The 283,454-nt window shown below is 35.3% G+C and overlaps 1 protein-coding gene across 1 annotated transcript; it reads left to right on the top strand.

The window, feature by feature from the left end:
• Positions 1–8,235: 8,235 nt before the first annotated feature.
• LOC149532528 (dihydroorotate dehydrogenase (DUF3598)) lies at positions 8,236–155,388 on the top strand. Its single transcript, XM_089804304.1, has 5 exons — positions 8,236–8,913; positions 52,218–52,631; positions 152,892–152,987; positions 153,422–153,561; positions 154,414–155,388. Exons 1-5 carry the CDS (start codon positions 8,455–8,457, stop codon positions 154,856–154,858), a joined length of 1,554 nt encoding a protein of 517 aa, XP_089660430.1. The 5' UTR covers positions 8,236–8,454; the 3' UTR covers positions 154,859–155,388.
• The last annotated feature ends 128,066 nt before the right edge of the window (positions 155,389–283,454 follow it).

Consider the following 283,454-nt stretch of genomic DNA (forward strand, 5'->3'; position numbering starts at 1 on the left):
ATTGCAGATAGCTAAGAGAAAATTTAAAAATCAAATTTTTGAATAGGTAGCACAAAAGATAGCTATTGATCAAGTAGAGTTGTCTACTATTCTTACTTCATTGGAAACATTTGTCAATAATGTTGTTTCATTATTTGTTAAGTGACACATCTATCTTTACAAAGGAAATCAAGGATGAATTATTTAAGATAGATGAGGATAGGAAGACAAGTGCACACCAGCTGTCACTTGATCCTGGTTATAGTTCTACACACTTTACAAGGATCAAATATCTAAAAAATCTGTAGGCAAAATTGTTGAGGGAAGAAGCCCGAATTAGGGCCACACTTGCAAAAATTCAGGGCATGATTCTTTCAAACATGGATGCACTATGAAAACACATTGCACATGCAAAGACACTCATCCATGACAACAACTTCTCCATAGCTAACCACATGATGAAACTGTTAGCAAAGATACAGATAACCTTGCATGCAAGTAAGGTATTGCAAGAGAATTGGGACAAGACCATATTAATCATTTTGAAGGTACCCATTGACTTCTTATCACATTTTGGTATTAACTTGTAGATATTATATACCTTTAGCATTTATGTCAAAAATAGGGAGAAGTAAATATGCTTATTAATAATAAGAAGGAGAATATTATTGATAAAAAGAGAGAGATCGATTATGTGTATAGAGAAGATTATCATACTCCAGATATATGTATAGAGGAGAGATATATGTATGGGGAGTTGTAATATTTAACTAAGCATATGTACAGATAATCAATAAATATGTTTACAAAAGCAATTTTGAAAAATTAGAAAAACAAAGTAATTTATCGAGCTACAACAACAGTAAGTCAAAATAGAGTTGAAGACACATAATATTGATAAAGGAAGTTTTTTACTTGTAATTTTGAGAATTCAATTTTTTGGTACGACAAGTGTTTTTGTCACTAATGCCAAAGGGGGAGATTGTTGACATTAAGGTCAATTTTTCTATTAGTGACTTAACACTTAGTTGGTTACATTGCTACTAAGATCTACAGTTGCTATCGAACTTATCATTCATCCAGTAGTGTTAACCAAGTGTTTTAGTTTCTACCAAGCTATGTAGTCAGAATACAATTCATGCTGAGCTTCATAGTGTTTATCGTGCATCCAAGATAGTTTATAGTATAGCTCGAGCATAGCAGAGTCTACTAAGCTATCCAATAGAAGTGATGAAAATCTTAGTGTTAGCCAAGCTCTGTAGTGTTAACCAATTTCTATAGTGTCTATCGAGCTTGCAATATTAACAAAGTGAATCCAATGTTGATTGAGTCATGCAGTGTCAATCGAGTGACTCAGTATCTACCAAGTTTCTTAGTGTTCATCGAGTCATACAGTGCTGACTGAGTTCATGCTACTCAAAGTGATAAGTATGGACCGAGCTTCAACTTTAGTCGAGTGCCAAAGTATGTTGAGCATTGACAATGTTTGTCGAGTATGGGAACATCACTGAGTTTGTCTTCTAAACTTGAGTTACATCAATGGGTTGACTTTGTGAATTATGATGAATTTGGTATTGTAGCCGACTCCAATAAGTAGTTAATTGGATTGATATATATGTAATGTATTGTTTCATATCCAAGTGTGTAATTCATTGAGTATGTGAAGAAGTATAAGCAAAAGAGTGTGAATTAAAGGCTACAAGTTGTATATGGTGCAACACAGACTTATCTATCAAAGTCAAGTGATCATTGCAATCTAAGGAATCTCATTCAACAAATCATAGTTGCAATCTAAGGTTTCTTGTTCTCACTTTCATGACAAATCTCTCTTGCAATCACACACCTTTGTTCTATTAGATTTCTCCATCTATATCATGACCTCTAATTGTGAATGAGAAACCCTAATGATTATCTTGCTCAAATTGTGTTTTGAAATTCAAAATCCACAATGAGCATAATCACAAGACACCCATGACTCCCTATTTGTATATGCCTATGCTTATAGTCTAGCTTGATCGACTACATACCTACACCTATACTTATGACCGTGTAGGCAATAGTTGCATTCCATCACACAACTTTGATACATGTCATGTTGTGATCAAACCTTCTCCCATATTGTCACATTGATAGCAACTAAGCCACAATCATTCCCTTCTTTCTCACTTCTTCTTCATTTTTCTGTCTTGACCAGTAAGCCAGTCTACTAGTAGTTGCAAATGCAACATTTTGTGACTTCTTGTTAACCAGTTTCCAATCAATGACAACACACTCTCTTAACTTATTTTTTGAGTTCATTACACATCAGATGCCTAGTTGATATAGCTTAATGAAACACTATTTATCTCTAATACAACTTCTCTTCACCAATTTTTAGCATGACCTTTGCAAATCTAACCCTCTCAAGATCTTCTACTTCTTCATACTAAAAGTACTTTTCCATATCATTGATCCCATCGATCAACTCTTCTAGATTAAGATTTATAGAAAATATGGAAACTTCAATTATTGGTCTCTTTACAATATTGAAAAATATCATAAAGTATTTGGCCCCATTTGGATCATTAGTCACTTCTTGTTTCTTCAAAATGTCCTTCTTTAGATTTATCCTCATTTTCACCTCTTTCCTTAATATAAACTCTTATTGCAATGCTTGTACTTTCTCTAAAAGGCTATAAAATCCTCCTTTTTCACACCGAGAATTCCTCTCCCATAATTCCTTCATGGAGGCATTTTTATTACTTGCTTCTCAGACCCACAACCACAGTTGTGGTGCAAACTACCTCATTTTCAACAATCTACTTACACACCCAATAACCTATACTTTGATACCACATGATGACGGGAATTCCCTTTGTTAACTCAAACATACACAACACAACAAGGAAATAAACAAAAAATTGCAAGAACAAAAACACTTTCTTTCTATTATATTCAATAAAATGTCCTCATTTCATTATAGTATTAAAAATAAATAGCATGCTACATCCACATGGGAATTTCTATTAAAATAATCTACAAGATAGGTTTGTCATGTGCATGACCAAAACTACCCCTAATAAACCTCATTTGTCTTTTTTATATTGGGAAGTGTAACCAACCTAGAACATTCTTGAAATTGTAACCCCCACCTTTTAAGTTTGGCCACCTCTAGGTAAAAGTACAAAGCTATGTCACCTTTTAGGCTAACTTATCAGAATGACTAAATTTGAGTATTTCTATCCAAAAGTCAATTTTTCTCAAACATATGATCTAGATAAATTGATTCTAGCTAAGTTATATATGGTCTCACACTTTTATAATTGGAAATGTCTATTAAATGCATGTTTTATACTAGTTTGTATCCAATAACTAAAGAAATAATATTATTTCAGAAAACTAACATTTCAATAACTTTTACTATTTTTTATGATATTTTTCTACTAAAATAAAAACACCATTTTATAGAGCTCAAAGTAAAGAATATTCTCATATAGATTTTGTAGTGTTTTAATTAGATATAGTATATTATAATTAAAAAATTCTACAAGCACATATTTTAACATTAAAAAAATGTCAATTTTGGGAAAAGAAAAATATTAAATGGGAGATGAAAACTATCGATTTCAAGTGAGTTGAAATTTGAATCACTATAAAATAGAAAATATAGGTCTAAAGTAAATTTTTAGTTTTGATTGTTCTAGCTATATGTGTTATCTAGAACATAGTTTGAGATCAAATAGAAATACGCTTATTTCCTTATAGTTTTGTGGTGGGAACTAAACCCCTTATTTTTTGCATTTTTTAGCAACTAAAAAGTTATCTATAAAAATTAGAAAAATATATCATTTCTTATTCCAAATAATTATTAAAAATTATAAGCCTAAACTTCAACCATTTTTGCACATTTCATTAGTTTACTTCATTTTCAAACTCTAAATAATAATACTAGTTTTATGTCATTGAAGGTGAAGAGTTATACTTTTGTTAGCCTTTTTCCTTTACGAAAGGGTGACATAGGTCTATGCCTTTACCCCTCTATGTTATTTCCTTACATTGGATATGTTGAGAATGTGCCCAAAATGGGTTTCAACACTCATTAGAGTATTTCAAGCAATTTTGTTTGTCTCTCCTAAATTAGCACAACTTTTGAAAGCCATATCTTGTTATTGAATCGAGGCTTCTAAGGCTGTCAAAAAGTCATTTGAAGTTTTTATAGAAGAAATTTTCCAAAAAAAAAAAAAAATCTCCTAAACCATACATGGTATTCCCTTGATTCTTTTTCTAGTCCTTATATTTTCACATTAAGCTTCTTGTGACCAATTTTTAGGCTACAACACACACATTTAAAAACTTACTAAACATAGAAGTCTTTCTAGAAATAACAAGCCTACCCAAAATAACACTGAATTAAAAAATTATACAATATTTTTGGGTGATGCAAGATTGCTCTACAACCTAGATACTCCCACATTAGTATTATTCTATAGTGAAATAATGCAAATCACTCATAGAGATGCAATGGGTGAACACAAAACAATAAGTCCTCTTATACATTCTTGTGTGTCCAAGCATGAATCCACACATCTCATGCCATGCTTCACATTTGCTCTTATAAAAAATACTCAACAATGAGATCTCACTCAAACCACCCACCCAAACCACTAACATGCACTTGCTTTTATAAAATCAAGCTCATAGAAAATACAACTAGTAGTAAAGTAAAACCATGTGCCAAAAAGCATTAACCCCACACTTAATATTGGGTACTAAGGTTTCACCTTGTTAAATATTAAATAAATGCAATATTATATCTCGATATGGAACCCATAATTTACAATCCTAAAGACAAAGTACAACACATAAAGTGGTCCCAATAATGCCACACTTGGTGATTCACACTCATACAGGTTCTCTTATGCGTACCACAAACATAATAATAGAGTAATACATTATAAATATCATGCAAGGTATACAACACTTTCCAACAAGCAGGGTTAGAACGATTTTAAGAGTGACTTAATTAGAGAATGATCTCTATAAGATTGACATTGGGATTAAGGTCTCTTAGCTAAGTTGAGAGTCCTAGAATTTATTTAATTTAATGTTATGATGCATATTTTAGTCATTATATCATAAAATTTGTATTTCTAAGTTCATATTTTACTTTGTGGGGTTCATTTAAGCATTGGCTTACTAGATGTGTAGTGTGGAACATGAATTTATTTCACTTGATACTTAGAGGTATTTGGTCCAAACTCAAACTCCAACAATGTGCAAATAGATTCACTCAACTATGGTTCCCAAACCATGGGATTTACTAGCCCTCCTCCTTTACAAGGCTCCACCCAAGTACACAAACTAGATTCCCAACTTCAATCACTTGTCTTACCACTTTATAGGGTCTCAAAATGCCCTATTAAACTTGTTTCAATAGACTATTCTCACCTATATAACCGGTTCATTCACAATCCCTTACCTGAGCACTATATAGGCCTAATCCTAGTAGCCCTATCAATTAGATAATTCCAACTTTTCCCAAAATAATTGCCAAAATTATTACACTTATAGATACCCTTTTGGATGTTATTCAACATATGTCAAAACCAAATACTATTTCTTTGGACAAACACATAATGATAATACCTTGCAACCCTCGAAATGGGACAAATAAGCCCAAAATAGGCCAAATTTATAAATGAACTATATAAAATATGTATGCACATAATGCCAAACCATTGGGAAGCGACCCCAAACCAAACAATTTCTAAATTTTTATGGCTATCATGCTCTCATGTTTTCCCAACCCATGTACCTTCACTTTTAGGCCTCAAAACCCAGGGCTTCCTCAAAAGATGCCTTACCAACACTTCTAGAATCAAACCAAAGTTGTATCACCATTCCTCAACATGTATAAAATTTTTCCATCCGAAAAATGCCCTCCTTAAGGTAAAACTCTTAGACCTTCACGATAACATCATCCATGCACTCTCTTTCATCATTCAATTTGTACCCAAGGGCATCAACCATAAAAAATACATTCTTCCCTACACTAGATCTTGTTAGTAATTATTATAATACAAAAAGTGTGACCCATTCTAGAAGGTACAATAATAACATAAATTAAATAGGTCATTATTTCACAATGACTTTTAAAACCCTTGTGCGTTGTCTCAACGTTAATTTTAGACTAGTTAAGGTATGAAAAACAAAATAAATTTAAAAACTCTTTAGAAGTTTTGAAACATATCTATTACTCTTGTCAAAACATTAGGAAATGATCCTTATTGTATCAAAGTAAGAAGATTCATATCTGTGAATAATAAACTTATAAATTTGAACCAAAAATGTAAAAAATTAGATTATGTTTTATCATCAAAACTAAACCCTTACACCCCTCCTTTAATTTGTGAATTCCTCCACCCTATATAGGCTTCCACATTGCATTACAATTCTCTCTCTCTTAATATTCAACCCAAAACAACCAAACTACTCAAAACCACCATTTGCCTAACTAGTTGTTAGGATTTGAAAATTGATTTTTAAATTTTTTTTAACTCCATAACGTCCAGGACCTTCCTACTAACTCAAAGATCATAGTTTATCCTTGTAACATCGAATAGACCAAGACATACATATTCTAGCCTATTTTGCATCATTTATATCATTATTACATAGTTAGGTCCAATGACCCTTATTAGGTCTATTAGGACTTTTGATTCGATTAACCATCCTATTACATCCTTTTTCCTTACAAGGCTCCATTAAATCACATTTAGGTTCTCTAGACCCTTGATTACATTCTCCACACCACAATGGATTATTAGACCTCCATGGTCCATTTGGTCCTTTAGGTGCTTCTGCACCACTCAGACACCCATTTCTAGAGAGGGGTTTGTAAGTATCTCACAAAGGTGTTGTTGGCTATGGAAACTGTTATATTGGGCCTAGAGAGTTAAGAGGAGCTAATGCTTGATAGTTTATATTTATGGTGAATTTATAATAGGTAGCTTTATGCATATTGGATAACTAAATGTGGATTTGGCAAGTTTTTACATAATTGGCCATGTTGTATATAAAAAGTTATCATTATGAAAGGACACATGCCAATGGTTTACAAAGTTATATTTGTAGCATGTCAAGAACATGAAAAGTCATTATTTTGGACACCACTTGTCTACATAGGCATGGAAGATAGTTTTGGAAACTATGGGCATCACCCATATATTGGGCTCTATAAATATGTTGGTAGCTTAGTTTTTTCATGAGACATTTTGTTTATTTTTTGAGATGTCATGTTGCTTGAATTACTTCAAGAATATTTATTGTTGTAACCACACCAAAAGAGTGTAGAATTTAATATTGTTGTTGATAATACAATTGATTTATGCTTTGGTGCACATGTTTTTTCTTAAAAGGATTTTCCTATGTAAACTTGGTTTTTATAGTTTTATCTGTTCATGTGTTCTGCACTACTCTTTCTTTCGTGCATCTAAATTTGTAACTGATGAGGGTTTGTAAGAATTCTTTTACATTTAGTCTTTTGTTATATAAATTGCATTAGGAAGGTTGTTTCCACACTCTGCTTTCCTTTGGACATGAAAGTAGATGGATTAAATGAGCTACAAATTATGTCCATTTATACTTGATTTAGGCACACAATTTTAAAATTTTGGGTGTAGAACTTTGCACATAACATTTAGTTTAAAAGAGGTTGGCTCATGTCTTGGGTAGACACTGGTGGAGACTCTTCCTAGCTCACTTCTTCCAAGTGGTTCCCTTGACTAGCTCTTGCAATTTCACCCTATAGAAAGGAGGAGGAAGAAGAAGATAAAAGAAATGATGATTGGTCCATCCCAGATTCGACTCTAGTGTCCACTAATGTATGGGGCAAAAAGGACGACCATGACCCTCCCCTCTCAACTGTTACTACTTTGAATGTTTGAAGTAATTTTCTCAAGACTAGGTCCTTGTTTTTTTGATAAATAGTTGATGTTGTTGTTGGTTTTCAGGCTTGGTCCTATGTGAATTCTAATAGAATAATCTATCTTTCATCTTTTTTTTTCCCCTAAATATATACTATATTTTATAAATTTTTAAAACCACCATTCATCAATGAATTGAACCTTAGACCTCAACCATCACACAACTTTACCACTAAAAACAATCCTAAAATCATTCAATTTTTTTTATATAAAACAAATGAAAATTTAAATCACATCAAGAAGCATACATAGAACTCTATACTTTTTAAAGAGCACGAAATAATAAAACTGAATGGAAAAAATATATAACATTGTACCCTCCATTAAAATCGAGAATCGGCCAAAGATTTCTGGATAGGGAGAAGTCGGAGCTCGATTCTCTCTCACAATCCAATGTAGTCTCGGGAGAGCACCTGTATAATCTTATTATGAACGAAGATTACTCCATCTCTTAAAGTGTTGTTTTTGACGCGCAGCTTAAGAATTATACGTTTTCTAGTTTGAATTTCCAATGTCGGGAATACAAGTTCATTCTGTCCTGAACTCGAGGATTTTTCATTTAGGCCCCCTTCAATTGGATTGTGGGCGGTCCTTGCAAGCCTCATCCATTCATGGGTATTGCATTCCCAGCAGGATTTGGCATTCCAAGAAGTACCCATCATTACTTTTGACTAAATCTCACAACTCCCCATCCATTAGGAGTGCCATCAGCAAAGGCAGTAAGGCAAATCAGAAGCAGAACGGCAAGGGGGGCGGTCAAAAGAAACCAAAGGCCCACGAGAATTTGTGGAGTTTAGATAATGAATTACCCCAGAGAGATTCACAAAAAAAGCCGGCGAAAAATCTCAAAAAAAAGAAGGGAGCGGGTGGGTTTTCTGAAATAAAACGAAAGAAGCACAATGTTATGCAGTCGAAAAATATTGTTTCTGCTCCCATGCCAGTGGAAACAGAGGAGGTTCTGCAAACACAGGTAAGGTGGTGAAATTTATCGAGAACAACTTACCAAGCATATTCAAAGTCAGCAATGCCAGAAGGGAAACTATCATTTCACTCTTTTCTTTTATGCTGAGTGCGATAATCCAACTAATTAAGACGGCCTCGATACTAAATGGGGCTTCAATATTATTCTCGATCCCAACTGTGATCTGCGAGCCATCTCGCATGATGTTGAGTGCGATAATACACTTAACTGAGACGACCTTGATATTTAATGGGGCTTTACTATTATTCTTAATCCCAACCCGTGACGTGCGAGCCATCTCGCATGAGTGAGATCATTGTGATTTTTCCATTTGCAGGTCGGGTTAATTATAATACAATTAGGTTAATCCTTGGTCAGCTGGATAATTTCTCTGCAGCTGCACTCTGAACTTAGGCATCTTAATAAACATGGATCAGTGTTTATGCCATAGTCACCTACAAAATGGAGTAGGACGCAGGAGCCGATATGAAGGGCCGAAGAAGCTAAAATTCTCGTTTTAGGAATTTAAACTTTTAACATGTTTAGAGGTAGGACTGTATGAAGCATAGAGCAAGAAATCAACATGCGAAAAGCTAAACTGTGATATGAACAAAAGGTTGAATGAATGAAAGATTTTAACAATTTCTATAAGGCTGAAGCAGCTTATAGCTTACATCCAATAGTAGTGTCAAGATCTTAAGCACTTTGTATCCTCTTCTTTAGATCACTTCTTTATCAATGTATTTTAATCATAAGGTTTGCTGTTCTGTCTAGCTGCGTTTCTTCAAATAGATTACTTAAATTGTCTGCTTCTAAAATATCTCCATAACTAGAATAAATCTCATATGCTGACACTCCATAATAAAATGCTGCTTTGTTTCTACTACACATTGAAATATCTTAGGCTCCGATTTCACAACCGATATAAACTTGTACAGCCCGTAATAAAACTCTTAATTTTAATCAAGAAAGGTGCAGACAGAAAGTGAATATTAATTGCTTCAGTTACATATCCGCCTGGTTACATATAATTTACTACAAACGGAACTTAACAATGATAGCATGTAATGTTCGTACCATAATCGGTTCTATCAGATCATATTGATACCTTAGAGCCAAAAAGTATTCAATCAGATTGCTGGCTGTAGCACGACCTCTATGCCTTGACATTAACAGCTATATGAAATTGTTTCTTCTCTGCTGCTTTCAACCTCAAATATTTCAAACTGACTAATACTGCTGAAGACAAATGTGTAGATTTAGCTGGGGTTGCGTCCAGATGTGGATTTTCTCCTGGGTATGTGTCCTGAGAAAGATTGGAATGATCAAACTTGCAAAGTATAAAAGAAGATAATAATATTCAGAATACCTCATCTCTGCAATCAAATTCCTTATATCCAATTCCCAGCACTCCAAAAGGCAGATTTTCGTGTACTTCTAAAATGGAAGACAACTTCGAATGAAACATTCCGATTTGCATTTCCAATTGCTTGGTCAGGAAAGCATGGCAGAAAATTAAATCGATAGCCACTTAAAACTGGGTCCCTTCCTATGACTGAAAATTAGGACATGTCCCTATATTAAATTCGCTAGCCTATGGGACTTTCAAACAAAATTAGGCACATCAATTTTTATTATTTAAATAACAAAACCACTTATATAAAAGGGAACATTACAGTTCTCCCATCCTGGGATTGCTGGTCCTCTAGCAATCGCAAACTAGGATGTTGTATAATTTTGTCTCCTTCCCAAGTCGCATCGCAAATTAGGATGTTGTATAATTTTGTCTCCTTCCCAAGTCGCATCGCAAATTAGGATGTTGTATAATTTTGTCTCCTTCCCAAGTCGCATCCTTAATAGATAGATCCTTCCATTTGATCAAGTATTTTCAAACAACTTTTCTTCTCAGCCTCCTTTCTCTACAATCAGCATTACCTTCAGGAACCATCTCTAAATTTCCTTCTTCATCTAAAGGCAGCAGCTCTGGAGATGTAATTTTTGGTTGACATCGTTTTGCGTGCCAGATCAGTCTATCACGGACTCTCGTAGACTGGTGGTTGTGATGAGAGAGTCATTCTGGCATTTATTTGTGGATTGGATGGTTTATTATGCTCTTGAAGATATTATTTATATTTTATCATTACCTCTTATATTGGGCCTACATGTTATAATTCTAAGTTGAGTTGCATTTTTTATTTTATAAAGTTATTTTATTATAAAAGTGCATTATAATGGGATTTTATAATGGATGTTTCTAGAAGTTCTTAGTAACTTCTTAAAAAAGGATGCTTCTAGAAGTCCTTAGTAACTTCTTAGAAAAGTAAATAAATAGAGGGCTTGGCCTCTCATTTGGACGGACGGGATTTGGTAACTCAACTACATCTTCTATGAGCATTTGTAGAGCTTGATAGTTTGCAAATATTTAACATAATCCTTAAGAACGATACCTCTCAAGAGATTGCATAACTGAGGAAGTGAAAGACCTTCTGAAGGGTTGCACTTTGGAAGTGGTATTCAACCATTTCAAGTTGAGCTTAATTTGTATACTCAGACTACCTGAGGGTTTGGGTTTTAAAAAGCAGATCCGAAAAAGCAGTCCGAAAAATAAGGTCCAAAAAAGCAGCCCGAAAAAGTAGATCCGAAAAAAAAGCAGTCCGAAAAAGCAGTTCGAGAAAGCAAAGCGAAAAAGCAGATTTAAAAAAAGCAAGTGAAAAAGCAGAACAGAAAAAAAGCAAAGCAGAAAGACAACATTGGAGAAAACTATTACAACCATCTACAACCAGGGTCCTTTGTTAGTATTGTTTTTTAGGTGTTATAAGTTTCAGCTGTAGGTGTGCATTATACCAACATTATCATTTTTGTAATCCATGTAAATGCCAAGAGTCTTGGCCATATTTCATGAGCATTGTATTAGAAATTTTATTGCAATTGAGAAGATAATAGTTGCTGGTGTCATTTGAGCAATTCAATATCATTATTTATCAGCTAGTTAGTTTGCATACCAACTGTTTGTAAAAATGCCAGTTGGTTGTAGGTGTTCATTTCTCATGCTTAGAGCATATATATGCATTGAATATTGCCAAAATTAGTTGCACAATCATGTTAGGTCATTGTTTAGACAATCTGGAGTCTTCTTGCGAGCATTCTTATTGATGCAAATTGAAGAAAAAAGTCATTTTAGCAAACTGAAAAGTTATATCAGTCATATGACCCTTGTATGCAAAGTGTTTGACAACATTTCTTGAGCCTTCAATCAGAAGTTTTCAATCAGATTTGAGTAGGGTCACTACAGTGGTATCAGAGCGGTTTCCTGCCAGCCTGATTGGGTTATTTCAGATTGAATTCAATTATCAGTATGGCTTTAACAGGAGACAAGGATTTGGAAGAAAGAATGCACAATGTAAAGAAGAAATTAGATTGTCCATTTCAGCGAACAGAGGACCTTCTAAGAACTTTGGAGGAGTTGGAAACTTATTTAGGCAAGTTTGATTAGTCAAGACCCGATGCTATGCAAACAGCTTTATCTCCAGCATTTGGTTCGTTGGTTAAGCCCCGATTATTGAGACATCATGATGAGATAATAAGACGTACAACTCTCTCTTGCATTAGTGAAATCATGAGGATAATAGCTGGCCTTGATTCTTATGATGATCAGATTATGAGAGAGGTACTTTATGCCATGGTAAAAAGCTTCGAAAAGTTGGACAACATTCGGGACCCTTATTTCACAAAGAGGGCAAGATTACTTGAAGTATTTGCAAGGTGTAGATTTGAAAATATTATGCTGGCAATTGGTTGTATTGGTGACATTCACAGGATGTTTTTAATACATTTTGGAATATTATGGACGAGTTTCATCCCAACAGGGTATTGGCATCGATGCACTCCATCATGTTCACAATCTTGTTTGAGGGGTAGGATGAAATTTCTAAACTTTTGGTAGAAGACTTATGGTATTTTTGGACAAAAGAGAGGAATTTGTCACCTATGGCATGTACGTGGTTAAAGAGCCTGATTGATAGGCCTAAGGATCGTACCTTCCCTATGACAGGCATAAACTTGTATGAGGAGTTTAACAGACATGCGGATTCGATACAGGGAGACATTAGCACATCTTGAGGTAATGGTTTATCTGCATCATCTTTATAGGCAGAAGGGGTTACAGATGTTGTGCAGGTTGAGCCAGTTGCATCAGAAGGTGATATCATAGGCACACCGGATTGTGTGATTGACACGGATAGTGATTCTAGTACAGTTGGGCTAGATGAAGTTACAATAGTTGAGGATACTATCATGTTTGAGGATAGTACAGTTGATCAGAAAGTGAGCATTCAGGACTTTGCAAAAAATGAGTATCAGGCACAGTTGGATGCTTCTTCACATGAGATAGAGGCTAGTAGCTCTTCACTTGGTTTGGCAAGCCAGCTGAAGACAAGGGACAAGGATATTGTCGCGGCTTTATCTCATCATGACAGGATGCATGGATTGATTGAGAATTACATTTGGATGATTCAACTGCAAGAGAGACAGAAAGGAGTCATAACAGGTTCTTCTTGTGACGACTTATAGCAGATCAAGGAAGGCATGGAGGCAATGAAGGTAAGTTACATACACCTACTTTCAGATCGCGATCATCTCCTTAATTTTGCAGGGATCTATTTAGATGCATTGAAGAAGAAGGAGGATGAGGTTGACCGGCTTTCTCATGAGCTGGAGGATACTCGAAATTCCTTAGTGTGTACCCTTGTTGGCTCTCCAAGATTCTGAGACATGTGGACGAGCTTTGTCTTGAGGTGAGTTCAGTTCGGGAGTTAGCGCGTATAGCAGGGACTCAGTTTTCTTTTACAGTTGGGTCACATGTTGATGATGATATGAGTATGTCTAGCATTCACACTCCGAATTCAGAGATTGTAGATAGGTGCATGAAGTTAGTTAGTATTGTTCACATTACTCAGGTGAGAAGTTTACTTGAATTGCCAGTTGGTTTCCGTTCATGGATTAGATGTTGGGATCCTTATCTTAGTACTTGGGATCATTTTGACCGGAGATATCTATCATTCTTTGGTAATAGTATCTGTTGCACCATCATGGACTTGATTAGTAGTTTGCTAGGTGTAGTTCTCATCCATGCCAGTAGCTTATTTGATGCTGGAATTAGTTTTTACACACCTGTGTTGGGCATTGTTCATGTATCCAGTCGACCATTCTTGTTGGAATGGGTTGATGATCTCTCAGATATGACAGAGTTTACAGAAGAGTCCCAGGATCTGATTATTATAGATGACACCTAGGGGGATGTTGTGGACAGTTTTGAGGACTTAGTCTCCTCAGCAGTTTCTTTTGATAGAGAGGTTTTTGATGTTGATGCTTTAGTCGCTCTATTTGATGATACGAGTTCAACAGTTGGTCTGCAGAATTTGGATGGCAGTATTACAAATGATAGCTATTCTGAGGTTACTTCTTTGGATAGTGTACCAGGGGTAGAGTATAGGAGTTCGACCAGTCAGCACAATCATGTGTCTAGTCAGTTGAGAGTTGGCGAGTGAGACATTTCTATCGCTTGCGAGCATTTCGATGCTGCTCGTCAGTTGTTAGCAGTTTATGGATGGGGTTCTCCTACTAGTGATGAGCAGGGAGGCAATTATCTTTCCTTGACAGAGATTCACTCTTTATGGGAGGCTATCCGGATTCTGAGACAGAATTATATGCAGTTGGTAGCCGACAGAGATTATCTTATGAAGTGGAGCAATATAGCATATGACGCATTATTGGTCAAGGAAGATGAGGTGAGTGAGCTTACTCAGCAGCTCGAGGTGACTTCTGAGTTTCATGAGAGTACACAGTTGGCTTTCGAGGAGTCATAGTTTCATTTAGCTGAGGTGACCATGGAGTTAGAACGACTTCAGTCTTTATCGAATTCTGTACAGTCACAGACCGTAGTGTTTGGTGATCCGAGGATGTCCATGGTTGAGGTTGATAGAGGCAGTGGAGATGAGAATATATCTGTCCACGACACTAGTATTGGCATATTTAGTTCGTTTCCATTGGAGGCAGGTTCAGCTGAGTTGGGCGCTGCAGCTGAGCATTGTGGTATGTTTGACTTGGAGGGCACAGAGACTAGTGATGTTGTTGTTGATTCCGCGCCCTTGGCTATATCATCCTCTGACTTAGCTGATGATCAGTTACAGTTGGTCGTATCATGTCTGCAGGATGAGTCTTTGATTGGGATTGGTTTTTTTTACCAGCATTATACTGTAGGATATGTTCATCGGTTTGCTTTTGATCCATGTGTTGAGGAGTTGATGGCAGACAGGTTTGGTCTGGGCTCTAGTTTTTGCTATCTACCATGTAATGACTATTCACCATCAACAGTGCATGGGTGTTATGGTTATGAGACAGTGGTTGGTGATCTGCAGAGTTGTGTTAACTGCAATAGATGTACAGTGTGTGGATTCTATGTATTTGGTGCAGTTTCATGTGGGAGTGGTCACCATTGTAGCAGAGTTGGAGTGTGCATTCCGCATAACACGGTGGGTTGTGTGGATGGTGTTTATCATGTTGACAGTTTGGGTGATCTACTCTACTTGGGGTCTGATTTTTCGAGAGTTTGTGCCTCGTGGGTTCTTAACTGTGGCAGTAGTGGATTTGGAGTTCAGTTGCACAGTGATTCACGATTCATTCATGGATTCCTCTTGGTTATATTTCAGAGGTTGTTGCAGGAGCCTACATTGACTGACAACAGTATAGTTCATGACTACATTTGGGATCCAGGTGGAGCGACTGGTTTGTTGTTCAGCCATTGCTTGGGGACAAGCAATTTCAGGAAGGGCAGACTGTGATGTCCCTGTTTTGGTTGACATTGTTTTGCATGCCGGATCAGTCTGTCACAGACTCTCGTAGACTGGTGGTTGTGATGAGAGTCATTCTGGCATTTATTTGCGGATTGGATGGTTTATTATGCTCTTGGAGATATTATTAATATTTTATCATTACTTCTTATATTGGGCCTACATGTTATAATTCTAAGTTGATTTGCACTTTTTATTTTATAAATTTATTTTATTATAAAGTGCATTACAATGGGATTTTATAATGGATGTTTCTAGAAGTTCTTAGTAACTTCTTAGAAAAGGATGCTTCTAGAAGTCCTTAGTAATTTCTTAGAAAAGTAAATAAATAGAGGGCTTGGCCTCTCATTTGGACGGACGAGATTTGGTAACTCAACTACATTTTCTATGAGCATTTGTAGAGCTTGATAGTTTGCAAATATTTAGCATAATCCTTGAGAACGATACCTCTCAAGAGATTGCATAACTAAAGAAGTGAAAGACCTTCTGAAGGGTTGCACTTTGGAAGTGGTATTCAGCCATTTCAAGTTGAGCTTAATTTGTATACTTACACTACTTGAGGTTTGGGTTTTAAAAAGTAGATCCAAAAAAACAGTCCAAAAAAATAGATCCGAAAAAAAAGTCCGAAAAAGAAAGTTCAAAAAAGCAGCCCGAAAAGCAAATCCGAAAAAAAACTAGTTCGAAAAAGCAAAGTGAAAAAGCAGATTTGAAAAAAGCAAGTGAAAAAGCAGAACAAAAAAAAAGCAAAGCAGAAAGACAGCATTGGAGAATACTATTACAGCCATCTACAACCAGGTTCCTTTGTTAGCATTGCTTTTTAGGTGTTATAAGTTTCAGCTGTAGGTGTGCATTATACCAACATTATCATTTTTGTAATCCATGTAAATGCCAAGAGTCTTAGCCATATTTCATGAGCATTGTATTAGAAATTTCATTGCAATTGAGGAGATAATAGTTGCTGGTGTCATTTGAGCAATTCAATATCATTATTTATCAGCTAGTTAGTTTGCATACCAACTGTTTGTAAAAATGCCAGTTGGTTGTAGGTGTTCATTTCTCATGATTAGATCATAAATATGCATTGAATATTGCCAAAATTAGTTGCACATTCATGTTAGGTCATTGTTTAGACAATCTGGAGTCTTCTTGCGAGCATTCTTATTGATGCAAATTGAAGAAAAAAGTCATTTTAGCAAACTGAAAAGTTATATCAGTCATATGACCCTTGTATGCAAAGTGGTTGACAAAATTTCTTGAGCCTTCAATCAGATTTGAGCAGGGTCACTACAGGAGATGCAATGGTATGCTGACCCAATGCCTTCTTCAAGTAAGAAACATGGAACACATTGTGAATCTTACTTAGGGCAGCTCCAGCTCATATGCAAGCTCACCAATCTTCTTGAGGATTTTGGAAGGACCATAAAAACGTGGTTTCACTGTTTTTGCACCACTACCTTCAACAACAATTATCTGTATGCTTGTAAGCACTAGGAAGCCAAGTCCCCAACTTGAAATGTTCTTTCAACTCTGTGCCTATTTGCATACATTTTTTGTTGATTTTGTGCATGCTACATGTTATCCTTTAGTGCCTTGAGAATATCCTGATAACTCTGAATTGTTTCTTTTGCTTGAGGAACCTTATTGTCATTAGATACCAGAACTATGAATGTTAAAATGTTTTACGTGTAGAAGGCTTGAAGGGAGACATGCCAATTTACATATGGCAGGTGGTATTGCAACAATACTTACCTAAATGAAGCCATCCATCTTACCTAGGTACATTGCTGCTCTGAGACGTAGTTTCTAAAGTAGCCCTCTACCATTTGTTGATAATTTCCGTTTGTCCATCCATTTGAGGATGGTGGTGTTCGGAGTTAATTCTGTATCTGCCAATCAAAACAACTCCTATTGCAACATACTGATGAATTTGTGCTCCTAATCACTCGCAATGGTCTTATGTAGAGCATGCAACCTGAAAAGTAATTCAGCAACCTGGGATGCTAGAAAATCGGTAGCAATGGAAAAGATATGAGAATATTGTGTTAGTCTGTCCACAACTACAAAGATACAATCTTTCCCTTGCTCTGGGGTTGACTTGTGATAAAATCCATTGATATCCCTTCCCATTTCTCTTTAGGTATCAAAAGTGGTTGTAGATGACCTACAAAGAATTTGTGTTCTGATTTGTTTTGTTGGCAAGTCAGGCAATCTCTAATATGCTGCAATTTTCGATCCATTCTCGGTAAACCTCTCATGAATTTGGCAATAGGTTTTAAACAAGCCTAGGTGTCCTGCTAGAGGGGTATCATGCAGTGCCCTCATAACCTTTTCCTTCATTCTGGATCCTAGTGTAGAGTGAAAATATCATTTAAATTCACAGAGATATGCTAATCATAAAGATATATATGAAGTAAAACACATAATGTACCATTCATACCACAATACTAGTAGGTGAGGAAATGATTTCTTTATTAATACCCAAAATCAACATGAATACATTGACAATATTCCAAGTACTTAAAGAAGGGTCGGTTGGTTGGAAACCAACCGATACATTCCCTCACCTCCTAACTACTCAACCCAACTAGCTATAACAAGTACTAAACACTATAGTTACTTTATTTGGACTACATGTATCCCCCCCCAAAAAAAAAGAAAAGAAGTCGTCTACAGAATATGAAAACAAAAAAAAAAATTGACTTCAAGAAGAGGGATGGGAGGACATCCTTGTGCTTGGCGCTCCCCGTAGTTGTTGTAGGTCTTGTTCAACTGTCTTCTGTTTTGTCTGAACACCTTCTAGCACCCTTAAAGCGTCCATCTTTTTGTTTTTTTCTATAGCAATCTTGCTTTCCAATTCAACTTTCTCTATTTTCCATGCTTCCTGCATGGCAACTTTTTCCGCTTTCCACTTCTGTTGAAGATTTTGCCTTTCTAGTCCCCATGCCTTAGCCAAGCTTTTTTCCTGTTGAAGTTCCAAGAAGGTTCTTCGAAAGGCAACTTCCATAGCTGCAAGGGCTTCCATGAGAGGCGGCGATTGTTCTTGCCCACGGGAAATGATTGAACTGCTTGTCCACGTAGTGGCCATGTCCTCCTCTGAATATCCACCCTGTTCTAAGAGTCCCCAATCTGCATAAATGTGGCCAATGCTTCTGTTGCTGTTATGACAACTTCCAGATTTCGAGACCTAGCTTGTTGCATGAGCTCCTTGGTAGAATGCTCCATGGCATGCAACTCGGATAGAAACAACTTTGCCTTGGCTGCTGTAATATCCTCCCCTATTTTTTCCCAAATAAAGAAACTTGCAAGCTACTTTATGATATCAATTGATTTGCTTAATAACTCAACATAGCATTTTTGTCAAACACTTGGCACACATACTACAATATATAGGAAAATCTGAAACTTCTTACTTGCTAATTAAATATTAATTTTTTGCCATGTAAATGTGCTCATACAATTGTTTAACATGCTGCAACAAATATCAGTCTCGTATTCAACAACTACAATGCCAAAGTATACAAATTTGACAGAAGAAACCTGGAATTAGTTGCTGTAGTATTTTGCAGATGTAGTTGGCAGCCTTCCAAACCCTCAAATCAACAAGAATAAACAATAAACTTGTTGCAAATACTGTTCACGCACTGTAGCAAATTCACTATTCATCCGCACTGTAGCAAAACACTATTCATTCGTACTATAGCAAAACACTAAATGAAACCTAGTGTGTTTGGAAACACCGTTAATCCTCCTGACTGTGTCTTTCAACAGCGAAGAGAATGCTAGCAAAGAGAGATTCCGTCCTCCAAGCCCTATAATCAAATATCCAGCAACATAACATTAATCTTCATCCCAGCATGCTTAAAAGAAGCTCTTCCATTTCTTTTATAGTGTTCTCACAAGAGCTTCATCCTTCGTTTTCTCAATGTGGGATAAAACATAACTCCCTTTATGTAACTTATGTCTCCAATGTGTTATAAAATAAAGGAGACTCTTTTAATTTAAATATTTCCCACAAACTATAGTCTATGCATTAATAAAGTTAAATATTTAAATTTAACTTTATAAAATAGCTTTATCGATGCATAACAAATCTTATCAATGATAAACAAGTCTTTTTGTTGATTTTAAACAATTACCATTGACATACCGTTGTCATTGGATGTCCGCCCATGTCCGAGATGACTTACTATAAATAGTAAGTATGCCCAAAGTTGCCTCAAAACCCCTTGGAAAGACCTGCAACTGAAACTATCTAGGCCAAATGGCCTCTAAGCCCCTTTAATGTCCTGGTTAGCCTACGGGACCGTGGGAAAATAGGCTAATGACAACATCATGCTATGAATGCTAAAAAAGGGGATATTACAGTCCACCCTTCCCTAAATTGCTTGTCCTCAAGCAATTTCAACTCTAGATGCTGTAATATCTGCTCATTTTCCCAAGTAGCATCCTCCACTGGTAGATTCCTCCACTTGACCAAGTACTCCTTGATGATCCGCCTGCGAAGCACCCTCTCCCTGGAGTCAAGTATAGCCTCGGGAACCAAGATAAGCTTTCCCTCATCATCAAGAGGTGACAATACTATTGAAGGCACCACATTGTGGCCCAATGCCTTCTTAAGGCGTGACACATGGAACACATTATGCACTTTACTGTTTGCAGGCAACTCCAACTCATAAGCTACTTCGCCCACTCTCTTGATTACTTTGAACGGTCCATAGTAGCGTGGTTTCAATTTCTCTGCTCCACTCTTCTTGAGAGAGGACTGTCTATACGGCTGTAACATGAGGTACACCATGTCTCCTACCTCGAAAGACCTCTCAACCCTGTGCTGATCAGCATATTGCTTTTGCTGATTTTGTGCCTTTTGCAAATTTTCCTTCAAGGATCGCATAATGTCCTGACACTCCTGCAAAATATCCTTGGCCTTAGGCACCCTATTGTCCCCAAATAACAAATCCAGAAAATTAGGTGCATCATACCCGTACAGTGCCATGAAAGGGGACATTTGAATAGACATATGGAAAGAGGTATTATAGCAGTACTCCCCTAGATGTAGCCACTTCACCCAAGCCCTCTATTGCCCTACAATGTAGTTTCAGAGATATCCCTCAACCCACTTGTTCACTATCTCTGTTTGCCCATCGGTTTGGGGGTGGTAACTGGTACTCGGAGTGAGCTCTGTTCCACATAACTTGAACAACTCCTGCCAAAAGTGGCTCATAAATCTGCTGTCTCTGTCACTGACTATGCTTCGTGGTATCCCATGTAGTCTGAATACCTCTCGAAAAAATAGTTCTTTTGTTTGTGCTGCTGAATACGTAGACGAAATTGCAAATAAATGTGCAAATTTCGTCAATCTGTCTACCACAACAAAAATACAATCCCGATCCTGTGCCTTGGGGAGGCCTGTGATGAAATCCATGGAAATGCTATCCCACTTCTTCTCTGGTATGGGTAGGGATTGTAGTAAACCACTTGGAAAGGAATGTTCTTGTTTGTTCTGCTGACATACTGGGCACTCCCTAACAAACTGAAGCACCTCTGTTTTGAGTCCTTTCCAAGTGAAGCGCTCTCTCACCTGCCGATATGTCTTAAAGAATCCGGGATGTCCTGCCAATGGTGAATCATGAAATGCCCTCAAAATCTTCTGCTTTATAGTAGACCCGAGTACTAAATAAATCCTTTCCTTGTAGATGATCAGATAATTTACAACAGTGTATCGACTATCCTGATTTGTTCCTTCAATAACACTAGATGCCCAACTATCCTTGGCATACTCTGCCAAGATCAACTCTCTCCAATCATCCATGATTATCCCAACAACAAGCAAATGAGGCCTTCTGGATAAAGCATCTGTGACAATATTTTTCTTCTCTTTGACATAGACTATGTCAAAATCATAAGCCTATAACTTACTCACCCATTTCTATTGCCTGTCATTAAGATCCTTCTATCCAAGGAAATGTTTCAAGCTGTTATGATCTGTTTTTACTGTGAATCGACTCCCTACTAAGTATTGCCTGAACTTAGCTAGCGCGTGCATGATTGCTAGCATTTCTTTGTCATAGATGCTGTAAGTTGTCTCAGCACCTCGTAATTTCCTGTTCTCATATGCGATGGGATGTTTGTCCTACATGAGGACAGCTCCTACGCCCTCTCTCGAGGCATCACACTGTAGCTCAAAAGGCCTGGTGAAATCTGGGATGGCTAAAACAGGGCATGTACTCATTAGCTCTTTGAACCTGTCAAAACAATCCTGAGCCTTCTTTGACCACTTAAAACTGTCTCTCCGTATCAAATCTATAAGTGGTGCTGCTATCTGTGAAAATACCTTCACAAATTTGCGATAGAACCCGCAAAGCCCAAGAAATCCCTTGAGTTGTGAAGTGTTCCTCTACGGTGGCCAATCCAGAATGGACCTGATCTTGTCTGGGTCAACCCGAACACTTCCTGCACTAATAATATGCCCTAGATAGAGCAACTCTGTCATCCCGAACTCGCATTTACTCATCTTGGCATATAATGACTCCCTCTCTAGAATGCTGAGCACTGCATCAATATGCTTCAAATGTTCCTCCCAAGTACGGTTGTATATCAGTATATCATCAAAAAAAATCAACACAAACTTCCTCAATTGATCCCTGAATACTCTATTCATACAAGACAGGAAAGTGGCAGGGGCATTAGTCAACCCAAAGGGCATGACTAAGAACTCAAAATGTCCGTAGTGACATCTAAAAGCTGTCTTCTCCACATCCACCTCTCTAACCCGTATCTGGTGGTAGCCGGATCTCAAATCAATCTTAGAGAAGTAGCATGCACCGTGCAATTCATCAATAAGCTCATCGATGCGCGGGATAGGGTATCGGTTCTTGATTGTCTTCTTGTTTAGCTCCCTATAATCAATGCACATCCTCATTGTACCATCCTTCTTCTTCACCAATACTACTGAAGAAGCGAAAGGACTCTTGCTTTGTCGTATGTGCCCCATGTCAAGCAACTCCTTGATTGCCTTTTCTATTTCATCCTTATATCTCTTTGGATGGCAGTAGGGTGTGATGATGACTGGCTTAGCCCCTTCCTCTAACTCAATAACATGCTCGATTCCCCTATCCGGGGGTCTCCCTGGAGGTATCTCACCAAACATCTTAGTATGTTTGGTTATTATTTTTTGTACATCAGGTGGATACTCCTGTTTATGCTGCTCTGTCACCTTAGGCATTACTCTAAACTTTGCTGTCCACTGCACCTGGTCGTATCTAAAGAAACTCTGCATCCGCTTGAGTGACACCACTCGAAGTCTCCCATCTAACAGACCTCTGAGCACTATCTTCTTACCATTTGCCTCAAACCTCATTTCCATTTTCTGGAGGTTAAATGTAAACTCTTCGAGAGATTTCATCCAATTCATCCCAAGCACCATATCCTGATCACCAATATTGACCACAAAGAAATCTCCTGTCATGTCATAATCTCCCAAACGAGGCTGCAAGTTGGAGATCTTCTTGGTACAGTCGATTTTGAAGCCATCGGCAACCATCATCTTAAATCCCCTATGCTCTTTTGTATGTAGCCTTTTGCGTGACACAAACTTTTCATCAATGAAGTTATGTGTTGCCCCCGTATCAATGAGTGCCACAAATCGTTGTCCATCCAAAGTTCCCCTAACTTTGAAAGTGACGGCCTCTTGTATACTGGACAACTAAGCTATCGTGCCATCACTGTGTGCTTCCTCATGCGAAGAATTATCATCTCCATCTGATTCTGATGATTGCTTTGAATCTCCATCCACTGACTTTTCGGCTGAAAAGTACTCCATCTGCTTAGCTTTTGCTTTCAATGGACACTTATGTGACAAATCCCAAGGCTCCCTGCAATGAAAAAAAAGCTTCTTCTTCTTGAGATCATTAAGTGTCTCATTGTCCAATCTCTTGCTTTCCTCCTTAGGTGGCTAAGCCTCTCTATGAAAAGGTTTACTGTCCTTATCTTTCCTCGAAGGGAAACTCTTTGCCTGGAATTTATTTTTAGAAGCTGAAGACGAATCCATGTCACAAGCTTTCTTAATGGCTTCCTGCAAAGTGGGAGGGTTGAGAGTTTTAATCCACCCTCTCAATGGATCAGCTAACCCATCCATAAATAGAACCAGTATCCTTCGTTCAGATACATCTGTTACTAACACTGCAAGTTTCTGAAAACAAACCCCATTGTTTAAGCTGAGCTAACTCCTTGAAATGGAGTTCTGGATCCTTCCTATCAAAACGCTCAATCAGTCTCTCTGTAAACTCCACATATGAGGTAATGTGTGCATGACCCATAGTGACCATACCATAATGCCACCACTCATGTGCTAACCCATCCAGATGAATTGTTGCATACTTAATAGCTTCTTCCTCAGGCATAGGGTTCAACTGAAAGTATGTGTCAAGCTTTTGAACCCAAGCTCTTGCTGTGGACATCCCTGAGCCATCATAATATGGTAACTGAAGTTTCCCTACTTTCTTCCGTAGCTCATAGCTCTAGTTCCTGTCATGTCCACGTGGCATATGTTTCATCCACACATCCATATACTCCCTAAAGGTAATTGCAGCAGTAAAATCTGGACCTCTGGCTTCCCAATCTCTCCTCAACTGATCCTGTATATCAGTGATCTGGGGCTCTGGTACGGGCTGCTCTGGAGCTATAGGAGAAAATGTGGGAATCATGGGCCTCGAACTCACTATCCTAGCTTGTTGGGGTGCATGACCGAAATTGTTCCCAACTTGTTCACCTCCATTATGTGTCCCATCCTGATTATTCCCATTCTGATTGTTACCATTTTGATTATTACCATTCTGATCATTTCCTCCACCTATGTTAGCGTTCAACCCCATTTGACGGGCCATCATCTGCATCATAAGCTCCAATCTCTGATTTTGTTCCTGTGCCCTCTGTTCTGCTAATCGCTGTCCCTATGCCAATGTCTCTAACAACTGTAAGAATCTTTCCTCTCCAGGATCCCGAGCATTCCTATCTCCCATATTGCTGTCTTGATCAAAGAATACCTCCTTTGTGTCTGTATGACTGGATTCTATGTCCACCTGCACAGATGAACTAGACTATTTGCTCTGCAGGTCTGAAATCCTATTTTGTCTTGCTCTGGTATTGCGAAAATTATAAGGCCCCTGTCACATGCTCAAACATAAATGCTCAAACATAAATGCTCTGATTTTAGTGTTTTGACATTTCGTCAAACACTTTCCCCTCTATCCGGCTGTTCCAAATTCCCTATAAGACCCCCACAGGATGGCAGGACTTATAGCTCTGATACCACTGTAATATCCTCCCCTATTTTTTCCCAAATAAAGAAACTTGCAAGCTACTTTATGATATCAATTGATTTGCTTAATAACTCAACATAGCATTTTTGTCAAACACTTGGCACACATGCTACAATATATAGGAAAATCTGAAACTTCTTACTTGCTAATTAAATATTAATTTTTTGCCATGTAAATGTGCTCATACAATTGTTTAACATGCTGCAACACATATCAGTCTCGTATTCAACAACTACAATGCAAATGTATACAAATTTGACAGAAGAAACCTAGAATTAGTTGCTGTAGTATTTTGCAGATGTAGTTGGCAGCCTTCCAAACCCTCAAATCAGCAAGAATAAACAATAAACTTGTTGCAAATATTGTTCCCACATTGTAGCAAATTCACTATTCATCCGCACTGTAGCAAAACACTATTCATTCGTACTGTAGCAAAACACTAAATGAAACCTAGTGTGTTGGAAAACATCGTTAATCCTCCTGACTGTGTCTTTCAACAGTGAAGAGAATGCTAGCAAAGAGGGATTCTGTCCTCCAAGCCCGATAATCAGATATCCAGCAACATAACATTAAGCTTCATCCTAGCATGCTTAAAAGAAGCTCTTCCATTTCTTTTATAGTGTTCTCACAAGAGCTCCATCCTTCGTTTTTTCAATGTGGAATAAAACATAACTCCTTTTATGTAACTTATGTCTCCAATGTGTTATAAAATAAAGGGGACTCTTTTAATTTAAATATTTCCCACAAACTATAGTCTATGCATAAATAAAGTTAAATATCTAAATTTAACTTTATAAAATAGCTTTATCGATGCATAACAAATCTTATCAATGATAAACAAGTCTTTTTGTCGATTTTAAACAATTATCATTGACGTACCGTTGCCATTGGATGTCCGCCCATGTCCGAGATGACTTACTATAAATAGTAAGTATGCCCAAAGTTGCCTCAAAACCCCTCAGAAAGACCTGCAACTGAAACTATCTAGGCCAAATGGCCTCTAAGCCCCTTTAATGTCCTGGTTAGCCTACGGGACCGTGGGGAAATAGGGTAATTGACAACATCATGCTATGAATGCTAAAAAAGGGGACATTACAGCTGCAAAAGAAGCTATGTTTAGAGGTTCCCCATGCCCGCTTTGTATCTCTACTTTCAGCAACTCCCTGGAGAGGGGAAGAGACCATGCCTTCTTCCTCAAGTAACCTGTCAGCCTCCTCTAGGATTGTGTCCACCATAGCTATAGGTTTCATACTTTCCTGAGTGTGGATTTCCCCTTGTTGTTGCTCTACTACTCCTACAGGTTGTACCACGAGAGCAACTGGGTGTACTACTTCTTGGCCTAGAGGTGTTTGCAATCTTACTTTATGTTCACACTTTGTTTGGCACCTCAAATCTATTACTTTAGTATGGGAGTGTTGTTCCAGAAGGATTAGTGGCACCATCCTCGGAAGTGATATTCTGGAAGCCCCCCATGTCGGAATTTTTTGCCTGCCGCTTGCTCCTTCCTCGACTCCTGCTTGATTTGGATTGGAAATATCTGCTGCCGTAGTTCTTTCGAGATCACCAGGCATGTTATGGTAAATCTCTGGAGGTTCTGATATTCCAGTTGGAAGTGGCCCCTTTGTAGGTGGTAAAAAAGTAACCTCCTGTGTAGTCCCCTGCAAATGACTTAGGTGTATTTTTACCTCTTGTGAGTCTGAGGAAGATGAATGCGTATCGTTGCCCTCCTCTTCTGAACTCTCTTCATCCTCTTCATCCTCTTCGATCACCACTATTTGTTTGGGTTTCTTTTTCTTTGGTTCGCCTCCATTGTGACATCCTACACCCATGGTATCCATATGGAGTCAGTATGTCATAGTCGGCTTGTAGGGTTCCACTCTATTAGCCGGTACCAGTGTCCCTCGATGCTCACGCTCACCTAAGTGCGTACTGCTTCTAAGAATAAGGCCACGACATGATGAGGCACGTAAAAGGCTTTGTGTTTCAACTCCATGAATTCCCAAAGTCTGTCAGAAAGAAATTGAGGCTTTGTGTTTCAACTCCATGAATTCCCAAAGTTTGTCAGAAAGAAATTGAGCTCAATTATACGCCTGTACTTTATACAGTCCATCCACTATAGGCAACATCCAAAGGGAAATGTCAGAAGTGCGGCTGCTTGCTGCTCGCTTGCTTTTCACCAAATCTACAATACATCGCCATTCATCATTTACAATGAAAATTTTCTTGAGACCCCTACTATTCTTCAATATTTCTTTCCCATTCTAGACTAGTAAGATTTTTCTGGCACATTAGTTTCAACTTCTTCTTGTCTTCTACTGTCATAGGGTTTTTTTCCAGTTCCTGCCCTCTATTGGGAATTCCAAAAACCCTACTTATTTCTTTTGCTGAATAAGAAACTGTCACTTGTTGCTGGAAATACTATACTATAGATTTATGACATGATTTCTCATAACCTGTGACTAAATTCCATAGTTTAGGTTCAAACTCTTTTAATTAAAAAATTGGCATAAAAATTATTCTGTCTACTTCTATAGTGCGCAACACCTTCTTTAGAGGATGACCCACTTTTTCTTTCTCCCACCAAGTCCTGCACTTACTTCTCATCACACTTTCAAATGTAATATTCTCAGCCGTGATTGTGATTTTCTGTGGCATTTTCCCTTTGCTTTTTATCATCTTCCTTATCTCCTTCTTTGTTTTCAGTGCCGCAGGTTTTTTCTTTTTGGAGTCAATAATGTTTCCTCTGCTGAATTTCACCATTGTGTGTTGATGCGTCAATTCTGTTGGTTCCCAAAATTGCAGATTGGAAATCCAAGAGCCTGCCACTTCTCCGATAGGACTTCTCAATCAGTTCTGGCCAACGAACGGGAATCGCTTAGATTCCCTTGCACTTCGGGCTCCGCTACACCCAAGTGGGTAAACCTTCACCTTGAACACTGACTACTCAATTCAAGGGTTTTCTATAGCGAATTTAAACTTTACGAGTTCCTCGGCTGGCAAGGTCCTCGAACTCGATCAGAATGAAACTGAAACTGGATGTTGAATACTTGATGATTGAATGTTTTGTATAAATTTTGTAAATAATGAATTTGATGCTTGCAGGAGGAATATATTAATTTTTTGACTTCAACAAAAAGACCAATGCCTTTGCTCATCCGGGCGATAGAGTCAACTCCAGAGAATTTTTACATACAACTTCATAATGTTCAATGCACTTGTACTACTAACAATTTTGATAATCTAGATGCGACAGACCAATTATAATGCAATCTTAAATTAGTCCATATTGAATTTTAACTCCACTGAGACAAACTGGACACAGCTGTGGAAACAATTAAATATTTCACAACACCTGCGATGATCAAATTTAAAATGCTAACTGACCATGTCTACTTATCTGATAACAAAATCATATACAAAATTTTAAAATATAATTATGAAGGACGATTCGCCTGCAGTTTAAATCTCCACGCCATTAAAGGTAAACAAAAGACATTTTATTTTATTGAAAATAAAATAATGGCATTTTTATTACAAAATCATAATATAGCCCTTATCCCTCCGTACAATAAAAATATAAAAATGCTTCTCTTCTATTGAATAAAATGTTCGGATCTTACAATATTACCCCCTTTTTTAACAAACAAATATCATCTATATATATCTTTTAAAAGAGCTATGTCTTTTGGAAAAGAGACATCTCTTATAACATCATGAGATCTCTTTATTAAGAAAATATAATTACAATCTTATTTTGTTATTGCCAATTAATAAATATTATTAAGCTTTATCGGGCTCCTAAATTTTTTCTTTCTTTTATTAATCTGTCGCTTTGGCTTATGCATATCTCATGGTATTGAATGGAAATTAGAAAATAGTTTTCTCGGCTAAATACTGGATATCGCTTGTATGAATGGAGTCGTCTCAGATTTTGCCTGCTATATCACGCTAAAGCCAACAAATTTCTTCAGACTTTCAATTGAAGCTCCTCACGCAATTGGAATCCGACTCAACACTTTAGTGCCCTCCGTTCAAAGATTGCTCCTGATGCCTCTCAATGGTTGAGTCATATCAACATACACTATTATCGTTGCCCTCCTTTATTTCTACCACCGATGAGGATTGAAAGGTACACACTCGATTTTGCAATCGCAAATGATCTCCACGGGAATGATTATGTTCCATCTTTGTTTTGGCCTGTATTTGTGCTGAAGGGCTGTGATTATAATCTTCCATCTGGCAGCAGCTTCATTATTCAATCCAGACCCATTATAATGAACCATAAGATATGCCACATATAATTTCTTGATGTATGTAACCTTAAATCTTCAGAATATATTGGGAATGCTCCTTAAGTGAATGCAGACTAACATTGACTACTTATCAGCACTCTCTAATAAGAAAGATGCTTACTGCCTCTTTGGTTTGATATAAACGCCTCTTAATTCAATCATTGATTTTCATTATACAGATCGAATGTATTGCTTTAAAGACGTTTCCTTATCATTTATGAGAAACATGTTGCTGGTTCATTTTGTATCTTCATACGTCTTCCTCTCAAACTGGTGCTATTTTCTGGTTCACTACCGATTGAATTTATAGAAATGATTTTGGGCATTGGAAAAACTAGATTGCAACTTTTGCACTGAAAAGGTCACTAGATTCTTCTAGTCTCTGTATAGGGGTCACCTGTCATTATTTCACTTACTTCATTTCCTTATATGGCTTCAAACATCCTAGCATTCTTCACCATCATTGCTCCATTATACCAGTAAGTCACATCTATAACTTCTTAAGATATTCTGAAGACACTATTTATTTTCCATAATATCTGTGGATGAATTACATGTACATCATATTTTCAAACACTTAGATTGATATAGTCGGCAATTTCGTCATCCCTAGATGCTCTCTATCTCATTGATGGCATGTGCTCTGAATCCTTTCTTGCTCCAAATTCTATATCTGATGTGTCATGTTTGTTTACAGATTACTCCAGTTTCACATGATTGAGATTTTTTTTATATTCATCATATGCAGACCTCAACAGTGAAGCACCTTCAATTGTAAGGAGAGCAGAATGAAATCTTTTCTATGCAATAGGTTTTTGTATACCAAGATATGCTTTGACAATTCCTCATCAATCTCAAACATACTTCCTAAATGGAGACTCTAAAATTAGAGTTCCATCAAATTCCAAGATTTCTTTAACTGTTTGTATATGCCACCTGTACCAACCTTTCTTGTGGTGTGATTGCTTGTAACAAACTTCCATGTGTAGCATTGTAGTATGTGTATATAGATTGCCACCATACTGCCTTAAGTTTCTTCTTGTCTTGGAGATGAGAAGTGCGGTAGTAGGTTTTTTGTTTAGTGTCTCATGTCGTACGGATTGTATAGAATCTTCCTCAAGTACAGATAACCTCACTAGTACGGAATTTCGTACGGATGCTTCTTCCCTTGCCTTTGTAGCCCCTCGTACGGACTCCTCACGTACTTGTATGACTACCTTCTATCCTCCCTTTTCTGCCTCCCGTACGGATTCCTCACGTACTCGTACAGATGCTTGTGTTTGTCATATGGAGTCACCACTTGTAGATACCTTCTGTCATACGGATGCCTTCTTCCATATTGCTATCATTTGGAAATGTCCTTGTATGACCACCCTTCTCTCTTGTTGTACGGATGTCCGTACGACTATTCTCTCAGTTGCTTCTTCCACCCTTCTCTCTTGTTGTATGGATGTCTGTACGGCTGTTCTCTCATCTGCTTCTTCCTCTACTTCTCTGTCAAGTACAGTGATATTTTGTGACTCAGTCTCTTTATAAGGATTTGGTTTAATTTTTTTCTCCTTCATCACTTTCACGTTTTGCTTTTTGTACTTGTTCCTCTTCCGTACTTATAAAATAGCTGCTTGCCAATTTATTTCTTTGCTCATATACTTTTAACTTAGACCCATTTACTAGGTCTTTGATAGGTTTATTATCTAAAGTAGATAACTTTATTGCTCCATTTTCTTTTATTTATGATATTCTAAATGGTCCTAGCCATCGAACTTTAAATTTTCTTGGCTTTATTTCATTTTTCCCATTATACCTTAGTACCAGTTATCTTTGTTTAAAATTCATTTTCTTCAAATGCTTGTCATGCCAAAATTTTTACGTTTGCTGGGCCACCTCTGTACTCCATTGAGAAAATGTCCTTTCATCTAGTTTGAGTAAAGTACATAATTTTTCCTTGAGGCTCTCCTCATCACCCAATCTGTTTTGAATTGCCACCCGTAAACTTGGTACTATATGTTCCATTGGCACCACGACCTCCTGTCCGTACATAAGATAAAAGGGAGTGTGTCTAGTAGTGGCCTTATATGTAGTCCTATATGCTCAGACTACTGCCGGGATTCGTTCTTCCCATTCCTGCCCTTCTACTTCACAAGTTTTATATAGGATTGCCACCATTACTTTGTTCGTGGCCTCTGCTTGGCCATTTGCCGTTGGATAATAAGGACTTGAGAAGGAATGAATTTTTTTATACTCACTTGTCATCATCCTAATGGTATGATTCACAAAATGTACTCTTCTCTCACTTGTTAGTTGGAGTGGAATCCTGGATCTCGTGACTATTTGCTCATACAAAAATCTGGCCGTGTTGAGAGCCGTGTTGTCTGGAAGGGCCCGTACTTCAACCCATTTCCTTAAGTACTCTATTGCCACCACTACGTACCTACACCAATGACTCTTGCTTACCGGTAAGGGTCCTACAAAGTCTAGTCCTCACCGTTCAAAGAATTCTTGTGGTTGGGACGGAAATAGTGGCATGAAGTCTCTTTTGAGTGGTTTTCTTGCTCTTTGACAAGTGTCACAACTCAATACCCATTCCCTCGCATCTGCATACAATGTCGGCCACCAAAGTCCTACCAAGAGTACCTTCCTCGCCATAGTATCTGGTCCCATGTGACCTCTCGCTAGTCCTTCATGGGATTCTTTTAGAACACGTGGAATTTCTTCCTCCACACATCTCATTTATTCTGTCTAGTCCCATTTTGTACAATAACCCTTCAGTTAGCTAGAGTTTGTTGTTTTTTAAGGCAAATTTTCTCCTCTCCGCCATAGGCATTTCTTTTGGGAATGATGTTGTTGATTAGTACTGTCCAATTTTTTCGTACCATTGAGGTAACACAACGATCCAACACTAGTGTGCATCTGGAAAGTCTTCACACACCCCATTGCCAAAGGCTTCTCCTGACTTGATTCTCGACAATTGATCAACAATTACATGAGTTTTTCCTAGGTGGACTATGATTTTAAATGTAAATTCTTGTAGCATAATTAACCACTTACTCTCTCTTGGATCACTGGCTTGTTCACTAAATACATTAGTGCCTGGTGGTCAACAAAAAATGTAAAGGGTGTAGCTAATAGGTAATGTCTGGATTTTTGCACCGCATACACCATACCTAATGCTTCCCTCTCTATAGTACTATAGTTACACTTAGTTTTAGATAGAATCCTGCTTGCAAAATATACAAGATGGTTAAGCCCTTCCTTTCCTGTTTGTGCCAAAGTGGCACCAATTGCATAATTGGATGCATCTACATGGACACGAAATTCCTTGTCCCAATTAGGGTATATGAGAATAGGGGCCCCTATTGATCTTTTCTTCAATTCTTGGAAGGCGTCTTCTTGCTCTTCCTTCTACCTAAACTGCTCTTCTTTCTTGGTTAATTTCTCCAGTGGCATTGACACTTCGGCAAATCCTTTTATAAACCTTCTATAGTATCCTAAATGGCTTAGAAATGATTTGATACCTGTTACATTGGACGAAGCTTCCATTTCCAAGATCACCTTGATCTTATCAGGATCTGTCTTCAATCCTTATTTGCACACAATATGTCCAAGAAGTATGCCATGTGAAACGATAAACCTGCATTTTTTCGGATTGAGGGCCAGCCTTGCTCTTCAACATTTCTCCATATACTCTCCAAGGATTTTGAGGTGTTGCCCCTGTCCACTATAAACCGACTGGTCATCCAAGAAGGCTTTGAAGTTCCCCACTGACATGTCGTCGAAAATATGCAGGATAATTCTCTGGAACGTGGTTGGTGCATTGCATAGCCCGAAGGGCATCCTATTATAGGCATATACCTTGTCCTCAATCCCAAATGTTGTTTTTAGCTTATCTTCCTCCACAATGCTAATTTGGTTGTACCTTGAAAATCCGTCCATGAAAGAATACATCTCATGGCCAGCTACCTCCCCCAAAATGCTATCAGTAAACGGAATGGGGAATGGGTCTTTTATTGTCACTGCATTCAAACATTTGAAATCAACACATATCCGAATTTGAGCACCATCTTTCTTTAGTGATATGACTATAGGAGATACCCATTTACTTGTTTGTACTTCGAATATTATCCGTGCTTCTAACATCTTTGTGATTTCTTCCTCGACCCTTTCTGCATAGTTTTTATTCATTCTATAAGGTCTTTTTTGTATTGGTCTTGCTTCAGGTACCAATGGAATCCGATGGACGCACACTTCCAAGGGTACTCCCTTCAAGTCCTTCTACGTCCAAGCAAAGACGTCTTTATACTCCAGGGAGATCCTAAGGGCTGCTGCCTTCAACACCAGGTCCCAATCATCCCCTATCCAGATTTCTTTAGGTTGATCCGCATCTCCCAGGTTTAAAGCCTAGAGTTTGGCCTCGTCGTATTTCACCTTTTTTTCAAAAATGTGTGCAGGTGTTTTGTTGAGAGTTGCCACCCCTTATACTCTATGTACCCTCCTGAGTATGATTCTTCCGACTTAGATTCCTATACTTCTAGCATATTACATTCCGCATGGAATACTTCATAGTCTCCCATCTGCCAGTGAAATAATCTATTAAGGGAACTTGTGTCATCTTTTGAGCATTCCCCCAATCTAAGTACTCCTTCCTCATCTGGTTCCATCCCTCCATAGTCTGATGCCAAGTCCTAACTTACTGACTGGTTCTTGACATCTATGATGTACTTTCTACCTTCGAACTCGATAGATAAAGTGTTCCGTTTCTTGTTATGGGTAGCTTTTGTTGCAACCAACCATCCTCTTCCTAATAGAGCATCGTACCCTTTCTTCTCTAAGGTGATAACCACAAAATCTAGAAAAAATTGTTGCATACCAACTATAACTTTTTGTCCCATCAGCATTCCTATACTTTTGATTCCATGTTGGTTTGCTCCTACTAGTTGAAATGTCGGTGGCAAGAGTGTAGGTTTCCCTATTTCTTTCCATGTTTCTTTTGATAAGACATTTACGTTGGAACCTCTATCAACAATAGTATTTGAGAGCTTGCACCCTAGTATCTCCATCTCTACTACCGCTGGTGTTCTCCCCATTCCTATGGTGAATAGGGTTTGTCTACTTTCCATACTTCTTCTCTTTCTTTGAGGTTATCCCTTTCAGGTTTGCCCCCTGTGTTAGTGCTACCTGTAATTGGGGTAATGTTTCTAATAAATCACCTATTTTCACTAAGATAGTAGTTTCCAGTACTTGCTACACAAATGGGTCAAGCTTAGAATGACTCAAAAATGGCTAAAAGAGCAAAAACGGGTTTTCTCGTATATGCGGATAGCAAGCATTAAGATGTGCAAATGAGGAGTGAAGTGTAATGAAATGGAAACATAGAATGCTTTAATAGGTGTAAGTCATACTATGTATCCGAAAAGCATGTGGAAAATTCTTCTTCATCCATAGGGCAGCTATATGGAGGTTCATGGAATTCCTATTGGTGGTACTTGCACTTGCATTCTCATGAGGGGAAAAAAGGGAATTGATTCCATACTAGAATGAGATTTTTACCCAGACTGCATATGTAAGTAAATGAGACCTTGCATATGCAACTTGAAGAAGAAGAGGCAAGAAAAAGAAGGGAAAACATGTATACAAAAACATGCAAATCTGAAAATGGAAATGATGAGACTTGTATACACAACACAACAAAACCTTAAGAAAAATAACAAAGGAGTTTTACCTCTACTCCGTGAAAAAAATGAGAAAACTAGTTTTTCTCCAAATCTTGAGCAAATCTGAAATAAATCCAAGAGATTTTAGGATTTTAGATTTGTCCAATATCACAAGACTAATATAGATTTCGGGTTTCAAACATTGGGGATAGTCAAGATTTGAATTTGGACATGTGGAGATAGTTAGAGAGATTAAATGCCCAAAACTTGCAACAAACTTTGACCAAATCAATGCCATATGCAATGCATTAAAAAATGTCATCCAAAGCATATCAAATGATTTAGAAGACTTGAATGCAAGTTAGGAAGGATAAGAAATGCTTTCAAACTTACCTTGATCCAATCACTTGCTTTTTTGGTGCAAATTGCTCAAAGACTAGGTGTTCTCGAGCAAAAAGTGCCCTAGATGGGTTGAGAAAAACACTCAACAAACTCCTTTCTAAAGTAACCCAATGTGTTCTTTGGGTGATTTTAGGCAAAAAAGACCCATAGATCATAAAAATCGACCACGTATTGCTCAAGATATGAGCATTTGAAGGCTGGAAAATCTGTTTTTGGAGAAAAACACCCATAAAAGTCAAGTTTTGAGAGCCAAAAACATGTGTTTTTGGGCTAAAAATTGTCACTTTTGGGTGTTTGATCACAAAGTGTAATGTTATGAAGTAAAAACACACTTTTTGGTTGCATTTGCATATGAAAAATGTGCCCAAAAACCCTCCAAATGAAAGCTGGAAGTTAAAAATGGGATTTTCTTGTGCAAATGCATATATTATAATGCATGCAAAGTACTCCAAATCACCACTTTGTGTTTTTCATTAAAGACTTAGTGCAAAACACACTTTTGGAGACCATTTACATATTTTTGAAAGACATGCAATTGGGCAAAAAATCGCCACTTTGCCTTGGTGGGGTTTTAAAACATGAAAACACATTTTAAAATGCATGTAGTTGGACCAAAAATGCCACTTTTGCTTAGGCTAAGTGAAATGGGTTTTTAAATATTATATGCACATGCAATTGGGTTCAAAATTGCGACCTAGTGAATTTACATGTTATTAAAACATGTATTGTAACTTAAACAGTCCATTAAGTGGTAATTTTAAGAGATGTATATGCAATAGGTTAATAAAACCTCATTTTTATGCATTAATATATATAAAATAAACTTATACATGCAAAAACATATGTAAATGGGTTTAGATTTTTCCACTTACATTGATTTAATAAGTTTTAAATATGCAAATGCACATTAAAAACCCACTTAACACATTAAAATGTGTTATTGCATTGAAAAAGTCCATTTAAATTAATGTTGGGACTTATATTTTATTGGAAGTGGGTTTTCACATAGTGATTTGCATATTGATGTATGCAATGTGTAATAAAAATCCCACTTTATGCACTTAAGTTGTCTCGTGTAATTATATTTAATATTTAACTATAATTTTTAATAAAGTAACATGAAAAATAGTCTTGAAAAAGAGTATTTTCATAAAACATAAAAAACTATGGTCAAATCAACTCAAAATGAGCTGAAATTTTAAAATGGACTATAAAATCCACTTTAAATACCAAATATAATCTTATGTCATGCAATTGCCAATCAAAAACCCACTTTTATGAGGTTTTTGATAAAAATATGCAATTGACTTGAAAAACCCTACTTTTTCCCATATAACTTGAGTTAGACAACTTTGATTTGGACTTAAGTTAGCTCGAATCGAGCGGAATTCCAAGGGCTATTATCCTAAGGCAAAAACAAGACCAAAGACTATTTACAACATAAAGAAAAACAAAGAAAAGACGAGAAAGTTAACCAAAAATCACGTGTTTCCAGTGGGAGAAGGAAAACCATTCCCCACAAACAATTGGGGATAATCTCGACGGAAAACCTTCAAAAGAACACAGACAAGACTAAACAAAAAACAATTCGGAGATAATGAATTGTTTTCATGATGCCTCATCAATGCGTAAAACATAGAGGATGTGCTTACTAATCCATGAGAAAATTCCATAGGGTTGTCTCAATTTTGTGATGTCAAAATTTAGGACAACATATAGTTATTTTGTTCAAAGCATCTTTATGCTCCATAGGTTGTGTGCCCTACCTTACTAACCCTCTAGGTCTCTTGTCTTGCCTTTCTAAACAGTTTCTAGTCCTGTCTTTATGCTGATTCATGAACTAATTTAAGCTCATTAGCTGCCTCTGATTCATGAACTGATTTAAGCTCATCAGCTGGTAGTTGCAAATACTTGTCTCATGCCACCATAATTTCATCTGTGATTTGTGTTTCCTCTTCCTCTACCTTTGGAACTGTTTCTTCAACGGGCCTTGGTAAGAAAAAAGGTCTACGAGGTCGATCTTCTGTCCTAACAGCACTGGATGTTGTCCCACCATGTTGTCCATTTCTAACATCACTTGTATCTCCATCCTGATTTTGTGCATACAATTTTTGGACCCTTTAATTTCTGATTTAGCAAGAAGCTGCTGTTGAGACTGCATAAACATTTACATCATCTATTGTTGTGTCCTCTAGGCCATGATATCATGCAGGTTCAGTTGATCATTAACCCCCATCATATCTTTGTTCTGTCGTTTTGCCTTGATCAAACTAGAGATTCTCTTTTGCAGATGCTTCTGACTGTTGATTGACTCTACTTCTGGTGAAATATCTATGTAATCCCGTTCCTATTGAGTGCACAGGACTGCTTTAGTTTGACATGCAAGGGATTACAAGTAGCATGCAAACATATATTATGATATGCAACTGAAAGAGCTATCAAGCAGTTGAAAAATCTCTAACATGCAACCACACACGTGGGCAGGTTGTTTGGCTCTGATACCACTGAAATATTTTAGGCTATGAATTCACAACATATATGAACTTGTACAACCTGTAATACCACTCTTAATTTAAAATCAAGAAATTGCAGATAGAAATTGAATATTAATTGCTTGAGTAATACAGATTTCCTTCTTATTTTCATAAGTTCACAAAAACAATATCTGCCTGGTTATATAGAATTTATTACAAAGGAAACTTAACAATGATAACATGTAATTTTCATACCATAATCGGTTCTATTAGAAAATATTGCTACCTTAGAGCCAAAAAATATTCAATCAGATTGTTGGTTGTAGCACACCCTCAATGCCTTGATGTTAACAGCTATATGACATTGTTTCTTCTTGCTATTGTTGACCTCAAATATTCCCAACTGACTTATCACTGCACATACATATTGCTTAAAACATCTGCATAGATTTATATGAGGTTGTGTCTATATAAGAGTCTTTCTCTAGGGTTCGCGTCCTAAGAAAGATTGGAGCAATCAAACATGCAAATCATAAAGGAAGATAATAATATTCAGCATACCTCATCTCTACAATCGAATTCCTTCTATCCAATGACCAATGCTCCAAAGGAAAGATTTTCATATACTTCTAATTGGAAGACCACTTCGAAGGAAACATTCTAATTTGCACTTCCAATTACTTGGTTTAGGTAAGCATGCAATCAGGATATAGAAATTTCAATTGAGGTGGTAGAACTTCAAATTGATAGCCACTTAAAACTGGGCCTCTTCTTGTGATTAATACATAGTTGCAAAACTCGGCAAAGGCAAAAACTCACCAAGCCCCCCTAAAATTTAATTGGGAAAAACTCGGCGATTTAAAAAAAGAACTCAGGAAAACTCGGGAACCTTAATAAACCGCTGAAATTTAATTAAAAATAGATTTTTTTTGCAAAATTTAATGGGAAGATGCAATCAGCTAAGAATTCCTCAAAACCACCTTCTCTCCACACCTCAAGGCTCTAGAGAACACAAATGCAACAAATAATGCAAAAAAATGAGTTTTTTGCCCTATTATGCCATCACAGTGCGCAGGTTACAGGATCCATGAGTTTTTGATTAAAACTCACCAATTACTTGCCGAGTAATCGGCGATTTTTTGCAAATGTGCTAAGTTTTTGACCCTGTGAGCTCGTCGAGCTTAAAAACTCGGCGAGTGTTTGAAACTCACTGAGTGTTCCATCTATGGATTAATAAATAGGACATGCCCCGTTATTAATTTGCTAGCCTATGGAACTCAAAAACAAAATTAGGTGTAGCAATTTTGATTATTTAAATAACAAAGACACTTATACAAAAGGGAACATTACACCCTTTTTGCAAAATAGGCATGTTCTTTTTTGATTTTGCCATTCTTCCTTAGGTATCATCCATCTACTTCTTTCAGACTTCAAATGGTGAGAGCTAGTCCTTAGTTGAGCTATGATCATTTTTGCTCTCCATTTGGTATTTGCTCCTATATTTGCTCTTTCCTCATGATCTTCCATGGGGATAAATTCTTTGGTATGGCAGGTTTTATGATATTCCTAAATTTTTCCTCATGAACTTTTTTATTTTCTCATTGGTAGCCTGGCATTCTTGTATGTTAATATTCCATTTGTCATTGTGCTTCATACACGTGTTCTTTCTTCTATCTAGTTTGTTATTGGATTCAAGTCTAACCCATGACCTAGATTCAGGTCTGGAATGGATTCAAATTCGTGAACCAAAATGTCCCAGGTCCGTGTAGGGTTTGGATTTGACCCCGTGGGTCCATCAGGATCCGTAGACGACAAATCTGGGCAGACCCACAGGGTCAAATCTAGACCCTATATGTATTTGGTTCAGACCAATTGAAAATTCCTACAGACTTGGGGGAATCCAGCGCAAATCTGTGCTGACCTATAGGGCAAAATATAAGACGTAGGCCCAAAACTTGGAAAAATCAGTTTTTTATTGTTTTTTTGCTCTAATTCAGTAGCTCAATGTGATGATTTTCTTTAGAATCATTATGATAATGCTTATCTTTGACATTTGGCATTGATCAATGATCAAGCATCATGCTTTCATACTATGAAATGAATTAGCTTTACAATTACGGATACTTCTCTTATGTTTTTGAATATATAATGCATATATACACACACACATAAATTTTTATGAAACATAATGGGAAAAAATTCACGAATCCACGAATCAAATTCTCGAACCCGAATTTGTCCCCGTATCTGAATCGGCAACTTAGCAATCTTGGCCAATGTTTTTTCCATATTTTGCACTTTCTCTATGGAGCTTAACAACTGGACCATTATCAAAGCCTCCAATAGGAAAATACATCTTTCTACTAATAAGATATCATAAGTGACAATAGTTTAAATTTTGAGGCAATCTATGATCCAATGTTTTTGAATTCATTGTACTTGCTTTCATTTCTGATCCGACATGCTGCTGCCCCAAATCTTACATCCGTAATGTATCATCAGGGTGACCAACAAACCAAGTAAGGAATATAGTGCTTTCCAACCTCCCCGAATTCCTTTTGCTCTGCATGTTTCCCAACTGAGTTTGCGATGGAAATGAATTCCCAAATATTTGTACTATCTATAATGGATTGCCTTAAAAAAAGTGCTTTGTGTCTTCTTATTTCTCTTCAAAGAGAAGATCATCAGTTTGCTTTTATCAGTATTCATTTGCATCCCAATCTCAAGGCAAAAGGTTTCAAGTGCCTTCAAATGTTCACGTAATCCATCAGCTGTTTTAGCAATTAGGATGTGATCATCTGCATACAGAAGTAATTTTATCACATATTTAGCTAGCTGAACTCCTCTATTAGTCTTGTTTAGCCAAACCTCTTCACTTATCAATAATAGCATAAATAGAGTTGGAGAGAGTGGGCACCCTTGTTTGACACCAACATCACTGCCAAAACATTCTGACATCCCATTTATTGTTCTGATTTTGGCCTTGACTTACTCATAAAGTCTATGTACCGCAGCCCTAAGCTCATTAGGAATTTTTAGTTCTTTGATTGTATCCCAAAGTTTGTCATGTGGTACTGTGCCTTTTAAAAGTATATAAAATAGTAAAAGGCCTCATCACCTTGAATATTCCGTACTTATTCGATAAAAAAATCTGAGCATTACACCATGATCAGTAGTAGAGGGTTTTGGTCTAAAACTAGCCAACCTCTTAGCTCTTTTACCTTCCATTTCTGCCCATTTGCTGATTTTGCATTCTATCGTGCTACCAAAGAGTTTCTGTAAGAGAGTGGTAGCCATAATAGTGTGGTCATTTGATGGATCATTTATGTCACCACTTTTGTGCAGGGGAATCACAATGCTAGTTTCCAGTCTTTGTACATACCTGAAGCAGAAGTATAATGGTAACAGATATAATTTGCCTGTGAATGGTGCTTATCCGATTGGTGCTTGTTGGATAGATATATTTATCAAAAGACTGATTGACTGCTCAGAGTCTCGATGTCTCATATATTCTGAGCGTGTTGACTGCTCCAAGTCTTGATGTTTTCCTTTTTCTTCTTCTTATTTCCTTCCATATATTAAATCATTCTTATTATATATGTATGATATTAATTATTATTAATAATTAAAAAAAAAAAAAAAAAAAAAATATATATATATATATATATATATATATATAGTTATATATGTATAGATTGCATTGTATCAGAGCTTCTTATATTATATCAGATCAGAATTCCTTATTTGGAAAGTGATATGTTATTCATATAAGCTATAACACCACTGTAGACTGCAATTTAATATGGTGAACTCTTTCTTGTGGAGTCCTTATATTCTCCCATCTTTCCCTTCACAAATAAATAGTGATTTCTGGTCAATTCAATCATATTGATTATATATTGCTCACTCCATTCATACCAACCTATCCCACTACCTTCAATGAATTGAACTCTGTATTAGTGCTTATACGATGGGAAATGTTGCATTCAAAGACATGTCTTATGTTTCTTCAGCATTGTATCTCTTCATTGTATAATAATTATTAGTTAACTTTGTTTAGGTGTACGTTAGCCTTTGTTTATTCATTGTCTATTACTTGGACGACATTGATAATTTCAATCCAGTCCTTAGTGGTGTTGGTCATCCCGTGGCAGCTATAACTGATACTACATAACAATCACTCCTTGGTAATGTTCGGAATCACTGTTAGTATCCATTGTATTGATATCACTGATCTTGTCAACAGTATTACTACTTACTGCTGACTGTGTTTCTTGTCCACTCCTTTACATTTTTCCGCTGAATCCGTTCTTATATTCCTTAATCCCTCAGCAACAATGGTAACATTAGTCCCCGATCTATACCCTTGTAGAAATATATAAATTGTTTGCGACTTCTATCTACTCTTGATGCCAACAATCCTCATATATTGGCTACTGACATTGGTAGTGAATCATTAGTTACGTTTCTATTTACCGTCGATATCATGCCTTGTGTTGTGTCTTCTATTATACTGTCAAGTATACCTCATGGTCTCATCGACGGTAGTTATTTTGCCTACTGTATGTCATTTGAAAGGTCGACCATTTTGGCCCTTTTATTTATTTATTCATGTTTATATTGAACTAGGATATTATGTATATATATACATTAACAGTATTTACTAATTGTGATGTATTAATAACATTTATATGATTATAATTTTATTATTGAGGATCTATAGAAGGTAATGTATGTTTTGCCATGAATATGTGATCTACTAAAATTTGTATTTTTACTATATACGTTGATTTATGGCTTATGACATCTTGACTAAGTACAAATCCTATAGCCAATCCATTTGCATCACACTGAACTTGGATAACCTTATCCAAACTAGGAGAAACAAAAATAGGCTGTCCAGTCACATTATGTTTTAAGAATCTTAAACTCTTCTCATCCTCTTGGGTCCATTCAAATTGCCTCTTATTTCCCTTAATGGTTTCAGGAATAGAAACAACAGCATAACTGACTTTTTTAATAAACTTCTTGTAAAAACTATTAGGACCATGAAAACTCTGTACCTCCATTGCGTTTTTAGATGTTGGCTAATCAACAATGACTTGAACCTTCTCTCTATCCATTTTCAATCCATCTTTGGACACCACAAAACCCAAGGAAATTAATTTAGTCTGTAAAATCACACAATTCTTAAGGTTGATTTGCAATTTTTCCCAATGCAACCTTTTCATCACCATTCTCATATGTTCCAAATGTTCCTTCTTTGACAAGCTAAACACCAAAATGTGACCAAGATATACAATCACAAACCATCCTTGGAGTAGTTTCAAAACCTCATTGATAAGCTTCATAATGTGTTCTGCATTTTAGCAAGTCCAAATGGCATGACCGGCCATTTGTATAATCCATCATTAGTCTTGAACATTGTTTCCACTCATCTCCAAGCCTAATTCTAATCTGATGGTAATCCTTTTTCAGATCTCTTTTAGAAATCTACATTGAATCACTCAAACAATCCATTAAATTGTAAATTTTAGGAATAAGAAATCTATATCTAATAGTTATCTTATTAATATCCCTAGAGTGTGTACACATCCTCCATTCGCCTCCTTTCTTAGGCACTAAGATTGTAGGAACAACACAAGGGCTAAGACTTTCCCTTATCAAACCTTTCTTAAGTAGGTCTTCAAGCCTTATCTCCTCATTCTCTTTGGGAGTCAATCTATATGGCCTTATTTGAAAGGCTAGGTCCTGGTATTGAATCCATATGGTGACTAATACTCCTCATGGTAGGAAACTCATTGGGCAAATCAATGGCCGCAATTTCCATGGTTTCTTGCATCTCTTTAGGCAAATCATCTAGTTTTAAAGAGGTGAGCATAATTTAGGTTTACTAACCAAATCACATATTACTAATTACCGCTCACCACCATTACCTTATTGCTGCCACTACCGCTGCTGTGGTTCTCTTCTTGTTCTTGCATAGACATCAAGGTATGCTTAACCCCATCCTTCTGAAAGGTATAAGTAATATCTCTTGTGTCATGTATCGCCTGCATATCAAATTGCCAAGGCCTACCAAACAATACATGACATACATAAATAGGCATTACATTACATAAAACACCATCGATATAGCTACCAATCTGAAATTCAAGAAGAGCTTGTTCATCAACCAATAAGTGGTGCTCTTTTTGTAACCAAGAAACTTTTTATGGTGTAGGATTTTTAGTTTTCTTGATGTCTAACTTGTCTATCATCTCCATTGTTACAATATTTTTTACACTACCATTTCAAGGTGGGTACAACACTTGTTACTTTATTGAATAGTCTGGAGAGGGATATATACAATGAAAAATGGAACAAACCTTGATGATCTCTTCCATGTGTTGGGCAACCAAACTATCAAAATTTATCTTCATGACCATATCTCTTTCAGCCTTCTTCAAGTGAGCACAGTCCAACCAACTAGCACTCATAAACATGTACTTAAGAGGTGGCAATGCAACTACAATACTCTTCAATGCAATCAAATTGGCTATAAATCATGTGACTCCTAACCGCCCAAATTCCTTACTGATGGTGTGCTCTTTCATAAAATTGAAGGTGCATGGATAGTTGTTAATGTTTTAAAAAAAAAAAAAATTTCTTGTCTTCCACAAGGGTTTGACCCATTGAAATTTGTCTATATCTTCAAGGAGAAGATCAAGGTGATGGGTGCCTCATGGCTCCAAAAGAATGTAGGGTGTCTCACCTAACATGTCTATCACTTGTCGGGTATGGAGATATATTAATTGTAACAACTTGTGTAATGTTCTCCATGCCCAATTTTGTCACCACATCTTTAATTTGATGCATAACGTCTCAACAATTTTTCATTTCATTGAAAGCATCAATTTAATTTAGGAACACTGAATAACAACCTAAAGCCCTGAGGAAGTTGATTATTGTATGGTTTCCATTTTGTCTACCCTTCTGATGAAATAATGTAGTCCTTTTACCAAATCTTCGTTTGGTCTTCAAGTAGAACATTTGTATTTTTGATAGCATTTTCAAAAATGACTTATTCAACTCATAAGGGCTTGGTGCCTTGTACCTCTTTCTTTCTATGGTTATGAATTGACCTATCTCCCAACAAGGGTTGTTCATGACATCATATTTTATGCAATTGTAGTACCAAAGATTAACATATGCCAACTTTGCCTCATTATGGTTATCTTGATTGCACACAATACTTTTCAAATGAAGTTTGCACATTTAAAGTGTTATGAGGGATTTAAAAACTATGGCTATATTTCTGAGCTATGATTAGTTGCACAATGCATTTGCCATTTCTGTGGGCTAATGCAACATGAAGAGCCACCCAAATCTACCTTCTATTAGTTATGAAGGATTTCAGCAAATGTGATGGCACTATGTATTTTTATGTGTTTTCCAAGTGCAGATCCAAATGCATGTATATAGGAGTAGAAGAGACACGTCTCTATGTTTATCAATATTGGTTATTGAAGTTAATTTTCATTTTTCCATTTTACATTATTAACAACAATAAATATATATGTCTAATTGATGATTAATCAAATGCAATAATGTTTAACCAATAACCATAGGGAATCAACTCTACATCAATTCAATCCGACTAAAGCTACAACATCCACACTCCCTCTTAGCTAGGGAAGATAAATACATGACTAAATATTACCTCATTGTAATATAAGAATATCTTTGATGAAAAGATATTCAACATTTTGATATCGTTTATGATGTCTAGAGTAATGGCCTTCTGAATGTCAAGTCACACAACAATCACAAAGTACTCTTTGAGTAATGGCCTCCTAAGTGTCAAGTTGCATAACATTCACCAAGTACTCAAAAAAAATTGTTCACAAGGTATGTGTACACTTATCCTCAATGATACTTACCATAGGAACAACCATCGTATGTTTAAGGAACTTAATCCACCATGCAAGATATAATATATCACAATCTTTTTTGGCCATCATAAGATGTCTATTGTAACAACCACTTTTTCTTGGGTCTTAACTAACAACTAACATATCAAAGAAATACAGTTATTACTTCATTTTCATAGGAAGACAGTTATATCAGTTACGTTCATGTGAATGAGATTAATAGTTAAAATCAGTGAAATAAAATTCCATAATTAAGAATTGAAAACACCATCAATGAATTTACTATGGAAATTAAAATCTACATACCGTGGAATTCGAGACCGAAATCAATCTAGGGATGCTTTTGCAAACACCTAGGTTAGTCCACAAATACCACTATATCAATATCAAATGACGACTACCATCCAATACCATTATATCAAAATCAAATGACGATTACCATTAAATACCACTATATCAATTAGGGCATCACATGCCACTATATCAATTAGGGCATCAAATACCATTAGATCATTTAGGGCATCAGATACCATTGTATCATTTAGAGCGTCAAATACCACTGTATCACTTAGGGCATCAGATACCACTGTATCATTCATTTTCTTCCCATTGCTAACTGTTACCGATAATTGTTTGAATTGCTCAACTTATCTTTATTTGATGCACGCTCGACATCTTGTGGAGAGGGGAAACATTGTGAGGGGCTTAACCACCCAACCTCGGACCATAACTTATCCCCACACAATCTCTAACGAGAAAGACCCTCCCTACTCGGATAGACATAGAACACCTTGTCAGCCACTGAGCATCCTGGTATCTAATCACACCACTCGACTTGACAATAGGAGAAAACAATAAATATGATCACGCATGAGCTATTAAATGATTCCTTTTAAAATGATATACATTGTTATGTCACATCTGATTCTGTTTCATGTTATTGCAGATTCCTTTCTCTCACCTCTTTACCCTTTTCCTTGGCTATACAACCGGGTGAGTCCCAGGTGTTTGAATCTCAGAGTAACCCGCTCTTTATGTTGATCCTCAACTGATAAAAGAAATATTATATGTTTCCAGTTCATCACAATCTGTGATTCCGAGAAATGTAATCTTTAAGACTTGCAGAATAAATATCATTGATTCTGACTTTCAATGGCATAAATAGATTATGATAGCATGTCATGGATACTTGGCTTTTATTTGTCATAAACAACTCTAACTTAGAGAAGATCTAACCTATGATATTAAGCAAGATAATTTGCACCATGATATAAGCTGTAGCTTACTACTATATAAATCGGAATGCTATAGCAGCTGGTAAGAAATTATAAAGCAATGTTTGGATTTCTGGTCAATCACATAACTTGATATAATCTGAAGAAAGAATGGAGTATTGCTGGATGCTCAACAACCCGTCTCAAAAAGGATCTTGAACGCCAGTTTTAGTATGAATATTGCTTACGATTTCAGTAGGAAACTTCTAGTATAATCCGGAAATGTTTGGAGGCTTGCTAGACGCTTATGCATCAGCTCTTCTTCGAATTGCTTTTGAGGCGTAACCACATTGTGTAAAAGCAATCATGACTTCAGCAAGGAAGGATTAATATAAGGCAGATTATAACAAGAATGTCACTGCTAAAATAATGCAGAGCTTTCAAATGGAACTTGCAGAATTTCGAATTGTATTTGGAGAGTATCGGTTTGTAGATAGTAGTCAGAAATGAGCAAGGAAAACAAGAATAATAAAAGGAAGTTAGGTATGAGAGAGGGAGTCGGACTTGAAAAAGGAAGTCAGCTGCTTGAATAGATAGAAGTCGGGTGTCTGGAAATAATATAAAAGTTGGATACTTGGAGAAATAGAAGTCGGGTGTTTGGAAGAAAATAGATGTCCTCCACCTCACTCTCGACTTCTAATTAAAAAGGGTAACGTGACTCCTTGGCTTCCAAGAAGCCATAACATAAAAGAAGCGACTTGGCTCTTAGACGCCAAATAAATATACCAAGTGTTTCAATTGATTTTCAAGTAAAGAATTGAATAAATAAGAAAAAGAATTTGAAAGGTTACAAATCAAAAGAATAATATAAACATATTTATTTACTTGCATGTAAATATATTTTATTAATATGACACATATGAAATGTTTATCCAAGGTCTTACTTTTTAAATATGTATATCTAAATACATGTTTTATCTTGGAAGATTTATTTTATCTTCTTGTACATGCATTTAAATGTACGTATTAAAATAGATAAAATCTTGTATAAAATAATATTATGATGCCACCTTTAATTTATATCTTTGTGTACGTACATAAATATATATATAATGATGTGGGGGAAAAGTCAACCAAAAACTATTTGAGGTACACATTAATTAAGTTAAAATGATTAATATTTTAAATGTTTATTTAATAGCTCATGCGTGTCTAATGTGTGTATCCTGTTATGCAGTCGCTAGGTCCTCAACTATGGTGATTCACAATTCATACCCATTTGCCCAGTGATGTGATGCTCTGTGCCCAATTATTTTCTGACAATGCTTCCACCCCTTCAACGTGCTTCTTACAAAGAAATTCTCCGCAATTGAATCATATTACCATAACAAGTTATTAATCATAAATAATCATAATGGCTAACCACCTTTTCAATTTCATGAATTCATGATAAATAATCAACTAGCATGTTTTCTTCATATGAAATCATAACGACTAACCATCTTACTATCTTGTAGGATTATAACAAATATAACTATCAACTGACTTCATGTGAACCTCAACGACTATATGAACATTTTAAATTGGGTCGAAAATTGGGATGTAACATCTCTAACAATAGAAGGCCATGGTCTATTGAAGGAACTTAATCCAGCATGCAAGCTATCATCTATCATGATCTGTTTCAGCCATCATAAGATGTCTGTCATAATAGAAGATTAAGTTATTGAAAGATTGTCACCTTTCAATAACTTCTACAGATACAAGTGATAATCCTCATGATCTACACTGGGGGTAGGCCCATGAATATACAGTTACTCCATGGATTTTCAGATTCCCTCTGAATATCAATCTTTTGAGCTCCTCATCCAAAATTGCCTCTAAAGAAGTGTCAGACTCCCTCTGAATCTAATATCGATCTTCCTTTTCCTTAATGGAATCAATGTGTAAGTCTTTGTAGGGCCACCTTGAACTTTACACCCACCACATGTAAGTACCTTATCTTCTTTTGAGTATTCAGTCAATGGCTTCTTGTGATGTATCAACATTGAGTTGCCGATTTTACTCCTTTTCTTTAGATAATTATATTTTCCTTAGCTCTGCCTGTACTATATGCTGCACGATAAAAAGCTATCATTGATTAGTTGTTCATTTCAGGCATACCCGTGCAATCAATATATATTCCCCATCATTATTTTGTTTCCTGATCCCTTGATATCTATTTTTCCGCTGAGATCTCTCCACTATTGACTATAGTTTGTATTATATGCCTGTTGAGAATATATCCAACATTGCCATAGGTATAGCATATTATTTTCATCAAATTACCTTCTAATAATGTCGAACGTGAAATCAAAATTGTTGATGGTAATTTGCAGAATGAGTGATCTACTGATAGGCATTATCTAGGATCGAATGCCAAATCTCTGTTCAAGATATCGCTGAGGATAATCTCCAAACTACAGTTCAAACTTGATATGTCTATTTGTATCGTGATCTGCATAGAGGTTTCCAGTGACATTCTACAAGACCTGAAATCGTTGAGGTGATTCTGCAGGAGTATATGGCTCTGACTGCTTATATTCTATTCCTCATAATCTTAATTTATCCCCTGGTAATTTGGTTTTATGCTGCATATTGATTCTGCCATGTTTGGTATTTTAAAATTCTTTAATGAGATCTTCCTCCCAGGCTTTGCTCTGATACCATGTTAGTGATGAAGGGTCTCTGCAGATGTACTATGTGTTTTCCAAGTGCAGATCCGAATGCATCTATATAGGAGTAGAAGAGACTTGTCTCTATGCTTATGAATATTGGTTATTGAAGTTAATTTCCATTACACACACACACACACACACATATCTAATTGACAATTAATCAAATGCAATAATGTTTAACCAATAACCAAAGGGAATCAACTCTACATCAATTCAGAGAACTCGGGGCACCTTAATCTCATATGATGCTTAAGGTTACAACATGTTTCATTTCTATTAATCCCTTATGAAGTTGATTAGTGTATGGTTCTCGTCATCAATCCACCCTTTAAATGAAATGGCATAGTCCTCATTTCACCAAATCTCCTCTTGTTCTTCATCTAGAACATGTGTGTTTTGATAGCAGTATCCAGCAATGGCAAAGTTAACTTTTAAGACTGGATGACTTATATTTATTTCTTGCTATAGGTAATGTATTGACCTCTGCCTCCCAATAAGTACCGTTTACAAGATTATATTTGCATATATACAGTACCAAAAATTGGCATATGCCAACTTGGCCTCACTGTGTTTATCTTTATCCCACATAGTCCCATTTGATAAAGGTTGCACATTAAGGAGTGTTATGAGGAGTAAAAATTATGATTGTGAATTATGGCAATTGTACTAGGAGATTCCCATATCAGTGGGCCAATGCAACATTAAGAGCCCCCTAAATGTACTTTTGAATCTTGATCCTATGAAACTAACAACTGCTGCCATTGACTCTTGGCTGTCCTCTTTTTTCCTATTTTCATCTTCTCGTAAGATGCAAGGAGAGCCTTAACCTCTCGTTCAGCATCAGGGTCCACTGCATTACATACATGCACATCTTAGCCAGGGATCTAGGCAAGATGAAACTTGAGGTAATGATGCCTTTTAATATGCAACCCATAATAGCTGCACATCCTCATTCATGGCTTTGTATCTACAGTACATGTTTTGCATGCAGGGACCCTAGGTTTGCTACCATTTCTATCTCTTATGGGCACCATTTCTCTTTCTAGAAAATAAAATGGAACCCTAGCAGAAAACAAAATTTGAAAAATTTAGAAAAAAAGGTAGCAGCAAGAAGATAATAAGTTATAGCATAGAATCAAAATTCAAATAAAAAAGAAAACCTAGGAGCTGGGATGAAAAAAAAATGTTACATATCTGCCAAATGCAGCTGATAAATTCACCAAAATGAACAGTATTCACTTGGAATACACAATATTGCCTGCATACAAATGCACAATGCACAAATATGCCCTATATGTTTTGTTGTTGGATTTGAAAGTTTTCATGAGTGCTTGGGCAATTGCATGCCCATATCTTACTGGTGAGTTATTGGGTCTGTAACTTGCCCAGCCCATTTAACTCACGAGTATATGCAACTTACTCCTTGTTTTAAACATATGTCTCCATCCATTGTGACTGTTGCTTGCAGCCTTTATAGAAACAAATTTTATTTGTATTAAAGTATCATTTTCATAAGCCTTGCAACTGCAATGTTGCATCTTGACAAACAACTTTCCTTTTTCATATCTTCATATATGCCTACCGCATCCGTCTCAAATGTAACACTAGATAAATTTTCATTTATCCATTTTTTTTATGCATCCGTCTCAAATGTAACACTAGATAAATTTTCATTTATCCATTTTTTTTATGGATCTGTAGACTCCACTGTGAAGCATTCATAATGTCACATGCTGAGAAGATGCTGGCAAATATTGCCGAGTTTGGCTTTACCTAAAGCCTGCAAGGTTCTTACAAAAAACCTTGATTTTTGTTACCCAACAATTATTGTTGATATTTGAATATTAAGGAATGTGATTATTGTTGATCTCTTCCCATAAACAGCCTATTTGTACCTATATTAATCTTTTTGACATGATTAATAAACTGGTTGAAGAAAACACATATTGCTGACAAATAATTGAACTCATGCATCTTTACTCTTAAACCTTTTCCTGTCTTTGACATCTAAGGGAGCTTAATTGTTGACAAACACAACACTTATGATCTCTTGTTTATTTGTTACTTAAAGCTTTTGTCTTTTACCAGTCTCCATTGTGAATAAACACAATTTCAAAGCTTACTGCTATTCAGTTTCAAGATGTTGATAACACTCTTTCCTCATCATTAAATGTGAAGAAGTGAACTGTTCCAACTTCCGACTACCTTGCATTTTATTCATGGCCAAAAGGCCTAATAATTGACACTTTAAGCTTGATTACCAGATTGAATATTCATTGCAAAGTTCAAAATCTGCCTGTACATTATTGAAGAGTTTCTGTTATGTTGATGAAAAGGATTTTTTACTGCAGGATACACCATTGCTCATCTTTCACTTTTAGTACATCCAACAGATGTAATTGATGCTATTTCTCATGTTAATTTTTAGCACAAGAATGTCAAACCTTGGTAATATTATTGAGATACAATGGTGCATGCATTATAGGAACCTGTAATAAAACCAGCATGGAGTACATTTGTAAGCAGTGTCAGTGGCATTTGGAAGGGGGTTGGAGCGGTGTTTTCTCCTGTGACTGCTGAAATGGAACCTATATCATTGGGAGAAAGAAATGAATTTCTTTATGATTGTTATATCCTCTCCAAAGTGGAAGCAGTTGGTTCCCCTTCCCAGGGAAGCAACCAGAGGATTCACAGAAAAACAAATTGGGTTGTTGCGAATCCCCTTGGAGAACAAGGGCAAGGAGAGCTCACCATCCAAGATGATCAGAGAGGGAAAACATTTACACTTGGTATTGAAGAGAAGCAGAATTTGCCTCTATATGAAACTTCAGTTTTGCCCTCAAGTGATGTTATGGAGGAAGAATTTATGGACCTCGAGCCAGGTCTTGTGTTTTTTGAGGTTGGTTTTCTTTGTGCGCATCCAATCTATGCAAAACATCTTTGCTAAGTTTTTTTTAAGTTTTACCTTTTCTGGGTTATATTTTTAGGTTTTTTAAGTGCTTCATTTGAGGAATACAAAGATTATTTTCCTGGTTAATGGAAATTGTACCATGCATACAAACTATCATTGGAGATTATTTAGCATGGTTATGCATTTGCACATCTTCTTCTTAATCAGTACATGGCTTACAAGTCTCTTTTGAAAAGGATTTAACTTTTAGTCTTTTATACAAGGGCCCTGGATTTGTTATAGGCAGAAATAACAGTGTCAATAGAAGGGTTCATTCTAAAGGAGGAATGGAAACATGTAAACAGACTAAAAACCTGAAAGTAAAACTATTCTATGGTGTTGTATCTAAGTTTGTTAAACTCTATACTAGACTGAAATTATACTAGAGTGGAATCATAAGCAAGATTGAATATCATAAATAGTTTTGAACTTTTGTGTTCGCTATAATCTTTCTTCAAGGAGATCCAAATGTTATCTTTATACTAATTTACCGTAGATTTATTAATGAACATTGCTTGATATGTAATATGTTATAACAGTATAGATTCTTCATGATTGGCTGTGTTTTGCCATTCTATCTATTAACAGCCATATCGCCCTATCCTTTAGCACGTCATCTTTTCATTGCCATCTGCATGTATTATTTTTTCTTTTTCTTTTATTTAGATTGCAAATGATACAAAATTGCAATATCATGTTGACTCTGGGATTGATTTTTCTCACAAATTTCGTTGTTGCCACTTGATAACTTTCACTAAACCATTTACACTTCACAAATCACAAAATAATTTATTATATATCAGCTTGACATACCACAATTTACTTTTCTATTATTCACTTTTCTACGGGTGCCATTTGTTATAGGCTTATAACCATTTGAGTCCCCTGATGTGGCGATCTTGAACGACCTCCCTTGCCTTTTGAGGTCGGGTTCATTCACTTGCTGGCCTCATTGTGGTGGTTCGAGTGTGGTGGACTATGTCCTTTCTCATTCCTCTCTCATTCCCTCTGTTAGTCCCCCCTTCCTGCTTCGCCCCCTTCCCCCCCCTCTCTCCGCTTCCCCATTGCATGAACTTTGGGTTCGATCATGGGGATCGTGACCTCGTCACCTTACATCTCAGGTGGCTCCTCCCCCTAGACATGACACACCTTTTTGATAGTGCATCCGCCTTGTTTGGTCACATTTCTGCCTTTATTTGGGAGGAGGCCTCAATCTATATCCCCCATTGCTCCACCCCTTGGTCCTCCCTTCTTGCCCATAGGAACACCTTCCCCCACTACTAGTGGTTTGATGATGATTGTAAATCCCTTCATCGTACCTTGTGCACTACCTCCACTCTTCATCTAGCCTCCTTCACATATTGTAAGCACTCCTACAGCCTCTTCCTTCACTTTAAAAAGAACGCCTATATTTCAATTCGTAGCCATTCCCTTCTAGTCTCACTCCTTTAGTTTGTAAGGCTTTTTTGCATTTCCTTCTCTCGCGCAAGTCTCTCCCCCCTTCCATCACCTTATACCTCATCTTGTAGATTGCCCCCACCTCCACCCTCTACGACATTCCTAGGCAACCTCCCATTATTGTCAACCCTTCCTCCCATTGCCATCTTTTCATGATCAACAATATTAGTGAGGTGGTCAAATGGCTGAACAATAGCAAAGTGATGAATGAGGAACGGTTCCAAGCGGAAATCTTCAAGTATTGCATTAGGGTTTTGGGTTGTTTCCTTGCAAAGTTTTTTAAGAGGGTGGTTTGCACTGGGTTCTCCTCGTGGTCTCAACACATTATTCACCCGATTCACAAGGCAGGGCCAAGCTTCAAATCCCAATAACTACGAGACCATCATGATTGGGTGCATGTTCTCCAAACTCTAGGCTACAGTTCTACACGCTATTCTTTCACGGGAGTTGAATTGGAGACAATCTCGAGCTAGAGGGCAGGCTGGGTTACGCTCGGATTTTCAGACATCGGACCACATTATGATTCTCAAGGGGATTATCGAGGAAGTGCGACATTGCTCCTCAAAGGTTTATTGTTGCTTTGTGGAATTCCTCAGAGCTTTCAATTATGTCCCCAAGACGAAGTTGTTCTAAAGGCTTTGAGATATTGGGATTTCTGAGACACTTGTGGCGGCCATCATGGGACTTTAGGAGTCGGTGGCAAGACGTATGAGAATCCCCCAGGGGCTTTTCAAGTTCATTCAGAGCACCATTGGGGTGAAGCAGTGCTGCCCTCTTTCCCCCATACTTTTTGGACTTTACATTGATGAGTTGGAGGCTTACCTATAGTCTCACTTCCTCCAAAGGAAGGTTGTTTCTTACATTGGGTTTTGATCCATACTTTGCTATTTGTAGATGATGTGGTCTTCCTAGCTTCCTCCCTAGAGGGGTTACAGAGGCTTCTTGATGGTTTTGCTTCGTTCTTGACTTGCAAAATTAACAGTGAACCTAGAGAAGGCCAAGGTGATGGTCTTTAATTTCCTCAAGACTTCTTACGTCCATTTCTCCTTCTAGGGCAGGGAAGTTGTGATCTCATCATCATATATGTACCTAAGGTTCAAGTTCTAGCCCTCGTTTTAGTATGAGACATGCACTCTAGCCTCGTATTAACAAAGGGTATGGTTCTTTGGCCCTTGTTGATAGGCAGTGCTTCAAACATCGCTTTTAGGACACAAAGTCTAAGTTGACTCTAATGGACACTTTTGATTAGACTGACAGTGTTCTATGGGTCAGTAGTGTGGTGACCTTCCTTGTTGGAGATGGATTGGTCATCGATGAAATGGGTGCAAATGCTTTTTCATTGGCACATTATTCGTTGTTGGTAGACTACTCCACATAGTATTGTCTAGGATGAGTTTGTTAGCCGACTGGATGGGTCCGACGGTGTTTCTGTAGCCGACGGATTGATTGTCCTCGGTGTTTTGTATTTTGTAGCCGACGGGTAAATAGTTTGTAGCGGATGTAATGTTGCGGCCGATGGACTCCTTCGGGAAGGTTCAGCGGTAGTATTTATATCCCGTCTGGGATCATTGTAAATCATCGATGATCTACTATTGCAAATCTTATCAAGCATAATGTATGTTCTGGCATATGTGAATATAATTCTACTATTTTGTTCCATTGTCTGTATGCGTTGATTTCTTTACCTGTACGGTAAACATTTGGCGCCGTTGCCTTATGAATCTGGAAGGTGGGAGGAATGAAGATTAATGCCAAATTAGCTTAACAAAGATCGGAATAAGGTCAAGGAAAAAGATCAAGGAAAAAGATCGGATCAGGAGGGCGTCCTCCGATTGGACGGGGGAACAATGGATGACGACTTGGATTCTGTCAACGGTCTCTACCACTGGCAAATGGAGAACTATGAATTATTTCATAGCTGCAATGTTCTGTCAATTGAGAATGAATATCCGAAGGAGTTTAGTGAAGTAAAGGAGGGGGAGGCACCGTTGGATGTTACACCCGCCCATGCATTCAGTGAAGGGGAGACAATCAAGTATAATGAAGCTACGCTGCAAATGATGGATTTGGGGGGCGAGGCAGAGCCGAAAAACATACTAGTCGGAGATAATTGGGATCCAGTACTCAAGGCCCCAACATTCAAGATATTTATGGACTACAAGGATGTATTTGCATAGACATACAAGGACCTCAAGGGAGTACTGTCGGAATTGTGTGTGCACCGCATCCCGTTGGTGGAGGGAGCTGTACCTGTACGAAAGCGACCCTATAGGATGAACAAGAACTATGCGGCACGGGTTACAGAGGAAATCAACCGGATGCTGGAAGCTGGCATTATCTTCAAGGTATAGACTAGCGAATGGGTGTCGCCGATAGTTATTTCATTGAAGAAGGATACTACTCAGATCCGGATATGCGTCGATTTCAGATGCCCGAATGCAGTGACGATCAAGGATCCTTTTCCGATTCCATTCACAGACGACATTTTGGAGGAGGTCGCGGGACATGAAATTTACTCCTTTATGGATGGGTTCTCCGGATACAATCAGATTTCTATAGCGGAGGAGGATAAGTTGAAGACAACGTTTGTTGTCGAAGATGGGGTCTACGCGTACAACCGGATGCCATTTGGGTTGTGTAACGCGTCGGCCACATTCCAGCGGATTATACTGCATATCTTCGACAGGATGTTTGTGGGAAACTTCAAAGCCTTCTTGGATGATTGGTCAATATTTAGCATGGAGGACGAACACCTGGTAGCACTTGGTGAATGCATGGAGAGATGTCGCAGAGCCCGGCTAGCATTGAATCCCAAGAACTGCAGATTCATGGTTCCACACGGCAGACTGCTCGGACACATTGTCTGTAAGGAAGGATTAAAGACGGATCCCGACAAGGTGAGAGTCATTCTTGAAATGTAGCCATCTACTAATGTGACGTAGGTAAAATCTTTTCTCAAGCATATAGGTTATTATCGGAGATTTATTAAAAAAATTGCCAAGGTGTCCCAACCGTTAGATAAGTTAACTTGCAAGGAAGAATCATTTAGATGGGTTAAAGAGCAGGATGAGGCCTTTGAAGGGCTAAAGGTACGACTGGCTACGGCACCCATCCTGGCATATCCGGACTGGAATAAAGAGTTTCATGTTCATGTGGATGCCTCCAACTATGCGATCGGCGCGACCCTGGCACATACTGGTAATCACGGACTGGATCATCCAATATACTTTGCCAGCCGGTTGCTATCAAAGGCCGAGCAGAACTACAGCACGACTGAAAGAGAAGCGTTGGGAATGGTTTATGCTGTGCAAAAATTTCGTCATTATTTGCTTGCTACACCATTTGTGTTTTATGTTGATCACTAGGCCCTGTTGTACATGATTAATAAACTCGTCATCCAAGGGAGAATCAACAGATGGCTACTCCTGTTGCAGGAATTCACTTTCAAAATCATTGTTCGGCCAGGAAAGAAACATGTCAGTGCCGACCACCTGTCGCAGATCAAAACAGGGGAACCAACGGAGGGTGTGAATGACGACTTCCCTGACGTGCAGCTGTTTCAGATTGGGGTACTGCCGGAATGGTACAGGAGTATTGGCGAGTACCTGTCAACAGGACAGTTTCCCACGAGGATGTCACCAAATGATAGACGCAAGTTGATAATCAGGAGTCGTACGTTTCAATTGATCAATGGATTGCTCTACAAAATGGGGCCGGATCATATTCTTCGGCGGTGTGTGTTGGAAGAGGAGATACCGCAGGTGTTAAAAGAAGCACATGAGGGTCCCGCGGGAGGACACATGGGGCCTGACACCACCGTACGGAAGATATTGCTGGCAGGTCTCTGGTGGCCGACGGTGTACAATGACGCGCGGGAATGGGTCGTCGGATGTGACAATTGCCAACGGGCCGAGAAGCCACTGAAGAGAGATTTCATGCCACTTCACCCCTCACACGCGCAAGAACTTTTTGAGAGATGGGGATTAGATTTCATTGGACCACTAAGGGTGAGCAAGACTCGACGGTGCCGGTACATCATCGTTGCAACGGAGTACCTGACCAAGTGGGTGGAGGCACGTGCGTTACCAGATAACTCGGTCGTCAGCACTGCGAAATTTATTTATGAACAGATCATTACCAGGTATGGAATCCCGTTACAATTAACAAGTGATAGGGGAGGTCATTTTGTTAATCATGTTATTCAATTGCTCACCACTTAGTTTAAGATTTATCATTCACTGTCGAGTCCGTACTATCCGAGAGCAAACGGATAGGCGGAGGCCACCGATAAAATTCTAGTATCCATCATCTACAAATCCTGCGCGGTTGAAGGTGCTGATTGAGAGGAAAACTTACCCGCTGCCCTGTGGGCTTACCGCATGGCGTACAAGGTGACGAAAGGGCACACACCATTCCAGTTAATGTTTGGACAGGAAGCAGTAGTCCCAGTGGAATTTATGATCCCGAGTCTCCGAATAGCGTTGGAAAACAAGTTGGATGACGACGGAAGCTTGCAAGAGCGGTTAAATAATTTGAATAAGCTGGAGGAGAAATGGTTGTTGGCACAATGGGCGACGGAAGTGGCACAGAACAGACGCAAGGTCTGGCATGATAAGCATCTGAAACCTAGCAGATTCCAGCCGAGACAGTTAGTATTGAGGTATGATGGCCACAATGAAATCAAGCCGAGAAAATTCAAGGTGAGGTGGGTTGGACCATACCAGATCCAGGAGGTTGGCGACAATGGAGCAATCAAACTGCCGACCTTGGATGGACAGGAGATGGCTCAGTCAGTTAACGGATCTAAATTGAAAATATACCGCGCAAGAAGGTTGTCGACGTTGTTGAATCCTCCGTCGTCATCATTAAAGGACTCCCTGGCGGCGACGCCATTTGGAGGTACCTCTGTTATTTGATTTGGAAAAAAAATTTCAAAAAAAAGAAAAAAAAGAAAAAAAATATTCAAAAAAAATAAATTTAAAGAAAATAAAATAAAAAAAAGGGCCCCACGGACAGAAAAGTCCCACGGGCAACAGCCTGTCTGTGGGCAAAGACAAAGGCCCTGTGGGCAACAGCCTGTCCGCGGGTGAGAAAGGGAAAGGCCTCGTGGACAGTCTGTCCGCGGGTTAATAAAAGCCCCGCGGGCAGCCTGTCTGCGGGCATTAAACTTAAAAAAACTCCTACGCTAGAAAGCGTCCCGCGCAAGAAGAAAAAGACAATTTCCCTTATTGCCATTCACTGCCAGGATCGTGTAGGGAAAAGAAACAAAGAAGTCCGCACGGAGGAAGATTGCACAGGACTTTTAGACGGATCTGTCGGGATGAGGAGGCACTGAAAGTTCAACCGTTCCTTCAAACATCTGAACGCAAGCATCTGAACGCAAGTCTTAGAGAGAACTCTTCTTGAAGGCACCAAGTCCCACCAGCACTGCAGCAGGCCATTTATGGTATGGAATGAAGGAGAGACGCATCTGTGACCTTCCTCGGACTAGTAGCAACTTTTGCATCGACAATATCCAGTTTTCCAAAGAATGAATCATTGTTGTAGCGTATGAAGCATTTCTCCATCATAGATCTACCACTGCTTGCATTTGTACAACTATTGAGCATGAAGGCAATTGCTTCCTGCGAGCAACTCACGCATGTCTGCCCTGCACTAGAGGAGACCATAAGCTCTGTCTGGATCTCGGCCGTAGGATGAGTTTCACCTGTTGAAGCAGAGAGGAAATTCGAAGGAGGAGACGTTTTGATTGTTTTCACTACCCCAACAATTGCCTAGGTTTCTCATTTGGGTCGGACTCCTCCAGTGGTTATCTTTGCTACCGTAACGGTCCGTGGAAAGGTGACTTCGACACACCCAGAGTGATATTTTTTGTAACGGACGGAGGAAACAAATATAAGGAGAAATAAACCATTTTTGCATGGAGTCAGCGGGCAAGTGGAAGCCGTGGAAGAGTCAGTTGGCAACTAATATGGAAAAGAATTCAAGAGTTTTGGCATCGGGGATTCGAGTTACAGGCCCCTCCGGTTCTAGTACCAAGAAACAGAAGACCAAGGAGGATTTCACTTATCTCACCGTCCAGTTTGAGTCTTAGTGGGAGCGAATGCCGGAAGTGGTGGCAGGAGACCCCGGAGGCAGACCAGATTAAACAGATTTTGATGCGGGCATAGGTGCATTGGGCCATCCAGCTTCCCATCTTTTCCATCCAATTGTTCGAATCCGTATTGCGCACCATGATAAAGACATATAGCGCTCGGAGCAGAACAAGCACATTCCTGTACAAGCAACAACAGATGACGGTGTCCTTTAAACCTAGGGATTTCACTAGGGTTTTCGGCATCCCTAGCTCTGATGGGAGGAAAGTGGAAATCAAGAATCATAAACTCTCACGGGAACGAAAGGAGCATTGGATAGATCTAGTGTGCAGGGACCTTACACCCGTGGAGAGGGAGGCCGCAGTTCAGGGGACAAAGTGCAGAAGGCTTCGCAGGGACTTTATTTGGGAGGGTCATTGGCGGTGTATCATGGATGTCATCAAGAGCAGGTTGACAGGCACCACTCGAGCTTCAGATATAGCATTGCGCAGATTGTGTTTATGAATGGTATCATGCAGGGAGTGGTATATGATTGGGCCTCAATGCTTGCCGACAGGATGGAGGAATTCATGACGCTTCAACACTGAACATTTTTTATGCCGTACCATGCCATCGTGCTATTTCTGGAGGCTGCAGCTAGCCAGATTCCACTGGATGATTTTGAGGCTCCTCCAAGGGGCAAGTTGGCAGACGGGGAGCCTCCCATATTCTACCGGCGACACTTGGATATAGGAGGATCAACAGTAGATCACAAGAAAGTACTCCGCAGACTGGCTGCTTCCGGAGAGACAGATAGCGGACGGGAGGGCACTTCGATGAGTGACGGGGTTGAGTCCATAGAAGAAGAGGTGAGCACATCGGTGGAAGTTGACAGTGAGGTAGCAGGTAGTGGGCCCACATTCTTTACCCCTCCTCAGCTGTCAACTTCTGCGCACTTGACTACCTTTCCGACAGTCATTTCGGCGTTTGGTCAGTGCCATGCCCCGGTCCTTATGACTCCTCCAGCGAAGGCAGATGTCCCACGAACAATGACGGAAATGGTCCCACAAACAGCGACAGATGTTGTCCCACGGACAGTCACCGAGATATTGCCGACGGCTGTAGCGAAGGTGATTCCAGTTGTACTAGCAGATGTCACCGTTGCAGTCTCACCGCGAGCATAGTTGCCATCGCCAGAGCCAGAGCCGTAGGTTCGGTTGGAGGTCATTAATTGTGATGCAGTTGTCACTGTTTCATCATCTTTTTTAGTAGAGGTCGAGTGAGCTCAGCCAGTACCGGAGCAGAACATGGAGCTCGCGCAGTCAGACCAACCAGAGGTGATGGATAGAGCTAGTGAGTTTCTGAGGCAGCAGTTCCGACTCACTCCTGCGAAGCGGGGTCCGTCCATTCAGTCTCCTAGGCGTTCAGGAACATCACCAGCAGTACCAGAACCTCAGCTTCAGGAGGAGGGAATGCCACATGCCGTGGTTGCGCCAACAGCAAAGAAGGCGGCACCGGATGTGGGCATGGCTCCCGCTGATGAGGAGGAGAACAGTGATGTGGAATGGTCATTGGAGGACTTCGCCAAGGAGGATTACGGGTCGGATGAGGACAGGTGTCGGGATTACCTCAGGACTATGAAGTTTGCGTTGAAGAAGGGATACAATGTGGCAATTCAGGCCCTGACTTGGCGGAGGGAGTGGCAATTGATCAGAGCATATATTTGTGGGATTTGTCCTCGACGATTTCAGACTTGTTTTGTAGATAGGGGCTGGCTGGCGGTGGAGACAGCTGAGATGTTGGCAGATTGGGCTACTGAGCCGGAGTTGGGACCCAGTGACACCCCTATGATGAAGCTGGCACATGAGATTGTGGGATTGTACAAGGATGTTTACTATGGTCGTCGGTGTGTGGAGGCGGACAGGGTTGCAGCAGAGAGATCATTGGCAGCTGAGAGTGAGGCTAGACAAAAGATAGCCGCCGACTTGGCCCACCAGCAGGTAGCATGGGCCGCAGAGTGCGCAACACTACTGACAAATAGGGCAGCAACAGTACAGGAGAGGGACGTGGCTTGGCAAGGTACAGAGGCGGCGGTTTGAGATAAGGATGCGGCTGAGCATGAGATGCAGTTAGCTCGGAGGCAGGCTATGGATGCGGCGCTTCTTCTAAAGGAGGCCATCGAGGTTAATTCCCAGATTCAGACAGATCTCCGCATCAGGACAGAGCAGGTGTATGAGTTACGTTGCCAGCAACACACTTCTGGGACGCCCCCTTCTCTCTAGTATTTCTTCTGTTGTCTGTAAGTTGTCTCCTAATTTTGTTAGTCGTCAGGACACGACTGTTTTTTTGGGGGGGATGGTGTCAGCCGACTGGATGGGTCCGGCAGTGTTTCTGTAGCCGAAGGATTGATTGTCCTCGGTGTTTTGTATTTTGTAGCCGACGAGTAAATAGTTTGTAGCGGATGTAATGTTGTGGCGGACGGACTCCTTCGGGAAGTTTCGGCGGTAGTATTTATATCCCGTCTGGGATCATTGTAAATCATCGATGATCTACTATTGCGAATCTTATCAAGCATAATGTATGTTCTAGCATATGCGAATATAATTCTGCTATTCTGTTCCATTGTCTGTATGCGTTGATTTCTTTACCTGTACGGTAAACAGAGTTTGGGGCCCATCCCTTTAGACTTGGTACCATCTTTGATCTAGTCTGGTTCCTACATCGCCTATGGTGTTTTACAAACTCCTCAAAGGTCACCACAAATATACCTACCTTGCCTACTGCTTCTCAGTAGATATTGCTTGATTGACCCATAGGAAGGTCTTGTTGTTGGTTTGCTCAAGCTTCGACTCTTTTGGAATCTATCGAGATTGACATTGACCACCTCGCTTCTTATCAGTACTCTTTGGATTCCTTGACTCATCTATTGCCTCCTCGTCGAGAATTGAAGAGACTCGTTAGGATGGATATTTACAGGTAGTACATTCTCACTACTTGGGTCAACCCCTGGGGGCGTTTGAGCCCAAGATTGGCTTTCTACACCAACTACTTTCTAGATATTTAGAACGGGATCATTGTTTTCCCTGCCTACCGTTCGTGCAGTTGGTCCCATGTGCTTTGTATCTCTCTTGGATCCTTTAGGGTTGGTTCCCACAAACCCCGCATTCAGTCCAACCATCACTTATTGAGAGAGGACATAATGTGCCAATTGTGTGATATGGGGGTGTCCGAGATAGAGACACGTTTCATTTTCTGCTGCCCCATATACTATGAGATTGAAAGGAGCTTCTATTGTTTATTCAGAGAGACTCGGACTCTCTCCTCTTTTGGGTACATGGATTAGAAGTGCCTTGCTCTTTATCTTTAGGAGGTTGTGGGACCACTTTTTCGAGCAGCATGTCCACAATGGACCAAACCAAGATCAACTCATCACATCATTCTATATGATGGCTCCCCTCCTCGGACCCCTCTAGTGGTGCATCCTTACACTTCCTTGCAGTTGTGGCCTTCTTCCACACCCTCTCCTAGAGGTTATCAATGATGGGTTGGGGTCTCTTCTTGCCCTAAGGTCTATCCTTTTGTTCTAGACGACTTCTTGGTGGTTCGGGACAACTAATGGGGCGGTTCGGTTTCTCCTTTTAGTCCATCGTTCCGGTTGTTTTTATTGCTTTTATTTCCTTCCCCAAACACCGTTTTGTGCTCCTTCTGCTAGCTTTTCCTTGGTCAGGATGTGACAGTCCCTTGGACTTGTGGCTGGTCTTTTGTTGGACATTAATAAATTTATCTTATCTTTTTACTTGATAGTGTTTAGAAGTTTGAAACCTTGATAAGTTAAGTAGTTTGAATATCAAAATATAAATATCTATGTACCAAGATTATTGTGCTATTGACACTTGAGCTAACAACCATCAACCTTTCATCTGTAGTGCATGGTGTATTGAACATGAATGGGGGCTAGCAAAACATTGAATTTTGATAAAAATGTTTTTATAAAAAAAAATGGAAATTTTCCTTTACACTTTGTTAGCTCCCAACCTTCTAACATCTAACTGAGTGTTATCTAAAATTTGAACCTGGCTAGTTCTCATTAAAATGTTTTTATTACAAAAATGGAAAATGTCGTTTAAACTCCATTACTTCCTAATCTTCTAACCTCTTACTTCCTGAGTGATTTCTGTGATCTTTATCTCGCTCCACCCAAAGATCTCAAAGTTCTGATTTTTGTAAGTTGCCTAAAACCTCCAGAGTTTAATATCCTAAAACATTTATGCAGATATGTTATGCCTTGTTTGTTAATGTTTAGTGTCTGCCAATTATAGGAACTTTGTCTTGCCGATTCCGTACTTGAACAATGAACACTAAATAATTGGTTTAAAGAAATAATTAGTTTTAGTAATTGTTTTTTTGTTGTTACCAGTGAGGATATCCTTCGTTGATATGATCCCATGTTTCCTGTTGATATATCTCCCTTGCATGGAACATTAAACTTTTGAAACATTGACTTGAGACCTTCTATGTTCCCATGTTTGTCTTCTTTTTCTAGGTTAGGACAATTATTTCCCTTAATTCAGCACAATGCTTGAACTTCTGATGATCATGGCTTCATTCTTCATCTTTTTTGTGGTATTCAGCATTTTTTCTTCTAGGAATTGGAGAATATTTTTCCTATTGAATGCAGAATGTGAAACATGTGATCTCTAGATGCCTGGGCTGACTTTTTACATGTCTTTTTATGGTGACCTGTCTTTTGAGGATTTTAGTCATGTTTTGAGTTTTGACATAATATGGAGCACATGGAGCACAAATCACAAGCCGTGCACCTCTCTTCGTTTGCTGGTGACTTATTCCTCTATTTTGGAGTTGAATACATTTTGGTGTGAGATGGAGCATAAGTACCATGGGGGTACATAACTCTCATCTGTTTGCTTGTTCTTCTTTGCAACCTTCTGCTTTTTCTATGGCGAGTTATGGATTTAGCAAATATTCATTGTAATGTCCCCCCTCCTAAGGCAAAGCAATTGACAGATGAGATTGGCCTTTTATATGGTCCTTGTAGGCTAGCACATTTGCACAGGGGACCCACTTAGGGGCTTATGGAGACATATCAGGGCTTTGTGGGCTTTTTGATCAGTTTGGCAAAGCCTTCTAAATTTTAGGAGGAATACCTATTTTCTAGGCATGGATTGTGAATTAACTAGGATGCACCAGGATCAACCTAGAGACTTTGGGCATAGTTCCTATCTTTTAGGAGTTCCTAAAATTTAGAAGAAGATTGTTAGTCAGCTTCCAGTGGGCAGACAACATTAGTGGACAAGTGTCATTAGACATGATTCAAACTGGGGTCCAGATGAGCAAGCTAGAATTATTTAGAAGTAATTTCATTATTTCCTAAGTTAGATATTAATAAAATAATAATAAAAGTGATTATTATAATCATTTTATAATATAATAATAGTTTATAATAAGGGGACCATGGCACAAGCCCTAGGAGGTGATTAAAATAAGTTAAAAGTTTGTCACTTTTAATGATTAATTAACCCTCCTTATGGATCAATCACTAGGAAGGGGATTTTGATAAAATAAAATATTATTTTATGTTTATTAAAAGGTGGGTAAACCCTAAAAGAAGTTCGAATGGGCCTCAAAGGGAATGAAAAAGGAGGGAATTGGAGTTGAAGGGATCCATTCCAGGTGATTTGCAAACACATACTTGAAGGTGGAGCTTTGAAGATCTTTCAGCCATGTAAATCATTTCAGAACGAAATCTCTCAGAATATTAAAGACCTACAGGTGTGAGAGATCATCCAAAGGTTTTTTATTCGCACAATTCTGTCAAAAAAATTCATGTTGGTATCATTCTTTGGAGTGATTTATGCAGATCAGTGTTATAATGATAGCTTCAGTCATATAAACATAAATGATCATTATTAGTAGAATGATTTGTGATTCTATTATATGCATATATGTATACCAATATACATTGAGTATATTGATACACATACATAATTAAATATTAATTCATAAATCATCATATTGATTGTATTAGAATTAAATTACTATTCATGTTAATCAACTTGATGAATGATTTGTTACCAATTTGGCTAAGAGGCGTGTATGGAAATATATTGAGGTTGTCATTTATCGCAACATATCATCTATATTAAGTCAGCATATTGTGGAGATACAGTTTCGGTTTGAAGACACAAAAAATTGTCCGAGCATTGTAAAGGCTAACTATCAGCAGAGACACCGTTTTGGTTTGTGAGCTTCACAAACAGCGAATTGGCATGTGTGCACTTGAGAGAAGCTAGAATAGGATATAAGAATGCTACATCTCAAAGCACAAGTCATTACGTGTTGTACAAACAAAGTTATTAATGTTTTATCAGTTGCAGTCTTGTATAACTAGAACAGAGAAGAGGCAAGAGACTGATCAATTGTGTTAAGGACTTATTTTGTTTACACAAATAATTACTTAACTAATTAGGGACGACATCCTAGATGTTAAACCCTAACTTAGATTTTGCATTTTGTGACTTGTGTGAAGACTTGAAGGCCGATGAGACAGAATAACTTGGTATAAAGGAAATATTTGTTTATGTGAAGTTTGGTGATGTCTTTGGACATTGATATGTACTTGCTATATGATGTGAACTTTATGTTAGAGTAGAAGGACAGTATATGCAAAGTTGCGTGCAAAGAGCTATAAAAGACAAATTCGATATTGCAGATATCAACATTGTCAAAGGTTTTTGTATCTATTCCTTTTGTGTACATCATAGATCATTGTAATTGCATGTTTGGGCAGTGGGCTCATCTTGCATACATTTTGTAATTGTAATAGCAACTCCTAGTAGGGTTGAGGCTTCTAACAAGGCCTAGGCCTAGTCCTCTAACAAGGACCGAGACACTATACGAATGTAATAGACTCCTAACAAGGTCAATATCTTTCACAAGATACTTTTGATTAGTGGATCATTTTGTGGGTATCATTCCCATTGGGGTTTTCCCTTGGCCAAGGTTTCCCTACTTAACAAATAACGGTGTTATGAGTTGCATACTTTTCAGTTCAATCACATGTGCATGTCTTAAGGTTATAAAAGATATCCATAGTTGGGCAAAATTTTGTGAAATATTGATTCTCCCCCCCCCCCCCCCCCTCAGTATTTCCAATTTCTAACAATTGGTATTAGAGCACAGTTACTCAGAGAAGGTCTGATAGCCTGAGTAAGATCACCATGGATATGGATCAATTGCAAAAGAATCAAGCTCTTGAGGAACTTGATGTGATCACTGAAGAAAGAGATAGTTTGAAGAACAAATATAAAGAGGCAAAAGCTTACATTCAGAAGTTGACAAAGGAAATTGAATCTCCTAGAAGAATGAGTCAATTGATCATATCAAAGATTGTGATGCAGTTTCTAAGCTAAATAATGAAAATGAGATCGTGAAGCATGAACTTGTAACCTTGATGGAAGATGAGAAGAAAAATCAATTAGATTTGATATAAGAGAATGCAGATCTGAAATTCAAACTTGCCAAGGTGACATCTGAACTTGAGCCTACAAAGTCGGAATATGTAGAATTTGAGAAGTACAATACTATTGTGAAATGAGAACTTATACAAATAAAGGAACATCTTGAGAAATTGTATTCAAGTACTGAAAAGCTTGATGAGCAGATCATGGTGCAAAGACCTACTTATGATAAGACTGGTATTGGATACTATGAAGGTGAATCCTCTAAGAAATCTGAAGTTACTAAGGAACTAGATCTTGTGATCCAACAGCCTGAACAACAACAAGAAGGCCTGAACACGAAAGTACCTAAACAATCAAAACAACATAAAGAAGTGAGAAAACCATTTTTTGGAAAATGTTTTGTATGCAATGAAATTGGTCACATGAAGGATTGATAGGTAAGCATACTAACCCTATCTTTGGTTATTGTTATAATTGTTATGCTTATGGACATAGAGCCAGTGAATGTAAGAGACCCAGATATAATATTGTGTATCAAGGTACTAACCCTTCAGCTAGTAGACCTATTAGTGCAACTAATGTCATAACAAATGGAATCATGTGTTGAAAGTGCAACAACTTTGGACATATTGCTAGAGATTGTAGTTTACAGATAAATCAGTCAAGACCTAGATATGGAAACAGTGTGATAGCATGTTAGATTTGTAACAAAATGGGACATATGGCAAGATTTTGTAGGGTGAACAACATAAGGAATAACATAAGACCACAAAATTCAAAGACACCTAACTTTAGAACAAATGCAAACAATGTCTGAAGGAATGAGAATAGCAATGGTAGACAAAAGGAGAATGTGAAAGAACATGTTGAGAACTTCAATGAAACATTTGTTAAAGCTAAGACACCAACAAGTACACGAATTTGGGTAGAGTAGAAGACAAGTGACTCTCTTGAAAACAAGTTGAAGTCAGTAATAGTTGCTAACAAAACCTTATCAATCTAAGCAATTTACTCATTAACAATGAAAGGGAAATAGCATCAGAAAATCATTTAGCCCTTGAATGGTTGAATTAAAACTTGCAAAGTTAGGAAAAGATTTAGTGGTAAAATGGAAAAACTTCAAATAAGTTGTAGACTTTCACTTTACATGGTCATTAAGCCATTGAAATATGTGTGTGAGGGAGAAGGGAATTCCTAAGTATGATTCCGCTTATGATCCGAATTAGATTAGCTAGGACTGAAAGGAAGAGTGGTGCTAATACTAAATTTGGGTTGTAAAGAGGAATGCAATACAAAGAAATACACTCTCTTAGGCCCTTAATAGGATAATGTGAAATTGAACTAATTGCTTAGGAAATGTAAATCTAGATGCTATGTAAAGACAATCAGCCCAATTAAGATGCAAATCTAGGGTAAAGATGTGAAAGGAATTAAAATATGAAAGACTCACCTTGAACTGCGTAGAGGAAGATGTGTTTTCACTCGAGAACTTCTGGATCTGAGTCTCTTTTGAACTTTCGTCTGCATTTCTTAAAATGCATTGATGAAAGGAACAAAACCCAGAAATCTCCCCGGAATTCGAGGCTGAAGGACTAGGTTAACTTGGAAGGACATCCCACATATAGGTTGAAATAGTTTGCGACTCCAAAACTGAAAACTCCAGAAAGCTTGCGAACTGTAGGTTCCAAATTTGTGATTATTTTCGCTCCCAATCTACAAATCAACTTAGAAAAGAAAGGTTTGGGAGTTTGGGTTTGATGAGGGCTTGCCTTGGTCAAGCCCTAAGATAAGGAATTAACCGTAAATGAGAAATGTAAATGTAAAGGACTATAAAGAACAAGATAAATGTTAGGATTCACTTTGCTTGTGTATATATAGTGTAGTTGTATCATAGATTTTGAATTAGGAATGCAGGGTATCTCCACTCTTTGCAATGGATCTACCATAATTCCATCATGGTGCCATGGATATGAATATGCATCAACGAAGAAGAAGATGAATGCTTCAATGCGGATCTCCTCCCTTGATGGCCAACAATACGCTAGATCTTGAAGAGGAAATGCTCACAAAGGATTCTTCAATGCTAGATAGAAATTTCCTTGCTTGAATGCTTGAACTCCTTGAATGCAAAAGGCAGAAATCTTCGGTAGAGAGCAAGAGCTTGAATCACTTGAGATGAGATATGAATGAGATTCTTGAAATATGATGAGATATGAAAATGAAGCCTCCAAGTCTCCTTATATATGAGTTTTCGAGCGTGAAAACAATATAGGCCGACTAGATAACGGTCATAAACTAATTAAACTTCCAAGGACTTTCGGGCCTTGAAATCTGGAACTGTTGGGGACTAGGTTGACCTGGGTCGATCTAGTCTAGTAGGACAGGTTTTGGGTGCCACAAAGAGCTAGGGTAGATGCCAGAAGAATAGGGTGGAATTATGGAAGAGAGAAGAGGAAGTGAGGAAAAGAAGAGTGAGCATAGGCATATCCATGGTCCAAAGAGGGAATCATGAAGAGGAGGGAGCTAAAAGGTCTTAAAAGGCAAGTGTGTCCATTTTAAGACGGTACAACATATAATGGTTGGAATTGATGGAAAGGGCACCATTTGATCATGCAAACAGTTGAAGAGTCTTGAAGAGTGAATTTGAGAAAAAATTGCAAGCAATTTGAAAGATTTGATTAAAAAATTCAAGTAGTCTTATGCAAGAAGCCCTAATTTGCGAATTTAAAGCTATTTACATCTTGTGCAGCTAGTTTGTAAAGTGTGGTTATGTTTCTAAGCAATTAAGAAATGGAAGCATCTATATTACATAATGTTGTGGAGGTTCCAAGATCTAAATTGAAACTAAACCCTACCACCTAATAAGGAAGACCCTAACACCACATTTTCCCAAATTCCTGACGGAGTTTTATATTTGGAGGATGTTAGAAGTTACATGCGGTGCAAATTTGAAATTGTAGGTGAGAGAAACATATCTAATGAATTTGATAAAGTATATAAGTAGGACAGGACATACAAATAAGGATTTCAACACCTAGGTTAGAATGGTATTGTCAAATACATGTTTTATTGTGAGTTTGACAATGAAAACTGGACTAAGATAATTCTAAGCAGAATCCATAATGAGAAGTTTTGGGTAGGTGACAATGTGATAAGACATTTCAACAGAATTAATTCATGAGGTAATTGGTTTAAGCAATCAAGGATCTATGCCACTTAATGAGAAGAATGTTAAGAAGATTGTCATGGAAAACACCAAAACGACCTACAATGGGAGAGGAATAATCATAAGTTCGATTAAACAGGATGATGTGAGGTTTGTGAGTAAGATTATTGCAACTAAATTGTGTTCTAGTTCCAGAGATGATGAATTGGTAGCTGGATTTGTTTATGCAGCTTACAAGTTATGTGTTGTGAAGGTTCAAGTTAACCTATGTGAAATTCTGAGAGTTCAACTGATTGATAATCTAGATTGGATAAGAAATACAAGGAATGGACAGTTTAGATTTCAATCATTGATTACATATGTGTTTTTCCATCTTTTGAAAAGATTTCCATTTATGCCCATAACTGATTAACCTATCATGGAAGAATGTTAACTTAATGAGAAGAATGATTAACTGATTTCCATCTATGCCACTTAATGAGAAGAATGTTAAGAAGATTGTCATGGAAAACACCAAATCGACCTACAATGGGAGAGGAATAATCATAAGTTAGATTAAACAGGATGATGTGAGGTTTGTGAGTAAGATTATTGCAACTAAATTGTGTTCTAGTTCCAGAGATGATGAATTGGTAGCTGGATTTGTTCATGCAGCTTACAAGTTTGTGTTGAGAAGGTTCAAGTTAACCTATGTGAAATTCTGAGAGTTCAACTGATTGATAATCTAGATTGGATAAGAAATACAAGGAATGGACAGTTTAGATTTCAATCATTGATTACATGTGTTTTTCCATCTTTTGAAAAGATTTCCATTTATGGACAAGTGAGAACTGGACCATGGAGAAAATCACAAATTTATATAGAAGACACCCTATGGACAAAGTTGATGACAGCGCAATACTCATTTTAAAAACCATTCACTTAGAGATAAAATTAAGATCAAGGATTCCAAAATCAGTAGTTGATAAGTATAAGGATGAGTTATGTTTTATGGTTGACATTGATTCTACCTAAATGGAGGCAGTGACTCCTAGAGTGATAAATGTTGACCCACTTTATGACAGATTGAATTAAACCATATTGAAGACCAAGAAAGAAGGAGACTTTAAGAGATAAGGTCATCAGAAAATGTTATGAAGTAAAGAACAATGCTCAAATGAGAAGAATATTGGACAGGTTAAACCCACTTGTAATAGACAAAATGAGAGTAATTAGACTCATGGGAAGACTTAGAGATGAAGTAATCAAAGACACTGAAGTGCTTATTGATCAGATTTGAGTGAGCCAATAAGTAGAGCCTATATAGAAGAGGTTGGAAATGAAATAGTTACACCTTCATCTATAACTGAGCCACCTAGCACATCAGAGTTGGAAATTCCTGCAGCAACAGTAGAAACTTCAGCTCCTATTTTTGCAGAGACAGAGACTAAGGACACCATGACGAGTAAGGAAAAAGTCAGCAAGGAGGCAGAAGAAAATGTTGAAGAAACAGTCACTGAGCCACCACATATCACAATTGATGATGATACGATGAACATAAATAGCACAACCATTACAGTTGATGAGACAGAGGATCCATTTAAGGATCAAGAAATTATTGTTGACAATTTGGCCACAGAAAATTTGGTTGATTATCTTAGCACAAATGAGGAAGAAGATGAGAGTGAAAAGAAAGAAGAGAAGGATGATAAAGAGAAATTAGAAGATCTAGCCACATTGGCTGAAACACTCAAGAATGTAGACCCAAAATTACATACTGATTGGAGGATAATTGTACAAGAGTCATCATTTGCACCACAGCTGAGACATACTGAAATAGAAGAGGAAACCATTGTCAGTCAACAGGCAGATGAATCAGAAGAACAAGAGGACACTAGTGAAGCAAGGTTGACACTCCAATCCCTGCAACAAACAGAGAAAGACACTCAAGAGTGTACAAGAACAATTGGTTACTCCAACCAAGGATATAAGCAAGTAAACTCCCAGTTCATCTAAATCTCCATTGGAATCATTGATAACAAGTATGATGAGCAGTACACAACTGGCAGCAGAAGACCTTGAAATTGAAATGTTCATCCAGTTATTAACATTTTCCACCTATAGAATTATTGAGAAGAGTAAGGGAATCAAAAGCACTCAAGAAACACTTGAGAAAATAACAACTAAAATGCAAAGTTTGATAAATGTTCAGATTAGTGAGAGTACTCCTCAGAAGAAGGCAACCAAGGTGTTAGAAGAATTTGATAATCATTTGAAAACTTTGGTAGAAGTTGCTACAGTAAAGGCCCAACTGAACATGATGCAATTCTTTTCAGCAAAGTATACAAGAATGTCAAAGATGATTTGACAAACTTAGACAGATGCATTAAAGAGTTGAGAAGGTGTATCCATGAAGGAAAATAATTATACGAGAAATGTGCTTTGTCACATAATTACATTCAGACCTTCACCAAAAAGATCAGAGAGAAAGAAGATGAATTGAAGAATGTGATAAGTGAGATAAGGAATGCAGATGCTTAAGTCATTGACTTGCATCAGAGAATCAATAAGATTTGTGATTAGTGCAGATTATTGGAGGAAACCAAGGAGCAGATACTACAAAGATTATCCTTATTAAGAGAACATTTGTCATTGAAGATAGATCCTGTGCAGAAGCAGCTTGATGATTGTTTGAAGGCCAAAGTATCATATGAACATTTTGCTTATCTAGACTTCCAAGCTACTTAAATTGGCATATTATGGTTTGTGGACACTTATCATTGTATCTGATTTAGTTAAAGATGCATGGAATAAATGTTTGATCAGCTTAAAGGGCGGTTTTGCTGATTGGATCACATTGCTAACGAGTTTATCAACATAGTAAAGGTAGACTCAAAATTTTGACTTGTATATAGTTTTTGACTCACCTTTGTCGTTGATGTCTGTTGGGTGCATATTTTGCTTCCGACAGTTTTGGGTAAAAATACAGTCGCAAAATAGGTAGACCAGCCACAACGTGTGAGACAGTCTCTCCTACCTTATAGGGAAGGCTCCCCCTTCTCACCGTTCCTTGGATCAACTCAAGGTAAGCAAGAAGTTGAGAGATTTTAAAGGGCATTACTAATATTCTCTCCTCGTAGCTTTTTGAAAAAGAATCCACTTACCCGTAGAGTGAGTAATGGGCAAGATGAAATCTTGAACTACACTTCTATTTAGAGTTGTAAACAGTGATACCAATAAACTAACACGAACTCAAAGGCTAGCTGAAAGCATACCGGTTTGGCTCTAAGTTCAGTCTTAATCTACACTATAAAAATAACATTTACTATTGGGGCACAAAGACTTCCAAGAGTAAAGAATTCTAACTGTTTTGTGAATAAGAAAGAGATATGTTGCTTAACAGTTTGTCCCTCTTGCTAACTTGGCTTTACCTTGACTCTAGATGCCCAGAATGTGAGGAAACAAAAGGACGTTACCAACAAATGGGTCAGTGTATGCGTTATATCATTGCTCTCTGAATTATAAGGTACAACTCCCTTATATGCAATATATGCAATGAATTGTGTTTTTAATAGATCATTGGGATAGGGGGTATGCTCTTAACCTAAGAGCAGAAGAGGATAAACCAAGATGCTCATAACTACAAACATCTCAAGCAGAAATGGATTTGGACAATAAATAACACCCAACGGAATGGATATCACAAGCTACCTTGAAGTTCTTCTAACATCTAATCTTAATTCTAAGTGCAGATTAGTCCTATTGAAATGCAATCTACAGATAGAGCAAAGATGCATATGAAAGATGAAATGGAATCCACCTCGACTGATAACTCTCCACTAAAATGGAATCTAGTAAGATATCATCAGCTTCAAATCCATTTGTCCTACAATCTGATAGAAATTATTCTAAAATGTAAGGTTAGCTCATCTAAAAGAGACAAGGAAAGAAACCTAGCCATGCTAATCCTAAATGGCATCAGAATAATCACATTACCTAACTACAAACATCATACAAATCCTTTATTCCATCTAACTCTTCGATTCTCACTCAACATCTGGAAATGCAAGGGGAAAAGTTAGACAAATTGTCGATGCTTGTATTATCAAAAGAAATTATATTTATAGGTCCCCCCCTTAGGGTTCTTGGCTAGTTATAAATTCATCAGTGACATTAATAGAGCACTTGAAATGCTCGAAAATCCAACAGTCAATAGTTACAGTTCAATATAGCAAAAATGATTAGAATTCCTTGAAATGGTTCACATTCTCCTCTAATCTATAGCAATCACATTTCAACAGTCACTGTAGTTTTGAATTTTGACCATCGATCTTAAACCAATGATCACGATTAAAACATAACAGACTTCCTTAAGTTTCCTTTGTAATCCCCTCTGTGGGTCCCTCCGTGTACACATGTCGAATCATTGTTATGTCACTATAATTAACATTTGGGCAACTTTTTATAGTGACATAACAATGAGCGTCGATCTCTTTTTGATCTGACGGTGTCGACAAAAGATATTAACTCTATTTTGCTTTGCATTGTGGGTTCATTTTCCAGCTATGCACATAGTGGCAAATAGGTGGCACTACCTCATCACTTGGAGGATCTGACGTTGACCTAGTTTTTCTTCGTGGCACTTCGTGACTAGGTTCTGATTGTATCTCGTGGAATGTGATGGGCCCAGTGGGACACGTGTTGATCTGTCGTTATGTCACTATGGTTATCAATCGTGTAACTTTGGAAAAGAACATAACAACGACCATGGATCTTTGTGAGATTTGACAGCTGAGGAGATGCATCCTTGAGTACTTATAATTTCATCTTAAATTGTCATCCATGGATCTGATCTTCATATGACGATCTGAATTTAGTCCCTGAGCCATTTGACTTGTCAACTTAGCAACGTAGATGTGCAGATTAAATATAAGCTGTCGATTGGATTGTAACAAGTCATACCACCTTTGACTTGGTTCTTTCATCATCTTTGCATCTTTCAATGCTCACTTTGTAACAAATTCAATTGTTCTTGCTTCTAGCTTGTTCTCACGATTTGCATATCATTTTTAAGCCTCAATCCTCGATGTTCTCTGTTGTCTTTTGTTTTGAATATGAGTATGATCTTCCCTTTGAATGCATCCTGTCTTCACCATGAACTCTTGATTAAAGTATTTGAGTTTTAGAACAAACTTCCTTCTCATCTAGGAAATGCATAGACTTACCCTCCCTTTTCCTAATCACCTAATATGAACAAATGCACAGTTTTTTTTGAATGCCCACCTAGCTACACACAAAGGAATAGATGAGAAGAGAAGTTCCTTAAGGGAAATCTAGACATAGACTTGACATCGCACTGACTCAACCTTAATCCTAGAAGTTTAAAAAAATATAGGGGACTGAAATCATGGCAACAAGATACAATCTAAAATCAAAGCTCCTAGTCTATATATCTCCACAACTGCTCCAAGTCAAAGCTTTGGCTCCGATTGCTTCCTAACTCTTTAGACTCAATTATCAAGAATGCAAAAACACATGAATCAAAGATAACAAATGCAAATCATAGTCAAAGCTTCCAACTTGCACAAGTAACAATTGCACTCAATCAAAGTTTAGCTTCAATTGTTTCTTTGTATTAACTTTTCTTCCAAAATAGCACTAAACAATCAAAGTTATGCTTGCACAATTTCTCTAGAGCTCTCTTGCATACAATAAAATATGATTTTACAATAAGGGGGGCACTCCATATATAGGCAAAGGGGTTGAGAAAAAGAACAAGGAAAAAGTGGGAGCAACTCAACCAAATTTGACTTGGTCTAAGAGAAATTAGTGGATTACATATCATTACACGTGTAAATAGTCTTACATGTAATTACACATTTTTATGTAATACATCCTCTTCAATTTACAAACAAAATAAGTAACAATCTTAAAGATTGTTCTTTAGTGACTTGAATTTGATGATGGCAATACGCACTGTAGGAAGACCTGAAATCTCCATTGTCTTTGATATAGCTTATATTCTCACTGTATCAGCATATGCTGATTTTACAACCTTGGAATTTTCCATGAGAGATTCCTGTAAGTGCTTTGCTAAGGATTTGTACAAAGTAAACTTGTTCATTGTATAAGAACCAAAATCTTCAAAATCTAAATCAACATTGACCCTGATTGTATATTCTAAAATCATCTCTTCAAATGCAACCAAGTTATCATGTTCATCAAGAACTTGACATCCCATTTGTTCCAATTTGCACATAATTCCAGTCTCTATTGCCTGACAATCCAATAAGATTGCCTGCAACTTTGTTACAAGTTTCCTTAATGTTTCTTCTTTATACCCTATGAGTCCATGACATCTATAGAATGTCACAAGATGGAACAACATCACATGTGACCATGGCGTCCAAATCAGATTTAGCGATCTCATCGCAATCATTCAAAATTTCTTTTAGAGTATCAACTTCCTGACTTAAAGATGTAATTGAGTCATGCGACATTTCTTTAGTCTCCGTGATATGTTCAAGAATTCTGACCACATCTATGATGGCCTGAACTCCTTCAGAGACAACTTTTCTAAACCAAATTTTTGCTGCTTCCATGAGTCATTTCTCTTGAGATGTCTGAGATGTAGTGGTCGTATGTTGCGAAGACTGTTGTTGAATAACCTCATTTAGGAGAGATATTTCCTGCTTAAGGCGATTCTTTTTCTCCTACAACTTGTGATTGCTCTTTGGTACATTAGCAAATGCATCATGAACATCTTGTAGACAATTCAACTAAGATTGCTTACCAAGTTCAATTTTGGTGAACTTGTAATGTAAACAATTAAGTTCTTCAACTGGTTTGTCTACCAATGGTTTAGCAACCTACACAAACTTAGTTTTATCATAATCAACTACGATCCTTGAAACAATTTTATTTTTGAAAGATTTAGACTTGGCTTTTTTAATAGGAAGATCATCCGGGGGTGGTATACCCTTCCTTCTCTTCATAGTAATCTTGCCTAACCAAGCAGGCAAACCAAAACCGTTATCCACTGATTCAGGAGGAGTAACAACCATCGAAATTGATCTTGATTGTATTTTTGTAGTAATTGTACAAGCTTCAGTTTGTATTGCTGTACCAAAAGGTAGTTGTCAAGAAGACTCTGTCATGAATGCTTCAAAACTAGTTATTGAAGTATCAAATTGGGAAACTTGACCTTCTATGAATGTTGGAAAATCCTCAAATATATTCCTCAAGTTCTCACATTGTTCAGTTGTGAGAATAGGAGGTGCTGTTGAGGAGATAGGAACTGCCAATGTATTCACCTATGATGCAGGAATGGTAGATGTGAAAACATTGGATAATGAATCCACGTCATAGTCCATGACATCATGAAAAGGTGTTTCCTGAATAGATGGACTTTTTTGATTTATTGGTTGCAAAGGAGATATGATCATAACCTCTCCTACCTCTTCATCAAATTCTTCTTCTGATGCATTTTCTTCTTCAACTTCCTCATCAGATTTTTGAGCCTATAAAGGTGCTTGTGAGGGTTCTTGAGATGGCTTAGACCCCTTTCCACCTTTTAACTTGAACTTGAGAGATTGCGTTGCAACAAAAGATGCACCATCTTTGTTTGAGATTTCGAGTTGAGATCTTCTTCCAAGTGTTCCAAAACTTCCACAATCTAACCCGAGTTTGGGATTCACTCTTCTGAGACCTTTGATCTTCAACCATTTGTTGGTATTCACCAGGATAGATTGAAGCCTATCAAAAATGGATATACAATCATTTTGCTGCCACTGTATAGGAAAAGGACATTGCTTATCAAATACAACACGATGGTATTCTGGATGAAGAATATCACCATCATCCTCCATCTGAAGATTTGATGGAGTTTCAAGCATGTTAAGATCAATGATTTGTTGTAGAGTAAGCCTGCAGTAATCCATTCTCATAATATCTAGTTCTATGCGCAGGTCAATCCATACATCCCCCATGCAATGAACATGAGTGAATGCCCTCTTAATCATTGAATGCATTCCTCGATAATCAAAATCAAACCTAGCCTTGAATCTTTTTAATGTGATAAGTTAAAGTTCTGCCTCTATATTCTTTGCCTTATAAATTGAATTGATTATATAATGACCAATTACCAACGGTTTGGTTGTAGTGATACCAAAACTTGGCCTATGCTGAGAAATCTGATAAGATTGTATTTCCATGAGCTTTTTGGTCAATTTCATCAATATGATCTTATTTGTAGCATATCATGGAAGAGTTTATGGCTCTCCTTTGAAATAACCAACCCTCAAATAAGTTAAAGTTGGAAACTGTAGAAAAATAACACCAAACTGATTAATTCTATTCTAAGCTTCATCTAACACTCGCTTGGTTAACAGTTCTTTATTAAACAAACACTTGAAATATCCAAAGAAGGCATCTTGGATTCTCCTGAAATGATATTTGTTGTGTGATAAGGTGATTTGGTCATAGTAGTCCCAGATAGGAACTTGTAACTGGTCTCCTTTGGTGGAAAGTCCTGAGAAAGATCTCATGGATGAAGCAATGTAAACTAGTTAGGAATTCATATAGAATGGTGCCAAGGTTCCTACATTAAGAAACTGCTCACAAATAGCAGTGCTAATAAGTTCTTACTAGAAGATAGATTCTTTATTATCAAAGATTTAGAAAACGAATTTACACATCCAAGGCCTCAAAGATACCGAAATCTTTGAGGCCGCATATCATGTTGAGAAGAGTTATCAAGTCCTTGCATCCTGAGTTGAAGTTTGACCAATGAATAGTTTTAGGCCATCTTGGAAAATTGCTTCTTCTGACCTTTAACCAATATGCACTTACATACTTTTGATGATCTGTCCTCTTTTCATTCCACAACTTCAAATACATATCTTTAGACAAATCCACACACTTTGCATTTTGAGGAACTCTAAAGATTTGTTCAATGACCTCTGGATCAAGGCTAATGATTACCTTTCTTTCTGCATTCTCTATTGTCTTGGTTTTTGGATGAAATTTCATACACAACCCAAAACGAATTCTAAAGGCAACCATAAGAAAAGTAGATGCCAAATGAATATTACTTTTCTTGATGCGCCTCATTTTGTGTGTTGAAGGAGATTCAACCCTTTGCAAGAAATCAGCCATGTCAACATGCTCGATCTTTGTGTCAGAAATATTATCAAGAGGTGATGAATCTTGAGATGCGGTTGCATGAGCTAACTCTCTATCGAATTGGTATTTCATCTTTCCTTTAGACTTTGTGGACGAGGGCATTTCTTGTGCTGCAATATGAAAATCCCAAAATGTGAACACATCATCAGAAGGTATTGATTCTATAAAAACGTTGATTCTTGACCAGCAACAAAGGTTTACAGTCTGGATAGACTACTTCAATGATCTAATGTGATGATCTTGAAAAGAGATAGCACGCATGTGCAAGGTTGAAATACAACTTGGGATGATGGAAGCATGTGTAAAGGATGAGTCCTTATGTGAAGGTTTGAGGAGTGAATGTTGGATACATGGGAATGCATGTGAATGATAATTTTTGACTTTAAAAGAGTGACCTTTAGCCAAAAAGGGGTTCTCAACATGTCTTTACACGTAAAGTGGATTACATGTAAATGTAACATGCAATTGGGTTCGAAGGATGAAAATGTGTGTAAATGCAAATGGAGGGTGAGATTACATGTAATTGCATGTGTAGAATGAGATGTAGTGTGCCATGACATGGAAAGTGGAATTACATGCAATTTCTCTTGAAGTGTGTTTGCATATGAAAGGAATGGATGCAATGTGCCTTGGCATGTAATGACGGATATGAAATGAAATGATGCACTTGCACGAGATGGTGGAAAATGGAGTAAAGTGAAATGTGCTCAAGTTCTTGGGAAAGAACTTGCAACTTCTTCCAAAAGAAAAAGAAAGAAAGAAAGCAACCAAACAACGAAAACAAGCACTAAAGAAACACATACCTTTAGTTTTAGACTCAAACATGCCAAATGGCAAGTTACTTTAAAGTGCAAATTCGAATTTGGAATTTTGGAAAAATCCAAAAGTATGAAAACGAGAATTTTCATCATATTTAAAGGAAAAATACACTATTCATGGCATCTCTATGGACAAGTGTGCAACATCAAGCTAAAATGTGCATGAAAATAGCAAGATAAGCATGAATAAATGAGCAAAATGAAAAAATGTCCACTTGAAGATTAATGAACCAAAAATGGTGGAGAAAGAAGCTCCAACTTTTAAAAATTCTCAACACAAACTTTGACCCCTTCAAACTTGCAATGATGAATTCAAAATGAGCAATAGTGAGCCATTTTTTATGGATATGCCCAAAAACGTGGTCTTTAATCACCAATGCATGGGTCGTTTTTGGCAAAATGCTCAAAAAGAACCCTTTTTGGCAAAAACGTGGATTCAATCTGCCCTTGCATTCATCGTGTTTTGCATAGATTTAAAAAAATGTGACCTTCAATGATTAAATCATGCACACAAAGGCAAAAATGACCTATGTTTCACCCAAAACGTGATCTCCAAATCTGGACGTTTTTGGGCAAAATGTGGATCCAAATGAGCATGAAACAAAACATTTTTTGCATAGATTGAGATGCCAAATGCATGAAAATGCACGAGGATGCAAAAATGCCTCTAGAGAAAGTGATTTCAAAGCATTTCATGGAGAAATCTGGTCAAGATCACTAAAATGTGGTCTCAATGAGCAAGAGCATGAACATTTTTCCTTCAATCTTAAAAAAATGGGTTCTATGAGGGCATATGCATCTTTTAAAAAACAAATCACACTCTTCAGGATAGAATGCATGTTTAAAAATATGTAATGGAGACTTCTTATGTAAATCACACTCTAGGAAGTGCATTATGCATTTTAAAAACATGTTAAAAAATGTCCTTTAGTGCGAAACCACACTCTCTAGGGGTCATTACACATTTTAAAACACTTTGAATATGCAAGCCTCACTCTTGGGGAGTCTTTGCACATTTTAAAACACATGTAATGACATGTTTTATGTGTTTAAAAATGTCTTTTAGCTCAAAATCGTGGTCTCTAGAGACAATTGCACATTTATATGTAAATGGATTTAAAGACATGTTATGCACAACTTAAGTGATGAATTAAGCACATGTCAATCTAATTTTTGAAGAAATATTACTTAAATGGTTCATAAATAATATTTACACTACATATATTAATATATAATAGGCAAATAAACTTCAAAAAGTAATATTTAATAAAATGTTTTGAATTAAGTGAAAAATTTAAAAGCAACTCAACTTAAAAATATAACATAAAGCGCACTATAATCACTTAAGTGATAAAACAACTAAAAAATATAACATAAAGTGAATTTTTGTTATATTTTTCAAAAAGTGAATGTCAACTTTAAAATATAACATGAGACTTCAATTCTTGCAATTGCACATGGAGAGTCCACTTTTGGGGGACTAAAATGGTCATATCTTTTGATTGCCAACTCCGATTAAGCCCTGAGGTAGACTGAATCGAAGGGAAAACAGAAAACAATGACTTGAGCAAAAGAAAAAGACCAAAGTCAACAAACACACTCAAAAACAAAAAAAAGGACGTTGAAGGCTTCAAAACTCAAGCATAGACTCAACAAATAGAAAAACTTAAAAAGATTTGGCAAAAGCCTTTAGTAAAAGGACTCATTATATCAATTGAAGTTGATTGGTTGATCAATGTTATCCAATTAAATAACGAACTAACTTAGAGAAATGTGAAACTAAGTTAAAAACATTTCATACTGTTACCTGCATTTTGTGATGACAAAATGTAGGACAACAATGTCAAAGGGGGAGTGTAATATATGGAAAATTGTATATGTGAAGATATAAGGAAGAGTATAGACTAAGGGGGAGTATGTATGTTACATCCCAAATTTTTGTCTCTTAAAATAATCATATAGCCGTATACGTTTCATGTGATTGGCAGTTAGTTAGTTAGTTAAAATTAGTTGAATGTTATGATCATGGGAACTGGAAACTTTTGATAAATTATTGATTCATGTGAAAAAGACTTGTTAGTTGTTAGTTGCAAATAAATTGAAAATGATCATTATTATTAATATTTCATTGTCAAGAATAGTGTCATTGGTATTGGTGGTTAGCCCTTATGACAGTTATGAAATACTTTTGATTTAAAATTGAGCAATATGTTATTATTGTGCAAATACTCTTTTTTGGATGCAGGAACAAACAAAGGGGTGCAAGCATTGTTAAATGGGATTTAAGGAATGAGGCAACCAAAAGGTCTATCGTCAGACTATTAGGTATGGGTTATAACCATCCTAGTAAAGGATTTAACGACTAGGCAACATAGAGTACGCCTTGGACAATCATGAGCTACCCGATAGATTCTTAATGCAAAAGAAACATTAAACATTTTAAAAACTTAAAAGAATTTGTTACCTTCCTTTTATCTTGAGACTATTGAGTGGTCGTTGGAATGTGACTCTATGTATTGACACCATGTTATTATGCTATTGGTAAACAAATTATTCTTTCCAATGTAACTCTTAAATGCCCAAACCTATGAGAAACAATTTGATACCAACAGTTGGATAATCTATCATGAGGTTGATAGATTTCCTCTGAATTGAAAGGTACAGCTCCCTTATCAATGATATTCAATGAATTTGTTTGTTCCTAAACTAATTGGGTACGTTCTTAACCTGAGAACGAAAGAGGAAAACCAAGCCAGCCCTAGACAGAACTAACTCAGGCAGAGAATTCAATTCTACACTTAGCCAACCCCAAGAATTCACACTTCCTATGACTCCCCGACATTGGTAATGCAATGTGAATGCTATGTATGCAAATGCAGTGAAAAATGAAATGAAAGAGAATGTTAAATAATCCCAATTCTTGTAATAGGAACGTCTGCAAATACTTTGATCTACAACCCATTCATTATTCAACACAAGATGCAAGATGATGCCCAAAGCTGAGAATAACAATACTCGGATTGGTTATAATCAAAGGAAAAATAACTAAATGCTCCGATTCAGAATAAAACCCATGTTGCCTTGAACATCACAAATAAGAATGCTCAGATTGTATTTGCTCATAGCTTATGCCAAATCTATTACAAAAACTCAAACTCTTAACATGCATAATGAAAAAAACTAAGCTCTTAACATACATTCTCTAGCAAGCATATATCACGTTGATGTCCAAATCTTCAAGCAATAAATCATTGTGAGATTATCATTTTTTTTTAATCAATTAAGAGCTCTTTTCCATCTCTCTATTGTGGATTTGATGCTTAGTGGAAATTCCATTTTTGAGTGCGGAAAGCGCACCCAATTTTCAATTTTCCACCTCTATGTAGTGGGCACAATTTTGATGAAGATTGATTCATAAATTACTTTTTTGAAGTGATCTTGATACTAGACCCCATATATCTTCATTTTGGATTGAGATTTGCCTTTTCTCTCCTCATGTGGAAAATTGAACTTTGACTATGAAAGGCATAGCGGAAAAAGAGTTTTCCACTACGCTTTTACCTTTTGGTGGAAAATGAAACATTTGCTTTTTCAATGGAAAATCTGAAAATGACTGTGAAAGGCGCAGTGAAAAATGAGTTTTCCACTACGCTTTTCCCTTTGGTGGAAAATGAAACATTTGCTTCTCCAATGGAAAATCTGAAAATGACTACGAAAGGCACAACGGAAAATAAGTTTTCCACTATGCTTTTCCCTTTGGTGGAAAATCCCAAGTTGACTACTCCATTGCGGAAAATTCAAGAAGTGCTTCTCCATGGCGGAAAAATGAACTTTGACCTCCATTTGCTTTCACATTTGCATATCTGGACTCAATATTAATTCAATCCTTCATAGAGACTTTCTTAGAATCAAGGAATGCATTAGTGAAAATTTATCATGGGTGGCGACTTAAAAGTTTTAAAAATTGGGATACTTTTAGTGTGCCTACATATGCTAACATCTATAATTGTACCTACATGTATATATATATATATATACATATATGTGTGTGTGCACAATCAATATATTTATAAAAGGAATTATATGTGCCTTCAAAATTATACATGCATATATGTATACAAATATATGTGTATGTATAACTATAGGTTATATCAAATAGCATGATGCCAATACATAATCATATTAATCTTGGAATATATCTCTAAACCTTTGTTTTGGCTCCATGACATTGAGCCTATGCCACCTTTATTGCGGCATGTTCCCATTTTAATTTAAAAAAAGAATCTGAAGAGTTTCTTGTGACTGATGTTGGCCACGCGTGTGACATTCTTTGGTAATCAATGGACCTGAAGGAGGCCTATTATACACTGTCCATTACCTTAGATCTTTGTTGAGAAAATTCCATTATTTCACATTTGATTGTCTTAAATGTGTGAAAATGATCATTATTATTAATATTTCATTCTCAAAAATAGTGTCATTGGTATTGGTGGTTATGACAATTATGAAATACTTTTGATTTAAAATTGAGTAATATGTTATTATCATGGAAATACTCTTTTTGGATGCAGGAGTAGATGAATGGGGGGAAGCATTGCTAAATGGGATTTAAGGAATGAGGCACCCAAAAGGTCCATTGTTAGACTATTAGGTATGGACTATAACCATCTTGGTAAAGGATTTAACAACTAGGCAACATAGAGTACACCTTGGACAATCATGAGCTACCCGGTAGATTCTTAATGCAAAATAAACTTTAAACATTTTTAAAACTTAAAAGAATTTGTTACCTTCCTTTTATCTTGAGACACCATGTTATTATTCTAACATCTATAATTGTACCTACATGTATATATATACATATATGTGTGCATGCACAATCAATATATTGATAAAAGGAATTATATGTGCCTTCAAAATTATACATGCATATATGTATATAAATATATGTGTACGTATAACTATAGGTTATATCAAATAGCATGATGCCAATACATATTCATATTAATCTTCGAATATATCTCTAAGCCTTTATTTTTGCTCCATTACATTGAGCGTATGCCACCTTTATATTGGCATATTCCCATTTAAATTAAAAAAAAAAAAAGAATTTGAAGAGTTTCTCGTGACCGATGTTGGCCACGCACATCACATTCTTTGGTAATCAATGGAGCGTGTGGGAGGCCTATTATACACTCTCTGCTGCCTTAGATCTTTGTTGAGAAAATTCCATTTTCAAATGTTTTCGAAGGCTCGTTGCTATACTTGTTCCATACCACAGTACCATGACTGCTGCAACAGTCACGTCATCATCCTGAATACAAAAGCTTGTTTCGTGACTTGAAACTTGTTGATCATAACCATCACTCACAGCTCATGTGAATTGTTAAGTTCTTTTACATGTTTTTTTTTGTCTTTTCCAATTGTTTGAAAACAATGTTTCATGATGGATCGTATGACTGTTGATGATCCACGATCATGGATATGCACACTAGTCGCAACTAAAAGACCCATAGTATATTGATTTTGAAAGCACATGAGCTATTCCATCTTATTTTATTCTTTGTTTCATGCATATTGAGTGATAGTATAGTATAGACCCGCACTAGCATGCACGGTTTGACATCATTGTAATTGGATTTACAATCAGTTGTAAAATATTTAACATGTACGTTGTACATAGAATTGAATATATTATAGACCATAAGGCATATGTCTGATTTATACAGTGGCATCATCCATATGCCATTGAGATAAGATCAGATTGAAGGAATCAAACTCTGATTTATAAGCTGAATGCAAATACATACAGAAATCTCCCATGATACACCCAAGATCCGAAAGGTCAAGCATAGATGGGTGAAGAGAAGTATCCTTGCAATAACAAATTGAGTGTCAATAACAAAAGAAAATAAACAATTAAAACTGCTTAGAGCAAGTCAGCTCATGATTGTCCAAAGTATACTCAGTTGTCAAGTTGAGAGGTGGTGATTGGGTTTACATAATGCACATTTAAATCTTTGGCCAAGGTAGGTAGAGGCATGCTTGCTGCAATTGATCAATAGAGGTCAGGGTGTTAGTTGATAGAGGGAAGACTGTGGAGGATATCCACCTGCCTTGTCTGCTACCTTGTCTGTTACTTAGCCGATGCTCTTACATCGATATGCTTAGATGGCAGGACTATGGTGCCCCAAGCCTAACCTAGGGTAGGGAGGGCCTTTTTCATTAGAGATTGTATGGGGATAAGTTGAGGTCCGTGGTTGGGAGGTTAAGCCTATATCAATGCTTCTCCTCTTCACTAGATGTCGAGGCTTGCACAACACATTATCAATTATCGACACTTGTATGACTCTTGATCTTATGTACGCTCCCTCATCTTATTTAAGGTTATTCCTTGAATTGTATGTTTATGTTAAAGTGTTCATCATGGTATCGAATGAATGTGATAGAAGTTAGTTATGGAAGTTATAGTAGTTTCCTTTCATGTATCTAGGAAAAGGATTGTTTTCTTAAACTGTTGTACACATTTTTGTGTTCGTTGAATCCAGTTATTACTTTCATTTCTAAATCGAGTAACGAATATAAGTGCTTTATTTCTTTCTATTATGAAAGATAGATCATCTCTTGCATTTGATCTCTACTATTCAGTTCGTGAAAATTGGTATGTTACATATGGTATCAGAGCGTTGGGTTCAACTCTGAACCTTGGGGTGGATGTATATCTGGAAGACTCCTAAGAAACCCTGGCACCCCATATTCTTTTATTTAATAAAGAACATGCCAAAACATGATTATTCCTATTGCTTCATACCACAAGATGATGAAACCATAGCTTAGGCTTTGCAACAAATAAAGAAGGAAAGGGTTAGATGGATCCTTGCCAGGAAGGCAATGTTAAGAAATAAACTTATTGAGCCATGGAATGCCCAACAAACTGATGCTCTCATGATTTATCATAGAACATGTACAGGGCAAGATAAGCCCAAAACTGAAACTAAACAGAATACCCGAGAATAGGGTACCTGAATTTTAATTAATATTCTGTTTTGTAGTGTCCTTGGAAGAGGAGATTTTTGTAAATAAAATTGGTTATAGATATAACTGGTAATTTTGATGAAATAAAATAAGTGTTTAGCAAGCAGTTATGTTGTCTTTATATCTTCTTGATCAATCTTTATACATCTAAATGTGAGCATGATATTGATTCAAGAAATTTATTTTACATTATGCGAGATTTTTTTTTAAAAAAGTATAGGAAGCATGAACAATAATGGGAACACCATAGTCCATAGAAAATGAAGTGACCAATGAGATCAACCCCCAAACTTCCTTGGATCTATTGCTTCAGGTTTTGCAAGACATGCAAACGAAGCTGGAAAACATGGAAAAGAAAATGAATGATCTGGCATCTTAGATTGGGCGAAGACAAGAGGAGGCGCATTCCTCACTTTCACCTAAAACTGAACTTGAAAACTTTGGCCATAGCGAAGGGGGTACCCAAGTTTCACCCACCCAAACTGAAAACAAGAAGAAACTAGAGATAGTTAGCGACTTGTCCTCAGATATTAAAAAGATCAAACCCCTAGGTTCTTGGACTCTAAAACTGGGGAGGATGCACAGGCCTAGCTAACTGAAATGGAACAGTACTTAGAAATTAGTAGTTTTTCCAAAACTTCCAAGGCAGCATGGGAAGTCTCTACCACCTTTCAAGTGAAGCAACTACTTGGTGGGGAACACTAAGATTAAACTCAACATGAAGACAACTGAAGTCACATGGGACCAGTTTGTCTCTATCTTTAAGAACTGATGGTTACCTCAGACCTTCTATATGGTCAGAAAGTGTTAGACTTTCAGAACCTCAAGCAAGGGGATGTGATTGTACATAAGTATTGGAAAACGTTTACTCGACTGCTGAAGTATGTACCCATATACCAGCAAGACAAGAACCTAAAAGTTAAAAAATTCATTATGGGATTGAACAATAGGATTGGGGGAGAAGTGGATGCCCTCGCTCCATGAACTATGGAGGAAGCCCTCGAGAGAGCTGTCCATTAGGAGCACAAAGTAAAAAGGGATGACTCTATCCAGGATAATAAGAGGAAAACTAGGTGAAACACAGAAGGATCAGATTTAGGGATACATAAAAAGCAATTCAAAAACTTCAAGCCCATAAACTGGAATCCAAGGGGAATGGAGGCAAGGAATTCAAGAGTAACTCCAACTTTAACAGAGGTAACAAAGGAAATGAAAAGAAAGGACCACCATCGGGATGTTTTATGTGTGGTGGGGATCGTTGTGCCAACAAGTGCCCTAACAAGTCCAATACCAACCAGCCACCCCGACACCTATTGCCACTACAGCAAGTTGTCTATCAGTAGAGGATTCATGCAGCATTGGATAACTGACAGGTAGAGCAACAACTAGGTCCGATAGAGATTTCGGGTAAGATCTATGGAAATCCTATTTTTATAGTAATTGATACAGGGAACAAAATGTTTTATATCCCCAAAGTTGAGTAGATTTCCTAAGAGAACTAGTTTTATAGCTAACCCATGGACCGTTGAGTTTGCAAATCAGTCAAAGGCTAAGGTGGAGCAGTGCATGTTTGAGGCGCAGGTTGACTTTCCGAATCTCTCTGTAGATGTTAATTTGTATGTAGCACCTCTGGGGTACTAGGACATCATTATGGGTATAAATTGGCTTAGTGAACACAAGGCTAAGGTTGACTATCTTGCCAAGACAATAGAATGCCTAGATGATCGAGGAAACCCCGTAAATATAAAAGGAATTTTACATGAGATCAAACCCCGCTAGATCTTGGCTATGCAACTTAAGAGATGTAGTAGAAGAGGATGTGAAATCTTCGCAATCAAGATAGAAAGTCTAAGGGAATCAGTAAAGATTACCTATCAGAATGACCACACTCTAGAAGATGGAGAAATTAGAGGGAACTCAAAGTAACCCTTCGAAAACAAGTACCTGCATCTTAAGAAATTTCAGGATGTGTTCCTAGAAGAGCTCCCTGGTCTACCACTGTCTAGCGTATTTGATTTTACTAAAGATCTGGTGCTTGGGGTGGAGACTGTATTTAGAGCACCTTACTGGATGATTGCTAGCGAATTATTGGAACTTCAAGTTTAGCTCCAGGAATTATTAGATAAGAAACTTATTCAACCCAGTGCCTCACCTTGGGGAGCCCCAGTATTGTTCGTCAGAAAGAAGGATGGGACCATGAGGTTGTGCATAGATTATAGGATGCTCAACAAGGTTACTATCAAAAATAGGTGTCCACTTCCCAGAATTGATGATTTATTCAACTAGATGAGAGATGCAATTGTATTCTCCAAAATCGATTTAAGATCTAGCTATCATTAGCTCCGCATCAAAGATGAAGATATCCATAAAATTGTTTTCAGAACTTGAAATTGTCATTTCAAATTCACCGCACATCCTTTTAGGCTAACCAACGCCCCGATAACTTTCATAAACCTGAATAGCATTTTTCAAGATTGTTTGGATAAATTTGTATGAGTCTTCATTGATGACATTCTCATCTACTCTCAAAGTGAGGAAGAACTTCAAAAACACTTGGAAATAGTTTTACAAAGATTGTGAGAACATAGGTTGTATGGAAAAATATCCAAATGCTCTTTTTACTAAAAGGGGATTCAGTATCTGAGATACATTATATCAGCTCAAGGAATAGCCGTAGACCCCACTAAGATTAAGGCGATTAGAGATTGGTCTGTACCTAAAAATGTGACAGAGGTAAGAAGTTTTATGGGTCTAGCAGGTTTTTATAGAAAGTTTGTTAGAGATTTCTCTAGGATAGCATACCCCATCACTTCACTTCAAAGGAAAGGAAAGAAGTTCATGTGGACTGAAAAATGTCATGGGACTTTCAAATATCTAAAGGAGAAACTAGCTACTGCACCGATACTCAGAGTACCTGATCCACAAGATCAATCTGTAATTATCACAGATGCATCTAGGGAGGGATTAGGAGCTGTACTGATGTAGAAAGATCAAGTTATTGCCTATGAATCTAGGAAGCTGAAAAATTATGCCCCACATGATTTGGAATTGGCAGCCATTGTTCATGCCCTTCAGATGTGGAGAGCCTATTTAATAGGAAGACCATTCGAACTCCGGCCAGATCATCATGGCCTGAAATATATCTTTACTCATCCTAGCCTTAATGCTCGACAAAAAAGATGGCTAGATGGCTAGAATTTCTAGTGGATTATGAACTCCGGCCAGATCATCATGGCTTGAAATATATCTTTACTCATCCTAGCCTTAATGCTCGACAAAAAAGATGGCTAGATGGCTAGAATTTCTAGTGGATTATGATTTTGAGATCAGTTAAATTAAGGGCAAGGAAAACAAGGTAACAAATGCTTTGAGACGACAAAGACATATCAGCTATGGTAGCAATAAACGTCGGGCTTAGGGAGCAAGTTTTGCAACATCTATTCAGTGACGACTTCTATGATGAGGTTAGCCAAGCATTTCACAGAGACCCTCAAGACCCCAGGTATGGAGGTTACTAAGTCCAAGAGGATGGACTTTTGAGATACAAAGGTAGGATGTATATACTTAAGGTTCCAGAAGTACAAAGAATGATCTTACGAGAATTCCACACAACCCCATATTCTGGACATCCTAGGGTGTCCAAGATGTTAACAAATATAAAACCCTTGTAGTTTTGGAAAGGGATGAAGAAAGAAGTAGCCGAATACGTGGTAGGATGCCTCAAGTGCCAAAGGGTCAAGGCAAAACATCGTTATCTAGCAAGATTATCACATCCAAATGAGGTTTTAGAATGGAAGTAGCAGATAATTACCATGGATTTTATACAAGGGCTACACCAATGACTCGAAACAGACATTACACAATTTTAGTAGTTGTGGATAAATTAACCAAAGTAGCCCACTTCATAGTAGGTAATTTAACAGAGGGAGCACCAGAGATCGCTTAGAAGTTCATCAAAGAAATTTTCAGACTTCATGGAGTTTCAGAAAAGTTATATCCAACAAGGATGTTAGGATGACATCTAGGTTTTGGTAAACTTATTTTCAGCTTTGGGAACCAGGCTAAATATCAGTTCCACTTATCATCCAAAAACCGATGGCTAGACATAAATCAGGTTTTAGAAAATCTCTTAAGAGTATACTGTATGGACCAACAATACCAATGGGAAATGTACCTTCCCTTGGTAGATTTTGCCTATAACAATTCTTATCAATCCGCTATTAAGATGGCACCCTTTGAGGCCTAGTATGTCCGTAAATGCAAAACTCCTATAAGTTGGAACCGAATTGAAGATAAAATCATCATTGGGATGCTATTAGAAATGGAAGAACAGGTAGTTCAAATCCATTAGAGGTTAAAAGAGGCAACTGATAGACAGAAGAGTTATGCAAATGCTAAAAGAATAACTAGAGAGTTCTCAGTGTGAGAAAAGGTTCTATTAAAGGTAAAACCACAAAAGAGCACTAAAAAGTTCAGCAAGAATGCCAAGCTAGCCCCAAGATATGTGGGACCCTTTGAGGTGTTAGAAGTTGTAAACCCAGTAGCCTACAGGAGTGCAGTACCTCTAGCCCTTGCCAGGATGCATGATGTATTCCATGTATTGTATCTTAAGAAGTATATCACTCATCATGAACATATTATTGATTGGAACCTTTTGTAGGTCCGAGACCCAAGGCTGATAGAAATAGAGCTGCTCAAAATACTCAACTTGCGTAAGCTCCGCTTACAAAATCGAGACATAACTCAGTGCAAGGTCCAGTGGGACCAATATATTGAGGAAAATGCTACCTGGGAGGATTATGATGAGATCTTCCAGAAATTTCCCCATCTCTTCTCTATGATTGAACCATAAATTTTTGCCGTCTATCATTTGAAACTATGCTTTTCTTATTTAAGTAGAATATTGTTTCTTTATAATGTGAAGTTCATTGGGGACGATGAAACACAAGGGGGAGGGTATATTACATCCCAAATTTTTGTCTCTTAAAATAATCATGTAGCCGTATACATTTCATGTGATTGGCAGTTAGTTAAAATTAGTTGAATGTTATGATCATGGGAAATGGAAAATTTTGGTTGATTATTGATTCATGTGAAAAAGACTTGTTAGTTGTTAGTTGCAAATAAATTGAAAATGATCAATATTATTAATATTTCATTCTCAAGAATAGTGTCATTGGTATTGGTGGTTAGCCATTATGAAAATTATGAAATACTTTTGATTTAAAATTTAGCAATATGTTATTATTGTGGAAATACTCTTTTTGGATGCAGGAGAAGACGAAGGGGGGGAGGCATTGCTAAACGGGATTTAAGGAATGGGGTACCAAAAAGGTCCATTCTCAGACTACAGGTATGGGTTCTAACTATCTTGGTGAAGGATTTAACGGGTAGGCAACATAGAGTACGCCTTGGACAACCATGAGCTACTCGGTCGGTTCTTAATGCAAAAGAAACACTAAACATTTTGAAAACTTGACAGAATTTGTTACCTTCTTTTTATCTTGAGATTATTGAGTGGTCGTCGGAATGTGACTCTATGTATTGACACCATGTTATTATGCTAACATCTATAATTGTACTTACATGTATATATATACATATATGCGTGCGTGCACAATCAATATATTGATAAAACGAATTATATGTGCCTTCAAAATTATACACTCATATATGTATATAAATATATGTATATGTATATAAATATATGTATATGTATAACTATAGGTTATAGATCAAATAGCATGATGCCAATATATATTCATATTAATCTTGGAATATATCTCTAAGCCTTTATTTTGGCTCCATGACATTGAGCGCATGCCACCTTTATATCGGCATATTCCCATTTAAATTAAGAAAAAAAAGAATCTGAAGAGTTTCTTGTGACTGATGTTGGCCACACACGTCACATTCTTTGGTAACCGATGGAGCGTGCAGGAGGCCTATTGTACGCTCTCTGCTACCTTGGATCTTTGCTGAGAAAATTCCATTATTTCGCATTTGATTGTCTTAAGTTTGCATGCAAGCAATTCTTCCATTTGTTTCAACTCTTTTCGAAGGCTTGTTGTTATACCTGTTGCATAGCACAATACCACGACTGCTGGAGCAGTCACGTCATCGTCCTCAATACATAAGCTTGTTTCGTGACTTGAAGCTTGTTGATCATAACCATCATTCACAGGTCATACGAATTGTTACTCAAGTTCTTTTACATGTCTTTTTTTGTCTTTTCCAATTGTTTGAAAGCAATGTTTCATGATGGATTGTATGACTGTTGTGCATCCATGGTGATGGATATGCACACTGGCCGCAACCAAAAGGCCCATAGTATATTGATTTCGAAAGCACATGAGCTATTCCATCTTATTTTATTCTTTCTTTCATGCATATCAGGTGATAGTATAGTACAAACCCGCACTACCATGCATGGTTTGACATCATTGTAATTGGATTTACAATCACTTGTAAAATATTTAACATGTAGGTTGTACATAGAATTGAATATATTATATACCATAAGGCATATGTCTGATTTATACAATGGCATCATCCATATGCCATTGAGATAAGATAAAATGGAAGGAATCAAACTCTGATTTATAAGCTGAATGCAGATACATACAAAAATCTCCCATGATACATCCAAGACCTGAAAGGTCAAGCATAGATGGGTGAAGAGGATAAGTATCCCTGCAATAACAAATTGAGTGTCAGTAATAAAAGAAAATAAACGATTAAAACTGCTTAGAGCAAGTCAGCTCATGATTGTCCAAAGTATACTCAATTGTCAAGTCGAGAGGTGGTGATCGGGTTTACATAATGCCCATCTAAATCTTTGGCCAAGGTAGGTAGAGGCATGCTTGCCGCAATCAATCACTAGAGATTAGGGTGCTAGCTGATAGAGGGAAGGTTGATGGAAGATATCCACCTGCCTTGTCTGTTGCTTAGCCGACGCTCTAACACCGGTATGCTTAGATGGCAGGACCATGGTGCTCTAAGCCTAACCTAGGGTAGGGAGGGCCTTTTTCATAAGAGATTGTATGGGGATGAGTTGACGTCTGTGGTTGGGAGGTTAAGCCCATGTCAATGCTTCTCCTCTTCACTAGATGTCAAGGCTTACACAACACATTATCAGTTATCGACACTTGTATGACTCTTGATCTTATGTACGTTCCCTTATCTTATTTAAGGTTATTCCTTGAATTGTATGTTTATGTTAAAGTGTTCATCATGGTATCGAATGAATGTGATAGAAGTTAGTTATGGAAGTTATAGTAGTTTCCTTTCATGTATCTAGGAAAAGGTTTGCTTTCTTAAACTGTTGCACACATTTTCATGTTCATTGAATTCAGTTATTAGTTTTATTTCTAAATTGAGTAACGAATATAACTACTTTATGTTTTTTTGTTATGAAGGATAGATTATCTCTAGCATTTGATCTCTACTTTTCAGTTCATGAAAATTTGTATGTTACAATGTATAAGGTGGTTTATAATAGAAATGACATATTGTATGGCCATGTGAAGAACTTCACAATTTTGAAATTTTGGAATTTTGAGACTTAGCCAATTTTGTTATGTTGTCATCAATGGCCAAGGGGGAGATTGTTGGCAATTTGGCTAAGAGGCGAGTATAATATTAAGGTCATTATTTATGGCAACATATCATCTATATTAAGTCAACATATTGTGGAGATACAATTTTCGTTTGAAGATTCAGAAAATTGTCTTAGTGTTGTAAAGGCTAACTGTCAGTAGAGACACCTTTTTGGTTTGCAAGCTTCATAGACAACAAATTGACACGTGCACACTTGAGGGAAGCTAGAACAGGATATGAGGATACTAAATCTCAGAGTGCAAGTCATTATGTGGAGTACAGACAAAGTTATGTTTTATCAATTGGAGTCTTGTACATGCAGAACAAAGCAGAGGTAGGAGAATGATCAATTGTCTTAATGAATTATTTTGTTTACCAAAATTATTATTTAACTAATTAGGGACGACATCCTAGATGTTAGCTCTAACTTAGCAAAAGTTAATTTTGCATTTTGGTACAGTGTGAAGACATGAAGGCCGACAAGACAGAATAACTTGGTATAAAGGAAAGACTTGTTTATGTGAAATTTGGTAAATTCTTTGGACATTGATATGTACTTGCTATATGATGCGAACTTTATTTTTAAGAGCAGAGGAAGGATAGTATATGCGAAGTTGTGTACAGAGAGCTACAAAGGACAAATTAGATATTGCAGATATCAACATTGTTAAAAATTTTTTGTATCTATTCCTTTCGTATACATCATATATCATTGTAATTGCATGTTTGTGCAATGGGCTCATCTTGCATATATTTTGTAATTGTAATGCCAACTCCTAATAGGGTTGAGGCTTCTAACAAGGCCTAGTCCTCTAACAAGGACCGAGACACTATACAAATGTAATAGACTCCTAATTGGGGCAAGATCTTTCACAAGATACTTTTGATTAGTGGATCATTTTGTGTTACCATCCTCATCAGTGTTTTCCCTTGGCTAGGGTTTCCTTATTTAACAATTAATGGTGTTATGAGTTGCATTGTAATTGCTGTGTTTACTTTTTAGTTAAATCACAAGTGCATGTTTTTAGGTTGTAAAAGATATCCATAGTTGGGCAAAAGTTTGTGAAATATTGATTCCTCCCCCGCTCAGTATTTCCTATTTCTAACATGATTATCATTATTGCTATTTCTTCCGAGTATAAATCTGTATTTATTGATCTGCATTAAGTCAATATTGAATATCTTTACGATTGACATTTAAATGAGTATCAATTTAATCGATATTGAGCATAAAATATTATTATGGTAAAATAATTAATGTGTTATTAAACAAAAGATCATAAAGGATCTATATATACAAATATACACAAGAATGTTTTATAACGAACAAAGAGAGAAATAGAAACATTTTGAAGAGAGAAAGAAAAAGTTTCCATATTGAATAGAGAGAATATGGAAACATAGAAAAGTGACTATTAGAAATAGAAATATATATCTACGGAAGAGAGAGAAACAAAATTAGAGTGATTTTACTTTAATACCCTCCCTTAATGGTCAATCTTAACTTCAAAACAAAAAATTTATAGGAGAATTTTCAAAAGGCAGACTCAAGTTGATCAATGAGCTTTGCATGTTCTACAATATTGGTATGTGGTAGCATTGATTGTGGTAGGACGAGTGTTAGTACCTAGAACAAGCCCCTCAAGGTGTCAGTACTTGAAGATTGTCATCATTCTCTACGTCCAGGTATTGGAGGCTTTTTTGTTCAGTTGTTGACTACCTTCCAAGAGAAGATAGGTGAGAAATGCCATGACATGTTTTATGCAAAAAAATGTGGATATCAGAAAAGACATGACCTTCAAGGCAGATTGACGAAAGACTTGGGAAAAATGAAAGGACACCCAGAAGAGTTCAAAAAAACCAAAAAGAATCTAAAATTAGATTCTGAATTCACTGGCTCAAAAATTAAGGCAGAAATGAACGATGCACCTAGAAAAACCGAGGATTGACCCAGTTGACATTTGCAAAAACCCATCAAGAATCTGCAAAAAGTTTTTCCAAACGATAAATAATTTCAGAGTTTCGCAAGAAACCCTAGCTATTTTTGGAAAAAACAAGAAAGTACATGTTTAACTGTAAAAATGGTGGAAAAACAAACATTGCTAGATGAAAATCAGAGACAATAGGTTTAAAACACCCTTAGCATCATCTTTTCTAGAAGATGTACAAAAAAAACAGGTTGAAAATGCCAAAAAAGACCATGAAATTGTAGAAAAACAAGCTTAAAAAAATCAGATGTAGGCCCAAAAATGCCAAAAAACTAGTCATTTTTCAAAGGACGTGTGTCATGTGGATATGGGAAAGGCAAATGACTCAAGTTGTAGGAGAAAAGCGGCACAAAGTAAAAAAATATATACAGAAACCTTGGATAGAAAAATATCCCTGCAAACAAATTTTTGAACACATTTAGGTAAAGGATGTTGAAAATCTTGAGTCTAAAATTTCATGAAGAAATTATAGATTTTCGAAACCTATATTAAAGAAAATTTAGAAAATTTCAATAATGAAATTGTTATTTTACGAAAAAATAGATTTGATGCCATATTATGGTAAAATAATGAATGCGTTATTAAATAGAGATCATAATGATCTATATATACAAGTATACACTGTAATGTTCCCGTTATAAAATAAATTATTAATCAAACTATTGTTAATGGGCTGATTGATTTAGTATATCTCGAACGCATTTTTGTTTTGTTTTCGTAGGTTTGTGTAGCCATCGGCTATCTTTGTACACCCTCGAAAAGTTTTCTCCGATAGGTATTTGAGCACGGCTTGTATGTAGTTGTTATGTATGCATTTTGGATTATTTCTTTGTACTGCGAATTCCTATTGGAGTTCTGGATTGTTTGCCATTTTGGAAGTGAAAGATTTTCCCTATTTGGCTTGTGCTGTTTCGATGGGATTCAACCCTCACCCTATTCCGTTGTTGCATATAATACTTCGTTTGGATCTAGCAAATCGGAGCAGCATCTTTTGGCAAATACTAATTGAACGTTATTTGTGTTCTAATCTCCATTATTGTTTGGTTCTATCTAATGAATTTGGATCTCTAAGTTTAGATTGCATGATTGAGTTTCCCCTCCATCTGTACACCATTCATCTACACCACCGTACACATCCTTGTGTTCTTGTCTGGACGACCTTCCTGTTGCATAGTATAATTGTCTGTACGGCCTTCCTATTGCATAGTATAATTGTCCGTATAACCTTCATGTTGCATAGTATAATTGTCCATACGGCCTTCCTGTTGCACATACATCAATTCACACTGTATATCTTCCACCCCACCCCCACCCTATAGCCAACTGATCCACCGTACAGCCCTGTCCTTTACCATTGTACGAATTGCACTGGTTGCCACTGTACGGCCTGGCATAGCCACCGTATGGACCATTCTTACTACCACCATACAACCGAACACTAACTCTACACGCCAATTCCCTGACCGTACACCTTCTGGGCTCTCTCTTGCCCACTGTATGACCCCTTTCAGCAACTTGGTACAGTGGAAATTAGATGTGACAAAGGATAAGAGTATCACAACATTTACTATTGGGAAGTGGACCATTTCATACACAAGAATGTTTCTATAATGAACAAAGAGAAAGAAATAGAAACATTCTTAAGAGAAAAAGAGAAAGAGAAAGTTTCCATATTGAATAGAGAGAGAATATAGAAACGTAGAAGAAGAGTGACCATTAGAAATAGAAGTAAATCTATGGAAGAGAGAATTTTACTATAATAATTATTGCCATCGATAATGTGTGTTGATAAAGATAAATTGCATCGATTATATATCAGATTTGTATCTGATTGCATTTGTTATATGACCGGTTACAATCGGTTTGTATTAGTTTGATTAAGATACCAATTATGAAAAGGTATATAGACATATTGGTGGAGCAATATGTCTCCACATATGTGGAGACATGTCTAGCCATCGACATGTCTCATCAAACAAAACAAATATATATATATATATATATATATATATATATATATATATATATATATATATATTGATGAATGAAAAATACATAAATTTATTAGTGCAAGTCATTTGGAGATCGATCTCTCTTTCTTATACTAAGGTATTTGTGATTCAAATTCAGTAATACTTGAAGTATTATCAATATCAGATTTATCAACATTTGTTGTGAAATATCATTGTCTCATTATTCTAACAACAACCTGCAAAGAATTATAAGTTAGTAAGAGCATCACTAAAGAGATAATAATTTTTTAAAAAATATATCTATATTCCTATTTAACAATAAATCTAATCTACTTTAACATGGTATCAGAGCACAGTTAAGGAAGATCTGATTAGATTTCAGATAGCATATCATCTAGACTACCAATTTGCTCTTAAAGGAGAAATCACATTCCATTCTTCATAATGACAAGCAGAATCAGATTCGAAGATCGTCTTGAAGGAGCATCAAACTTTGTATCATGGAAGTTTAGGGTTATGCTTACCTTGAAGGAAAATGCACTAGATTCATTTGTAAAAGTAAACATACCTGAACCGGACAATGATCCTAAGAAAACTCAATGGAGCAAGAGCGATGAAAAGGCTATGAAAATAATCGTTGATGCAATTAGGGGCCATATAATTCCAATTATATCAAACTGTAACACAACATACCGCATGTTCAAATCACTTGAAAATATGTATGAAATAAACAATACCAATAGAGCTCTCACATTGAAAAGACAACTCCATGTGAAGATGAGTAAGGGAGAAACTGTCACATCATACTTTATGAGGATCACTGAATTGAGGGACCAACTTTCTATAATTGGACATCAAATTGACTATAAGGAGTTAACATTGATGGCTCTAGATCTCCCATCATTATGGGAATCATTTATTCAAAGAATACGTGCATGTCCAAAATTCCCCAAGTTTGAACGGTTAAAAATGGATTGTATTCAAGAAGAATTTGGATTGATCACCAGGTGGATTAACCAAAATACCATCGATGAAGATATTCATGTGTTGAGCTCTAACTCTCATAAGAAAAGAAAGAAGAGCAACCACAAAAGAAAGAAGGGCAAAGACAACTATGGAAAAGGCTCTTCTAAGAAGAGGGACATATCTCAATTAAAAAAATTCAAATGTGAGAAGTATGGACATTATGCCTTGAAGTGTCCTGATAGGAGAAAACAACAAGCCTCCTTTGAAGTTGGAAAAATTAGCATGGAAAATGATTCAGAGAAACTTGTTTTCTATTCAGCCTTATCAAGCCAAGTTTCAAACAAACTCAACACCTAGCTGATTGATAGTGGAGCCTCATGTCATGTCACTGGATTCAAAGAACACCTAGACACCTTGGTAGAAAATTCTGATGAAGAAGTAACTATTGGGGATGATTTTGACTACCCAGTCAAAGGGTTTGGAACCTGTACCATAAATTTGAAATCAGGCATATCTCTTCAACTCACAATAGTAGTATTTGTGCCAAGAATAAAAAGAAATCTAGTGTCCATTTCTGCAGTTGAAAACAAAGGGCATAGAATAACCTTTATGGCTCATACTATAGGAATTAGACATGGACGTCTTTACAAATTATGCACTAATCCCACTCAAGCCGTAATTCTTGACACTTAAAACTCAAATGAGATTTGACATAGAAGATTAGGACATCTCCATTTTTATGCTCTATCTTTGATAGAAAAAATGGTGATTGGTTTGCCCAAACTAAATCAAACTCATGAAGGGACATGGAAGGATTGTGCCTTGGAAAGAATACAAAAGGATCTTTCCAAAATAGTGTTAGCAAATCTAAAAATGTATTAGAACTAACTCACTCTTATTTATGTGGACCCATATCCATATCCTCTATAGGAGGATTTTTGTAGTATATAATTTTTGTAGATGATTTCTCTAGGAAAACCTGGATATCCTTTCTTAAATGTAAAGAGTTTGAAGAAATCCTTATGAGCTTCAAGGAATTCAAAGCTCTTGTAGAAAACATGTTAGGGAAGAAAATCGAAACATTAAGGACAGATAATGGGAGGGAATATACTCAGTGTTACACCAAAATGGGGGTACTTCGGGACGGCAAGACAACAAGCCTCCTTTGAAGTTGGAAAAATTAGCATGGAAAATGATTCAGAGAAACTTGTTTTCTATTCAGCCTTATCAAGCCAAGTTTCAAACAAACTCAACACCTAGCTGATTGATAGTGGAGCCTCATGTCATGTCACTGGATTCAAAGAACACCTAGACACCTTGGTAGAAAATTCTGATGAAGAAGTAACTATTGGGGATGATTTTGACTACCCAGTCAAAGGGTTTGGAACTTGTACCATAAATTTGAAATCAGGCATATCTCTTCAACTCACAATAGTATTATTTGTGCCAGGAATAAAAAGAAATCTAGTGTCCATTTCTGCAATTGAAAACAAAGGGCATAGAATAACCTTTATGGCTCATACTATAGGAATTAGACATGGACGTCTTTACAAATTATGCACTAATCCCACTCAAGCCGTAATTCTTGACACTTAAAACTCAAATGAGATTTGACATAGAAGATTAGGACATCTACATTTTTATGCTCTATCTTTGATAGAAAAAATGGTGATTGGTTTGCCCAAACTAAATCAAACTCATGAAGGGACATGGAAGGATTGTGCCCTTGGAAAGAATACAAAAGGATCTTTCCAAAATAGTGTTAGCAAATCTAAAAATGTATTAGAACTAACTCATTCTTATTTATGTGGACCCATATCCGTAACCTCTATAGGAGGATTTTTGTAGTATATAATTTTTGTAGATGATTTCTCTAAGAAACTTGGATATCCTTTCTTAAATGTTAAGAGTTTGAAGAAATCCTTATGAGCTTCAAGGAATTCAAAGCTCTTGTAGAAAACATGTTAGGGAAGAAAATCGAAACATTAAGGACAGATAATGGGAGGGAATATACTCAGTGTTACACCAAAATGGGGGTACTTCGGGACGGCAAGACGACGGGGCGAGTTTTCGGGATGCGGGGAAAATGGGCCTCATTTTTGGGACGGCGGCAAGGAGAGGACAAGTCAGAGAGGGGTGTTGTATAGTATACATATAGAACTTGAAATGCTAATTATGAAATGATATTTCAATAGTTCACTAGAACATACCAAATTAAAATATTTGAACATAGCAAAATTGCAACATGAATTAGAACCATTGACATTCAACATAGTAATGTATTACATACCCAATAGTAACATTCAAAAATCAAAATTCAAATGCACATTCCAGCAGCAACATGGTTGCTTAATGGCGGAGGTGGGGGTGCTTGGGTACTCAAGTACCTAGTGCGGGGACATCTCGGGGACGGGTACTTCAAGGTTTGGGAGGGGGGTGCGAGTCTTTGGGTTACACTGAATATACTTTAAGCATCTTTAAAGAGTTCTGTGTGAATGTTGGGATTAAGAGTGAGCTTATTGTACCTTATAATCCCCAACAAAATGGGGTAGCAGAGAGAAAGAACATGACCATAGTAGTAGTTACTAGAGCTATGTTGTATGATCAAAACATAGAAACTTCATTTCGGGCTGAAGCCTTTGGGACAGTTGTCTACATCCAAAATAGATGTCCTCATTCACTCCTAAATAAAACCCATGAAGAAGCATTTATCGACATCAAATCTCATATAAGTCATCTAAGAATCTTTGGTTATCCTGTCTAAATTCATGTGCCTAATGAAAAAAGGTCTAAGTTTGAACCATTAGGTAGGAGAGGAGTATTTGCAGGATACAGTGAAACGTCTAAAGCCTACTGTCATGTCCCCAAATTTGAATGTAATAATTTAATTTAATTAATTAATTAATTGGTCCCATAATTTAAATAATATAACAAAAGGACCTTTAATAATAATATTTGTATTTGTGTTTCCGATTGATTTAGTATATCTCAGACCCATTTTTTATTTAATTGTTTCCATAGGTGTGGCCGTCGGCTATCTTTGTAAACCCTCGGGAAGTTCCTCCAAAGGGTATTTAAGCACGGTGTGTAGGTAGTAGTTATGCGATTTTTTGGATTATTTCTTGTATTGTGAATTCCTATTGGGGTTTTGGATTGTTTGCCATTTTGGAAGTGAAAGATCTTCCCTATTTGGCTCTTGCAGTTTTGGTGGGATTCATCCTTCACCCTATTCCATTTTGCATTACTTGCTCGGGTCTGGAAAATCCGCGCGCCATCTTTGTTACAAATTCATCTATATAGATATATATCTGGAATTGGATTGTACCATTTGCACTAGCATTAATCTGTTTTGTGAGTATATGTTCTAGCAACTAGTTCGTAACTTACTCTACACCCACCGTAGCTTAACCGTACATACTGTACGAACTAAACAACTCCACAACTGTACAGCTGCCCTCATCTCACCATATGACCCTTGCTTTATTACATTGTACGGCCTAGTCCTCACCCTCACTGCACAACTGCCCCATCATCCCGTACATCTTTGATTCCACTGTACGAACACCAATCTGTCCCCCTCAAACACGTAGGCCCACACACACACACTACAGTATGGCCTCCAAGAACACACAGTACTATACGACCTCCAAGACGCTACTGTACGGCCCCCAAGCAGTCCGTACATCACTCTTACTCAATTGTTCATCCCATCCAAGCTATTTTGTACGGCTATTGTGACCTAGTGCACGCTTGTTAGGAGTTTGATTTTGGCATTCGCCAGGCTCACACACGAGAAAATCAGTTCTTGAAGGTTAATTGGATAACAGAACATTACAGTGGTATCAGAGCAATTGCCTTCAGATTGATTGATTTCCCCTTTGGGTTGAGATTCCCTTCGGATCGAGTTTCCCCTCAGAACTAGATCCCCTTCGGATGGGTTTCCCCTTCGGGTCGAGATTCCCTTCGGACTAAGTTTCCCTTTGGATAAAGTTCCCCTTCAAATCGAGATTCCTTTTGGATCTGGATCCCCTTTCGGTCAAGATCGTCCTCAGGCCGAGTTCGCCTTCAGAACATTACAGTAGTATAAGAGCTGGTGATTCTGCCAGCCTATTGAGAAAATGGAGAGCTTTGACTCGGATTACACTATGGCTCAGTTTCGAGCCAATTGGAGGGCACATTTGTTAGTTGAATACTCCAAGAATACTTTTGCGTGCCAACTATTTGATGGTCAAGTACAAGATGACAGATACAAGGTGGTTGGCGAAATCATTTACCACAAAGACAAAATCTACTCGGTACGTTAGTCCAAGATGAAGGAAATGATTTTGGAAGAAGGTACTTGCACAAATATCATTGAACCAATACTCAATGATGAACTTGATGGAAATTTGGGTTCTACCAACAACCCTTTTATTAAGAAAGCTCTATAGGTAGTTGTTCAGCCTCATGGTGATGCTGATTTGATCGAGGATTATTTGTCGGATCAATCTTTACAGTTGGCTGATTATGGAGTCTATTCCTCGGTGGCAATCATGATGGATTACACAGATGAATTTCAAGTTTGGGATCTTGGTGACCCGAGACGAGACAATATTTATATCAAAGTGGCGCAGCGAATGCTTAACGACAGTGTGGTGCAAGGGAGGTTTGATGACAATTCACTCTTTTCGCTTGCATGTTTGGTTTGGGATCCTAGTGACTCAGGACATGACAATATTTATATTAGAGTGGTGCAGTGAAAGTTTGAAGACAATGTGATGTTGTGAAGGATTGATGTCATTTCACTTGTCTTGCTTGCGCGTTTGAATTGGGACCTTGGAGCTGTTGGCGTTTTGTCTGATGACAGATTGCTTGAGGGCAAGCAATCTTTGGGCAGCGAGGATTTGTCATGTCCCCAAATTTGAATGTAATAATTAAATTAAATTAATTAACTGGTCCCAAAATTTAAATAATATAACAGAAGGACTTTTATTTAGTTACTTTAATTAATTAATATGGGGCCCAAATTAATAATATTTGTATTTGTGGTTCCAATTGATTTGGTAAATCTTGGACCCATTTTTTATTTAATTATTTCTGTAGGTGTGGCTGTTGGCTATCTCTGTAAACCCTCAGGAAGTTCCTTCGAAGGGTATTTAAGCACGACATGTAGTTAGTAGTTGTTATTCGATTTTTTGGATTATTTCTTATACTGTGAATTCCTGTTGGAGTTCTGGATTGTTCGCCATTTCGAAAGTGAAAGATCTTCCCTATTTGGCTCTTGCAGTTTCAGTGGGATTCATCCCTCACCCTATTCCATTCTGCATTACTATACATATATATATATATATATATATATATATATATATATATATCTGGAATTGGATTGTACCATTTGCACTAGCATTAATTTGTTTGGCGAGTATATGTTCTGGCAACTAGTTCGTAACATACTTTGCACCCACCATAGCTTAACTGTACATATCGTATGGCCTAGACAACTCCACAACCATATGGCTGCCCTCATCTCACTGTACAACCCTTGCTCTATTACACCGTATGACCTAGTCCTTACCCTCGCCACACGACTGCCCCATCATCCCATAGGACCATATTCCACCTTACGGACACCAGTCTATCCCCCTCAAACATGTATGGCCCACACATACACATACCATATGACCTCCAAGAAGTTACCGTACAACATCCAAGAAGCTACCGTACGGCCTCAAAGAAGTTCGTACATCACTCTTACTCAATCATTCATCCCATCCAGGCTTTTCTATACGACTATTGTGACCCAATGCACACTTGTCTAGAGTTTGATTATGGCATTCGCTAGGCTCACACAGGGGCAAACTAGTTCTTGAAGATAGAACATTACAGTGGTAGTAGAGCAATTGCCTTCGGATCGAAATCCCCTTCAGATTGATTTCCCCTTTAGGTCGAGATTCTCTTCGGATCAAGGTTCCCTTTGGATCAAATTTCCTTGCGGATCAAGTTTCCCCCCGAAACCAGATCCCCTTCAGATTGAGTTTCCTTTCAAATCAAGTTCCCCTTCGGATCGAAATTCCTTTTGGATCAAGATCCCCTTTGGCCGATATTGCATTCAGGTCGAGATCGCCCTCAAACAGAGATGTCATTTTCTATGAAGACATTGCTTTGAGGAAATCCAAGAGCTCTCATGAGATAGAAGATCAAGATTCTCTCAAAGATATGGAATAGGATCATGTTCTTGAGGTTTAGAGGGAGACTTTTGAAGAAATTGAAGATGAAATTTAAACTACTCCTTTAGATGAACCCAATAATAATCGAAAGAGACCACTTTGGGCTAGGAAGATGATTCAAGAAGTAGAGAAGTATGTAGCATCAAAGGGAACCTTCAGAGAGAACAAGAGACCTCATAGTTTCTCTAGTCATGTTGCCTTGATGAGTGGGATCATAAAGTCAGAACCATCTTGTATTGAAGAAGCTCTCAATCATCAAGTATGGAAAGATGCTATGTCAAAAGAGTATCGGTCCATTGTAAAAAATGATGTATGGTACATTGTGCCAAGACCCAAAGGAAAATCTGTTGTATTTTCAAATGGCTCTTCAAGATCAAACATGCTACAGATGATAGGATTAAGAAACACAAAGCCTAGTTTGTTGCCAGAGGTTTCTCTCAGAAAGAGAATTGATTATGAAGAGACTTTTTGTAACAGCCAATTTTCTCGGGTCTCAACTAACAACTAACATATCAAAGAAATACAATTATTACTTCATTTTCATAGGAAGAGAATTATATCAGTTGTGTTCATGTGAATGAGATTAATGGTTACAAACAGTTGGACAAAATTTCATAACTAAGATTTGAAAACACTATCAATGAATTTACTATGGAAATTAAAATTTACATACCATGGTGTTTGAAAACAAAATCAATCTAGGGATGCTTCTGCAAACACCCATGTTAGTCCATAAATACCACTTAGGATCAAATGACGATTACCATCAAATACCACTATATCAAAATCAAATGATGATTCCATTAAATACCACTTATATAAATTAGGGCGTCAATTACCAATGGATCATTTAGGCATCACATACAACTGTATCAATTAGGACATCAGATACCACTGTATCAATTAGGGCATCAAGTACCACTGTATCATTTAGGGCGTCAGATACCATTATATCAATTAGGGCATCAATTACCATTGGATCATTTAGTGCATCAGATGCCACTATATCAATTAGGGCACTAGATACCACTGTATCACTTAAGGCATCAAATACCATTGTATCATTTCTTTTCTTCCCATTGCTAACTGTTATCGATAAATGTTTGAATGCTCAACTTATCTTTATCAGGTGCACGTCCTAATATCTTGTGGAGGGGGAAACATTGTCAGGGGCTTAACTATCTAACCTTGGGCCAAACTTATCCCCACACAATCTCTAATGAGAGAGGCCCTCCCTACCCGGAAGTAGACATGGAACAACTTAACCAGCCACTGAGCGTCTTGGTACTAGAGTATCATTACCACCGCTCGACTAAGCATAAGGATTTGAATATTGGACTACCATGAGCCGACTCTTGATGATTAATATCTCTTTTCTTTGAGCTTACAAGTATTATTAATAATGTTTCATTTCTTTTCATGCAGGATATAATTCTATGGTACAATGATTTTCATCTCACCCTTCATCTTAGCCAAGATGGCCCTCTTGGATGAATTTCTGGGTGCATGATTAAGTTTTCTTTCTGTTTTATAATCACAGTCAAATCTTATGTCCTATCCGAACTTATCACACTATTATGAAGCAAACTATACTTGCATCTTATTTTACTACTTGTCCTTAACTCACGGACTAAAAAATAGAGGTCCTTATTTTGAGGATATTTCGCAGATTTGACTAAGCAAAAACATGTATCATTATGCAATTAATTTTCTAAGTGGGAATCATCAGCAAATAGTTGTAATTCATTATTCAAACTAATGGATGTACCCTCTTGTGTACATCAATCAGATTTGAACCAGGGTTTTCCATTGACTTTGGGAATCTAATTCGCTATCACAGCTTCAAGAAATAAAAGTCTTATTCACTTACATATTCACCCAGTGGGTGGCTATCTGTATTGCCCGAGCCATGAAAAGCTTCAAGTTTAGATGCATATATTTCAAAGACCACATAAAAATTCAAACATGATAAGCAAACCATGATCTGGATTGTGCTCTGCTTGGAGTCATTTCATACAATTCGTTGTCGTGTTCTATCAAACCAGGGTGCACGACAAGCATCACTTCCAATGACTCTACTCGGTGTCTATATGAACTCAAAATGTAGGAAAAAATTCGTATCAAACAGATGTAAGAACTACGGCTATAGTTCAGAGAAATAGCGATGCAAGAAAAGACGGTAATCCATGCTGCCAAGGGTTTGTGCCTTGCAAAACAAATGTAAACTCAAATAATTTCAAGAGGAAGAGACCTGCTTCCCAGGCAGCAGAAAAAGTAATAAATAAAAGTTATATGCACGTTAATAACAAGAAGAAGGTGGCGGTGAGAGTTACAAATGTAAACAAGAAGTCATCGGCCCCAATATTTAAAATGGCCAACTCAAATTATAAGGCTCGATGGAAAAATAAAATAGATGATGAAAGGTTGCTATGCATGAAATAATATTAGACCACCGCCAAGGTTAAAGAAATGATATTGTCTTAGTATTTAGCATCATGGTATCTATAGATACCTATATATGTATGTATGCATATACGTGTACATATGTAAACCCCAACCATGTATTTCTTTTGTATATGCCAAATATCAAGTATGCGTATATGTCCTTACATATATAAAGTTGGTTTACATATGTACATGTATAGATGTGTAGGTATCATGATGTCAATATGATAAGACGTGATTATACATTATAAGGCTTCAACCAACAACACAATTACAAAGGTACAAATTCATTCAATTTCCAATTCATGCTTAGTAATCTCTTTTACTATTAAATGATATGTGATTTAACAAGTTACCTTATGGTCGTCCAACGTACACTCTTGCCTGCCTAGTCATTGTCCTTAGCCCAGGTGGTTTAGGGCTTGTACCTATTTGCTCAGTGATGGCGGTGCCCCTCCATGCCAAATTCCTTTCCGGCAATGTTTCCCCCCTTCGACGTGCTCTTGCAAGGGAATTCTCCATGATTATATTATATTCCTCGATATAATGACAATTTACCATAACAAATTATTATTCATAAACCATCATCCCACTTCCCATGATGATAACCAATTTTCTAAGATTTCAAGATAACAATATAATAGCATCATAATGATTAATTAGCATGTCATCTTCATATGAAATTATAACGATTAACCATCTTACCATTTCACATGATTATAACAAATTTCAAGTGTCAACTAACTTCACGTGACATCTCAACAGTTATATGAACATTTAAATTTAGGTTAAAAATTGGGATGTAACACTTTTGCCCTTATTGCCAGATACACTTCAGTTAGAGCCGTAAGTGCTATTGCAGGATCAAATGGATGTAAGACCGCATTCCTGAATGACACGATTGAAGAATATGTATATTTAGAGCAACCCGAAGGCTTTGTCATACATAATGTTGAATCACATGTTTGCAGATCGAAGAAGGCTTTGTATGGACTTAAACAAGCCCCTACAGCTTGATATGAAAGGATTGATCATTATCTTGTGGGATTAGGGTTTTCCAAGAATGTTGCTGATCCAAACCTCTATTGTAAGGTAATTGATGGTGGCATGTTAATTCTTATTTTATATGTTGATGACCTATTAATCACAGGAAAAGATCACCTAATCTCCTAGTGTAAAAGGGATTTAGCTTCAGAATTTGATATGAAGGATTTGGTATCCTACATTACTTGGATTAGAAGTTTGGCAACAGGCAGATGACATTACTCTTAATTAGGGAAAGTATACTATTGACATTCTGAAGAGGTTTGGAATGGTGGAGTGCAGACCCATGTCTACACCCATGGAAACAAATTTGCACAAATTAAGGGAAGCAACAGTTAATTCAGAATTTGTAGATCCCACTCTCTACAGACAAATAGTTGGTTCCTTGATGTATTTTGTCAACACAAGACTTGATATTTGTTATGAAGTGAATACTCTTAGCCAAATTATGTGTGAACCAAAGGAGATACATCATGGTGCAGCAAAATATATTCTAAGATACCTTCGAGGTACAATTGGATATGGTCTCAAATAAAAACATGTAGACCTAGATTTACATGGATACACTGACTCAAATTGGGCTGGAAGTGTGGTTGACTGAAAGAGCACATCAGGATGTTGTTCCAGTTTGGGATCAGCAATGATCTCATAGATCAATAGGAAATAGTCCTTTGTTGCACAAAGCTCTACAAAACATAAGTACATTGCAGCCTCTAGGGAGCAAGAGAAGAAATGTTGCTTAGGAAATTTCTCGTATGGTTGTTTTGTGATTCCTTGAATACTACTATTATCCATTGTGAGAATCAAAGTTACATCAAGATTTCATTGAATCCAGTGTTCCATAATAGATCAAAACACATCAAGATTCCTTATCACTATGTTAGATACATGGTAGAAAGGAATGTGATTTAGTTGGAGTATATTAGTACAAGTGATCTAACAACAGACATTCTCACCAAGCCACCCTCCAAGGTAAAAGTTGAACACTTTCGGGATAAACTTGGTATGCTTGAAAATGTAAAGACAAATTTGAGATTGAATCTCAATTATTCTTTATTTGTACTAATATCTAAAGATGTTTAATGTGTAAACTCTTTTGTTGTCATGTGTATGACTCCATGACCTTATGGGTCCCTATGAACATTGTTGAAAGGTGACGACTTTTTAATAATGAACACTTGTATCTGATCGACATTGTAAGGTTATGACTTGACAATGATCTGTTTCACTATCATGATGGATATCTTGTGACTTGATATGTGCGGACATGTACTGATAATTACTACTTTGTTATGCATTATGTTAGATATCATGAAACTTGATATCATTTTGTAAATCAATTAAGAGATAATCATGGTGGATAATATGTCCATGGATATGCCATGATCAAATATTCATATGGTAGACATCATGAGACATGATGTTAGTGCACATACCATAATATGGATTTTTTGAGTTATGGAGAATATCATGTGACCTGATATTCTTGCTTATACCATATCTCGTGATATTAGAGTGAGGTGATATCTCTCTCACAATAAATGGATCTATTGTGTTAGATACTTGGATAGATTGTATCTTCCCTAGATAAGAGGGAGTATTAATAATGATAGTTTTGGTGAGATAATGTAATGTCCCCATTGGTTGCCAGCATCAGTATTTCAGGGATTAGCTTAATATTGGATCCTCATAGGCTAATGAGGATGGTTTGAAGGTCTTCTGAAGATTGGTTCATCTCCAACATTTAGCAATTTATGGATTTGGCTTTTGTTCGATGTCATTTGGACTCCATTTGCCATACTTACTATGTATAGTAAGTCAGGGGTGTTAGAGATGGACCCTTTCTATTTTTAGAAAGTGTATTTGGTCACATGGGGAATTATGAGGAGAGAATCCTATTTCAGATGGTTTGGCAATTGGACAAATATTTCAAGAGATATTAAAGTTTAAGTGACTTAAGTGATTTATTTAAAAAATTTAATATTAAGTTATAAAGTCACTTAAGTGACTAAAATCCCACATTGCCTAGTTGTTTGTGTCTTCCCTCATAACGAGGTTATAAAAGCGTGAAGCTACATTGGGATTGTCACAACGAATGTATGTTATTTATAAATCCTAAAGGTTGCTTAAATGTGACTGGGTATTTCCTAAGGACGAAATCCCTTAAGGAAAAAGTGAGTCTAGACGCAAAACTAGTGCTCACATTGCAGGGTCAGAAATATGAGTTGGGTTAATGTATTGGTTTTCTGATTGTTGAAGTTTCACGGCATGAAGCAGAAGTGGTGAATGAAATCCCTAAAGTTACTTGACATGTATAGTTCTTGGCAGGCAGATGTGGGTGCTGGAACAATAGACAGAGTTGGAAGACACTTACAGTTGAGAAGTAAATATAACAGTAACTTCGTTTTGCAGTGGCATTGTTTCACGTCTAAGAGTGGGAGTAGCCTGGTAGTAGCTCTACAGGTGTCAGGGAATACATACAGGTCGGGTGTGCCATAGTCGGAATCACATACAACTAGCATATCTACAGCTCGCAGCAAGTATAAACTCCATGTAGGAAATACACAGAACGACAGGGTTATCAGATAGTTGGGTGATCTAGGCAGTGACCCAATGTAGTTGTGTCATTCAAACTCCAGGATTGTAGGGGGGCCATCACAAGTATCACCTACAGGCGAGGCAAAAACAGAATCCCATGCGGTTAAGATGGCAGTAACACCATTTGTTGCTGCAGATAATTTCCTGACAGGACATCATATTCAGCAAGGGCTCTGAAGAATCCACAAGTGTTGTAACTGCAGGTGCCACGCCCCCTTCCTTACATTTAATATAATATTTGCTATCAAATCTTTCAATCAAAAGGCCGTAAGACTGCTGCATGTTCATATTTTCAATACTGGTGCAATAAGAGTGTGTGTTTAGAGTTATCACTTTCTGAGATATGAATATCTATACTGCTATATGACAGTTATTGGGTAAAACCAGACTGAGTGTTATATTTCTATAAACTTTTTAATGTCTGAGTTGGTTCCTTATGATACTCCATGCATATATAAATCCGACTGTATCTTGGTCTTTATTAAGCTTGCTGCATGATTACTTTGTTGTGATTTGATGTACCTAACATATCAGTATTACGAACCTTGTAAACATTAAATCACATATGCTGGTCAGTGATGGTTAGATTGGATTATGATTGTTAAACTCGAATACATGGAGTCATTTAATTAACAGCAGTCTCATGCATGCCAACTGTTTGGTAAAATTCCCTAGTTAGAAAGTCAAATTTTCTTCAGATTCAAGGAGGAATACTACAGACAAACATGAATGATAATTATCAATAGAGTGATCTATGATTCTATTATATGCATGTATGTATACCAATATACACTGAGCATACTGAGATAAATACATTCATAATTAAACATTAAATCATAAATCATCATATTGATTGCATGAGAATTAAATTACATTCATGTAAGTCGACTTGATGATGATTATCATTACTGTTATTTCTTCCAAGTATAAATTGTATTTATCGATCTACATTAAGTCAATATTGAATATTATTATCATTGACATTTAAATGAGTATCGATTTAATCGATATTGAACATAAATTACTGTCATCGATAATGTCTATTGATAGAAATAAATTGCATCGATTATATAGCAGATTTGTATCTAATTGCATTCATTATATTACTGATAACAATTGGTTTGTATTAGTTTGATTAAGATACCTATTATGAAACGGTATATAGAAATATCGGTGTAGAGACATGTCTCCACATATGTGGAGATATGTCTATCCATCGACATGTCTCATCAAACAATTTTATATATCTCAAATCAGATCAATGAATGACAAGTATATAAATTTGTTAGTGCAAGTCATTTAGAGACCAATCTCTCTTTCTTATACTTTGTAATGTTCCTTATCGGTGACATCATGTGGAGCAGGAGAAAATATTGTCATAGAAGGAAAGAGACGGTCCGTACCTTGGGCAGGGTAATGTACAACTTTCAATATGAGCATAAGGTACATTGGAGAGGTCGTACGATGGTTTTGGTTGTTATACAGTGGTGTGGAAGTGTGGAATAGTGGTAGTGAGGACCCCATGTATGGAGGTTGTCACTGCTTGTACGAAGGAGGGTGAGATTTGGTTACCATACGAGGACTGGTGAGGGTGTACGAGCCAAACAAGCGTACGGAGTTAGAGCAACCTTGCTGAAGGTTGAATGTGGAGGTCATTTGACGTGCAGAGGAAAATAGGTGTCTATACAGTGGTAGGGAGGGAATGGTTTCCAATCCATACGGTGAGGAAATATGCCCACGCGTCTTGTATTTGGATGATGAATGGTATGTGCTTGGTGATGCTGGACCAGACGCAACTTGAGAGAGTAGTCAGATAACAAGAATAAACATAGATATTTGCCAACACAAATGTTTGCAATACAATGAATATATATGTATGTATGTATGTATGTATATGTATATGCAGAAAAAGATGGTGCTCCAGATGTGTTAGATTTGAAGCCAAGTAATACAAAGAACAGAATAGTGTGAGGGTTGAATCCCACCGAAACCAAAATAGCCAAGTAGGGAAGATCTTCCATTTCCGAAATGAGGAACAATACTGAACTCCAAAATGAATTCACAGTACAATAAAATAATCCAAAATGCATACCAAAACAACTCAACCCGATAGACATATATACCCTGTCGAGGGAGAAACTTAGTGCCGACACAAGAAACGGAAAACACCTATAGAAATAATTAAAATAGAGATGGGTCCGAGATATACTAAATCAATCAGTCTTAATGCCCATAAAAAAAATTTAATTTTTTTATATATCTTATTTATTTTATGACAGGAACATTACATACTCATAAATTAGTGATTCAAATTCAATAATACTTGAAGTATTATCAATGTCAGATTTATCAACATTTCTATTGAAATATCATTGTCTCATTATTCTAGCAGCAACCTGCAAAGAATTATAAGTTAGTAAGAGCATCATTCAAGATATATATATATTCGTATTCAACAATAAATATAATCTACTTTAACAATCAGAATTGAAAGGGAAGGTAAATTTCATCTAAAAGAAGATTTGTGTTTGAGAAGGATAAAATTCACAATCTCTAAGTGCTAGCCAGCCGTACATCTCCAAGCAGCCAAATTTTTACCCAGCATTGCAAATTCAGAGTTGGAGTTAGCAGATCAGACCGAATTTAGGCATTTTGGGACAGTAAATAGCATTTACAGCACTGCAGCGGATTAAAAACAGTGACTACCAGAAAAAAGCCATTCCCAATCAGCTGTACATCAGTAGAATTAACCCACAGCCAGATCTAGTTGACGTTTGGTCTTATCAGTTTACAATCGCATCTAAACCAGTATACACAGCTCAATACTAGCACCTAGGCATTGAGAAGTCAGAAGTTGCTGTACAAAGTCTCTAATCTTTGTATGTTATGAACACATTCAGCCTGGTACGATTTGTAGCAGCAGTCAGTTTAATGAAATAAATAAAAAATTAGTTTCTTATTTGGCTTTAGAAGTTTATGTAGTATTAGTTCCATTTTCAAATATTATCGGCTTTACTTCCAAGTATTGTTCTGTAGCAATTTGTTTATGCATTGCAACCATTGGATGTCAAAAACAAAAGAAAAATCAGGGAAAGAAATGAAAAAACAGAATCTTTGCAGAAGTCTAAATTTAGCAAATACCATATCTAGGGTTGTACATTATAGTGGTATTAAAGCTTAATTATTTCTTGCCATTTTGTGAACAACATACAGTCTTCTGATGAGTGATCAACATTTTCTAACTTACACTACGACAGAACTCACAAGAAAGAATTGTCAGTGACACTTACAGATACCATGGCTGACAAGGAGAAGGAGAAGTCTAGATCCCTTAGCCCTAACTCTAGAATTGAGACACAATTTGATACCATGATGGATATGATGTCTCATTTGTTGGGACAAATGGCTAGGCAGAGTTAGTCACAAGATGAGCAACCTCAACATACCACCTATTCCAAAGAGACTAACACTCCACAGGGTGACGCACTGCAACCTCTACTTCAGTTTTGAGGTCTCTACAACCGGTTTTTAGTTTATAGGAGTCACCTACTCCACAGGGTCGTGAGCCTGAGTTATAGATTTCAGTGGTAAAAGTGATCGGACATGATCACACAGAGTATACGACCCTACCACCTAAGGTTACGGAGCTATTGACACTAAGTCAGCTTTTTAGATAGAAGAGACTTAGAACAGGCTCAACAGACAGACAAGATCACAAGGCTCCACAAGGTAACAGGGATTTCGTACAGACTGTAGGTAAGCTTACCTTGCCACATTTTGATGGAGGAGATTCATGTTTAGCTTGTGCTTGGGTATAAAAGTTAGATAATTACCTGTTTTTGAGGTCTTTGTTAGAGGAGGAGGTGATTAGGTTTGCCACTTTACACTTAGATGGCATGGCACATGGATGGTGCTACCATGGATTGATTACTTTGGGATATCGCTACATTACTTCCTACAATGAGTTCAACAATAGACTCATTGAGCACCTTCATCAAAGGAAGCCAGGGATGTATTTCGGGGAGCTTGCACAACTCAAGCAGTAAGGATCATTTGAGTTCTAGAGGTAATCAGTGATGGTGACATATATCTTTGAGAGGAGGCTGACAATTCTTTTTTGTTGAGGGGCCTTCCGATCATTTGCACGGTTGGTTTAGAGCATTTGACCCACCCTCATAACAGCTTGCCATGAAAAATACTACAAGCATGGAGTATTCTGATTGGAGGAACAAGTAATAAGGACAGAAAACTAATTCATAAAATAGCAGAACAACAAAAGAAACCATTTCAGACCCCGATGATGAGTCCCTAAATGACCTAAGATGCAAAAATTTATGCTTTAAATGCAAGGAGTCATGAGACCTTAATCGTAAGTGCACTTTTTAGGGGAAGGCAAATGAGATGGATTACCTTTGAAGAGATGATACTAGCTCTGTAATTTTAGACCAGCGGATTGAGCATTGTGACAATGGGGGAGAGTGCATCAAAAGCAGTTAAGGAGTAGAAGATGAGAAACCTATAGCACGTCTTTCTAGCATTCAAAAAGAGGGATAATTGAGGATGAGAGGGGTCTTAGCAAGACAAAAATGATCACCTTACATGACACAAGTGCTACACATAATTTCATTGAGCGCTCGTAGCTAGGCATGGAATTCAGACAGAGTGGCAGATGGATTTATTCTCACATATGTACTCGGAGGATTCCCAACCTCCCCTTGAGGTTGGATGATTATGAGTTTCAGGCAGATTAGTATGTTATTAGTTTGGGCGAGATGGATGTCATCCTAGCTTCAAATGATTGAGTTCTACCTCATTTTGCACACTATGGAGATGAGGTTTGAGGTAGATAGGAGAAAGAGGAAATGAAAATGGGAGCATCCGTATTGTATCCTTGAGGAGGAAGGGTTGATTGGACATGAGCAACTAGAGTGGGTAATAGAGTGTGTGTTGTTGCTGTAATGTCCTCATTTTTGGCAGGTCTATGTAGTTGATGGAGTTAGTTCATCATAGCGACCCTTGTGAGTTGACAGGGTGTTTTGGGGGTCCCAACTGTGGACTTACTATTTTTAGTAGGTTTATTTTGGTAGTTGCTATTTTTGATAGTGCAGTGGGTGGCTTCGACAGTTGGTCGTCACCTGCAATAAACATGGTTATTAATTTCATAAGCTCTTATTTATTTATTTATTATTAAGTTGCATTATTATAATAATGACTATAAGAGATATTTCTAAAAAGCGTGTTGGAAAGTTTCTGGTGTTGAGTTCTTTTGCGAAACTTCCACAATTTCTGAAGTGGAATTTTTTAGGAAACTTTGGCGGCCAACGAGAGGTTATAAATGAGAGCTCATTTCATTGGGAAAAGCACGTTTGAATATATATTTGTTTTTGTGCCTTTGAGGCTTTTTCCTATGTTCTAAACTGTATGCCCTTGCTGATGTATAAGGGTTAAGTATGAAAAGTTCTTGGCAATTGTGCTGAAGTATACAATTGGCCAACATTCTCCTACTGTTTCATACCGTGTCTAAGGAGAATTCGCTGCTGTGATTTATTTATTGACTTCTCTACTATCTCTTATTGTACCTAAGAACAAGTTGATGTCGAAGGAAGTTGTTGGAAGGAATTCGTTGTTGTAGTCAATCTATAACACCTGCGATCTGCATTGAAGAATCATAGGGCATTTGTGTAGCTGCTGTAGTCACAGGGAAGCAGCATTTAGGACCTGATTATTACCTGGTATTCATTCCTTTTTGGCTGCGATCTAGTCTGGAAGGGTCGCGGTTGGGAGTTAGGATCTGTCAAATAGATTTCAATGGGCTGCGTACATGTTTGGAGCCCTGCAATCAGGAGATAAGGGCTGAATTTGATCAGTAAGAGACTGCGATCTCTTTTTCTGTAGCTGCACACACATACTGGAATTGTAGTTCATGTTGTGAGGATCTGCGATCGAACTAGATAACCTGCTGAACTAAGTTGGAGGCGGACGTTGGGTGTGGAATGGTTTCTTAGCAATTATACATGTGCTGTGATTCATCTAGCAAAGTAGTGTTGGGCCTCTACACACAAGAGCCAGCAATTAAGGGCCTGCAAATTAATTACGGGTGTGTGTATCTAGGAATTTAATTCTGCAAACTGGTTTCCAGTATTGGTGATCAAGTTGGGTGCCAATATCAGTTTCTAAACTTGTAACATTCTGATTATGAAATGGAATAAAGAAATCAGTTGCTAGTCAATCTTATTTGGTAAAGTCTGTGGTTTAGCATTCAGTTTCAGAATTTAGATTTGAATATATTTAGAGAACAAACACCCCAACATCATTTTCAGTTTAATAGAACTTGCTAGCCAAGTGTTTGACGAAATGTCGAACAACTGATTTTTTAACTTTAAAATTGGAGCTGTTGAATTATAATCTGGCCAGGTTATTACAGTTGCCCACCGCAGTTGACAAGCAAAAGTGAGATTATCCTTCATAGAGTCCCTCTGGAGATATTGAGAAAACACAGTAAGGTGTTACTGTTTTGTGACATTCAATTAGGTAGACCACTAGATAGGGAAATTGAGGACATCATTGAGTTATAGGATGCAAAACCTGTCATCATCACCCTATATAGACACCTCAAATGATTCAAGGATGAGATAGAGAAGACAATAAATGAGTTGCTTGATATGGGACATCTTAGGCCTAGGAAGAGTCTATTTGCATTTGGAGTTGCGTTAGCTAAGAAGGACAAGACTCTTTGCATGTACATTGACTAATGAGTCGTGACTAAGAAGATAGTAAAGAACAGGTATCTCATACTTTGCATATAAGTTACATGGGTCTTGTTACTTTTTCAAGATCAAGTTGTAATCTGGTTACTATTAGATACAGATGAGAGAGAAGGATGTGGGCATTTCGAGTTCTTGGTTATGCCATTCGACCTAACTAGTGCACCTACCACATTTATGTTTGCATGAATAGGGTGTTTCAACATCAGTTGTGGGGGTTTGTTTTGATTTTCTCTAATTCCACCTCTATATTCAATTGGACTTGGAGAGGGCACTTGATATACCCAGAGGAGGTGCTAGACATTTTAGAGTCCCTGTACACCAAGGAGTCCAAGTGTGAGTTTGGGAGATAGAATTTCTCTATTTGAAGCATAATATTAGTGTAGATGGAGTCAAAGTTGATCTAGAGAAAATCAAGGCTATTATTCATTGCAACAATTTTTTTGGGTTATTTGGTTTCTACAGATGCTTTCTGAACAGTTTTTTTTATAATGGGCAACACCTCTAAGCTTTGACGAAGAAAGGGGTTTTCATTTGGACTGAGAAGACACATCGGCAATCAGTTTAAGCAGTTGATGAGCTCATTCCTAGTAGTTGTATAACTTGATTTCACTAATCCTTTTGAGTTACAATGCGATACTTAAAGAGAGGGACTTGGTGTGGTGCTGATCTAGGACAAGCACCCCATACCATTTGAGTTGAAATTTGAGGGGCCAAAGCGGAGTTGGAACATTTATTATAAGGAAAGGTTAGCCATTATGTATGTAATGGCTAAGTTCAAGCAGTACCTTGTCGGTTCTCAATGATTGTCAGTAGAAATGAGTTAGTAGGCACTAGGCTTACGATTTTGATATTTCTTATATGAAGAGTAAGAACAATATTGTTGTTGCCGCCTTATTGAGGAGACCCCACTTGTCTTCTATTGGAGAGGTTGTAGATTATTGGTGAGGTAAGAACGATATTGGTGTTGATGCCTTATTTGTTGAGTATGCTAAGAACACATGGGCTATTGCTATTATTGATGGGACAATACAAAATGGTAGATATACAGTTGTATATGATTGATCATTTACAAGGGGCAAATACTTTTTGTATCGGGGTCAAAAATGAAGAGAAGATAGTGCATGCTTTCCATGATGCATGTATAGCCAGACATCCTGAATACTTTAAGACGTACTGATTGATACAAAAGAGATTCACTTGGAAGGAGATTAAATCCAATGTCCTCAAATATGTATGCAAGTGCTCTACTTGCCAACAAAATAAACAAGAGCGTATTTTTCTTGCAAGTTTATAGCAGCCCTTACCTATTTGTAATAGGAAGTGGGAGTGTATCTCAATGGATCTCATCATGGGCTTGTCCAAAACCCAATGCAAAGATTGCATCTATGTGGTAGTAGATAGACTTACTGAATTTGCACACTTCTTTCCAATCATCACTACATGTACAACAATATAGGTGACAAATTAGCTTATTTCGGGAAGTTTTTAGACATCATGGCTTGTTGAGGAGCTTAGTCAATGATAGGGAAAACGAGTTTATGAGTCATTTTTTGGGAGGAGTTGTTTAGGATCAGTGGCAGAAATCTCACTCCGAGGATTAGCTACCATCCCTAGATAGATGGTGAATTCAAGGTTATTAATAAATGGGGGGAGGGATACCATCGAAATTTCATGTCATGGAAGCAAAAGGCATGGGTTAGGTGATTATATATGTGTGAGTATTATTACAACAAGACCTACCAAATGTCCATCTAATGTCACCCTTTGTGGCATTAGAGGGATATGATTCCCCCAAATTTTTGGATCTTCTATTCGCCGATAGTAGAGTGCCTAATGCCAATGACCTTTAATAGGAGAGCGAGAATACCATGAGGGCCTTGAAGGAGAATATCCAGAAATCTTAGAATCCTTAGAAACAATGTGCCACTTTGAGTTGCTCATTTGAGGTGGGTGATATGGTATGTCTTATGCTACAACCCTACAGATAGTCCCCCCTCAGGAAGAGTGGTGTCAAGAAACCCAAGCCTCATTACTATGGACCAACCAGGGTTATTAGGCGTATTGGTGAGATGGCTTACGAGTTAAAGTTACTAGTTAACAATCGAGTGTATAATGTCTTCCATGTGTCTCCTTAAGAAGGTGATTGGTCATAATGTGAAACCTTCAAAAGTGCTACCACCCCTTGATGAAGAGGTGAAACTAATTGTGGTCCTTGAGGCTATTGGTGATACACATGAGAGGAGACTAAGGAGGAGAGTTATCATGGAATAGTTGGTTAAGTGGAAGGATTTTTTGGTAGAGGGTGCTACATGGGATAGTGATCACATTTTGCAACACCCTGGATCAAGGCTGCTCGAGGATAAGAAATCTCGGGGAGGGTAGACTATAATGCCCCCCGTAGATAGGTTAGATATAGATGAGGTTAACCTTTAATACAGTTCCCGTAGGGCAACAAATTTTCTTGGGGGGGCTGTACAGGGGCTTATGAAGACATATCAAGGCCTTGTAGGCTAGTTTGATCTATTTGGGATAGTTTCCTAGATTTGAGGAGAAATCCATATTTTTAAGGTAAGGGTTGGGAGTTGCTTAGGACACACTAGGAGACCTTCAAGATTGGCCTAGAGACTTTTGGGGTCCGACAATTTAGGAGACTATCACTTAGCTCACAATGGTTAGACAACATCAGTAGATAGGTGCCATCAAACAAGATCTAGATTAGCAAGCAATGTATAACTTGGAAATAATTTATTTCCTAAGTTAGATGTTAATGACATAATAATAAGTAAAATAACAATAAAATTGATTATTATAATCACTTTAGTATAATAATAGGTTTATAATAAAGGGGTCATGGCACAAGCCGCTAGGATGTGTTTAAAAGATGGCCACTTTTCATGAATAATTAGCCCTCCTTATGGATCGATCCCTAGGAAAGGGTTTTGATAAAATCAAATATTATTCTATGTTTATTAAAAGATGGGAAAAACCCTAAAAGAAGCTCGATTGTACCTTGGAGGGAATGAAAAAGATAAAAGAGGGAATTGAAGGGATTCATTCCAGGTGATTTGCAGACACATATTTGGAATTAGAACTTTGAAGAAGAGCTTTCAGCCATGTACATCCTTTAAGAACGAAATCTCTCAGAAGATTCAAGATCTACAAGTGTGAGAGATCATCCAAGGGTTTTTTATTTGCACATATCAGTCAAGAAAATTAATGTCTGTAGCATTATTTGGAGGGATTTATACAGATCAGAATTGAAAGAGGAGATAAAATTCACAATTTCTAAGCACCTAGCCAACTTTACATCCTCCAGGCAACCCAATTTTCACCCAGCATTGCAAAGTTCAAGTGGGAGTTAGCAGATCAGACCGAATTGAAGCATTTTCGGACAGTACATGGCATTTACAGCACTGCAGGCGATTTAACACAGACACTACCAGCAAAAAGCCATTCCCAGTGAGCTGTCCGTCAGCAGAATAAACACACACAATTAGATCTGGGTGATGTCTGGTGTTATCAGTTGCCAATCACAGTTAAACCTGAATACACAGCTCGATAACAGCACCTAGGCATTGGGAAATCGGAAGTTGCTTCAGAAAATCTGAAGTCTTTGCATGTTATGAGTGCAGTCAACCCGATACAATTTGTAACAGCAGTCGATTTAATGAAATAAATAAACAATTAGTTTCCTATTTGGCTTTAGAAGTTTATGTAGTATTGGTTCCATTTTCAAATATTATTGGCCTTACTTCCAAGTATTATTCCTTAGCAATTTGTTTATGCATTGCAATCATTAATTGTCAAAAAAATAAAAAACCTTAAAAAATGAGGAAAAAACACAGCAAAAAACAAAAAAAATCAAAACATTTGCAAACACCATATCCTGGGGTATACATTGCATTCACACAGAACAACAACAAAACATGGATATTCATTCCGGTGTAAAACTATTATTGCCTTCCCCTTATCTGCAATGCTCTTAATGTTCCGTGTTAACTTATGGCAGCTCTGCTTTTTTGTAAACTTAGATTGACTTGCATGAGGGTGATGCAGCAACAAATATGAACAGGCTATGGCATTGGATTATAAAATGAAGCACAAAGTACAAAGAGAATGCCAGTGACTCAAACACCAAGTATAAGGTGAATGTTTTTGGCCTACTTAACTCGTGATCATTCCAACTCTACAAACTCAAAGGTTTTTACTTGAGAAAATGAAACTATCTGGGCATCAGTGCTATCAAATTATCTGTTTTATTTTTATAATTGTGCACTCATATATGCATCAATCTATGGGTTGTTCTGGTCTACCAATGATGCTTCTGCATTGTGGTTATAGATCCCTCCAAAAACTGACATATAGAACTCTCCAACTGAATCAATAAAGGAAATATTTGAAACAATTTACAACCATACAGAGCGCAATTGCATATCTGTAAAAGAACAACAAATTTAATACAATGGAACAATATTGCGTCTTTACAAAACAGCAATCCTGCACATAAAATAGATTTCCATGTTCTCAATCATAGTTCAAAATATTGTTATCAGCAACTTATTGCAGAGGGCAAAAGGAAGAAAAATATCAGAGATCAGTTGGAAACTTCTCGGCAAAATATCGGTAACTTAAATCTGTTTTCTGAATCCTGATGCAACCTTCTTTCTCCTCTTTTCCCTTCCTCTCCTCTCCAAATCTGTTTATCCAATCAATAAAATATGTTTTACCCTTTTCTGGGTCATCCCTGCGAATAACAGGCCTAGGAACGGTAAGTTTGCTACTTATCGCAATAAAACAGAGAAATATCGCCAATATTTTACTAAGTTCTCTGTGGTATTTTGAAGCTCCTCTGCAATAACTTATCTGTGAACAGTGAGGATTCCTATTTAATTATATTTTTGGATGGAAGAGAAGGGTTTGGATGAGGTGACACCTATGTGGCATCCACATAGGAGCCACATAGGAGACACAATGGAAAAAGAACAAGTGGTCACATGGAAAGAGTGAGAGCACATATCAAATATAAGACAAGACTCCACAATCCAAGCAACTAGCAAAGCTGAGATCATGGAGGAGAGAAAAAGACAACCATGGATGCCTCAAGCTAGCAAGGCACATTATGATAGGTGATCTATGGGAGAAAAGAATTGGTGTAAAGATGGTCTAGCAAGCTCCATTATTCTAGTCAACCCATTCAAGGATAACCAAGCAAATCATTGTATGCAAAAAAGTCCACTAAAAGGGATTGCCCCAAGGAAAGCATTCTCTTCAAAGGAATCCTATTGAAAATGGTGCTACAAGGATGTTACAATGAAAACAATGTATCCAAGGAAATCCAACAAAATGATAGTCTAAGCAAAGCATTGTATCCAAAGAAACCCACTAAAATAAATACATAGGAGTCATCTGGCCCTAGTAAATTGTATTATTCTAGTGGTAGTGTACTCATCTTGGAATGTCCCCACCCGCCTTAAGATGGCAAAACAAACCTATGTTGACATCTTAAGGAAAAGATCAAAGATAAACATCTTCAACACCAAGGATGTATCCCTTGAGCAACACTCGGTCCAAGCTGAAGAGGTCACAACTATTTGGAGAGGAAGAGAGAGTTCTAAAGAGATACCATGCAACAATTGTAAAGGATCCTTTTGAGGAATGCAATAGAGGAGAGCTTGAATAAAAAATAACATCATTATCAAAAGACAGAAAGGAGAACCAAGAACGCATACCGTCCCCATTGCAAGGTAAAGGGATTCTAGGTGAAAGATATGACACTTTGAGCCCCCAAATAAGGGATTTGTTTATCTTGGACATGTAATTGCACACAAGGAAGAGGTTGTGATCAAGGCTACACACCTCTTGCATAAGAGAGAATCCCTAATAAAAAACACGCAATTCCATTTAAGAAAGGATGTCAAGTAATAAGCAAATACCACTTAACCAAGGGAAAGTGGATCACCATTAAAGATAGGAGATTAAAGCACTACTCTTTCCCCTTAAGTGTGGAGAGAAGGATGAAAGGGTCTATTATGTTGTTCACAGAGTATGATGGCACCTAGAACTGTACCACCATGAATGACAATTAGCCTCCCAAGGGGGAGGCTAACAATGCCACATAGCATGGAGCAACATAATAGGAACCTAAATGTTAGTTATAATTATCATAATTGACATGTCATTCATTGTTGCATGCTACATAAGATGACATCATAATCAACAAGTTTTTAAATTTTGTTATGCAAAACTTGACACTCATTAGTAGAATGGTCATGATAGCTGCGATGCATACTGAAAGGAAGATTCATAAGATTTTCCCTATGTTTCTTCTTTCGTTTGGGTCGAGTAATAAACTTGGGATGAAGAATATCAAATAGACTATTATCTTGATCAAAGTAATGCATTGAAGTATTAGAAGATAAGTGAGGGGATGTTGACAAAAGAGGAGGTTGGAAACCTAATCCTTCCATAGATATAAGATTCTCAACGCTTTGTTGCACACATGAAAAACCATTTTCAAGGTTATGAATTGAAATGTTATGAGGAGAGGGTTGAACAAATGACACACTAGGCCCTTTGAAGGGGGTAATGTTAAAGACTTTATATTCAATCTGAATAGATTTCCACAATCCATTAGACTTTTTAAACTTTTGCTTCTGGATTTGATTGTGTTTGTTTTTTTAGCATCAACGTTTCGGATCACACTCTGTGATCCATCATCACACATTTTTTCATTCTTGCATTCTCTCATCCTGATGATGGATCACAGAGTGTGATCCGAAACGTTGATGCTAAAAAAACAAACACAATCAAATCCAAAAGCAAAAGTTAAAAAAGACTTTATATTCTCCCACCAAAGATAGTGTGAAGTCTAATGATCCCCAATCAACTCCTAGGAGTTTCTCTTGAGCTGGTGCATTAACTTGTATTGGTGAAGGAATACGAGAGTGTTCTATTTGTAAGAAATTTTGTAATTTGTCATCAACTTCAATGCTATACATTATATTGTTATAATGAACTTTACTTTGCAATGAAGAGTTGTATGTGAGAATATTGGGCATGGTATGAATAGGCGTAACTAAAGTAATAGGACCTATTTTAACAAGGTTATAATACCTAATGTTTTTCCTAATGTCAAAGTTATGAGTAGAAAATGAATTAGCAGGTTGGATAAGCTTGGGATCTATATCAAGTTTATGCAACAAGTCTATTCTACAAACATTAAGACTGGATCCATTATCAACCAAGGTTCTTATAACATTTTGTAAATAAGGACCACAACCATAAGGATTCCATTGATTTTGAACTTCTAAAGAAGGCAATTCATTTTGGGAGAAAACAATGTTTACTTTGGGTTTAATTGTATTCATACATTCCAAGAAGTTTGCCATATCATAAGGTCCAACAAGATGAGGAACCACAATATTTTGCAAAACATCTTGAAGCATAGTATGGTGTGTGGGTAAAAATTAAACCAAGTCTCAAACAAAAATCTTAGCAAGAGTAGCATGAAGAAGTTCGGTAGGGTTATACTCACCAACTTGTTGTGAAGGACAATGGGGGGGAGGAAGAAAAGGTTGAGATGGGGGAAAACACAGGAATTTTGTTTGTTGTTTCGAGTATTATATGTGTAGCTACTGCATGATAATTGGGTTGTTGAGCACCTTTTACCACAATCACCGGTTTGTTTTGAGGGCGAGTGGTATCTTGAGGAAGATGGACAACATTCTTAAGCTTTTCACTACCTGAACATAATAGCATTGACTAGATTAGGTTCTTGGTTATGTAAGGTTTTATCTCTAGAAGGGAGTGTCAAGGAAAGTGGTAACAATAGTATCCTCTTTTCCCAAGGTATCCTTATGAGCAGGACTAGTTGTAGGGATTAGTAATTTCCATCAATGATTCATCTCTAAAATGGATGTCTTTTAAATGAAGGTAAGGTGACATTAACAAAGCTATTTATAATATCCTTCTCTTGCTCCAAAATGTCCTCATAAGGGAGATACATTTTAATTTTTAAGAGAATGGAGATGGTATATTATGGGAATGGATGAAATGAAGAACTAAGGTACCATCATATTCATGAAAGGGAACATTTTGAAACTTGTGAAGAAAATTTGAAATTGAAGTAGCAAATGCAGATAACAACTTTATTCATAGAATGCAAATAAGTTATAATATATGAAATGAATGCAAATGCTACAAAAATTGAAATACATGAATTGCAATAACGATGCATGCAATGAAATATTTTTGTACCTTTAGTTGTTTTGACATATAAAATGCAAGATTGAACTACTTGTCGAAATGCATAAAATATGGCAAAGACATAATGTTAATATAAGATAGTGAAATGTATATGAATCAGATCCAGATCCCCAAATAACAAGTGAGATGTATTCATGTTGGGTTCACTAAAATGTAATACTATTTCACTCATTCAAATGGACAAGCTAGTGAACTTAGGGCTGTTTTTTATATTGTGTTGGAAGGCAAATGGCTCATTAGACTCGAGAAGGTTTTAAGCATTGGGTAGGTGCAATGATCCTTTTCTGGAATTGAGGGCTGATTGTGCGAATGTGATTGGAAAATGCAAGGTCTAGGGCTAGAAAGGAGGAAAAGCTGGGTTTTTGTATGCACAAGATGACTGAGAACTGATAGACCAATTTTGGGATCAGATCTAACAATAAGAGACTTAACTCACTTCCTGTCCAAATTCGAAGGAAAATCATAGGGACTATGGCAACTTGATCAGCCTAGTCCTGGACCAGGCCAATTGGGTTGGCATGCTCCTTGTACTTCCTCATCTATCTGAATCCTCCTTCAAAAGTTGACACCACAAATTCCTGCACACAGAAAAGAGAAGAAATGTTGTGTAGAGAGGGGTTTGCCTAAGTCAAACCCTAGTTTGGAATCAACCTTGAAATCAAATTGGAATATACTTAAATAGAAAGCATACTAACATAAACCACATGCCAGATTTGAAGCATTGTTATTGATTTATAGCTGCGGTTGGATAAGTCCAATCGATAAAATCAAATCATTAAGTGATCTATTGCACTTACACATTTAATGTTTATTGCGCTGACATATACACGCATACATACATACATACATATTATATAAGTTTGTGTGTGTGTGTATCCTTTCCCTGCTCTATTGTTATGAACATTAATAATAATTAATGTTCATTGCACTGACATATGTGTGTGTGTGTGTGCATATAGATATATGCCATAAACCTGTGATATTACTAATCTAATAAATATTAATTATGTAAATAATAGCATTGATAAGTGAGAACATCCAAATCACATTAATCCCCAAATGTCGATCTGAATGATCAACTGTTTTAGAAGTCAATTATATATGATCGAACATATTATATATTACATATTTGTTGACGGCACATGAACTGATCGTATATCATACATTTTGATGTGTGTTTCATTGACATTGACAACATATTAGCTGATCGGTAGTTACTAACTAATGACTGTTATAAAACGGCATAATTATATATGTAGGGGCACGTCTCAACGTAGAGACATAACTCTATGTTCAGACATGCCCTATCTATCTATCTATCTATCTATCTATATATAAATAGATCTAAACTGATTCTTTAAAAACACATAAAATACACATTGAGTGCCATTACAAGTTACATATAGGATCAATACATATATCAGATCTACAAACAAAATATAGTTACAGATCTGCATTCTTATACTCTTTCATATCTTTGCAAAAGAAGAATCACACTAAATTAAAAGAAGATCAAACAGAGTTAGTTCAGATACATATCATATTGAAAATAAATAAAATACCTCTATCTATAATTCCATCATGGTATCAAAGCCTCGTTAAAGAAAATATCGGATCAGATAAATTAAATTGAAGATCTAATCACTATTAAAATGATTCAAATAAAGCAAAAATGTTGAGTGGAATTAGATTCAAAGATAGACTTTAGGGACCCACAAATTTGTCTCCGGGAAACTCAGAGGAATGATGGCACTAAGAGAACAAGAATTAGATTCATTTGTGGAAAAGGCTATACCTATACCAAATGATGATAATGAGAAACTTCTATTGACAAAGAACAACAACAAAGTCATAAAGATTCTAATAAATGTAGTAAAAGATCACATAGTTCCAATTATATCAAAATTAGCCACTGTATATAACATGTTTACCTTCTTAGAAAACATTTATGAGATAAATAATACTAGTAGAGCCTTTGTCCTAAAACAACTGCATCATGTAAAAATGAACAAGGGTGAAACTAATACATCATACTTTATAAGGATAATTGAGTTAAGGTACCAATTATCCACCACTGGCCATATAATTGACAACAAAGGATTAAAAATGCTAGCCCTCAACGGACTTCCCACATCTTGGCAGTCATTCATACAAGGAATAAGTGCTTGATCCAAACTTCCAAAATTTGATCGATTAAAAATCGACTATATTCAAGAGGAATCACGACTAATCATGAAAGAGATCGGAATAAATAATTTTGGTGGAGAGATCCAAGTATTGAATACAAATTCTCACAAGAAAGGAAGAAAGGAAAGGACACCAACAACAAACACTCATTCAAAAGAAGGAAGGACATGTCTAAAGTACAGTGTTTCAAATGTGACAAATATGGACACCTTGTCAAATGCCCAAATAGACTCAAAAGTCAAACTTCAATAGCAGAAGTAAGAATAAGGATGCATAAAGAATGGTATTATTTTCAGCACTATCAAGCAAAACATCCACCAGTAGAAACATTTGGGTCATTGACAGTGGAGCATCTCAACATATAATAGGATTAGAGAACAACTAGATAGTCTAGATGAAAACTTAGATGAAGAAGTCGCCATTGGTGATAACTCCACCTACCTTGTGAAAGGAATTGGGACTTAAGCTAAACTCTGGAGTTTTGCTTCAACTAATAGGAGTACTATTTGTTTTGGCATCAAACAAAACCTAGTCTACATCTCAGCCCTTGAAGACAAAGGATATCGAATCACCTTCTGAGATGGGAAAGTTCTAACATGGCCTAAGAACTCAAACATAAGGAAGGCATACACTATAGCGACACAAGATGGATGGCTAACAAACCGTGCCCAGTTCAATCTCAAGCCCTAATCCATGTTGTCTCTACTACAAATGAAATACGGCATAGGAGGTTAGGACATCTCCACTATCGAGCTCTCCCCTCCATAGAGAAAATTGTTAAAGGCTTACCTAAACTAAATCAAGATCCTAAGGCTCTGTGTGGTTGTAGGAATTGGGCGAAAATAGGAAAATTTGAATACCTGCATTCGCCAATTTGACATATGTTTACAAAATACAAAATTAGAATTAGAATTCCTCTATCCTAATTTGACCCCAAAATAAGCATAGTGGTATTCCTAAAAAAAGGTGGAATAAGAATAGCTTATTCTTGTTCCACTTTTTAATAAACCCAATTTGATGAGTTGTCGGATCCATGACTTTGCCGCTCAATTGCATTTTGCTGCTCGAATGCATTTTTGGACTATTTCCTTTGTTCATCAACCATTTCCTTCGTTCATCATAAGATATAAACTAGATCACCATTATTTAAAGTTTAATATGTGATTTTTTTTGAATGACAAAAAGACTAATATCAGATTTGATATCTTTTATAAACATTCATAAATTTGTGTTTAGACTCATAATTAAAACTATGTTGAAAGATCATTGAAATATCATATTAATGACCTAGACTTATTTGTAATTTTTATTTTCTTCAATATATTTAAAAATAAAATGATTTTAGTTTTGATCTTATACTTATATTTAACATTTAAATTTTTATAAAATGCTATCAAATATTTATAATTTAAAATATTAACTTTGATTTTTTAAATTTAAAAACATAAATATTTTAAAATCTCACTTAAAATTTTAAGTAGCTATAAACAATATTGAATGTGATTTAAAAATAATTCGATTCAATTTAGAACTAAAATTATAATTTACAATATAATATATCCTTTGAATTTCAAAGGTTGTAGTATACCTTTCACTGATAAAGTCATTTCAAAAATAAAATACATGCTACTTAAAATAATTTGACTTTAAAAAAATTAATAAAAAAATGTTTTTTATAAATAAAAAATCTTGTTTATTTAAAATATTACCAAACTAAAAAAAAATTAAATTATTAAAAAAACTTATTACAATTCCTATTTCAATTGTTGCAACCAAACACAGAATATGTATCTTCCGACTCCTCTTCTAGGTCAATCAAACAGGTCCAAATGATACTCCAAAACTTATTTTAAGAATGCGCAAATACTAGAAGAGAGCTTATTCCAGCATAGATGAACGTCTCATTCGGCAATTCTTGCAACCAAACAATTCATAAAGGAATATGCAAGGGGTGTGCTTTAGGTAAAAATACAAAGGGGACTTTTCATAGTAGCAAAGTTAAATCAAATAATATCCTTGAACTTATTCATATTGATGTATGTGGACTAATGTTAGTAACCTCTTTGGGGGGATTTTTGTACTATGTTATCTATGTTGATGACTATTCATGGAAAACTTTGATTTATTTCTTAAACCTTTAAGAATCTGATAAAGTTCTAACAAAAATTAAAAAATTCAAAGCCTTAGTTGGAAACATGTTTGGGAAAAGAATCAAAACACTAAGGTCAGATTATAGGAGAGAATATTTCTCTGAAAGTTTTAAAGAATTTCGTTGTACAATTGAGATTAAGAGGGAGTACATTGTTCCTTACAACCCACAACAAAATGTGTAATGCCCCTCCAGAGCTATCTTATAAAGATAGATAAATATTATAAAATATATTAATTATTTTATATTAGTTTCATGTTTGACAATTTTGAACTAATATAACTTAATTAATAATTAAAGCTTGAAATAACATTTCATTATGAAGTAAATTTGATTAATTGTTACTGGATCTATTAAACCTTTCATTTATCGGTTTTGGAAGTTCGCGTGATTATCAACCAATTTCTCCAATTCAAATAAGGTGTTGCAGGCATTTTCTAGAACAGGCTTGGTTGAAAAGGATTTCCAATTTGCAGATGGAGAAGTAAAAACTTGATTTCCTTTCGTCAAAGAACTAAGATATCTCTGGCCTAGTGGAGACAGGAAACATATACAAATTGAATAGTTTGAGTTTCGAATATTACAAGAAGTTTTCCTTTCGTCAGTAATCATGGATTCTGATCAAGTGGAGAATTAGTGTGGAGCATCCATTAATATTTATACTGATTCATGGCAAGTTGTTATACGTCTCCTGCAAATGATCATTAGTATCGTGAGTAGAAGTCAAGATTCATTGTCTAAACTAACGTCCATCTATATGGGCATGCAGACAGTTGTTAGAAAAGAAGAAAACATTGCCATTGAAAGAGATCCAAAATATTGTTGTTTTTGTAGCGGAAGTCGGAAGCAATTGACAGAGAATTCTTGGACACGTGTTTGTTTGAATTACCGTATATAGGCTGGTCAACCATTGTTTGCAGTAGATCATAGCCATCATGGACAGCAATTATACTTACTCATCTCCATCAAGCATGACTTAAGACTAATCATTGCGGCTAACGTGGAATAAGTAATAGGTGCAATGATACAACGTTCTTCTATCCTGTAATTATTTGTGAAGAAATAATAATAATATTTACCGATCTATAAACCCCAGGTGCACTTGTCTGAATTATAATAATTTTCAGTATTTTGTACATTGGTACTCACAATTAAACTGAAAAATTAGATTAGTATTTAGAATCTACACTGGCAATTGGAATGATTAATGAGTTTTGCATTATGAATTCATAAGTGTTTGGTATAATTCTTAGAATTTACACAGAAATACTATTAGAAGGTAGGAATTTTACATTGATATCAGAGCCCAAATATCCTGCCAGCCGATGGGAGTAATACTAACTAAGATGAATCTTTGAATGTGCATCCTAGATCTTATAGTCTGAGGAATACCCGGGTGAGGCAAAGAAGATAACTTAGTAATCAAGTAGAATGATCTAGCTCCTCCATACAAGTTGCTATAGAAGACAATCATACTGAGTCAAACGAGGAAATAATTTTTGAAAACAATATGGGAGAGATAGATGACATTAGGGATCTCATAGCTGCATTACTCAGGAGCCAACAAGATATCAAAATAATGTAAACCACATGGCAGATTTGATGGCACAATAACCTAAATCAAAATCAGAATAATGTAAGGGAAATAGGTGGACAAGAGAACCAATTGATAAATGGACAACCTAAAGGTTTAATTGTAGCAAGACCCTTCATACCAACCTTCACCACTAGAAATCCACAACCTGAAAGAGAACCTACCATTAGGAAACTCCAAGAAGAAGTATATCAAGATTAGATACAATTAGGTGATGATTTCAGGGCATCAATGACTTTTATAGAATATTTGGATGTTAGGATGAAACATACGATTAGGGGGCAAAGGGGATATAATAATGAGTTACAAAGGAGAATTGCTACAATGTCCATTACTTATTTTGATGGGTCGGGTAAATCCACTGCCAATGCTTGGGTACAAAAACTTGACACATACCTGCAATTAAATTCAATGATGGCGGATGAAGCCATCAAATATGCAACATTACATTTAGAGGGAATTGCCCATGAATGGTGGCATCATGGACAAATTACATTGGTTCACAATTAAATTAACACTTATGTTGTTTTCACAGAAAGTCTTATTGACAGGTTTGATTCTAAGGACCTTGAACTCCATCTCAAAGATTAGACTCAGCTTAGAGAAACAGGTATGGTGGAACAATACATTTTTGAATTTGAGAAATTAGTAGTATTAGTTACTAAGATCACTAAGAGACAGAAAACAATGATATATATAGATGGATTATCTGATACTATCAAAGGGTGGGTTAAATCCTTAAACCCTCCTCTGTAGATAGCCATAAAAAGAGCTAGAGAACTAGAGCCCCCTTCTAAAGGAAAGATATTTAACAAAGGGTCACTCTTTAGCCAGATTTTGATAAAAAAACCTTTTCCAAACAACACACCTAGAAACAAGTTAGATAAAGAAGAACGTGATGAATTTAGAAGGAAAAAATTATGTTTCAATTGTAAAAAAGCATGGGCACTAGGTCATAGATGTTTGGGAAAAGGGAAAATTCATTACATTGAGGTAGTATCCAATAGTGAAGATGAGGAAAACATAGATCCAAATCAAGAACAAGATCCTAAAACTATAGAATAGGCTCAAGAAAATTCATCAGGAAAATGTGAAATAGCAACAGTGACAGGAACTCCGCACTATAATATTTTCAAAGTAAGAGGAGTTTTACAAGGGCAACGAGTTATTGTTATGATTGATAGTGGTGCTACCCATAATTTCATTGATACCGCTCTTGTTAAAAAATGTGGCCTACATACAGAGAAGTATGAAGGATTTGATGTTCGAGTAGTAGGTAATACTACTTTAATAAGCACACATAAGGTTCCTCAATTAAGTATTGCTCTTGGTAATTATACAGTAATAGACGATTTTTATGTGGTTGATTTGGCTAACTCTAATGTTATGTTGGGAATTCAATGGTTGGAGACTCTGGATAAATACTCTTAGAGTTTCAAGCGCATGGAGTTCTCTTTCAAAATTGATGGGAAAAAGGTGATTCTCAAGGAAATGTCAAATGGTGGACCTAGAGTCATGTCTGCCAATAGAATAGAGGCCCTTTTCCGTCATGGTGATGTTATTTGATCAGCATAATGTCTTATCTCCACAAAGGTAACAAGTTTTGAATCCAAACATTATCAAGATGATTTGTTGCAGATTCTAGATTCACATAGTGTAGTTCTCAGTGACATACCTCCAAGTAGAGTTTTGAACATACTATTGAATTAGAAGAAGGGGCAAAACATGTTATCACTATTGTCCTACATTTTGTGACCACAAAATCTAGGTGACAATATGAAACTTTTTCGACTTAGTTTTGCATTTCTCTAAGTTATTTCATTATTTAATTGGATAACATTGATCAACCAATTGACTTCAATTGATATAATGAATCCTTTTACTGAAGGCTTTCATCAAGTCTGTTTAAGTTTTTCTGTTTGTTGAGCCTATGCTTGATTTTTGAAGCCTTAAATGCCTTTTTTCTCATTTTTGAGTGTGTGTTTGTTGGCTTTGGGCTTTTGGTTTTGCTCAAGTCATTGCTTTCGGTTTTCCCTTTGGTTCGGTCTATCTTAGGGCTTAATCAGAGTTGGCAATCAAAAGATATGACCATTGTAGTGCCCAAAAAGTGGACTCTCCAGGTGCAACTACACAAATTAAAATATCATATTATATTTTTAAATTGACATTCACTTTTTGAAAAATATAACACTTTATGTTATATTTTTTAGTTACTTAAATTTATCACTTAAGTGATTATAGTGCACTTTATATTATATTTTTAAACTGAGTTGCTTTTAAATTCTTCACTTAAGTGACTGTATTAACTATATATTTTGATTTTTTTTTGAGTTTAATTCAAAACATCTTAGTAAATTTTACTTTTTGAAGGATATTTGCACATTATATAGTAATATATATAGTGGAAATATTATTTATGACCCATTTAAGTAATATTTCTTCAAGAATTAAATTGACATGTGCTTAATTCATCACTTAAGTTGTGCATAGCATGTCTTTAAACCCATTTATGTAAAAATGTGCAATTGCCTCTAGAGACCACAATTTTGAGCTAAACGGCATTTTTAAACACAAAACATGTCATTACATGTGTTTTAAAATGTGTAAAGACTCTCCAAGAGTGACACTTGCATATTTAAAGTGTTTTAAAATGTGCAATGACCCCTAACGAGTGCAATTTTGCACTAAAGGCCATTTTTGAACATGTTTTTAAAATGTAAAATGCACTTCCTAGAGTGTGATTTACATAAGAAGACTCTATTACATGTTTTTGAAACATGCAATCTATCCTTAAGAGCGTGATTTGTTTTTTAAAACATGCATATGCCCTCATAGAACCCATTTTTGAAGATTAAAGGAAAAATGTTCATGCTCTTGCTCATTGAGATCACGTTTTTTGTGATCTTGGCCAGATTTCTCCATGAAATGTTTTGAAATCACTTTCTCTAGAGGTGTGTATGCATCCCCATGTGTTTTCATGCATTTGGCTTCTCAATCTATGCAAAAAATGTTTTTGTTTCATGCTCATTTCAATCCACGTTTTGCCCAAAAATGTCCAGATTTGGAGTTTGGAGATCAAATTTTGGCTCAAACATAGGTCGTTTTGGCCTCCGTGTGCATGATTTAATCATTGAACATCATGTTTTTATCAATCGATGCAAAACACGTTGAATGCAAGGGCAGATTGAATCCATGTTTTTGCCAAAAACGAGTTCTTTTTTAGCATTTTGCCAAAAATGACCCATGCATTGGTGATTAAAGGCCACAATTTTGGGCATATCCATCAACAACGGCTCTATATTGCTCATTTCGAATTCATCATTGCAAGGTTGAAGGGGTCAAAGTTTGTTTTGAGAATTTTTCAAAGTTGGAGCTTCTTTCTCCTCCATTTTTGGTTCATTACTCTTCAAGTAAGTTGACATTTTCCATTTTGCTCATTAATTCATGCTTATCTTGCTATTTTCATGCACGTTTTAGCTTGATGTTGTACACTTATCCATAGAGATGCCATGAATAGTTTATTTTTCCTTTAAATATGATTACTTTTGGATTTTTACCAAATTCCAAATTTGAATTTGCACTTTAAAGTAACTTGCCTCTTGATATATTTGAGTCTAAAACCAAAGGTACGTGTTAATTTTGTGCTTGTTTTCGTTGTTTGCTTACTTGCTTGCTTGTTTTTCTTCTTTTGGATGAGGTTGCAAGTTATTTCCCAAGAACTTGAGCACGTTTCACTTCACTCCATTTTCCACCATCTCATGCAAGTGCATCGTTTCATTCCACATCCCATTACATGCCAAGGCACATTGCATCCATTCCTTTCATATGCAAATACACTTTAAGAGCAATTACATGTAACTCCACTTTCCATGTCATGGCACACTGCATCTCATTCTCCACATGCGATTACATGTAATCTAACCCTCCATCCGCATTTACACTCATTTTCATCCTTCGAACCCAATTGCATGTCACATTTACATGTAATCCACTTTACATGTAAAGACATCTGGAGAACCCGTTTTTGGCTAAAGGTCACTTTTATAGTCAAAAATTATCATTTACACGCATTTCCATGTATCCAACATACACTCCTCAAACCTTTACATAAGGACTCATCCTTTACACATGTTTCCATCCTCCCAAGTTGTATTTCAACCTTGCATATGTACACTATCTCTTTTCAAGATCATCATATTAGATCTTTGAAGTACTCTATCCATGTTGTTGATCAAGAATCAACGCTTTTATGGAATTAATACCTTCTGATGATGTGTTCACATTTTGGAATTTTCATGTTGCAGCACAAGAAATGCCCTCATCCACAAAGTCTAAAGGAAAGATGAAGTACCAATTTGACAAAGATTTAACTCATATGACTACATCTTAGGTTTGGTCACCTCTTGATAATGTTTTTGACATAGAGATCGGGCATGTTGACATGGCTGATTTCTTGCAAAGGATTAATATCATTCAACACATGAAATGAGGCGCATCAAGAAATTCGTTTTGGGTTCTGCTTTTTTTATGGCCGCCTTGGAACCAGAATTCGTTTTGGGTTGTGCACAAAGTTTCAGTTAAAAAACGAAGACAATAAAGAATGCAGATGGAAGGTCATCATTAGCCTTGGTCCAAAGGTTATTAAGAAAATCTTTAGAGTTCCTCATAATGCAAAGTGTGTGGATTTGTCTAAAGATATGTCATTAAAGTTGTGGAATGAAAAGAGAGTGGATTATCAAAAGTATGTAAGTGCATATTGATTAAAGTTCAGAAGAAGCAACTTTTCAAGATGGCTTAAAACCATTCATAGGTCAAATTTCAACTCAAAATGCAAGGACTTGATAACTCTTCTCAGCAAGATATGCGGCCTCAAAGATTCCAATGACTTTGAGCATTGGATGTATAAATTCATTTTCCAAATCTTTGATAGTGAAGAACCTATCTTCTGGGGAGAAATTATTAGCACTACTATTTGTGAGCAGTTGCTTAGTGTAGGAACCTTAGCACCATTCTATATGAATTCCTATCTAGTTTACATCGTTGCATCCATGGGATCTTTCTCAGGACTTTCCACTGAAGGGGACCAATTACAAGTTCCTATTTGGGACTACTATGATCAAATCACCTTATCACACAACAAATATCATTTCAAGAGAGTCCAAGATGTCTTCTTTGGATATTTTTGGTGTTTGTTTGATAAAGAGCTGGTAACCAAGCGAGTGTTAGATGAAACTTGGAATAGAGTTAATCAGTTTGGTCTATCTTTCTACAGTTTCCAACTTTCACTTATTTGAGGGTTGGTTATTTCAAAAGAGAACCATATACTCTGCCACGATATGTTACAACTAAGATCATATTCAAAGAATTGACCAGATAGCTTGTAGAAGTACAATATTATCAAAATTCTCAACATAGGCCAGGTTTTGGTATCACTACAGTCAAAACCTTGGTAATTGGTCAATATATGATCAATTCAATTTATAAGGCAAAGAATATGGAGGCAGAACTTCAGCTTATCACATTAAAAAGATTATGTAATGATCCCATCTTTTGGCCTTCACGTTCTCCAAAGTCTAAGTGAAGGATAAGAAGAAATTAAATTAATTTCTTATAAAGTCATTCAATTAAAAATTAAAAGGTGACTTTGTATTTAATTAATTTAATTAATAATTACAAGGGAGTAGCTTCTAGGGTATGTATTAATTATTGGAAAGACGGATGCCTCTCGTGATTTAATTAATTATTGCTAGGGAGGGATTTCTAGAGAATGCATTAATTATTGGAAGGAGGAAGCTTCTAGCTCTTGCAATTAATTAATGTTTTAGTTCCTTCCAGAAGGATGAAGAAAAGAATAAATAGGGCTGAAAGTCTCATTGCTGATCATCGGATGATTATGACCTGCATTTGATAAGAGTTTGGATGTGTGAATCACACTCCCTTCTTTTGGCAATAGAGGACATTCATTCTCTGTTGTAACATTCTAGATGTCATTCCCTTAGGGTTTGGCCTTTGGAATACATCTCTTTGTAATTGATTGCAACATTCTTAGCATTAATATAAGTTCAGCCTTGGTTTAGCTTTTGGGACATTCAAGGGTGCCCATTACAGATTCGAAGTTGGGTTTGATTTTGATTATCGAGGAATACATTCAATGATTAAGAGGACGTTCACTCATGTTCATTGCATGAACGATGTATGGATTGACCAGCGAACAGAACTAGATATTATGAGAATGGATTACTGCAGGCTTACTCTATAGCAAATCATTGATCTTAACATGCTTGAAATTCCATCTAATCTTTAGATTGAGGATGGTGATATTCTTGATCCAGAATACCATCGTGTTGGATTTGATAAGCAATGTCCTTTTCCTATACAGTGGCGACAGAAAGAAGGTATATTCATTTTCGATAGGTTTCAATCTATCTTGGTGAATACCAACAAATGGTTGAAGATCAAAAGTCTCAAGAGAGTGAATCCCAAACTTGTGTTAGATTGTGGAAGTTTTGGACCACCTGGAAGGAAATCTCAACTAGAAATATCAAACAAAGATGGTGCATCTTCTTCCGTTGCAACGCAATCTCCCAAGTTCAAGTTAAAAGGTGGAAAGGGGTCTAAGTCATCTCAAGAAGCCTCACAAGCACCTGTGTAGGCTCAAGAATCTGATGAGGAGGATGTTGAAGAAGAAACTACATCTGAAGAAGAATCTGATGAAGAGGAAGGAGAAGTTATGATCATATCTCCTCTGCAACCAATAAATCAGCAAGGTCCATCTATTTGGGAAACACCTTTGCTTGATGTCGTGGACTATGACATAGATTCATTCTCCATTGTTTTCACATCGACCATCCCTACTTTGAAGATAAATACATTGGCGCTTCCTATCTCCTCAGCAGCACCTCTTATTCTCACAGTTGAGCAATGTGAGAACTTGGGGAATATGTTTGAGGATTTTCCAACATTCACAGAAGGTCATGTTTCCCAACTTGATACTTCAATAACCAATTTTGAAGCATTCATGACAAAGTTTGCTCGACAAACTAAAGCTTGTACAGTTACTAAAAAAATACAATTAGGATTAATGTCGATGGTTGTTACTGCTCCTGAATCAATGGATAAGGGTTTTAGTTTGCTTGCTTGGTTAGGCAAGATTACTATGAAGAGAAGGAAGGTTGTGTTGCCCTCAGATAATTTTCCTATTAAGAAAACCAAGTCTAAATCTTTGAAAGATAAAATTGTTTCAAGGATTGTAGTTGATTCTAATAAAACTAAGTTTGTAGAGGTTCTTGAACCATTGGTAGACAAACCAGTTGAAGACCTTAACCGTTCAGATTACAAGTTCACCAAAATCGAACTTGGTAAACAATCTCGGTTGAATTGTCTACAAGATGCTCATGATGCACCGTCTAATGAATCAAAGAGAAATCACGAGTTGTGGGAGAAAAAGAAACAGCTTAAGCAGCAAGTAGCTCGCCTGAATGAGGTTATTAAACAACAGTCTTCGCAACATACAACCACTACATCTCAGAGATCTCAAGAGAAATGGATCATGGAAGCAATAAAAATTTGGTTTGGAGAAGTTGTTTCTAAAGGAGTTTAGGCCATCACAAATGCGGTCAGAATTCTTGAATCTATCAAAGAGATTGAAGAGATGTTGCATGAATTGATTACATCTTTAAGTCAAAAATTTGATACTCTAAAAGAACTTTTGAATGATTGAGCGCCAAATTTGATTTGGACACCGTGGTCACATGTGATGTTGTTCCATCTTGTGAAATGTTCTATAGATGTCATGGACTCATAGGCTATAAAGAAGAAACATTAAGAAAACTTGTAACAAAGTTGCAAGCAGTCTGATCAAATTGTCAAGCAATAGAGACTGGAATTATGTGCGACTTGGAACAAATGGGATGTCAAGTTCTTAATGAACATGATAACTTGGTTGCAATTGACGAGGTGACTTCGAAATATAGAATCAGGGTCAATGCTGATTTAGATTCCGAAGATTTTGGTTCTCATACAATGAACAAGTTTTCTTTGTACAAATCCTTAGCAAAGCACTTGCAAGATTCTCTCTCAGCAAATTCCAAGGTTATAAAATCAGAATATGCTGATATAGTGAGAATAGAAGCTATATCAAAGACAATGGAGATTTCAAATCTTCCTACAGTGTGTAATGTCATCTTCAAATTGAAGGCACTAAAGAACAATCTTAAAGATTGTTATTTGTTTTCTTTTTCATGTTTGTAGATTGAAGAGGATGTATTAAATGAAAATGTGTAGTTACATGTAATACAATTTACATGTGTAATGACATGTAATCCACTAATTTCTCTTGTTAGTTAGACCGGGTCAAAGTTGGTTGAGTTGCTCCCACTTTTTCCTCCTTTTTTTCAACTCCTTTGCCTATATATGGAGTGCCCCCCTTATTGTAAAATCATCTTTTACTGTATGCAAGAGAGCTTTAGAGAAATTGTGCAAGCATAACTTTGATTCTTTAGTGTTATTTTGAAAGAAAAGTGAATACAAAGAAATAATTGAAGCTGAACTCTGATTGAGTGCAATTGTAACTTGTGCAAGTTGGCAGTTTTGACTGTGATTGCATTTGTTATTTTTGATTCATGTGTTTTTGCATTCTTGATAATTGAGTATAAAGAGTTAGGAAGCAATCTGAGCCAAAGCTTTGACTTGGAGTGGTTGTGGAGATATATAGACTAAGAGCTTTGACTGTAGCTTGTATGTCTTTCTTAATTCACAAAATAGTTAGATTATTTACTTTTGGAAGTCTTTGTGCCCCAATAGTAAAGGTTATTCTTATAGCGTAGATTAAGATCGGAGTTAGAGCCAAACTGGTATGCTTTGAGCTAGCCTTTAAGTTAGTGTTAGTTTATCGATATCATCGTTTACAACTCTAGATAGAAGTGTAGTTTAAGATTTCATCTTGCTCATTACTCGCTCTGCGGGTAAGTGGATTCTTTTTTGAAAGCTAAGAAGAAAGAACATTGGTAATACCCTTTAAAATCTCTCAACTTCTTGCTTACCTTGAGTTGATCCATTGAATGGTGAGAAGGGAGAGCCTTCCCTTTAAGGTAGGAGAGACTCTCACACACTATGGCCGGTCTACCTATTTTGCAACTGGATTTTACCCAAAATTGTCGGTTACAAAATATCCACCCAGCAATCACTACTCCATACAAATATCCAAAAGCATTTAGAGATGAAATAGAAAAAGCTTATAAGGAGTTGTTGGATATGGGGCATATCAGACTTAGTTTGAGTCCATTCGCTTAATCAATAGTGTTGGTCAAAAAGAAAGATGGTACTCTATGCATGTGTATAGATTATCGTGCCCTCAATAAAAAGATTGAAAAAAACAAGTATTTGATCCCCAACATTGATGAATTTTTAGATGAACTACATGATGTTGTATATTTCTCTAAAATTGATTTAAGATCTAAATACCATCAGATAAAACTAAAGGAATATGATATTCATAAAACTGCTTTCCACTGTCGCTATGAATTTTTAGTCATGTTGTTAGGACTAATAAATGCCCCAACAACATTCCAGTCTTGTATGGATCATATTTTTAATAAACAGCTGAGGAAATTTTTGCTAGTTTTCTTTGATGATATACTGATTTACAACAAGACTTGGGAGGAACATTTGTGTCATATTGATGAGATTTTGGGTATAATGGAATCACAATCCCTTTATGCAAAAGCATCTATTTGTGAATTTGGTATGATAGAAATTTTATATTTGGGTCACATGATCAATGCCAAAGTGTGCAGGTACATCAGGAGAAGATTAGAGTGATTTTGGATTGGTCACCTCCATGGAGTCTTTCAGATATAAGAGATTTCTTTGGTTTATGTAGTTATTACAGGAGATTTGTTAGAGGTTTTTCATAGCTTAGTGCACCATTGATAGATCTTACCAAAAAGGGAGCATTCAGGTGGACAGAAGCAGCACAAGGGGTATTTGATAAACTCAAAGAGACAATGAGTTCTTGTCCAGTTATTGCACTTCCAGACTTCAATCAGCCTTTTGTATTAAAATGTGATGCTTCGGGTGAAGGGATAGGAGCAATTTTAATGCAAAAATAAACATCCTATAGCTTATGAAAGTAGGAAGCTCAATAGTGCTGAAAGATTGTATTCAATATATGATAAAGAAATGCTAACAATATTGCATGCATTGCCTAAATTTCGACAGCATTAAGTGGGAAGTAGATTTGTGGTTAGAACTGATCATAACCGTTTAAAATGTTTTTTGAGCCAAAAAGATTTGAATGACAGGTAGGAGAAGTGGATTAGTAAGATCCAAGCCTATGATTTCAAAATTGAATATGTTAAAGGGAAGAACAATGTGGTTGTTGATGTCTTATTTAGGAGACCTGAAATAAATGCTATCTCAGGGATGACAACTGATTGGAAATCTCTATTATTAGTAGAATATGCTAAGAACACTTTTGCATGTGTTTTGGTGGATGGGAATGTAGAGGATGATAGATATAAGATTGTGAATGATATTATTTATTATAAGGATAGAATCTTTCTTGTACCTAGCTCCAAATTGAAATTGCGCATTATGTAGGCAATTCATGATTTACCTTTGGCAAGGCATCCAGGATATTTTAAGACTTACAGGCAAATTTGTGAATGGTTCACTTAGAAAGGGCTTAAGAACAATGTATTAAATTATGTGAAGGAATGCATTACCTGTCAACAGAATAAAGCGAAGCATTCATATCCAACAAGATTACTCCAGCCATTGCCCATTCTTGAACAGAAGTGGGAAAGCATCTCCATGGATTCCATTACTGGTTTACCTCAGACACAAGGTAAAGACTATATTTTTGTTGTGGTTGATAGACTAATAAAATTTGCCCATTTCTTTGCAATCACTATAGAATTCATAGTTGTCCAGATTGCAGAACTCTTTTTTAAGGAGATTTTCCAATTACATGGTTTACCAAAGAATTTAATAAGTGATAGGGATAGTCAATTTCTGAGCATCTTCTGGGAGGAATTATTAAGGTTAATAGGAATAGAATTAAATACAGCACCAGTTACCATCCACAAACAGATGGTCGGATAGAAATTGTGAACAAATGGATTGAAGGTTATCTTCGCAATTATGTTGTTAGACACCAAAAAGCTTGGATTGATGGTTACATTTGGGAGAATATTGCTACAACACGACATATCATATGTCCATTGGTATGACTCCATTCAAGGCCCTATATGGATACGATGCTCTATCATTTCTTGGCCCTGCTTTTGCTCATAGTAATGTACCCAAATCTCAAGATTAGCTTCACATTTGTCAAGACATTTTAAAGGCACTTAAGGAAAACTTACAAACTGCACAGAATCAACAAAAAACTTATGCTGACAAGAAGCGTACAAGACGCAGTTTTGAGGAAGGTGATTTAGTAAACCTCAGATTACAACCCTATCGGCAGTCTTCTCTCAAACGCAGTGGTGCTGAGAAGTTGAAGCCTCACTTCTATAGACCTTATCAAATTGTTAGAAAATTTGGGGCAGGCACGTATGAACTGAATATACAAAAGACAATCACATACATAATGTCTTTCACGTTTCGTGCCTCAAAAAGGCCTGGGGCAAACAAGTAAAAATTTCAGAAGACTTACCACCCTTGGATTCAGAGGGTAAATTGGAAACCATTCCCAACAAATTTTTGGCTATTCATGAAAGACATTTGTGTAATTGGTCCATCGAGGAATATTTGATCCAATGGAGGAATTTGCCAATGGATGATGCTGCATGGGAAGGCGTATAGTGTTACATCCCAAATTTTGACCTAATTTTTAAATTTATTTATAGCCATTAGATTGAATGGATTTTCTTTCATAATCATTTGAAGAGGGTTGTTAAATATATCTATTTTATTCATTATGTTAACTGTTTAATGAAGATGTTCGTTATCCATTATGTGTCATGTGATGTTTAGCAATTGTTGCATTTTGGAATTATGGTTAATAATTAAATTCTTTATCTATCTTAAATGTTATTATGGAATTATTATGGAACTTGTTATTATCGTGGAAATATTGCACGGGTGATTGTAGGAGAAGATGAAGGGGAGAAGCATTGCTAAACGAGATCAACGGAATGGGATACTAGCATAGTCCAATTATTAGGTTGACATGTATGACCTTTAATTGCCTTGGTTAGGACCTAGCGACTTGAACATCAGGATACAATCGATGGACCTGCATGAGCTATTAAATAAACATTTAAAACATTAATTATTTTAATTAAAAATATTACGTACCTCAAATGGTTTTTGATTGATTTTTCCACCACATCATTATAATGTATACCTATGTACGTGCACATAGCGATAGGAATAAAAGTGACACCATAATATTATTTTAATAAATAATATGATGCCACCTCATAAGTACATCTACGTGCAAGTAGATAGATATATATTATAATTAATCTTGATTTATAACCTTCAAATCTATCACCTGATTTCTTTTCATATCATCCGATACTTTGCATATGTCACACAATATCCTGCAATACATCACCCGATAAATATTGCATTTTTCTTTGTAGTGTTTTGCCTTTTTATTTGATATTCTAGTGAATACATGATTAATAATCACATTGAGTTTGTGCTTGAAGATTTATTCCGTGGAAGAGCTGATTATTAGCGTCCAACAAAACTCCATTTTATTTCCAGATCTTACCAGGTTATGTGGTTGTTGTAATGTCCCCACTAGCAAGGACAATAATACCTACAAAACCAATGTTAGAATTTATACAATAATAAAATATATTTCACTATTCTACCCTCTATCCTAACCCAACCTCAAAGACATCTCCACATCGGCATCAATAACCCTCTTGAGGATCCTTGGTTACTTCTTCATCTTCTATGAAGTGCTCCCGTTAAAGTCCTTTCTAGAAGAGACATTCTCTATCCAAGGCCCTTGACACATATGCATAGGTTAACATCTACGCAATATTCCGGCCTTATAACCATATTAAGATCACTCTCTTCCCAAAGGGACTCTCTTGATCTTAAGCTATTAACCACATTACGATCACTCTCTTCCCAAAGGGACTCTCTTGATGTTAAGCTATTAACCATATTAAGATCACTCTCTTCCCTAAAAAGTGACTCTCTTGATCTTAAAACATTAACCATTAAGCCATGTGTGTTATCCATTTAAAATTACAACGTTATATATATATATATATATATATATATATATATATATATATATATATATATATATATATATATATAAACATAATTAAACAAATACAACCCATAAACATACCTTTCTTATCTTCCTCTTTGCTTGGTCCATGTGGCTATATCATTAGTTGGCCCTTCAATGAATTAGTCCTAGATTATCTCAACTCTATATTTTCTTTCTAAAATTCTTCATTTTCTAATTATAAGGAAAGTATAAAATATACCTTTTGTTTCTTCTTTTCCAAGAGTCACAACCTTTCATAATACAAATCCTTTGAAAAGTCACAACAATTCATGGTTATAATCCTTTCAAAAAGTCACAACACTTCATAATTAAAATCCTTTGGAAATGTCTCAATATTTTATAATTACAACATTTTTGAAGAGTCACAACTATTCATAATTATGACCCTTTTGAAGGTCCACATCCTTTCATCATTGTCTTTAACCAATGTAAAGTTCAATGTCCTTTGGTGACCACCCCTTAATATTAGGTTATACCTCTTAATTTTCTTGTCCATTTACAAATTCTCTACACATCCCAAGATGTCATTGACCTTATCCCCTAAAATTTCGGCCTTTCTATTTTGAGTTGGTCTTTACTATTTATTTGTTCACCCCTCTCCCTAATTATATACTTTTCTATTCTTTTCCAAGGAAATGGGAATTAATAAGCGAATGATCATACTTTTCAACTCGTGCTTTCTCCATAAATAAATCAGTTGGAGTAAAGATGCGTCAATTTAGTGCATTTTTCCCTTTGTGAATATACATTTTCATATATTATTTTCTATGCCTCCCCAACATTATTGTTTGGCTTATTTTATACCCCAACCTTTTAAGGGCCGCAAAATATATGCGTCCCTTTGCAAATGTTGATATGGATATTTTTTATTAAATCTTATTTTATTATTAGTTATACTCATTTATAGCATGGGTATAATTTATTTGGTTATTTAATTTATATTTTCCTTTAATATTCATTTAATCAATGTTTAGAGTTTATATAATCATATTATTTATATATGATATAGTTGTATCTATTTATAAAATAATTAATTACAGATATTCGAGATATCATTTTATTTTTTAATTGATTACGTAATTATCTCAATACTAGAGGGGAATATTACAATTGTCCATATCCCAAGCATTGCAATATGTTTTCTTATCAGATATTACTGCATTCTGAATATTATAGCAGTAAGATTGTATTCCAGATTATGACACAAATCATCTTTGCTTAAATATCATCGACTAGACCCTCCCTAGGATAGAACTATTTATGGGGAATAAAAGCCAAGTATCCATGACTTGATATCATATTTTATTTATGCCACTGAAAGTCAGAATCAATGATATTTATTTTGCAAGTCTTAAAGATTACATTTCTCAGTTCACAGATTGTGATACGCTGGAAATATATAATATTCATATATCAGTTGAGGATCAACAAACAGAGTCGATTGCTCTGAGATTCGAGCACCTGGGACTCACCGGCTATATAGCCATGGAAAAGGTGAAGAGGTGAGATGGAATTTGCAATAACATGAAAATAAAAGTCAGACATGTCATAACAAATCTAAATTAATTTCATTTAATAGCTCATGTTTGTTCATACTGTTGTTCCCCTGTTGTCAAGTTGAGCGGTGGTGATCAGGTCATTGAACCCATCAAAAAACTTTGGCCAAGGCCATTCAAGGCATGTTTGCCATCTATGATCACTTGATGTCAGTAGAGCCAGTTATTCAGACATGTCCGTCCATAACTGTGCAGACATTCTAAACACCAAAATGCTCAGGGGGCTAGACTAAAAGTATCCCATGCCTAATCTCGGGGTAGGGAGGGCCTTTCTATTCAATAGATTGTGTGGGGATAAATATGGCCCGAGGTTGGGAGGTTAAGCCTAACCCAATGCTTCTCCTCATACCGAAAATCAAGGCTTGCACAACCAATTAAAGACTCATCGGATACTTCTTGTATGTTCTTCCTTCTTTTTCATGTTATGCATTTACTTTACTTATATGCATGGAAAGATAGTAAATCGTTATTTCTGTTATATCAATTATTACAGTTATTTCAATTAAACGTTATCGTAGTTATTTCAGTTAATCATTATTACAGTTATTACAGTTGATCATTGTTATAGTTATTTTAGTTGAGTTTTGTTATCTCAGTTAATCATTGGTAGTTAAAAGCAGTTAATGTTTCATGAAAAGTAATTCAATATATTTTGTTCAATAAATAGTTAAGGAGAACTCTTTCTAGATCACCTTTATTTTGTTATGAAAATCTGTTTGTTACACACAACTGCTCCAGCATTTACACTTGCAGTTGCTTGTGGGCAAGTAACAAGAGGGAGGGGAGATTTGTAATGACCCTCCAAAGCTATCTTATAAAGATAGATAAATAAAATATAATATATTAATTATTTTATACTAGTTTCATGTTTCACAATTTTGAACTAATATAACTTAATTAATAATTAAAGCTTGAAATAACATTTCATTAAGAATTTGATTTGATTAATTGTTATTGGATCTATTAAACCTTTCAATTATCGGTTCTGGAAGTTCAGGAGATTATCACCCTATTTCTCCAATTCAAATAAGGTGTCATAGGCATTTTCCAGAACAGGCTTGGTTGAAAAGGATTTCCAATTTGCAAATAGAGAAGTTAAAACTTGATTTTGTTTTGTCAGAGAATTACGATATCTCTGGCCTAGTGGAGACAGGAAATGTATACAAATTGAATAGTTTGAGCATCGAATACTACAAGAAGTTTTCCTTTTGTCAGTAATCGTGGATTCTAACCAAGTGGAGAATTAGTGTGGAGCATCCATTAATATTTCTACTGATTCATGGCAAGTTGTTATATGTATCCTGTGGATGATCATTGGTATCAAGAGTAGAAGTCAAGATTCATTTGTCTGAACTGACGTCCATCTATATGGGCATCCAGTCAATTGTCAGAAAAGAAGAAAACACTACCATCGGAAGAGATCCAAAATATTATTGTTTTTGTAGCGGAAGTCAGAAGCAATTGACTGAGAATTCTTGAACAGGCGTTTGTTTGAATTTCCATATACAGGCGGGTCAACCATTGTCTGCAGTAGATCATAGCCATCATGGACAGCAATTAGACCTACTCGATCAAGCATGGCTAAAGACTGATCATTTGTGGCTAACGTGTTATAAGTAACAGATGCAATGCTACAGCACCCTTTTATCCTATAATTATTTGTGAAGAAATAATAGTAATATTTTCCGATATATAAACCCCAGGTGTACTTCTCTGAATTATAATATTTTTCAGTATTTTGTACATGCGTATTCACAATTCAACTGAAAAATTAGATCAATATTTAGAATCTACAGTGGCAATTGGAATGATTAACGAGATATGCATTCCGAATTCATAAGTGTGTTTGGTATAATTCTTAGAATTTACACTCAGAAATACTATTAGAAGGCAGGAATTTTACAATGTATAAGAAGAATGAATTTATTGTCAACAAAAGAAAAGAAAGAGAAACCTTTCAAAAAGCATATTTACCTCTTAAATCGTGCTTGAGATCAATAACGAACTCTTCCCAATCCTTTGTAGACACTTCTAAGTCTAGATACACCAAAAGTAGTTACAGACCTATTTTTGCTCAATCTTCTTCCTGTTCTCCCTACATTGTAACTTAATATTGGCTCAAAACTGTCTTTTTTCCCCCTTTTGCTTGAAAATGAAATGGACATTAATATAGGGAAGAGGAGGAAATCATGTCATTAAAAATCAACTTGCTACATTTTTGTTTTTTTTCTAAAAAACTATTTTCCTACAGCCATGCCATTGAGTCTTTGGCTCAGGACTTTCCTAGACTTGGCAAGTCTGATGAGTCCAAGACAAGTGTAGCAAGATTCATCCGTTGAGTTTCCTAGACTTGGAAGGGTGGCTTGCCTTAGACTCAACAAGTCTAGTGAGTCTTTGTGAGTCTGATAATAAATCTGTTACAGCTACAGAATAATTTTTAGTAGCCACTCTGTTGTTTCTATTGAACAACTTTTGTAGTACTTAAAAACTTCTGCAGATCAACTTTTGCAACAATAAGAAGATTACTGTGAACAAATTCTGCAGCAAGGACAAGACTACTCTTAAATGATTTTCTTAGAATTAGTAAGACTTGAGGAATAGCTTCTGCGGCAATAACAAGATTATTGTGAAACAACTTTTCTAGCAAAACAATTTCTAGAGCAACTGCGTGGCTGCTAACTTGCTAAGGAACAACCTTCACACCTTGCCGTCTTCATACAGTTTTCTTTGTTATGGCGCCTTTAGAAGCCTTAAATTTGAGCTGTTAGTGTGTGGGAAGTACTCACTGAATATATCCTTCAAAGGGAAGGATGGCAAAGTTCTTAAAAACATGCTAACTATGCACCATTGTTGTTGCTATGCCAAACAAATTTGGCAAGTATACATATGTTTTGTAGAAAAATAGCAAGCATTCATAACATTAACCAGATATTTAATCATTTGGAAGTGAGCATACAGCATTCTATCTTCCCTAAGCTTCTATGATCCTCAATTTATTTGCTCAACACTTAGGGACTAGATAGGAGATGAATCATAGAATACTTGACTAGAAAATCAATCTGTGAAACATTCCTTGCATACCATTTGGACCACTTGTGACCAGAAAAAGAGAGAAAGAGGATAGAGCTGCATGTCAGATTGGTATGGCGGGTTTAGCACAACTCCAAAACTCAGCCTTATTGTATAGTCTAGCTGGGACTCCCTATTAAGTTGGTGTTTTAATTTTCATTCAGTATCCGTGTCTGATTTGGAAGAGCTGGGTTTATACATCTATATTTGTCCATTCAAGAGAACCCAACTGATGTGAGTTGATATTTTGTCAGCCATATGGGATCTCAAGCTTATGGAAGCTTTAAGAGTTGAAGATTATTAATGAGGGTAACTCCTCTCTCATCATAGATCTTGAAAAATCCTAATCTTTCTTAAAAAACAATGACAAATCTTTCTTAAAAAACAATGACAAATCTAGTCATATCCTAGGAGCCGAAGTAATATATTGATGATTGGTTTCCAATAAATTAAAAGAAATTATACAGAACAGTAAATCCACACGCACCCTAGGGTTTGACATAAATTGGTCACTATTCTTTCCAACTTTGGATCAATTCAAACAAGTGGATATATAAAATTTGCTCTCACGTTAGGATAAAAACTGCTTGACAACTAACTTGTGGAATTGCCTCAGATGTAAAAACTCATGGACAATGCACAAGAAAGCGGGTACCACCTCAAGTGCAGATTATATATGATCAATTGTCAAATTGTTTAATACTAAGGATTAGAATTTTGAATATAATACAGTGCCTGATCCTGGTGGAAATTTATGTCTTCTCGTAGTTAACTACTCAGACCACCATACAGCGACAGAAAAGAGGTTCAATACAAGCCAAAACATGTTCCTCCTTAAAAGTCTCCGATACAATCTTTAAAAGCAGTTCTAGATGCTGCCTAAAACTGCCATCAATGACATATCACTAACAATTGACCGGTGCCACAATTTTTATAGAAGTGGAAAAAGGAATGGCTTAATGGCTGCCCAACTGTCATATAGCATTCTGAGCTGATCCTAACTACTATAAAAGAGAATGATGTTTATAAACTTAAGAATCTGGTTTCATTCATTCAAATTTTCTCTAGCATTATGCGTACAACCATTCGATTATCTCTCACATTATTTACTACAATCTGCATCTGTTGACATTATCACCATGACAACAATAATACCAAAGTCTTCTAATGTGAGTTTAGATGTGGTAACCTACAAGAATCAGAGGCTTCTCTTGTACCTTATAACATCTAGATTCAAAAAGTGACAAAGCTAATTTACTTGCATGATTATGAATTTCTACATAAAACTTATTTGAAATTAAATTTTATATAATTAGTATTTACTGTTCATTTTTTGTGACAGGATGGTTCCTACTCTAGAGGCCCTTTAGTGTTGGATGTGAAAGGATCAGCAGATGACTCGAAGTACTATATTTCTCCAACATACAAGATTGAGCAGGTAAACATCTTTCTTAGAAATATATCCAAGACATTGTTGAATAACCTTGTTTTTTTCGAACTTCCCCATATTCAGCCTTTAACGTGATAGTAAATTTTGTGTATGGCTTTCTTTAAATGCAAGGTATTTTGAACAATTTATGCTGTTTGTATTTGGGGAATCTGTTTATTATGTAGATTAATTCATTATAAGATACTATTTCAAGTAGAAAATGAAAATACGTATTTCATGCATCTAAATATTGCATCCTAGCCTCAAGGTATATGTAAAGCTTTAGATTCAAGATTATTCAAATATCTTATTGTAGACTAGCAAAATTTAGATACAGAACTTATATGATTTTCAAATTTCATATTATCGTACTGTGACAGTTTTCTAAAATTGTTGTCTGCATCAAATATTTACTTTCACATAATCTATTCTTTCTCGATCAGTGTCTGGTCAGAGGATGCCACAAAAGATTGCGTCTTGTGCACACTATTGCCTTGAAGGAAGGAGGTGCTGAAATAGACGTGTTAAGACTAGCTGTTTATGAGGAAGAGTGGATGGGGCCAAGCCACTCAGAATTAGCAAGGTGCATGTCTTGATTCAGAAATGCAGAGGAAATTATAGGATAGATGCATTTATCTAGTTACTTCTCTCTTAAAAAATTTATTATATTCTAGTCTGAATAATGTTCTAACAATACCAAAACCAAAATGGATTGGCTAACAAGATGCATTTCTACAAATATTATGAAAGTGGTAGTGAAACAAGCCTAGTTATGGGATTGCTCCATCAACTGTAACATGGCAGTATAGATGAGAAAACATAGTTATACTTTTAAGCAACAGATATATAAATAGAGTTCTGCAAAGATGTGACCTTGGAGGTCCACATGACATCTTGGACACACTGGGAACTTGTGGACTTTGAGGAGATGCTCCATTTTTCATAATTTTTCAAGACTGGAGATCCTGCTTCATTTGGTGCATAAAAATATAAAAAGGTAATTTTTTAAGAGAAAATTACCCAAAAGCCCCTAAAAAGATAAAGGGGGAGGATTGTCATTGCACTTTCATCATGTTGTATTTGTCTTCCAAAATATCAGCTACTTTTAGTTCAAGTTATTTTAATTCCTGTCTGTCCTCAAAATTTTAAAAAAAAATTTTGCCATTCCTTAAAATATGTCCCCACGTCCCCTCTCCCTGGAACTTAGAGAAAGACATCATAGGAGCAATTACATGATATAGATCAAAATTGGAATTCCCCAAGAGAAGTTAAACCTTAGCCAAAATTATATTGGATTAAAATGCACGGTGAGGTTTACTGGTTAATTCAATTTAACCTTTCTTGCTTGGTCTACAAGTCTCATAATCAAACTCGAAAATGTGGCTTTTTTATGTAATTCACATGATTTCTTCTCTCATATATCATTTTCTGGCAGTGAAACAGAGGAAAGCTCATTAGATCCCATTTCAAATGAGAAAAGGATTTCACCCACAGAGCTTGTGGGGTTATGGAAGGTGTTTGAAATAAGTGCTACTGCTATCCTAGATGATTTGGAAGAAGGAACATCTGAAGTGAGACCTTCATATGTGTACTTGTGTATGGAAACTTTGAAGAGGAGGAGTCTTCCTGAATTTCCTGTGCATTTTGTTGATGCTGATGCCTTAGATTTGCAGGATGTCACGGTTCTGTGGTTGCCTGGTGGCATTACAGCTTATGTTGACACAAAGGAAGATGGCATGTTGACCATTGGTGTTGGATGGTATTCTAATGATGGCACAAACCTTGTGATGGAGAGGGAGTATAGTGATGAAGGGAAACTACTTGAGGTTCGTTCCAAATCTGAAATCAAGAGAAGATGGACAGATGGTTCTGTGCAGTAAGCTTCAACTTCATACCTCAACCAAAAGCCACGTTGGCAAAAAAGGAGAAGACTTCCATGTTGCTGAAATGTGTGGAATACAACTATAAAGATGATGTTATTTTACTGGACTGAGGTTGATATATGATACCTGCAATGGTTACAAATGCTTGATATTCAAAATTCATTTCATTGATCTTGAATATTCATAATCTGCCCGTGGTTTGGAATAAAGCATATTATTACTTGTGGGGTAGTACTAGAGAACCTATAGCTCGAGCTTCATTTCAGATTACCATGTAGATGGACTGATATTACCACCTTTTTACTGCAGTTGCTGATTTCTTTTAAAGAAGATTACAGATTTTGATGAATAATACCCTGGTAGAGCCAAGAATGCAAGCATGGATGACAAAACAGGATGATAGATTACAAGATCTTGTTTCCAAGATACAGTATTGACAATTATACCGTTTCATTGATATTTTTGTTTGTGTGGACATATTCTAGCTTTCTAGTTATAAGAAAAACTCTATAGTGTTTATTGCTTTAGGTGTGAAAGTGCATCAATCTAGAATGGGCAATCTTCTATGTCACAAATTAATCAACATGGTAATAAATGAAATGGACCTTTTTATGGGTTTTTATTAACAATCTCACTGCAATAATGTGGTCAGATATTCTTCAAACACATGTTCTCACTAGTTATATTGTTGTCTGGATAAATTTATTACTTGCAGACTTCTTTGCATGGGTTTATTTATTTAACTTCTATTTAAGTTTTTGCCGAAAGATGTGAAAACTTTTCATGTCACAAAATAATTAGCTAGGCACAAAATTACAGAGACTCTGTGCATCAATCTCATAGCCTAATCTTCTCCTTTCCTTATTGTTTGTTTTTTTTCCTTAAAACCAGTTATCTTTATTTATTAGGAAATTGTAATATTTATTCTAATTTTTTCATATTAAATTGAGTTAAATAATTTGAAACTAATGCAAAATTAAAATTAAAATCATGATTGAATCATATAAATCACATAATGTGATAGCTATTTTAATAGCCATTTAAGTTTCTAAGGACGTTAAAATAGTTTCTTATAAGTTTAAATGAAAATTTGCTCTTCTGAGTCTACAAATATTTTAAAGAACAATGATGAATATTGTATCAAATTAGTATAATTTCATAACAATATGGACTGAAAATGGAAATTGTATGGCATTCATATATCTCTTTTAATGGTGAAATTCACACACGTCAATGTAGCCTTGGGCCCATTTTGACAAAATGCCTTAATACAATTTATGTCGCACCTTTTTACACCAAGTTTGGCTCCTTTGATCCTCATCCACCCTCGTCTACTTCCATTTTTATGCATTTTCACTATGCCTATCCCATCTATAGCTCTTCCCACATGGTTGCATCATTTATTAGCCCAAAATCCCATGCATCCATTCTTAATCTTAAGATATGATGTTCCTTGCCTCCTTATTTTCATGCCATGTCGTAGCAATCTTTCAAGGTGCAAATTGACCCAAAAGTTATATTTGCGAAAATCAAATTGCTGACTCTGCCCTTTTCCACTACCCATGGTGCCTTAACATAGATAATTATGATGTGAATATCAGGATTTAACTATGTGATTTTTTGAGTCAAACTTATTGACCCATATTTCATGAGTAGTGATTCGACATGAATCCATCTCTCATGAGAATAAATGGAACACTTAACACTCATTGGATCTAAGTGATGCTCACAAAGGTGAAGCACCGGGACTTCCCGGGAGGTCACTCATCCTAGTACTACTCCAGCCTGAGTGCGCTTAACTACAAAGTTTCCTCCATAATTAAACCCAAAGCTTGCAACCTCATTTGCAAAACCTTCACCTAGTGTTGTGCCTTATGAACCATTCATTAGAAAGCCCCTTAAGCTCATTAATTAATAAGTAGGAGATAATTTCCATAGCAAGTCAAATTGTGATGTGAATATCAGGATTTAACTGTGTGATTTTTTTAGTCAAACTCATTGACCCATATTTCATGAGTAGTGATTCAACATGAATCCATCTCTCATGAGAATAAATGGAACACTTAACACTCATTGGATCTAGGTGATGCTCACAGAGGTGATGCACTGAGACTTCCTGGGAGGTCACCCATCCCAGTACTACTCCAGCGTGAACGCGCTTAACTACAGAGTTTCCTCCATAATTAAACCCAAAGCTTGCAACCTCATTTGCAAAACCTTCACCAAGTGTTGTGCCTTATGAACCATTCATTAGAAAGCCCCTTAAGCTCATCAATTGATAAGTAGGAGATAATTTCCACAGTAAGTCAAATTGTGATGTGAATATCAGGATTTAATTGTGTGATTTTTTGAGTCAAACTCATTGACCCATATTTCATGAGTAGTGATTCAACATGAATCCATCTCTCATGAGAATAAATGGAACACTTAACACTCATTAGATCTAGGTGATGCTCACAGAGGTGATGCATCGGGACTTCCCGGGAGGTCACCCATCCCAGTACTACTCCAACCTGAGCACGCTTAACTACAAAGTTTCCTCCATAATTAAACTCAAAGCTTGCAACCTTATTTGCAAAACCTTCACCAAGTGTTGTGCCTTATGAACCATTCATTAGAAAGCCCCTTAAGCTCATCAATTGCTAAGTAGGAGATAATTTCCACAGCAAGTCAAATTGTGATGTGAATATCAGGATTTAACTGTGTGATTTTTTGAGTCAAACTCATTGACCTATATTTCATGAGTAGTGATTCAACATGAATCCATCTCTCATGAGAATAAATGGAACACTTAACACTCATTGGATCTAGGTGATGCTCACAGAGGTGAAGCACCGGGACTTCCTGGGAGGTCACCCATCCCAGTACTACTCCAGCTTGAGCGCGCTTAACTACAGAGTTTCCTCCATAATTAAACCCAAAGCTTGCAACCTCATTTGCAAAACCTTCACCAAGTGTTGTGCCTTATGAACCATTCATTAGAAAGCCCCTTAAGCTCATCAATTGATAAGTAGGAGATAATTTCCACAGCAAGTCAAATTGTGATGTGAATATCAGGATTTAACTGTGTGATTTTTCTAGTCAAACTCATTGACCCATATTTCATGAGTAGTCATGAGTTTGACTCAAAAAATCACACAGTTAAATCCTGATATTCACATCACAATTTGACTTGCTGTGGAAATTATCTCCTACTTATCAATTGATGAGCTTAAGGGGCTTTCTAATGAATGTTCATAAAGCACAACACTTGTGAAGGTTTTGCAAATGAGGTTGCAAGCTTTGGGTTTAATTATGGAGGAAACTCTGTAGTTAAGCACGCTAAGGCTGGAGTAGTACTGGGATGGGTGACCTCCCGAGAAGTCTCAGTGCTTCACCTCTGTGAGCATCACCTAGATCCAATGAGTGTTAAGTGTTCCATTTATTCTCATGAGAGATGGATTCATGTTAAATCACTACTCATGAAATATGGGTCAATGAGTTTGACTCAAAAAATCACATAGTTAAATCTTGATATTCACATCACAATTGGACTTGTTGTGGAAATTATCTCCTACTTATCAATAGATAATTATATCTCGATGTACATTTTAATGTGATAATTAGTTATATCATGGTATTTAGTCATTTGTTTGAATAGTAAACACCTGAAACCGTCATCTAATTTTCAGTAACGTTTACAAGCACTCTTTTGAATATTTCTATTTGGAGCTTCCAAAAGAATCAATGTCTTGCATAATAATCTACAATTAGTTAACTTGTGCACTTTCTATCTATATGTCCATATTTATGATGGTTGTAAAGTTGGTTCAATCGAAAAGGTCAAACCTAGGATAAATTGCCCTTGCAATCAGATGATTTCCCAATGTATTTGTAATTATCGTGTGTCCTAGACAGTTATCAATGAGTAAAGATTGCACCAAATTTTAGAGTAGAAGTGAACATCATGCTAGATTAGAAGTACACATCATAGATTATATCTATTCAATGTGATTAATCCATCACTTGTAATTGACCCATTAAAGGGTGAAGATTAGATTTACACTATAGATAGAAAACATACCAAGAATAGTCTTTTTCTTTTGCGCAAGTGGCTTGAGCTTTGCAACGATTTAGAATTTTTAATCACCATTGTTGTTCCAAACACTAAGTACGCATGTCCCTTTGCATTTAATTTCCTAAATAACATTTGTTTATGAGCTTTATCATTTATTTAATCTAAATTAGTTGTGCCTGATTTATTCAATTAGCCTAGATTAACCCTACGGAATATCTATGTACCTTTTCATTTTTAGTTAATTTCTTTAATCATATACTCACTTAAACACCTATTTTGGTTTGGTTTATACCTTAATTGATTCTTCTTGGGCTTCACATTTGATATTTTTAATTCCATTGTCATTTTTATATCTTATGAATCTAGTTATAATATCTATTACATTGAACTCTTAAACTTTAAACAAGTTTATTTAAAAATAAAATCTGTCAGCATGGCAGATTACAACCAACAACCTCCTCATGAAAGAGACAAAAATTGTCCAATCACAATTCACAAAACCTACACAATGCATAGATCATATCAAGGAATATCAATGTCAATATTGAAACCATATGCAAACTTACAACCATTAACAATTGCAATCTCTATAGGGTTGTATTATATAATCTTGACATGTGAGTCATTGTCTTTGTACAAGATGTTGACATGCATCACAATGAAAAAAAAAAAACAATAACCCTAATGGAGTATTTTGATAACAGAAAAGGACATGCATCTCAACTTATAAATTAAAATATGCTCGAGATAGGAGTATTGTATTTGAACCTATAACATGCAAATTTTATGGGGAAATAAACAACCAATCTTATTTAAAAATGATTCAAAAATCTGATTACTAAAATCCCTTTTTTCAACCACTAGTAATCAAGAGAGGCTCTTCATTTTTGTTAATATTATAATAAATATCCATATGAATGGAAATGTAAAAGTTGCATTATAGAAGATGAGAAGCCATGAAGCAAAATAATCTTATAGTTAGTTACATTTAAGAGGGAAGTCACTTAGTCCATCTTAGTTGTTACATCTACCACACATTTCAAATTAGAATTATTAATTTATATTAATATATATGGCTAAAAAAAATCAATTCCATCATCCATCTCCATTTTAATAACAAAGCTAATTCAAACTGATAGTCAAAGGTCAATTTTTTTTTTTTTAAGTTTAAATCTTTACATTGAAATTTGCTTTCATTCTGAGATGCCTCTTGGCTTAATAAAAATAGAATGGCAACAATTATGTACCAACATATAGTTGACTTATATATCAACATATATAATAATAAAAAGTGGCAGCATAAGGCAGGAAAGCACAATCTGGCAGTAACTGAATATAATTGAAAACAACAGATGGAAAACAACAAATCTTGAGGATATGAATATTATTGAAGACACCACCTTATTAATACCTCCAAGTTCGATGATGAAAGTACAAAGATATCCATTAAAGATATCGACTATATGAAAGGACAAGATAATGAAAATATGGGCATCTCAAAGCAATCACAAATAGTGTCATAAAAAAAAAATCGTTGCATAAGCAAGATAACTAAGAATGAGAGACAAACATAATCATATCAAGTGCATATTCACAAATAAATCACTATATTAGTTGGATAATATTTGCAATTCATTTGATTCACAAAGGATTTCAAATATCTTAGGACCTCTTTTACTAGATCGGATTGTAATACATTCTCACATCTAAACACATTGCTCTACATTTCTAGATCAACTATTATATCAAATTTATTGTTTAAATCAGAGATTGTAACTCCTCTAATCCATAAAATATTGAATCATAAATATATCAGACATTCCTATTTCCAATTTAGATATCATAGCAAATTTCCAGTTTAGATATCTAAGACTAGATTTTGTTATTTGAACTTTTGAAAAGGAACTTTTTTGTTGCACAGTCTCATTTACTTTTTTAACATACTTGACATCAAAGGTCTCCTACTTGACTTCAAAACAATTACCCAACATCACACCTTTCTTCTTACATAGCCTTCTATTCCTTTTTATTTATCTCCTCTTCACCAAATATGCTTAAATTCAATAGATAGGGTATATAGCATAAATATGAGTTACAAGACTCTGCACCACCAGCTTAACATCTAACACCCACCCTTGTCCAGCACTTCATTTTAAGAACTATCCACCTTCTCAAAATCAAATATATGATATAATAATTTTCATTTACGACACCTAGTCTTTCAATCGATAAGTAATGCACAAAAATGTTCACACCCAGAATAGTATCACACATTAATATGCATGCTGCTATATTTTGGAAATGCTACATCTTCTACAGTTTTGGCTACGAGGCAACTTATATGCACCTGTAGTCAGTGTTAAATAGTGTAAATCGATATTATCTTCACTGTAATACGGTGCAACTTAAAGTTGCACCGTAGACAGCGCCCATCTTCTACTAGTATCAATGACTCTATGTCCTAACACTCATGCACGAGTCAACTCTTAACAATAAAAAATGTTAGTCTTGTCAATTTTGGTGTTAAATTTATGTAGTATAAGGTTGAAAGAGGACAACACAAGGTAGGGGAAACAAGTCAATTGTCATTCGTATACGCAATGCCGCCACATTAACCGTTACCTTTACACTCCATTAACTGCCTCAAAAAAAACCCAATACCTGCATACAAACATGCCAAAAAAATCACCATGATCTCCAATACAATACATACTCAATACACATGGGCGGTTATTGGTACAAACATGTTTATGCTACACACATCATTGAACAAAAAAGGTGACATTTGTATTAATAAAAAACATACACATGCACATAATTACATATTGACATGATTGGTTTCAAAATACAAAGTGAGTGTATTAGTGTTCATTGTACAGTACATTCATGTGTACACATGCATGGTTATAGGTGCATTACAATTTTTGTTACATACAAAGATGCATAGCTATTGGTGCATAAACAGTTTTTTTACATTCCCTTATGTACATGGACCAAAAGAAAAAAAAAGTGGCAGTTTCAAGCATTTAACTCAACTTCAATTGGTACCTGCATGCATAGCTAATGGTGTAGGGCTCACCAATTAAATTAAATTAAACAAATGGAAGCACAACAAATGAAATTAATTAAATAGATGGATGTGGAAAAAAGAAAGAACAAATACTATTAATTTGAATCCAGGAAGCCATCACATGAAGCAAACATGAAATGCAATTCATTGTATGAAATAACCAATCACTTCCCACCACAATTCAAAATTCAAATTGACAAATCATTCCTTCTATGAAAAAATTCCTATAAGAACAATACAGTACCATGTTAATATCTTTGAAAATTCTTTGTTTGTTCAGGTTGGTAATGTACTATTTAGTTCATGTTTATTTCCTATTTGACCTATTTTAGTGGTTCCAATGCATGTTATTTTCCAGTTTTATTTCCTATTTTAGTGGTTTGAATGCACATTCTTTTACAAGTTTTAGTGCTTATTATGCATCTTTTTAACTGATTTTGACTGCTTCTAAATCACATTTTTAATCTACATTTACTGGTTTGCCTCTTAAGTGTATGGTCCATGATTTGTTTGCAATTTGATCGCTTGTGAATAATATATTTTATCCATTGTTACTGCTTTTACTACTTCTAAATAACATAATTTATCCAATTTTACCACTTTGACTACTAAGTGAATGCTTCATTGTCACTATTAATGTATCTCTCTTTGTTTAATCCTGCTTATTCCCTATTATCCTATGCAAAATGCAGGCTAACATAAAGTTAAAACCAAGTTTTTTTTTCCATTTTAATAGCTTTTATTGCACGATTATTTTAAACTTTTGATGCTCTCACTATTTACAATCCATGCTTAATTAATGTTTTTGATTGCTTAGTGTTTAAGCTTAATGAATGCTTTATGGTGGTGCTTAACGTAAGTTGAAAACTATATGTCTTTCTTATGTCATTGTCATCCTATTTATTTTTTGTTATTGTTGTCATTGTCGTCCAAATTTAGTGCAAGTTATTCATGTTTGTTTTCAAAGTTTACCGGTTAATCAATGTTTTATGTGCTTGCTTCACATATGTTCAATACTATATCCCTATTAACGCCTTACTTTTGGTTACTAATGTGTCATTAACTACATTGGAAAAATGAATGTTCTCAATCACTACATTACAACATTGGGATTTTGTTAGGTTTTACTACATTACTAAGTTGTCAATGACTAGAATACTAAAGCGAATCTGCATAATGCACATTTAGTTTTGTGATGTATTCATTAATGATATATATATTGCTCATTCTACAAAGTTGTATTCATTGTATTAATCCCCCAAAGTTATATTCATTGTGTCGTCTGACTTCTCTACTATTTTAAATGAATACCCAACTATTCTGTGTTCATTAATATAACATTGTAAATCAGTACATTACAAAACTAACAACACATTATGTCCAATTAATTAGGTGATGTTTTCAGTAATGAAATGTAGTTAACCGTGCAAAATGCACAATTAGTTTTATGATGTATTCGCATTTTTGCCAATGAATACATTACAAAACTAACTCTGCACAGTGGAAATTAAGTAATCTAATGTCATCAATGAATTCATGAACTTGTCATTCTACTTTAGTTGTGATCATTGTAGTCCATGATTTCACATTGCTCTCTTGTTTTTGTCATGTTCTCAATGAATACCTAAAAATGCCCTCTTCATTTGTGCAATCTTGTCAACGAATACATTACACACCTATCATAACATTTTCCTCAATTGAATTTGTAATGGTCTAGACATGTACATTTCAGCCAACTACTATCATAGGTATCCAATGTATGCATTGAAAAAGAATGTTGGATAAAGAAACAGAATATATCCAATTAGTAATTGTTTTTGTGTCAATGAATGTTGACTTTATAATGTGAACCCGACCATTGGGTAGAAAAGGTGGCGATGGGGTCATTTTAATTAAAACACAGTCCCTAGCAAAGATCAAAACCCCATGTTATTACACCCCACCATGACCCTAACTTGACCATGGTTGACCCTATTACCTTGCACGGTGACACATATTACCATTCACCAAATGACATGTTACCACCAGCAATTAACCCATTTACTAAGGCAAATTTATCCTAAATCGATTCATTTTTGTCGTGTAGAAGTCACTCGTAGAGTTCCCGCCAATGCTTCCCCCCACTTTTGTATCTCCCATTTCACTCAACCGTGTTCTTTTGCATTTGAGGGGAGAAATCATGAAGTGACAATATCTCGTTGGTATTTATCATTGACTTAGTATTTCCATGATTATTCTATAGTTTCCTTTGTATGTCTTTGGAGTTTTGTCATGAAATGATTGCATGCAATGTAAAAGAAAGTAATAATTTGATAAAATGGTAAAGATATAGTATAGAATGTCAATATAATCATTTTTTTCTGTTGTGTTTTTTGCAAATGTTTGAAGTATCTTGCAGGTTTCCGCAGAAATATGGGGTTTTTCTTGTGTTTATAATTTTCTTCAATATTTTTAACAAAATCATTGTTTTTACTGTGTTTTAATCAATTTTTTTTGGTTTTGTTGCAACTAATAATGTCAATGAAAGATATCATTATAGGAAAAGGGTAATGAAAATAAATGAAATGTAAAAGGGATTCTTTGAAATGATAATTGGTTTGTAGTTAACGATTTCGGGATGTGATTGAAGGGTGTGTAATCATTAAGGTTAAGGGTTTATGATGATTTAAGAGTTTTTAATCGTTGAATGTGCATTAGTAGAAACAAATTAGTAGTCAAAATGGTCAAGTAATTGTCTACATTGTCCCAAATATAGAGCAGTTATATATTGTGCTTTTGTGATTCAATCTTTCCATTGTTCTATGTTTCAGTATTTCCACCTTCACATCATTGAATGATATTTGACAAAAATAAATAATTAGAAGAAATGGTAAAGAAATAGTTTACATTGTCGATTTTATCATTACTTGTTGTTGTAGTATTTGTGTATCTCCACAATTTCTCCCACTCTTCATTTAAAGTATGTGGATTTGCTCATGTTCATCATTGTCTTCCTCATACTTTTATTCTAAAAACTTAAGCACCCACTTGCGCTTCCCGCCACCCTCATTTGGAATACTTACCTTGCTTGTGACCTTTCTTAATTTTTCATTCATTTGAAGGCCACCTTGAATATACTTATTTGCATACATCTATTTGATTGCACTGCCTCATTCAAGTAACTACATGCATTATCAATGTATGCATTGGTCAGTTGGCATTGATTGTGTGCATTGTTAAGTTGACATTGATTGTTTGAATTGTTAAGTTTGTAGTTATTGTATGCCCTGTAAAGTTCATATGACTTGTACGATCTACGAAGTTGACATTAACTATATGCATTCCTCGAGGTACCATTTTCTAAATGTTTTTTTCCTAATGAAATCTGTTGTATGCATATGTATAAGAATGTATCTATTCATCAACTCACATGCATTCTATGCATTGCTTCGGTTTTCAATCTGCTACTTTCCATTCTTTGGCTAACATTCTTTCCATAACAAGTTTGCATTGTCTTGTCATGTCACTGAATCTATGTGCAGTGTCCAACATTGTTGTTCGTAGTAAATTGACAGTCATGGCATGCAAAAAATAGTCAAAGGATACAAGTACAGGAAATAATAAAAGTACAGTAAGGGAGAGAAGTAGACCAAAAGGATCAAGGACGTTAAGAGGATATTGTGGAACTATAAGAGTGTCTCCTGGTCTTAGTTTGACAAATGCATAACCTGTTTATGTTATTGTTGCAGGTCCAAAAGTATTGTCTCCTATAACAATTGCACCTATGGCATAAGTTGCTATTGTGGCCAATGGAGCACATGATGATAGTGTTGGAAATATAACACAAATTGGTTTTTCTTGTCAAGGCACAAAAAAATTGTGGACTCAGGAGGACATGGAAGCTGCAATTGTCAGCAATGAGAAAGGAAGAGCTCAACTTGGGCTATAGCGAAGAAGTGGGGAATACCTCCATTCAGTTTGAGGGCATGGTTGTATGGTGTCACTATGACAAAGGTGAGGGGATCCAAAATAGTGCTAATAGAGGAAGAGGAATTGGATGGTGTTCAATGGTGCAAACAAATGTCTCAAGTGAGCATAGGTGTACAGGTTGTCAACTTGCAACAAACGGTTTTCCAAATCACAGCAGGGAGGTTAAGCCTTTTACGAATAGAACGTTAGGCAAATCATGGTGGCTTGGATTCAAACATCAACACAAGGACTTGGCCATCAAAACAATACAAAGGGTGGACATAGACAGAACCATTATGCTTTGTCTCGATGTGGTAAAATGTTTCTATGACAACCTAGAAAGAATGTACGACCTACACAATTACAGATCGACCAAAATTTGAAACTATGATGAGATGGGAGTGCAAGTAGGTCATAATTGTGGAATGAGAGTAATTACAGAATTGGGGGCTAGAAATTTTGTCTAGATCATAGCAAAAAGCAGGGAATGGATCACTATTCTAGCATGTTGTAACATTGCTAGTCAATGCACACCCAATTTTTATTTGTTCAAGGCCAAGAGACATAAAAAACTACATTGTCAATTGTGAGTTTGGGGCTTTCCTGTTAGTACAAGAACATGCATGGATGACAAAATAATTGTTCTTGAATTGGTTGGACCACTTTGCAAGAACAATTCCCCATGGGTGTCTCTCTCAAACAGATGTCTTATAGTTTTTTACAGTCATGGTATCCATATGACATGGCAAATAATTGGCAAAGCAAGGCAGCTGGGCATAGATTTTGTGACACTTGTAACACATACCATCCATAGGTGTCATCTGTTGGAGGTTAGTTTTTTCTCACCATTCAAATGTTACTTCAAACATATTTAGAACGCATGGTTGGCTAGGAACCCTCCAATTGATATTGGTCATGAGAAGTTGACAACGCTATCCAACAAGGCCTCCAAATTGACACTTACACCTGGTAATATCATGAGTGGTTTTTGCAGGACAGGGGTATGGCCTTTGAACAAAGATGCATCAGTGCATGATATGGGCCCAAGAGAGTGTTTCATTATTGATGACGATGGTGAACAAGGATCAAAAGCAACTGTTGTTGTTGATGGAAATATTGATGAGTTGCAATGTTGGGGGGGGGGGGGGGGGGGGGGGCAATTGTTGTTGAATCCTTCATGCAAATCAATAGCTACCCAAATGAATCAATCAACACTCTATTAAAGGGTTATGCAGAAAACATTGAGGGACCAATTACCAATTCACCTTAGACTGGCCAACCAACAAACTAGGACTAGCCAATAGGCTGTTATAGGCCAGCAAACCTTGACCAAAGAGAAAACATTAATGTTGGATTGAGCTTTCCAATGCAAGCTTCTCAACCAAATTGGCTGGAGGAGGCCACCACAAACATTGGGCACCCAATCACTTGTGGGGATGATGATGTTTCCCTTTCAATGTCATCCTCGCCACTTGTTGACCCCGAGAAGGTCATCTACTACTTTGTAGATGGTGGTGATTGGGATTAAATTGATAGTCAGCAATTTGTTGAAACCCAAACTGAAAAAAACTATGATGGAGATGTTGATTTTGTATATTGTACACCATTCGATGAAGAACAATGCAATAGTTCAACCAATAAATTCCTACAAAAATTGGTGCAAAGGATGTAGGCTTCTATGAGAGGTGCGCAAGCTGGGGCACTTCGTCTAAGTAGGAACTAGTAGATGCTTACATCAGATGAGTATGTTGAGCAAATAAGGAAGCAAGAAGAGACTAAGAAGCAGCTGGAAGCCAATGCACTTTGCAGGAAGAAGCATATCAAGGAGAGGAAAGTTTAGAGACATGCAAATGTTGCAACAAATGAGATTTTAAGGGCTGAGAGACAGGGACAAAGGATCATAGATGTTATCGAGATGGATAAATGAATTGTAGAGAAGGTTACACTGAAGGAGTAGAAGAGGAAAGAAAGAGAGGACAATCCAAATATTTGAAAGAGGCATAGAACGAACAATGGAGGTGCACCTTCCACAGTTACAACAATTATAGTGACAACACCAATGGAAGGAGATGTAAATGCACCAGCCCTAGAGTCAATTAGTACGCCTACACATCACTTCCTCCGCAGCATAAAGAACTTGCTAATATGTTCAATGCTCTAATCCCCATATTAGTAGATCTTCTTGCTCAACAAGTGCAACCCCAGCCACTGTCACCGCATTTGGCAACAAATGTTGAAGGTAACAATGAACTAGTGAAGATCCTTGCTAAGTTGGTGCATTCGACTCCTATGTTGCACACATCTCCTAGTAGTAGAGAGCAGGAAGTTGGGATTGGGAGCGTGACACTTATTCCCTTTTCTAGTTTTATGAACAACTGATGGCAATTGAAGCAGTTGAGAGAACTTCCAATTTTTTGAAATCGATAAAGGTTGGTGATGTATTTAAAATATCTAAGAAAAACTTATTTTTAATGTGAACTAAACCATTTCGACATTACTGTTTAAATTTACTACCATTGTGCTAATGGTTTGATTGTTGGTCATGGTGTATTGTTATTAGAATACAGTCAATGTCTACTTTGAATCAATGAATACAACTAACAATAAACTTAACAATCTAAATAATTGTTGTCATCAATGATAACATAACAATGAATGTAGTCAATACAATCCAATACAAGTAAACAAATGCATATCATCATGTCTCTCATTGCATGACAGTTTCAAACAAATATAACTATTTATGCACTAACATATGTAATGTATCTATTTATGCAATTTAACTTCTTAAACAATGACAGATGCAATCTAATTATTTATGCAATGTATCTATTTAATCAATGACATATGCAATGTAAGTATCTATGCAATGATATATGTAATCTAACTACTTATTCAATGACATGCGCAATATAACTATTTATGCAATGACATTTACAATGTAATTATGTCATCAATGACATGTGCAATGTAATTATTTATGCTATGTTATCCTAACATATTTGTTTGAGACTACCATGCACTGAGAATTGTAAGCATACATATATACATACATACATACATACACATACATATGAACACTTTCTTACTTATGCATTCATATGTATGCATACATATATTGGTATTTTTTAAGAAATAGTATGGTTACGTATGACTACATGAATTGAATAAATTATGACAATGCTATACAAATGAAATGGTAATAGTTGGGTATTCATTGAGAATAGGTCACATACACACCATGATACAAATATTGTATGCATTTGTATAGTCATTTTTACATCCACATATTATCTTTGACGATTTAAGTCTTCATACATAGTACAATTGTATGAAAAATTGAATTAAATGCAACTTAGTAATGATTATTCATTGCATGTAAGTATTTATGCATGAATTTGAGTAATGCAATGACTGTGCATAGAGTAATGACTATTCTTTTACATATTCATTCTATGTAAGTATTTATGCAATGTAACTATATAAGCAATAACATATGCAATGTAAGCATTTAAGCCATGACATGTCTAATGTAACTACTTATGCAATGACATGTGCAATGTAAGTACTTATGCAATTTTATTATGCACGCAATGACATATGCAATGCAACTTACTAATGTTGATTTGAAAATGAGCAATATAGACCAGGGCAAAAAAATAGTATTCAACTTCAAAGTTTAACGCATTCAACTGGTTTCGTGGCCTTAGTAAAGTCTAGAAGACTTCATTTGTATATTGGTTGTGATTTTTGTTCAAACTACTACCCTCTCGTACAAGGCTACTTGTCAATTAAGCGTATGTAGAAACAAAATTTATTGGTGATTCACATGTAATGTATGTAAGAAAAACATTTCATATTAAGCAGTAAGATTATTATTTTCCAAAAAATATGGAGTGTTAATAAACATGGTTTAGTAGTACTTAAATGGTAGTGTTGAAAAATACATGTACATGGGCCTTTAACAATCAGCAAGTGATGTTGAAGTCCTTGCTGCCTCATGTAGCTACAAATTGGTGCAACAACGAGTAGAAGCAACAATTCTAACATAAATTTATCATTCACTTACTACATGCATGATAATCTTGCACTTCCTTTAATGTTTACACATTAATCTGAACAAAAAAAATTCATTTATAAATATATTAACATTGCATGAAATCATATATATGTGTACATACATACACATCCACAGTAACATAAGCATACATAGAATATTATGCAGACATTTATACATACATAGAGACACACACATACACAATTGTACATCCATTTGTGCACATATATACATACATGCATAAATATGCAACACAATGAAACATATAAACTGACAATATTGTCAAAGGCAAATATAAGCATGAAAAGGTAATGATGCAAGGTTCACCAATAAAATTAATATTGACATACTGCAATGTTACATTTACGTAAACTTCAAATTGACATGTGCATGATTCAATACAACAATATTTATCCATGTGAACCCATACATATATATGTACACATACATAATTGCAAAGTTCAATTGCACACATATATACATACATACATAAATATGCATCCATGTGAATACACATATATATACACACATACATAATTAAAAAGTTAATTGCACGCATATATACATACACAAATATGCATCCACACGAACACATAAAAACACGTATACACACATTCATTTTTATTATATCCCTTGTGAAGCTTGAATTTACTGTATGCATTACAAATTTGACATTGACTATATGCATGGACAAATTGACATTTAGAGAATAGGAGTCAAGCATTAGAAATCAACAACATTATATAATTTTAAAAGTTTTTATTACATAACAATGAATGAAAGTTAGTTGTTGTACATACAAGTGAAATAGAAAATATTAAGTAGTGCAATGGTAAAGTCCACTCATTGTTTACAAAACTAGCACAACAAAAAATGGCATAGACAAGATGGCAGTTAATAGTATTACATCCCTCTTCCTTAACACTATCTCATCCCTCTTTCATAACACCTTGATTAATCTCGCATATCAAACATTTGCAGGTTGCACATGCAAGATTGTGAAATTGGACATCAAAGAGGAGGTATTTAATCAAATCTGCAATGTTCATTAAACTTTTCTCAAAGTGTTCTAGCACTATCGATGCATGCTTTTGAAAGAGTATTGACATTATCCTCATGAGCATTCACTATATAGTCCATTACAGTTCTCAATATTAATCTCATGTTATTATTGTCCTTGAGCATCGACTATGGTACAATACTGACAACATAAGCCTCACCAATATAAAGGTTGTATGACCTTATGGTATCCTCCAAAGTATTCCCCTCGAGGAAGGACTTGTCAACATAAGTATCCACAATGAGTTGTGGCCAAGAATTGGACTACAGCAAGTCCATGCACTGCGATAGAAAGATTGAAACTTAGTTGTGATGAATAAATGTTTCTCCTTCGACCGCGAATGAGTTTTGCCCAATTATTTCACCAATACAATTTTGCACGCATAGATGAGTATGAAATGTCCCTTTCTCTAATTTTATATGATATTTCACGCCTCGAATTAGATTTTCAAGATCAAACAACTAATATCACAAAGATCCACCAAATTTCTCAAGAAACCCCAAATCGGGTATGCCAAAAATAGTGCCAAAAGCTTCACAACTTCACAAATTATTAATAAATCTGAAAATGGATATTTTAACAAAAATTTGAGCAGCATAACAGCCTATAAAATGACATTTCCAGATCTGTATAACATGCACACAATAGCTCCCAAACGGAGGACAAAAACAATGCTCATCGGGCTCTCGAAATTAACACAAAAATACTCAGAAACACCACAAAAACATTAATAATCTATCTCAGAAGTTTAATCACATCCCAATACATATATTCAGCTCTATTTTAACATCTTGAATTCTGAAATACAGCAGCAACCCAAACTGATATGAAATACTCAACTGAAAACACCAAACTCATACAAAAAAACACACCCGAAAACCCACAAATCTGCACTGTTCAACACAAAGGCAAACTCTGTATGAGCATGCACATGGAATGGCTTCAAACTTCCATCCTTAGCCTTCCTAGAAACCTGCAAACTCTCGTTCTTGGGTCTCCCTGGAAACCTGCAAACTCCCGTTCTTGGGTCTCCTTCTCCACAGGTTTGGCAGCCTCTGAAGAATAACAAAGAAATGAGCAAAATCAAGTTCTGGAATCAGCCCAAAATGCCTCCAAACTCCTTAAAAGAGGGCATAACCGTAACTCACGTCCAAGAGAGGTTAATGAAACATATTTTAATAATAATTTTCATTTATTAGTCCAACGGTTTCCAAAGATTAACCCCCTTTTTTTGAAACTTCACTTTCTTGGGCCTGTCTGCCTTAGCAAAGATTATTATTTTTTAATTATTTGAAAAGGGGACATGACAAGTCCTCCCCTCCCAAACATTGCTTGTCCTCAAGCAATGGCTGAACAATAAACTAATCAATCCACCTGGATCCCAAATGTAGTCATGAACTATACTACTACCAATTAACACAGGCTCCTGCAATATCCTCTGCAATATGACCAAGAGGAATCCATAATCAAACTGACAATTATAGCTCAACCAAACTCCAAAATCACCACAACCACAATCAAAAACTCGTGAGACACAAACTCTTAGAACATCAGAACCCAAGTAAAGTGGACAAATCAAACTACCAACATAGTAAATACCATCAACGCATCCCACTGGCCTATACAGAATGTACAATCCAACTCTACAACAATGGTGAACGCTCTCGAATGAAACTGTACCAAGTATGGAGAATCCACACATTGTACAACTCCTGCAGTCAACACAACTCTGCAAATCACCGGCCACTATCTCATAACCATAACTCCCATGCACTGTTGATGGTGAAAAGACATTACAAAATAAAGAGTAAGAAATGGAATCCAAACCAAATTTTCCTGCCATCAACTCCTCAAAACAAGGATCAAATGCTAACTAATGTACATACCCTACAATATAATGTTGATTAAAAAAACCAACCTCAATCAACAGCTCACCATGAACAAGTGATACAACCCACTATGAGTGATCACTAGCTAAGTCAGGAGATGTCATAGCCAAAAGAGTAGAATCAATAACAACACCCACTGAAGCATCACTCCCAAACTCCTGCTCTAAGTCACATATTATCAAGCTGTCAATTGCAGAACCTATCACCATGTCATGCCCATCACAACTCTCATCTTGAGGCATCAAACTGTCCCATAACTGATGATAAGCACTAGGAACCAAAGTACATCTTTGTATCATCATCTCATCAACATGGTCATCAAAGGTAAATTGATGAGCATACCTCACAGTGTAATGCCGATAGAATTCGCCAATCTCAGTCAGTGGCTCAGACTGTAATCTAGATGAAATTAACTGCAATTGATCATTAACCATGTTGGAACTAACTACTACCTCCAAAGATATCACCAAGGGAGTAGTATTACTAGCAGGAACCATGCCAACTGTTGACTCACCAACATCACACATGATCTTTGATACATCTCTAGTCTTCATGTCATCAGTACTAGAGGCCACCACTATGTCAGGCATACAACAATCTGCTACAACACCCAACTCAACTAAACCTGACTCTAATGGGAATGAACCTGATATGCCAATGTTAGTATCAAGAATGGATGCATCCCCATCTCCACTGTCTCTGATAATCTCAGCCATGGACATCCTTGGATCACCAAACACCACAGCTTGTGACTGTATAGAATCAGGTAAAGACTGTAGTCGCTCTAACTCCATGGTCACCTTAGCCAAATGAAACTATGACTCCTTGAAAGCCAACTATGTACTCTCAAGAATCTCAGAAGTCACCTCAAGCTGCTCAGTAAGCTCACTCACCTCATCTTCCTTGGCCAACAATGCATCATATGTTGTACTGCCCCACTCCATAAGATAATCTTTGTCGGCTACCAACTACATATAATCCTATCTCAGAATTTGGATAGCCTCCCATAAAGAGTGGAACTCTATCAAGGAAAGATAACTGCCTCCCTACTCATCACTAGTAGGAGAACCCCATCCATAAACTGCTAACAACTGACGAGCAGCATCGAAATGCTGGCAAGTGATAGCAATGTCTCGGTCACTAACTCTCAACTGATTAGACACATGATGGCACTGGCTTGATTGTTTCCTACAAACCTGCTCTGATGCACTGTCTAAAGGAGTATCCTCAAAGTTACTAGTCTCTAGAGTATTACCATCCATATCCTGTGAATCAAATCTAAAGCTCATATCAACATACGGAGTATCAAAAACATTAGCATTATTGTCCAACTCCTCTATACCCAAGGAAACTAAGTCTTCAAAATTGCCCACTGCATCCTCCTGGATGTCATCAATGCCAATATGATCTTGGGACTCATCTATACAAACTGCCAAATATGAAATATCATCAACACATTCCAGCAAGTATGGTCGACTGGATATATGAACAAAGCCCAACATCGGTGTATAAAAACTAATACCAACATCAAACAAGATACTGGCACAAGAAAAGACAACAACGTGTAATCTGCTAATCAAATCCATGATAGCACCCAAACAAACACTGCTACCAAAAAGTGTTAAAGATCTCCAGTCAACTGAATCCCAAATGCCAATATAACAATCTCGAGTCCATATCCGTAAACTAGAATCAACTGGTAACTCAAGCAAACTCCTCACCTGAGTAATATGACCAATACCAACTCCACATACCTGTCATGATGAGATAATGAAGTCACAATACTATCTTTGTTCACCTTCAGTTGGCTAAACAAATCATGTGAAGTACTACCAGCCTCAACCTCATGTGATGAAGCATCTAACTGTGCCTGGTACTCTTTCTCAGCAAAGTCATGAATGCTCAATGTCTGCTCATCTCTACCAGGTATCTCACCATCCTGCACAACAACATCCTCATAATCATCATCTGAACCCACTACATTGTAGTCACTGCCTGTTGTAACTATACCATCCTGAATACCTATGGCATCACCCTTTGACGACCTGTAAACAATTGTCTCAATTTGAGTATCAAGCTGACCGTTACTATCAATCTGTGTAATATCCTTTCCCACCACCTCTTGTGGTAGAGTAGAATCTAAGACCTCTACCTGGCTATCAGCTAGTTTCTCAAACTCCTCATGCAAGTTCTTGGGAATTGTGTCATCTGTCTTGTGAGAAAATCTGCCAAATAAAAATCCAGTCAACTTATCCACCTTAGCTGGGTCGAACAATATGTCATTCATTATACCGTGGTGCTCAACCAACTGTTCAGACATGTCATGGCTTATTTTCATAAGTTTATCTCGAATGTCTAAATAACCATCCTTTCTACTGTTTTGACTCTGGATATCAATTATCCAAGATCGTGTCCTTTGAGACTTTGTACTATACCTATCCATTCTGGATAAAGTAGAGTGTAACCCCAATAGGATATAACTTCTTCAAACACCAAGAACTAACATGCAAATGATTAGAAGTAGCATGCAACCATAGATTTTGACATGCAACTGATTAGAAGCAACATGCAACCACCAAATTCACCAAGAAATAACATGCAAATGATTAGAAGTAGCATGCAACCATAAATTTTGACATGCAGCTGATTAGAAGCAACATGCAATCATAAATTATGACATGCAAGATCTGGGTAGTTGTCAAAACTGACATGCAAAATCTGGGTAGTTGTCAAAACTGACATGAAAACTTCTACAACCACCAAATTCACTAAGAACTAACATGCAAATGATTAGAAGTAGCATGCAACCATAAATTTTGACATGTAGCTGATTAGAAGCAACATGCAACCATAAATTATCACATGCAAGATTTGGGTAGTTCTCAAAATTGACATGCAAACTTCTAAAAACCCTCAGGCTGGCAAGATCATGGTTCTGATACCACTGAAATGTCCCTTTCTCTGATTTTATATGATATTTTACGCCTCTAATCAGATTTTCAAGATCAAACAACTAATATCACAAAGATCCACCAAATTTCTCAAGAAACCCCAAATCGGGTATGCCAGAAATAGTGTCAAAAGCTTCACAACTTCACAAATTATTAATAAATCTGAAAATGGATATTTTAACAAAAATTTGAGCAGCATAACAGCCTATAAAATGACATTTTTAGATCTGTATAACATGCACACAATAGCTCCCAAACGGAGGACAAAAACAATGCTCATCGGACTCTCGAAATTAACACAAAAATACCCGGAAACACCACAAAAATATTAATAATCTATCTCAGAAGTTTAATCACGTCCCAATACATATATTCAGCTCTATTTTAACATCTTGAAGTCTGAAATACAGCAGCAACCCAAACTGATATGAAATACTCAACTGAAAACACCAAACTCATACAAAAAAACACACCCAAAAACCCACAAATCTGCACTATACAGCACAAAGGCAAACTCTGTATGAGCATGCACATGGAATGGCTTCAAACTCCCATCCTTAGCCTTCCTAGAAACCTGCAAACTCCCATTCTTGGGTCTCCCTGGAAACCTGCAAACTCCCGTTCTTGGGTCTCCTTCTCCACAGGTTTGGCAGCCTCTAAAAAATAACAAAGAAATGAGCAAAATCAAGTTCTGGAATCAACCCAAAATGCCTCCAAACCCCTTAAAAGAGGGCATAACCGTAACTCACGTCCAAGAGAGGTTAATGAAACATATTTTAATAATAATTTTCATTTATTAGTCCAACGGTTTCCAAAGATTAACCCCCTTTTTTCGAAACTTCACTTTCTTGGGCCTGCCTGCCTTAGCAAAGATTATTATTTTTTAATTATTTGAAAAGGGGACATGACAGATTAGTATTGGAATAATTTTATTATAGAATCTTTGGGCGTTATGTAGTTCAAAGGTGGATCCCCTCATGGAATTGGGTTCCGAATACGATAGTTTCACAATGTTAATTCCATCGATGAACAATATACCCTAACACAATTGCATACATGTTATGTCAACATAAGTTACCCAAATAAATAAAGCTAATTATGGTGACACAATAAGTTAGAGACTTGCATACAATCAATTTCATGTGCATGTTTTCAATGTTAACTGAGTAATGGATAGATTAAATACAAGCTTGGAAAAGGAAACATTGCTAAAAAGAGACCATTTTACATTCATTTCAACAGTAAGTGAATGATGATGAATAGCAAGATGTTGTCGCTTCATGATTTCTCACCTCAAATGCAAAAGAAGAACAAGATTGAGTGAAATGGTAGAGACAGAAGCTGGGGGAAGTGTTGGTAGGAGCTCTGTGAGTGACTTCTACATGACAAAAAAGAATTGGTTTAGGGTAAATTTACCTTAGTAAATGGGTTAAGCACTGGTAATAACGTGGCATTTGATGAATGGAAATACGTGTCATCGTGTAGGGTAATAGGGTTGGTCATGGTTAAGTTAAGGTCACGGTGGGGTGTAATAGTGGGAATTTGATTTTCACTAGGGACAATGTGTTTTAATTAAAATAACCCCATTGTCACCTTTTCTACTCAATGGGCAGGTTCACATTAAAAAGTAAACATTCATTGACAAAAAAATAATTACCAGTTAGATACATTATGTTACTTTATCTAGCATAGGTATCTAATTAATACATTGGATACCTAAGATACCAATAGGTTGATTTTCTTTTATATGTATATGTCTATAGCATTATGAATTCAATTGAGGAAAATGATATGATAGATGTCTAATGTATTCATTGAGGGCAATGTAGAAATGAAGAAAAAATTGTTGGACATTCATTAAGAACATGACAAAAGCAAGAGAGCAATGTGAAATCACAAAATATAATTATCACGACTCAGGTAGATTGTCAAGTTCTTGAATTCATTGATGACATTAGATTACTTATGTTGCACTATGTCAAGTCACCTGTTATACCCAATGATCGGGTTCACATTATAAAGTGAACATTCATTGACAGAAAAGCAATTACTAATTGGACATATTTAGTTTCTTTATCCAACATTCTTTTACAATGAATAGATTGGATACCTATGATAACATTTGGCCTAATTGATTTTGAAATGTATTTTTGTAGACCACTACAAATTAATTTAAGCAACGTCTTCTTTAAGTGCATTATAAAACAAAGACAAAAGTGTGCAGATCTAGTTTTGTAAGGTATTCATAGACTATATTACAAATCTAAGGATGCACAACATTGTCTTAGTTTTGTAATGTATTCAATGAATACATTGCAAAATAAAATTAGTAATGTGATTCTTCAACAACATCTAAATACTTTCATACATTACAAACAAACAAAAAACACCAATATGGTGGAAGTGTTCCAACATATTAATTGAATACATGAGCAATGTAAGGTTGCTTAATGTTGAACTATGAGCACAATGCAATTAGATAATCCTTCAAAAAACCTTACAAATATCCAATGTTATCAAATAGTTCTTAAGTAGGATTTTTTGCACACGATGATGTCTACACATCTACAAAATGTTTCACAAAAAGGGCTACTCTATTGAAGTAGTCTAGAATCATAGATTTCTCATAGTATGTAAAAAAAATCCTCATTTCTTGCTATGAATATTAAAAAGTAGTTGTAGTCATTCTTACAACATGACAGTATGAACATCTCCCAAGCTTTGATCATAAGATCTTTAGAGACATCTCTTTGAAAATCAAATATATGTGCAATTTTCCCAACTGTGTCATAGGGAACAATATTATTAAATTCCCACAATAATTTCTTCTAGTTTGATGGAACCATAACTTAGGTGAAGAAGTCCAACACCAAGTAAATTCTACCTGTACCTTGAAGAAGGGTAGAAAAGACAAGCTCATAGATGACCCCATCATGTATATGGGGGTCACCTACATTATGTCACACAAGATAGACAATAGCATTACGTATGTCTTCATGTGGGATGACAAATAATTGGGAGCATTGGTCTTCCAATGACTCCTGACAAGAGGCCTGACACGAAATACCAAAAGTTTTGTCCAAACACCTAAAAGAAACTAACAAAAACAAACCATTTGTATTCTTTGATTGAATTAGAGAACATAGACAACAAGCTTAAATAAAAGAGTACAATGATCTGAACTTAACTAGATTGACAAGTACACAAAATCATTGATTACATAAAATGTCAAATTGTGCACAATAGACAACATTGACAACATTACAGAATGAAGAGAGTAATGTGATTTATACATGTACAATGAATAGAACTTGGCAGACATATGATAGCTACATTTCATCGGCTAATACATCAAATAACTAAAAGTGCATTATGCAAATGTGATTTAGTAAGTTAGTCATTGACAACTTGGTGTGCAAATAAACAGGATGACAATGACAAAAGAAAGGCATATAGTTAGCAACATACATTAAGCATGACTATATAACATTCATTAAGCATAGACACCAAGCAGTCAAAGCTAAAAAACTTGAAAACATTGGTGCAATAGAAGCTAAAAATGGATATATTACTTACATTGAACTTTATGGAACAAAGAGAAATTATGCATTTACATTACAACATACATTAGTAATGACCATGAAGCAGTCACTTATCAGTCGAAATAAATGAATTGGATAAAATAAAACATTTAGAAACAGTCAAATTGGGAAAAATTGTGCATAAAAAAGCACTATAATCTGGAAAGAAATGTGCATTAAAACTACTAATGTAGGAAATAAACATGAATTGAATAGTATGTTACTAGCATGAACAAGCGTAGAGAATTTGCAAACTGCATATAATAACCTGGGAGCATCTAGACAAGGAATTTTCAAAGATATTAATGTGGAATTGTGTCATTCTTATAGCAATATTGACATAGAAGGTGTTGGGACTCAAAATTGAAGCCCTGATTTTGAGTACCATTGAAAAATCAAGCCTTATAAACATTTTTTGATGCATGTGTACCTGGTTGTCCATTTGAAGCCTAAGAGGTGTTTAATGTTTCTAACACCTTGCATTCAGTATGCCTATGTGTTCCATAAAGATAAATTGACATTCCAATCCATTTTGTGAAGTCTCGTTTTGAGCAATGTCCAATTCTGCATTTTTGCTTGTGTTAAACAACGACAGGAGGTTGTGTCTGTAATTGAATATCTCGCACCCAGTAATGTTTCATGACTCGCCGCTTTGGGAGTGTTTAGTGTCAATATCAGAGAGTCTATGTTTCATATTTTTAGTCGTTTCAAATCTGTTTGACTAGGTTTTGAATCCCTCAAAGTTGGTCATTTACTGTTGTCATGCTGATGTGAATTGTTCAGAATTTTGGGAGAGCTTGTTTGACTTGTTATAACTTTGACCTAGTTGACCAAAATGATAAAATTCTTTTTGCATTACATTTTAAAAATCACAGACTTGCTATGTTTCAATTTTGAGCTTATGACGAATCCATTTGATCAGTTTTCAAACACGATTCCAAATGCAATTTGTAACTTTTTACTAGTGTCAGCTAATGCAGATTTGTCAGTGCTCCTGTTTGCGATGTCATAACTTTGAATACGTGATAGATGAGATTGAATGGATTATACCACTATCTTCTATTCTGAAAATACTTTAAGTATGTCAATTTTTAAGTCTTAACAAATCCATTTGCACACTTTCCCAAGTCCATTCCATTTGCAAAAATCATTTTTCTGTCAGTGCTTTCAGTCTGCAAATTTTGAATAGCTCACTTTGACTGCTTGCCATTTGCACTCAATTATTTTTCATGAGCTCCAATCCCAAATTTATGTTGTTCTTGTGACAATGAACCAATGCCCCAATTTTAATTTCCCCAAGTGTCGGTTTACCCAATTTTTAGAGCCAAATCTGAATGCGATTTGTTGTTTTCTGACATGTTTTCTTACAAGCAGTTCTGAGAGGGAAAATTTAACAGTTAATAAATTTTGAATAAAAATTCATCATGAGATGAGATTCGACAGGGTAAGAGTATGTAGAACAGAGAATCAATATTGTTGATTTTAGAGCCCAATTATCTGTTTGGGTCAGTTTTTAAAGTCAGTCAAAGGACCTCCTGGCACAAAGTTGACAAGTTGCAAGAAAGTGATAAAATGAGTTTTAATTGGCAGTTCAGTGATGGATAATGGTTTGGATCTATATCAGATGACTAATGGATCATTTGCAATATTAGTTGTTCGTAAATAATAATAAATTTAGCCAGACCCACTTTGGGGCCCAACTGATCCTATCAAATTGATTTCACAGAGCTAAGGAAAAGCTTGCGAGTGTGAGGCCGAATGAATGGGAGCTATACAAGGATTATATATGAGAGTTCTAGTGAGGTATACAGGGAAACTTGGCAACATCCTTTTATAGTTAAATATCTTGCAAATTGTTCAAATCTGATGATTTATGATGACCGTGAGATCAAAGATAATTGGGGAGATATTAAAGATGACTAAAAAGGGACTTGACGGTTATAAACATTTTTAAATTGGTGATACATTTATGGAAGTTTTTACAACTGCCTACAATTTGTGTGTAGAAAAGCATCCAAAAATTTATTGATAAACTTTATAATTGATACAAGGGAGTACTCAAGGAATATATTTATACAAAAAGGATAACATAATAGACCATCGATGGAGTTGTATTTCTAAATTAAAACTTTGACATGATTTGGTTTAACATGTAGGTAGTTGTGATCAATGTCTTGTATATTACACATATATAGTCAGAGATGAGAGGTTGTAGGTCTAATTTTTTAAGAGTGAAATAAATATGGGAAATGTTATTTAAAGAATGAATGACAAATCTTGATTCTCCTTGTGAAGTGTGAACTTGTAGTTGGTTTCACACAGGATTATGCAGTGGATGCATTCAATTGAATTTGTGTATGGATAATGGTTCAAGCAGCAGGAGTAGAGCAAAATCATGATAAGAATGGAATGTAGGGTCAGCTTGTGTGCGGTTGATGTAGAACTCTTATGGTCTATCCTCAGGGTGCAACAAATATTTGTTGTGCAGTGTGTAACTGGAAAACTGTTTGAGCATTATGTGACAGGTAGCCCATGAAAAAAAGGGGAACATCCCACGGCATTGACTTGGAAAAAGCTTGCAGTTTTCAATTAACCAAAGGAAGATGAGGGAAAGAACAACATCTAAGGATTCCATCATGCATTCTAACATGATGCAACTAACATTATTCCACCAGCTAAATGGTGAGCAGTGCTTGGAGATGTAATTAACATATATAAAGATGGAGAATCGGCTTTGCCATGAGTTAGTCAAGAAAAATAGTAAAGAAAAATGCTAGGGAATTATTCAGAATGTCAGTACACATACCAAAGTGCAGAAATCTAAAAGGATATGATACTTGTTCCTTGCAAATTTTATGGATCATTCTTCCAATGATGATGTTGGGATTGGTAAAGAGAGAGGCGGAAGAAGATAAAGAAGTGTTCTATAAACATCTGACTTCTGCCCTATGAAAGGAATATTTGCAGAATCATTTGAGAAGTATAAAGAGAAAGGCAGATTTCCTCCCCATGATCACAACAGGAAAAGATTGTGTAGAAGGAAGCAATCTCAAATGAAGAACATCCACAACATTTGGAACTTATCTAATTTTGTTAACATGACTTTCTTACTACTCTTTGGAAAGGATAGAACAATGATTAGTTAGTATTTTTGCAACTTCCATTAACTATAGTCTATCGGCTATTGCAGCTTCAAAGCTCAGTAGTTAAAGACGTTGGTAAATGAGTTCAAGCCATCTGAAGGAAGATCCGAAGCTCAGTTTTCTGAAGAAAGATACAATGCAAAAAATGTCATCATTCGCAAATTAAATCCCAATTCCTGGGAACACATTGTTAAAGTTATAATATGGGGAATGGGTTCTTGCATTGACCAAACTATAGTTGCCAAGGCCCCAAATGTTCCCAAATGTTTGTAGGAAATCTTTCCCACAGTTTTGAAGCAGAGCCCCACGTTAAAGGGAAATGCCACCATAGAGGAAGTCGTGGCATGAGAATAAAATATATAGGACAGAGAGGAAGACTAGTGAACTCGGGGTTTTTTAAAAACCATATATCCCACATTCACTGTGGTCGGGCAAGTTTTAATGCATAAATAATATTAAGAAAATGCCTTTTAAAGGTAGAGCTTCTTGCATAGTGGGGGTCGTCATGGATGACAGCTGGCATGGAGAACGGATAACTTTTGGCCAAGTGCACTAACGTGGAAAGACACCGAAAAAAGGGGTCAAATTCTGGTGGTCACTATGTTGCCACCAAAAAATGAGAGGTTTTCTGACAAGCGCCACGGCGACCTCCTAGAAAACCTTAAAATATGGTGAGAGGTTGTGGGTGTCGTGGGACCTGCCAGGTACAGTTGGACCATTCAAAGCCCGACAAGTGGCGCCACACGATTGGCCAAGTGGATATTACATTTTTAAAATAATATTTTCTCAGTTCTGAGCAAAGTTTGGAAAATTTGTTTGAAAAAAAAATTATTTTCTATAGTTTATGTTATAGAAAAAATTTCAATTTTTCAATTTATTTGTTTGAACTGTGAAATGCATGGTTGGGAGCCTGAAACTTCAAATGGCTACTAGAGGCACATTTTTTTCTCGAAATGTGGACTCTAATATACCGTTGGAACTGGGAGGAAATGAATTTTCCAAATATGAGATCACATTTTGCATAGGTATTCACCGGTTCTCTCTGTAAACAGATTTATATTTATCGAGGCATTCTCAGTAGAACAGGCAAATTTCGTCATTGAGTATCAAAATTAGTTGAAGGGAAAATATTGAAGTTTTTTGAAGCCTAAATGAATTTTGAAAAGTTTTCTTAGCTTCTAAAGGTCATTTTTAACTGATTTTTTCTTTTGCCTTGAGTTCAAATCTGGCATCAAAATCAGTTATGATTTCCATCAAATATCTAAATCACTTTATGCTTTTGGGAGGCAAAATGATTAAGGATTTGATTTACCAGTTGTAGAGAGAGATTAGAGAGATTATTTTCACTGCTAGGAGATGTTTTTCAAGTGGACACATGTCAGATGCACAACAGATCCAAGAATTCACTCTCCTCTATATCATTCTCTTTCTCATTCTTTGTGAGGGTTCCAATTTTTCACTGTGAGACCAGGGTTGGAAAATATTGGAAAGGTTCCTTGGAATTGAAAAGTGAAGCAGAAATGGTCTCATGGAATTGATGAAGCCTAAATGGAAAGATCTGGGATGTGTTGGTTCCAAACCATGAAGCTATGTTTTGGCTATGATACCCCCTTTCCATCCCATCAGTTTCTAATTCTCGCCATTTTCTCTCTTGTATTACAGCATGTGTTTATTGCATAGTCTGGTTTATTAGGTATCTTATGAGTTAATTTCATGCATTTTCATGTATTATTTCAAAGAAATTAATACAAAGAACAGCTGGCGTTGAGTTTCATTTTAAATCTTGTCTCATTTCTCAGTGATTTGTAATGTTTTATGATCTTTGAACAAAGAGCCTGGGTCATAGTTGCAGTTCCTTAAGGTTGTATGTTGTTTCATTATTGCTTATAATTTAAGGAGATATGTAAATGCTTTAGAGAAATCAACAGGGTTGCAAGTTTATTGAGGAGGATATTAGGTAAGAATTAGATTTAGATTGAACATTGATGTCTAATTTACAAGGTAAATTGATAGATTTGGAGTCTTGGCATAGGATATGTGTCTTAGATATCCAAAATGCATGAGGGAGATTTGTGAAATGCCCAATGGATGAGGCATTGATCAGCTACAAGATCATTATTTTTTTGTCCATACTTGGCTTTCTTCCACTTCCCCATCCACATAAAATCAAATCAAATTCAAATTATCTTTATATTTTATGTTGAAGAGCTAAAAAAGAATGCCCTCACTCAACTTATGAATCGCATTGTCTTGCATCTACCTAATACTGATCTATGTTATTGCATGAGTCAATAGGAGAAATAAGGGTTTCATCTGGTGTTATTAGATTCATATTAAATGTTTGATTACATTGGTACCATGTATTAGAACCTCCAAGTTAACCCGCCTAGGTTTTGTAGAGCCTGAAGTGAAGAAGGAGTTATGCCTTAGAGTTGGCCTAAGATTGTAGTCGAGTGCATTCATCATATAAATTTGCTAGCCTTAGATGTATTGGTCTAGTTTCTTGGTTAATTTCAAAACTGTTAAATTAGGAGCCAATAGAAGGAATGGTTTTCCGATTGGAGTTTTGAATTGTGGTGGGAAGTGATCAGTCATTTCATAAAATGAATTTCAAATAATGTTTGCTTCATGCAATGCCTTCCTGAGTTCAATATAAAATAATTTGTTTTATTTTTTATACTTCCATCTCTTTAATCTAATTCAATTGTTGTGATTCCATCAGCTTAATTTAATTTGATTGGTGACCATACAACATTAGCCTTCATCTAAAAAAGAAGTTTGGTGTAATAATTGATACCCAATGGTAGTTGTATCTATCTTGAATAAAAAATGATCAATTTCTTTTGTTTATTGATTTTTGTACTTTACATTCTGCATCCAAACCATTATGTAATATGCATTATCAGCAACTTAAAGCACATAGCGTAGTATATAAGCAAGCTTAACATAAAAATTTAGGAGCTAGGCTAAATTGGTAACATTTTTGGCGACCTCTCTTAGGTGTTTGCCTGCTAAACAATAATAGACTAGTTCTCGTATGTATATCCATTGGGCACAAAGTTATCTTCGACATTTAGAAAACTAAATCTTCTCAAACCTTTTAGAAAACTATCAAACTAAAAAACTAAAACATTCTTTCTGAAAGAAACACACCACACCACACCAAACTGAAACTATAATTAAAACTCAAAACTTGAACTAGATCTATAAGCTACCATAGGATTATGTAGTTGTATCATAGCAAAAAGATGTATATAGTTTTTTTTTAAGATCTCTTTTCTGTGGCATAACAGTTGTATCCTAGTTGTGAATGCTAACGATTGTTGGCTGTTATGACAGCTTGTAAATTTGATTGAAAACATACTTAAAACAACTATAAAACTGAACTGTAGAACTTGAAACTATATGTTGCATCATAACAACAACCTCGTGTGTCATTTATGGTTATATTGGGGTGATATACCAGCTATCTCAGAGTGATTACACCTCCTATTTTTGGGTATCTTTATGTTTTCACAATAGTATATCAGTCAAATATGATGAGGAATAATACATCATATTACTATCATACCTCAAGATACTATTTCAAGTCAATTATAACCCAAAAATCAGAATTAGTAATTGATGTTTTTCTATGATTGATTCAAAAGAATTTGTACCAGCAATTTGCATGAATGTTGTCTGATTTCTTTACAACTAAATGGCTAAAAACTGTATTATATCATTTTGAACCTATTATGAACTCATGGAGTGTGTATGTTTCAAGGCATCATAATCTATTTTGTGCTTTGTGTGATATGTACCTCGTGTATTGATGGAAAATTGATAATGGTGTGTTGTAGTTTTTAGTTTTATTTCTAACAACTAACACACCAAAACTTGAATCTGAATGTGTTGAAACAACACTTATTGAAATCTGAAAAAGCATGCCTCTATTATATTGTGCCAAGGCACTTATTAATCTGAAAAATACCTCAAAAGCATCACTTGAGGTGAAAACCATTAACCAGGATTCGCAACTCCTCTCCTTCAAGTGTAAACAAATGGAAAGCATTGTCTAGTGTACTTCATGTTATGCTATATGGTCCATCCCACATCGCATCAAACTTCATATGCTTCTCAAGCCTACTTTTCAATTCATCCCATTTCAATACTATGTCTCCTAGTTTAAAAAAAATAGGAGATGCTTTCTTATCAGATGTTCTATTCATCTAAGCTTGATGATGCTCAATCTTTTGCAAAGCACCCCTCCTTTTCTCCTCTAATTCAGTGAATTGAACTAGCCTTACAGTCATAAGCTCTTTATCAATCATGTCTAACTAATGCATAAAATCTAATATTGGAAACTCAACTGATATAGGTAATCTAGCTTCTTTACCATAAATTAGTGTATAAGGAGACATACTAGTTGATCTTTTAGGAGTTATCCTATTAGCCCACAGTGTTGATTTCAACTTTTCATACCAAGAATGTTGATTCCCTTCTAATGTCTTCTTTGTAATACAAATCGGGCTCTTGTTAGTGCATTCAACTTTCCCATTACCCTATGAGTAGTAATTTGATGAAGTATTCAGATACACACATTTTTAACAACCCATTCTACAATTTTCTTTCCTATAAATGCAAGTGCATTATCTAAAATAATTGAATCTGGTATGCCAAATCTACAAACTAAATCATCATAGAAATTTAAAACAATAGTCTCATTGCCTCTCTAAGAGCCACTGTTTTAGTCCACTTTGTAAAATAATTAGTGGTTGTCAATACCCACTTATGACCTACACTTGAAGGTGGGTCAATGACGCCAATAAAGTCTAGACCCCATTTCATAAATGGTTGGTTCACTTGAATAAGTTGTAAGGGTAGCACTGCTAATTTCTCTTTACCAACAAAAATTGAACATTGCCTACACTTTGTTACCCAAGAATGTGCATCTTTAAACACACTTGGCCAATAATAGCCTGCCTTCATCACTTTAAGAGTTGTAGCTCTTCGTGAGAAGTGGCCTCTAGTTGGCCCTTCATAAAACTGATGTAAAATGTATTTAATTTGATATGGTTTAATAAATCTTAGCAAAACACCTTGCAAATATTTCTTAAATAAAAATCATTCATCAAACAGTAAGGAATAGCCTACAATTTATAATACCTATGTTTTGACCTTTCCAAACCTTTAGGGCAACATCCTGTTTGCAAGAAATTAATCATATTATCCACCCCATCATTTTGAATATTATGGACAACAAGTTGTTCATCATCTACTAAGGCCAAAATAGCATCAACATCACTAATTAAATTATTATCTTCATTTCCAGCAAGTTGTTCGCATAAACCCTTGCCTCATATTAGCTTAGTTACTTTAATATCAATGTCATATTTTATTACTTTTTTTATCCAACTTGCTCTTTTCGTGTTTAGATCTTTGTTTAATAGGAAATATCTAACAAAAAGGTGAGCAAACATTAGCTTAAATTTATTATTCGAAAGCATATGCCTGAACTTTTTCAAACATCTTATAACAGTAAGAACATGTTTCTCAACAAACATATAATGCAGTTCATAATATTTAAGTCCTTGACTGAAAAATGTTAATGGCTATTCGAAACCTTCATCATTTTCTTAAATTAACATGGCAGCAATGCAATCAACATTTCCATAGGCATATAATATGAAATCTTTTTTAAAAATTGGAATTAACAATATAGGAGCAGTAGGTAATGCTTCTTTTATCAGCTCAAAACTATGTTTACCTTCTTTTGTCCAATTGAAAACCATACCCTTTCTTAACATAGTTGTTAATGACATTAATAATTCAGCAATATTTGGAATGAATCTCCTCACAAAGTTAATTCTACCCAAGAAACTTTGAAGTCCCTTTTTATGTGTTGGAAGAGGTAGAGAAAAAATTGTACTTACTCTTTCAGGTTCAATGGTAATGCCTTCATTAGAAATATTAAATCCAAGCAATTTACCCTCATGGAAAGAAAAAACACTCTTCTTTGGATTTAAGGAAATACCATATTCCTTGCATCTCTCAAATATCACCCTTAAGTGTTAAAAGTGATCTGTTGCATTCTTTGAAAAAATAGTAATGTCATCAAGATAAACAAGTACAAACCTATACATTAAATTTAAGAAAGGCTTATCCATTTCTTTCTGAAAGGTTGCACCTGCATTTGACAAACCAAATGACATCTTTTGATAAGCCACAGTTCCCCATTTGGTAGTAAACATTGTTTTAAATTTATCTTCTTCTTTAACCAAGATCTGGTTATAACTAGAGAAACCATACAGAAATGAAAACCATTATGAACCTTAAACAAATTGTAAAATTCATTCCATTGAAGGTAAAGGATGTCTATCCTTCAATGAAGCTCTATTTAAGTCACAAAAATCAACACACAATCTAATTTCTCCATTCTTCTTCCTTACTGGAACCAAATTTGACACCCAAGAAGTATGCTTAATAGGATATATAATATTTCTCTCAATTAACTTATTCAACTCTTTGATCATAAGAGGCTCTAACTTTGGATTTATTGGCCTCTATTTTTGTCTAATTGGTTTTGCACCAGGTTCTAGTTCAATGGTATGTTGAGCAATATTAGGATCAAATCCCTTTAGATCTAAATAATTCCAAGCAATAATATCATGGATTTTATGGCATAAGTTAGCAAAAGTTTGACACTCTTTAGGAGTACATACCTTTCCAAGTTTTAGCATTTAATCCTTTACAACTTTAATTTCTTCATAGTGATCTTCTTTGATCTACAAGCTGGATTTATTTTTTTAAACTGATCATCAGTATTAAAAATAGATTCTAAATTTACTAAACCATTGTTTGTCCTTAATTGAATGATATGATCATCATACTAATCTTGCAATTTCTACTGGTTAAGTTGAGAAAACTCAGCTTCTTCTCTCAAAAAATTAACAATATTTTTGTCAAATTCAAAAACTTGCCAACTTTCAGCATTATTTGGTATAGCAGATCTAACAATAACTTTTACATGGTAATTTCCTTTATCTTTATTAATTTTAGATGGTATATCATATTGTGCACCAATTGTAGCAAGTCTGACAGTATGTTTATTTTAATTTCTAGGACTAGATTGCAAGATAGAAGCTTCAAACCCTTCAATTAAATCTCACACAAGATGCTTAAAATTTTTTGACAAATCATTTTTGGTTGAATGGATGCCTCTAACTTGGTTAAAAATCAATTCAGAATCACCAAAAACTTGTAAACAACTGATACCTTGTTTTATGGCCCATTTTAATCCATTCACAAGCACTTCATACTCAACAACATTATTGGTACGGCTGAAAGTAAATCTAAAAGATGCATAATATTTTTCATTTCCTAGTGAAATCAACATACTACCTCCTTCTGCACCTGTTTTGCTACATGAACCATCAAAAAACAACCTCCAAACAACATTGTCTTGTTGTCCTGAACTTAAATCTGCACTTTTCATGACATTTGGCATAGAATCAGTAGTCTCATGAATAACATAGTTGACTAGACTTGGTTCTTCAACCTGTTCTTATGTAATTTCAGCATTTTCAGTAGCTCATACATCCAATAATATATCTGAAATATTGTCTATTTGTGTTTTAGGCTCATGAAACAAACTTATTTCCTCTTGATCAAATAAAATAGTTGTTGTGTCATTTTTAGTACTGACAATATGATCTTTAATGCAATCCTTTGCAATAGGTTTAGATGGCATTAAGAAAAGCATACGAGACCAATCTACAGATAAGTAACCTCCTATTTTGGTAGTGAAATCTCATGATAAATGTATCAGAAGATAGGGAGGAAAGTCAATGATGTAAATATTCATAGGGACTCAAAAGCTAGGACAAGAATGGAAGGTTAAATTGAAATTCCTTATAACTCCAATTGTTTCAATAGATTTCCCATCTAGTTGAATTACCCCTTTCTCAAGTGGCTCATATTTGAGGCCTAGCTGGTCTACAATTTTCTTTGGCATAATTGAGCTAGTAGCACCAGAATCTATCATGCAATTATGAACAAGGTAATTGCCTATTATGACTATAATGTAAAAAGGTGGTGATTTGACTAGCTTGGATGACTGTTCGATTGTATTAGCATTTATGGCCATTAGGAATTTAGGATTTTGGTGTGCTAAAGCATCATCAAACAAGGTAAGTGACTGTAATGCTTCCTATAGCATATCCTTTTGACCTAGGAGTGCTAAAACATCCCACACAGAAACAGGAACATGAGTCTTCTCCAAATGCTCAACAATATTAAAATTTTGCATACTAATCTTGGATTGATGTTTTTGTACAGTAGGCTCTTGTTGTTGTTGCAATGGTTGTAAAGTTGTCTTTTTAGCTTGCACTTGTTGTATCTTGTTGTCCTTTTGGCACATATTGTGTCTTTTGCACATTTGAAGGTCTTGGTGGAGTGCTAATAGTGTTAACATGTTGTTGTTTTGCCTTATCAACTTGTCGTTGGGGCTTAATAGCAGTTTGTTGTACCTTATCATTCTATTGTTGATCATTTGCAACCTGGATCTTTAACCTTATGCCCGCTGTTGTAGGTTTCCAAACTTGGTTTAGATCAAAATTCTCTACTATAATAGCTTCATCTTCATTAAAATTCATTAGAGTAGCCTCTGGGTTACCTTGTTGCTATATTTGATGATGATGAACTTCTCCTTGAATAGTAACTTTTTGTCCTTTAAGAACATCTTATCTTCTTGCCTCAAGTGTGTGTGCACAATCAAGCCAAAAATGACTAGTGTTACAAGTATTGCACCACTCCTCATTATGTACATAGTTGTTTTGAGGAACAACTACCAACTATTTAGGAGTACTAGGAGTTGCATAATTGTAGACTTGACTAGCTCTTTGACCATAATTTTTTTGTTTTACTTGAGCTTGCCTTGGCTAGTTTGATCCCGAAGCTTGATTTGATTTCCTATTTTCCTAATAGGAATCTTGATTAGGACTATTGTATTGACCTTTTTTCCTCTTCAATTTTTTAATTTAATTTCCATAACTTTGCAAGGTTCCCATCATACTGTCACTTTTCTCCATTAAGTATGAATTATGCTCTTTTAGCTCTCTAATAGGAGTTGTAGCAGCATGTTCTTCTGTTGCAACTTGCACGTTAAATGCTAGTAATGCTGGCATAGGTGAAATGATAGCTAACGGTGGTATAACAACTAGTGCAACTAGCTGTATTTTTGTAAAATAAGGCATTGGAGGCCTAGGAGTTAACTTGTCAGCTTTTATCAAGTTGTTCTCAACTCTTATAGTGATATCAAATACATCAGGCAAAGTACGCCCTCCCATAGACTATATCATAACTGAAATATCATTGTTAAAATCCTTCAAATAAAATAAGAATTCATAGTCATTAGAAGGTATAACGGATGCTAGAATTTTGTCCCAAGTTCATTGAAAATGAAAGTTAAAATCAAAAATATGCTCATTAGGATTTTTTTTTGATGGTAGGCAATTGTTCAACCAATGAGAGATTATCGGACTTATCCTCAAACTTATTGATTAATAAGCTTCCCAATGCATCCCACAAAGTAATTGAATCTACTACTAAACTTCAAAACCAAATTAATGCTTTTCCTCTAAAAGAGGCTACTAATAACTTTAAGGCCACATCCTCATGTTGAACTTGATGCAATCTACAAAGAGTAGCTATATCCTTGATATGTTCCATTGCTGAAACATGATTTTTACCAGTAAAAAATATGGCACATTTTTTAATGTTGTTAGTGGAATATCATGATGAGCAGCAATTTGTAAAGGGCTACCAGCATTGAAATCTACTACAAATGGCAAGTTTTGGGCCATTTAATGAACTGGTGAAACTTGTTGCTATATTAAAAGTGGTAATAAAGGTTGATTCATCCGATGTACCTTTCATTGATATACTTTCAGACTTTGAATAGTAACTAGAGTACCACTTGTAGATGTTGGAATTCTTTAGAATAACTGAGGGGGGTGAATTAGTTATCCAAGGTCTAAATGTTCTATTAAAACTTTTCACAACTTAGTGAACCCATAAAAAATTAATCATTATGCATGCATCCATAAGATTATGCAATCACTTAAAACTTGTAGGTTACTATCAAATCAATTTGTAAAAATGTAAACATGAAACATAATAAATTCAATAATGCACTTGACACAATGATTTACATGAAAACTCAATTTGGGAAAAATCACCAGTGACATGCTACTCTTTCTCGCTCTTTTGAAGTGATGTCTTGTGAAGGGGCCAACCTTATTAAAAGTTACAATGCACACTATTAAATGTGACCCTATTAAAGGATTGCAATCACCTATTAGGAGTGAGCCTTGTTAGAGGACTTTAGACCATTCACTTGGAATGTCACCTCGTTAAAGGATTTACAAATGACTTTTAGGTCAACCTTAATCGAAAGGATTTACCCTAGATTGAAAGAATTATTAGAGAGTAATAGTAAGGCTTGATCTAATTAACAACTTACAACTCCATTCATAAATTATAAATCTCTATTTCAGTCTTCCATTCTACTTGGCTTTCACACGCTTCAGCTCTATTAGCTTGTTCGTCCTTCAAGCATCCATACCCTTAAGCCTTCTTGCTTTTCTTGCCAATGTAGACTCTTCTCTTAGGTCACTAAATGAAGCAATGCCCTAGATTGTTTGTCTTCCTTAGGTCGTACATGAAAAATGTCATTCATTTTCCATCATCCAATTTAGGGTTAGGATAGATTATGTAGGATTCAATGAATCTACCCATTACTTCATTTCATTCCCTTATAGAAACTTCTCCTTCAATCCTCTTTGAATTCACCTCAAAATGGTTTATCTTGAATTATGTGGCTCCATTTCATCAATCTTATCTTCCACATGGTTCACAGAATCCAAGAAATCAACTTTGACAACTTAGATCCATCGAATTCACGATCTTTCTAATAATGTTGACACTCAGCATTAACTATCTTATGATGCTCGGCACATACTACGTTGCTCAACATCCACTATAAAATCACTCAGCACTAACTAAAGTTTACTGGTGCTTGGCATCATCTAAACTTTACTTAACATCAATTGTTTCACTCAGCTTACACTAAAATAGACTTTTTCTTGGCTCCAACTAATTTTATGCTCAACTTGCACTAACTTTTCTCGACACCTACTATCCACTCGGTCAAGCTTAGCAGACAAACTTTGTTTAACTTGTTCTTTTAACTTTACTTGGTGTAACAACCTTTGCAACCATAAGTAGATTATCAATGCACTATGATATCACTATCTTAGCTAATTCTCGTACTTCTTTTCCATATCATAACTCAACCATTCCTCTAGGTGTTATTGTTACATCATTTTGATCAAATCCTCTTCATTAATCAAATAAATGATAGTAGTTGAATCATATAAGCAACTATCTTACTAGAAAATAGTAGGTTTGACATCAGTGACAAAAAAAAATTGAAACACATTTATCATACTTGTATCAATCTGTTTTCAATAGATGCTACATATGCAAATTGATCTCCTAGTAGTTCCCCAAAAATGGGCAATTCGGATTTGGAATTATCAAGAACACTCAAATCTTCAGGAAAACTAATATCTTCAATAACAATTTCAAATTTCTCAGAACTTGTGGACTGGTCTTCAAATATAGGATTTTCAAATGTAGAGAAATCTAATTCAGATGATGAAGCAAACCTTCCTCTTGCAACCCATGTTATTCTTCCTTGTCTTAAAGATATCAGATTTCCACAATCCATTGTATTAAGTGATTTATTTCTGGATTTGATTGTGTTAAAATTTTTACCATCAACCCTCTAGATCTGGTAAGGATGTGTGTTGAACCTGTTCCAATGAACCATCTGTCTCCTCAATTAACAAAGAGACCTCCGACACCTATTGTTCATAAGGATCCACAATCATGCCAACCTGAAAAGATTGATCATGTAGAGAATGGTTGTGAGGGTCAAAGTGAGCCCTTACAACAATTGTAGAAGGATCATCTTCATCAAAGAGAAGATGTAAGTCCTCAAGGCTATCTCCCAAGTCTACAGTGTGTGACTCCACGAAAAAATTGGCAATGTTTGCCATGTAGTCATCAACTAAAGCTTGAGCTGGAAGACAACATGTACCCTATTATGTTGGACCTTTCATTGTGGCAATGTATGCATGTGGACTAGATTGATGATGTGACCTCTCACTGCAACTGTCAATACAACCCCATGTGTCTGAATCTATTGAAGCACTATCGCTGGTGTCACTATCAGTTTCCACTATGTATGAAGTGCAGAGAGGAGTAGAGGATAAGTTGGGTGAACTTTCCTCAAAGTGAAAATCATTCTCCACAAAAATATGATGAGTCTCTGGATCCATTAGTTTGTATGCCTTAGCATTTTCTTCATACCCAATGAAAGTACAAGGCCTAGGTGTTGGTGCCTTGCATCCCCTAGAAAATAGGTTAACCCATGCTGGACAACCAAAGACTCTAAAGTGACTCACAACTAGTTTTTTGTTGTACCATGCCTCAAAAGGAATCTTGTTGTCTAAGGGATTATGAGGAGACATGTTAAGTATGTAAGCACCACTGCTAATGGCTTCAACTTCAAGTGTAGGATCAAGAGACTTGGATTTTATCATGCAACTTGCCATGGATTTGAGAGTCCTAATCCTAAGTGCTACAACATCAGTCTTATGCCAACTTAATGCTGTTGGATTCTGAATATCAATCCCCTCAAGTTTGCAAAAGTCCCTAAGTCTTCTGTCCACATATTTGTTCTCATTGTCCACTCGTAGAACCTTGATGGCTTTCTTGGATTTGTGTTCAACATGAGTCTTGAGGGCTTGAAGCTTATGAACCACTTTTCTCTTGTGATGAAGGAAGTAAACCCATGTGAAATGTGAAAAGTCATCAACAAAAGTAAGTATGTAGTGGCCTTGGCTAACTAAAGTCATTACAAAAGGACCTGCTAAAACCATGTGAACCAACTAGAGAAAAACTAGTGCTCTAGAAGACTTCCTTTCATCATACTTCTCCTCAAGATGCATATCCACTGAACATGATGAACACTCACCCTTAGAAAAGTTGATGTTAGGTAGACCTTTGATCATGTGTTTTGAGAAAAGTTGTTGAAGATGGAAGAAGGCAAGATGACCAAACTGCTCATGCCATAATGTGGTTTGTGAATTAGAGTGAGTTAACAAGGCTTGAGAAGGAGACTTAGGCATAAAGTGAGAGAAGGAATAAAGCTTCTTGTCATCATTGACTTTTCCCACTACAACCAATGAATCATCTCTAAGACTGTGCACTATCACTAAATCTACAAGGAACTCAATTTTGTGACCATCTCCAAGGTGAGTGATTTGGTAAACTAATAAGAGAATGAAGCTAAGGTTTGGAATATACAGAACATCTTTGAATTCCCCATTTTCCATTTCCACGTGTCCTTTTCCTTCAACTTCCATTTTAGTATCATCTCCCATGAAGATGTGTGGTACCTTTGATTGCTTCAATGAAGAAAAACCTCCCTTTGAAGAACCCACATGATAGGAGGCACCTAATTCAAGTATCCATTCCGAAGAAGAACTTGTGTTTGCCACAAGTGCATGCCCTTTACCCTTCAAAGAGGTTGGAATTGAATCCTTGTAAGTACCTAGCACTTGAATCTTTTTCTTGCTGAGTAGATTTTCTAACTCATTGATTCTTTTAGTCTTGTAGTCATGCCCATCATGATTTGGCTTTTTGCAATATGCACAAAAAAGTTTGTCCTTTTCATTATTTCCCTTCTTGTTGGAAGAAGAATTGCCTTGCTGCAAGGAGGATTGTTGTGCCTCAGATTATGATTTTTGCTTCCGCTACTTCTTTTTGTTGTTGCTAGAACTTTTCCCTCCTTGATTTGATTGGTGCTCATCACTAGCCACCAAGGCTTTGGTCTTTGATGTCGTGAGAAGTCCTAAATCCATCTAGTGAGATTGTTCAACAATCAACATCTCTGCAAATGCATCAAATGAAGGCTTCTAGTAAGTAGTTCCCATGGTCAACCTATAAGTATTAAAACTTGAAACAAAGGAATCATACTCTAAAGGTAGCCTCTTCAGGATGTGATGAATCAACTTTTCATCCTTCATGGGATTTCCACAATCTTTAAGAAGTGCCCATATGCATTGGCTTTGTTGATGTAATCCTGAATTGTGTCAAAGTTCTTTAGATCCAAGAGAAGTAGATCATCCTCAATCTAAAATCCCTTTTCTTCATCCACCTTACCATACAATGATTCAAGTTTTTCCCAAGCTGGTTTGGATTCTGTGAAATTGGCAATGTGAAAGAAGAGATCTTTATGAACACAACTCCTAATAATTCCTAAAGCATGTTGGTCTTGATTTTTCCATTCAATGAGTTCTTTAGCATCAGTAGGTTTGGTAATTGTATCATCAACATAAAGATTGTAACCTTTTTCCATTAATCTACTCCATGCAATATATTTCCATGTAGAATAAATGCATGTTAGAGGTGGACATTTAAATGAACCCATGATGTAGAAAATGAAAAAAACACACAAGAGAGACACAAAAAACATAGTACACACCCCCCCTTTTTACTGAATCAAAAGACCACCACCCCCCAAAAAAAAAGATGTTTTTGGCACTTTATAAGTAGTGTGTGTATAATGGACCACTTGTCAAAATGAACAAAGTGGACTTTTTAATTTTTCTTTTACAACTTCCTTTTGAGGCCTGAATCTATCTCTAAGCATTGTAGCTCAGATGTACAACAATTCTAAAAAGTAATCAAAGCTTTACAATGCAGAAAAAGCCCTAGTTCTTAAAGTGAGATTTTGGTCCACACAACCTTAGAATATAACTGTAGATCTAGAAAGTAGACAAAAAAAAATGCACTTTCAAAAAAAATAGAACCTGAAAAAGTGACCAGATGTGCCCGTATGGAGCGTTTGAAGTTGCAAAATGCAGGATTAAGCAGGTACAGTCACCAAAAAACTCAATTTTTGAAAAATTCTTACACCAAAACCAAAAAAGAACATCACCAAGTTATGGCCTCACAAAGTCAAGTTGCCAAATCAAAAAGCAATCTAAAGAGGGGTATGGAAGAAAAACTATGTGCTTAAATTTGATGGTTAAATGGCCATCACAGTAGTTATAAAATCCCTGGTTTTAACAATTAGAAGGCCGTCAAATTTAACCCTATTCCTTGTTGATGTCAACAAAAAAAGAGCCTCCCTATGACGTGGCAGATGATTGGACCATATGGTCATACAAATGTAACGTGTGGTTGTACAGAAGGGTGCATGGCAGCTGAGGTGGCATCGTATGGATGCTAACATGTGTCCACCTATGCTATTGACATGTGCACTATTGACTGTCTTGTATGGAAAGTTTTATGTGTCAAGAACATGTGGCAAGGTTATGTAGACGCCTATGTGGCAAAAGCTATCACTATCAAGCCTTGTGGCAGAGTATAGTGCACGCGTGGTAGATGGTGACTGCCCACATGGAGGTGAGGTGTATTAATATTATGGGTTGAAAGTTTAAAATAGTGTCGTCAAAAGTTTAATAAGGTCCACCGGGAAACAAGGTTTGCAGGTTAAGTTCATTTTGCAATGCCACCAAAAATTTCTTTAGTGTTGCAAAAGTAAAATGGTCGGTGACAGAATCGCAATGCAGGTCAAAGAAGTTAACCACAGGGGCTGGGATTTTTAAATAAAATCCCACATTGCTCAGGTTGGTGCCCTGCGCATTATATAAAATGAAAAGCTTGCTAGTTTAATAGCAAAGAAGCGACTTCCGGTGATTATGATGTGCAGTCCGTTGATCGAGTAATATGTTGGATTTTCTTGGTTGCTCAACCAAAGGTTTAAATTCCATATTTAAATGTCATACCAAATGGAATATGCCAGCAAAATATTCCTCTATGAATATTCCTCTGTGCAGGGTCGGGATCTGACAGTCCGATACCTGCAAAAAAAATTCTCTGATACCTACCGAAGGGCAAAAAAAATTTCAAATACCCAAATCAAAAAAATAATACAAAGATTTAAAAATTAGATCTGAATTAAAATAAAATTGCAGATCTAAAAATGACCATACCCGAACTGCAAATCGAGGCCTCCGGGTGTCGATTTGCAAAAAAAAATTGCCTCACGATTGACTTTGGGCTAAGGTAGTTGAATTTATAGTCGATCTTCTTTGAATCACCATTCTGGATGCAATGGCAAGGTCAAATTTAGCTCTAGATGCTCCCAATTTATGCAGTACTCCAGATTCGAGCTAAGGTGTTGAAGCAACAATGGTCTCGAATGGCTATGTGATGAGAAAATCTCAGGGATCTGATACCATGTAAGAATTTTCCTTAGGGAAAAATTCACCCAGGAACTAAGAACTCAAACACAAGTACAACTGTAACCAACAAGAGAGAGTATGATCAGAATGATGATATATTCATTCAATATGTGTTGTGAGTACACTAGGAGTGCATGTATATAAAGGCCTCTGAGATACATCTAGGATGCCTCAGAATCAGCTACATGATAAGTCACACAACTAGGCACATATCCACCAAATATGGGTTATTCTCCATTAAGCACGGAAGTAAGTGCGATGATGAGAGGATAAGCCTACAAGGGTGTAACATATGAATCAGTTTTGTAGACAACATGTGCTAAAAAGGAAGTGCAAATAACTGTATTGTCTACATGACAACTTAGTGAATGATGCAAACTCTAGTGTTGTAGACACAATGTGCTAAAATAGAGTTGTGTACTTCTATGTTGTCAACATGACAACTCAAAAAGGTGCACAAACTCCTAAGTGTCTCACAAAATAATATAATAAAATAATGCATTAACCTAAGTAAACTTAAGTAAGTGTAAATAGTAAATACGTACTTACACCAACAATTTTTAATCACACTACGTGATCTATCATCAGGATGAAGAGCAAGACATGCAAAACAAAAAAGTGTCAATCAGCTTCCTCTTCTACACAGTTGTAATTCTTGATATATAAATCCTTCCATGTTTGATCTTGTGGGAGTTCTACTCATTAAGAGAATAACCAAAACTGCAACTGTATTTGTGATAACCCTTCAAAATAGAGTTGCTAGGTACTGATAAAAATACCTTCAAAAAGGCTATAATACTATTGTTCACACCAAAATAACAGCAAAAACTTGTAATTTAGAGAACTGTGAAGCAGTTCGGGATCCCACCGAGCATGCCAAAAATTGTTGTCAATTAAGATTTTGCCTATAGTGAGATACAAAATCTAGCTATCTTGTTGAAACATGGAAACTCTCTTGGGTGGAGGGTTGCCCAAAAATGAGGGATGAATCTCCGGAAGCTAGGACAATTCCTAAATAATGATCACCTAAAAAACTAAATTGTATGCAAGAAAAGGGATGAGAATAATGAAAATACCATATACTAAACCTAGATGAGGTGATACACCAATGATTTGTGTGCAACTTCAATCAAATCAGCACAAATTACCCATAATATGAATGATTCACAATACTCAAACAAACATGCAACTACAAAAGTGATTATATGCAAAGACTCGAAATCTTCTGCTTTGAAAGGAAAACCTAGGCTTTACCAATTTTCTACAAAAATAATGACACAAACAAAGACCTGCAATTACAAGTCTCGATATTCTAACATGCAATAAGGAATATAGCTTTAATGAAGGATGAACACAAAATAAAAGCAAAGAACCCACAATATTGCAAAAAGAATCAATGATAAGGAACTATTGAATCTATATAACCAATGTTAAGAAATCTCTTCTACAAAGTGCTCTTACAATCAACTCAAAATTTTGCAATGCACAAAAAATCGAAGCCCGAAAGAAGATCCCTCATAATGAGGTGAATGTACAATAAATAGAACTCAAAACCCTAATTCAAATATTAGAAATGTGCATGGAAAAATGAGTCAAAACTAATCCAAACTATGGAGAAATCCCTAAAAACTACTCTCAACCACCTGTCCAACTGATAGCCAACTGAAAAACTACATGTATCTTCTCAAAATTATGCACAAAACCTCCAGGTTGGATCTCAAAATCAACCCAAAAATATAGCATGTGAAACTCATCAATAACCATGCAAAAATTGCATAAACAAGCTCCCATAATGAACTGCATGCAAAATTGGCCTTAACTGTTCTATATCTCACCAAAAAATAGCACTAAAGTGCTTCATCACTGCATGGAAAACTCAAACTACCGTTTGACCAAATATGCATGTACACAAGTCCAAGAAGACTCTAAAAATGCCAAAAATAGCACCATAATTACCTCCAAAATCCTGACTCTAAACTACCAGTCCAACAAAAACACTAAACTCCTTACCCTCGCATTTAGGCATTTAATAAATACGACTCCCCTTAACGTTTTTATTATTATTGCACTTTTAACATTAATAAATTGATTTATTATTATCAATTTATTAATATTAATTAAATATTTCATTCAAATAATAATAAATAAATCATTTAGTTCAAAATAAAAATTATTATTAATTAATTGATAATAATAAATCAATTAATATGACAACAATTTCAATTTCTAAATTTAGAACAAAATAGAATTAAAACTATTTATTAACATAATAAAAACTCTCAACAAGTAAAGTTATATTATGTTAATAAACATTAGTTTCTCCTCTAATTCATTATGGGTGGACTTGAAATATCATGCAATTTATTTGAGGAAAAGATAAAACTAAAAAGCAATGGTTAGTTTTGTCATTCAATAGACTTGGAAATAGAAGGGAGCTAGGAAAACCCTAACCGTAAATAGATGAACTCTGGTTTTTTTCTTTTTGTTTGTCATTCTCCATGCCTGATGTCATGAGTGCTTGGTTGTCATGGTTGCTTCATTTCATTCTCTCCTTGTGAACTGATGTCATGAGTGGGTTTTTCTCCATTTTGCTGCTAAGACAAACTAGTTCTTGGCTACTTGATGGGTTATTTTTGAACACAATGTTTGGATTCGAGTAGTATGTCATGGCTCCTTCTCCCTCATGTTGGGTTGTTGTTTAATCTTCTTGTACCTCTGTTGTTGCTGGCTAATCCATTATTGAGCTTATTTTACTATTATATGAATGAAGTGATGGTTGTTGGTTATTCTAGTTCATTTTTTCCTTTGGGTTAATGTCATGGCTATGAGTTGTTTGTGCTGAGCTTTTGTAATTTTGGGCATCTTTTAATTGTAGTGGCTTCTTAGACATTTTGTGATGTAGATTTGAGATATAACTATGATCTGTGCAAGGATTATTTGTTGCTATTTTATTTTTATTTTTTCTAGAAAAGAAAAAATTCCATTGTTGTTTATTATTTACATGGTATTGTAGCTTCACTTTGTGCTTCTTTGTGAATTTTGAGTTCATGCATTTTCGTTCTTTTAATGTTGAATCTACTCGCATGAGACCCAAATGATGCCATTCTACACAATACGTAGATCATAGAATTTTGAATACCATCAGTATATGCCTAGAAAACTCATAGAAAAATAAAATATAATGACACTTAGTCTTTGGATCTTTCTTGATCTCTGAATATATGCATCTTAAATTCTGAAGGTATCATCTATTTTCATTGTGACTTGTGAAGTATTACATTTTGTTAACTCAGAGATGTACAAACAAACACATCTTACATTTTAAAACTCTTACACCTTCTATACTCCCAAATATATCACAAAGATCATGCTTCATGCTAACAATGAAGAAGGTAGACTAGCCTAAACCATGCCATTATAATATTTATTTATTTATTTATTTATTTATTTTCTTTCATTTATCTATAGATCTTTTAAATGTTCTTTTACATTTATCATGATCTATGCAACTATGGCTTTAAAATTGCATTGATGTATGTAACCTGGAGGTGAACTTATGTTATTAATGAAGCATATTCTATAAGCAAGACACCTATTGATAAAAGAAAGGCCTTTGATAATTTTTAGTTTGTATTTATGGTTGTATGCAGCCATATCTTTTGTATATGCTATTGAAAATAGTTATGAAGATTAAATGTGCCTTTTCTTTGATTTGTTGTAGTTGGCCTTTTACTAAAATGGTTGTGGGTCTTTTTTTTTTCCAATATGTATTTCTATTCACCCTTGTACCATATTTTATTTTCTTACAAATAATGTAAAATATGTATCCTTTTTCTTGTTACAAATTTCCCTCATTCTGAGTAAACTAGATGCTAACCCTTTTGTAACTATTAAAGTTCCCACCTTGTTATCATAACTATTGGAGTTCTCATCTTGCTACATTATTGAAACTTTATGAGAATATCCTCAAAATAAAATTCTTTGGATTTAGTGAATTAACTTCTTTGATAATGTTGTTCCATACTAAAAATTTCTATGCAACACTCTTGCAATTTATACCTCTTTCATTGAAATATCACTACATTTCTTTGTTACTTTTTCTTGTAATTATATTGAATGAATAGGCTGATTTTTATTTTGGCTTAAAAAATTAAAGATTCATTTCACTTCAGCACACTCATTATATCAATGATGTTGAAATATATAACTTGTCATAACACATTCCCTTATACTCTTTTTCAAATTTACGATTCACTAGTCAGATACTAAAACCATGAAATGTGATGATATTTCTTTCTCATCTTTGTCTGAAACTTTGCAGCCCTCATCTTAAGATGTTGATCCTATTTTCTTGCCATCAAAACTATTTCCATAATTGAATGTGCATCTGAATAACAATGGTATTTTGTTTTGTACTTATCGAAAAAGTTATTTAGCTCTGAAATCTACAAAAATTGTATGGCTGAAAGGTTTTCCTTTCAGAGCAGAAGATTTTGGGTCCTTGCATAGAATCAGTATTATAGTTGCATGTTTGTCTGAGTATTGTGAATCATTCTTATTATGGGTAATTTGTGCTGATCTGATTAAAGTTTCATAGGAATTATTGGTGTATCACCTCATCTAGGCTTAGTATCTATTATTTTCATTGTTCTCATCCCTTTTCCTACATACAATTTAGTTTTTAAGGTGATCATTATTTAGGAACTAGCCTAGGATCTATATATTCATCTCTCATTTTAGGACAACCTGCCACCTAAGAGATTTTTCATGTTTCAATAGGATAGCTAGATTCTGCATCTTGTTATTGGCGCAATTCTAATTAACAACACTAACAAAAAATGATATTCAACTACAACAATTATTGGACAACATTACTTGACAATGTTCATAGATTAAGGAGCATGTCAACACAGTCTAAACTTATTATGGAAGAATGTCACGTGATTAATGGAAAGTAGTAGATTAAAAACTAGAGCAATGCATACAATGCTTGTGACTTGATGAATGGATACAGTCTTCTACATATGCATGTGATTTGAAGAATGGATACATCCTTATACATATGCATACTCATTAGAAAAATGTATACAGGTAATGGTACCTCGAGGAATGCATACGATCAATTTTAACTTCTCAGATCATACAAGTCATGTCAACTTTACAAGGCATACAAACAATAGAAACTTAACAATTCAAACAGTCAATGTCAATTGAACAATGCATAGATTGATGGCAACCTAATAATGCATGTAGTTACTTGAATGAGGCAATGTAGTCGAATAGATGTATGCATATGAGTATATTCAAGGTGGGCAATAAATGAATAAAAACTTAAGAAATATCATAGGCAAGGTGAGTATTACAAATGAGGGTGGTGGGAAGCATGAGTGGGTGTTGAAGTTTTCAAAATAATAGTAAGGAAGATAATGATGAACACATGCAAATCCCCATTCATTAAACGAGTAGGAAAATTTGTGAAGATGCACAAATAGTACAATAGCAACTGATAATTAAATCAACAATGTACATTATTTCTTTACTATTTCTTCTGGTTATTTTTTTTTGTCAAATAACATGCAATGATTACATTGCATATGTCAGTGCATAAATAGTTACATTGCACAAATAGTTATATATGTTTGAGACTGCAATGCAATGGGAGACATGACAATGTGCATTTGTTTACTTGTATTGGACTGTATTGCCTACATGCATTGTTAAATTATCATTGATGACAATAATTAATAGGATTGTTAAGTTTATTGTTGGTTGTATTCATTGATTTAAAGTAGACATTGATTGTATTCTAATAACAATACACCATGACCAGCAAACAAACCATTACCACAATAGTAGTAAAATTAAATAGTAATGTTGAAATGGTTTAGTTAACATTAGAAACAAGATTTTCTTACATAGTCTGAATACATTACAACACTTTATCGATTTCAAAAAATTGGAACCACAAAAGCACAATAGAGAACTGCTCACAAATGTACAACGACGAGAAATGATTAAATTGACAATGTACACTATTCCTTCAACACTCCTAATTTTTTCTTTCTATCACATCACATACAATGATTTGAAGGTGGAAAGATAGAAAATTAAAATGAGTATGCATTCAAATAGGTGCATGCAAATGAGTATATTCAAGGTGGCCGACAAATGAATGAGAAACTGAGAAAGGTTGCAAGTAAGGTAAGTATTCCAAATGAGGGTGGTGGGAAGCATGAGTGGGTGCTAAAGTTTTCAGAATAACAATATGAGAAATAAAATGATGAACACAAACAAACCCCCATTCTTTAAATGAAGAGTGGGAGAAACTGTGGAGATAAAAAAAATACTACAACAAGAAGTAATGATTAAATTGACAGTGTACACTATTTATTTATCATTTCTTCTAATTATTTGTTTATGTCTAAACAATAGAAAGATTGAACCACAAAATTCTATTAAAGACAGCATGAGAAAGAGGTTTAGCATTGGTCTCCAAGTTTCTTCAAAGTTACAAAAACTGTAATTGTCATGGTGTTTCTATAGCATCCTAGAACTATCCTCAACGAACCCTTAACCTCAGTAATTACACACCCTTGGATCACATCACAAATTCCATAATTGCAAATCAATTATTATTTCAAAGAGTGGAAGAAACTGTGGAGATTTTTAAAAAGTACAATACCACCTAATCATTTAATCGACCATGTACACTTTTCCTTTACCATTCCTTCCAATTATTTCTTTATGTCACATTATATGCAATGAATTGAAGGTAGAAAGATTGAAACATAAAACTATGAAATGATTAAATCATAAAAGCATCACATAAAATTGTTCTCTAGTTTTGACATTCTAGCGAATTACTTGACCATATCGACTAAGTATTTATTTCTATGGTTGTACATTCAATTATTACAAACCCTTCAACCATCCCAAAATCCTTAACCGCAAATAAATTATCAATTAAAAGAATCCCTTTTACATTTCATCTAATATTTCCATAACCAATTGAGAACCCAATTAATCATGGCCATTTTCCTGTAACGATATCCTTCACTGACATTATTAGCTACTAGAAAACCTTAGTTAATTATTCAAAACAATGAAAGCAATGATTTTGGTAAACACGTCAAAGAAAATTGTAAACACGGGTGAAACCCCAATAATCTATTGAAACCTACAAGGTACTTCAAACATTCCAAAAGAACACAACATCAAGCAATGATTATATCAACATTGTAAACTAATTATTTCTTGATTCGAAACCCTTCAAAAGAATAAAAACATTTCAAACCCTTAAACATTACAAACCCTTAACTGAAAATCAAATCACATTTGAAAAAATCCCTTTTACATTTCATCTATATATTTTGAAACCATTTGAAAGCCCGATTTATCATTTTCCTTATCTTCTAAAAATTTCCTTTGTTGCCTGTATTAGGTGAAAGAAAACCCTTAAATAATGACATTTTAACAATGATAAGAAATGATTTCATTAAATCCTTTGAAGAAAATTATAAGCACATAGACAACCTTGAAACATTGACAAAAAATACAACAGAAATCAATGATTAAAAATCCTTCCAAAAATTAGTGATTAAAACCCTTCAACCCATTTTCTCATTTCCATTATCCTATAATGAGTTTAGTTAATATGTTAAAGAATAGTATAAACACATACAAAACCCCATGTTTATCCTAAAACCTTCATGATGCTTCAAACATTCACAACAAACACAAGAGAAAGCAATGATTATCTCGACATTCTACACTTTTTCTTTACCATTTTCTTAAATTATTATTGTATTTCACATTACATGCAATCATTTCATTTTGAAACCCCAAAGGAATACACCGAAGACTCCAGGATAATCATGGAAACACTAAGTGAATGATAAAGAACAACAAGATTAAACACATATTAAACCCCATATTGCTTCTAAAACCTGCAAGATACTATAGACATTCGCAACAAACACAATAGAAAGTTGTGATTATATTGACATTCTACACTATATATTTACCATTTTCTCAAATTATTACTTTCTCTCACATTACATGTAATCATTTCATGGTGAAACCCCAAAGACATGCAACAAAAACTGTAGGATAATCATGGAAACACTAAGTGAATGATAAATAATAGTGAGATATTGCTACTTTGTGAGTCCTCACCTCAAATGTAGAAGAAGAACAAGGTTGTGTGAAATGACAGAGATGGAGGTCACGGGAAGCATTGGCAAGAGCTCTGCAAGTGACTTGTAAATGACAACAATGAATTGGTTTATGGTAAGTTTTCCTTATTAAATGGGTTAATCGCAAGTGGTAACATGGCCTTATATGAATGGTAATATGTGTCACCGTAGATGGTATAGGGTCGGTCGTGGTTACATTAGGGTCATGGTGGGGTGTAATAACATAGGGTTTTGGTTTCCACTAGGGACAATGTGTTTTAATTAGAATGACCCCATCACCACCCTTTCCATCTATTGGGTGGGTTCACATTATAATGTGAATATTAATTAATGCAAAAGAAATCATTAATTGGATAAATAGGTGATTTTTTAAGCTTAAAAGGTAATAGTAATTAGAGGATTTTTGTGGTGAGTTCTAGGCAAACACTTTTTTAGGCCACTTTTAGATCACCTCACACTCTACATACTCTATAGAGAGCTCCATAAATGTGAGATAGTTGAAAGGTTGTTTTTAAGCTCTTCATTAACCTATGGAGCTTCACCGAACAAAAAATTGACAAATTTTGACATATGGATTAGGAACTATAGATGCACAAAGTTAGCCTAGGAAACTACTAGCTTGTTTCCATTGTTACAAGTGTCAAATTATGGAACTAGAGGATTAGGAACATGGTTGTGAAGCATGGGACAACACTTCAACAAGTAAATAAAGATGGATAGAGAGACTTGAAAACTATTTAATTTGAAGTAATCTTAAGATGAAATCATCTATTCTATATAAGATTATCTTGGAAAAGGATGAGGATTTTCTTATTGAAGTGATAGTTATATGTCATTTGATGGGATATTTAAAAAGATTAGGGAACATGGAGTTGCATCGCTAGTTAAAAATGACAACAAAAGAAAGAGCATGTAGATGAAACAAAATAACAAATGGCCGAGTAAGTGAGATATTAAAATAAGTGAATTTACAAGCATCAACAAGCAAATTAAAAAGTATATTCAAGGCAAGAATGTGGATTGGTCATTTTGGGAGGAGAAATGAATATTACATCAAATATTATAATCACACACATGATCACAATCAAAAAAGCTACACAAGAATTAAAATAAAATGGAAAGAAAAAATGTTAATTCAAAAGAGCTACATAGAAATTATAATAAAATGGAAGTGAATATGTTAATTGGCTAGATAAGAAGTGGTTTGTACTAGCATGGTTATGAATAGCTAAAACAAAGTGGATAAATAGAAGATTTTGTTAGTGTGCTCAAGAAGTAGTGGAGACATAATGACATTACATCATAGAATGCTTAGCCTACAAGGATATTTAGATCAATTACATTGATATGCTAAATGTAAACACCTAAGTAAGTTGTTTGAAGAAGATTATAAAGGTTACAACATTCCTAGCAAGATACATAGAAAAAGACCCAAGGTAGAGAAGGACAAAGAGATTTAGTTAGTGGGAGTTTTTTGTTTTGGACTTTGCATGTTTTTTTTTATTTTATTAACTATATGTAGGTCTTATAGGTTGTTTGGTCTTGTTAATATTATCAAAATATTTCTTTCATGCATTCAACTGTCTTTACTTTCCTGGCCATATTTTTTTATTCCAAAGAAAAGCATTACATGACTTGTCATGCTAAACATTGAGCAAAACTTTGTTCCTAAAATAAAATCTTGGCATATAAGAATATGCAATGGAAATTTTAACTTAGTCACCATATTTTCAATATAGAAGTTGACCTTCTCCTTTATTTAATATTTAAAGATGGCATGAAAAAAGTAATAGACAATTAAGTAACTTGAGCATATAGTCAAGTGACATAGCAGACACCCAAGAAGCTTAATCAACCAACTAGCTCAACCAAGCAAATAAACAACTCAGGCACCTTAAGCGCCTCAACCAAGAAAGCAAGTAGTTCAATCAATTTTCTATTACTTGTAATCCTTTAATATTTATATGACCCCAATCATCAACCTCTAACATTAATGAAACATACAAAACAAAAAGATCCACCCTAATTATTATAGTGACATTTATTACAAAGATCACAACTTGTGTGGAAAGGTATTTATTGATTCCTTACAAATTTAGGTTAGCAAAGTCATTGAGCTAACTATATGTGTGTTATAGAGAATTTATCTTACTTTGTTGAGTTTTGTTATCAAAAAGGAAATAAATAGAATGGGTTTTAAGTTTTGGTAATTCTAGTAGATTTGTTGACCCAGAAGAAAAATTAAGGACAAAGACAAACTTGGAATTTATGTATTATTAGGGAAGTACTTTTCAAAAGTTTATATTAATTTTCAAAAAAAAAAAAATTATTTATTTATTTCAACAATTAAAATTAAATAAATAAATATTACTTATTTTTTGATAAATGAGTTTTAATATTAATATTACAATAAGTCTAGTTAAGTTGTTAGTTGGATATAATTTTATTATATATTTACTAATGTAAGTGTAGTTATAAGTTAATAAATATTTTATTATGATTTAGTTATAATTTTACAAGAGTTGTAGTGGAGTTTAATATATAATCATTTAGTTATGATTATTTAATATTATGGGTGAAATTATTAAATATTTTATTTAAAATTTGAATTTGAATTTGACTTATTATATTTACACTAAATTAAAGGAAAATTAAATATTAACACTAGACTTAAATAAAAGTTAAATTAATATTCTAAGAATAAAATTGGTAATTAATATTTTATCTAATAATATATATTTATATTGTTAATTAAAGATTATTTAACTATAATAACATCATAATATTATATAGTTAGACTTGATAACATGTTAAATATATTTCACATGTATACTTTATATAATATTTGTTTTGTGTTCATGGATAGTCTGTATGGGTAGAGTGTCGCCCTAGGTGGAGATTTTGTCTTTAAGCCTTAAAATATTTTTATGATTTTATACATTTTACTATTTGGGTTATGTTATGAAAGATCATTACCATGTTTGTGTCATGATTGGTTCATGTGTGGTTATGGATTTCATCTTCAAGTGATGTCACATGTCTCAATTATTATGTTATTTGATCATAAAAAGTGGTCCAACTATTATTGTACTAAGATTTTATGTGGACACTTTGTTTCCTCTTCTATGATTTGGATTTGATATTAGTTTATGTTGTACTCCATGTTTGGAGAGATTTTATTGATGTTTCGATGATAATTGGTCTTGTGATAAGTGTTCTTTATTATGCCCCAACATTTTCTTTGGTGATTTTTATGACTTGATGATTTATAAGAAATCTTTTGTGATTTCAGTTTTGTCATTTCTTAGTTTCTTAAGTGGGAATGTTAGGGTAGATTATCTAAGTGTATAGAGGGGGAGTGGCTTGTAGTAGGGGTTGGGACCATAAAGTGGATGTTAGAGTATCTTATTATAAGTTACTTAATAAGTGATAACATTAAACACTAAATGTGATTTAAATTAAATTAATAAGATAATTATGTTCCTTGCCCATGCCATGAGCACTAGTATAGCTTAGGATGAGAGGAAGAGAATATGCTTGCCACCTAAGTTGATTGTATATAGTGTTGTTGGTAACCTTGTTTGTATGAGAGGTTACTAATTTGCATAGAGTCACTAGGGCACCAAGGTCTAGAGAGACTACCAGGATAGCCAAAGAGTTAGCTCATGTGATGAAACTTCCCTTTAAAAAATCTTAGATTTTCTACATGTTTTAGTTTACCATTTGAGACAAAGAACTTTTAGGATCCCTTTCCTAGTTGTTGTATTTTCTATTATGTGGTTTGTTATCTAAGTGGGACCTGATGTTATCACCTTAGTGTAGTGGAAGTGGACCTTTGGTTCTATATGGTTGGGTGCTAGTGATTCTATTACCATTTGATGCTTTGATGAACTTGTCTCAGTATTGGATGATCCTTATAACAATTGTACATCTTTGTTCATCTTTGATGAAGACTTGCTCTTGTCTTTAGTTGGTGCACCTTGTATCATGTGTCATTATATCAAATGAGATACTTGTGGATTTTGTATTATACTTTGTATATGAATTATTACTACATATCCTACAACTTTTTTAGTGGATGTTAGTATATTGTTATTCATTATGGTTTCAATTGTATCTATATATTGTAGACACTCAAAATTATCCCCAACTCTTATATTAATATATTTAATATTTCTCATAACACTACAATTAATTATATTTGTTTTACTTTAATCACCTATTTAAGTGAACTTATTTGATTGAATGCATTCATTTTCCTAATGTATTCAATTCAAATACCATCTCCAAATGTATTAAATCTAATTTAATACTTGTTTCTCCATAGATCCCATTTTAATAAAATGTATTTATTTATTTTCCATCACATGACTTAATTTTTACTAAACCTCTATTACATTAAATCCTATTTAATTTAATCATAATCTAGCCTAGATCCTACCCTACTAACATTCATTTCTAGCTAATAATTGTTAGAAGCTAGAGTTGTCGTTGCACCAAAAAATTGACCTATCAATGCCTGATACAACCCCTACTCTTATAGAACACAAAAGGTGGTTAAGCTATGTCAATAATCCCAAAGGGGAAAGTTTCTAGTTAGTTCAAAAATCCCCCCCCTCAGCATTACCCAAGGAGATTTGAACTTGTGATCAAGATCTTATACCACTTATTAGAACCTAGAGTTGTCGTTGCACCAAAAGATTGGCCTGTCAATGCCTAATACAACCACTAGGCTTATAGAATATAGGAGGCAGTTAAGCCATGTCACAAATCTTGAAGGAGAACATTGGTGGTTAGTCCAACAATAACACTATCAACTAGTTCACTAAGGTTGATTAGGTTGATTTCCTAGTCCCTAAAAATATTTGTTCTAATTATTTGTGCACACATGTGTGAACAAATTTCCAAAAATTGAATTTTAAACCAATTACCTTATTTCTCCCAAATAAGGGACTCTTACACATCTTTTATACTTTCCAAAAGTTTTTTAGTGGTCTCTTCCTCTTGCACCTCTTACACACACTTACACATTGTACTCCAAGTACACTTTGACCCATCACATACCAAGTTGTTCACACATGTGTATGACAACCTTTGACTTTCCATAGCCTATGTGTTTCTCTTATGGAACCTATGTAGATGCTACATAGATGGCACCTCCTTAGGCCTCCTCAAAATTATATAAATGAAGTCCTTGTCTCAAGCAATAACATCTCCCATTTTTTAATATAGATATCACTGTAGTATTTTGTTAGAACATTTAGATTTTTATGTACTAACCCTTGCTTGGTAGATTTGCATCCAATACTAGTTTAATGATCATATAGTTCGCTAGTTGTTATATTTTCTACTAGTTATTATATTTAGATATTCATTCATCTTCCATTTGCATTGAATGCTTAATAGTATTTGTATCATAACTACCTCTTGATCCATTTAATCAGCATCATGGGATGTTTGTATCAAGTTTTAGTATCTCTTCGCATTTATCATTTCAAATATTACATTGTGGGATGAACATTATATTTGTGTTTAGGTTGCACACCCACAACCCTCATCCATGAGTAAAGCAATTAGGCTTGGGTGCCCTTGTTGAACTACTCCAAGGTTGGGTTAAATTCTTTATTAAGTTTGAGTTATGTTTCTTAATGCTTAGTTTAGTTAAAGGTTTTTGAATTCATATATGTGTATGTTAACTAACTTTGCCCTATTTGAGCTTGACTCCAATAGGTGGGATTTTTAGACATGCATTTTGACATGTCTGATGGGACCCATGTCCCTACTCTAAAATTTTATTTTATTTTAATATATCACTTGTAGGTCTACAACACATATTGATGTCTCTACAAAATGTAGTGTCATCTTTGCAGGTGGTATAACATCTATGCTTTCAAAAATTAATATACACTTTTGAAAAGTTAAAAGTTATCATGCATATATTGTTTTCACATATCTATGTACTTTTAAAATCTATAAGAATAATATACTTATTTTTCTAACATGAATGTATTCATTTTTACATCAATAAATATATTTATTTACATGCATATCTACATTGATTTATAAATTTGTTTGTGTGTTATATTAATTACTAAAAAACTACTCTCTCCTCAATACAATAAATTTTATTTTATTTATTAAATATACTTTGACACATAATTTTGCGAGCCCTTTTTTATAATAGGTATTATATTCAACTTCTAGATTGCATAATAATGTTCAATTGGTCTATGACTTTCAAATTGGTTTAATTTCATAAATTTTGAACCAAAAAAATACAATAAAACCTTAATTGGATGAATGTTTACATTATTTAATTATTTTGCCTATAAGTTTTCTCAACGAGAACCTATGGTTTATATTGGTTTCATGTAACATAGTTTTCTCTAATTTGAACATAAGGGGTTCCAAATCTGGATTAATTTTTCCTACCAAAATTTTGCATTTCTTCCCCAAATTCTAAACAATAATGAAGACCCAAAATATATTTTTTTCAAACAATTCATAGAACATGACAAATCAAATTTTCATCTCCTAAGTACATGCACATCTTGATAGACACAAGGAAGACAATATTTTTGAAAGGAAAGATTTGCAAAAGTTTTTCAACCCCCCTCTCAAGTCCACTAGATGATTCTCCAACAACAAAAGGGCAAGATATAGATTCCAAAATACTCCTAAGCTTTGAATCAACTCTTTAAGTTCAAGAAAAACCACCCAAAACCTATAAACACGTGTGTGTAAACTTGATAACTCAATCTTTGAAAACAAGCTCCCAAAAATGTCCTCTAATTATGACCAATATTGCTCTAATAAAGAAAATAACCCTGCAGGGTTCCCAAGCATGGGAAACCTAAAAGGGAGAACTTGACTATTTAATTAAGTAAAAGAGTTATTTTAAATAATAAAAAGTCTCTCTCATGCAAATACTTAATGTTGTAAATTCATTTTTATAATCACTTTATTAATGCATGCATAGTTAAATTCCTCAATAATATTTTAATTACCATTAAATATTTATAACATACTAATATCATGTAAATTGATAATTAATTATTTTTACATTGTTTTGCATTTAAGTTATAATTTAAAACTACTATCAAATTAAATTTTTAAATTTTATAATTAGCCTTTTAAAATTAAGTCTCTTAAATAAATATAAGTATTTAATTAATTCTCATTAATTAAATAACCTTGTATTTAATATTTTTTCATTCTATAAGAAATATAATTAATATATTATTTTAAAAATCTTATTTAATTTCTTAACAAACTTAATACAAAATTCTACATGACATACGTAATTGTATTATCCCTATCATAAAACAAATGTATTTAAATAAACTTTGTTAATGGGTCAATTGATTTAATATATCTTGGACCCATTTAATTATTTTCGTAGGTAAGTTTGGTCATCAACTATCTTGTACACCCTCGGAAGGTTTTCCCAATGGGCATTTAAGCATAGCATTTAGGTAGTCATAGGTATGTGATTTGGATTATTTCTTTGTACTACGAGTTCTCTTTGGGATTCTCTATTGTTCGCCATTTCAAAAGTGAAAGATCTTCCCTACTTTGCTTTCTAGTTTTGGTGGGATTCAAACATCACCCTATTCCATTGGTATACTGCTTGGCTCAAATCTGGCAAATTAGAGCATTAATCTTGTTTACTAATATCTTTGTCTTTTGGAGTATGTCTCTAATCTCGTATCATTCGAGTGTATCAGTGTATGTTTGGTGATTATATTGAGTCCATGTGGTTAACAATCATTTGTAATCTATTGGATCGCACAACTTTCATACCCTCACTCCCTTCATTCCCTTCCATACACCCTCTAGCACCACTATACAGCCTTTCACCCCTCTATACCCCCTTCCTTCACCCTACATACCATATGGCTACCTAAGTACACCATACAACTCCCCTTGCCACTGTATGGGATGAATTGACATCTCACCATATGACCAATAGCTGAACATCTCCACCATATGGTTGTCTCCCATCTCAATGTATGGACATATCTCTCTCTATTGTACATAGCCCTTAACTCTATCATATGGCCTCCCTTTCTATTCAGCTAGATCGTACAGTCAAACATCCACACCATTGGTCTTCCTACCATACAACCTCTTCCCACTAGTCGTAGGAACATCATCCCCTTCATTGTTAGACCGTCGATCACATTGCCTACTGGTTTCAACTGTATGGACTACCTTACATTACTGTACGACCAATTTGTGCTCCAAGTTTGGGCATTCAACAAGTAACAACTAAAATGGAACATTACAAACAAGAAACTAAATACATAAAAAATGTAATAATCATGCTCAACGAAAGGGTTCACGAATTCAAGTCACCTTAACAAATTCAAATCGGTAGTCAATCATATACTTGTCTACTATTTCAGGAAAAATGATGACTTAGGTTAGGATTTGGACCTAAACATTATCTTCCTCTCTTGCCATTTAGATATTGTATTTAGGCATGCTCATCCTAGTATTTCAAGGAAGTCAATGTCTAGTATCTATAATCTTGCATTAAATATTATCATGTATATGTGTATGCATGTGTATATGTGTCTATAAACAAACAATGACATGGATTAATGCATCATTTAGATCTTGCAAGTAGGTGAATATGACTTCATCTTTAAACCACATCTAGCATGTTGAACAAAAAGTAAAAACATACACGCTAACCATACACATGAAATTATGGGATAAGTACAACCAATGAATCCATAAATAGATAAATAACATCATATCATATAGATCATTGTAAGAATTTGGCTTAGGCCAAAATTCACCCAAGAACTAAAAAACTCAACACAAGCACACAGTAGACCAAAATAGATAGAGTATGATCAAAATGACGATATTCATTCAATAACTGGATTGATAGTACACTAGGAGTGCCTGAATATAAAGGCCTCAAGAGAGCTTCTAGAATGCATAGAAGTCAACATCATGATATGTCATACAACCAGGCACATGTCCACCAAATATGTATTATCCTCCATTAAGCATGGGATTAAGTGCGATGATGTGAGGATAAGCCTACAATGGTATAGCACACAAATTAGTGGTGTAGACAACATGTGCTAAATGAGGAGTGTGGATAATTGTGTTGTCATCATGACAACTCAGTGAATGATGCATACTCCATGTTGTAGACACCATGTGCATAATTAGAGTTGCGTAACTCAATGAGTTCACAAACTCCTACATGTCTCAACTAAAATAATAATAAAATAATGCAAAATAATTAAATAATGCATTAACCTAAGTAAAACTTAAGTAAGTGTAATAAGTAGATACTTATTTACACCAACACCCCCCCTTAAGTGCAACTTAGGGGAATGCCCTTAAGCTTACGAAATCTAGAATGAAATGCAAGATGGGTCCTGGCTACTAGGCCATATTAGGTACCCATGTACATAATGATATGCAATCTCCCATAAAGCGAGGAAAGAGGGAAAACCTCATGGGAAAAACCCTCCCCCAAAAAGAGAGATAAAGAAGGATGCATGGATGGATGGAGTAATCAAGACCCCCCCATTATGACATACATCCAATATATACATAAGAGAATGATGAGAAGAGGAAGAGAGACAGGATGGGCTCCCCCCCCCCAAAGAAGAATGTCGAACAGTGATTGCTCCAATGAAGAAGATGATCCAAGACTGCAGAATGGTGTTCCTCTCCTTAGGAAGAAACAATGCCAAAGGTACATATGAGATGCTTCCACTGTGCGTGGAAAGAATTCCATGGATAAGAGATGTCTTTGAAACCTGCTCAACTAGATGAAGAACCTATCCCAAAGAACTGTCTATCTCTACAACTGATGAAGAACCCTACTACAACTACTAATCATAAGTATCCACAATCACTTCAACCTATGACAATTGATCATGTAAAGAATGAACAAGAGAGTTTGGAACCCTCATGACAACTGAAGAAGGTAATTCTGCATCAAGAAGAAGAGGGAGATAATGAATACTGTCTCCCAAATCTGTCACTAAACCTATATCTAGAAGACTATATATACCTTGTTGTTCTGGACCTATCACTGTGGCGATGTATGCATGTGGACTGAACTAATGAAGTGACCTCTCACTGTATCTGTCGATAGAACCCCACATGTCTTAATCTATTGAAGCACTATTTCTGAAATCACTATCAGTTTCCACACTGTAGGATGTGTGAAGAGGAGTAGAGGACAAGCTGGGTGAACTTTCCTCAAAATGTACATCCTTCTCCACAAATATCTGATGTGTCTCAGGATCTAGAAGTCTATATGCCTTCACACCATCTTCATAACCAATGAAAGTACAAGGTTGAGATGATTGTTCCTTGCATCCCCTAGAAGATCTATTTGCCCATGCAGGACAATCGAAGACTCTGAAGTGTGTCACGATAGGTTTTATGCCGCACCAGGCCTCAAAAGGAGTTTTTCCATCTAAGGCTAGATGAGGAGAATGATTAAGAATGTGAGTGTCACTTGAGATTGCTTCGACTTCTAATGATGGATCTAGAGACTTGGCATGAATCATGCAACTTGCCATAGACTTAAGAGTGCAGATCCTCAAAGCTGCAACATCTATCTTATGAGGACTAAATGCTGGAAGAGTCTGAAGATCAATTCCCTCATGTCTGCAAAAGTCCTTAAGTCTTCTGTTCACATCCATGCTTCCATTATCCATGCAGAGTACTTTGATGACTTTCCTAGATTTCCGTTCTACATGAGTCTTGAAGGCTAGAAATGTGTCCAACACTTCATTCTTACTATGCAGAAAGTAGACCCAAGTGAACCTTGAAAAGTCATCAATTAAGGTGAGTATGTAGAGACCCTGTCTTAATGCAAAAGGACCTGCTAATACCATGTGAACCATCTATAGAACACTCGTTGCTCTTGAAGACTTCCCTCTTTGTAACTTCCCCTCTAGATGCATATCCATTGAATCTATTAAACATTCACCCTTAGAAAAGTTGAATTAAGGTAGACCTTTCACCATGTGATATGTACAAAGTTGTTGAAGGTAGTGATAGTCAAGATGACCATACCGCTCATGTCATAATTGCATGTTTGAATTTGATTGAGATAACAAGGATTTTGAAGGAAACTTGGGCACAAAATGCGAGAAAGAGGAAAACCTCTTGTGATCATTCACTTTCTCCACTGCAACCAAGGAATCATCTTTAAGACTCTGCACTTTTACTAAGTCTGGAAGAAACTCAACTCTATGTCCATCTCCAAAGTGAGTGACTTGGTAGATTGAAAGGAGATTTGAACTTAGGTTTGGAACATAGAGAACATTTTGAAACTCTCCATTTTTCATCTCCACGTTTCCTTTCCCTTCAACTTCCATTTTGCTATCATTCCCCATGAAGATGTGCGGTATCTTTGAGTGATTCAATGAAGAAAAATCCTCCTTTGAAGAACCCATGTGATATGAGGCACCCGATTCAAATATCCATTCTTTTGAAGAGTTTGAATTTGCCATGAGTGCTTGTCCTTTTCCCTTTGAATCATTAGGCAATGGAGCATTATGTTTCTTCATGATGTGACTCAACTCATCAATCTTTTTAAGATAACACTCATGCTCTTCATGACTCGATTTTTTGCAATAAGCACACTTCTTGTCCCCTTTCTTGTTGGAATTCAAGGACTTACTTTGTTGATTGGATTGAGGTGTTGCATCCTCAGATTTATCTTTCTTCCACTTCTTTTTACCCTTTCCTTTACTTGAAGATTGTCTAACTGAATGTTGAGAACCCTCATTGTTGGCCACCAATGCTTTGGACTGAGGTGTTTTGAGAATCCCCATTGATTTCAACTTCTTTCCTTCATCATCCAACAATTTAGCATATTCATCAAAAATGACTTTCTTGTAGGCAGACCCTAAGGTAGTCTTTGAGGTGTTAAAAGAAGATACAAATGTGGAATACTTTGATGGTAGCTTGTTATGAATGAGATAGATTAGTCTGTCATCTTTTATAGAACTGCCACGATCTGTAAGCTTTGTCCTTAACTCATTCACCTTGATGATGAAGTCCTGGATGGAGTCATATGACTTAGGATCTAAGGAAACAAGCTCATCTTCAATTTTGAACACATCCTCTTCAGACACTTTACCATAAAGGCTTTCGAGGGTATCCCAAGCTTCCTTGGATGTAGTACATTTCTTGATTTGATACATGATCTTATCATCTACCCCCAAACATATATCACCTAGGGCTTTCCTATCCATGGCTACCCAATTAGAAATTTCACTTGTTGATACATTATCACCTACTAGTTTAGAAAGAGTACCATCTACATATTGTGAAACTCCATTATGCATTAAGTGATACAAAATTTTGATTGACCATGAAGCATAGTTATGAGGAGTTAATTTAGGAAACTTAAAGTTGCCCATAATGCAGAAAATGAAAGAAAAGTGCAAAAAAGAGAGAACACAACACCAAGAACACACCCCCCCCCCCCCCCCCCCCCTTTTCACTAAATCAAGAAACCCCCCCAAAATAGATGCTTTGGGCACTTTATCAGTAGTGCGATTACAATGGGCCACTTGCCAATTTTGGCATTCATGGACTTCTAATTTTGCCTATTACAACCTCTTAATAGAGTACAAATCTAAAACTTTACAATGTGCTACAATTCTGAAGCATTACAAAGCAAAGAAAGGCCCTATTGCTGAAAGTGACAATTTTGTTCACACAACACTATAATTTGATGCCAGATTTAGAAAGTAGACTAAAAAATACACACTTTCAAAAAAAATGGAACCTTTTTTCGACTCTAGATATGCCCGTACGGAGCGTTTGAAGTTGCAAATTACAGGATTATGCAGGTACAGTCACCAAAAAATACAAATTCTAAACAATCCATGCACCAAAACTAGAAACTAACTACACCACTAAAAATTTTAGAAAATTTTACCTAATTTCAAAAAAAATTGCACCTAATTTGGAGTCTGAATGTGCGAGTTATGGTTCTTGAAGTCGGACTACAAAAACTAAAATGAATCTGGAGAGGGGTTGCATCAGCGAATGAGGGGGTTAAATTTGATGGTCATATGGCCATTGCAACAGTTTTAATTTAGCTTAAAATGATGTTTAGATGGGCATCAAATTTAGCACACTGAATGTTGTGACATCAGCTACTCCTTGCCTGATGATGATGTTAGCGATGTACGGAATTGTACGATCGATGATAGGGAAAAATTTGTATGTTGACTATATGCTGATGTGGGTGCTGATAAGGATGATGACTAGACAACATGTACAACTACACAGGAGGCTGAGTGGGCGATTGAGTCAATGATGACTAGGCTGATCGTACTGAATGATAGTGTAGATGATGTGCGTCACGTGTCTGTTGTATATTGGTGTAGATAGAGGGGTTTTATTCCATGTGGAAAGCTCCACTCATGCCACATATCCCCGAGCACAGGGGCCTATGCAATGTATAGCTCTAAAATATATTGGTCGCTGCCGAAAGATTATACAGTCGTGGGCAAACTGATCTACCGCCAAAATCTCATTTTATTGTCGCCAGAATGTTATTGCGCTACCAAAAAGTGATGGGAATAGTCCCACATTCAATGGGGAAGTGGGGTATGCACTATTTAAATAGTTGCAGCCATAGGCATTATAATAAAGAGTCCTCTCACCAGTGAACTTGAATCTTCTTGCTGGAGATTAATGTGGCCGAGATTTGGAGGGTCGCCGAGGTATTTGGTTGCAAATTTTGCAGTGTACAGCCTGTGAGTTAAATAAAATATTCCTTGTGATAATATGATAATTCCACCACCAAAAAAAAAGCCGAGCTAGGGTGTGACTGCCCGGTTCGGCAAAAAAAATTTCTCTGCTCTATTATATAAAAAAATTCAAAAATATTCAGATCGAAAAATAATTGCAGAGATTAAATAATTCAAATCCGAAAAATAATTAAACAGATCTGAAAATCAAACATTCAGATCAAATAAACGATCATACCCAATTGCAAATTGGTGCCTTCAGGTGCCGGTTTGCAAAAAAAATTGCCTCATGATCAACTTTCACCAAATATAGGCAAATTTATAATCGATCTTCACCAAATTGATGCTCTAGACGCAATGGTGAGGTCAGATCTGGCTCTAGACGCTCCCAATTTTTGTGGATTCTCCAAATTTGTGTTGAGGTGTTGAAGCATGAACGGTCTCAAATGGCTACGTGATGAGAATCTCCCTCAGCTCTGATACCATATAAGAATTTGGCTTAGGCCAGAATTCACCCAAGAACTAAAGAACTCAACACAAGCACACAATAGACCAAAATAGATAGAGTATGATCAGAATGACGATATTCATTCAATAACTGGATTGATAGTACACTAGGAGTGCCTAAATATAAAGGCCTCAAGAGAGCTTCTAGAATGCATAGAATTCAGCATCATGATATGTCATACAACCAGGCACATGTCCACCAGATATGGATTATCCTCCATTAAGCATGGGATTAAGTGCGATGATGTGAGGATAAGCCTATAATGGTGTAGCATGCAAATCAGTGGTGTAGACAACATGTGCTAAATGAGGAGTGTGGATAATTGTGTTGTCATCATGACAACTCAGTGAATGATTCATACTCCTGTGTTGTAGACACCATGTGCATAATTAGAGTTGCGTAACTCAATGAGAGTTCACAAACTCCTAAGTGTCTCAACTAAAATAATAATAAAATAATGCAAAATAATTAAATAATGCATTAACCTAAGTAAAACTTAAGTAAGTGTAATAAGTAAATACTTATTTACACCAACAATCATCATTAAGAGAATAGCCATAATCATCAACTTAAACTATAGAAGATAGGTTTGGTGTTACAAATCTCATAGTTCATGGTACTTTCTTTCAGTGAAGGGTTTGGTGAAGATGTCTATAACTTGCTCTATTATAGGAAAATATATCAAATCATTAACCTAATCTTGTATCAGCTACATTATGTAGTGATTATGGACCTTGATGTGTTTGGTTTATGAATGGTGAACTAGGTTCTCTAAGATTTTTGCAATACATAATTGTAGATTGTGGAATGGTGAAAACAAATTATGGGGTTATGGTAAATCCAAATAGCCTCAATAGATGCATTAACAACCCCTTAATATTTAGCCTTAGTTGAAGCAATATCATATTTCTTTTTAATCTTCCAATAAATGGGGCTTAATCTAGTATGAAGTTTGTAACTAGCCAAGTGCAGCCCAAAGACTATTACATAGTGAGTCCCATAAGTACATGTATCCTATATGTAATGCAATATGTATTTGGCTTCCTCCCAATGAAACTCATGTGGTTCTTACATAAAGTGAGAAACCATGCCAACTATAAAGTACATATATCAGGGGGTGTATGAATCAAGTAGATGAGGTTTCCAAAAAGTTATTGATATAGTGTGACATTAACAAGTGGACTGGATCATTTGGTATTTAGTTTGAATCTTGAAAGGAAGGAAGTTTTTGTAGGTTTATAATCAATCATGCAAAACCAAGAAAGTTAAGAAAATGCTTGGGCTAAGAAAGTGTGATCCCAAAAGATGACAAGGTAATTTCAATCTTGAGAAAGTAATGTAAATGGTTCAATCCAGTCATAGGAAACTTGTTTGGGAAAGAAAATTTAACTCCCAATGATGGATGAAGTGTTCTTTGTTATGATAAATTGACACAGGGAGGTAAGAAGAACTAGGGCCAAAGCACACCTATCTATTCAAGCTACCTGGACAAAGGAAATAACAACAAATATAAACAACTTAAGAGATAAAGGAAGAAAATGCCTTCATTTATATATGCATTCAAAAGATCTATTACATGGCTAGCTATAAGTCCATCTGGGTTACGGCCATGTATCAATTTAATTACAATCCTTGATGATCCAACTTTGCATTCTACTCCTACTCTTTCTAAGTCCTTCATAAGACTCAAACCAAGATCTCTTAAATACATGCATGAGCACAAGTTGGCCTATTGCAAATACAACTAAATAAACCCTCATATTAAATGCTAGGCTAAGCCACAAGTCAGCCCGCAATTGATATTTAACACTAAATTAAATGCAAAGGTTGGTCTCAATAGGAAACCAAACATAGACAACTCGGAAAATGAAGGCTCCATGAAATATTAACACTCGGCACCCACACAAACTTAGCATCTAAATGAACTCAGCAACCACATGAACTCAGTATCCAAAGGATGACTCGACAACCAAAGAACACTTGACAACAACTGAGAACTCGGCATCAACCAGGAAGCTCAGCATTCACTTAACACTCGGTAGCAACTGAGAACTTGGCATCAACCAGGAAGCTCAGCATCTACTAAATACTTGGTAACAATTGAGAACTTGGCAATGCAAGACATTGCAACTCAGAAAAAACTAAGAAAATTGAAAACATGCAAGATAGCAGCATAACCTAGGATGCTCCTACATCAAACAACTAGGATAGAAAGAAATGATTCTCCTTAATCATGCAAGTGTCACAACTCAAGTTGAATCCAACTCAAATTGAGAAATCAATGTAGCATCTTCACTAGGTCTATTTTTCCATTTTACCAAATACTCATAGTAGTATTTTCCTCTCGTGCTCTTACCAACTCTCTATTCTAGTATCTGTTCAACTTCTTCAACCTTCTTCTTAAGCTAATCATCTAATATATCCATTTCATTTTATGACTCATGATATTTCTATAAATCAGCAACATTGAATATACAAGATATATCCATGTCATCAAGTAACTCCACTTCATATGCATTACCACTATCAAACTTCTTCAAAATCTTACAAGGTCCAAACTTCTTCATCTTCATCTTATTATATATTCCAATAGGAAATCTTCCTTTCTTTAAATGAGCCATCACCTCATCATCAACTTCAAAATCATGATGTCTTCTAGACTTATAAACATTCTCCTTATATTTCCAATTACTTTGTTCTAAACTCAACTTCACTTCCTTATGCAAAGACTCCATAAAATCAGCAAATTCTTCTCTAGTGGCACTTCTCTTCTCTTCACCAACAACATCCCTCAAATCTGATACTCCTCTAGGCTACATTCCTATAACAATCTCAAAAGGTTTCTTTCCTATGCTCCTATTCACAGAATTGTTATATGCAAACTCAGCTTTTGCTAATACTACTTCCCAATTACTTGGCTTATCTCCAACTAAACATCTTAATAAGTTACCCAAGCTTCTATTCACAACCTCTATCTATCCATCTATCTATGGATGGAATGTAGAAGTAAAGTTTAACTTAGTACCCATCTTTTTCCACAAAGTCTTTTTAAAATTACCAACAAACTTACTATCTCTGTCACAAATAATACTTCTTGGTAACCCATGCAATCTTACAATTTCTTTGAAGAAAAGTTCAGCAACATGCTCAACATCTGATGTCTTCTTACAAGGTATGAAATGAGCCATCCTAGAAAATCTATCCACAACAACAAACATAGAATCATACCCCTTCATTGTTTTAGGCAATCCAAGAACAAAATCCATACTAATGTCACTCCAAGGTTTCTCATGAATAGTAATAGGTGTATACAAACTAGTATTCTAACTTACTCCTTTTGCAACTTGACAAACTCCATAGCTCCTTACAAAATTATGAATAAACATATACATATGTGGCCAGTAATACTTATCCTTTAGCAAACTCAATGTCTTATCAATTCCAAAATGTCCAACCAATCCACCACTATGCTTTTCTTTAATCAAATTAACTCTCATAGAACTTATAGGAATACACAATTTAATACCTTTTAACAACATATCTTCTTGAATGAAATATCCATCATACTTACTTATGTAATCTATTAGATTTGGTGCTCTACACTCTCTCCACGCCTCATAAAAATTAGGGTCAACATCATACAACTCTTTCATTTCATCAAAACCAAGAACTTTAACCTTCATCTTAGTCAATAAAGAACATCTTCTACTCAATGCATTAGCAACTCTATTAGTAACTCCACTCTTATGCTTGATAACAAATTTGAAACACTGCAAATACTCAACCCACTTCATATGTCTCTGATTCAATTTATGTTGACTTCCCAAGTACTATAAAGCTTTATGATAAGTATACAACACAAACTCCTTAGGAATCAAATAATTTCTCCACTTCTTCAAGGCTTGAAAAATACAATAAAACTCTTGATCATACATAGAATACTTCCTTTTAGCATCATTTAACTGTTTACTAAAGAAAGTAACAAGTTTAGTTTCTTGACTCAATACAGCTCCTATTGCACTACCACTTGCATCACATTCAACTTGAAATAACTTATTGAAATCAAGCAGAGTCAATATAGGCAACCTAGCAACCTTTTGTTTCAAAGTCTCAAAATTCTTATCAGCTCCATGTGTCCACTTGAAATCCTTTTTATATCCTCACATTGTCTCAGTCATGGCATTATAAATAGAATTGAAATTTCTTATGAACTTTCTATAGAAACTGGCCAAACCATGGAATGATCTTACCTCACCCACATTCACAAGTGCATTCCATTCCAAAATTGATTTTATCTTCTCAAGATCCATCTTCAAACCATTAGCTAAAATCAAAAATCCTAAATACACAATCTCTCTTTGCATAAAAGAATACTTCTTCAAGTTAATCACCAACTTCTCCTCCTTAAATCTTTGCAATGCTTGTCTAACATGATCAAGATCTTCTTCCTTAGTCTTACTTAATATTAGAGTTCCATCCAAATAAACAATCACAAACTTACCCAAGAATCTTTTCATAACTTCATTCATTAACCTCATGAAAGTACTAGGTGCATTAGTCAAACCAAAAGTCATAACCAACCATTCATACAAACCATCATTTGTCTCAAAAGTAGTCTTCCACTCATTACCTTCTCTAATTCTAATCTGATGATAGCCACTATTTAAATCAATCTTGTTAAAATACTTTGCTCCACTCAAAAAATTCATTATGTCATACATCCTCAACATAGGAAACCTATATTTCACTGTGATCTTGTTAATAGCTCTAGAATTAGTACACATTCTCCATTCTCAATTCTTTTTTGGTACTAATATGGCAGGTACAGCACATGGACTCAAACTCTCTCTGATCAGACCTTTCTCCAACAACTCACATACTTGTTTGTTAAGTTCCTCATTCTCTATAGGTGTCAATCTATATGGTGCTTTGTTCAAAAAACTAGCTTTAAGAATCAAATCTATACAGTGACTTATACTCCTTACTAGTGGTAAACCATTAGGTATATCATCTCCAACAATATCTTTATACTCATTCAAAAAACTTTCAATTTCTACTGGCATTCAGTCAGTACTACCAGTTGTCACTCGGTCACCACTGATTGGCACTAAGTTACTAGTGACACAACTCAGTTTTCTTGGAATTATAGGAAAACAAACTTGATTATTTTTCATTTCCTTTTCAAATTATTTTCCATTAACTATGGAAATTCTCATAGTAGCACAATTAACCTCATATGTACTTTGAATCAAAGGAAAAAATATTTTCTTCTTCCCATTCACCCAAAGAGTATATTGATTCAATCTTCCATCATATGCAACATATCTATCATATTGCTAAGGTCTACCCAATAAAATATGACAACAATCTGTACGCATAATATCACACAAAACTTCATCAAAATAATGTCCAATCTTGAAATTCATAAGGCATTTCTCACTTACCAATATCTTATGCTCATCCTTGATCCATGGAACATGATAGGGTTTAGGATGCTTCAACCTCTATAACTGCAACTTTGTAACCAACTCTTCTGATGCCAAATTTGTAGAACTTCCACTATCAATGATTACCTTGCAATATTTTCTAGCCATCTTACATCCAGTTTTGAAAAGACTTCTCCTTAGGAAAATTTGCTCATGACTTCCCTTATTACATAAGGTTCTTCACACCATCATATTTTCTCTAGCCTTAGGTTCACTTGGTGAACCTTAAGTATCTCCTTGAATTACAAAATTTATGTTACCTTGTCCACTTTCATAGGATCTACACTCAAAGGATCTATGCCCTTATTTACCACATCTAAAAAACTTACCATGAAAACCACCTCTAGAATAATAGTTACCTCTTCCTTAGTAAGAACCAGTACCTCCTTGGTAGGAATTACCACCTTTCCAATCAATCTCATCTTTATCATCATTCTTTCATTTATATTTCCCTTTATCTTGCATAGAATTGTTAGATCTTCCACCTTCTCCATAAGATCTACCTCTACCTCTCTATAATCTACCACCTCTACCTCTTTATCTTTGTTCATGCTTCTTTGTCAAGATCTCCTCAACTTTCAAGGCATATTACTATGCTTCTTCCACACTTTCCAACTTAACAAAACTTATCTCATCTTGAATTCCATATCTCAATCCATTTATATACCTTGCAATTTTCTCAACATCATCATCCACATGTCCAGATCTGATGCCCAATCTATAGAATTCCTCGGTATACTCCTTCATAATCATATCTCTTTGTCTCAAATTTTGTATCTTTCTCAACAAGTTAACTTGCTAATCAGTAGGAAGGAATTTGTTCTTCACTTTGTTCACCATTTTCACCCAAGTTCTAATCTTTTCCTTTCCTCTCCTTTTTCTATCAGTTTGCAAATGCTTCCACCACAATGAGGCATGTCCTTTCAACCTAGTAACTGCAATCTTCACCTTTCTATTATTAGGAGTGTTTTCATACTCAAAGAACTTCTCCATTTCATAGATCTAATCCAACATAGCATTGGTGTCCAATTTTCTATCATAATGAACAATTTCTACAATGGGCTTTGAATTTTCTCTAGACAATACTCTCAAACAACCTTGCTTCATCTTGATCTTCTTTAGGTTGTGGATTAGGGTTTGGTGCTACTGCTTCATCATCACTTATATCATCAAGATGTGCTCCTCTCCTGTGGGTGGTCTCTACAACATCTAATTTCACTACAATCTATCTTAGTGTATCCAATATTGCATTATCAACCTTTCCTCTACCTCAAACCATCTTTGCTAATCAAGTTCCTACAAGATTGTAACTCTCTGCAAGTCGTAGGCCAAATCCTCAAATCTTCTACCCCACAACCAAATTCACTTAGGGCCCATTTGGATCATGGATTAGAGCAAGAATTAGAATATAGAATTCTCAAGATTCTCATAACCATTGTTTGGGTCCACCAAATGAGAATGGGAATTAGAAAAAAGTAGAATCCGGTATCCTTATTTGCCTCCTAAAACAAGGATTCGATCTTCCACCAAAATAGGTGGAATTGTCCATATACCCGTTTTAATTCCATTTTTCCAAAATTGAGCATTACAAATTATTGAAATACAATATTTTCTCTCATCCGCTCAATTGACCTAATAATTATTTGTTTTGGCATTCATTTTGCAACATGAGATTTTTTTCCATTGCCACCTCTATGCATCTCTTCTCTGCTTGTTCCCACCTACTTGACTGTTTTGGCTGCCCTAAGCTACAGATGACAAGATATGTGGCTAAAATATGGAAGTTGAGATTTTGCAAGTAAAGAGGACGATACAAATCTGGTGAAATGAAAATTAAGATGAGAGGAGGAAAAGGCAGCCTGTGTAGATGCCAGAATTCTCACTCTACTAGCATTGCTTACATTTGATGTGAATTTAGCTATCAATGGACGTAAATTATTTTTACCAATAGCGATAGAGATTTCAATTTAATGATGATAAATTATCCAAAACTATTTCAAACCAACATCTATCAATTAAGTCGTAAGTGGAACCAATTGATTTCTTTCTTTAATTACTATGGTAAGTCCCTCAAATGTATTGCAATGGGGCATAACAATCTACACACTCGTCCTAAAAAACTCCCTTTTCACATTCAAAAATTCTTAAACAACCCCCGAACCAAGATTCACAATATACATTAGGTATATAATCACCAGTTATTCTTTGGGGTTTACCCTCCATTCATCTTATTCTTTTTGATAAATGAATTAAATCACATTTTTTCAAAATATATTTCATGTTAAAAAATTAAATAAAAAAGATAATGCTTATTCTAGCTAGTATTCCAATTCTACAATGTGCAACCAAATGGAGGAAATGTGTATTCTCATAAAGAATTCTTGGTCAAACAAATAGTCCCAAATTGAATTCCCAAATCACAATCTGGATTCCAAATTCTAGAATCCCAAAGTCAGCTTTCTAAATGCCAATGCCTAATTTATATTCCTGTAGTACCTGCCCCTGGTTCACATTTTGTTATCGTTGCTAAACTCTTTTAGAACTAGTTTTATGTTGTTGGTTAGCAGCATTCTTTTGAGATTATCAAATATTGTGCTATGGATCTTAGCGAATAAAGCAAATGATTTAATGAGTAAATAGTTATCCTTAAGTTATTCTTAGAATGTAATTCTTAATAATGGAAGGATAATGCTATCGAGGAACAAATGGGTTGACTTGTAGGTCAAATGATGAAACTTAAGACACTTGAAAATATACTTGCAAATAGAAAACTTGAAACCTTTGCACTTGATTCAACTATGTAAGATAGCAAAACCAAAATATGTGTCAGCATCGTGTATTCTATATGATTCTTGTTTTGGGTTTTGGGTTAACTAGTGTTGACCAGTCCTAGGTTGTTACCAGAGGCTCGAGGTTATGAGATGTGATGGCATGTTGATCTTATTTAGTCTCGATCTTTATAAGCCCAACCATGGTAATGTGATTGTATGCTCTATGAAATGTTTGTATTTACTGATTGTTATTGTTCATCAGTCTTCATGTGTGAAGCTGAGAGGTATGTGTATGAGACACTTGAGCTAATCATTTTTGAGTCATCGATCAGTTATCCTTGGATTATTTTCTAGTCACCATGATGGGATTGAAATATGGATTTATTTCTTGATGATGTCACATTGTGACATGTTTGACTCAACCATTTTGGAGTCTTCGATCAGTATGATTTTGAGATATTCTCGGTTGCTTGTTGGGAACCATTTATCTTGAGATATATTTTGAACCAATTGACACTTATGATTATCAGTGATGTCTTCAATTGCCAATAGAGAACTGTTGTGGTCATGATTTTCTATGGATGCTTTTTCAGATGCTCATGGAGATTTGATGATTCTTATCTTGGAGATTTGATGATTCTTGTTATGGATACTTAATGCTTTTATGCATATTTGATGATTTTATTATGGATTATCTTTTATGATTTTGATATTTATGATTCCATGAGCTTAGGGTAGGTAATCTACTTGTAGTGTCGAGAAGTGGCTTGCAATGGAGGTCGGGGCCCTAAGTGGCTGCCAGGGTAACTCATTGTAAGTTTGGTTAATAAGTGATAACATTTACATACTAAATGGGGATTAAATGAACCTAAAAAGATAATTTTTTTGATATTCTCGCCCATGCCTTGAGTGCTTGTACAGGCTAGGATGAGAGTAGTGAGAACGCATGTTTGCGACCGTGCATTCCGTAGTATGCCTTGTCAGTATGAGAGGATACTAGTGGCTGCATGAGATCAGTATGGACCCATGGAGTTTAGCTAACTGCCAGGGTAACTTGTACGTGATAATTTCGATGACACTTACCCGCTTGTAGAGTAGGTTTCCTACATGTCTTTGTGTGCCTTTGGGAATTAGATGTCAGTTTTGTGTGATGGAACCTTTGAGTTAGTATACTTTTAGGATTCCTGAACTTTTTATGCTATGTGTATTGATATCTTGTTTGGGACTTGAGATTATCTCCTCAGCACGGTGGGAGTGGACCACTTAGGTTCCACGTGGTCAGGTGGTAGTGTATTTTCACTCTTATCATTTGAGATCCATCCGAGACACCGTGGCTAGAGTATCCTTGGTTGGTAATTATTCTTCATTATGTTCTTGGAGTATTATGATAGATAATATATCTTACGATGGATGTATTTACTGGTATGTTTCTTATATTGATGATTTGCTTTACTTTGCATATGTTAGTTGATGATTTATTATGCTTTACATTGCATGTTAGTAGGATGTTTTAGGAGTGACATTCCTACTATGTTAATACCGATGATCTCTTCGGTGCTTTGGAATGTTATGCATGGAGGGATGGCTAGGATCCACGATGGTCTAATGATGCTATTTACGATTGGGAGGAACCGTGCACTTAGTTATTTATGTTTGTGATATATGGTTATCTTTTGTGATGGATGTTTATATCTTTTGTGATGATGTATCATGTATGATATGTGGTTTCATTTATGTTATTGCATCATGGATTAATATTAGATGATGATGATGTACTTTATTTACTTGGATGTTTATTCTTTTAAGCTTTTCATACCCTGTGATATGTACAGTGGATGATTGAGCTAAACTAAAATATAATTACAAAAGGACACTTGTATATTGTTTAAGTACATTGGATTTATCATTTTTATTTCATAAGGATGGGATGTTAGATGAATAGTTAATTTAGATGTGATACAACATTAAGGGATCTTTAAAGAATATAGCCTGTTATGTATATATGTTATGTTTATTTTCATTTGAATTGTTGCTATTGCTTTCGCAAATGTTATGAATGGTTTTATCGTTCTTGTTTTAAAAAAAAATTGTTTGGCAAACTTAGTAAAATTCTTTGGATCCCTTGGCAAGGCATTACAATTCCAACAACCAAAGGGGGCCTTAGGGTTCTACACAATCCAATCTCCACAAGGATGAACCTGGTGCTCTAATACAACCTGACATAGGCAGGTACGAAGAACTAGGGCCAAAGTACACCTAGCTATTCAAACCACCTACACAAATTCTTGATAGTGGAAATAACAACAAATATAAACAACTTGGGAGATAGAGGAAGAAAATGCCTTCATTTATAAATGCATTCAATAGGTCTATTACATGCCCAATTGTAAGGCCTTATGGGTTATGACCATGTATCAATTTAATTACAATCTTTGATGATCCAACTTTGCATTCTTCTCCTACTCTTGCTAAGTCCTTCCTAAGACTCAAACCAAGACCTCTTAAATACATGCACAACCACAAGTTGGCCTGTTGCAAATAAAACTAAATAAACCCTCATATTAAATGCTAAGCTAAGCCACAAGTCGACTTGCAATAGATATTTAAAACTAAATTAAATGAAAATATCAAGCTCCATAGGAAACCAAACACAGATAACTCAAAAAATGAAGATTCCATGAAATATTGACACTCGGCATCCACACAAACTTGACATCCACACGAACTCAGCATCCTAACAAACTCAGTAACCATACGAACTTGGCATCCACTAAACACTAGGCAACAACTGAGAACTTGGCATCAACCAGGAAGCTCAGTATCCACTAAACACTCAACAACAACTAAGAACTCGACAATGCAAGACATTGTAACCTTATAGAAACTAGGAAAAATGAAAACATGTTGGATAGCAATGTAACCTAGGATGCTCCTGCATCATAAATTCATCCACATAGAGTGAAAGTTTAAAATATATGTCATCCTATGCAAAATATAGACATTTTGATTAGATGAAAGCTGGAGAATCCCACTAAAAGAAGAAAACAATCCATCTTGGTATGACAAGCCCTAGAAGCCTGTTTGGTACAATAGCTAGAGTTCTTAAATTTCAAACTAAATAACTATCCTATATAAATCCTTGTGGCCAATTTTTATAATTATCTTGATGAAGAACCTCATATAGAAATTCACTTTTTACATCCATCTGATGTATAACCCAACCATGAGATGCAACCAAGAAAGATTTAAGGAATGGAGCTTATCTTAGTTATGAGGGAAAAGGTCTCAGTATAGTCAACACTTATAAATTTTGAGAAACCTTTTTCCACAAGCCAAGATTTATACTTATCCAATCTTCTATCCATAATAAATTTAGTCCAATAGATCCACTTGCATTAAATCATATTTTTTACTTAAGAAGAAGAACTAAATCCCATGTGTGCTTCCTCATCAAGACATTGTGCTCTTCCTCCATGCTTGATTCTCATTTAGACACTCTCGATGCCTCTTGAAATGATTATGTATTAGAATTCATTGCAATGTAAGCATGTGGAAGATGTTTATGTTTTGGCATTTTCCTTAAAGTGTCTAAAACCCTTATAAGATATGTCTATGATTCAAGAGTCCATCACTTTTGACTATGGAGGAAGGAAGAGGAGAGTAGAGGCCAAGCTATGAGAGATTTCCTCAAAGTGAACACTTCTCTCAATAAATATCTCAGGTATCTTTGGATTCATGAGTCTATATGCTTTAACACTTTTAGAACATTCATTAAATATGTAAGGCTTACTTTGAGGTTACAATGCCTTGTGTTTCTATGAAGGTATGCATACCCAAGATGGACATCAAAAAAATATGAAGTTTTTGATAATCATTTTTCTACCACACCAAACCTCAAAAGTTGTGATGCCCTCCAAATCCTTGTGTGGAACCCAATTTTGGATATGTGTGGCAAAATTTATAGATTCTACCCAAAATACATTGAACCAAGAAACCGAACATTAATTGTGCATCTAGAAATCTCCTTAAGTTTTCTATTAATTATTCTTGCAACATTATTATGTTATCGAGTGTGGGAAACTAGGTGTTTAAGATCATTAGTTTTGTCACTAGGAGAGTGTTCCTCAAAGTCACTATCATCACTTTCCATAATGGAGGGAGGAAGATGAGTAGAGGAAAAACTAGGAGAGGTTTCCTCAAAGTGAACACTCCTCACAATAAATATCTCATATGTCTATGTGTCCACAAGTCAATATGTCTTAATAGCTATAGGATATCCAAAATATATGCAAGGATTACATTGAGGTTACAATGCCTTATGTTTATATGGAGGTATGCATGGCCAAGAGGGACAACCAAAAAATATGAAGTGTCTTACAATTGATTTTCTACCATACCAACCCTCAAAAGGAGTGATACCCTCCAAAACCTTATGGGGAGCTCAATTTTGGATGTATCTAGAACAACTAATAGCTTCTACCTAAAAATTTAGACAAAGAGACATGACACAAATAATACAACTAGAAATATCCTTAAGGATTCTATTCTTTTTCTTGTAGGACTATTATGTTGTGGAGTATAGGGAACTAAGTGTTGAAGATCAATCTCAAAAAGTGTACAAAAGTTCTCAAGTCTAGAGTTTACATATTCCCTTCCATTACACTCTAAAGAGGGAATGTTGACTTGCTTCTCCAATTACTTCTTAATTGAGCCTTGAAGGATAGCAACTTGTCAAACACGTCACTCTTGTGACCAACATATGAGACCTTTGTGAAGTGGTAATAGTCATCAATTAAAGTGAGGAGATAGAAAACCTTGCTAAATGATACCACTAGAAATTGATCTACTACATCCTTATGAACCAATTGAAGAACTTATGAAGCTCTCCAAGAATTTCCCTTATCAAAATTCTCACCTAGATGATTTTACATGAAAATCCATAGACATACTCCATCTGGGATTTTGATTGGAGCGAAACCTAAAACCACACCCTTGGAGAAAAGCAGTGTTAAATTAAGATGAACCCAAATAACTCATTTATAAAAGAGAAAGTTTGTAGAAGGAGATTGAGGAATAAAGTGGGAGAATGAGTAAATCCTTTTGTTGTGATTAGGTTGTCCCACTAGAATTGAAGCATCTACTTATATGTGCAAGGCAATAAGAGAATATGATAAGGAGAAGATAAATTATTAGCCATACAAGGTGTAGACAATTTCTTTTACTAATCCAATATACCAATTATGGTATTGTAATATAGTTTTTATCCATTATAAATAATATCATTCCTACATCTTAATGCAATTACCTTGTCATTCTCTTGTGAAAGTTATCTTGGTCTTTTGTTTGATCTCAAGGGTGTTGTAGAGGCACCTAAAACTCTACATAGTATTAAAGCTTTAAAGAGGTGAGAACTTCTCAACAGTGGAATTTTTTTCTTGATTCAACTATGGGTATAGAATAAATTTATTTGAGTATCACCTTTATGTAGCCTATTTGGAGAGAATTGTGTTGTAATTTGGGGTTTTGCATTTTGTGGTTTCCTATTGCAAGTCAGAATTGGAGCTTGTTGGTGCAAATTAGGAGTTGAAATCTCATTGAGGAGGTTAATAAACCCCAATGTTGACTTTTGTTTCATCCAAATCAGACATTTAGGGTAAAATATAGAACCATTTAAAGTTTTATTTAAAAAAACATAAATTATTTTCAAACATTGATATCTCAATCATTTGAAGTCCTTTTTTCAAGTTTTTTTTTTTTGGAAGGGAGGGGAGGGGGGATTATAATTTATTACTCTACATAGTGGTGTAGGTGATTTCTAATCTCTATTCCTGATGTTTTTCAAAAATTACTAATCTTAATTTTTGCAACTCCTAAAACCTTGTTTAGGCTCTTATGGACACCTTTTCATATGCTTTTTTTAAGTACATAAATTTTTGTCTATTTCATAGTGGTGCTATCATATTATAATGACTATGATATAGAATTTGCTTATTTTTACAATCATCACTCATTGACCCTGTTTGGTCTCTTTCATAGTAATCTAAGTCTATTATAGTAGTTTGTTCCATAGGGTGTATATAATTATTGATAATTAATATCTTGCCTTGTCTTTAAGGACTCATACTTGAGCCAAAGGTGAAATATCTAATAAAATAGTTATAGGAATGATTGGTTTAAGTCTCAGTTAGGATTTTGGCCATGATATCTACTCCAAGATCATATGTATTTAATTTCCACACCTAGTTTGGATAATTTTCTAGGATAATTTTGGAGATCCACACTATCCTTCATTCCTAAATGATCCTATTAAATATTGTCTCCTTCTACTTGATGATGCAGATAACATTCCCTATAATGATGAAAATTTAGAGATTTAATATAATAAAACACTTGAGAGTAAGGATGATCCAACGACTCCAACTATAACTCCTATTTCTCTAGTTGAGATTACACGTTCATCTCTTATTGATTATTCCAAAGAGCTATTGTAAGAGATATCTATTTGTCTTCTTGATTGGGAATCCTACTTTCCAGATATTGGTGCATTGTTTGTGGAGTCTCACATTTTAGATTTGGGAGACATACTTGAGGTATCTCTTCTCTTTGATGAAAATTTTATTATAGACTGAGTTGTAGAATATTCTTAACCTTCTTTGGAGATTAGCATTCTTGATTCTTCTTCTTAACTTGGTTTGTCACATTTCATGATTTAGCTTGATAATGATGATTTGGTGGAATATTTGATATAAGAAATACCTATTCAATCTTCAAAGATACACATATGGAAACTTCCTTTACCCTTATTCTATTTGGACATGGATTCACTTATTCATTGTTTAATGTATTTGTTCTTTCATAAGGAGAGACGTGTAACTTGTAGGTGTGGGATTATCTTATGTTCACATGTAAACTTCATCAACATTGGACCTTCTTCATAATAGGAGGGATGTCACATCTCCTAATTTGCTTCATATGAAGGGAATTTTTCTTCTATATATATGATATATGCAGTTCTTGGGGGTTCTTTAGTCCATCTATCCATGTAGCTTATTTATTTTAATCTCTCTTTTTAGAGGGGAGTTTTCTACCACGTGATTTTCTCCCTCATGTTAGTTGTGATCCATATTGAATTTTTATTTAAAGGTATGTACCATAAGTTGTACTTATGAGGTGTTTCTAGTTTAATTAAATATTAACTTACTCATTATAATGCATTACACATTAGTTTTCATACAAGACACCTAGGAGTTTGCACCTTATTTGCATGTATGTTGTAGGATAAATTCCACTTTAGGTGGTGATAGTTATAATCACATTCAACTTTATCTTTGAGATCCACCTTTAGTGCATGTATCACATTATCAACCTCTACATGTTGCACATGCTTGATTGCATAATGGAGGATGATCTACTATTGGTTGACATGTGATTCTACATTATGTAGATGATGTCTTCTTCTTATCATAGTTTCTTATTGTCTTCATTGTATAAGTAGGAACATCTACATTGTAAATAATTCCACTTGAATCAATTCAATCTACTAGTTATGGTATTTTAGTCTAGGTAATCTTCATTATCAATAATATCATTCTTACATCTTAATGAAATTCTCTTTCCATTCTCTTGTGGAATTTATCTTGGTTTTTAATTTGATCTTGGAGGTGTTGTAGAGTCACCTACAAAACTAATGCACTCTTCTTCTCAATACTACAATCTTTGAGTTATGCTCTAAGCTCATTTTCTTTATTGAAAGGCTATTAAATTGTGTCTTAGGATTCAAGTTGAGAAGTACACTATCAATTGTGTATCCCCTAATCTCATCCACTTTACCATTAAATCATTCATCTCATGCTTCCTTGATTGTTTTACACTCTACAATATGAGCCATTGATTTTTTTATGATTAGTATCAGCCCTAAGGTCTGATAGACTTGCACTTGTTCCATCAATACAATGGTTTTAACTATTTTCTATAAATTTACTTCATAAAAAAATTTCGTGTTGCATATCTATGTGAAGTTAAAGGTGGAAATTTTGAATAAATCATAACTAAAAATGAAAGAAATCACCGTAGAGAGAGAGAGGATACTCCCTTATTCAATCAATCAAAAACCCCCTCCAAAATAGCAATTTTGGCAATATATACTTAGGGCATATAAAATTGCCTCTTGCCAAACAAGAGCAAAGTTATCTTTGATTTTGACAATTACAACTATCTTGATGAGGCCAAATCAAACTCAAATCAATATTGCTAAAGATCCAAGTAAAATTTTAGCATTGCAATAATCCAATGACTAAAAAAGACCAAGTTTTGAAAGTAATATTTCTCCCTACAATGACTAAAAACTAGTAACAAATTATAAAAGTAGATGAAACATTATGTACTATCAAAATATATGACACTCAAAATATGTTTTTATAAGCCCAAAAAAAGGTTCAAAAGTTGTAGAATTGAGGATTAGACAAGTATAGTTGTAAAAAAAAAGAGAATTCTAGAAGAATGATTATCAAAATTAGAAAATCCATGCACTAGTACGTAGAGCACAAGATTATACCTCCAGAAAGAATAGAGTAAAAAGGATGACCAAGTTACATGCCCTCAAAGCTAAATTACAAACAAAAAACTCAAATGGGAGGGGTTTAATTTTTTTCAAAAAGTGTTGATGTCATCAACTAATTGTGTTAAATTTGATATTTGAATGATTGTTGTTTGAAAAATAGAGGCTTAAATTTGATATCCTCTTAACCATCACCTAGTCATGTCATGTGTCACATTTTGATTGATTTGTACATTGCTTGTGTGTCACTAATATGGTATATTTCATGATAGTATGGATGGATATAAAATTTTAGTGGAGTTAGTGAATGACTAGGATGTTGTACACTATTATTGAACTATCGACATGCCTAGTTGAGTTGATAGCCTATTACTTGTTCAAATATCTATCAGAATATCATATTATACTCATAAAGTAGTTTGACTCTGCTCGTAGGGCAGACATTCATCAAGAAAATATTTTGTTCTTGATGTTACACTGGCTTAGAGGGACGCAACTATCCTCCATCAAAAGTGTATAGTTGACCAATTTTCAAAAGATTGAAAACACCATGGATTTTTTTCAAAATGAAAGACTATATTAAAAAAAAATCACTATGTGGAGAAGGAGAAGTAGCTAAATATGAAGAAGAGGAGAAAGCTCAAAGAAGAGGAGGGAGAAGTAGAAAAATAAGCAAGATGAGGAGGACAAAGGGGAGGAGGAGAAGGAGGGGAAGCTTAAGAAGAAAAAGGAAAAGGAAACAAAGGAAAAGTAGTAGAAAAAGAAAAGAAAACTAAGAGAAGCAAGAACAATAGGGGAAGAAGGTGAAATCAAAGAAGAATGAATGGACAACCAAGCACGTGCTTTCAAAAGGTCTACATAATATATATAATTGGGTGGTGTCTTCTATATTTTTGGTAGACCTCTTAGTTGATGAAGAAGGGGAGAAGAAGAAGACATAGTGAAATATAAAGAAGACAAATGAAAAGGAGGTGGAGAAGGAAAAGAAGGAGAAGTAAATAAAGATGAAGAAGAGGAACAGGCTCATAGAAGAGGAGGAGGAAGAAGAAAAAATGCAAGAGGAGGAGAACAAAAGGGAGGAGGAGAAGTGGGGGAGAATAAGAAAAAAAAGAAAAAGGAATAGAGAAGTAGTAGAAAAAGAACAAAAGCAGGAGTAGTAGAGGAAGAAGGTGAAATAGAAGATGAATGAATGGACAACCAAGGAGATGATTTCATAAGGTTTGCATAAGATATATAATTTTTGAAGAAGGAGATTGTTGAAAATAGATTGATACAAGTATGATAAATATGTTTTAATCATTATTTTGTCACTGATGTCAAACTTGCTATTTTGTTGGTAAGACTACTGCTTATATGATTTAAGTACTATCACTTATTTGATTAATGAAGAGGATTTGATCAAAAGATGTAACAATGGCACCTAGAGGAAAGGTTAAGTTATGATATAAAAAGAAGTACAAGAATCAGGTAAGACAGTGATATCATAGTGCATTGATAATCTACTTAAGGTTGCAAAGGTTGGCTATACTAAGCAAGTTCAGAAGAACAAGTTAATCAAAGTTTGTCTACCAAGCTTGACCGAATGGATGGTAGGTGTCAAGAAAAGTTAGTGCAAGCCAAGCAAAAAATCAATTAGAGTTGAGTAAGAGTCTATTTTAGTGTATGCCAAGAAAAACAATGGATGTCAAGTAAAGTTAGTTGATATTGAGCACCAATAAACTTTAGTTCATGCCAAGTGATTTTACAAAGGATGTTGAGCAACGTAGTATGTGTCAAGCATCAGAAGAAAGTTAATATTGAGTGTCAATATTATTAGAAATATCATGAATTTGATGGATTTGAGCTAACAAGTTTATTTTCTTGGATGGTGTGAACCATGTAGAAGATAAGATTAATGATTTGGTGGCACAAAATTCATGATAAGCTATTTTGAGATGAATTCAAAAAGGGATTGAAGGAGAGGTTTCTAGATGTGATATGAAATGAGGGGTAGATTCATTGAATCCTACCTAATCTATCCTAACCCTAAATTGGATGATGGAGAATGAATGGAAAAATATCTTAATTCTCTATGTAAAGGGATGGTTGGTTAGAAGCAAGGGTTTTCATGTGTGAGAACCTAAGAAAGACAAGGAGTCAAGGGTATTGCTTCATTTAATGACCTAACTAAGAGTCTACATTGGCATGTTAAGCAAGAAGGCTTAAGGGTATGGATGCTTGAAGGGTGAACAAGCTATTAGATCTTAAATGTGTGAAAGCTAAGTAGAATGGAGGACTGAAACAAAGATCTATGATCTGCAAATGGAGTTGTATGTTGTTATCAGATCAAGCCTTATTCTTACTCTCTAACAATTGTATCAGTCTAGGGTAAATCTTTTGGATTAAGTTTGACCTAACTATCATTTGTAAATCCTTTAACCAAGTGACATTCCAATTGAATGGTCTAAATTCCTCTAACAAGGCTCACTCCTAATAAGGTGATTTAAGTCCTTTAACCGGGTCACATTTAACAATGTGTATTGAAACCTTTAACAAGGTTGGCCTTTCATAGGGCATCACTTCAGAAGAGTGAAAAAGAGTAGCATGTTACTAGTGGTTTTTTCCAAACTGGGTTTCCATGTAAATCATTATGTCAATTGTGTTGCTGAATTTATTATGTTTCATATTTACATTTTTGCAAATTGATTTGACATTAACCTACAAGTTTTAAGTGATTGCATAATCTTATGGATGCATACATGATGATAAATGTTGTATGGGTTCATTAAGCTATGAAAAGTTTTACTTATACATCTCGACCTTGAATAACTAATCATCCCCTCTCAGTTATTTTAAGGAATTCCAATAATTGGTATCAGAGCCATCTACTTAAGAGGACTAGTTTGAAGGTACTAGAAGCACAAAGATCAAGCTGTCAAAAAGAGAAGTACCCAAGCTAAATAGAGATAACTTTCCTAGATGAAAAAGTTTGATGAAGTTGCACCTTGGAGGACTTGGAGATCATGCACAATCTACTATTACTACTGAGCATGTTGATCTTGCTGGAGCCCTAATTGTTGAGGATCTGAAAAAGAAGAAAGAACATAACCAGGCAATGTTGGAGATTGCCTCTTCCCTAAGTTATGTTGAATTTGATGATCTATCAAAAGTCTTGACAGTGCAAAGAAAATTTGGGATGCTCTACATACCATCTATGGAGGAGACAAGATTGTTGTAAGAGCCAAAGTTGAGAGTCTTAGAGGTAAGTTTAACGATATGAGAATGCAAGAAGGTGAAAATATTGCTCAAGGATAAAAAGATATTGTTAATGCAATAAGAGGAGCTACTGGTACAATAGATGATGACACTATACTAAGAAAAGTTTTAATAACAATGTTTCCTATATATGCTATTAGATTTAACTGAGATGTATACCAGGGAATACTCTATCTCTTGAAGGTCTAGTAGGTAGGCTCACTACTTTTGAGCTATCTAACTTTGATAATTACAAACCTAAAAATATTGAATCTACTTTCAAAGCTAAGTTGCCATTGAAGGAACTTGATGACAAGAAGAAGAAAAAAAAGACAACATATGTGTCCAATGATAGTGATACAAATGAGGAGGATGTAGATCAAGTTGAAGCACTACTAGCAAGGATATTTCATAGAGTTAAAGGAAAGTTTAAAGGTAAATTACGTATCACTTGTTTCAATTGCAATGAAGTTGGTCATATTGTTGTTAGATGTTTAGAGAAGAAGAACTACAGAGGTGGTGACAAGTACAAAAGAAGAAGAGATGAAAACAATAAGGATTACAAAGACAAAGGCAAGAACTCTTGCTACATTGCTAAAGAAAAGATAAAAGATGAATCTAATGAACATGATGATGAAGTGGTGTGTGTTGCAATGAAGGGAAAATCTGATGAGGATGAGGCAACTGCACTTGTGTCTCATGTGAACAAGAATGACAAATGAATCACTGACAGTGGATGTTCACATCACATGGCTAGAGATAAAAGTAAGTTCATTACCTTGAATTTTTATGATGGAAATAGTGTAAGCTTTGGTAATGATGCACCATGTTTGATAAAAGGAAAAAGTTTTTTTTTCAAACTCATAGAAAAGATTTTATGTGACAATGCATACTATGTTGAAGGACTTAACTATAATCTATTGAGTGTATCACAACTAAACAATTCAGGATGTAAAGTTGAGTTTGAAAACAAGATTGCTAAGATATATGATACTGATGGAAAACATATTAGAAAGGGTGATCAAACTAGAAGTAATCTATTCTACCTTGATATAGATGATGCTACTTGTATAATTGTAAAATCCAATGATGTATGGCTATGGCACAAAATGTTATGTCATGTTAATTTTGATAACTTGGTTAGTATTAGTAACATGAGAAAATTTAGAGGTTTACCTAAGTTGAAGAAGCTTGATAATATAATGTGCAAACAATGTCAATTAGGCAAAATGACAAAGTTGAGTTTTAAGAGTAAAACTCATACCTCTAAAGGAATACTAGAGATTGTTCATACTGACTTATGTGGACCAATTGAAGTGTAAAGCTACAAAGGAGATAAGTACATTATGTTGTTTGTTGATGATAATTATGTTTCTAAAACAAAAATATAATGCTTTCCAAATGTTTAAGTGGTACTTAGGAAGAGTTAAGAAGGAAATAGGTAAAAGTCTAAAATGTTTGAGATCTGATAGAGGAGAATAATTTATATCAAATGAGTTTGAGATGTTCTATAATGATAGAGTTATCAAAAGACAAACATCTTCTCCTGGAACCCCTCCACAAAATGGAATTACTGAAAGGAGGAATAGGTCTATAATGGACTATGTTAGGACACTCATGATGGAGAAAAATATTGCTTTGAAATACTAGAGATAAGTTGTAAGTACAACTATCTATATCTTGAACTATGTACAAGTCAAGAAAGGTACTCATTCAACACCTTTTGAATTATGGTATGGATACTCACCCAATGTAAAATATTTTAAGGTATTTGGAAGCAAATGCTTTATTTTCAAAGATTTCAAGAATGGTAAATTAGATGCAAAAAGTGAAGAAGGTATATTCCTAGGTTATTCCACAAGAAGTAAATCTTATAAGTGTTTAAATACTAACTCTAATAAAGTTGTGGAAAGTGCAAATGTGAAATTTGATGAATATACAAAAGTATATGAGGCTAAACCTATGAAAGAACCAAAATAATACAAATCATTTATATACTTTTATGAAGGAATGCCTACTTAAAAAGATGTTTCAAATTAGGCTACTAATCAACAGCAAGTTTTAGTGACTGTCGAGTCACATACTATGAATATCAAGTTTCATTTAGGAACCTAGCTATATTTAGATGTCAAGTTAAAGAATGAAGTTGGAGCACATTCTAATTTTGAGATTAGTGTATATGAGAGAGATGTTGAACTACCTAATAGAGATGTACATAGTGACTCTAAAGTAGATAGACCAAATGAAGAAACCAGAGCTAAACCAAGATTTTCCAAATATGTCAAAAGACATCATCCTGTTGCGAAAATCATTGGAGATAAATATGCAAGACCAATGACAAGAAACAAGTTGAGAAATGATACATGCTTGCTAAGCATAAAAGAGCCTAAAATAGTGAAAGATGCCTTAGAAGATGTAGACTGGAGAAAAGCCATGGAAGAAAAGATTGAACAAATAGAGAAAAACAAGACATGGATTCTAGTTCCTAGACCAAAAGACAAAAATGTGATTGGCACCAAGTGGGTATACAGAAAAAAACTAGATGAAAATGGTGAAGTCACAAGGAACAAGGAAAGATTAGTCTACAAAGGCTATGCACAAGAAGAAGGAATTGACTATGGAGAAACATTTGCTCGTGTTACTAGATTGGAAGGAGTAAGAACTCTGCTTGCTTATTCTGCATACAAAGGTTTCAAAGTTTATCAAATGGATATTAAATTTGCATTTCTAAATGGCATATTAGAGGAATAAGTTTACATAGAACAACCAGAATTTTTTGCTGATGTTAATAATAAGAACATGGTATGTAGATTACACAAAGCTTTATATGGTTTGAAACAAGCACCAAGAGCATGGTATGAGAGACTTCATAATTATCTTGTGAAGATTGGATTCGAAAGGACTAATGATAACAACAATCTATACATGAAGACAAAGAAAGGAAAAGGTATTTTGTTATCTAAATTTTTTGTTGATGATATCATATTGGAGGTCAAGATGCTTTATGTAAGGCTTTTGCAAATGAAATGAAACAAGAATTTGAGATGTCTACGTTTGGAGAGATCAAGTTCTTTGTAGGTTTGCAAATACATCAAATGAAATATGGTATATACATCACTCAGTCAAAGTATGTCAAGGAGATACTAAAAACCTTTGGATTGAGGATTCCAAACCAATAAGTACACCTATGGTAACAAGACATAAATTGTCAAAGAATGATGATTTAGCTAAGGTGAATCAAACATTATATAGGTCTATGATTGGTAAATTACAATATGTAGTACATAGAAGACCTGATATTGCATTATCTGTAGGGATAGTTGCAAGATTCTCTACCAATCCTAGAGAGAATCTTTAATGAGAATAATGAGATATCTGAAAAGAACAAAGCAATATGGTCTATACTATAAGAAAAATGATAAATTTGAAATAAGAGCCTATACTGATGTTGATTGGACTGGAAACATTGATGATAGAAAAAAGCACCAATGGAGGAGCATTTATCTTAGGCAAGAGGCTAGTTACATGGAGTAGCAAGAAACAAAATTGTACTTCACAATCTACTGTTGAAGTTGAATATGTTGTTGCTACTGTAAATTGTACAAATATTGTATGGATCAAACAACTACTCAAAGGTATGAATAAAGAGATTACTAAAGCAATGATACTTTTTAGTGATAATAAAAGTGTTATAAATATATCAAAGAATATTGTGATGCACACAAAGACTAAGCACATTGCAATCAAGTATCATTACTTGAGAGAATTAGTTCAAGATATAGAGGTAAAGATGGAATATGTTAACACAAAAGAGAAAATTGTTGATATCTTCACAAAAGAATTACCTAAGGATGATCATGAGTATCTAAGAGGTAAACTAGGGGAGATACCCCTATCAAAGGCTATCTAAGTAACAAAAAGAGTGCCCTACATCAAACAAACTAATTTTCATATGTTACAAATTGATGCAGTAGATCTTACTTTAGGAGCTACCTAAAGTAATCAAAGAGTTGGAACTACAAATAAATCACAAGTAAGGTGACAGAGGGAGAAATAGAAATAGTTCATATATGTCTATTAAAATGACAAGGCTTTGGCATTGTTGTCAAAGAGGGAGAAATACACAAGAGAGAAAATTGATCCTAAAGGGAGTAATACAAGAGATTGAACAAAGAGGGAGAAATCCTAATCCTAACTACTCATGATATGAGGGATAAATTTTGACAGCATATGTTGATTACATCTACCTAGCAAGAGGAAGATAATGGAGAAAAGTAATTTAGAGGGAGTCATAAGGATGAAACAACAGAGTGTTTTGTAATCTATTCAAAAGATGAAAGTTGCTAATAGAGGGAGAGATCTCCATACAAGGAATTATTTTCTTTTTGGTATTTTTTTGGTCTTACTATTTTAACCTAGTCAGTTTAGTTGATCAATTTGGTTTGTCGTCAATGCTAAAGAGGGAGATTGTTAAAGAAGGAGATTGTTGAAAATAGATTGATACAAGTATGATAAATATGTTTCAATCATTATTTTTTCATTGATGTCAAACCTTCTATTTTGCTGGTAAGACTACTACTCATATGATTTAAGTACTATCACTTATTTGATTGATGAAGAGGATTTGATCAAAAGATGTAACAATAGCACCTAGAGGAAAGGTTGAGTTATGATATATATAAAAGTACAAGAATTAGCTAAGATAGTGATATCATAGTGCATTTATAATCTACTTAAGGTTTCAAAGGTTGGTTAGACTAAGCAAGTTCAAAAGAATAAGTCAAACAAAGTTTGTATTCCAAGCTTGACTGAATGGATAGTAGGTGTCAAGAAAAGTTAGTGCAAGCCAAGAAAAAAATTAGAGTAAGTCTATTTTAGTGTATGCCAAGCAAAACAATGGATGTCAAGTAAAGTCTAGTTGATGTTGAGTAATAATCAACTTTAGTTCCTATCGAGTGATTTTACAGGGGATGTTGAGCAATGCAGTATGTGTCGAGCATAAGAAGCAAGTTAATGCCAAGTATCAACATTATTATAAATATCATGAATTCGATGGATCTGAGCTAATAAGTTTGCTTTCTTGATGTGTGAACCAAGTGGAAGATAAGATTGATGAGATGGTGGCACAGAATTCATGGTAAGCCATTTTGAGACGAATTCAAAAAGCGATTAAAGGAGAGATTTCTAGAAGTGATATGAAATGAGGGGTAGATTCATTGAATCCTACCTAATCTATCCTAATCCTAAATTACATTATGGAGAATGAATGAAAAAAGATCTTAATTCTCTATTTAAAGGGATGGTCGGTCAGAAGCAAAGGTTGTCATGTGTGAGAACCTAAGAAAGACAAGGAGTCAAGGGTATTGCTTCATTTAGTGACCTAATTGAGAGTCTGCATTGGCATGTTAAGCAAGAAGGTTTAAGGGTATGAATGCTTGAAGGGTGAACAAGCTATCATAGCTAAAATGTGTGAAATCCAAGCAGAATGGAGGACTAAAATAGATATTTTTAATATGCAAATAGAGTTTTAAGTTGTTATCAGATCAAGCCTTAATGTTAGTCTCTAACAATTGTATCAGTCTAGGATAAATCCTTTGGATTAAGGTTGATCTAACAATTATTTGTAAATACTTTAACCGGGTGACATTCCAAGTGAATGGTCTAAAGTCCTCTAACAAGGATCACTCCTAATAGGGTGATTGAAATCCTTTTACCGGGTCACATTTAACAGTGTGTATTGTAACCTTTAACAGGGTTGGCCTTTCACAAGGCATCACTTTAGAAAAGTGAAAAAGAGTAGCATGTTACTAGTGGTTTTTACCAAATTGGGTTTCCATGTAAATTATTATGTCAAGTGTGTTGTTTAATCTGTTATGTTTCATATTTACATTTCTGCAAATTGATTTGACATTAACTTACAAGTTTGAAGTGATTGCATAATCTTATGGATGTATGCATGATAAATATTTTATGGGTTCATTAAGTTGTGAAAAGATTTATTTATACATTTGGACCTTGAATAATTGATTTAAACCCCCCCCCCCCCCCCTCCTCAGTTATTCTAAAGTATTCCAACAATAATTGTATTGTGTCTTCTATGTTTTTGGTAGATCTCTCAGTTGCATGCTGGTATGGATATGCTTCTATCAATCTTACTTAAAAATATAATTAAGTTCATATGACTAAGTTGATTTGTGTGTAATGCCCCACACGGAGATCCTTTGAACACAAGGACAAAACATGCACTGAATAATTTGTTTCTTAAGATAAGTTACCAAAAACATAAAGTAACCAAGTGCAGTAATGAAATACCAGGACAAGGTGATCAGAATAGGGAACATGGCAAGACTCACATGTTCACCTGCACCAGTAGAAGTCTCACAACTACTTCCAAAGATCTCCAAGCTCTAAACCATAACACATGAACCAAAGACCATGTGAATTATAAGAATATACCAATGGGATTTTCTTGTCAATCTTGAAGTAAAAGCTCCACACATGGTTAGACATACAAGTCAAATCCACTAAACATAACATAATCAAGGATCACAAGTAGAGACCAACAACGGTCATGCAGAAGACGAGGCTCAAAGTTACATCCACTCATCTACTAGACACCATGCTGAAAGATAATGTTGACTCCTAAAATTTGGTTAAGTATGAAATCCTAAAGCCCTAAAAATTGGCTAAGTCTAAATTTCTAAAGCCCTAAAATATCCTAGAATCTTTATCTTAACTCAGAGAGGTCTGAAACCTATCTCAAATGAATCGTTGGATCTATTAAAATATATCTTAAGTATAAGGAATTAAAATATTTCTTAAATATATTCCTTATACTTAAATGGTATATTTTAAACCCTATAGAAAGACTTTTTAAATTAGAAAGGTGTAAAATCCAACAAGGTTCAAACTTTCCTCAACCGAGCCTAAATGCCCCTTGTTTCTCGTGCAAGGAAGTGCACTAGTCTCTAATCTCGCATGAGACTTTGCATCACTGTGCATGAAGAAGTGCATTACTCCACACGAGGATTCACAGCATGCCACACAAGGAAGTACAAACTCCACATGAGGAAATATTTTTTTGTGTGTGAAACTGCCCTTGCCATGTGAGGAATGCCAATAGCACAATAATGAGACAAGATGAAAAAGCATAAAAACATAAAACCTCCACACCAGGGAGTATTGGATCCACATAAATCGAGGAATGATCACTCAAGAGAGTAGAAGAGATCAAAATACCATGCAATAGGAAGAATAAAATGCCTATCCATCTAATACATAACAACATATAAAAGATCATGCAGAAAGAAACATCACAATATACATACATGGTCATAAACCAAACATCATATGAACGAAAACATGAACATCAAAGCACCAACACAACTAAAACTCGTGCGTCGATCCTCCCAACCATAATAGCATCATGAGACCTCAAAGGACCTAGCCATCCCCTACACATAACATCTCAAAGGACCTAGCCATCCCATGAGTTGTCTTATAAGGGAGTTAATACTACAAAAGTAACTATCATAAGAACAAGAAGATCTAACATGCTTATCCAACAAGCATAGATACTCCAACTAGAAGTGAATCAAAACATCTAACCATATGCTATAAAATCATAATAAATGAATGCATCAATGTAAATAACATCATCTAACATGATATCCACGCATTCCAATGAAAGAATAAATCACAAAGAAACATACTCTGAGAAACCCAAAATACCAAGTGAACATCAAGCATCAGTCTCAATTAGGAAATAGATTGTCTCTATACACCGGTCCCTAGTAGTGTTATAGGTAGCTACGCCTCCCAACCACATGGAACCCGTAGGCCCACTCCCACCATGCTAATAGAGATAATGACCCAACCACAAAACACATAAAACAAACATCCATGGCTAACACTCATGCAAGACAGTAAATAGGACACCAACCAAGATCATGAGATAATGCAAGTATAATATGTCATGATTAGACACTCAATGGGTCAACTATGTAGGGACTTGCTGGAGGGTAAATCACTTGGCATTGGTTAGCCCAAGCTAGTATCATGTGGACTGAACTCCCTAACGAAAGACTCTCACACTATGTTCCTGGAATAAACCAGGTGCTCACAACATTTTATTATCTTAAATTTATTACCCAGTCATTTATTCAGTTATCACTTAATTAAGCCTTCTTCAAGCCAACCTGGAAAATAGTCACCAAGGTTGTGGTAGAAGCCCCTCCATAGTGCTACCTTACCCTACCCATACTCATCCAATGATGAGTGCCCATACACATGCATATTCCCAACCTAACCCCAAATAAACATGACTCCACTATAATACAACCGGGAGTTCAGGCCTTGCAATTCACCCAACAAATGCATGTGCATGTGCTCGTGTGTGGTGCAACACCACCATGAAGATCATAAAACAAGGGTTGGATGAGAACACAAGCAAAATAAAACAACTAAATACAAGCTCAGGAGTAAAAATTATACATGAATCCCAATAAATAATAAAACCATACATCATGATCACACTCTATCAGCCTCAATCTAAGAGCATGGATTCTACATGAATCTCAATGATGCAACAAAACTAAACATCATGAACTCACTCAATTGATCTCAATCCAAGAGTATGAATTCTACATGAATCCTAGTTTCCATGAAATAACAAGGGTTTGACTAGAACAACAACACTAGATAAAAAATCACTCAACTAAATACAAAGTCGAGGATTAAAAATGTGGCATGCATCCCAATGCAAACATAAAGATGAAATAATGGTTGGATTGACATCCTACGGATAATCTAAATCCATGACCAACACCATGCCAAGAAAACTCGAGAAAATAGAGGTGAAAACCTCAAAACTAAAAAACTTCAAAATTAAAACCCATTCGGTCTTAGGGCATAAAAGCCACGAATATCAAACAAAATCTGGGTTTGGAGTCTGTATGAAAAACAACTAGCATAACGGTGCAAAACCCCAAACCCTATCCCAAAAAATAGAGAAATGCTCATACCCACCCAACCAGGTAGAGCTAGCACTCAAAAATGGAGGGGAACACTAGTTCACAGTCTCCTAACAAATGGCTACCAAAAATAGAATTAGAAATGAAGTTGAAACATTAAAATGAGAGAGCCCCGCCTCACAACCAAAAGGGCAAATACGGTAACACGAGCAATAAAATAAAAACCCAATAGAAGTGGCCAAAAATTATAGCAATCCAAGGTCTCCCCAAGTTGGATCCAATGAGACCAATCTTGTGATAATCCTGCACCCATAGCTCCCACAAAAAATATAACAACATTTCCTCAAGAAGAAGATTTTGGGTTTTACACTCAAAATTTATAATTCAAAAGTGAGAAGTGAGGAATAAAATTCTTTTTTGGATACTTATTCACTTTTTGAGTGAACAATGGACTAGGGTAAATAACCAAGTCACCTAGTAAAACCCTAAATCCACCCAAATGAAAATAGATTATTCCAAGTAATTGGAATTCAACTACAACAAAGTTGTCAGGAATTAAAATTCGATAAAATAAAGCCCAAAATTTTCTTAAACCAAAAACACATAATTCCTTAACAACTTTTGTGAAAAATGTGAAACTCTAAATGCATAGACATGCTCACGGGTCTAATCACATAATGCAATGAGTCTACATTTATTAAATCATGGAGAGGTTTAATTTAAACAATTAAATAGGATATGTCAACCATACAGGGATGACATTGGCTAAATATGAACAGTTGAATCACTAACTCCATGTGCCACTACCAGGGACATAAATCTTGCATAGTAAACAACATGATCAAGTGCAATTGTATATAATAATATAGCTAAAGCAATAAATGCATTAAATTATATTAAATAACCATTTGCATAAATTACTAAAATGAACAAGGTAAATATCTGCAACACATAACCAATGAATCTAACATGGAAAATTCATTTCTAATTATTTAAGCATTTAATAATGGTTGTTTAAACAACATAAAAGGCACTTAAAACACATAAGTGAAAAAGGTCAAATACCTAACAAACCACTGCTACAGGGACCTAGTCCTATGTAGCAGGATAATAATACACAGTGTAATCTTTGCACACATCTCAGGGTAATCACGAAATAATGTCATGATACCACATCAATCATGGTAATCACTAGCGCAAACCTTAGTGAAACCATCTAACACATCATAATCTTATAAATCACCCATAAGCATAATCAAGGCAACTAATAGAGTAACATAAATCAAATCACCTCAAGGGTGTAGACCACTCATGGTCCCAATCATGATCACTTCTCAAAGAAAGATCAACAAGGTTACATCCATTAGGATAACTTACAAACATCAAATGGGAGAGGCACTACTCTGTGTGTGTGTGTGTGTGTGTGTGTGTGTGTGTGTGTGTGTGTGTGTAAGAGAGAGAGAGAGAGAGAGAGAGAGAGAGTTCATATGATCAAGTTAATAAAAGGACCAAAGCTCCTTTTTGGATCAAGACAGAGAAAATCATAATCAAAATTGGCTAAAACCTTGCATTATTTGGTGCAAGTGCTATGTGTGTTGACACTATCATGAGCATTTGAGAGTTTCTCCAATCTTTGCTAAAGTGTCCAAAAGTGGGTCAACATTAGTTGGTGTTTGAGATTACCAAAAGATTCACCACCTTTGTGGTGTTTTATCTAAGGGTCACATATTATTAGTCCCAAGGGATTAATCCCACACACACACTCAATTTAAACACCTCATGTTTTATATTTTGTATTTCTCTACCTCATGTGGAAATCAACTTTGTGGGTGGGTGATGACATATAAGGTGGTTGTTGGACAACCACATGCCAAAATTGTTGGTGTTGCCAATGGTGATATAGGTTGAATGGTCAATAAAAAGAGCTAACTAGAGGTGGTTGGATTGTTTGATGTTGCAAAGCTTAATTATGGGGTTTCAAAAAATAAATAGGGGGTCTATAAACACCTTTTTTTTCCCCTAAAAAAGAATGAACTTTTTTTACAATTGTACAATTTTTAAATTTTTTTTAAGATCATACTATGCACTAGCAGGGAGTCCATACAATTTGCACGCTAAATTTATTTTACCATTTTTTTCAATATGGATAAATTTATTGTAAAACATCACCACATTAGCCTCCTAGATGCAATGGTGAGTTTAAATTGGGTGCACGATGCTTAAAAACTTCGTTGGTCCCTAGATTTAGCGATGTTCTCTCCCTCAAATATACTAAGATCTCTTCAAGAAGACTACTTAAGGATGGTCTATACCATGTAAGAATTCTCCTATAGTACCAAACCAAGATCAAGAGATCAATTGATAATAGAAAAGAAAGAGAGAACACTATATACAAAACAAACTATATTCTCATCAAGATGAAATAAATGAATTGGTAAACCAATTGTAATGTAGATGGGCATACTTATGTAGGTAAGACAATAGAAGAAGAGAGAATACAATGATGTGATGTGACTCGACGACATGAAAGGTTAGGTGGGTGTAATAACCTGACTGGCTCTCAAACAATCTATGTTGAAGAATTGATTTCTTTTTTTTTATTCTTGAGGTTTTGCAATTTTGATACAACAATATAGAAGCAAACTAGAAGATTTTGCAATAATAATTTCAACTCAAATATTTAGATATTACATAGGGAATATACAGATGAAAAATTATAGATTTCAACATCAACTTAGATACTGAGTATTTTCACAAAATACCAACAACCTAGTTGATAAAATATCCCCTATTATCTAAATCAATAATACCCAAAAAAATAGAAGTTACAATCCATGAACTTACAAGTAAGACATGCCTTAAAACCCTCTGAAATGAAGACTAGCAGCAACAAAGAATTCTTCGACAAACAAATGTAACTTAACCAGCACACAATTTGATATAACAATTCCAATGAGTCCCTTCACAAATTTTAGAACAACCTCTAGTAGCAAGAAAAATTAAACTTCTCCTTAGAAATAGTTAATAGAGTAGGAGAAATGAGAAATCATACACCTCAGCACAATTTGCCAAGCAATCTCAGAATTGAATCTACAATACTTCAACTGTAGATCCCAAACCCTTATACTTTAGCAAGGGCACAAAATTTTAGAAATTCAGAAGTGTCACAAATACAACAAAGAAAGATAAGATATTCAAGTAATTGGATGCTTTACTCATCAAATGGGCTCATATTTATAATCTCCAAATCACACAAGGTTTCCCAAATGAACTTCACTTAAGAAGCTTCTCACACAAAACATTAAAATATAATAACACTAGTACATTTGGGTCCTATTTTTGACCTATATATTCAATGATAGGTCAATTTGGCTTATCAAATTCACTTTTTTTTTTATGAGCCCAAAAACATCAAAATTTTGATGATACTTGAAATGTTTTTTGAAAGTTTGACCTGACTTAAGTTTTTAGTCGAAAGTTTGATGACACTTAAGTACTTTCATCAAAATTTTGACATTGTCGAGATATAAAGAAAAAAAGAAAAGAAAAGTGAAACTTCATTTCATTTTGATGCGAGAAATTACAGGCATAGAAGTTTGAAGGGGAACCACTGCTGATCAGGTAAGTTTTCTTTGATTGTGTTAATAATTTTGCTTGTATCTAGCCAAACAAAATTCCATTTTGATTCTATTTTTCAGGCGATTTTTCTTGTATATGGTTTTCACATATGATTTTTTTTTTTAACTAAGTGGGGACCCTTCCACTACCAAATCATCTCATATCAATTACTATAGTTCCCACCCACCTAGTAACCTCTCGATGGGAACTGAATCCACTATTGTATCCAATGGCAGGTTCTTCTAGTGACTAAAATGAAACCTAGGGTTCACAAAAAAAGGTTTAGCTTGTTGTATAATTGCTTGGCCTCTAAACATTTTTGCCAATTCTTTCACAAAATCTCCCTCCAATAGTTGATGTTGCCCTACATTCTTCTCTACAAATTGAAATATATTGTGTCCATCTACTGTCGATCACACACCCACTTAGTTTTCAAAATATATCTAAAAGATCACCATTCAGATGACCTTATCAAAACCTTGAAAACAAGTTTTTATAGCTATATATGGAAAAAAATAGTTCTAGAAACTGATTCACACAAGAGTCTCTATCTAAAGTAATGTTAAACTTAAAACTAAAACACACCAAAATAAAAAACAAGCCTATTGGCTATGACATCCAGGACTATGATCTAAATACCACCTAGGATAAAGGACTAAATATTTTTCTCCTTAAATCAGTAGTGACCCCACCACTGAGTTCCTTCTATTCCTTGAATGAGGCCAAATATCTAGCTAATGCTTGATGATCTAGCTGTTGGAAATATAAGAGGAGTAATTGGGAGGGGAGGGGTGAATTTGTTACCAAAAAAAAAATACCAGATCCCTTAGATGTCAGTACAAAACAATTTTGTGAAAGCTTAATTGTGTTGATGCTTAGCAAACACCAAAATGTTGTAACTCGATAAATAGTTACAAATACTGAGAATGCTCGGCAAGCATGAAAATCTTAAGATGTTATCTATGATTACTTATTACTTTAACTTAGTGGCAAACACATAAGAGAAATGGCATGAACACATTTGATACTAAGATTTAACATGGAAACCCAATTTGGGAAAAACCACCAATTGCAACTAGTTACTGATTTTCACTCTTCTAAAGTGAGCCCTATTAGAAGCCAACCCTGTTAAAGGTTACAAAACACACCATTAGGTGTGACCCTATTAGAAGATTTAATCACCCTGTTAGGAGTGGCCTTGTTAGAGGTCTTTTGAAAATTTAATAGAAATGCCACCTTGTTAGAGGATTTACAAATAGTTGTTAAGCTAACTTTGTTAAGAGATCTAGATCACTACAATAATGGTTGGAGAGTAACAATGACATGACTTGATTTAGATGGAACTGAATTGCTAATTACAGATCTCAATTTTGGCTTGTATACTTGATCCTTATCGATCGAATATATCTTTTCAACTTCTTAAGGATAAATTATTTTATCCTCCTAATTCACTTCCTCTTAGCATCATTAGATCTTCAATTTTCTTCCATTCCTTCACACTTCTAATATTAAACTTGACCTTGTATTTATATCCTTCGTATTTTCAAGCCGACTAGAATATAACTTAGAATAATTAATATTGATCTTCTCAATCAGCTAGAACCAATAGATAAATCAATTGAACTCAATATGCCAAAACAAGAGAATCCTTCATTAGTCGACCATACTTGGTAGATACTGTTAGAAATGCTTTAGAATAACTTAGAGGGGGGGTGAATCAGTTATTCAAGGTCCAAAATTTCCTATTCAAACTTTTCACAAAGTATAGTGAGCCTGTTCATTCATTCATTCATCCAAGCTTTAACTTTTCTAATTAGCAAGTTATTGTAAATCAACATGCAAGCATAACACATAGAAGATCAACACATAACACAGTGATTTACATGGAAACCCAATATGGGAAAAACCACCAATAACATGCTACTCAATTCTCACTCTTCTGAAGTGATACCCTGTCAAAGGCCTGCCCTATTAAAGGTTTACAACACACTATTAAATGTGACTTTGTTAGAGGATTTAACCACTGTTAGAAGTGGGCCTTGTTAGAGGACTTTAGAACATTCACTTGGAATGCTACCCTGTTAAATGATTTACAAATGGTTGTTAGACCAACCTAAGTCCATAGGATTTTCCTTCTATCCTAACTGATACAATTGCTAGAGAGTAACAATTAGGGATTTTGACCAGATTGCAGAATATAACTTAACTTGCAGATCTTAGATCACTTTTCAGCTCATGACATTGCCTGGTCCTCAATCTTTGCATCTCTAATAGCTTTCCCTCCTTTCAAGCTTGGTCTCCTTGAGTCTCTATGCTCAATATACCTGTGCAATCATCTCTTCTTGACCACTTGTAGAAGTAGAGCCTCTATGCTCTTCCTTCTCCTAGATGCCTTCTCCTTGACACCCTTCTAACCACTTTACAAGTTGGCTCTTTGGCAGTAGCAGCATTAGCAACATTTGCTTCTTGGTCTATGACTCCTTAAATAGAAGTCATGGAGTTCTTTTTCGACTCGATTCTTTCTTCCTTTTGATTCCAATTCATATGGATTAGGTAGGATTCATTGTATCTAACCCATATTTTGTTTCATCTAGAAACTTCTTGAATAATCCTCTTGAATTTGCCTAAAAATAGTTTACATAGAATTCTATGCCACCAATTCATCATCCTTATCTTCCAACTAGTTCACAAAATTCAAGGTAACCACTTTGCCAACTCATATTTGGTGAATCTTCGTCATTTGAAATAATGTAGCAACTCGACACTATTGAAATACTGGTGCTCGACACATACTATGTTACTTAGCATCAACTATATTTATTCTGATGCTCAACATCTAAAGATCACTCGGCACCAACTAAGATTTTCTAATGCTCAATACTTGAACTTCACTCAGCACACACTAGAATTTCTTGTTACTCAACTCCAACTGAGAATTTGCTCCACTTCAACTAACTTGCTTGGCACCCACTAATGATCTTTAGTTTAAGCTTTGCAATCAACCTTGTTACAACTTCTTCCTCCAATGTTTCTAAGTGTGACCAACTTCTATATCTTTGAGTATGTTATTAATACATCATTTAAGCATTGTCTTAACTGATCCTTGCACTTCATTACAACATCATAACTCAACCTTTCCCTTAGGTGCTCTTGTTACATCACGTTGATCAAATCCTCTTCATCAATCAACTAAGTGATAGTACTTGGATCTTATAAGCAAATATCATTCCTACAAATAGCAATTTTGACATCAATGACAAAACAATGATTGAAAACAACAATCTTCCTTCTTTGCAACAATCTCCTTCTTTGATCTTCATCAATGAGCTTTTCAATCAGATTTCCAACAATCTCCCTCTTTGGCATTGATGGCAAACCAAACTGATCAACCATCAGACTAAACTATTTAACCATATGCTAACTAGGTTAGAATAGTAAGTCAGATGCCAAAAAGTAATTGTTTTATTACCATCAATTTTCACACCTCCTTCTATTATCTTGATTGCTTCATTTTTGTTTCTCCCTCTTTGTTGTTGTATCCTTGTTCGTTGTTTTTCTCCCTCTGTATTGCTCATCTTCTACTATTCTAATCAACCTTTGATTATTTCTGTCAACTTCTCCCTCTATCTTTATTTGATCAGTATCTCCATCATGCTTTTGATCACATGTTGTTGATCAGTTTCTTACTTCTTCTCCCTCTTTGACAACAATGCCAAAGACATATTAGCATCTTAATATGAAAGTGTAGTTTTTACAAGTTCATTCTATTTCTCCCTTTGTCACCTTGCTTGTGACTAATTTGGAACTTCAGCACTTCTACTACTTTAGGCATGAATCCTAAAGTAAACATCCTCTACATCAATGTGTAAAATCTTTTAACAATCAGCTCATTTGATGCAGGGCATTCTTGTTTTTGCTTCAAATAGCCTTGGCTAGGGGTTTCACACCTAACTTACTTCTAATATACTCAAAAGTGTCTTTAGGTAGTGCTTTTGTGAAGATGTCAACAATCTATTCCTTTGAACTAACATATTCCATTTTCACTTGTTTGTCTTCCACCAACTCTCTCACATAGTGATACTTGATTGCAATATGCTTGGTTTTAGCATGCATTACAGGGTTCTTTGATATGTTGATTACACTTGTATTGTCACAATAAAGTATCATAGGCTCAGTTACCTCTTCCTTTATACCTTGCAACAAATGTTTGATCCATACAATATTGGTGCAATTTATCGTAGCTGCAACATATTCAGCTTTCACAATGGACTGTGAGGTACAACTTTGCTTTTTGCTTGTCCATGTAATCAACCTTTTTCCCAAGAAAAGTGCTCCTCCATTGGTTCTTTTTCTATCATCAATGTTACCTCCCCAATCTGCATCAGTGTAGGCTTTTAGTTTAAATTTTTCACTCCTCTTGTAGTAAAAACCAAAATCATCAGTTCCTTTTAGGTACCTTGGTATTCTCTTTACTGCCATTAAGTGATTTTCTCTTAGATTTGTAGAAAATTTTGCCACTATTCCAATAGCTAATGCAATGTCTAGTCTACTATGTACAACATATTGTAGCTTTCCAATCATTGATCTATATAATGTCTGATTCACTTTAATTGACTCATCATTCTTAGATAGCTTATGTCCTATTACCATTGGTGTGCTAACTGGTTTTGAATCTTCTAATCCAAATGTTTTGAGTATCTCCTTGATGTATTTGGATTGGGTCACAAATATTCCATGCTTCAATTGATGTACTTGCAAACCAATAAAGAATTTGATTTCTCCAAACATTGACATCTCAAATTCATGCTTCATTTGTTCAGCAAAATCTTTGTAAAGAACATCTTTTCCTCCAAATATTATATCATTAACAAAGATTTCTGATATCAAAATGTCTTTACCTTCTTCGGCTTTGATATACAAGTTGTTGTTGTCATCTGTTCTCTCAAATCCTATCTTCACAAGATATTTGTAGACTTCACATCCATTTGGTAGACTTTGAAATCTTTGTATGCAGCATATGCAAGTAATTTTCTTACTCCTTCCATTCTTGGAATAGGGGCAAATGTTTCTCCATAATCCAGTCCTTCTTCTTGTGCATAGCCTTTGCAAACTAGTCTGGCTTTTTTCCTTGTTATATCACCATTCTCATCAAGTTTGTTTATAAACATCCATTTCATACCAATCACATTCTTATCAGCTAGTCCAAGAACTAGGGTCCATGTTTTGTTCTTCTCAATATGATCTATCTCCTCTTCCATGGCTTTATACTAGTTATCATCTTGTAGTGCACCTTTCACTATTTTGGGTTCAACCTTGCTTAACAGACATGATTCATTCCTTAGTCTATTCCTGGTTATTGGTCTGGCATCCTTGTCAGTAATGATTTGATCTGCAAGGTGATGTCTTCTCACATACTTGGCTAACGTTGGTTATGTCCTTCTTTCTATGTTTGATCCTTTAGCTTCAGATTTATTTTGTTCTTCTTCATCTGACATTTCATCATTTCTCTCATGTATACTACTTTTAGAACCAGAATGTGCATTTTCTACATTCTATAGCTTGGCTTCTGAATGCAGCTCGACATTCACTGGTTGTAACTCAGATGATACTGAAATTTGTTGTTGACTCCCAACTTGATCTGTAGCATTGTCTTCAATAGTCATTCCTTCATAGAAGTATACAAAGGATCTATAATCCTTTGATTTCTTAGCTTCATCAAATTGAACTTCTACATGCTCATCAAAATTTATATTTGCACTCTCCACAATCTTGTTAGTGTTAGTGTTCAAACAATTATATGCCTTACTTCTAGTGGAGTATCCAAGGAATATGCCTTCATCACTTTTTGCATCAAACTTTCCATTTCTAGTATCCTTAAGAATATAACATTTACAACCAAATACTTTGAAATGTTTAACTTTAGGTGAGTGACCATACCATAATTCAAAGGGTGTTGCATTTGTACCTTTCTTGACTTGAACTCTATTCAATTTGTAGACTGCAGTGCTTACAGCTTCTCTCCAGTACTTTAGTGCAACATTTTTCTCCTTCATCAAGGTTCTAGTACAATCAATCATTGACCTATTCTTTCTTTAAGCAATACCATTCTATGTTGGAGTTCTTGGTGTTGATGTTTGCCTTTTGATACCTTTGTCAGTGCAGAATATTTCAAACTCTTTTGATGTGAACTCACCTCCTTTGTTTGACCTTATGCATTTTAGGTTCTTTCTTGTTTCCTTCTCAACTCTAGCCAAATACCACTTGAACATTTGAAATGCATTAGATTTTTTCTTTAAAATATAGCAGTCGTCATCCTAGAATAATCATCTACAAGTAGCATTATGTATTTGTCTCCTAGGTAGCTTTGCACTTCTGTTGGTCCACATAAGTCTATATGAACTAACTCTAGTACTTCTTTGGAGCTATATGTTTGTCTTTTGAAGCTAGACTTAGTCATCTTCCCTAGTTGACATTGTTTGCACATTGTGTTTTCAAGTTTCTTTAATTTTAGCAATCCTTTAACTTTGTTCTTTTTGCTAATGTTGATCAAATTATGAAAGTTGACATGACACAGTCTTTTATGGCACAACCACACATCGTCAAGTCTAACAACAAGACATGTTGCATCTTCCATATCTAGGTAAAACTAATTACTCCTAGTTTGTTCACCTTTTCCTATCAAATTTCCATCAGTGTCATAGATCTTGGTAGTTTTTTTTCCAAATTCAACTTTGCAACTTACATTGCCTAACTATGATACACTCAACAAGTTCTAGTTCAATCTTTCAACATAGTATGCATTATCACATAAAAAAATTTGTATGAGTTTAATAAAGCCTTTTCCTTTGATTTGACATGGGGCATCATTACCAGATCTAACACTATTTCCATCATATTGAGTAAAGGTAATGAACTTACTTTTATCTCCTGTCATGTGATGTGAGCATCCACTTGTCATTCTTGTTCACATAGGTAACCAATGTTGTTGCTTCATCTTCATCTTTATCTGATTCATCCTTCATGACCATTTAGACTACATCATCATTCTCATCTGAATCTTCTTCAACAATGTAGCATCTCTTGCCTTTTTCCTTATAGTCTTTGCTATCATCTTCTCTTTTGTTCCTGTACTTGTTTCCTTCTTTGTAGTTTTTTTTCTGTATACATCTTGCAATAATATGACCTACTTCATTGCAAATAAAACATATGATTGGGAGCTTACCTTTGAATTTACCTTTGCCTCTATAGAATCTCCTAGCTAGTAGTGCCTCTAACTATTCCACATCTTCCTCATCTATGTTGCTATCACTGGATGCATGTTTTCCCTTTCTTCTCTTCTTGCTTGATATCTCCTCCTCAATGTCTTTTATTGTCATCTTGGCCTTGAAAGTACATTCAAGATTCTCAGGTCTATAGTTATCAAAATTGGACAATTCAAATGCAGTAAGTCTTCCCACTATTCCTTCAAAGGTTAGTGTGTTTCCTTGTACACATCTTAGCTCTTGAATGGCTGAGACTCTAATAGCATAGATAGGGAGTAGAGTTCTTAAGTATTTTGCTGATGACAATTTCTTCTTCCAATTGACCACTTAGACTTCTTATTTCACTTACCACTTCTTTCATTCTTGCAGCATATTGAGCAACATTTTCACCTTCCTCCATTTTCATGTCATCAAACTTTCCACTTAGGCTCTCTCTCTTTGCTCTCTGGACATTCTAATCTCCTCTGTAGATATCTGATAAGGCTTTCCACATCTTGAATGCAGTGTCACAATCTTTGATGTCATCATATTCTACATAACTAAGTGCAGAGGCAATCTCCAACATTGCTTGATTGTGCTCCTTCTTTTTATTCAAATCATCAGCAATAAGAGGTCCTACTAGATTTACATGTTCTATTCTAATTGAGGTTTGTGCATAGTCACCTATTGATCCAAGGTGCAATTTCATCAGACTCTACCATGTAGCAAAGTTGTCTTTATTGAACTTGGGAACTTCTCTCTTGGACATCTTGATCTTCCTGCTTCTAGTACCTTGAAACTAAATCTGCATATGGCTTTGATACCAATTGTTAGACATGCTTTAGAATAACTGAGAGGGGGGGTTGAATTAGCTATTCAAGGTCCAAAATGTCCTATTCAAACTTTTCACAAAGTACAGTGAGCCCATTCATTCATTCATTCATCCAAGCTTTAACTTTTCCAATTAACAAGTTATTGTAAATCAACATGCAAGCATAACACATAGAAGATCAACACATAACATAGTGATTTACATGGAAAACCAATATGATAAAAACCACTAGTAACATGCTACTCAATTCTCACTCTTCTAAAGTGATGCCTTGTGAAAGGTCTGCCCTATTAAAGGCTTACAACACACTATTAAATGTGACTTTGTTAGAGGATTTAACCACTCTATTAGAAGTGGACCTTGTTAGAGGATTTTAGAACATTCACTTAGAATGCCACCCTATTAAAGGATTTACAAATGATTGTTAGGCCAATCTAAGTCCATAGGATTTTCCTTCTATCTTAACTAATACAATTGCTAGAGAGTAAAAATCAGGGATTTTGATGTGATTACAGAATACAACTTGCAGATCTCAGATCACTTCTCAACTCATGTCATTACCTAGTCTTCAATCTCTACAACTCTGACAACTTGCCCTCCTTTCAAGCTTAGTCTCCTTGAGTCTCTATGCTCAATGTACCAGTGTAATCAACTCTTCTTGACCACTTGTAGAAGTAGAGCCTCTATGCTCTTCCTTCTCCTAGATGCCTTCTCCTTGACACCCTTCTAACCACTTCACAATTTGGCTCTTTGGTAGCAGCAACATTTGCTTCTTGGTCTATGACTCTTTAAATCAAAGTCTTGGAGTTCTTTTCCCACTTGATTCTTTCTTCCTTTTGATTTTAATTTGTACGGATTAGGTAGGATTCATTGTATCTAACCCATATTTTATTTCCTCTAGAAACTTCTTGAATAATCCTCTTGAATTTGCCTAAAAATGGTTTACATAGAATTCTATGCCACCAAATCATCATTCTTATCTTCCAACTAGTTCACAAAATTCAAGGTAACGACTTTGTCAGCTTAGATTTGGTGAATCTTTGTCATTTGAAATAATGTAGCGACTCAGCACTATTGAAATACTAGTGCTAGGCATATGTTGTGTTACTCGGCATCAACTATATTTTCCCTGATGCTCGACATCTGAAGATCACTCGACACCAAGATTTTCTGATGCTCGGCACTTGAACTTCACTCGGCACACACTAGAATTTCTTGTTACTTGGCTCCAACTAAGAATTTTTTTGGCTTCAACTAACTTGCTTGGAACCCACTAATGATCTTTATTTTAAGCTTTACAGTCAACCTTGTTACAACTTCTTCCTCCAATATTTCTAAGTGTGACCAACCTTTGTATCTTTGAGTATGTTATCAATACATCATTTAACCATTTTCTTAACTAATCCTTGCACTTCATTGCAACATCATAACTCAACCTTTCCCTTAGGTGCTCTTGTTACATCTTGTTGATCAAATCCTCTTCATCAATCAACTAAGTGATAGTACTTGGATCTTATAAGAAAATGTCATTCCTAGAAATAGTGAGTTTAACATCAATGATAAAACAATGATTGAAAACAACAATCTTCCTTCTTTGATCTTCATCAATGAGCTTTTCAATCAAATTTCCAATAGACATTAACTAAAAAATGATTTTCCTATGTTAACCAAGTGAACTAAGTCAACACTACATACTCATGAAGTTCCTTCGTAATCGAGTGAGCTTAGTTAATACTAGTTCCATCCAACATTTCCTTCATTAACCAAGTGAGTTTGGTTAACACCCAACTTTTGTTGACTTTCCTTTGGTGCTTGAGTGAACTTGGTAGATACTGCCTTCTAAACTAGGCAAACTCTGAAATGCTCGATAGTCATAGAAAATTGTCTTCAATGCCTGAGTGAGCATGGCATACACTAACTAGTGAAGATATGACATTTTGTGTAACATTAAAGACAATGTAGAATTAATCAATTGTTCCAACAATCTCCCTCTTTGGCATTGATGGCAACACAACATGTCATAACACAATCAAAATTTTAGAGCAAGAATAAAGTAAGGAATTATCCTTAGTTTCATTTTGATTCTCATCCATGAGAACTCCCTCTATTACTATGAAATCATGTTTCCTTCAATTTCTCCCTCTGTCACAAAAATTCTTCTCGTAGCAAACTCTACCAAGTTCATTCTCCCTCATTGACATCGCATTAGAAAATTTTGATGACAACAAACTTCTCCACAAAATTTCTATGAGATATGACAACAAACTTCTCCCTCTTTGACATCTCATGCCAAAGACAATGTTTACTAAATATCAATGTACCTTAAGTAATGATTCATTTGCAATATGCCCTTTTCAATATTGCACCAATTGATTGATCTTCAATAATGCTTCAGTTAATGCATCACTAAACTTCATTTAGTAAGCTTCAGATAGGGAAATGAAACCTAGCTTACCTCTTAGATACAAAAATGTATCCTTAGGTAATGGCTTGGTGAATATGTCTACAATTTGTTCTTTAGTATTTACAGATTCCAATCTTACTTCTTTATTTTGCACCAATTCTCTCAAGAAATGATATTTTATGGCAATGTGTTTTGTTTTGGTATGCATTACTGGATTCTTCGATATATTGATTACACTGGTGTTATCACAATATATAACTATTGGATCCTTGATTTATGCCTTCATACCTGTCAACAGTTGTTTGAACCAAACAATATTAGAACAATCGATTGTTGCTACCACATATTCTACCTCTATTGTGGACTAAGAGATACAATTTTATTTCTTGCTTGTCCAAGACACTATTCTTTTACCAAGAAGGAATGCTCCACCACTGGTGTTTTTTCTGTCATCAATACTTCCTACCCAATCAGCATCTGTGAATACTTTTAAGTCCAAATTTCTTCCTATTTTGTACAATAAAACATAATCTTTAGTACCTTTTAGATATCTCATGATTCTTTTCACTATCATCATGTGATTTTCTTCAGGATTTGCCAAGAATCTTGCCACCATATTGACTACCAATGCAATATCAAGCCTTGTTTGTACTACATACTGCAATTTTCCAATCATTGATCTGTATGTGGTCTAATCTACCTCTTTGGAATCATCATTTTTGGAAAGCTTATGTCTAGTAGACATAGGGTTTCCAAGTGGTCTTGAGTCTTCCATTCCAAATGTCTTTAGTATCTCCTTGATAAATTTAGATTAAGTAATAGAGATACCATCTTTCTTCTATTGAATTTTTAATCCAACAAAGAATTTTATCTCTCCAAACATAGACATGTCAAATTCTTTTCTCATTTTTTCTAAAAATGCCTTGCACAAGTCAACATTTCCTGTAAATAAAGTATCATCAACAAATGTTTCTACCAACATAATCTTTTTGTCTGGTCCTTCTTTGATCTATAGACTATTGTTATCATTAGTTCTTTGAAAACCAATCTATATCAAGTAGTTATGAAGTCTTTCGTACGAAGCTCTAGGAGCTTGCTTAAGACCATATTATGCCTTGTGTAATTTGCAGACCATATCCCTTTTGCTAGGATCTACAAAACCTTCAGGTTGTTCAATGTAGACTTCCTCATCAAGAATTCCATTCAAGAATGCAAATTTTACATCCATTTGATAAACTTTAAATCCTCTGTGAGTTGCATATGCTAGTAAAATTCTAACACCTTCTAATCTTGCAATAGGAGCAAAAGTTTCACCATAATCAATACCTTCTTCTTGAGAATAAACTTTACATACCAACCTTGCTTTGTTTGTGGAAATTTTTCCATCTTCATTTAGCTTATTTATGAATACCCACTTTGTGCCAAGTATATTTTTATCCTTGGGTCTAGGAACAAGATTCCCAGTTTTGTTCTTCTCTATCTGTTCTATTTCTTCATTCATTGTTGCAATACAATTTTCATTATCCAAAGCATCTTTAATATTTCTAGGATCAAATTGAGCAAGTAAACATGTACCTTTCAATTTGTTTCTTGTCATTGTTCCATTTGATTTGTCTCCAATGATCTGATAACGTGCATGATGCCTTCTGATATATCTTGCTAACACAAATTCTATGGATTTGGAGTGTGTTTCACTAATTTTATCATGAACTTTAGTATCAAGCTCAGGTCCCATTATCTATGATTTAGTTCCTTCAGACTCAATTTCTACTAGCTCAGTAGCCTCTAACTGTGACTCAGGTTGTACTATCTGCAACTCAATAGCTGTTGGACATTTTGGGGACTTAGGAGGTGAGGCCTCTAGTCTATCAAATAGATTTGGTAGGGTATCAGATTCATAGTAAACAAATGTTTTGTAATCCTCAAGCTCTTTGCTACTTTCTTCTTCACTCTTTACATCAATTCTCACATGTGCACTTTCTATGATTTTATGAGTAGAAAAATTTAAAAATTTGTAGGCTTTACTTCTACAGGTGTATCCTAGGAATATACTTTCATCATCTTTGACATCAAATTTACCTTTCTTATATTCTTTCAAGATATAACATTTGTTTCCAAATACTTTCAAGTAACTTACATTAGGTTTGTAGCCATACCATAGTTCATAAGGAGTTTGGTTTGAGTCTTTCTTCAACTACACTCTGTTTAAGGTATGAACTGTAGTGTTGATTGCTTCCTTCTAGTAATTGATTGCAACATTATTTTCTATCATCAATGTTCTTGCACAATCCATGATGGATCTATTCCTTTTTTCAACTGTAGCATTTTGCTCCAGTGTACTAGGGGTTGATACTTCTCTTTTAATTCCTTTTTCAATATAGATTGGAGATGAATTCACCACCTCTGTCTGATCTTAAACATTTCAATTTCTTTCCAATTTGTTTTTTTACTCTTGCTAGATACCACTTGAATTTTTGAAAAGCTTCTGATTTTTCTTTTAGATACATTACAATCATCATTCTAGAATAATCATCAACAAAAAGAATGAAAAACTTATCTCCACTATAACTCTCTATTCCAATAGGTCCACATAAGTTTGTATGCACAAGTTCTAAGACTTCTCCAAAATGATAGTTCTTTCTTTTGAAACTAGTATTTCCCATCTTACCAATTTGGCAACTTTTGCATAGACCCATATCAGGTTTCCTCAAGCTAGGAATACCTCTTACTCTTTTATGTTTGCTTATCTTAACCAGATTATCAAAGTTTACATGACATAATCTTTTGTGCCATAGCCAGCTTTCTTCTAGTTGAGCAATAAAACATAATCTTTCACTGAGATCAAGATAGAATAGATTACCTTTTGTTTGTTTGCCAGATCCAACCAAATTTCCTTTTCCATCCAACAGTTTGGCCTTCTCATTCATGAATTCTACCTTGAATCCAATGTTATTCAATTATGCTGCACTCAGTAGATTATTCTTTAGTCCTTCAACCCAATAAGCATTATCACATATAAGACCATTAGTTAATGAAATACATCCTTTTCCTTTTATGCAACAAGGTTCATTATTTCCAAATCTCACAATACCACCATCATAATATTCCATGTGCTCAAACTTTGTTTTGTCTCTAATCATATGATGTTTGTCTCTAGTCATATGATGTGAGCAACCACTGTCAATAATCTATGTATTATTTTTGCTAACATGAGAGATAAGTACCATCTCATCTCTTTCATCATCAAATTCATCCTCTACAGCAATATATACCATTTCATATTCACTGTTATCATAATCTTTAGCCATAAAACAAGATATCTTACCTTTTTCCTTGTAGTCTTTATAGTTTTTGAATTTTGTCTTGCCTTTGTACTTATTGCTTTTCTTTTCTTGTTTTCTCAGTTTGGTCACCTTGTAGCAATGTGACCAATTTCTTCACAAGAAAAATAGATTAGAGGAATCTTACCTTTGTATTTTTCTCTGCCTTTGGAATATTTCTTTGCAAGTAGAGCTTCAAAAACTTCAAGATGGCTATCAAACCTTTCTTCAGTTTCTCCTTCACTTCCTGATTGATTGTTCTGTTATTTATTACTCTTTTTCTTGAGAGAGAGTTTGGCTTCAAATGTATACTCAATAACTTTGGAACTAGGAACATAGGTATCCAACTCAAAACCTATCAATCTCCCAACTAGAGCATCCAAAGTTATATTGCTATTTGGAGCACATCTCATCTCTTGAATAACAGACACTCTAATTGCATAAATATGACGAAGAGTTCTGAGTACCTTACAACTATTTTGTCATCAATTTCTCCTCCAGATGTTTTGATTGCGCTCACACTTGCTTTGATTCTTTTCATATATTTTGCAATGTTTTCATCTTCTCTCTTTTTCATCTGACCAAATGGACCTCTGAAGCTTTTCACTTTGGCTCTTCTTACATTGTCATCTCCTCCATAGATGTCTTTCAATTTGATCCACATTGCATGAGTTGTAGTGCAATCTTTTACTTCATCAAATTCAGCATAACTAAGAGCAGATGCAATATCAATCATCATGATGTTATGATTTTTCTTTTTAGCAATATCTTCAACTGCTAATGTTTCAATAGGAGTCTTGTATTCGGTATCAAGATACTTTTAACCTAAATCACTGATAGTTTCCAAATGTAATCTCATAAGTCTTTTCCATGCTACAAAGTTGTCTTGGTTGAACCTAGGAATCTCTCTTCTATAAGACATCTTGATCTTTAGCTTAGGTCCTTGAAACCTTCTTTATGAGCACCAAAAGCTCTGATACCAATTGTTGGAAATATAAGAGGAGTAGTTGAGAGGGGAGAGGTGAATCAGTTATCACAAAAATAAATTCTAGATCCTTTAGATGTTAGTATAAAACAATTTTGTGAAAGCTTAATTTTGTTGATGCTCAACAAGCACAAAAATGTTGTAACTTGGTAAATATTGAGAATGTTTGGCAAACATGAAAATCTTAAGATGTTATCTATTATTACTCATTACTTTAACTTAGTGGAAAACACATAAGAGAAATGACATGAACACATTTGACACCAAGATTTAATGTGGAAACCCAATTTGAGAAAAACCATCAATTGCAACTAGTTACTGATTTTCACTCTTATGAAGTGAGCCCTGTTAGGAGCCAGACCTATTAAAGATTACAAAACACACTATTAGGTGTGACCTTGTTAGAGGATTTAATCACCCTATTTGGAGTGCTCTTGTTAGAGGTCTTTGGACAATTTAATAGAAATGTCACCTTGTTAGAGGATTTACAAATAGTTGTTAAGCTAACTCTGTTAAGAGATTTAGATCACTACTACAATGGTTAGAGAGTAACAATGATATGACCTGATTTGGATGAAACTGAATTACTGATTACATATCCCAATTGTGGCTTGTATACTTGATCCTTATCAATCGAATATATCTTTTTAGCTTCTCAAGGATAAATTGCTTTATCCTCCTAATTCACTTCCTCTTAGCATCATTAGATCTCCAATTTTATTCCATGCCTTCACACTTCTAATCCTCAACTTGACCTTTTATTTATATCCTTCATATTTTCAAGTCGGCTAGAATATAACTTAGAATAATTAATATTCATCTTCTTAGTTGACTAGAACCAATAGATAAATCAATTGAAATCAATATGCCAAAACAAGAAAATCCTTTGTTAGCTGACCCTGGTCGATAGACACTAACTTAGAAATGATTTTCTTGTGTTAACCAAGTGAACTCGGTCAACACTGCATACTCGTGAAGTTCCTTTGGTAACCAAGTGAGCTTAGTTAACACTGGTTCCATCCAACATTTCCTTCATTAATTGAGTGAGCTCGGTTAACACTCAACTTTTGCAAACTTTCCTTTTGGTACCCGAGTGAACTCGGTGGACACTGCCTTCTAAACTAGGCAAAGTTTGGAATGCTCGATAATCATAGAAAATTGTCTTCAATGCCTGAGTGAGCTTGGAATATACTAACTGGTGAAGATATGACATTTTGTGTAACATCAAAGACAATACACAATTAATCAATTATTCTAACAGTAGCAACCCAGTGTGGTCTAGGTGAAACTTCCATACTTCTTTCATATTTCCAATGGGTTCCACTTTTCTTTCATGTGTCTCAAGATGATCCCTACATATTATCAGTATTGAGTCAACACTTTAGATCATTATGAAGTCATTCACTGAGATATCATTGTGTTGAATTGGCTTATCTTGGTGAATATGTATGTGTCATCATGTCACTTGTGTTTTGAATCTTTATATGATAGACATCTTGCCTCTTATTCTATCAAGATAATTTGGAGCTTTTCTATAATTGCTTGTTCTATGATCATCATCTATTATCACTTATCACTATTTTTTGTTTGCCTTCAAGAGGTAGTTACGATTCATTTTTGTCTCATCTCCACGCGTCACAATATAATGGTCATCCTCCCCTTCTTCACTATTAACTTAGTAGTCTCTATTAGATGAAACTTATTAATGTAAGAATTTGAGATTATGTGTCCTTAGCAAAAGCAATCCAAATGACTAGAAAATAGAGTTGTAATTAAATTAGTTGGTGAAAAAATGATGGATATTCCTTAATTACACCATTCATCCAAGGTCTAAGTCCAAGAGATACAAAAAATAGAGAAAAATCATTAAAAATTTATAAAATAGATTGACTAAGTATTAAAACAAACTTGTAAATGATATAAATTCTTCTATAAAAAGACAACACTAAAAGTATAACTATCAAACTTTTGTCCTTAGAGATATGCATGTATTTCATGACCTGAAGGCTTGGAGCAATGTTTACATTGATTAAAAATTTTGCAATGACTTGAGTTGGTGTTTGGTAATTTTAATATATGAATGGAGTGAATCTGATGATATAAGCAATTCAAAGATTAGTTGTATGTTGATTATTAATACCCTCCCCACAATAAATGGGCTATTTTGTCCAATACTGCAACTCACTGTGTTAAATTTCTTCACGTAGTTGTTCAATATGACTAGAAAATCATTGTCTTACATTTCCTTCTATATGAACATATGAAGAAAGTTTAGAATTAATTGAAGTATAAGCACTAATTTTTAACAACAAAGCAATGGTCTCAAAAAAAAGAGTTGGTAAAGAGTTCCAAGATGTAAAAGAAAGTATTATAATATAATGGCTATGAGCTATTTTCTAATTTGTGCAACTGCAACTATTAAGTTACAGTATCATAATCAGGAAATAGTGGGAACAAATTTTCATTTGTACATGAAGGTTACCTAATTAAATAATTTTTAATTATATTTCAATAAGATTTACATGGACCTTGGGAATGTTCTAAGAAAATATTTTCATTTGTCCATGGACTTGGTATCATCTCAGGATGCTTGTGAGAAAAATGGTATGCCATCAAATTCTAGATGAATTACTTTAGACCGTAGTAGTGTCCCTTATAGTTTAGTATAGATTCTCCTTTTACAGTTGCCAAATCACATCAATCAACACCTTTCCTCTTAGCCTATGCTAAACTAAGAGCTTTAAAGCAAAATGGTGGTATTTATTTCAAATAGTGCTAGTCATTTTCTTTGCAAGGATTTCACCATTAGAGCTAGCTTTTGTTCCAATGATTTGGAAGACATTAGTTGTGATGGGCATTATGGACAACTACTTCTTTCCTATTGTATTACCATGGAATTTCTTCTTGTTTACTTGGACAGAACATCCTATTTATGGTAAGAAAAACCCAATATAATTTCCATCAGTTATCAAAGAGTACATTGAATTCAAATCAGTACATAGGGTGTTACTGCTAGGAATACTACCCATATGTCGATAAAAGAATCCAGTATTTTCTATTTCTAAGACACTACCTATATTATTGCTAGGTTATTTAATTTTATTTAAGGATTGTAATTAGATATAGAATTGATTTCATAGCTTATATAAGTTACTTCTAGCATTACTATATCATGCCCCATTGAAAGACCACCCATAAGAGAAACTAAAACTAACATAACTCACATCACTAATAGAACTATGGGCATAATTTAGTGTCAATGAAGAGTAAGAAGAAGTAGTGCTCATACGATCAAAATGAATATCCACATTGGCAGCCATGAATTATAATTCTACTTTCTTTCACCTACCCATCTCATGACTTGTATATAATATGCATTGAAAATATGAAAAGGAACAAGATGGGCCATATTAAAAAATAAAGAAAATCCATGGCAAAGAGAATATAGGTAAAGTTCAGAGCGGGTTTAATCAATGAATCAAAGACAATAAAACCATTGCGAATTATGTTGAAGAATAGTGCTTGTCAGACTCAAAACAACAAAAAGGGCAAATAAAGAAAAATTGTGGGCTTGCAATTTAAGGTTTGGAATACAAGCATGGTTGTCTAAGGAGACATTAATCCTCCCTTTCTCCTTTTTTTTTTGTTCTCTCTCTCACTTCAAACTAATTCAAATGGATCTTTCACTACATTCTGTTGGAATATTCAAATATGGAAAGAGTACTTATGAGAGGGGGGGGGTGAATCATAAGTATCACACTTTAGCCAATAAAACTTTTAACTGCAAGTAAATTGCATGCATGTAAATACATCAAAAAAATATGAAACTAAACACATGCATCAACAACTCATAACGCTGGAATTTGGTAACCTAGAAACCCTCCAGGAATAAGAAGGTAAAATTGGGGTGGGGATGATACCCACAAAAATTACTACAGCAATATTGTTCAACCACTTCTGATGGTCTACCCTATTAAAGGCTTTATGTTGTGTCAATAGTGACCTGGTTAAAGGCTTTACAAACACTTAAAATGAAGTGTCACCCTGTTAAAGGATTTTAATCACCTAATTAAAGGATCTACAAAATAGTTGTTAAGCTAACCTATCACCATAGGATTTCTCATTCTAATACAATTGCTAGAAAGTATTAGGTATAATGAACCTGATAGATTACAATCCTTGATTGCTGAATGTAGGCACCTTTAACGCTTTCTCTGATCTTGATCCTTTTGTGATCTGATAACCCTCGCTTCTGAAAGTAGATTTCCTTGTGCACCCTTGTATGTCCACTCATATATATTTACAATGAAATTTTGTCTTCCTTATAAAGACTTCACAGACTTAGGGTTAGATATGGATCTACGATCCACATTGAATCTCAATTTCCCGCTCAATACTTGTCTTTTACTGATTGGTTGCATGCCTTTATCATTTTTCTTATTGGCTGCATGTAGATTGCATAGGAAAGATAAAAGATTCGATCTCATCATTAAATCCTTCGAGATTTTCCTTATGTTGGCTACAAAAACTGTTTCCATCATAGTTTGTGCAATTTCAAACTCTTATGTTGATATTCTGAGTTACTCGGCTCCTAAAGCATTGCTGATGCTCGGCACATGTTGTTTCTTGGATAGCTCGAAACCTAAACAAAACTGTATCACTTGGCACCTACTGTTACTCAGCACTTGTTAACACTCGACACTTGTTAACACTCGGCACTTGTTACACTCGGCACTTGTTAACACTCGGCACTTGTTACACTCGGCACTTGTTACACTCGGCACTTGTTAACACTCGGTACTTGTTGGCACTTGGCATTGTTTAGTGGAAAAAATGGTTAAGTGTATTGACACTCAGTTGTCAAACTTATTCTTTAAGCTAACAATCTCCCCCTTTGACATGAGTGGTAAAAACACTTAACTAAGATCCTTATGACTCCTTATTAGTTGATCCTGTATGTACACTCAGTGAGTTCTGTCCTGTTTCTGCATTCTGACTGATCAAAATTTGCTATCTCAAAATTTGCTCCCAAAATTTGCTATCTCCCCCTTTTATCATACTTATCATTTCATTCCTGTACTTAACTCCCCATACTTGTTCTCTTCTTATCACTCCCCCATACTTATTCTCCCCCTTTTTGACACTTATGTCAAGGGTCTTACAAAGAAATGCCATACTTGGCCAAAAATGTACTATTTACTTCAAGGAGTACCTTCAGAGCTACATCCCAATTTGCTAGTGCGACATCCAATGTCTTATGTTGGATGGCAATCTCTGCTGCTAGGTGTACAAGTCCATCAGATGAAGAAAGATTGGGGTCTTTCTTGAAGACTGTCTTTGCGTTTATCTGCTCCTTGTGAAGTAGTTCCAAATAAGGAGTTATTGATGATTGAATTTGCATCAATTTAGCTTTTGTGGTTGCCTCCTCTACTGCTAAGACAGCTAACTCTCTTTGTGTGTGAAGCGATTGGGAAAAATGCTTCTCACTCTGGGCTGGATTTGTGGGGAGTTGCATGCTAGAAATCTTCAGATTGTTCTCCAAGCTCAGTATTTTCTGGCTAGTGTCCTGTGTGAATGTGGAAAAATCACACAACTTGTTGTACAGGGAAAAGATGTTTCCTAGTATAGTTTTAACTGTTTTAATTTTCTTTGCCAGTTCTCCTTGTGACAGTGCTATATCACCAGATATTTTACTATTTACCTTGCCTTGGAACTTCCTTTCTGACCATTCAAGCAATCTGGCGTTTGTTTCCTGGTCTTCACTAGTCACCTGATCAACTATATCAGATAGTTGCTCTATAATTGGTCTTGACTCATCTGGAGACTGTAAGCAAAAAGCTTCTGTGAATATGTCTTTGATTTCATTCAGCGTAAGCTTATGCTTGTGTTCTTTTCTTAGTGCTTCTTGTCTCCTTCTTCTATCAATGCACTCTGAATTTCATTGATCTTTTCTTTAGTAAGAGTGCTAGATTCATAATATGGGATCTTTATTTCTTCATCAAGCTCAGGAACTCCATAGTGAATTTTCCTGACTACCTTTGATGAGCTCGAGCCTGGTGTCCTAATTTGTAGCTGTAACCCATCTGTGCTCGGCTGCTGAAGAGTCTGTGTTGGAGTACCAAATTTTGGTAATGCAACCAGTGTTTGTATTGCAGTCTCCTCCTTCTTCTTTGTCTCATCTTTTTCTTCAGCTTGAGTATCCCTTTTATGATCGCTAGGTGGGGTTGAACTTGTTGGTTGCTCAGATGTTTCTTTTATTTCCCCTGCTGTTGTACTCGACATTTGAAGTGTATAAGTGACTACACTTGGTGGAGGTGGTGATGGAATAAATAGAATACCAGTAGTTTGTATGGTCGAAGGTGGCACTTGTGCTTTTACCTTGACTATCTTTTTTTTAACTTCTGGATTCTGTAATTCATCAACACTGACCAATACAGGATTTGAACTTAATTTTGCTACTAGTGATCATTGGTCAAGGATTTCTAAATCCTCTGCAGTTAATGGATTGATGTTTGGATTTGCAGTGTTTATAACATCTTTTATTTTTATAATATCTGCAGGTGTGATGGTGGCATGAGGAGGACTAGGAGGAGATACCTGTGTGTCTTGCATACTTTGATCTTGTGGCTCAGCTGTATATTTCTCTTCATCTTTCTCCTCTGTATGTGCCTTTTCTTCCTTTTCTTTGCTCTTCTTCTCCACTTGTTCCTTCTCTTTTTCTTTGGTTCCTGACACCTTCTTTTCCCTTTTCTTGACACTTGCCTCTGCCTTATATTCTTCATTATACACATCTTCTATTTTCTTGTAAACTATTTTCCACAATCTTGTGAATTTTGTAACTACTTCTTCAATTTTATTTTGTAATATGTTGAATGCTCTATGCTTGGGAGTGAATCTATTATTATGCCTTTTTACTGCATTTGTTAGTTGATCTTTAGTTAAATCGGGCAACAATCTAGCTAATGTTGACTCCCTTATCTCCTTTTCCATTTGTAAACAAAAATGCCATTTATCCTCTACAATTTTATACAATTCTTTTGGCATAGATTCATCTAATTCTAGAGGTGTGTGCTTATATTCAACCATCATAGCATACACAGATTCCTCTAATTTATTTTTCTCTTCTTTGGTGAGCTTAGAAAAATTTAAGTTCTTCAAACCTTTCAAATCATCATTCCTTATTTTTGAACATAATTTATCAATAGCAGTCTGGGGTTTGTGTCTTACCACTTGAAATTGATTGTTGTCCTCTGACTCTGTCTTCTCCTCATCTGTTTTAGGCTGGGGAATAAATTTTCTTTTCTTAGACTCGGTAGCAGTCTTCTTTGAGTCTTTCTTCTTTCCTTTTGCCTCCTCTTGGGCTTTTTGTGCTGCAACCCTTGTGGTAGGTCTCTTTGGTGCAGGAGCAACTACTTTCTTCCCCTTGGATTGAGGAGCAAGAGGAGTTGTGGCTTTTCTTTTAACTGGTGCTTCCTTGGCTTCTTCTTCCTCAGCACTTTCCTCTTTATCTTCTCCTAACCCTTGAGTCAGACCTTGAGGTTTATCACCTTCTTCTTCAATGTCTTCTCCTTCCTCTTTTATTGTTCCTTCTTCTTCAACGCCAAATTTTCTCTTGATTTGTCTCACCATTTTTTCTTTCTTCTTTATTGTAGAAGCAGTCTTCAAATCTGTTATCACCCTTGATTTGACAACATCATAGGTTCCAAAAGTTTTTTCATTTTTATCAGCTTCTTTTGCAAGTAGGGTTGTTATCGCTACAGAAGCTTGATCAATATCAAGTTCATAACCTAGTGGCCTAAGCCATCTTACTCTAGGTATAACTACTTGTATGTAGATATAATCTATATCTACAAGAAAACAAATTTCCTTTTCATATTTCTTAGTCAATGAGACTAGAATCCTCATTCTTTGTTTCATGGACTTTTTGAAGTCCTCAAAGTAACTAGTCGTTTGGGCATCAAAATTTTCACCCATCTGTTCAATGTATCCATTGATTTGTTCAACAATTGTTTTGTCTGGACTCCATCTTACCTTACCCATAGAAGGGAATTCTTTGATCAGATAGAAAAATATGCACATCAAAACTGATCCAAATTTGCACTGAGCTCCCTTGCTCTTCCTTATAGCTCCCAGATTTTCATTGATCTGTTGAAACATGAGCTCCACTAGATCATAAGTGTGATCCTTTTTTATTATCTTGTATGCAACATCAACTGCTATACAAGGTACACTGTTTAACCTATTTGATTGATAGAACCTGTGTGAAATGATTCTCACAGCAAAATCTAGTAGGGGATTTGTGACTGTGTCGATAGTCATTCCTCTATTGTTCCATTTTGCACCTGTATTTTTCTCTATTACTTCCCTTTTGTCACTTCGCAGGGTCTTTGGCCGATCTAGGGTTGGAATACCAGTAACCCTATGAACAATTTTCTTGGTGAATTTTACTGGCCCTGACTCTAACCAAAAAGCTCCATCGTGTATTCAGCTCAGAACTATCCGTACCCATTTAATTTTGAAAACAATCAAAAATTCTAGGGTTTTGTTTAATCGTTTTCTTTCTATTTTTGAGAACTCATCTTTCAGCCTTTTGTTCTCACATAGTTTTCCATATGCATTATAGATTTCTAAATCTCCTATGGCTCCAATTTTGTAGTTATAACATCTGCGAACATCTTGGACCATAACAACTTTATCCAAAATAACTGATAATGCACCTGCGGGATCATTTTTGTATGCTACTTCTGGAATGGGCTTAAAATCAAGTTGTTTAACTTCATTGCTAACCAACTATATCTCATGACTCTCTCTACCCTTAGTGGTTCCTGACCCAGATGTCATTGTTTGCCAAACTAGGGTTTACGATTTAAACAAATTTATAAATTCTACGTAGCTCAGCACTTAAGTAAAATACCTCAAATCGATGAAACTTGTCTTGAATCGCTGTTGAAATATTCACAAATGGCTTCTGTGCTGACCTTGATCTTCTTTGCTTCTCATTTGAATGGTGGGAAAAATGATCAAAAATTGAATTTATGTACCCTTCAAAATAGAGTAATTAATGCTTAGTGCATTGCCAACTGTCTACTCGGCACCTGAAGGGTTTCAACATGACTCAGCACCCATTGCGTTTCACTTTTCTCAGCTCCTATTGATATTTCATAGCTCGGCATCATCTATCAACTCGGTCGCTATTAGCAACTCGGCACTTGAAGATAATTTTGATAAATCTTGCAAAGTTCTCAATTTTGACTTAGCATCTTTGCTTATGTTGATTTCTTCTTTGCAGTTCTTCTATGTCTTGGGATTGATTTATGATGTAACTTGGTTTATCAATCCCACACACTTATTCTTGCTTAATTTGATGAAGTGTGATCACTTGACCTATTAGGTGAAGTGATCTCCGCACTTGATGTGCTATACTCATCTTTCTTCTTCCATGTCTTATTCATTTCACTTCTGATATGTCCAACATCTATCTTTGCCTTTCCATTGCTGAAATCAGAACTTGATGCCTTTGACCTTGTTGGGCAATTCCTGCTGACATGACCAATTTTTAAGCAACTAAAACATGTAGTTTGACTCAACCATCTTTTGTAGTTCCCTCTGAAATGTGCTCTTATGCAGTTCTATGGTATATGTCCATATTCTTGACAATAGTGACAACTGTACCTAGTGTTGTAATCCCAGAATTCATGGTTTGATGTCTTTGCTGGTTGATTTAATGTCCACATAGGCTTTGATCTACATTCAAAAGCTCTATGTCCATACTTTTTGTAATTATAACAATGTCCATCAAATCTTGATGTCTTAGTAGTTTTAGTTCTGCATTCATATGCTTGATGACCTTGCTTCTTGAATCTATGACAATGGTTTATACTTTTAGGTTTATCATGTTGATGGGCATTCTTGCTTCTACATACATTAGATGTATGCCCTTTCTTTCCACAGAAATGACATGTAGCTTTAACATCTTTACCTTTATCACTTCTTTGTTTTGCACTCTTTGATGATTCTCCAACTTCAATGCTGTTGTATCCAAGTCCTGATGTATCATGGGTTGATCTTGGGGATTTCAGTAATTGCTCAAAATATTTGATGGCTTCACTTGACTTGTTGAGATTCTCTGCCACCTCTCTTTCTCTGTTCAATTCATTCTGCATTTGTTCATTTTGCATCTTCAAAGTAGAGATCTCAATATCTTTCACATTGAGTTCATGATGAAGGTTCATCATTTGGGCAAGTGTATCCATCTGCATGTTTGAGATCCTTGTTAATTCAGTACATTTTTCTTCAAGTCTGTTTGCAAGATTTATTTTTTCATTTTCCATCATGACCTTATCATCAACTGCTCTTTTCTTTTGTTCAGTAATTTCACGTATCATTATGGCCTGTGATTCATGTTCCATCTTGAGAGATCTTATCTCCTCTGTTTGAGCTTTGTTTTTCTCCATCAGTTCAGCTATTGCTGCATCAAACTCTTTAGTGTCTCCGTTGGAAAATATGTTGGTGGTATCAATCTCTTTGTAGTTTATCTCATTTTTGGCTATGGCTAGATCCTTCCTTTTTTTTAATGAATTTCTCAACTTGTTTCTAAATTCCTCCAAGCTATGCAGAGCAAGTTGCACATCTATCACCTGATTTTCAATGATCTTTCCAAGTTTGAAAGCTTCCATCTTTAGATCTTTCCCTCCAAGCTGTTAGGCTTTTCCTTGTGAGAACCTGGATTAGCTCTAATACCAATTGTTGGAATATTCAAATATGGAAAGAGTACTTATGAGAGGGTGGGGGGGGGGGGTGAATCATAAGTATCACACTTTAGCCAATAAAACTTTTAACTGCAAGTAAATTGCATGCATGTAAATACATCAAACAAATATGAAACTAAACACATGCATCAACAACTCATAACGCTGGAATTTGGTAACCCAGAAACCCTCTAGGAATAAGAAGGTAAAACTGGGGTGGGGATGATACCCACAAAAATTACTGCAGCAATATTGTTCAACCACTTCTGATGGTCTGCCCTGTTAAAGGCTTGCCCTATTAAAGGCTTTACACTATGTCAATAGTGACCTGGTTAAAGGCTTTACAAACACTTAACATGAAGTGTCACCCTGTTAAAGGATTTTAATCACCCAATTAAAGGATCTACAAAATAGTTGTTAAGCTAACCTATCACCATAGGATTTTTCATTCTAATACAATTGCTAGAAAGTATTAGGCATAATGAACCTGATAGATTACAATCCTTGATTGCTGAATGCAGGCACCTTTTCCACTTTCTCTGATCTTGATCCTTTTGTGATCTGATAACCCTCGCTTCTAAAAGTAGATTTCCTTGTGCACCCTTGTATGTCCACTCATATATATTTACAATAAAATTTCATCTTCCTTATAAAGACTTCACAGACTTAGGGTTAGATATGGATCTACGATCCACATTGAATCTCAATTTCCCGATCAATACTTGTCTTTTACTGATTGGTTGCATGCCTTTATCATTTTTCTTATTGGTTGCATGTAGATTGCATAGGAAAGATAAAAGATTCAATCTCATCATTAAATCCTTCAACATTTTCCTTATGTTAGCTACAAAAACTGTTTGCATCATAGTTTGTGCAATTTTAAACTCTTATGCTGATATTATGAGTTACTCGGCTCCTAAAGCATTGTTGATGCTCAACACATGTTGTTTCCTAGATAGCTCGGCACCTAAACAAAATTGTATCACTCGGCACCTACTGTTACTCGGCACTTTTTAACACTCGGCACTTGTTACACTCGACACTTGTTAACACTCGGTACTTGTTGACACTCGACATTTTTTAGTGGAAAAAATGGTTAAGTGTATTGACACTCAATTGTCAAATTTATTCTTTAAGCTAACACATTCATGAAAACTTATAGTGATTTATATAACTCTTTTGGGCATCTCAATAACATGGGGAATGTATGAATCACTGTATATATAATGGGAATGTATGAATTATCGTAGCTTTTTAGGCACCGACTTTTCTTATTATTATTATATTTATATTGTATATATATTTTTGATTTGTTTAGATGTCACCCTTACAGAAGAGATAGTAATATTTAATTATTATTGATTATATACAAGATATTACTAATGCTTGTATGTTTATATTTGATATAATTTTATAGCCTAAATATTTGCTTGTGAAGAAATTCCATGCCTAACAATATGAACCTAGAACAAAATAAGGTGACAATTGTTGGAATTCTTTAGAATAACTGAGAGGGGAGGTGAATCAGTTTTCCAAGGTCCAGATGTAAAAATAAAACTTTTCAATGCTTAGTAGACCCATATCCATAAAACTTTATCATGCATGCATCCATTAGATCATACAATACATAAATTTTGTAGGTTACTGTCCTAAAATTTTGTAGGTTACTGTCTTAGATCAAAACAACTTTGTAGAAATGTAAACATGAAACAACATAAGAATATTCACACAATTTGACATAAAGATTTTACATGGAAACCCAATTAGGAAAAAACCACCAGTAACATGTTACTAATTCTCACTCTTCTAAAGTGATGTAACAAACAATTTTCTTAACGAAAAACAAAGACAGTTTAAAAAAAGAATTTCCAACAGTCGTTGATAAATAATTGATTTCCTTTTCATATGACATTAATTGATTTAACAATTAACTAAAATAACCATAACCTTTTCATTGATCAACTAAAAATAACTATATCCATGTTCATCTGTAATAACTAGATTAACAATTAACTAAACATAATTGTATTTATGATCAACTGAAATAACTAAATTAATGATCAACCAAAATTAACTGTATTTATGATCAACTGAAAGTTACTAGATTAACAATCATCTAAGGATAGCTGAATTATCAATTATCTATCCTTTCTATATACAAGTAAGTAATGCATATAAAGAAAAGAAGGAAAGAACATACAAGTATCTTTCGGAGGATCTTTAACTGGTTGTGCAAGTCTTAGCTTGGTAAGAGGAGAAGCATTAACATAGGCTTAACCTCTTAACCTTATACCATACTTATCCCCACACAATCTATTGAATTAGAAAGGTCCTCCCTACCTTGAGATCGGGCTTGGAATGTTCTTAATCTAGCCACTTGAGCATCCTGGTGTTTAGAATATCCACACAATTATGAAATGGACATGCTTGCATAACTGGTGCCTCTGACAACAAGTAATCACTAGATGGCAACCATGCCTTTAACTATCTTGGCCAAAGATTTTAGATGGGTTCATCAACTCGATCACCACCACTCGACTTGACAACAAGTTTTGTTACAAGGATGAGCATAAGCTATGAAGTATGTTTAATTTAATTTAATTGATCATGTCTAATTTCTCTTTTGTTTTCTTGTAGATTGATTCCACCTCTTCACCATTCATGGCTACATAGTCAGTGAGTCCTAGGTGTTTTGGAATATTATAAGCAATCTACTCTTTTCACCTATTCACCAATCATGGCTACACTGTCAGTGAATCCGAGGTTTAATTACAATTAGAAAATATTCCTTAAGAGATAATATTCAACTCTTTTTATGATGATTCTGGAACTATTAGAGATAATAAGGAAATCATTATCAATGACATGGATTTATATAACAATCATGGATAAGAAGGAATTTTCAGAGCCTAGCCAACTACTACAGAAAACAAAATAAAGCATTCATAAATCATAATCTAAAATCATAATTCATGACCTAATAGGAGTTCAAAGTTGTCTGATAACTTGCAAATTGATTTGAATCATTTTGCCTCCGATTACTTGAAGATGTCACCATAGTGAATATGAAATTTTATCCTTAGCAAGAATACATGTATGGTAGGTTGCTTGAACAAAGCTTTACAAATGATATTATAGGGAATCGTCACAAATAGAACTATGAAATCGATTTGTTGGAGGCGAAAGTATCTATTGGTAAGGATGTAAATCATCGTAGATAGGAAGTTAGGTATTATGGAGGCAGAGAGAATATTAAAAACAATGTAGTAGCAAAAGGAGTCAGGTGTATGGAATATGATCTCGTCTCTTCTCATGGCTTCTATATTTAAATAACAAATTGTGACTTTTTGGCTCCCGCAAGTTAAAAGATTATTTGCCAAATTATCATGCCAAGTGTTAAATCAGTTGAAAAATAAAGGAAAAATAAAAGGGATGGAAAAAAGAGAGTTGGAAAATTTAAAATTCAATTATTATTATAATATATATTTACATACATTCATGTAAATATATCAATGGGGTGACATCATTTTATTAAGTTATTATAATATAATGGTGCCATTTTATTTTTATTTTTATATTTATATGTATGTATGTACATATATTTTATAATAATATGATGAAAAATCCTTTGAGGTTCGTTCTATATTTTAATTAGATTACTTTATGTTTTCTTGGATTATTTATTTAATAGCTTATGAGGGTCCCACAAATGCATCCTATTTTCAAGTCGTTGGGTCCTTACCAAAGAAGTTTAAGGTTATACCTGTCAATCCTAATGATTGAACTAAGTGAGCATCCCATTCTGATGATCCTTTTTAGCAATACTTCCCCCCCTTCAT

Source organism: Cupressus sempervirens, chromosome 10 (genome assembly GCF_028749045.1).
Source record: "Cupressus sempervirens isolate cs-2001-9-10 chromosome 10, ASM2874904v1, whole genome shotgun sequence".
Lineage (NCBI taxonomy): Eukaryota > Viridiplantae > Streptophyta > Pinopsida > Cupressales > Cupressaceae > Cupressus > Cupressus sempervirens.

Bases quoted from the DNA above. Each gene is read 5' to 3' on its own strand.
- LOC149532528 (XM_089804304.1), top strand. From the start codon at position 8,455: ATGTCGGGAATACAAGTTCATTCTGTCCTGAACTCGAGGATTTTTCAT. The intron at 8,914-52,217 runs GTAAGGTGGTGA...CATGCATTATAG, and splicing joins AGGAGGTTCTGCAAACACAG to GAACCTGTAATAAAACCAGC. The intron at 152,988-153,421 runs GTAAACATCTTT...TTTCTCGATCAG, and splicing joins CAACATACAAGATTGAGCAG to TGTCTGGTCAGAGGATGCCA.